This window comes from Vitis riparia, chromosome 17 (genome assembly GCF_004353265.1).
Source record: "Vitis riparia cultivar Riparia Gloire de Montpellier isolate 1030 chromosome 17, EGFV_Vit.rip_1.0, whole genome shotgun sequence".
Taxonomy (NCBI): domain Eukaryota; kingdom Viridiplantae; phylum Streptophyta; class Magnoliopsida; order Vitales; family Vitaceae; genus Vitis; species Vitis riparia.
Window position 1 is genome coordinate 9,397,379 of NC_048447.1, and position 253,633 is coordinate 9,651,011.

The window sequence follows — 253,633 nt, forward strand, 5'->3', positions numbered from 1 at the left end:
ACTCACTATTCAAAAGCAACCCTCTACAAGGGGTTGAGGTGTCCCTGGGGCCTAAATTTGGCCCATTGGCCCCAAACCATTCCAACCTTCTCCAAGTATTTTAGGGTGAATCACAACCTAGTTCAAGTCTGAGCCCAAATCGAGCCCAATATGACTCTAAATTAGGTTTGGACTGATTTTTTAAACTTCATCTCAATCCAAGCATTGAAATTTTGAACCTTATTCGAATCTAGCCCACAATAAAAGGAGAATTTTTGAGGTTATGTTTGGTTTGCAAAAAATGTGAGGAAAAATTTGAGCGAAAGCAAATAGAAAGATAGGGTGAAGGAAAATAAAAATAAATTTAAAATCAATAAATTATTTGTATATACTACTTCAAATTCATTACATTTATTTTAACTCATCTATATGAGGTGTATCATATTATTTAAATTTTTTTTTTAAAAATGTCAAATTTCTGATGGACGTAAAAAACATTCAACCCGAATGTGAAACTGGGCTAGGCTTAGGGTCAGGCTAGGGCTGGGATTTAGGTTCCTAGCTGTGCTATAGCCCGGCAAACAACTCATTTGGGCCTATCTAAAGGCTTGTCTAAGCCCAATTAAAGATGCCCTGAGCTGATTCATTTAGTCAATATGAACGTATCAGTAGGCCCAAAATATCTACATATAAGTCAATTCTATATATTGAAAACGATGTCATCAAGTGGTCATGGATGAAGAAAAAATTAAGAAACTAACATCAATTTTTAGCAAAAATTACAAAGGGCGATTTTTGTGAATAAAGTGAGCCTCATCTTAAACGATTAAAGCCCATGAAATGGCCTAGAGGCTTTAAACCCGGCCCAAGGCAAAAAGGGACAAAGTTTCGCTGTTTCTAGTTTCATCCGATTCCAAAACGGCGTCGTTGTGGTGTTTGGAGAAGTTTAGTTATCCCACTGAGAATGCTCATCCTTCTCACAATTTTTTTTTCTGGTTTTCGCAGAGAGCTCGGAAATGGCGATGCGTCTGAGTCATCCTCTTCGCCCTTCTTCCCTCTCACAATTCCAATTCCGCCCTAAATCCCTATCAACCTGCAAATTCTCAATTCAAAATCGCATTTCCAACTCCGATAATTCGCGTAAGGTACTCACTTTCTCTCGTCTCCACTGTATTCTTTTGCTGTTTTTTTAGGTAATTAGGGTTGTTTTTGTAGTCGAAGAACCTTGGGAAGAGGAACGGAAGCTTGAGACTTTGTTTACTGTTGGGTTGAATTGGGTGTACTATTGTTCTAATCTCTCTTTTCTTTTCTTTTTCTGTAATTTCTTGGCAGCCGGGCGGAGCATTGTGGTTTTTTTTGTCAATGGAATTTGTGTTTTTTAGATTGTGGTTGAAGCTAGACTTTTTCCGGTTTCTGATTTGGGCTGGGGTTGGCATTCTACTAAAATTTATTTATGGTTCCATTTTTTTGTTTTTCCTTGTGAGTTCCTTAAGGTCTTGTTTGGTTCTTGGGAAGAATGAGAAAAGGAAGGTGCTCCATAAGATGAGTTTGATAAATAGTTTCTACGCCGAAAATTCCTTGACCAATGAATAATGTTTCAAGTTGTTAATTTAATCTATAGAGGATGAATCAGAGGAGAACAATCCTAGTTCCTGGAAAGGTCCCATTAGTCTGTTTGTTTCAACAGAAGATAGTCCCAAGAAAAGTCTTTTTGGAGTAATATCCTTTGTTTTACGGATTCATTTACCTTGATGGATAGTCTCCAAAATTGGAGCCTATTTACTATTTCCTGCATCATCAATGAAATACCAATGTTTGATGGATCCTTAATCTATGTTTTCCAATGTTGCAGCTAGTAATGGAAGTAAAGGAGAAGCTTGAAAAAGATCAGCATAGTCTCCCTGTTGGCAGAAATGGACGAGATGATGAAGACATGATTCTATGGTTTCTGAAGGACCGAAAGTTTTCGGTTGAAGGTGCTGTCGCAAAATTGACTAAAGCCATTGTATCCATAACCTGCACATTTATGCTTTCAGGATAGTAAATTTTTAGAAATTATTTTGCATAATGATGCCTTTAATATTTTGAATTGACTATCAACCGATAATTTGATTTACAGAAAAGTGCAAGCATATTGCCAAAAGGACAGTGAGGATAGTTTCCCCTTATGAAAAGGCAATAATTTCTCTGCTTTCCGAATATTGTGTTTGATGTGTTTACTTCAGTTGTTGAGCTATTGTCGCCTGCGGTATTTTTGTTGCTTAGAAAAGATTAGCCACATGCCACACACCATCTGCATTTATGTTTCACCTGCATGTATTTTAGTAACTTTAACAAAGAAAAGTAATTAATTGGGGGAGTGGCACGCACCGTCTGCTTGTATGTTTCACCTTCATGTTAACAAAGTGAAGTAATAGTGGGAGAAAGGGACAGAGAAAGGGTGGCACAGACCATCGTCTAGTATGTTTCACCTCCATGTTTAGTATTTTCTTAACAGTGTGAAATAATAGTGTGAGAGAGAGAGCGAGAAGTTTTAATTGCCCCAAACCCAGTATTCTCATTGACATTAATGATAAGGGACATCCCTGTGAAAAAAGTTTGCGCTTTCCTTTTGCAATGTATGTCAAAGAACAATGTTTAACACTTATAATTTACTATATAAGCCTTTTATTTTGTTCTAAAGTTTTGGAGAATTGCTATGGATCTCTATCCATGTCAGTTTTCTTTCTACTCCAAATAGAAATGGCGTCAAGAATTTGGTGTGTCTGAATTGCATGAAGAGTCTGTCAGAATTGTAGCTGAAACCGGAAAAGGCTACGTGCATGACTTTCTTGATGTCAATGATAGACCAGTACTAATAGTGGTAGCATCAAAGCATTTTCCTGCTGTAAGTCTGAAAGTTTCTTATCTACTTTCTTAATTAACAGATTTTTTTTTTTTTTTCTTTTGGCTTTATCCTCTATTTAAAAGAATCAAGTTTTTCAATCTTTGTTTCTCAAACCAAAGTTTATATTCCAGAGTATATATGTTTCTTCAATTTCTAACCCTGTGTAAAGAATTTCAACTTGTCCTTCTCTCTCTTTGTTCTTTTTTTATCTTTTAATGGCATGTATCTTAATGGTATGTGTAAAATGGTTTGTCCACAGATGCAGGATCCTATTGAGGATGAGAAGTTGTGTGTGTTTCTGATTGAGAAGGCGTTGAGTAAACTCCCAGCTGGGAAAGAAGAAATACTTGGGATAATTGATCTTCGGGGCTTTGGTACTGAGAATGCTGATCTTAAATTCTTAACTTTTTTGGTAATTTCTACAAACTAGCTGCACAATCATCTTTTGGATGATTCTGTGTTAAATCTAAACTTGGCTGGGATTAGAATTTAATCTTAAAGTAACCAGTCTCTTCTTATTGGATGAAAAACTTAAGACAGGTGATATTTGGCAATTGCATATATAGCCCAGGCAATTCTCAAATGAAATGACTACTAAACTGAATTCTTTGGGTGAATACGTCAACAATTCTAAACTATTCTGACTGTGAAGCTGAATTTGGACATTTAAGATACCTAAGATATTTCTTTGAAATATTAAAAAAGAAAAAAATCATGGAGAAGATTGGAAGGTCTTAAAGGCATCTGGTTTACTGTACTTGTCTTATTTTCTCTTCAGCAATACCCCTATCATCTAGTTGTGCCTGTGGCATTGCTGCTAATGGTGTGGCATTACATTGTTGACAGGATTAGCTTGTGCTTATTAAACATTGTGAAACAAAAAGCATCAGTTTCAGCTGGCTAATTATATACACAGTAGGCATACAAATTAACTGCACATTTATCAAATTGAATTGTGCTTTTCAAGTTTTTATTTTGTTTTTATCTAACATCACAATTGTTTGATTTGTTTTTTTGCAGTAGCCATTGGAAATTTTAAGACCTGTAAGCAGTATTCCCTGCCAATTCTGATAGGTACATTATGGGCTGACTTCTTTCTATTTCTGGCAGTTTGATGTATTCTACTATTACTATCCAAGGCGGCTGGGCCAGGTCCTTTTTGTGGAAGCTCCCTTTGTATTTAAACCAATTTGGCAGCTGGTGAAGCCCTTATTAAAATCCTATGCTTCTCTGGTATGCAACTTCCATGCTATGCTTTAATCATTATTTCTAAGCTCCCTTCAGATTTTCACTTCTTTTTCATCTTGATTCAGCCAAGTTTCAGATATCTTTGCTTTGTGTCTAACTAACTAATTCATCTATCCTGGTGTCTCTACTTCTGTAAGCCTACTACTATGCAGATTTTTGCTCGTCACAGCATCCAGTTATTTTCATGAATTAGGATTTCAAAGACGCCTCATTTGTTTTTTCTTCTTTTTTTTTTTTTTTTTTCCAGTTTGCTGATAGGCTGTATTCCATCATAATATATCATCAACTATCTTAAGTGTTTTTTTACTTTTCTATGATGAAATCCAAGCATTAAATTTCGACACTGATTAGTGCTATTCTCATTCTGCCCAGCCCTTTTATTTATTTATTTGGGTGTCTTTTCATGTCATTGTTATTGCTTTTCGGTTTTTGAAGGCGAGATTTTGCTCCATGGAGACTGTGAGGAAGGAATATTTCACAGAAGAAACATTTCCAGCCAGCTTCAGAGACTGAAAGCATTTTCACTCTGAGAGGTACAGTAGTAGAATCTTGAGAGTGTATTGAAAGGGCTGATAAAAACTGAAAATAAGCATATCCAATTTCGTAATGAAAGGCTTTCAAATAGGGGGAATTTCAAGCTAATCTTTGGGCATTAGCTGAGCAATATTTCTGCAAGGATGAAGAAAATGATTGCCTACTAGCACTTCCTTCGAATCAAATGATGCACAACTTCAGTATGACTATAATTGGAAATGATACTAACTATTTCTTTCTAATGGTAAATGTAACATGCAGGATCTCGAGTGGTGCTTTTGGGTAAGCTGCTGAAGATGGACCACAAGCATTTTCCTAGCTGTTTCTGGCTCCCGACTTCTGTAGAGTGGCACAGCAGTTTGGCCGAGAAAATGCAGGATAGAGACCCAAACATTACCCTCCATTGTTGTAATATTCATGGTCATGAAAACAATAAATCATCTGATAGTCATATGATACAATGAGATTACAAATTCACCATTTTTTTCAGATACATTTTTAAATCATTCATCAATTTAAATGAAGTAATGAATTACAAGAAGCAAGTGTTTGAAAATCATTTGTTACTTTTATCCTCCTTATCGAGCCTGATCCCGTTATCTAACTTGGGGAAGTTAATTTGCACCTTTAGACACTGGAAAACAGGAAGGTTTTGATAACATTTCAATCCTAAATGCTAAATTCAAATGCCACACTAAGGTCAAGTAACAACCCTCCCTTTTGGGGAAAGCAGGAGGCAAGGCTCCTGCACCTTGTTTCCAACCCAAAACATCAAATTCAAATCAGGGAGCGGAGATAGTCTCACTTAGTGTTCATTCTGCATTTGCCTTCAAAATCCTTTTGAAAATCAAAATATAAAGGTCATATTAGAGGACCCCAACTTCAAATATATGGCAAAGCAAAACTCTAAAACTCTAATTGAGTGCGATTAGATATGAGTATGTTTCAATCTTCAAGGCAAAAATTTAATGTTCTGGCATTCTAACTCGAAGTGGTAAACACAGTTTACAAAGACAAAGTCCACTGGAATCCGGAAACAAAGGCACTGTCATTTCAACATTCAAATGCTTTAGACAGATTATTTCTAATTCAAATCAGAAAGCCAAACAATTTGTGAAGTATCCTTGCTTGCATCGCAAAGCAAGCATATCTTAGCATTTTTTCTACGAATTTAACAGGGGAAAGAGCAACCTCTCCAAGCAATACATGAGGACAGTCAGCTTCCTCGCTAACAACTCAACAATGAGAGAAACTCCTTACCCATCAGAACCAAAGTAGCTGAAACACCAATGTTATTGTTCATTATGACAGCATTTCCTACATCTTCAACACTTTCATCTTCTTTTCCTTGATAAAAGTGCTCCATTCAACTGGTTTACGGGCTGATCCTTCATAGGCAACATACTTGGGTAATTCCTTTCCATATGTGAGAAATGTTCCCCCACTTGTCACAGCTTTGCATACAGCAGTCGCTTGGTAGCCGTCACTGAAATTCAAACCTGCAGAAGGGCTCATCTCACCTGCTAAACGTTTCATGTACCTGATAGAAGAAGCTAAAACATGAGGAAGAAACACAATCAACTGGAAAAGAATTTCCAACTAGGAAGCAATGACAGAAGCCAAAATTCACTGGTTTTGGAAAGGTCAAGAAATTGTTAAGCCAATGACACAGTTGGACAAACCAAATACAGAAGAAGCTGCAGTCTGCAGAGAAATTTTCTTTTCACTTGCCAACTTATCAAACCTAATATTCTCAACAAAAATAGTGAAAGCATTACCCAGATTTAAAACCATAAAATGTAGTAGATTTAAGGATGGCCAAGTTTAATATGGTTCACAAACACCATTCAAGCCCGCCATGTTTTTCATGGGCTTGGATTGATTATAATTGTATTTAGGTCAAATTTATGTTGAGCCCTATAACCTGTTTAATAAACAAGTAGTTTTTAGGTCAATCTACATAAAATGTTCTATTTAATAATCGTTTTTTATTAACCTGATTATAATCATAAAATATTTAACCCACATTTGACTCATTTAAAATTAGGTTTTGAATGGATAGATCAATTGAATCATAAACATGTCCAGTTGGGAGGTCAATTGTCTTGATTTAAACAAGACCTAACTTGGTCTAATTATCAAATGGTTTACATAATGTGTTACCTATTTAATAATTAGGTCATGCTTGGATTCATATTTTGAACATGATTGTCATTCATGTTGCGTTTGAATTAACCTATCTGGTTGAACGCTTCAATTTTGACACAACCCACCAATATAAATTCCACCCCTTTTAGATCATCCTGCCAACCTGAAGCTAACCCAAAATGGTTGTGTTAAAATAAAGAGATTGACATGCATCCTATCAGCCAACCTCTACATAATTGCTTCTAGTTGCAAGTTGAGAATAACAAAAGAACCCAATAAAATATCACATCCAGAGAACTTTGGGAAAAATAGAGCCGATAATAACATTTTTAATAAATTAGCTTTGATTCCATCATGACTCATGAGAGTGCAAAAATCGTCCCATCCATTAGGCAAATGGAAACACCTAAACGGGTTTAATTTTAGCTAATTATATGTGCCAAAGTATTTCATTTGCTGCCAGCAAACAAATGCTAGCACGAATGTTGTGTACCCAATAACAAAATCACAATAAAGGAAGTCAATTACAGATAAAAATGAAGATCGGGAAGAACAAAGTACCATGTCTTTGTGTAGCTTTCAGGTACAACAATATCGGCACCAAGTGCTTTAAGCTCTTCGATGGTATCAGCGCTTCCAGGTTTATCATCAATTATGCTGAGGGTTTGAAGCTTACGCTCCTTCGCCAATTGAATAACAACCTTCCCAATTTCACTATCCCCACAGTTCTGCACCAGTGTGGCACCTATATATGATCATTTTTCCATAAACAACAACAATACAACTATCAGAACGAGTGCAATTTGGTATCCCAAACCTCAACTGCATAGAGTTCATGCCACCAAAGAATGTGAATACTGGTCCAACATTTTCCATCTACCAGCAGTTACCCATTTGGCTACCAAGAAAATGCAGGAAAATAGCAGAAACGAAAATTTTGAATGTAGAAACTGTAAGATACAAAATCAAATCTCATATCAACTTTTGACTTAAACTGCATAAAGGTTCTTAATTTATGCAGATCAATGTGGGAAGACATAGCCTAGAAAGGCGTGAAAAACCACAAAGATCCAAAGTTTCATTTCCTTGTCGCAACCAAACAGAGGGAAAACAACACAATTTTCGCGGAAATTTTCACATTGAAATCAATCAAAAGGGGCCTTGTGTTCTCTGAAGTCCCAACAATTAAAAATCTAAGCAGTTCATTATATTTTCCCCCATTTTTTTAGCAAACAAACAAAAAATTGCGGAGTACCTGGCTTAAGAGAGAGGGAATCCAGAATAGAGGCGACGTTCTTTTTTAGAGAAGCAGAATCGGACGTCGATAGAACCCGGACTCCGATCCGGAGAACTGGAGAGCAGTGGCCGGCGGCGAGAAATTGTCGAAAAGCCTGCATATTCTCGTGTCGCTTTTTCACGGTCTTAGGCGTAAACCAATATCTCGGGCAGAAGCGAAGTGGTTTGATACAGACAGAAGAACTGGAGCATAAGGCTCCATTATGGGCCGTGCTTGAACTTCGAGTTATGGGCTCTTCAGTTTCCAAAGTGCCACTATGGTATCTTAGGCCGGATTGACCCACATAATCCGGACTCAATCTAAACGTTGACTGGGCTTGGCCCAATATTTAAAAAAATGGCTCGAATTATGATTTCCTGTATGCATAATTAGATTTATTTGCTAGAAAAATACATGTTAAAATATTGAAAGGTAAATCAACTGATCAATGCAGTTGAAATAATTATAAGAAATTGAAGAAAATTTAAAATGCCTTTAAGTTTCATAAATTTGAAGAAATATTCTCTCTTTACGTGGCACCGTTATGAAAATATATCACAATCTCATAATTATTTCAACTAAAAAGGTAGAAGGATTTTCCATAAATGCACCTAAAGGGTTTTTTTTAATGAAAAGAGTTAAGAGTTCCCAAGTTCTAAATTTTTAATTGAAGTCATACTTTCATGTTCTCTTAAGGTTATGTTACTTCAAAATAATCATACATAACATATTTTTACCAATCAATTAAGAGAAGGTAATGATTTAAAAGGTCTAGGCTAGTTAGAAAAATGATTCAAGTTTTGTATCGGTTAGAAAATGTCTTGAATTCCTATTTGATATTCTTTGGGCATTACATAGACCATGCACATAGCATGACAAGAGTGGATAACAAGAGCAAGTAGAGTAGGTCCGGTTAGCACACAACTTCATCAAAGAGATAAAAAATAATGGGAAAGAGGACATTGTGGACCCATATTTTTTACGTGCGCTCCCACTCGATCAACGAGACTCATTTTTATTGGTGAAAATTTTATTTTTGGAAAAGTCGGAGTTGCCACTTATTTTATTTTATTTTAAAAGGAAAAATAAAACAAGAAATAAAACCCTAAAAAAAGTGACTCCATAGTTTTCGGAAAAGCGTGTCTTTGAAAAAACCCGAGTCTAGGTCTAGGGATCAGGTTACCTATTGGAAATGTACCTCTAAAAGGTAGCATTCTTCTAAGTCCTACAAATGTCTCTACTAACTAAGTTAAGGGAAATGTGACAATTAAATGGTTGATTATGGATACCTAAGTAGGCCAGGTGATTTTAAAAAAAATAGCATGTCAAACAAGAAAGTCTTATAATAAGAGAGAGTCAAAGTACGTGCTTAACTACTTCTCAAGCGCTATCATAAAACATAAAAGTTAGTATAGAAATATAACACACAACATGTGTTTTATCCAAGCAAATCAAGTATACACCTAAGCACCCAAGAATCACATCAAGTATGGATATAATCATCAATAACATATATGTCCATAGAATTCTCGAAAATAGATGAGAAGGAGTGTACCTGGATAGCGAGCTAAAGCGCCTCTATGGGAAACAAGATTACTTAATAACAGATGCAAAATAATCTCACGTACCACAAAGAGGAAGCACAATCAATCAGATATCAAGCAAACAACATTGAAGAGAATATTGTGGATGTCGGGGCCCCCACCAAAACCCTAATTGCTTTTGCATGAATTGGTTCAGTGAATTTCATTCTTTGGAATCATGAAGCTTGTTCATGCTTGTTAAAAAAAATCAAGAAAATTAGTTGAAAATAGTGAAAACACATGCCGGAAGGAAGATGACAGCAAATAGTATGTTAGAATCTAGATCTTATGCCTAGAAACTCCCAAGGAATTTTAAAGAAAACTAGAGTTATTTTTTATGGAAAAATGTTTTGAAATCTAGATTTAAGATGTATAAGATCACAAAAAGAAGAAGAAGAAACATCAAGAGTATGATGTGTGGCAAGGTGGCCATGCTGGAGTGGGACCAGGGGGTATGACTAAGTTTGCATTGCTAGTGGACGCATGAGGAGTCTTCTGTAGATTACTGATAGGTCTGGTTTCTCATAACCATAACTCGAATCATCAACATAAGATTGTAGTGAAGCAGCAAAATCCAATTTCAGATCTGATTCCCTTGCTGCCATTCATTCTAGAATTTCAAGTCTTTGCTCAGAAGTTCATCTGATTCATCCATTTTCTCGCAGTTCACTTTTGAATTTTTCTGTAGCTTAGATTCTGTTTCTTCTTACCCATCTCGAGCTTCATCTTTTACCTCTTCGTTTATCTTGATTAGTCATTCTTAACCTGCATAAGGGAGTTCACTGATGGCCCACTTCTATCATTTGAAGATGTAACTTTTCGAATAGGTGTGAGGACTGTTGTAATGTCTCCAAGCTGTATGTGTGTGGTTCTCCTCCTAATGCCAAGGAATTGCTCTTTCAATGTGGCTCTGTACCGGCTAATTTGAGGAATAACTTGATTGCAGCCTGTATCCTTTCCAGTGGCTACTAATGAGCTCCTTCTTCCTCAAAATCATTTTTTTTTTCTTCCCTGTCGTTTGAGCGTGGTGCTCTATATGGTGCTGTGGCAGTTTACCCTCTCTCAAAAGTTACAGCATCCTTTTCGAATCTGATGCGTGTTCTCCTAGAAAATTCTAATGGTTCCACTTCCTTCAAAAAGTCATCTTTTCCTTCAAAAAAAAATTGGTGATTCCCTCATCCGATTTCTCCTTATGAATGAGCGGCTTGTTTCCTTGGAAGATATCTCTCATTTTGATGTGGATTTCCCTCCAAAAATTCTATGCCTATAAATATCTCTCCCATCTTCAACCTTGTTGATCCCGACAATCTCCATGGTGGTAATTCGTGATGTATCAATGCTGGAATAAGCATTGGTGGCAGGCTTGCCAGTGCTGAATGAAGGATTAATTATATTACTGGAAGCATTCTCCAACATGATCTGCTTCATACCAGAACCATAGAACTGTGAGCCCATGCTATCATCAACTGAGACCCTCTCATGAGCACTTTCTTCAATTGTAACAGCCTTAAGAGATGTACTAAGGCTGTAGGTTTCTAATTACTGGCACTCTTCCTTATGAACTTGCCTCCAGTGAGTTATTTGACACTTCCCAGAACTGGGAAATCTCCAGGTTTTTCTCACGCTCTCATCTTTACACTTGGAACTGTCGTCATCACCTTTAAAGTTGTTGCAATCTTCATCTCCTTCTATAGAGTCCCATATTTTCTGTATGGATGAAATATAGACGCGACAATAATAGGAATGGAAGTGTCAAATTCGATGCTTGTCTCAATTTTAGTGATGTGGATAGTATCATATCTAGGAACATTCAATTTCGCTATAACTAACAAAGCTTTTCTGAGAATGGAAACAGAGTCCTTTATTACCTTTGCAGATTACTTCAGAAGTTGTGACTCTACATGGGCCATTGAATCTTGTACGGTTAGGAAAACCCAATCTGATGCCATTGGAACACTATCTCTAGTTCAGAGAGTAGTGGGTGGAAGGCCTTTTTTTTTTTTTTTAATTTTATCACCAACTATCCATCACATAACTCACGTACAAAAGTCTAAAACCCTTGAATTCCTCACTAATTTCTACAGCGAGCAAGTCACCCAACCAGGTGCGCCGATTGTGCCAATAGGAAATCCTATTTGAGTGAAGAAGAGAGCGTGAAGTGGCCTATGAGAGCTTTGATTTCATGCCAACACTTCGACCTGAACTTCACTCTCAACGACATCTGAAAACTGGTGAGATTTGATTGGTTGTATCATATGGATGAGCCATTGGTCTGAATGGGAGAATAAACTTATTTCTGGATCAAATTTCTTCTTAATCTTCTCCTAAAACACATTTAGCCATTCACTGCTTGGATATTTAATCAAAGTGGCAAAAATTGATACTTTCAGCATATTTTCGATGCCTTCCAAAATCTCCATTACTAGCAATTCTGTCACATCCCTTGATGCTTCGAGTTTGAGTGTTATCAGAACTACTACTGCAACTTGGAGTATAAAATTTTTAATTCCATTCTCTAAGCTTCTTTGCACCGTATTTAAGCAAGTCAAACAGGTTAACTTAGAGACTTCTTCTGGGGCTTTCCTGATCAGTTGACAACTTTGGACATCAAATATCTATAGTTTTCTCACTTCCAGAGATGAGAATAGTGGCTTTTATTGGGCTTTTGTTGACGTTGATGTGGAACAAACTGCTGTTGAAACTGATGAGGTTGTTGCTGAAATTGTTGTTGTCGATGAGGTTGTAAGATATTTTCCCTTGATGAAAATGGAGATTGGAAGTTCGCATTTTCTGATTGACTGATTGATTAAGGCTTCATATGTATAGCCTGTTGTTCATTGTGCAAATTTGAATGATTGGGTGTCAAAGTGGAGTTGGTTTTGGATATCGACTGCAAGATAATTGGATTCAAATTATGAGTATTCATCATTGATCTAGCTGATGTTACAGTATTATAGAAGTTTGCAGACCCTGAAGGATCAACAACGTTCATCCCATATCTATCATCCTGAATAAGGGGTCGCTGATGTTGATCAAATTGTCGTTGTAAAGGTTTGGATGACTCACCATACAATGTGTTATACAGATGCCATCGGAAGTGCTGGGTCCATTCACCAATTGTATATTGTTCCCAACAAACCTACCATTTAAAGCCCTATTTAAAAAGCCATAGGTTTTTTGCTGCAAACAAGACCCAATTCCACTACCCCTATGACTGACAGTAGCTTCAGATTTCCTCCACAAGTTGCAATGACTGTATTTCTAGCTAATTTTGCAAGTTGGACCATGCATTTGCTTGTTTCTTCTCTTATTGTTTTCTGAATCAAATTATCTGTTGTCGTGTCCACTGAAGTTGTAGCATCATTTTTAGAATTCTTTTCCATATGTGGAGATTTATCTTGCTATTGGTAAACCAAGGCCAATGCATCAACTAATGATTCCTTTAGCTTAGTCCTCACAGATTTAAATGACTTTGATTGAACCTTAGGAGATGGTTTCATCTAGGTGGTTTGACATTTTGGAGTTACTACTTGTTGAGGGGCAGATTTACAAGACATGGAATCCGTATACACCATTTTCTTATTCGGTATTGTTAAATACTGTGAACCTAGAGTGGTGGGTGCAACCTGCACTAGTATTTTTTTATTGGGAACAAATAATTGTTGTGACCATGGTCTATGCTCCATTTGTGCCACCCGCTGGTTAGGCATTGATATCTGTTGTGTTCCAGAACTATTAGATATAGGTTTTATTGGTGCCTTCCGTTTATTGGGTGTTGAAGACTATTGTAATCCAAAATTATTCAAATTTGAATCCACCACTTCCAGTTGCCTGTTTGGCATTAAACACTGCTGTGCCACCAGATTATCAGCCCTTGGTTCTATCTGCCCCAGTTGCTTACTTGATACAGGTATCATTGGAGACATATGAATACAAGATATGGGTTCCAACAGTTCTATTTGCTTGCTTAATACTGATGGATGTTGTAATCCATGGTCATTGGGCAAGGTTCCGATTTGTCCCATTTGCATGTTAGGTAGCGACGAGTCCAAGTTGTTGGAAGTGGGTTCCAGCTATGCCATTTGCTGGTTTGGTAGTGATAACTGCCCTGATACAAGATTGTTGGACATGTTGAGCTAACACCATAAAACATATGCAAATACAACTGCAATATGGACCTCCAAGGAGCTCCTCAACTTAGTAAACTAAATTCACATAGGTTGTATGTTTCAATCATCACTGAAACACAAACAAAAAGAAATCTGATCAGAGGCGGCGGAAGACAGCAGCGGAGAATGCAGGGTAAAATGAAGAAGGCGCAAGTCGGCTGTGACTGAGATTAGGGTTGGAGTCTGGCACGATGGGCAAGCTACAATCTCTTCTTCATTATATGTGCCTTGTCACTCTTGGCTAACTCCATGCTCAACATACTGCTAGTTTCAGTTTGAACAAAACACATCTTCTTGTATAAGATTCTCTTTCTATTCTCTTATTTTTCAGAGTAATAACAACAGGTTCCTTTGCTGGTTGCAACTGCCATCTGAGTTTGTAAAGGGTTATCCAGATCATGAGACATGGTAAGGAAAAGTGGTAGATGTCAATGCCGGAGGTAGAGGCAGAAGTGGTAGCAACAACAAAGAGCTTCTCTCTCCTAAATTCAGTTCCATCAATTGAAACAATAATGCCCTCTTCTGATCAGGTGGTGCATTTGCTAGGGCAGTAGCCATGTGCTGAATTATTTGTTCTTCAAGTTCAGAATCATTTGGGTCAACTGATTGGCAGAGAATTTCTTCTAAGATGTCCACTTTCAGCCATATCATAATTTTCAATTCTAGCTTTCTCAAGATCACCAAAACTTTTTCATTGTTTGCCTTCAACTTTTCAATATCAGCCTACATTTTCTCTAGTTCCGTCTGTGGTTCAGCTTGTCTTGGACTGGACCCAGATTTTGTGTGTTCTACGTGCTCATAAGCGTTGCCAAACTACACTATGTTCTGAACATATTCTTTCTGGTTCCTGACCTTGACATCAAGAGCAGATTTTAAATGTCCCATCTTCAAGACCTGATTATTACTTATGAAGTAGTCTAGGCTCTCCTTCAAACGGCTGAGACAATGAGCATCGTAGCCACTGCCAAATACTTTATTAGCTGTTGAAAGGAAGCTTGGGTTCCTATTTGAAATTAGAACCCCATAACGATTCATCATAAAAGACTTCAGATGCTCTAGGAACCACAACCAGTTTTCTTCATTATCAGCATTAACCACCCCATAAGCTAGAGGATATTAGTCATTGACTGTCTGTATTTTGCTGCAACTCTGTAATCGAAGAATTCAACTGTGCACTACACTCTCCTATTTTCTCCTTACAGGCTTTGTTTTCTCCAGAAAAGTCAATCGCAACAGGGGCAGACGAATGTTGTAAACCATTCTTCAACTGTGAAGAATCATTGGAATTGCCCCTCTCAGCAGCAATATCACCAATCGCCCCATCATTAGGTTGATTTTGGGTTTGACCAATGTTTTCATCCAACAGAGTCAATTTGGCATCATCCCCAGAGCAAGAGTCCTCTAGTACAGGGGAATTCCTCCCAGGAAAACTCAATAGAGTGACAAAAACTCAATAAAGTGACAATGTCAGACTTGGATATTTCTCCAACAGCACACTACAAGTAGATTCATTCCAATGTCATCTCCAGGTGATGTAGATGCACTAGCTTCAGACGTCTTGGCACAACTTTCAATCAAAGTATTTATGAAGCTGAAAGAAACCTCATATGATTTTCCTGACTTCGGTGTAATCCCTGATGATGAACCAATAGTTTTTTTTTACACTTCTTTTGGCCTCTCACTATCTTCCTCAAAATCCCTTTCTTTCCCATACACATTTATCATTGCAGTCCGACAAACCACATTCCTTTTCATTGGCATTTCTTCAAACAACTCCCACGCTACTCAACCTCCCCTTAGTGCACATACCCTGAAATGATTGAATTACGAGAAGCCTCATCTCAAACCTCCATATCAACCCACAAATTTCGAGAAGAATCAAGACAAAAACACTTACAACAAGTCTCTATTAAAGAATCACATAAACAAATTAGATCCAAAACCCAATCTTAGAACATGGGTATGAATGTGTTCATCTTCAAGCACCGAACTAAGGGTGGAACAAGAATTTAGGACTAAGGGTATGTAACATTACTCCATTTAGTGTTGTTCCGAAGCATTCAAAGATAGAGAGCCAAGGAATTCTATGGAGAGTTTTGGAGGGTGCCAGCTTTGATAAAGGAGTTCCAAGAGAAATCAGTTGGAGAAAGGGTTTGGTCAAGGATGAAACGAGCATAATCGATTGAATTGAGGTCGATAAGCTATGAAATGCGGTAGGTTTGAATTGTGGGGCCATGGATGACGATGGGTGACGAAGGTGGTGGTTCAGAGGATTCCCCAGGTCAAAGGAGTACTTGTAGCAGCAACTGGATGAGCAAGTACCCCACAACTTTGACTCAACTCGCTTGACTTCCAGCTATGGTTCTTTTTCAAAAATCCTCAAAAAACCTGTGAATCCACACTTTTTTCTTATTCCCTATGAAGATAATCCCAGAATACTCCTACTTCCTCCATTTTCGTATTTTTTTTTAACCTCCAGAAAACCCCTTTACTGAAAAAGAAAAATCCTCACTTCCTTTTTTTTTTTTTTTTTTGTAGTTGATCCCCATGAAAATATAATGGTGGTTGCCCCCTTAAAAATAAAATCTCCCATTTTTCAAAATTCTGGTGATTTTCTTTTCAAATAGATGGCAGCCTCATTTCCTCATGCAAAAAAAAAACGCTAAGAAATATGAGTTAGAAAACTTATAATATAATAAAAATAAAATAAAATAATAAAGAAAGTCGTACAAGCAACACAAGTCATGTAGGTCATGCAATCATGCAAGTCATATAAAAAGTAAGTCTAAAAGTGCCTAAGTGACTTAAGTGGGCCTAAGTGAACTTAGACAGGCTTAAGGTGTCTAAATAGGCCTAAGGTGGTGCCTAATGGGCCGGGTATACCTATACGGGCCTAGGGTGAGACTTGGTGGGCCTAACTAAGTCTAACCTAAAGTTCACCTAAGTGAAACCTAAAATAAACTTGAAGGGTAGCCAAGGTCATAATGTGGAGCTAGATAAACCCCTCAACCCAAGTCTCTAAAATGGCTCAGAAAAGATAAGCTACATGAGTAGTAATGGGCCACCAAGGAATTGTTGTGGAACACTAGAAGTGAACTTAAAGACATGTGCTAAATGGGAAAAATGGAGGGTCTACAAATATTCCCCTCTTCGGTAGAGATCACGAGTGTAGAGAATGTGAGTTGAAATACGAATAATGAGTGGAACGAAGAGAACTGTATCGAAGGACTAAAGAAGGACCAGAGATTTTATCCTAGCACATGACAAGAGTAAGATCAGAACATGGGGCTGCAACGACAAGGATGGAACAACTCTATGTGGGGGGAATGATAGTAAAGAGAGAAATGTATGTGATGAGTAGCACAAAGATGGAAAGAGATGAAAATAATGACTCAAGGTCATGGATGAGATGAATGACTCTGGGTCATGGACAAGATGAACAACTTTGGGTCAGAAATATGATAAACGACTTTTGGGCAAGAGCACGAGACCCTAAATATAAAGGAGGACTCTAGGTCACAAATGAAAATAGGACTATAGGTTAGGAACTCTAGACTTTAGATGCTATGAATGACTCTAGGTCAAAAGCTTAGGGCTTTAAATGATATGGATAACTCTAGGTCATGAGCTCAGGGCTCTAAATGCTAAGAATGACTCTAGGTCATAAATAAGAAGAACGACTTTGGGTCGTAAGCTTAGGGCTCTAAATGGATAGCCGATTAGGATGCTTTCAGGCTCATGGTGTGATAAGTCAATTTACAACGACTTATTATCTATGATTTAACTTGATATTTCATTAGTTTAAGAGTAATTTTATCTCAACAATCATTATTTTTATTGTTTTAGGTCTCAAATAGCCAAGAGTAAGAAAATGGAGCAATATAAGGCAAGATTGGAAGAAAAATATGAAGTTCGACGAAAATGTGAAAACTGCCACGGCGGGAGCTCTCAAGTGCCACGGCGGGAGCTCTCAAACACCACGGCGAGAGCTCTCAAGCACCACGGCGACCTCTTACGTGACAATTTGCGTAACTCACCCCAAAGGAAAGCGCTGCTGCGGGAAGGACTTAAGCATCGCAGCGTATGCATGTGGAAAATCATAGTTGGGGACCCGAGACAAAACCGCCATGGCTGGAAGAGCTTATCCGCCGCGACGCTAGAAGGAATTTCAGAAATCCTGGGATCCCGAGACTAAAGCGTTGCGGCGGGAGACACTGAGCGCCGCGGCCCGATATTTAAATTTTGAAAATTATTCGTCCTTATCTCATTACATTCAAATCCGAATTAGGTAGGACGTCAGCTTACAATACTAGGGCTATAAATAGACGAAAGTAGGGTTTATATGGGGATTTTGGAGACCTAGAAGAAAGAAGATCTTAAAGACCTAGGAGAAGAGAGAGCTTGGAGAACAAAAAGGGGATTTGCAGATTTCCTTATATTTTTCTGGTTTATTCTTCATTTTTCTTTATGATTGTAATTCAGGATGTTTGTTTTTCATCTTAAGATGAACTAATTTCCTTTGTCTAGGGCTGAGATGTAGCTCAATCACGATTTATGTTTTTTATCGGTTTAAATTAATTCTCTATTTTGCATCAATTTATTTGTGTATCTATTCTGCGCTTAATGCTCTCAATTCTTAAGGGCCCAAGTTTTGATTGATTTTATGATTTGGGTTGATAACGAGAGTTAGAATCTAAATTAGATCCATAGAATAGATTACGTTAGAATGAATGAATAGTAAAGATACATTACCATGTTCTAAGAGATTAATAGTTAAATCTATAATAATTCCATAAATCTTAATTACTCCTTTAGACTTAAATTCACATAGAGATATTTTAGGTTAGTAATTTAAGGAGCAATCTGATATATTTCGAGAGAAAATATTGGTTAGCTTAGGGAATTAAATCTCCAAATAAGCATAACAGGAATTAAGTCAAGCAATCAATTGCATGAAAAGTGTTTGTAGTGAAATCAAAAGCCCTAGATCGTTTAAATCATAAGAGTTTGAATTTATTTTCTTTAATTGTTTAAGTTGCTTTCTTCTACAACTTTAAATATTTGGTTGATCAAATAGTAGTAGAAATAATAAATTTTAGTAATTAGTAGCATAGTCCTTGTGGGTTCAATATCCATACTTAGGTACAATTATATTACTTGAACGATTCGTATACTTGCGAACCAACACATCATGGTGTCGGGTCAAGGCCACTCACAAGTGGCTAGAATGATGAAAACAAAACATCTCAGGGATGTAAAGGATACGAACGACTCTGGGTCGTGAGCTCAGGACTCGGGATGCCATGAATGACTCTAGGTCATGATGCAATGAGTAACTCAGGGTTACAATGAGTAACTCAGGGTTACGATGAATAGCTCAGGGCTATGAATGGCATGAATGACTCTAGGTCATGATGCAATGAGTAACTCAGGGTTACAATGAATAACTCAGGGCTTTGGATGGAATGAATGACTCTAGGTCATGATGCAATGAGTAACTCAAGGTTACAATGAATAGCTTAGGGCTATGGATGGAATGAATGACTCTGGGTCATGATGCAACGAGTAACTCTGGGTTACAATGAATAACTCAAGGCTATGTGAACAGCTCAGGTCTATGAGCTCTAGGCTCTATGACTGATCAGCTAGAAAAAGAATGTGATACGCAAACTCCAGGTCAAACCACTCATGGGCGACCAAATGATGAAGGCTCGGCTCAAGGCTGGAAAAACTTCGGGTCTTAAGGAAATGATAGCTCAGGGCCTAAGGGAAGAAGGATAGCTCAGGGCTATAAGACTCAGGGTCTAAAAGGAAATGATAGCTCAAGGCTATAAGACTTAAGGTCTAGAAAAAATGGATAGCTCAGGGCTACGAGGCTTAAGGCCTAGAAGGAACAGATAAAGAAGACCAACTCGAAAGTGGATAGGAAGTAAATGGGCTCAAATCCGTATACTCAAAATGCCAAGGGTCGAACTACTGAACTCAAGAAGAGAAATATGTCCTAGTATCCAGAGTGCTCACACTGCTGAAACAACCAATAAATCAATCATTTGTTGGAATTAATGGGTCAACAATAGATGCATCATGACAAACCTATGAAGAATCTGAACTGAAAGAACTCTCTATGTCTCACAAGTTGCTCTAGCGACAAACCTCAAAAGGTAAATCTCGGAGTGTGTATCGCAACTCATCTAAAAGCATATCTTAAAGTGCACAAAATACTACTTATCTAGATAACCCAATTTGCAATGTAACAATGACGAAAGCAATCTATCTCATGAGCATCTGGCTAAAGGATCCACCTATGCTCCTCAGGTGAAACTTGATGCGATCCATCTCTATCTCAACAAATCCATGTAGCAAGGTCTTGATATAGGCAACCGTTAGAAGCTTCAGACTAGTACTCAATCTAAAACCAAACTGGCCATTGTCTCAATCTCAATGATACTCAAAGAAAATGAGGAAATATGTCCCAGTATAAGATCTGATGTCAAAGTCATGAGGTAAATAACCAACACCCATCATCTATCTATGTACCACTGCGCAAACGAAATCTTATCAAGGGGAGGAGAATATGCCCTAATATAATGTATGATGTCGAAGTCATGAGGTAAACAACCAACAATGATCATCTATCTATGTATTGCTGCCTGAACACAATCTCATCATGGAGAGGGGAATATGCCCTAGTATGAATATTAGAAGTATAATAAAGAATCTGTGAAAATCCATCAAACTTCTCTATGACCATGAATAGAGGTAGCCATACCATCCAACAACAAGAAGGAACCTCGGAGAAAAAGGGAAATATGCCCCAGTGTGGATATATAATGCACAACAAAATGATGAATCCAACATCATCAATCAACTATCTCCAACTCAACAATAATCTGCTAAGAAGTTAGAATGAAGTATCGGCCAATGCCTCAATGGAGACACTCTAAATCTAATCTCAAATGAATAACCAAAATGATTAGGGATGTGATAATCTCGAGAGTAGCAACATGTCTCTGATAAATCCCTAACTAAATCCGATAGGAATCTGGTAACCTCAAAATGGGAAAATATGCCCTAGTATACAAGATCTATATACCGCACTGAAAACTATCTCCAAGTCAGTAATAATCCACTAGTTTATCTCATAAATACTCCGTAAATGGAACCTAGAAGCATGAAAACCATCAATGAGCTCAATGATGCTCCACTAGAACTAATTTCATCTCAACATACTCCACTAGGGATCTCTGATCAATGAAAATGCCCAGGCTTCAAAGAAAGTACTCCACTAGGGGCTCATCTCAACCAAATGAAAGAGGAATATGCCCCAGTATAGCAATTGATGCAATGTCACAAGATACCTCAAATGACACTAACCCATCATCTCTGTATCCAAGAATGAGACAATCAACAACTCATACAACACATGTGCAATGACCCACCATGCTAACTCATAAGCAGACCCTGCTAGGAATAAAAAAATCATCATGTTGATCTACTCCATTAAGAATATGGACGAAAACATGTCTTACTAGGGTAAAACCATTGAGAATAGTAAGGGTATCAAAAGATATGAGCGTGACTCAATTGCTTGGGGGAAACTCCACTAGCGGCATCACAGCAAAGGTATACTACCGAATCATCATCTATCATCATAAACCATGAAAAACTGGTAATCTCAATAGAGGAATATACCTCAGTATGATAGCTAATGCATAGTAGAGTGGGAAGCCAGACAACATCAAATATCATCCATAAAATGAAGCAATCGTCCACATTTATCACTAAATCACCTCCAAGCATCAAAGAAGCATCTCCCAGAAAAAGAAACGGGACGACGTCTATATATCAACCAAATCCCAAACACCAGCCTAAGTAGAGGTTGTCGAAGACAGTATCTGATCTCATGGTCTCAGAGTGGTCTTAAGACATGGGACGTAACGTAGGTCAGGGTGATAAGGTGAAAAAAATGAAGGGAAACTAGGCTCAAATACCCAATGATCAAAACCCATACCCTCGTGTACAAGATGTAATGCATAGAAAAAAAAATCTCATGAGCCATGGACTTAAAGGTAACCAAAGGAAATGTCGATGGCGGGAACAAAAGAAATGATAAGTGGTCAAACCATCAATGAAACATGTGAATGATGTGAAAAATGTATCAAATCATAAATGTGTATCAATATGTAGGAAATGGATAAAAAGTGGAACGAAGATCTGGAAAGAGGTGATGAGATACAAAATAAAAAGACAATGAGAAAGCAGAATGAATGATGATCAACCCATATTAGTACAATAAAGGAAAGTCATATCACCAATGATGGAATGGTGGATAAGACAATGATCTAGAGACCCTAGTAAAAGGTTACTCATCTCTCATACCTAATACATATCAACCATGACCCAAGAAACATAGGATCTCATAAAACTCTCATATGAACCCTCGACACTCTAAATGCATAACAAGAGTGGCTCAAGGAGTAAGAACCCATATAAAAATCTCACAAGAATCCACAATGACAAATAGCCAATGAACAAACCTCAAAAGGTGACATAAGTGCCCAATGGAGCAAGGTACCATATACGAACATATCATAGCTAATTTATTTTAATGCGCATGCTCTAATCATCAATAAATCGAACTCCAATGGGAAAGATACAAGGAGTGAATAGACTCTCTCAAATCACTGATGACTACATGAAACCCATCCTATGAGACAACCTCTCAAACTAAAATCTTCGAATCAATACTGTTAGGAATTTGAGGCTAATCCAAACTATGGTAATCACCCTAGAGGGGGGGGGGAGGGTAAATAGGGTGACGGTCTCTTTTTCACAAATTTAAACTATGCAAAAATAAGAGACAATTATATGCAAGTATATAATAAACAAAATAAAGACAATTGCATATAATTTAAAAGAGTTAGGGAAGAGAGAGTGCAAATACGAGAGTTTATAGTGGTTCGACACTTCCTTGCCTACGTCCACTCTCCTCAACCTCCTAATCGAGTGAGGGTTCCACTATCTTGAAGTTTCAACCAAGTTTTCAATCTCTTTACAATTGGATTATGGTTCCAATTCACCCTCTTAGACTTTTGGCTCCAAGCACCCTTTACACTTCTCAAGAGATATCCCACTCTTGAACAACCCCTCAAGTGATACCCCACACTTGAGAAAATTCCTCACAAAGATATACAAATAATGATCTCTCAAAATCCTAGTAATAGAACTTTAGGCTCAAAGATACAAGAAAAGCTAGGATTGAATGGTGCACTAAAGATATGCAAGTTATGAAACAATGGTGCACTCAAAAACACTCTTTCAAGGGTCAAATATAATCAAGAATGATTTGGGAAGGTTAAACTTATGAAACAATGAAGTTTGGAGCCTTTTTATAGAAGAAAAAAAGCCAAACTAGCCGTTGGGGGTTCAATCGGTTGACTAACCGTTAGGGAAAGTGACTGTTGGGCCTCAACCGGACCTCAACTGGTTGAGGTTCAACCTTGACCGGGAAGAGAAGGCCACTGGGAGAGAGAGAAACTTTTTGGTCTCCCTCAACCGGTCCTCGACCGGACAAGCACAATCGGTTGAGCCATTTTTTTGGCTCAACACTCAACATTTTTCAACTTAAAACCTTTTAACACAAGTTTGAAAATCATTTAACACAAGGTTTTAGTTGAAAACATGAAATCATCCAATTCTTCAGATATTTAAAACGATATTACTCTTGGATGATTTTGGTGCATAAATAAAGAATGAAATGCATGAAAGTCCTAGTACACTAACAACCTTACAAAGAGATCTTAAGAAGCTTTGGTCTTGAAAAACTCTTCTCTTTGAGGTGGTCTTCTTCTTCATGATTTCTCATTGGCTTGATTTGTCTTTGGATTGCCAATTTGGAAGTCGTCTTGCCTAATCACACTTGAAATATGATCATTAGTTCTAAACCTTGTTTTGTTATCATCAAAATCAAGATTAACCAAACCTTGGTTTCACAAATACCAAATGATGGGATGAATGGAGTGATATGACCGTCCTCTTTGCACCAAAGTGTGAAGAATCATCAACCTAGGAAAGATGAGAGATAAGATGAAGCAAATAATGATAAAAGCAAGAAAGAGAATGAAAATGTGATGATAGTAACATAGAACAAACGGGGTGATAAGGAGATGGTAACAAGAATGAGAAGATAGGCCTATATGTTTAAAGCTCATGAGACTTTCCTAGCAAAGCATGCATATACATCAAGGGCCCCAACTCGAGTGTAAAAATGGTCATCAAGGCTATAAGAAAGAAAAAAGGCTTTAACGTACCAAGTGAAGCTCAATGGGCTAGCAACGATCTAATATATAGATAGAGGTGATAAAGTGTAAGGCTAACCAAAATGATGGCCACCCATCTTGCGATCATGGTCTCAAATGTAATACTTTTTCAGCTGATCCAAATTGGTAGGGTCTAAGAGCTGGCCTCTATCCAAATATGTCAATCATATTTCCTTTCTGGGGTCAACTCTCTAATGACATGTGGTGTACTCGAAGTAAGTCCCTAGGGTCTCTTGGAATAGATGAATCTCCATGACCATAACTGGGCTCACATCGTCCTCAAACATATCATCAACATAAGTCGAATGCCCCAACATAAATAAACTGAATCTCTCCTGAACTCTCAACAATGAAGATCTCAAGCATATCAAGAGAGTGAACTATCTATGGCTAATCTGTGCTAACCATCCAACTATCATCCAATACATTCATCTCATGCTCGTCATGAAGAAAACCATGTCAACCAAATCTCCCATCTTATAGAAAAACTAACATCCTCTATAAGAACTCTCATATGATAAACTTTGACCCAGTATCCATTAAACTCATCATATGTATGATGTCACCCTCAACAATGTCACTAGCTAACTGGGTGGTGGGGGTGGGAGGCAATAAATCACACGACATCTTATCCTAAACAAGATGTTATCTATCTCACTGTCCATCAATCCTCTGGCTCAAACCTGCTAATGCCTCATGAATAGAGTCATGGTGACTGCAAGTTGATCAACTGTATCATACTGAGGATCCATACCTGACTGCTTTGAAACCCTAATCAATCTATTTCCAACTCTAATCTAAGAAATCGAATTCGAACCAAAACTAATAACACTCCTATAAAGTACAAAGGCATGGAAAGAGAAATGACATGAAGAAAGCTTAAAAGTGGTGGAAATGTACTAATCACAACGCAAAAAGGTGGCCCAACTGAAACTCAAACATGTACCAATCTTTGAGCACACCAAAAAGAGACCATGAAGAGGATAACTAAACCCAATTGTGACCAAGACAGCTCTGAAGGTTCACAGATGCACTCACGTGTAGGAATGAGATCCTAATTGGGACTAGGTTAACCTAAAAGGTTGAGATGGCTCTATAAGATAAAATGGGTCAGCTCTGAAGGTTCACAGATGCACTCACGTGTAGGAATGAGATCCTAATTGGGACTAGGTTAACCTAAAAGGTTGAGATGGCTCTATAAGATAAAATGGGTGAGTTAAAGGATCCCTAGTAGAAGCGATCGTACCCTTCGGCAGTACGCAACACTCTACACGCCTCAGGGGAGATGAGGTGCTTCCATGCAAGGTGGTTATTACCTTCACACATGCACTTCCTTGCTTTCCCAGGGGGTTTCTTAATGGTGAAGGCTCTCTCATATCTCATCACTCATGGATAATCGAAAGTGTACAATGAAGGATGTGGATGCACCCAAAAAAACCTAAGATCTAAAGTGAGATAGTAAACTGAGACAAGCAGTCATACAATCATGCAGGAACAAGGATTGTCATGCAACAAGCAATCATACCAATCAGATATGTATACAAGGATTGTCATGCAACAAGCAATCATACCAATCAGATATGTATCATACAAATAAAGTCTTATCTATCATATGTGAGAGTGAATCGTGTTAAAGTGAGCAAGCAATCAAGTGATCATGCAAGATAAACAAGTACAAAGACATGCTAAGATAGCAAACCAATCAAGCAAGCAAACTAAATCACATTGCCTAAAAAAATGAGGTACCCTCTTATCGACCAACTAAACGCCGCATTTTCCTCAACTAGTGTTCAAGCTTGATCCTCAAAATCCCCAATGGAGTCACCAATTTGTAGACCCTCGTTTTTCACGTACGCCCCCACTCGATCAACGAGACTTGCTTTTATTGGTGAAAATTTTAATTTTTTAAAAGTCGGAGTCGCCACTTATTTTATTTTATTTTAAAAGGAAAAATAAAACAAGAAATAAAACCTTAAAAAAATTAACTTCATAGTTTTCGGAAAAACGTGTATTTGAAAAAACCCAAGTCTAGGTCTGGGGATCAAGTTACCTATTGGGAAGGTACCCCTCTAAGTCCTACAAAGGTCTCTACTGACTAAGTTGAGGGAAATGTGGCAATTAAATGGTTGATTAAGGATACCTAGGTAGGCCAGGTGATTTAAAAAAAAAATAGCATGTCAAACAAGAAAGTATGATCATAAGAGAGAGTCAAAGTGCATACCTGAACGGTTTCTCAAGTGCTATCATAAAATATAAAAGTTAGTATAAAAATATAGCACACAACATGTGTTTTATCCAAGCAAATCAAGTATACACCTAAGCACTCAAGAATCACATCAAGTATGGATATAGTCATCAATAGCATATGTGTCCATAGAATTCTCAAAAATAGATAAAAAGGAGCGTACCTAGATAGCGAGCTAAAACGCCTCTATGGGAAACAAGATTACTTAATAATAGGAGCAAAATAATCTCACGAACCATAAAGAGGATGCACAATCAATCAGATATCAAACAAACAACACCTAAATATTTCAAAATTATTTAATCTTTACAAAAAGAAAAATTAAATAAAAGGAATTTTAAAAATTAAAAATATTTTAATAACTAAAAAATTTGTTATTTATTTATTTATTTTGTTAACTCTTTTATTGTAAAAAAACAAAAAACACAATGTTGTCGTAAAACCTTTTGACTTGGTTTCAGATAATTATTTTAAAAATTAATTATACAAACATAAAAATAATATATATCAAGAATTTTTTTTAAAAATAATCATATAAATATGTATAAGGCGTGAGGTTTAATGTAAGAGATTTGAAACCAAATGTAATATACCATTATTTTAACACAATTTTTAGAGCAACTGCCTCACTAGGGAATGTTTAACTAGAGTCGTAGGGTTGCGCCAGGCCCGTACAGTAGTGCTACGCATAGGCGACGCTCGCAGGTTCCAGTAGCAAGCTGCTGTGGTGAACCCTCACACCCTTAAGAAATTAATTTAATATCGTGTGAGTCGATGACCGACGTATCAGATATTAAACTGATAAGAACAGATACTACACTTGATCTTAGCCAAAAGGCCGAGAAAGATATGCTTTTGATCGTAACTATGTTCCTATTTTATATCGAACTCTTGGGTTGTCCGTTCTCTTGTTTGTCGTGTGGGACAAAAGCCCAAACCCATGGTTCATAGTCCCATGCGCTAGTCAACTTCTGCATCAGAGAAAGATGGAGAAGCCATGGCTGTCGTTGATGTTGATCAGCATCCTCTGTTGTCTTGCTCTCTGTAAAGGAATTGAATCGCCTGAATTTGCAGTGATTCATGCAGAATCGGATTTCGAGGTCAGGCTCTACCCGGAATCGACTTGGATGACGGCTTCTGTTCGGGACATATCCTTTGAGAAATCAACCTGGAATGGCTTTCACAGGTCCTTTACCCTTTATCATTTTCTCGCTTCTAGTTTGATGAAGAGTTAGCCCACCCTTTGATTTCCTAGAAATTGCAGGAAAAATGGAAGAAAATTGAAAATTTTGAGTTGGGAAACATGAGGGTTTTTTTTTCCCTCTGTTTTCTTGGGAACCAAACGGAGGGTAAGTGAAAATTTGATCATTTCATTTAGTTCCACTAAAATTGGGAAATGGGTTTTGAATTTTTTTATTTTTTATTGTAGGGTATAATATCAATATATTGAAGAATGTCTTAGCTGCTGAGTACTCTGCTGATATTTAAGGCTTTTCATGACAAAATTTGGGAATTTTTGCAAATTTTGTTTGCGTGTGATATATGATAAAAATAAATTGCAGATTTTTTTGGCTTTTCATCAGAACCCACTTGGAAGATTGGTAGTGGTTATGATGAGAATGCAAATTTTTGGAATTTAACTGGCAACCCACTGGATGTTGTAGTTGATTACTGTATTTTCTTGTATCTGAAAATGCATGTTGAGGTTGCTTTCTTCATTTAAATTGGAAATTTCCTAAAAAAAAAAAAAAACGCTTCATGAATCTGTGGTCAAGGACATATTTGATCGATTGTGTGGAGTTTTGGTTCAATGGGCCATGTCAGACATTAAAAATATACCTTTTGGCTCTCTTCCCAGACTATGGTTCAAACTGATCCTTCCACTACTTTTATTTTATTTCATTTTTTTTTTCAAAAAAAGTTGTTTGAAACTGCACCTTGAAAATGTGATTTTAGTACAAATTTAGATACTGTATTTTGAAACTATGGCTTTGGTATGCTTTTAGAAACCTTATTTTGAAACTACAGCATCTAATTTATATAGAAGTTGTATTTTCAAGATGCAGTTTCAAACAAATTTAAGGAAAAAACAAATAAGCTTATATTTTGATCAATACTTTCAAAACATACTTAAAACTCATATTTTGTTTGTAACATGAGTCCATTTGACCCCAGATCCAGATAAGCTTTTCTTACTAACAACTTGTACTAAAACCTAGACCAACTTTGATGAATTTTTTTTATCAAATTGGCCCTCAAACCAAACAAAATATAAGTTTTGGGCACGTTTTGAAACTATTATTCAAATTAGTTTTCTTTTTAAATATATTTGAAACAACATTTTGAAAATACTACTTCTATATAAATTAGAGACTGCAGTTTCAAAACATGGTTTCCAAATCTTTATTAAAGTTGTAGTTTCAAGATGCGGTTTTTAAATTTGTACTAAAGCCATAGTTTCAAGATGGGAGTTTCAAACAATTTTTTTCAAATAAAATAAAATGAGGCCAAGGGGGTTTTGAACAGTAGTATGAGAGGAAGGCTGAGATGTATATTTTAATGGTCGAAATGGCCAATTTGAACCAAAACTCAACTTTGATGGGAAGTGTTTATTTTGTGCTTGCTGCCACTTTCAACTGTAGACCAATGTTACAGAAATTAATCTTTATGATTTATATTGTCAATCATTTCTCTTATATATTGTCAATTTATAGTCTCTTCTTCTGGTGCTAACTCCATCTGCAAAATATCGTTCATATCATCCTTTGTTGCATTTTTATTGGAATTTTCTCTTCTGATTTTATCAGTATATTCAGGAATTTTCACATTGGTTCACAGTCTAGGAACAGGAAGATTCTTCGAGTGGGGGGCAGTGAATGCTAGGGGGGTAACAGGAGGGATTCTAGTCTTTTGGGATAACAAAGTGCTAGAGCTGATGGGCATGGAATTGGGCTTGTACTCAATCTCTTGTCGCTTTAAGTGTTGTGATGATTGTTCCGTCTGGATTTTTTCAGGGGTGTATGGCCCTACCCTTGGGAATGCTAGAGAGGACTTTTGGGATGAATTTGGGGCAATTAGGGGCCTGTGGAGTGACCCATGGTGTATTGGGGGAGACTTCAACGTTGTGAGATTTCCAGGTGAACATTCTGGTGCATCGAGATTGACTTTGGCAATGAGAAGATTTACAAAGGTCATTGATGACCTCCATTTGAGGAATCTTCCTTTGTTAGGGGGGTCTTTTACTTGGAGTGGGGGTTTGAATAATCAGGCCCATTTGAGGTTAGATCGTTTCTTGGTTTCTGAAGGAGGGGAAGGCCATTTTAGCAATGTGTTGCAGTGTATCTTGCCTAGACTCGTGTCAGATCATTCTCCAATTCTATTGGATGTGGGTGGGATTGCGGAGGGGTCCTTCTCCCTTTAGGTTTGAGAGTATGTGGTTGAAGGAGGAGGGTTTCAAGGATCTAGTGAAGTCTTGGTGGTTGGAGCTTAGTTTTAGAGGATTCTCTAGTTTCATTCTGACAGAAAAGTTGAAAAAACTATAAGGCTTTTTGAAGAGCTGGAACTTTGAGGTGTTTGGCAATGTGGCTATTAGAAAGAATTTGGCCCTCACTTAGGTGGGCTTTTGGGATTCACAAGAGTTACTAGGGACTTTATCTGTAGAGGAAGAGATTGCCAGGAAGGCTTCAAGGGTAGAATTTCGGAAACGGGCTCTTATGGAGGAAACAAGCTAGAGACAGAAGTCAAGGGAAGTTTGGTTAAAGGAGGGTAACAGAAATACCAATTTTTTTCACAAAATGGCAAATGCACATAGAAGGAGAAATTTTTTAGCTAAGGTCAAGATTAATGGGGCTTGGTTAACAGAGGAGACTGATATTAAAGCTGGAATTGTCCAGGCATTCCAAGCCCTTTTGTCAAAATCTAGAGATTGGCGCCCTAGTATAAGTGGCATGGACTTTGAAACCTTAAATAGGCAAGATGCAGCGAAGTTAGAGGAACCTTTTACTGAGGAAGAGGTTTTCAATGTGCCGTCAGCTCTTAATGGGGACAAAGCCCTAGGGTCGGACGGTTTTTCAATGGCATTTTGGTAGTGTTGTTGGGATGTCATTAAGGAAGAGGTAATGGGTTTCTTTAGGGATTTTCATAATCACAACAGATTTGTAAAAAGCCTCAATGCTACGTTTATGGTATTGGTGCCAAAGAAATGAGGGGTTGAAGATCTTAGGGATTTCAAGCCTATAAGTTTAGTGGGGAGCCTGTATAAATTATTGGCTAAAGTGTTGACTAATAAGCTTAAAAAGATGATCAATAAAGTGGTTTCTTTTTTTCAAAATGCCTTTGTGGAAAGTAGACAAATCCTTTATGTTGTCCTAATAGCAAATGAAGCAACTGACTCGATGCTGAAAAGTAATAGGGTTGGGGTGCTGTGCAAACTAGATATTGAGAAGGCATATGATCATGTCAATTGGGGCTTTTTACTTGCGGTCTTGGAAAAAATGGGTTTTGGTCAAAGGTGGATTAGTTGGATTAGTTAGTGCATTTCTACTCCAAGTTTCTCGGTTATTGTGAATGGTACCCCTTCAGGTTTCTTCCAAAGCTCTAGAGGATTAAGGCAAGGGGATTGTCTTTCTCTGTATTTGTTTATGCTTGCTATGGAGGCGCTTAGCTGTCTCATTGGAAGGGCAAGGGAAGGTGGCTTTCTGATTGGCTTCAAAGTGAATGGGAGAGGTGGAGAGGGTTTGGAGGTTACTCATCTACTGTTTGCAAACAACACTTTGGTGTTTTGTGAGGCCTATTGACCTACTTAAGCTGGTTGCTTATGCGGTTTGAAACCATTTTAGGTTTGAAAATTAATTTAACAAAGAGTGAGCTTATTTCGATGGGGAGAGCAGAGAACCTTGATGAGTTGGCTCTTGTATTAGGCTATAAAGTGGGAGTGCTCCCGACCACCTATTTGGGGCTCCCTTTAGGTGCCCTTTTTAATTCGTTGGTGGCTTGGGATGGAATGGAAGAAAGATTCCGCAAAAGATTGACTTTGTGGAAAAGATAATATATTTCCAAAGGGAGAAGACTAACGTTGATTAGAAGTACATTATCTAATTTGTCAATCTACCTTTTGTCTCTTTTTCGGATACCAAGGATTATGCGATTAAGGTTGGAAAAAATCCAAAGGGACTTCCTATGGGGAGGCGGGACCTTAGATAGTAAGCCTCATCTAGTGAAATGGGATACCATTTGCTCTGACAGAAGGATGGGGGGCCTAGGTGTTAGGCGCCTTCACTCGCTTAATAAGGCCCTCCTTTGTAAGTGGATTTGGCGCTTTGCTTTAGAAAGGGAGGCCTTTTGGAGACAAATCATTAGTGGTAAATATGGGGATTTGGAAGGGGGTTGGTGCTCTAAGGAAGCGAGAGGAGGCTATGGTGTTAGTTTATGGAAGACCATAAGAAAGTTGTGGGATGTAGTTAGTTCTAAATTGTCCTTTTCGGTGGGCAATGGGAAAAGGATAAAGTTTTGGAAAGATAAGTGGTGCAGGGATGAGCCGTTAAATGTTTCTTTTCCCTCTTTATTTGCTCTTTCTAACTCTAAAGATGTTTGAGTGGCGGAGTTGTGGCAGCATTCTAATGAGGGGGGTGGTTGGAATCCTAACTTCCTAAGACCCCTAAATGATTGGGAGATTATTATCGTGGAACGCTTTTTGGCAAGACTTCAAGATAAATTGGTAGAAGAGGGTAAAGAGGATAAAGTGTTTTGGGTTTATATGAAGAGTAGAACATTCTCTATTAAATCACTTTATGCTAGCCTAGACACAGGAAGGGTAGTGCAATTCCCTTCTAGTGTTGTGTGGAATGCGTGGGTTCCTCCTAAGGTGTGCTCTTTTGCTTGGGAGGCGACTTGGGGAAAAGCTTTAACTCTTGACCAGCTTCAAAGGAGGGGGTGGTCTTTGACCAACCGTTGCTTCCTATGTCTATCTCATGAGGAGTCTATTGATCACATCCTTTTGCATTGTGACAAGGCAAGGGTGTTGTGGGAGCTATTATTCTCTCTCTTTAGAGTTTTTTAGGTGCTGCAGTCCACAATTAGAGAGACTATGCTAGGCCGACATGGTTCCTTTGTGGAAGAAAGAGGAAAAAAGGTTTGGAGGGCAACTCCTTTATGCCTCTTCTAGCCTATTTGGAAAGAGAGAAATAGAAGATCTTCTGAGAATGTGGAATTCTCAATCCAAAGGCTGAAATACTTGTTTTTGTGTAACTTGTTAACTTGGACCAAACTGTTTATAGGTGAAAGATTGATGTCCATAGTAGATTTCATTGATTGGTTGGGGTCAATTTGAGAGAGGGAGTATCTTTTTATCTTCTCCTCCTTTTTTTGTCGCTTTTTGGTTGTCGTTGTATACATCGTGTGTACTTTGGTCTGCCCTTTTTGGCGTTTTTAATAGAAATCTCATTTGCAGATAAAAAAATAAAAATAAATAAATAAATAAATAAAAAGATCAAATATCATTCTCAGAATAAGGCTTTGAATATATGGAAGGTCCATGGCTTTATTTTGAACTGGATTTTTTGTTTGACTAGTGTAGGTCATTCTATATCAGTTAGGAAGTCCACTGGCTTTGTTAAGAGCAGTGTTTCAACAATTTTGATAATGAACAAAGTGACTTTCTTGTGTAATGACTAGTTGAGGCTCACGTCACTAATTTAAGACTTGGTGGTTGGGCTTATAAGCACTTGGGCACCCTCCCCTTGATAGTCAGTTTTCAAGGGTGAGTTCTACCCAATATATACGTAACAATTTGTATCAGAGCAGGCACCATGGCGGCAAGATTGAGGGAGGGTTACTACCTAGTCATGTGCAGTATCCACCAAGTCACCTCACCACCCATAAAAACCACCATGGAAATCAGCGGTTTTGAAAGCATAGTGGATTGTAATGACAGTTGAGTCCCACATCACTAAGTTAGACCAACACCCATGGCGGTTTTTATGGGTGGATTGATGACTTTGCAAATCCTGCACGCAGCTAGGTAGTAGCCCTTCCCCAATCTGCCCACACGGTGCATGTTGGTCCATACATGGTCTATACATTGCGTAGACCTTATCCTTGAAAATCAACTATCAAGGGGAGATGACCCATTTGTTTATAAGCCCAACCACCAAACCTTAACTTAGTGATGTGATACTCAACTAGGTCACTACAACCTGACTGTAAAATCATCACTTGTCAGAAGTAACTTTTGTTTGTAATTTCCCAAAACATGTTCTTGGAATTAAAGCTGGGCTGTTTTGTTATGTTATTGTTGAATTTCTATAACATAAGATGGTCAACATGTTCGGTGTTTTTTCTGGAAAGCAACATCCATCCTGAATGTAAAGAAATAAATCAATAAATAAAGGAATCTTTCACTCATTGTGGATAATGTACAAGGATTATTCCCCAATATGAAATCTAATCTTTCATAGAACTTCTTCTCCTGGAAATGCTGCAGTCTTAGTGATGATCTCTTTAGGATTTTCCTCTTTATGATTATGGAGGATTCATTTCATTTTGCTTTGGATTCACTCACCTGACAGGCTGTTTCAGTACATCCAAGGCGCCAATTTGAACTTTTCTCGGATCTCAATGACTGCGCCTGTCCTAACAAGCATTGTTCCTGGTGCTGGCCCTCTTCACTCATCGGCTTATTTTGTCCGGTTCTACTTGCCTGTGAAGTTCCAGGCCACCCCTCCACTCCCTCTCCCTGAACTACACCTGAAACCAGATAAATGGGCAGTTAACTGTATTGCAGTGAGGAAGTTCTCAGGATATGCCAGGGATGATAACATTGTTAAAGAGGCAGAGAAACTTGCCATCAGCCTGAGTAGGTCCCCATGGGCAAACTTCACTACTTCTGAAAGTAATTATGCTTACTCAATTGCACAATACAGTTCTCCATTTCAGATCTTTGGGCGCATAAATGAAATCTGGGTGGATGTCAAAAATTCTGGGTTGGAAGGCTGTGAGTCCGGCAGCGTGTCTACATACTGAACTACTACTGCCTGTTGAGGGGTCAGAACGATGTAAATATCTGGTTGTATGTGCATGAACAAGCTAATAGAACATGATTATGATGTAATTTGATCCGTCTACCTGTATGCATAATATTATAAACATAAGCTATGCTGGCCTTCTCATGATGCTCTGTTCTTTATTCTTGGTGTAGTTTCTTGGTCCTTTTGGTTCTCGCCTGCATTTAACTGGGTCAAATATATACTGTCCTGTTTGGAAACTAGATGCTGCGGCAAAAACCCAAAATTTTCCTTTTTATTTTTTTCACAAAAACAACCCAAATGGATCACAAATTCAGTCAACAAAAAATGAAGACCAGCATGAGATTGCCTATTAGATCTTGAGTTGAAAGAGAGTCTCCATTGAAGCACATGCTTACAATTATTTTTTTTCAATCTCAGGTGTTAAATACGTATGAAATACAAATAAATGAGATCAAAATATAATCAAATGAAAAGCCGAATAAAGAAATGAAATCAAAATACAAAAAAATCATGGGATCATATTGGGCACAAAACAATGGACCCTAGACTGTATGTATACAAGACACAATGTGCACGATGTGATTGGTCTAGCTCCTGAATATGTATCAATTTGGTACTGTAGTGAGAGCCTTAAAAAAATGATGATTTTTTCCCCGAAACATTGCATCAAAATCTCATCCTATGTAGCGAGATTTACTCTCATAAATATTACGAGAAATTCAACATGATCACATAGATGTAAAGAGATGAATCTTGGATCCCCAAGTACCATGAAATTGGGACCACACAGCTGTTGTATGTTAAATAGAATATCTCTTAAACTAGAAGTAAGCATCATGAGACGATAGCAACTGTCCAGCACAGCTTCAAATGATTCCCCAACCACCCTGTACCTTTCAAACACCCTCACTCCAGAATGCATTCCACTCCATCTAAAGTTGAGTATCAGGGACGCACAAGAATAAAAGCTATTATCCAAGAAGAAAACTCTAGAATCCAACCAGGGGTACAACATAGCTTTTTGTCTTATAGTGACAAACATACAAGTTAATAATCTAAAATGGATTTATGTAATCTAACTTACAAAGAATAAATGAATTGCACTTACAATAAGAACAAACAATCAAAAATGCAGAAACCAAAGATTAGTTTGGCCTGCGTTTTGGATAGATATAGGATGGCAAGGATGATCTAACACCGGCACCTCTTTTGCTGGGCATAGGCAGCTTAATTTGACTACAGTAAACAATGAGAAGAAGACCTAGAAGCAAAATAAATAGGAAAAATGGTGATGCTAAGACTGACTTTATTTTCAAGGATGATATGCTAAACCGAGAATTGGTGGTACTTAGCCACAAGTATTCCCCTTCAACCAAGGCAGCTCCTAAAGTCCAAGAAACATCTCCCGGGCCAAAATTTATTTCTGCATCACCAAGACATAGACCATCTTCAATGAGTGAAGCTAAATAGGGCACACTGAAACAAAACTGCCTAGCATAATTTCCGGAAATGCTGCCAAAATGAGCATCTGATCTTGAACATAGTTGCTGGCCTCTCTCCCAAATTTCTGTCATGTTGGCTCTTTGACTCAAATTCAGCATGGTGTAAACAACAAAAAATCCAGACAAAGCATGAAAGCATGCAGCAGCATGGGTGGTGGCTGTAGAATTTAGTATATTGCTGCCTGCAGAATGCAAGATGGAAGTTAAACGTATGAACCTTAGCACATGAAACCTACCACTCCTTCAGTGCAAAAATGGTGGGAAGCTAGCTTGTGGATAACATAGGATGCATAGATGGTCTTAGTAATGAGAATGACAGAACTATTGAAACTAAAATAAATAAATAAATAAATAGAATAAAACATGTGGCATGTTGACGCATGGAACTTCAAATCCTGAATAAATTTCCTTGTTGAAAGATGTAACCATTTAAATTATAGTGATGGTGCATAAGTTTAAAGATATGTTTGGATCCTAGAAAGTGTGAGGGAAAATGCGAGGGAAAAAAAATAAAGAGGAAAAGTAAAAGGAAAGAAAAAGTGAAGGAAAATAAAAAATTGATTTTATATACTACTTCAAACTCATTTCACTCAATTAACCCATCTATATAAAGATTAAATAATTTAAAAATATATAAATTTCTTCTTAATTTTAATTATATTTGACTTTCTTTCATATTTTTCATAGTATAACCAAACATAAGAAAATCATTTTCTTTAGTATTTTTTTTTCTTTCCTTAACACTTTCCGAGAACCAAACATAGCCTAAATATTTGAATGATGTACCTAGAGGAGAACCACTAAATAAGGTCAAAATCCATCTCAATACATGCATATAAGTTAAAAGCTTCATAATGCATATGTTCTTTATTTGATGTCAAACCAATCACAGTGCCTACCACAATAAAGCACAGGTGTGCGTTGGACAGATTGAACCTCAGGGTTGCAATTGTTATATTAATGGTGCCTGAGCAAATGGAGCAAAGTATATACAATGTATACAATTGACCCCAAAAAGGTGCGCTTGAGGAAAGGAAAATAACAAAAAATGTAAAAACAATCTCTGACTCCTAAACACAAGCTAAACCAATCAACAAAGTCTAGCATAGACAAAGAATGGTCATCTATGCACATTAGAGACCTTACTAGATATTATAAAATGCTGTTCTTGGTAGCCCTAAATGTTCAATAATTTATTATTGCAGAAGCCCCAAGTGAATTCTGGAGGTCATTGGAAGAGAGATCAGATTTTTAGCACATGTGAATTTGTAAGGCCATAAAAATGTCAAAAAATGTATAAATGTGCAAGAACTGTCTAGAATGAACTGCTGTTAGAGGTTTAGAAGTTATAACTGACCACTATGAGAAGGCAAGTGTGCTTTGCAGTTTAAAGCAAGTGTTAGGTTGGACCAATCTGAGCTGCTTGAATGTATTGCAGCAGTCCTTGCAAGTCCTTTGCATTGCTCCCAATTCAGGTCTCCAACTAGATACACAGAAGTGAAGTGATGATTTCGCAAGGGCTGAGACCTTTTCGAGTCAGTAGCATTTGAAAAAATGCAACCATCACAGGTGTAATTGTTCACATAATCAGAACCAAGACAAGGATGCTGGAGTTCCAGTTTACGGCCAGAACCTTCTCTGAGTGGTTGCACTTGGCTTAGCATACTAACTGTCCTATCAAATGCCTTATTTATACCAAATTCCGTCAATGAGTATGCCAAGATTCGATGTTCAAACAAGCCAACCCTTGATCTGACCAAGTGCCCATCTTCTCTTGATTCACCTACCTCCATCACCACCTGCAATGATGAACCACCCAAATCCAGAAGTCCCAGGGTGGGCAACCTTGAATTATTTCCAAGTCTCCCCATCTTATAGTTCAGAGCAATCCAACCGTAGTAAGCTTCTTCTTTTCCACTCAACACCCTGATCCAACTTCTCCTATGCAAAAATGCATGCTTTCCCACAACAGCCTCTGCATCATCCAAAACTTGCTTAACATCAACAACATCTGACCTCCTTAGTCCAGCAGTAGCTAGAACAAAAACCGGAGTCTCTCCACGTCTTTCAGGTGGTACCTGCTGCTCAGCCCAAACAAGCAATGGCTCCAAAGACGCCCTCACCCCTGAATAATTACCAACAAATTTATCTAACCCAGGTTCAGTTTGCATGCAATGGTACTGACAAGCACCTTTCCAGAGAGGACTCTTGGTTGAAAAGTCGGGATATGAATGCATCAACATAGGCAGCTCCCAGTTCCTCTCACCTTTCATGACCCACTCATACACATTCACTCTCGTCCCTGTGCTTCCACAGTCCACAACCACAGTAAAGTAAGGCCTTCCCAACACATTGCCACCTCTCCCCGGTCCAAATACATGATAAACACCAACCAGTAACAGCACAACGGCCAGAACTATGATACCAATATTGAAGACCCGTTTATATTGAACAAATCCCATAATAGGAATTTTAAACTTGGAAGGCGACCTGGGTTCCATCCCCAAAACACCAACATGGATAAATCCCTACTTCTTATCTGCCTGCAAAACCCCTAGAGATTTGAACAAAAAGACACTCTACACAATCAGCACAAATGTCTAGTGTTTCCAAATCCCACAACTTTCTATTTCCTCTATTCGCTCTTAAAGTGAATCACACAATAGCACAGATTTTCAGGAGATTATTGTGGAAATGATGATTTGAAGCCCTGATAAAGAACAACCCTTCATCTTTGAACTTTGATCTATGGACATTACTGGCATTGAAGATGTGTGGAGTTTGAATCTCTGACAGAATCAAAGACTCTAGCGAATATGCAACATGAATCTGACACTTTTCAAGGATGCGTGGATTCAATCAGAGATGCTGAAAGGGGATCGACGTACCTTGGTAGTCTCTGCAAACCCTAAAAACTTGACCACAGCCTACTCTCTCTCCCTCTCTTTCTCGGCTTCCAAACAGCGTATGACCATTGTGGCCGGCCATTTTTAGAGTGCCACGTGTCACTGCGGTTTTTTTTTAAATCATGTGACCAAACTAACTACATTTAAAACTTTACTTTTTACTTTTTAATTTAGCGTAAAATAGGAAAAAATATTTTCTGTTCCATTTCAATATTACTTTTAAATTTATTTCACAATTACCCTCAAAAGTAAATTAAATGACAAAGTACGTATCAATTTAATACCACTTGTTAATAAGTACATATATCATTTATTTTTATTATTTCTCTTACATTAGTATATCTCTCTTACCATTTGGCACGTTTTCATTTTTTTTTTTTTTTCCTCTCTAGCCACTATAATCCATTGTCACATGTTATAGTTTTTATTATTATTTTTCTTTTTTTCATTTATATTCTTTTTAATATGCTCATGCATTTTCTCATAAAACTTCTTTAATTTTAATTTTTTTTTACTCTCTAATTTCTCCATATTTATTGATTTTAATTATTTTTTTTTACATACTAAACTTAAAATGATAATATATAATAAATAATTAATATAAAAAATTAAATAAAAACAAAATATATAATGGACAAAAATGAAAATATTATCCCACAAATAATATATTCTATGATTTTAAATATTAATTAAAATAATACATTTTATAAAGTAAGGTTTAAATTTAAAAATTCTATTTTATTATTTAAAAGTTTATGATATAAGATTTTTTATATTAATACTAAAGAAAAGATTTATTTATTTTGTAAATTATAACACATGTAAAAATAAAAATATCTTTGTAATACTATTTTATTATTTACATTATTTTTCTTTTAATTTTTATTTTAAATTTATCATATCAAAATCACAATAAGTGATGGTGCTTTAATCATTTTTCTTGTGATTTTAACTTGATTGTGGATCTAACTTTTTTTTTTGTTAAAATCTTTAATTTTTAATTAAAAGGAAATATATTTTTCATAAGAAAATGTATGTAACCTTTTATATTAATTTCATAAAAAATAAGTACAACCTTAAAAGAAATAGGTGAATTCATACTTAGGGAATCGGAAACACTATCATACTTATCATGGTATATATATTCCTTTAGGACCCTCGATAAGAAATTAGTAGTCCTCGCCTACCCCAAAAGGAACTTTGGAACCCTAAGTATATCCATTCTTAGAGGAACCAAGACCCCTATCTCCATTCTCATGATTCATATATTCCTTTAGGGACCCTCGAGAAGGAATTGGAGGTTGTTACCCATCCTGGAATAGACATTGGAACCCAAGGTACATCATAGAGACAATTTGGTATATCATTTACAAAATTTGGTATATATTTCATAAAATTTGGCACATCCTTAAAACAATTTGGTACATCCAATCCATGAGCTACCAGGACCTCTATATTATTTCTCATGGTTTGTTTATTTCTTTAGGGATCTTTAGGAAGTAATTAGAGGTCGTTCCTTACTTCGAAACGAACTTTGGAACCATAGGTACATCCTTAAGGAAATTTGGTACATCGTTAAGAAATTTTAGTACATCCAATCCTCGGGCTATCAAGACCCCTATCTATCTTCTCATGGTCCATATTATCATTTGAGGACCCTCAAGTAGTGATTGAAAGTCATTCTCCACCTCAAAATGAACTTTGGCACCCTTGGCACATTCTTTACAAAATTTGATACATCATTTACAAAATTTGGTATATCCTTCACAAAATTTGATACATCATTCAACAAATTTGATACATCCTTAAAAATATTTGGTACATACAATCCTTGAACTATCAAAACCTCTATCTTATTACCCATGATTCATTTATTCCTTTAGGGATCTTTGGGAAGTAATTAGAGGTTGTTCCCTACTTTGAAACGGACTTTGGAACCCTAGGTACATCTTTGAGAAAATTTGATACATCTAATCCTTGAGTTAACGGGACACCTATTTCTCTTCCAATGGTTCATTTCTTCCTTTTGAGACGCTTGGGAAGTGATTGGAGGTTGTTTCCCACCTCGGAATGGACTTTGGCAACATTAGTACATCATTTACAAAATTTGGTACATCTTTCACAAAATTTGGTACATCCAATTCTTGAGCTACCAGGACCCTTATCTTATTAACCATGGTTTGTTCATTCTTTTAAGGATCTTCGGAAAGTGATTGGAGGTTGTTCCCTACTTTGAAACAGACTTTGGAACCCTAGGTACATCCTTAAGAAAATTTGATACCTCCAATCCTTGAGCTAATAGAACACTTATCTTCCTTCCCATAGTCCATTTATTCCTTTGGACAACCTTAAGAAATGATTGGAGATCGTTCCCTACTTCGAAAAGGACTTTGGACCACTTGGTACATCATTTAAAAAATTTGGTACATCCTTAAAAAAATTCGGTACATTTAATCCTTAAGCTATCAAAACCTCTATTTTTTTACCCATGGTCCGTTTATTCTTTTAGGAATCTTTGAGAAGTGATTGGAGGTCGTTCCCTACTTCGAAACCGACTTTGGAACCCTAGGTACATCCTTGAGAAAATTTGATACATACAATCCTTGAGCTAACGGGACTCTTATCTCCCTTCTCATGGTCCATTTCTTCCTTTAGAGACCCTCGAGAAGTGATTAAAGATCGTTCCCCACTTCGGAATGGACTTTGGCCCCCTTAGTACATACTTTATAAAATCAGGTACATCTTTCACAAAATTTGGTACATCCAATTCTTGAGCTATCGAAACCCCTATTTTATTACCTATAGTATGTTTATTCATGTAGGGATATTTGAGAAGTGATTAGATGTACCAAAATTTCTTAAGAATGTACCTAGGGTTCTGAACCTTGTTTCGAAATAGGGAACGACCTTCAATCACTTCCCAAATATCCCTAAAGGAATAAACGGACCCTGGGTAATAAGATAGGGGTCCTAGTAGCTCAAATATTGGATATACCAAATTTTTTTAAAAATGTACCAAATTTTTTTTAAAATGTACCAAATTTTGTGAAAAATGTACCAAATTTTTTAAAGGATGTACCAAATGGGCCAAAGTTAGTTCCGAAGTGGGGAACGACCTCCAATCACTTCCTAAAACTATCCAAAAAAATAAATGAACCATGGGAAGGAAGATAAGTGTCCCATTAGCTCAATGATTGGATGTATCAAATTTTCTCAAAGATGTACCTAGGGTTCCAAAGTCGGTTTCGAAGTAGGGAACGACCTCCAATCACTTCTCAAAGATTCCTAAAAGAATAAACAAACCATGGGCAAAAAATTAGCTCAAGGATTGGATGTACCAAATTTTTTTAAAGGATATACCAAATTTTATAAAAAAAAATGTACCAAATTTTGTAAATGATGTACTAAATGGTCCAAAGTCCGTTTCGAAGTGGGAAATGACCTCTAATCACATCCTAAAGGCATGCCTTTGACAGAGAGTCATGCCTATCTTTTTCCTACTGCACATAGCTTAACAAAAATAAGTTTTTCACCCACATTCATGCGTCTTCCATGAAGGTTGTGCTCTTAGGTTGACTAGTGCACATAGCCTACCAATATAATGGTTTCAAAAATAGGCATGCCTCTAAAATCAGGGGTGTGCCCCTAGTTTGCATACTACATATGGTATACCAAAATAATGTTATCATACCCATGGACATAGCTATGCAATGAAGGGTGCACCCCTACTTTGCCTTCTGCATGTAGCATAGTAATATAATGTCATTCACACATAGGCATGCCTTTCAAATGGAAGGTGCACCCCTAGATTGCCTTCTGCACATAACATACCAAACTAATGTTATTGTATAAAAGAAATTCCATTTATTCTAAGGATACAATGTAAATGTTTGAATGCCTTCCCATGGTGTTAATGGGTCAACCTTCTTTTTACCGACTCCTCACATAACACAAAGCCAATCCCCACCTCAAGGATTTGGTACATCCTTCACAAAATTTGGTACATCCAATCTTATTGCTTCCGGGACCCCCATCTGAACATGAATGGTCCATGATTTCATTTTTGAACCTATAAGGAAGTGATTGAGGGTCGATCCCCACCTCGGAACGCACTTTGGAACGTTTGGTACATCCTTCACAAAATTTGGTACATCCGATCCTATTGCTTCCGGGACCCCCATCTGAACATGGGATGGACCATGATTTCATTTAGCAACCCATAAGGAAGTGATTAGGGGTCAATCCCCATCTCGGAACTCAGTTTGGAACCCTTGATACACCATTCACAAAATTTGGTACATCTGATCTTATTGCTTTCGGGTCCCCCATCTGAATATGGATGGTCTATGATTTCATTTTGGAACTCATAAGGAAGTGATTGGGGGTCGATCCCCACCTCGGAACACACTTTGGAACCCTTGGTACATCTTTCACAAAATTTGGTACATCCTTCATTAAATTTTGTATGTCTGATCCTATTGTTTCCAAGACCCCCATCTAAACATGGATGGTCTATTATTTCATTTTGGAACCCATAAGAAAGTGATTGGGGGTCATTCCCCATTTAGGAACGCAGTTTGGAACCCTTGGTACATCATTCACAAAATTTGGTACATCCTTCATTAAATTTGGTACATCTGATCCTATTGCTTCCGAGACCCCCATTTGAACATGGATAGTCCATGATTTCATTTAGCAACCCATAAGGAAGTGATTGGGAGTTGATCCCCACCTCGGAACGCAGTTTGGAACCCTTAGTACATCCTTCACAAAATTTGGTACATCCTTCATTAAATTTGGTACATCCGATCCTATTACTTCCGAGTCCCCCATCTGAACATGGATGGTCCATGATTTCATTTTGGAACCCTTGGTACATCCTTCACAAAATTTGATACATCTTTCATTAAATTTGGTACATCTTATCCTATTGTTTCCGAGACCCCCATCTGAACATGGATGGTCCATGATTTCATTTTGGAACCCCTAAAGAAGTTATTGGGGGTCGATTCCCACCTCAGAACACACTTTGGAACGCTTGATACATCCTTCACAAAATTTGGTACATCCTTCATTAAATTTGGTACATCCGATTCTATTGTTTCTGAGTCCCCCGTATGAACATGGATGGTACATGATTTCATTTTTGAACCCATAAGAAAGTGATTGGGGGCCAATCCCCACCTCGGAACGCACTTTGGAACACTTGGTACATCATTCACAAAATTTGGTACATCATTCATAATGTACCAAATTTTGTGAAGGATGTACCAAATTTTGTAAATGATGTACCAAAATTTGTAAATGATGTATCAATATTGCCAAAGTTTGTTATGAGGTGGGGAATGATCTTCAATAACTTCCCGAGGGTCTCCAAAAGAAGAAATAGACAATGGAAATGGAGATAAATGTCCTGTTAGCTTAAGGATTGGATGTATTAAATTTTCTCAATGATGTACCTAGGGTTCCAAAGTCCATTTCAGAGTAGGGAAGGATCTCCAATCACTTCCCAAATATCCCTAAAGGAATAAACGGACTATGGATAATAAGATAGCGGTTTCAATAGCTCAAGGATTGTATGTACCAAATATTTTGAAGGATGTACCAAATTTTGTAAAGGATGTACCAAGAGTGCCAAAGTTCGTTCTGATGTGGGGAATGACCTTCAATCACTACCTAAGGGTCCTCAAAGGATAATATGGACCATGGGAAGATAGATAGGGGTCTCGATAGCCTGATGATTGGATATACCAAAATTTCTTAACGACATACCAAATTTCCTTAAGGATGTACCTAGGGTTCCAAAGTTCGTTTCGGAGTAGGGAACGACCTCTAATTACTTCCTAAAGATCCCTAAAGAAATAAATGAACCATGGGTAATAATATAGAGGTCTTGGTAGCTCATGGTTTGGATGTACAAAATTGTTTTAAGGAAGTGCCAAATTTTATGAAATATGTACCAAATTTTGTAAATGATGCACCAAATTGTCTTTAGGATGTACCTTGGGTTCCAATGTTCATTTTAGGGTGGGGAATAACCTCTAATTCCTTCTCAAGGGTCCCCAAAGGAATATATGAACCATGAAAATGAAAATAGGGGTCTTGGTTCCTCTAAGAATGGATATACCTAGGATCCCAAAGTTCTTTTTGGGGTGGGGAAAGACCTCAAATTACTTATCGAGGGTCCCAAATGAATATATACATCATGATAAGTATGATAATGTTTCCGGTTCTCCTAAGCATTAATTTACCTTTTTTTTTTTTTAAGGATATACTTATTTTTTATGAAATTAATATGAAAGGTTAAATACAATTTTTAAAAAATATATATATTTTCTTTTATATTTTATTTTAATTAAAAATTAAATATTTTAACCAAAAAAAAAAAGTTAGATCCACAATCAATTTAAAATCATAAGAAAAATGATAAAAGCATCATCACTTATTGTGATTTTGATATGATAAATTTAAAATGAAAATAAAAATAAAAATAATGTAAATAATAAAATAGTATTACAATAATATTTTTACTTTTACATGTGATAGAATTTACAAAATAAATAAATATTTTATTTAGTATTAATATAAAAAATCTTATATCATAAACTTCTAAATAATAAAATGGAATTTTTAAATTTAAACCTTAATTTATAAAATGTATTATTATAATTAATATTTAAAATCATTATTATTTGTGGGATAATATTTTCATTTTTGTCCATTATATATTTTGTTTTTATTTAATTTGTTATATTAATTATTTATTATATATTATCTTTTTAAGTTTAACATGTCAAAAAAATAATTAAAATCAATAAATATAGAGAAATTAGAGAGTAAAAATAAATTAAAATTAAAGAAGTTTTATGAGAAAATGCACGAGCATATTAAAAAGAATATAAAGGAAAAATAATAATAATAAAAACTGTAATAGGCGACAATGGATTATGGTAGCAGGAGAGGGAAAAAAAAGGTGGAAACGTGGCAAACGGTAAAGGAGATATATTGATGTGAGAAAAATAATAAAAATAAATAACACATGTATTTGTTAACAGGTGGTATTAAATTGGTGTGTACTTGCCCTTTACTTTAAAGGGTAATTATGGAACAAATTTGAAAACACTATTGAAGTGCATGAATGAATAATATTTTTTTCTCATTTTACACCAAAATTAAAAAGAAAAAAGTAAAGTTCCAAAATCTCATATTTTTTGTAGTTGGTATATGGTTACATGATTTCCCTTTTTTTTTTCCTCCAAGCTTTACATTTAACTATTTAAGTTATAATTGACATAATTAATTTAATTATGTTATGATAGAAATCGAAGATTAAAAAATAGTTAAAAAAATATTAATTATGTGACTTAGGAATTTATTAAATAATGGGTGGCAATTACATGGCCATGTTTTCTAAAACTTGTTTTTAAAAATTATTTTTTATTCTATAATCTTATAAACAAGTTTTAGAAAACATGATCAAACAAATTCATATTTTTATTTTGTTTTTAAAAATTATTGAAAACAACTCTTATTTGTTCTCTAAAAATTGTTCTTTATTTCACTTTTTTTTAAAAAAAAAAAAATTGTTTTCAGATAACTATTGTACGAGCAGAAGCTTTAATACAAACAAGATTAATTAAAAAATATAAAGATAAAACAATTACACATACGATACATAAAGTTTTAACGTGGTTCAGCCAATTATGTCTACGTTCACGGATGAGAGATAATTATTCCATTGTACAATAAAAAATATTATAGAAGACAAAACTAAATACAACTATTCGATTTTCGAAACATTCCATATTTCCCCATTCATTGTATCCATATACCCTACCACAAGCCCTTTCACTCTACTAGGTATCCTGTCATTACTCACATCTATATCATTTCCCGTATAACCTTTATGAGCTCATTTTCATCTCATGAGTTTTTCCTCTCATGACTTAAAATATTTATAATGATATTTCTAATAACTTTCCTTAATCTATAAAGAAATCTAATATTCTATACAATATTTTTTATAGAAATGAATCTTTACTAATTAAGAATTTGGGACATTTCCTAACAAAGATGAGGTTCTTAATTGTTGTATCTTGGAGAAAGGATGTAGTTCCCTTTTGCACCCGATGAGGGTAGATTCACTTTAAGGGTGTTAGTACCTTGTCAAGCCTCAACCAATTTAATTTGATAAGTATCCTATTTTAACTTGTTTTTGTTTCTTATTTGTTTATTTTTATGATGGGTCAAGTTGCTTAAATTATTTTAGTAGACCTCTTAAACCAATAGAATCTTATCCTGATCTTCTTGAAAATTTAGTATGTTATTGGCTAGTGATCTAAGTTGATGATATCAATACTTGGATTTTACGGATATATAAAAAATATCAGAGAAATATTGATGAATATTTTGATAAAAAATATTGATCGAATATAAATGGTTCAAAATTTATGAAAATATTTAGAAATTTTTAAAAAAAAAATGATAAAATAAGTAAGAATACAAGTATTAAAGTTATTTTGTAAGTGTAATTGACATAAGTACAATTAAAGAGAATATTTATAAAAAAAAAATAGTTTAAATTCCTTTAACATATTTATATTCATTTATTTTAAAATTTTAAAAATAATTTTATTACATTTTAAATAAAAAAAATTAAATTGATTTATACAAAATATTTTATTTGAGATTTAATTTCAAAAATTTTATTACAAATATGTGACTCGCAACTTTTTCTATTAACATTAATTTATTTAAATAATTAAAATTATTAATAATTTATCTTATCAATTAATTTTAATTTATAAAATATTAGGACTTCATAAAAAAAATTATATTGTAGCAATTTTTGAGTAAAATTATATTTTTAATATTTTAAAATAAAAACATTCAAAATTAAATAAAATTAAAAGGATAAATATAAAAAAAATTAAGAGTGAAGTGATAGTAATTTTTTAAAATAGGATTAATAAAATAAATATGAAAAGTAGTTAAAAATAAAAGGATAATATAAAATAAATGATAATATAAATTTAAAATAAAAGATAAATTAAAAATTAATAATGAAAAAAAAAATAATGTTGTAAATGGGTGGTGAATGACCACTTTAAAATAACAATTAATTAAAGTTCATTTATGAACTTCATTTACTCGTCTTAAAGATGAGTAAATGAGAACCATTTAGAAAGCTTATATAAAGACTTTTCATTCCTTGTAGAAAGAGATCCCGAACAAGAAAGAAATCTCTCTCTTTTTCTCATCATCTCTCTCTTTCTTTCAACTTTCTCACTTCTCTTCTCTAATTCCTTCCTCCTCATTATATATATATATATATATATATATATATATATATATATATATATATATATATATATATATATAAAGTAATATATAGTTGTCTCTATTTTTATTTGTGTTACATTTATTCTTGTTTTATAACACGTTATCAACACGAATTGCTTTAAAGGTAATTCTCCATCTTAAACTTGAGGTTGTTTGTATAGAATAAATTTTACATATTTAAATTACTATTGATTTTGTTCATTTAAATTATGTTATATATATTGTCAAAATCTATAAGCAAATTATTTAGTTTTGATTATAATCAAAAGTTATACTAATGTTATCAATTTATTGTAACCGATTCTAATAATATTATTTTGTCATATGTATGAAGTTATTCGAATCTCACAAAACTCGAATTTGTGACACTTAATATTTCAAGAAAAAACTATCTATCTTGGATCCTTAATACTGAAAAGGTGGTCTGCGAAAAACCAAATCGGGGTTTGGGGGTTAGGTTACTTATTGGGAAGGTACGGTAAAGATCGTAGCACCCCTCTAAGTCCCTAAAAACGGGTCTCTACTAATAAAATGAAGCACGTGTGACAATTGGTTGATTAAACATGGATACCAAAAGATGATCATACACTGAAAGCCAAAACAAAGCGTAGATAATGGTCGTTATCATGAAATGGGGTTAGTGCACAAGAATGAACGCAAAATATATCACATACATCACCAAACAGAATATGAACTTACCTATGACACACATGACATTTCACTCAAGTTCATTTTTATTTTAAGTAAAACTTCTTTAATGTTGGGCCTCCCACCAAAACCCAATTTATCTTGCATGAATTAGTCTTACAAATTTTATTATTTCGAATTATGAAAAATTCATTCTTGCTTATGTAAAATCAAGAGAAAAAGAAGGTTATTTGAAAACCAAAGTGGAATTAAAACTGTTCGAGAGAAAAATGGATTTTTGAAATTTATTTGAAAATTGGAGTCTAAAAAATTATTTGAAAATTGGAATCTTAGGAATTAAATTTAAGAATTGGAATTTTGGAAATTAAATTTAAAAGAAATTGAAATTTTCAAAATTATTTGAGAATTAGAGTTTTGAAAATTAAACTAAGGAATTGGAACTTTGGAAATTAAACTTGAGAGAAATTAGCAAATTATTTGAGAATTGGAGTTTTGAAAATTAAATTTAAGAATTGGAATTTTGGAGATTAAATTTGAAAGAAATTAGAATTTTGAAAATTATTTGAGAAGTAGAAACTATGAAACTTAAATTATAAAAATTGGAATCTTGGAAATTATTCGAGTGGAATTTTTAAAAATGAATAAATAAAATGATGATGATGATAATAATAACAATAAATAAATAAATGTGAGAATTGGAATTTTGGAAATTGGAAATTAAGTTCGGAAATTGGAAAATTGGAAATTAAGAAATTAAGAACTAAATTTGGAAATCGGAATTTTGAAGAATTATCTAAAGATGAAAATTTAAAAATAAATAAATAAATAAAATAATAATAATAACAAAATAATAATGATTAAATAAATAAATATGAAAATTGGAATTTTGGAAATTGAAAATTAAATTTGAAAATCAGAATTTTGAAAAATTGTTTAAAGATTGAATTTTAAAAATAAATAAATAGAATAATAATAATAACGAAAATAATAATTAAATAAATGAACGTGAATGTTGGAATTTTTTAAATTTGAAATTAAATTTGGAAGTCGGAATTTTGAAGAATTGTTTAAAGTTGGAATTTTAAAAATAAATAAATAGAATAATAATAATAACGAAAATAATAATTAAATAAATGAAAGTGAATATTGAAATTTTTGAAATTGAAAATTAAATTTGGAAGTTGGAATTTTGAAGAATTGTTTAAAGATGGAGTTTTAAAAATAAATAGAATAATAACAATAACGATAATAATAATTAAATAAATGGAAGTGAATATTGAAATTTTTGAAATTAAAAATTAAAATTGGGAGTCGGAATTTTGAAGAATTGTTTAAAGATGAAATTTTAAAAATAAATAAATAGAATAATAATAATAACGAAAATCATAATTAAATAAATGAATGTGAATATTGGAATTTTTGAGATTGGAAATTAAATTTGGAAATCAGAATTTTGAAGAATTATTTAAAAATGGAAGTTTGAAAATTAAATTTAAGAAAATGGAATTTTAAAGAATTGTTTGGGAATGAAATTTTTGAAAATTAGATTTGAAAGGAATTGGAGTTTCGAAAATTTATTTGAAGGTGATATTTTAAAAATTAAATTTGGAATTGTGGAATTTTTGGAAAATTAATTTTAAGAATTTGAATCTTGGAAAATTAAATTTAAAATTAGAACCTTAGAAAATTATTTCGAGAATTTAAAAAAAAAAAATGGAGTTTTGAAAATTAGTTTGAAATGGAGTTTTGGAAAATTAAGTTTGAAAATTGAAAATATGGAAGTTAATTTTTTATATTAAAATAAGAAGAATACAAAAAAAAAAAAAAAAAATGACACGCGGTGGATCAAATTTCCATGCTGCCTTCCCATACCTTGAATCCCCATTAGCATCACTATAGGCACCTCCCATGCAACCACTGCGACTTGTAACTTTTCCTCACCAACATTGTATTCAAGAAACGGATAGAGATCTAACGATCTCTAAGCTACCACGACATCTGGTTTCTTCGCAGCGCAAGCGTACCAACTAGACGAAGCCGTAGGGATCCTTCGGCTTAGCCGCGCACTCGCCACTACACGCGCTCTCACAGTCGATAGTGGCGCACTCGTTGGTTGCTCCAGCAAGGACGACCTTGCCTACAGCAGCTCCCACGCTTCTTCGTGTCTCCATTCTGATGTACGCTTCCATTTCCATTGCGCCATTAGTGGCCAGCACAGAACCTTTGTCGACATTGAAGTTTGGGTCGTCTTCTAGCTCGCAAACCACAAGTTTAGCAGCATCCAATGGAGGGCGTTTGGCCTGGAGAGCAAGGTCCCAAAGCTGTTGGAGCCTTGTTCTTTTGAGCAGCCTGCTTTATACTAGTATCAGTAGAGATGCTCAAGCAGGCAAGTGGCTTTGACTGCAACGACGAGGACGAAGATCGCCATAGGCTGGTGATGGTCATCGAGGCACAACCTATACCAACGGTTAGCGGACCCCGACAACTCAATGCTCCGACGTCGATGGTATTGAAGGTTCGTGCAGCAACGCTCCAAGCCATCTCTTTCATCCACTCTCATTCACTTTCATTGATAGAAAACTAGGAAGATGATAAAAAGTTCTCACTAAAATCCAGATTACATACTACCGACTAAAATTTAAATAACTTGGTGTAGACCCCCCGGAGGCAGGGTATTTATTTTTTTTATTTTTTTTCTTTTTTTTCTTTTTTTTTCCTACCTTTTTCCCGGGGCCACTTGACATGATGGGGGGAGCTGTTTTTGGGGCAGAAAAGGGGACTGATAGGGGAGCTTTTGGGCGGCAGATGGGACGGGATACAGACATGGCTTGGAGGAGAAGCTAAAGAAAAAAAGAAAGAAAGGAAGAGGGGTTTTTTTTTTGCTGGTGAAAAGGGTGCAGCAGACTGGAGGAGGGGGAGCTGAGGGATTTGAGAGGCTGCAAGAAGGAAGATATCCGGGGGGAAAACGAGAAAGGAAAAGATCTGAGGATCCACTCACCCTGACTTCTCTGGGTTCATGTATGATTCTAATTTATTTTGCTTCTCCCCTGTTTTGAACGGTTTTCCTCTGTTTTTTTTAGTCATTTGCGGATCTCTTTGATATCTGGAGACCACTTGTGCATTTTTGCTTCTTGTTTTGGATATCCTGAGTGTAGACTCGTCATTGCATTTGATTTTTGAAATCCCTCCCAGCAGCATATGTGGAATGAGGCAAGACCCAACAGTTTTCTTTTACATATATATATGCATGCTCTGTCTTCTTCTCCACTTTCTTGCCTCAATGATGGATATGAGCAGAAGCTTTAGCTTTTGATTTTTCAGAGTTTCCAGGCTTCAAAAGTAATTTTGCTCGAAACCTTCCACTGCAAAAAATGATTCTATATGCCTTGGTTGTCTTTGAATTTCCCTGGTTCTCAACACTGCAGGGGCTGCGAAGTGTGGGCATCTGTGGATGATTCTATCACTTTCAACTCGTCTCTTGCCTTGATAGTTAATATAATTTTTGCGTTTGACGTTGAATGTTGTGTGTGCATCTTTGGGTGATTTTGTCATGTTCAGTTCAGATGTCATTTTCATAGTTGATATTTTCAGTTTTGATGTTGAAGATGGGTGATATATAGTGTATCTCTGTAGAAATAAATACCGTGGAATTTTGTAATAATTCTTGTGGAAGAAGGAGAGTGTGGAGGGAAAAGATTATTTAATTGATTGCAAAAGTTAATGGCCACGTGCAAGCCAAAGGAATGTCCTTGGGGTAACAATAAAAAAAAACACCAAGCCTCTTTATGGTCCAGGTGTTGGCATATGAGACATGAGTTTTATCTTTTTACTTATTTATTATTATGTATGTTTCTAGTTTATTGTGTACCCATTTAAATAATTCCTCCAAGTTCCGGATTCCAAATTCTAATCCCCAATTCCCATAATTCCAATTTTTCACACTTGTTTATTTAGTTATTATTATTATTATTATTCAATATTTATTTAATTATTTCATTTAAAAATTCAAATCATTCAAGTTTAGTTATTCGAAAATTTGACTTCCTAATTTAATATTCGATCTAATTTCATCATTCACTTTTATCCGTTTAAATATTATTTATTATTATTATTATTATTACCCCATATTTATTTAATTATTTCATTTAAAAATTCAAATTATTCAAGTTCAGTTATTAAAAAAAATCTAGCGTCCTAATTTAACTTTTAATCCCAAAAATTCCACTATTCATTTTTACTCGTTTAAATATTGTTCTCGTTAATTAGTATTATTACCCCATATTTATTTATTATTTTGATCATTAAAATCCAATTCTTCAAAAATCTAGTGTCCTAATTTAATTTTCAATCTCAAAAATTTCACTATTCATTTTGTTCGTTTAAATATTATTTTCGTTAATTAGCATTATTATTCCATTAATTTATTTTACAAATTCCAATAATTAAAGTTCAATTTTTCAAAATTCCGTTTTTCGAATTTAATTTTCAATCTCAGAAATTCCACTATTCACGTTCATTCGTTTAAACATTATTTTTGTTATTATTGTTATCATTCCATATTTATTTATTTATTGCTTTTAAAAATTCAAATCATTAAGGTTTAATTATTCAAAAATCTTACTTCCGAATTTAATTTTCAATCTAAAAAATTCCACTATTCACGTTCATTCGTTTAAACATTATTTTTGTTATTATTGTTATCATTCCATATTTATTTATTCATTGCTTTTAAAAATTCAAATCATTAAGGTTTAATTATTCAAAAATCTTACTTCCGAATTTAATTTTCAATATAAAAAATTCCACTATTCACGTTCATTCGCTTAACCATTATTTTTGTTATTATTATTATTATTATTCCATATTTATTTATTTCTTTCTTTTAAAATTCAAATCATTAAAATCCAATTCTTGAAAAATCTGACTTCCGAATTTAATTTTCAATCTCAAAGATTCCACTATTCACGTGCATTCGTTTGAATATTATTCTCATTATTATTATTATCATTTCATTAATTTATTTTACAAATTCCAATAATTAAAGTTCAATTTTTCAAAATTCCGTTTTCCAAATTTAATTTTCAATCTCAAAAATTCCACTATTCACATTCAGCTGTTTAATGATTATTTTCGTTATTATTATTATCCCGTTCGTTTATTTATTCACTTATTCATACATTTAAAATTCTATCTCCAAATAATTTTCCAAAATTTAAATCTCTAAATTCAATTTCCAATCTCTAAAATTCTATTTTTTGCAATTATTTACCTAATATTTATTATTTCATCATTATTATTATTCCATTCATTTATTTATCCACTTATTTATTTATTAAAATTTTGTCTTTAAATAATTCTTCAAAATTCCGATTCCCAAATTTAGTTATCTGAGATTCCAATTCCTTTCAAATTTAATTTCTAAAATTCTTATTCTTATATTTAATTTCTAAAAATCCAATTTTCAAATAATCTCCAAGACTCCGATTTTCAAAATGAATTTCAAAAAGCTAGTTTTCCTTCGAACAATTTTAATTTATGTTTGGTAATGCATGTGATATATTCCGTGCTCTATATTGTGCACTGACTCTGTTTTTATGATAGCGCATCGCTCGTTCGTGGCCCAGGTATGCATCTGTTCCTATTCTAGTCATTCTCTATGCATGTTCTGATCCCCATATGTACATAATCAACTCGAGCATCCATTGATTTTCCTATTGATTGTCATGTCAGCTTCATTTTATTAGTAGAGACCCGACTTTAGGGACTTAGAGGGGTGCTATGGTCTTCACCGTACCTTCCCGATAAGTAACCTGACCCCCGAGCCCGATTCGGTTTTTCGTAGGTCGCCTTTTCCAAAATCAGGAGTCGCACTTAGGGTTTTTCTTTCTTATTTTGTTTACCCTTTTAAAAATAAAACGAAAATAAGTGGCGACTCCAAGTCATTTTTAATCAACAAATCAATTTTTCAAATAAAAATCGAGCTCGTCATTCGAGTGGGAAACGCATGAGCCGAAATGCGGGGTCCACACTTGACTTAAATGTCTTCCCTATAAATGGAGATGAAAAGAAATAGAAGAAAGCAAGCAAGCAAGCATACACTGACCACCCTTAATCGCCAAAATGAATCTCAAATGTCAATAAGAGATGGAAGAAAATAATGCGAGAATGGAAGAATATGAAGTATACAGGGACTACACCTTGTGAGATTCGCTTAAGCGCTAATGCTCGATTTCCAGTGTTTCACTACCTTCCCCTCCCCAACACAAGTTCTTTCCCTCTTCAGCTCTTCTCCAGCTCTCTAAAACCCTCCTCGAAATAAAAAATGGCTTCCTCTTCCTTCTAATGCACGTTTTTCCCTACCCCGTTCCCCTGCTCATCCAATATGTCACCATCTCAACCACCACCATGGCGAGGTGGTGGTGTCCTTCACCATGTGTCCCATGCATGCTAGTCCTCGAAGAAGTCGGTCCCCCGCTCCTACAACAAGCTGCCAGCTATTCGGGTGGCCAACATGAGGGGTGTAATAGTGATTTAATGACTTAATTTAAGTTGTTAAGTATGTTTGATAAAATAACTTAATGATATAACTTAAAATAAAGAACAACTTTAAGAAATGAGTAAAAATAATTAACTTTTTCTTGAAGTCTACATATTAATTTTACAATTTTACCCTCATTCGGCCTAATTAACTCAATGATATTTTTTTACTAATCCATAACCTTTATTATTAGTCGACATTTGTTGTTCTAATTATAATTTATAAGGATAAATATGTCAATTTAATGATTTAGAATAAATTTTAAATTAATTTTATCAAATAACTTCAATACTTAAAAATAAATAATAAATAATAAATAATAAGTTTTCGGTTAATAACTTAAATATAATTTAATAATTTAAATATAATTTAATTTAAAGTAAACTTAAGTCATTAAAAAATAAATATTAAGTCTTATCAATCTTGACTTTTTTTGGTATTTTCAATGAAATCATTATCTTATTATTATTTATTTCTTTATTTATTTTTTTAGCTTAACTTTTTTTTCAAGGTTAATATTTTGTTAATTTTCTTCTCTCTTTTTTTCTCCTTTTCCTCGTGTTTTTTTTTTTGAAATTTTATAAAAAAATATTCTTGCCTTGCAAGCAACTTAACGGACCGTACAGAGCCCAATAGACAAGGTTACGTAGGCCCAATCCCAATAGCCCACGAACCATTCAATGATCATCACGTACCGTTACGAAAACTTGATATGATGAGAAATATAAATATATCGAGCCCCAACTCGTGCGTCTCCGTACTCGCCCCTTCTCCCCTTCTCCCCTTCTCCCCTTCTCCCCTCTCTTTCTTTCTCTGTGTCTCTCTCTGATCTGAAAAACCATTACTCCTCAGAGAGATCGCTTCCTCTTTACATTTATCGTCGATCCTCTCCAAATCTCTCGATTTTCCCCCTTTTTCTCTTTCTTTCTCTCCTCAAAGCCACGCCTTGCTATTTTTCTCCCTCTCTGTTTCCTTCTTAGGGTTTCCACCAAGAACCAGTTTGCGGACTCGTTTAATTTGAGGCAAGTGGTTTTGGTAATTCTATTTCGTGGGTTTTTTTTTTGTTCCTTTTGGTTGCCGGGAAATCGTGGGAAAATAGGGGAAAACATTTTTTTTAAACTGCAATTTTTGCTTTGATGAAATCTTGAGATACCGAGCTTTTTTTTTTCCTTTTAAATTTATGTTGCGGTGTTTTCTTGGCGGCATAGCGGAGCTCTAGGGATTTTGTTTCGTGTTCCGATCTTCTTGGGATTTTTTTTTTGGAAGATTTTTAGGGCTTTTGTTTAATTGTTTGGAAGCAGAGGAAATGTTGCTGTCGATTGTAGTCTTTGTTGTATAATTGGGTTTGGCGTTGATTTGTAACCCTGGAATATGACTATGGTTTTTTAAATTTATCTGTAGGGCATCATTGTGTAGATCATTTAATTTTCATAGCATCGGTTCTGTTATGTTTGAAAATTAGAAAGATTTTGTAGCTTCTGTTCAGTGGCTGAAATAAGGGTATTTGAATTAGTGCAATTCAAATTATACTAGGATTACGTTGGGATGGTAAGGTCTTAATGTTTGTCTTGATTTCGTAAGGAACAACATGGACGAACTGGAAGAGGGGATCTTATGGTGAATGCTATTGTCTGGTCATACAGTTGTAATTGAAGAAATTCATCAAAGTAGTAAATGCTTTAAGTTCTAATTGTAGGAGATGCTTTAGGATTAGAAAAAAGGTTATAAAATGAGTAGAGACTTGATTGAATATATGAAACTGAATCCAATGAAACTAGACATAGAAGGACAAAAGTAGTGAAGGTTGGTGGTAAAAGATCCCTAAAATGGTTTTTCATCTGGAGGGTTTGATCATTATAAATGCTGCTGTCCACAGAAAGTGCAAAAGATGAAGTGGAGGACCGTTTCTAGAGTTTCTTGCAATTGATAGACCCACCATAGTGAAGTACAATTTTGGTGAGGACAGCCTGCTTCATTGGATAGAATGATAGCTAATTAAAAACATGTTCACAAAATAAATCCTGATTGGAACTAGGTTTTGAGATGGATATGACAATAACACAAAGGAATAGTATGCTTCAGAGAAATCAGAAGTAACAAGAGTTTGGGGTAGAGAGAAGAAAAAGAGTCCCTGGTACATGAAGGGATTATTGCACTAGTGGGATGCAATTATGTGGTTCAGGTAGAAGCAGCTACAATATGAGGGGAAGAGAAAAATGATATCATATTCTGAACAAAAGCAAAAGATATAAATGCTTTTTGTGAGCAAACCAAATGTAGTTGTTATAAATACTTTGCAAGGTTCATTTGGGTTGAAAGAAGGAAACTAGGGAGATAGCAAAGGGGAATTATAGGCATTCTTCTTGTTCATGAATTCTTTTCCAGAGGGCCTTATCATTAATATATTTTTCCTCTTGCTTACATATCAAATTCTTTGCTAGAGACTAAACGAGTTTCTGGCTCTAGTGGAACTGTTCCTTTTTTTTTGTTTAAGATATGAGCTTTAAGGTTGGGATTTGTGGCATTTTCCTTGAGCCAGGGACTCTCATCGGATGAGCATATAATTTTGTTAAAAGGTGTTTGTTAAGGAGGATCATTATGTTTCTCATGGTTATTGATTTAGTGAAGCTTATGCAAGGGTGGAAGACTCCTATTATGGAAATTGTTGTACATTATTGTGGTTGCTAGCTCAGCTTGAAATTTTATTATCAGCATAGAAACTGAAGGGATGGGAATGAAAAAGTCAGAGAAAAAAAAATACATGTGGAGAAGGCATATGCTTAAATGTTATTCTTATCTGCTAAAAAAGAATGGGAAGTAGCGGGATACATGAGATATGATGAAAGAAACTTGGCAGAGATCTTGCTTACATGATATCCTATTTACCCCTTTGCGAGAAATCCTAAAAGAATAATTGCTAGAAAAAGACAGAATCATCTTTGAGTTTTATGAGACATTATCAGATTTAGAACCTCAGTAAATTTTTTTTGATCAATAAGTATAAGATTGTATTGCAAAGAGGCGCTAAAGAAGCGACCCACCAAATTACACTATAAAGGGACTTACCCCCTTACAAAAGGGCAGAACCTCAGTAAATTATTCTGCCAGAGGCAATGCTCAACAGTACTTTCTCAAAGAAAATCATATGAAGAAGCAACACTGCATGGATGTCTTTCCTTCCACAGAGTATAAGTAATATATAAGCTCATCTGCAACTTTGTGCAGTAGAAACCACTGAGATGCTTTGAGGCTATAAATGCAAAACTAGGCTACAGTTGTTGGACACAGTACATTTACTCAATTTTATTTTATTTTTTTATTGCTGAATAGATGAACTTAGATTTTCTAGATCAGCTTTGAAATATGGACACCATTTCCTCTTATAAATGCCTGTTTGGGATAGCTTTAGCCTTTGTTGCTGAACCTTTAAGTCAATGCTTTTCCTGTGTAGTTGATTTTGTGTTTGGCAACTATGTTTCAGATATAGTTTTACGAAGGAAAGGTTTAATTTTGTAATTTTAAAAGTTTTATGAAGGTGAAATTTACTTCTTGCTTTGTTTCTTGAAAGAGTCTCCCTGCATTTTCAACAGGAAGATAAATCAAGTTGGATTGTGTGGGGATTCATGTTTAAGAGTTTTATCTGAACATTCCTAAAAATTGCTTCTAGAATTCAAATGTTGCTTTTAGCTTTTAGGAAGCTCTCCCAAACATGGCTTATATCATTTGGCCTGAAAACATGCATTTAATGTTGCTGATGCATCAAGCCATGGAATTGTATTGAGCCTATTGACAGTATACATATGGAACAAACTTTTCTGCACTATGAGTTTGGCTAAAAGCCCACCCTTGCTGTCAAAGGGAAGCCTTATGTCCTTGTGTACATACATGCATATGTAGGTCTTTTAAAATAACTAGTTGATCCATAGTCTTTTGAATAGTGTCTTATTAAAAAATTATTGCAATAAGTTTGGATGATCATGTTTTTGCATGGCATAAATTTTTTATGGCATCATCTTGTTGGAGAAAAATGATATTCATATTAGTTGTCATGTTTATACATTTTTCCTGAAATTATATTCATTGGCTGCATTTTGTCATTCATTGATGGAAAGCTTTTTGTCTCTTTTTTTGTTCACAGGCTCTGGTAAAATTGTTTGGATGTCCGTGCAACTACAATTGAACCATGACTTCGAGTATGTTGACTGGAGAGCGAAGGTATAATATGATTATTTTTTCAGTTCAGCATCCTCTATGGTCTCCAATATTCTGGTGGTCAAAATCCTAGCTGTACAAAAGACTGGAATATCCAAACTTTATTTAGTTATATGATTGAATATACTATCATCTAAACTTGTCTGCCTGTTGTAAATATAGAGACAGAATCTAATTTCAGGGTCAGTTCGGCATGGTATATTGGTTTTGTGAATGAGAAAGGCTAAGCATATAAAAGGGTGTTTGTACTAAAATGACTTGGAGCAATTTAAGAATCTATCGAGTGACTCAAAAACTATTTTTGAAGTTTGGGATTTCATAATTATTGAATTTTACTAGAAATATTTTGGTTTTAGTTTCTCTATGCTGGGAAATTTGGAGTCTCAGGAGTACTTCAAGAAATTTAATCTAGCTCTGTAAATGCTGAAACTTCTCTCTTCTAGGAATCCATTTTTTCTACAATAAGAAGGAAAGGGGGGATTTAGGTTTGGTTGCTTATTTTGCTGCAAAGTGGCAGTTCTATTTTTTGAGAGTCATCTATTAAAAAATGTCATTTCTTGGAGATCGTTCTGATCTGGTTTTGAGTTTATTTTTGAGTTTTCACCAAAAATACCCCCTTTAAAAATAAAAATCCAGAATTTAGATTGGGTTCCAAAATAATTCCTAATCTAGTGCGTTTCTGCCACATAAGCATCCATGTCATAGAACTGTAGTTGGTGACTATGGTTTTGATTTTTTTTTAAATGGTCAAAATTGTAGTCACCAACTACGGCTTTAAATTTAATCTTAAAACCTTAGTTGGTAACTAAGGTTTTGAACTAAACTTCAAATTTTTTTATACATATGAAATTATGTTGTTTCATTTAAAATATTTTAGTTTTTTTATTTATTATTTTTTATAAATAAATTCAATATCATGAATTTATTATATTATTTTTATTTTTTATTTATTTGAGATTTTATCAAACAAGACTACAAAAAAGACTATGCTTTGGTTATCTTCAGAAATTTTTTCCTATCAATTTTGAGATTTTATTAATAAGACCATGCTCTCTATGGATCATCATTTTCTCTCTCCTCTTTTTTTTTTTTTTTTTTTTTTTTTAAACTCTGTCCAAGCATCTACAGAAAAATTTTCAGATTTTGTAAAAATAAGTAAAATTTCTATAGACAGATTTGATTCTTTGACAGACTTTCATGACTAGCAAGTTGCCATAGTTGGCATGCCAAACAGCAACTTGCTGTCATTGCAAGGCATCTGTAAGGGAAAATTGAAACAAAGGATCGTGGAGGAGAAAGTTGTGCACCAAATTGGCAATTCCCTTTTTGTTTCTTGAGAAATTCTTTAGAAGATCCTTTAGATGTCCTATTTCAGGAAATTTTCACATCCCCCAAGGTTCTGGAGAATGAGTTCCATGGTTTAATATGAAATAATATCAAGAAAATGAAACAAGTAAAACATAACACCAACCCAACAATATGCATACATACATACATACATTCATGTTTATATATATATTTATAATGCCAATTTTTTTAATAAAACTAACAAAAATATTTTTAATCACATAACTTTAATAAATAGACAATAAAAATAATATAATAAATTCATGATATTAAATTTATTTTGAAAAATAAACTAAAATATTTCAAATGAAACAACACAATTTCATATGTATATGTATATAAATTTAAGTTAAGTTCAAAACCGAAGTTGGTGACTACGGTTTTATGATGTAGATGCTTATGTGGCAAAAACGCACTAGATTGGGAATTATTTTGCAATCAAATCTATTTTATGGATTATTTTTTAAAAGGGAGTATTTTTGGTCAAAACACTTTATTTTTCCTAATGGATCATAGAAAAATCTTAGCAGTATTTCTCACTGTTTTGAGGTAAAAGGTTCTTAGTTTCTCTTTTATTTGTTGTCCCTTGCAACTTGAAAAAGCCTGGGGACTAGAGAAGGTGGTGATCAGAATGTGGGATAAGACATTCAATTCTTTATTTTATTTTTGTTTTTAATATTTTTGCTTAGGATTTGTTTGCAATAGTGGGCTACAGATAAGGGGACCTTTTTTTTTTTTTTTTTAATCAGAATAAGGGGACTATTTTTTGTTGTTTCTTCTGATAGTTTCTCCAAATAATGTGCCTCATCTTGCTTGTAACTTGAAAAAGCCTGGTCTGCAGAAGGTGCTGATCAGATTGAGGGATAAGATGCTCTATCTTTCACTTTATTTTTATTTTTGATTTCTTAATTCAACATTTGTTTGCAACAATGTACCATATAAGAGGGACTACTTTTCACGATTTCTTCTAATGGTTGCTCTAAATGATGTACCTGATATCTCTCTCTCTCTAGCATAAGCCTTTGATTTAGCAATAGGTTGGGTACTAGGAGGTGGCATAGCAATGAGTTTTAGTTGGCCTTTCTGACGTGGAAATTTACATGTTGGGTAGCCAAGATTCATGTTGGAAGAAGTTTGTTACCTTTGTTTCAGCTATGTTGAATTATTTTGGTTGACCTTAGTTCTGTGTTTTTATGTCACATGATCTGGACCTTGGAAAAATTAGGTTGGACCACAGATTGTCCCTAGTTTTGAAAGTTTTACTGATAAACTCTCCTTTGAGTTGGATAGCTGCTCTTTTATAACTCATATTCATAATTTGCTTTGCCTAGAGAAACTAATCTCATTAGTTTTTCCTCAAATTTTACAAGAAATTTGTTTTAAGAAATCGTCTAAATTTTTACATGCCTTCAGATGATGAGTTTATGATAGAATCCCAAGATATGTTAGCATCATTCCTTTCCATGTGAAATTGCTCTCATATTCATTTCTAGTTGTTAGCTTTATTAGATTTAGTATATTTTCCAGGTCTGGTTGAGATTTTCTTTCCTCATGGCATCAAAGTTTTATTTTACTTTTAACTTCTAATGAGCGATGGAGGAGAGAGAGAGAGAGAAGGCTAGAGTGAGAGAGACTGAGAGCGATGGAGGAGAGCAAGGGCTTCTGCGCCTGAGTGAGAGTGTAGAGGGGGTTGTCCTCTCGGGGTCTCGGAATAGCTCAAGGAAGGGTAGATTTAGTGTGGAGTCGAAGACCTTTGAGATTGAAGTAGAGGAGAAGAAAGGCAAACTGCAAGCTACGATCGTGGAGAGGAAAAGAGGGATCTTGTCATGGATAAGACTGGGACCAGAGAGCCTAGGGCTCTTTCTTGAATGTTTGGTTCATTGCAGTAAGGATGCGAGTGTTGGAAAATGGGAAAGAAAGTGGAAGGAAAACGGGAGGGTCTATTCACTGTTGCGCGATGAAAACAAAGGTGGCTGCTTCATCTGTTTAGGAGTTGTGGACTTGGAGAATAAAAGGTTCAACATCTTTATCCCTAAAGGGAGAGGAGCAGAGAGGGGCTGGGCTTTAATGGTGGAGACGCTACGGCGTTTGGGTATTGCTTATGAAGGAAAGGAAGGCCAGAAGGACGAAGCGATGCTGCTGAAGCCCATTATGATGAAAACCTTTGCGGAAGTGATCAAACAACCGAGGAGCAAAGGAAGAGCAGTGGTTAAGGTGGAGGTTAGAGAAAAGGAGCTAAGCCGAAACTTGAATAAATTGGTTCATTGTTTGGTTGGGTCCAGGAACCCTAATTCAGGGAGGGGGGATGACTTGAAGAGTTGGGGGATCCTTTTGGCAAAATCTTGGGGACTGAAGGGCAACTTAGGGCTAGCAAAACTGGAGAGGGGTAAGGTTCTGTTAGAATTTGAACTATTGGCAGAAGCTGAGAAAGCCCTAAGCCTCGGAAGCATTTCGGTGGGAGGGATCCTTCTTCGCCTGGAAAAATGGAGTCCCGAGACGGGGTGCCTATTGGAAGGGGAAAAAAGGCGTGAGGCATGGGTGCGAATTGTGGGCCTACCTGTCTCCTTATGGGATCGGGCCATTCTGAGAAGGATAAGGGAGGAGTGTGGGGGGTTCCTTGCAGTTGACTCCCAAACAGAGAAGCTGGAGGAGTTGTAGTGGGCGCGGATTCTGGTGAAGATGAACGGAGAAGAGCTTCCTAACGTGGTGGAAATTTGGAGTGAAGATTTCTGCTACATGTCAACCCTTTGGTGGGAGGTTAGGCCAGTCTTGAGAGCGGGGCCGACAGGAAAGAGAGGGATGAAGGCTGTAACAGGAGGCGAGGTTGGGGGTGAGTCTTATGCACGCGCAAGTAAGCGCGTGCTGGAGGAGGTCGGTGTCATAAGGCTTGAGGCCATACCGCTGTTTGCCGATGGGACGCGGGGGCAGACATGCGGGTCGGGGTAGCCTGTGGAGCAACGCTTGGGTGAGCCTCTTGTGGCGGGCCTTGCTGAGACCCCATGGAGCTCTGATATGGCCCTTGGGCCTTTTGGGCCAGTCCCAGCTGGTCTTGTGGCTGGGCCGTCTCGTTCTGGGCCGTTTCTTTTTGGGCCGTCGCCTAGAAAGGTTTTCTGGGTGGGCCAAGGCCAAGGAGCCCTTAGTGGTGCCTGGGCCGGATCGCCAAGGCCTGCTTCTGCCTTGTGCAAAGGGTAAAGCCCTTTCTAGTGAGGCCTGCCCCCCGGTTTTGATTGGCCCATGCCTTCTGGAGGGTCCAGACTCTGGCATCTCCTCTTTCTGGATGAAGGACGGCTTGAGGAAGCAGGTTGAGGAGGAGTCACGATCTGAGGAGAGTTTGAAGACTGACGGCGCCTTATTGGAGGAAGCTCTGAGGTATGGGACCGCCTCTAACCCTATTGGCTTGTTGGTTCTTGTTTCCCCTTCTTCTCTCTCTTCTCTTTCTGGTCAGACTCCTTTGGGGGAGTATTACGATTTTTCTGGGGCTGGTTGGGAGATAGCCCAAGGGGAAACACCGTGTCGCATTGTCAATGGCCCGGGGTCTACAGAGAAGAAGACTGTTACTAGTTGGGAGTTGATGGAGGTTAACAATGGCAACAATGGAGAATGTGGAGAGGAGTTATGCTTGGTCCGTACAGTGCCATATGAAGCTACAGGATGGGAGGAGGTCAATTGGGAGGATAGCGAGCTGGCTAGATTCAACATGTTCCTGGGGTTTTCGACAAAGGGCTTGGAGAAGGACATTTTGGATTTCTTGGTCAAGATCAGAAAAAGGAGGGAAAGAGTTCATAGCAAAGTTCCTTCTGGACAAATCGAAATTTGAAAGGGAATTGAAAAGACTAGAATGCTCCATTAACTATGACGGGGGGAAGAAGCAGAAGTGTGGTACGCAAGAAAGAGGGGGCCGAATTTTGGAAGTCTAATGAAGTTAAGGTTGCTAAGCTGGAATGTGCGTGGAGCTAATGATAGCTCCAAAAGAAAGGTGATTAAAGCCATGATTAGAAATCAAAGGGTGGATCTGTTCTGCCTCCAGGAGATAAAAATTCAAACAATGTCTGAGGGTGTGGTGAGGAGTTTGGGCTTTGGGAGGTTCCTGGATTGGGGTGCCATGGATGCTCATAGATCTGCGGGTGGAATTTTGATCTGTTGGGACAAAAGGACCGTGGAGGTGCTTGAGATGGAGGTGGGACACTTCTCAATTTCCTGTAGGCTCAAGAATGTGGAAGATGGGCTCGTCTGGATTTTCACAGGAGTTTATGGGCCGTTCTCTAAGGAGGACAGGGAGGCTTTATGGGAGGAGCTAGGGGCAATCGGAGGCATCTGGAATGACCCCTGGTGTTTAGGGGGCGATTTTAATGTCATCCTTTCCCAAAGAGAAAGGAGCAGTCAGGGAAGGATAAGTGGTGCAATGAGAAGATTTGCCCAGGTTGTTGATGAGTTAGAGCTTCTAGACCTTCCGCTGCAAGGTGGTGTGTTTTCCTGGAGTGGGGGTAGGAACAACTAGTCTTGGGCTAGACTGGATAAATTCCTTGTGACCTAGAACTGGCTTGATCAATTCTGTGGGGTTGTCTAAAGCAGGCTGCCGAGACCCACTTCTGACCACTTTCCCATCTTGCTGAAAAGTGGTGGGTTAAGACGAGGCCTCTCTCCGTTTAGGTTTGAAAACATGTGGCTAAAAGTGGATGGGTTTAAGGACCTTCTTCGGGGATGGTGGCAAGGGTCTGGGGTGAGTGGGAGGGCCAATTTTAGATTGGCCACTAAGCTGAAGGTGCTGAAACAGAAAATCAAAGATTGGAATAGGGACGTGTTTGGAAGACTGAAAGTTAACAAAAACTCGGCTCTCTAGCAGGTCGAGTTTTGGGATAGGGTGGAAAGTGAAAGGAGCCTCTCAGAAAGAGAAACGGAGATGAAAAAAGAAGCTAAGGAAACTTTCAAAAAGTGGGTTCTGCTGGAAGAAACCCATTAAAGACAAGTGTCCAGGGAGTTGTGGCTGAAGGAAGGGGACAAGAATACAGGATTATTTCATCGGATGGCCAAGGCCACTGAAGAAACAATTCTCTGGATAGAATTAAAATTAATGGGGTGTGGAGGACTGAGGAGCAGGAGGTGAGGGAGGGGATTGTGAACGCTTTTCAGCAACTGCTCTTTGAAGAGCCAGACTGGAAAGCTGATATAGAGGGGCTGCACCTCCAAAGTCTAAATTCCAGTGAAGCTGAAGGTTTGGAGCTGCCTTTCACTGAGGAAGAAATCCACTCTGCCCTGTTGGAAATGAATGGTGACAAAGCTCTTGGACCGGACGGGTTTACAGTGGCCTTTTGGCAATTTTGTTGGGACTTTGTGAAGGAGGAGATTGTGGATCTGTTTAAGGAGTTTTATGAACAAAGATCTTTTGTCAAAAGCCTTAACACCACTTTCCTGATCCTTATTCCAAAGAAGAGGGGGGGGGGGGGGGGGGGGGGGGGCTGAGGACCTTGGGGACTTGAGGCCTATCAGCCTATTAGGGGGGCTGTACAAGCTTTTAGCCAAGGTGTTGGCGAATAAGCTGAAGAAGGTCTTAGGAAAGGTGGTTTCTGTGGACCAGAATGCCTTTGTGAGGTGATCGACTTCTGGCATAAGCGTAAGGAGAAATGACTGATTTGCAAACTGGACATTGAAAAAGCCTACGATAGCATCAATTGGAATTTTCTCATGAAGGTTTTGCACAAGATGGGCTTTGGGTCTCGATGGATGGAGTGGATTTGGTGGTGCATTTCAACTGCCAAATTTTTTGTCTTGGTCAATGGGGTGCCAGTAGGCTTCTCGAATTCCAAGGGGCTGCGTCAAGGAGATCCTTTGTTTCATTACCTTTTTGTCCTGGGTATGGAAGTGCTAAGTGCACTCATAAGAAGGGCTGTTGTTGGGGGTTTCATTTCAGGTTGCAGCTTTCGGGGAAGAGGGAGGATGGAGATGGATGTCTCTCACCTACTCTTTGCTGATGACACAATCATCTTTTGTGAAGCAAGGAAAGAGTATCTAATCTCTTTAAGCTGGATTTTGGCTTGGTTTGAGGCGGTTTCTGGGCTAAGAATAAACCTAGCTAAAAGTGAATTAATTCCTGTTGGGGAGAAGAAATTGAGGAAATGGCAGTGGAGCTTGGGTGCAAAGTGGGGACTCTTCCTTCAGTTTATCTGGGGCTGCCCCTTGGAGCCCACCACAAGGCCATATCTATGTGGGATGGGTTGGAAGAAAGAATGAGGAGAAGATTAGCCCTTTGGAAAAGACTATATTTCTAAGGGCAGGAGAATTACCCTCATCAAGAGCACTCTGGCCAACATTCCTATTTACCAATTGTCCCTTTTTCGAATGCCCAAGATAGTGGCAAGAAGGCTTGAAAAATTACAAAGAGACTTTCTTTGGGGAGGGGGAAGAATGGAAAGGAAAATCCACTTAATCAATTGGGAGGTGGTGTGTACTCAACAAGGCCTTGCTGGGTAAGTGGATCTGGAGGTTTGCCTTTGAAAAGGATATCCTTTGGAAGAAAGTGATCGGGGTGAAGTATGGCCAAGAGGGCTTTGGTTGGCGGACTAATGAAGCTCGCGGGGCGTTTGGAGTGGGGATGTGGAAGGAGATTTTGAAGGAGGCAAATTGGTGCTGGGATAACATGATGTTTAGGGTGGGTAAGGGGACTAAGGTCAAGTTTTGGACTGATCACTGGTGTGGTAACGCGGCGCTGTCCCGAATTTTTCCACAGTTATTTGCCTTGGCGGTCCATAGGAATGCAACGGTTAATGAGGTGTGGGACTCTAGCCTCGGTCAAGGGGGTTGGAATCTCAGATTTGCTAGAGATTCCAATGATTGGGAGCTGGATTTAATAGGAGCTTTGTTTAATATGCTGAGGGACTTCAAGATCTCCCAAGAAGAGGACTCAGTGTTATGGAAAGGTGGGGGTCAAGGCACTTTTGGAGTTAGGGATGCTTACAATTTGCTGGTTGCTCCCAATGCCCTCGCCTTCCCGGTTAGATGCATTTGGGTGGACGAGGTCCCAACTAAAGATGCTTTTTTTGCTTGGGAGGCTACATGGGGGAAGATCCTCACCTTGGATAGGCTTCAAAAGCGAGGGTGACAGTTTCCTAATTGCTGTTTTTTGTGTGGCTGTGAAAAGGAAAATGTAAATCACATTCTTTTACATTGTATAGTGGTCAGGGTCCTCTGGGAAATTGTCCTTGCCTTGTTTGGGGTTCATTGGGTGTTCCCAGAGATAGTCAAAGAGGTGTTATTTAGTTGGAGGGGCCCTTTTGTGGGGAGAAAGAGGAAAAAAATTTTGTATTCCATCTCGTTGTGTATTCTTTGGACGGTATGAAAGGAAAGAAATAGATTAGCTTTTAGGGGGGGTTCTTTAGATATACAGAAACTCAAAAATTCTTTTGTTTGTAATTTGTGGAGTTGGGCTAGAGTGTACATGGGAGAGGAGCCCTCTTCGCTTTTAGTCTTTTTGGAGTGGCTAGCGGCTACTTAAGGGCTGGTGAGGCTGCTTGTTCTTTTGTTTTTGAGTTAGGCTGCATTGTATACTCCCTGTATGCTTTGTGGCTTTTTGCCCTTTAATATATATTGTGCTCATTTATCAAAAAAAAAAAGTTTTATTTTACTTTTATGTTAATTTTCTGTACTCAATATACAATGAGTCTTATTCCTTTTTTTTTTTCTTTTAAATAATGATTTTTATTTTTTTTTATTTTTGACATTAGTACTTTATTAGATTTTATTCTCTTGGTTTATTTGCCTGATTTCATACATTTGATTTCTTGAGAGTTTGAATACATCTGTTTCCTTGAACAATTTCTTTCCTGGCTATCTGTTTTTGTTCTGAGATTTTATTATTTCTAATGGATACCCACACCCTGATATGCCTCAAATGCATCTCTTTGGTAGGTATTAAGAAACCTTCCTTATGGAGGGGTCAGTGGAGCTTGTAAAAAACATGTAAAATTCCTTTAAGAACTGGTCACCTAGTAATGCACTCATTTCATTTTGGTGAAAAAAAATATATTCAGAAATGTTCAAGGATTTATTTGGTTATTCTTCTGTGTTGATGTGTACAGTGACTGTTACTTTGATCTTTTTTTAGTATCCTTGTAGCTGATTTTGGTAATTTTGTCCTAATTTATAATCACCTATTTTCTTTGTATTTTGATGATTCTTTTGTGGTCCACCTCCTTGTGTATCAATGTAAATTGGTGTTAATTGCAAATGTGGTTAAACCGTTACAATTTTAGATATTGATTCTGAAATTAAATGAATTTTAATCCATTAACATCCAGATTATGCCAATATTGTTGCAGGTGGGGTGCTCCAAGAAGAGGTGGAATGACTGTTTTGGGGAAAGTCGCGGTTCCTAAACCTATAAACTTACCCAGTCAAAGGTACCTTGTTTCCTGCTGACTCATTTTCACTTCTTTTAAGTGAGTTACTTGGCTTTACTCTGAAATTTTGTGTGTTCTCTCTGTTATTTGAAGGTTAGAAAATCATGGTCTGGACCCGACCGTGGAAATTGTTCCTAAGTGAGTCTTTCTTTCTTTAGTATGTTGTTATATATTTCGTTGTTTTAGACTATTTTTCAATGATGTTAACATATTTCCAGAATTAAGATCTGTAATATGGTTGTACTTTTTCAGCCTCTGTTTCACTTAATTTGATCCATGCATTCTTTCCACACTTGATAGGGGTACCCTTAGCTGGGGCAACCGATCTTCTGCATCAAATGCTTGGGGTTCCTCCACAATCTCTCCATCTACTGATGGTGGCAGTGGTTCACCAAGTCACCTCAGTGGTCGCCCTTCATCTGGTGGAAGTGGCACTCGGCCATCAACTGCCGGTAGCGATAGAGCCTCTGAATCTACTGCCAGTGCATGGGGTCCTAGCTCTAGACCATCATCAGCTTCTGGGCCATTGACATCAAATCAATCATCACTAGCATCATTACGTCCTCGCAGTGCAGAAACAAGACCTGGTAGCTCACAGCTATCTCGGTTTGCTGAACCCTTGTCTGAAAATCCAGTGGCGTGGGGTGCAGCTGGTACTGCTGAAAAATTGGTAGGCTCCTGTGGTATTCTCTATGTGATGACTGCAATTTTTACTGTAAAGGATATGCTGCAATATTGTTACAGACATTATGTGTGATGATTAGTATGATATGTGTGCTTAAATGGTATACCTTTTTCATTCTAATACCTTTCCTGTTGTAACAGAGGCTGGAGATTGTTGCATTATTTTTTAATGGTCTGATTAGTTTTTAACTGTTATTCATGCAGGGGGTGGCATCCTCCAAGAGTGATGGGTTTTCTCTGACTTCAGGAGATTTTCCAACACTTGGTTCAGAAAAAGACAATTTTGGAAAGAACACCGAGTTACAAGGTTCTCATACCTTTCATAATTAAGAATTCCTACAGTAGTTACCTTCAAATTTCTAGACTACTTTGCTTCCCAACATTTGGTTTAGAAAAAGATAATTCTTGAACAAACACCAAGGTACAAGATTTCTCATTCCTATTATAAAAAAGAATCACTAAGTTGATTATCTTCATAGTTCTGGATTCTTTTCTCGTGTCTTGTAGTTTGATTGTCTCTAATTGGTGGAAATCTTCTAAGAAATGTCTGCTATTATAACATTTTTTTTCTTGACCTTTCATTTCTTCTAGTACAGTTACTTTAGAGGGGTTTGATGTCATATGCATCTTCATTTCCTTGAATATTGTGCACCAGAGATTTCCAGTTTTTGAGCAGTCCATTAATTTGGGATTGAACAAGAATATGTGAAAGTGTTAGAGATATGTGGGAAATAGTTATAAAAATTATAAGTCCTTGAATTGATGATTTATACTGTTTCCTGGGATTAGTATGTATATTTAATTTGTTAGTTCTGGCAATACTTGCATGCTCTTTCTGCATTATAAGTAAAGAGTTGTTGAATTGATAATTATATTATTTCTAGCTATGTACTTTTTATTTGTTTCTACATTTAGGAGTTCCTTGGTGAGCAATTACATGTTATAAATGGTCCAACACTGATTGTCATGTGGTTCTCTGGGTTTTAAATCTTTGAGAAATTTCTGTTTTGGGTGTCATTTTGTCTGTTTTTGGGCCCAGAAGTTTTTTGATGGTTTATTGCATAACCTGTCAACCACATGATGATGGAGACATTTTAACAAGGAATCTAGGACTGTTTTCTAGAAGGATGCTGATTGCTTGATTTATAATTCATTACAGAGCACAGTTCACATGCTCGCCCTGGTTCATCTTCTGGCAAAGTAGCACCAGTAAAAGAGAGGACTGGGACCTCCTCCCCAGTTGGTCTGTATACATTTATTAAGATGCATTCCCTTTCCTGATGCAACTTTTTATTCCACTGAGGTCTAGCACCCATTGCTTATGTATGTTTTCTCAATTTTAGGTGATGTTTCCGTCAATGATGTCAAAAGTGGAGCTGTAAATACTTGGAAAAGGGATAATTCCACATATGTGGAAGATGGGCCCCGACCCAGTGTGGAGAAATGGCGGGGGGAATCCCAACCATACCTAAATGCTAGCATTCCCCCTCAGCATTTTGAACCTTGGCATGGAACACCTTCTCCAGGTGGCGTTTGGTTTAGAGGACCTCCAGGTCCTCCATATGGCGCACCGGTTACTCCTGGTGGCTTTCCCATGGAACCATTTCCTTATTATCGTCCCCAGATTCCAGCTACTGCCCTTGCCAACTCACAGCCAGTTCCCCCACCAGGAGCTGGACCAAGAGGACACCACCCGAAGAATGGAGATATGTACAGACCTCATATGCCTGATACTTACATCCGCCCAGGTATGCCAATCAGGCCTGGTTTTTACCCTGGTCCAGTGCCTTATGAGGGCTATTATCCTCCTCCAATGGGTTATTGTAATTCCAATGAACGAGATCTTCCATTTATGGGAATGGCAGCCGGTCCTCCTGTTTATGAAAGGTACTCAAATCAAAATGCTCGTGATTCCAACAATTCCCATGCCAGAACTGGTGGATATGGTTCTTCTGGAAAAGCCATGGTTCCAGAGCAAGCTGAATCTGGTTATCATCATGATAATAGAGGACCGTACAAGGTTCTTCTGAAGCAACACAATGATTGGGATGGGAAAGATGAACAGAAGTGGGATCACACTGGGACAACCAATGCATCAGATCTAGCAAAGGGAGACCAACGAAAAACTTTGCCATGGGATGATGATTGGGAAGGAGATCCAAAAAAGGTTGAAGAGTTGGATTCAAGAAGAATAAAAGTTGTTGGGGAAGCTGCTTCTCAAACTTTCGACAATCAAATAGGTTCTTCTGCCCCTGTCAAAGTAAAGTTAACTGAATGTGTGAGCAGTGCGAAGCCGCTTGATGACAGCTCCGCAAAGAAATTTGAAACTGCAGCCTCTACTTTTCCAGAAGCTCCAAAACCATCCCCTCCTGCTCCAAAGGATTCCACTCTGATTCAGAAAATAGAGGGTTTAAATGCAAAAGCCCGGGCTTCTGATGGACGGCATGATGCTCCATTTGTTTCTAGCAGGGAGAAGCAAAAGAATGGTTTACAAGTTGATAATACTAAGACCAATCAATCCACAAAGGAGGCTGATTCTGGTGCTACATATTCTGAAAGGATTCACACCAATGCAATCCCTGCCTCCCATGAAGTAGGCGTTTCTACTGGACTTGGAAGCAAAGATAGAAGCCTTGAACAGGTAGCTGCTAGTGGAACAGTGATCTCCAGGTTTGTTTTGATTTTATGCTTCCACTAGTCATGCATATGTCACTTTCAATGTGGGGCCAAAGCTCATCTGCCGATTCCACAGGAGAGCAACTCATGGTGGGCAAGGAAGAGTTGACCATCGTGGTAAAGGAAGGGTCAATGCTCAAGATGTTGATGGATGGCGGAAGAAATCTCTTGTTGCAGATTCTTCAAGTGTAACAGGGTCTGGCAATGTTGAACTGTCCTCTAATGTAGATGTGCAAGACTGCCATTCCTCCATGCAGGCTCCTCAGAAGTCTGGGTTACACCTTCAAGGAACAGAGGATGGAGAAGAATCTGGGTCCATGTCTGATCCAAGTGATAGCCAGGCACAGGTAATATTTATAATTTCTTCATGCCTGCTAGGTTTTATGCATGTTGAGTTTTATTTAGTATGATTGTTCTTTTTCATCAGCGAGCTAAGATGAAAGAGATAGCCAAGCAACGGGGGAGACAACTACAGAAGGAGGAGGAAGAGCGAATAAGAGAGCAGAAAGCCAAGGCTCATGCTAAATTGGAAGAGTTGAATAGGCGTACACAGACAGTGGATGGTTCGACTCAGAAGTTGGAAAATGTTCAATCAAGTGGTGCTTTCCAGCACAAGCAAGAAGAATTGCAAATTGTTGCTGAATCCAATATGGATGCTAGCAAAATTGGAGCATCATCCTCGGCCTTGGTTTCTGGCCCCAGTGTAACTACTCAGATTCATGAAAGCAATGCCAGTAGAGTTGGAGGCTCCACTGATTTGTCCAGAGAGCTACCTATAGAGACACCAAGGAGTCCCTACCAGGAACCCATTATTTCAAATAATCAATCTTTGCCCTTGCAACAAAATGCTAATAGCATTGATGCTGCAGATAATAGAAATTCTCCCCAAATAAATGATGGTAGTATCTTGAAGCAGAAGCGAGTGGGTTATAAACAAAGGCAGAATATTCCAAAGCATAACATCCCTGTGGAAACGAATTTAACTGAAAAGTTAGTTTCTACTGTGACAATTGAGGTGCCAAAGAGTCTTACTGATGTAGTGGTCAGTACTGCTGCTTCAGTTGAGCATGTTGCAACTGAAATTGTAACGAGCAGTGAATCAAACTTGCCTGTTAATGCAAATGTTACCACAGAGTCGTCGGGACATCAGAGAAGGAAAAATAACAGGATTGGCAGGAACAAGCTGAGGCTGGAGGAGGCATCATTGCCAAGAGAGACAAATCCTGGTAAGGCTTCTGTTGAAAATGCTGAGCCAAAGGCTTCTGTACTTGAGTTGGATCCTAGTTCAATTGAGTCAATCTCCAATTCTAAAGATGCAATTCAGTCTTTTGAGAACCGTGGATCTTTACCAAACGAAGAAGCCCATGGTAGACCAACGAACCAGTGGAAACCCCAACATCCTCGTAGGATGCCAAGAAACCCCCAAGTTAATAGGTCTGTGGAAAAATTCCACAACAGTGATTCTGTTGTTTGGGCACCTGTGCAGTCACAGAACAAAAGTGAGGTTGCTGATGAGGCCAGCCAAAAAACTGTAGTTGAAAATACATCGTCAAGGGGGGATCATCAAGTGCAGAATAATCTTAAAAACAAGAGGGCAGAAATACAGAGATATGTTCCAAAGCCCGTTGCCAAAGAACTGGCTCAACAAGGAAGCATTCAAAGACCAACTTCTCCTTCAATCAATCAGACAACATCAGATGAGACTATTGGGAGGGGGGAATCTGGTTCTCAAAGCACTGACAGTGCTCAACTTGCTGGTACAGCTATTGAGAAATCAGGGTTTGCTGTGGAGTCCAGGAATGGTGACACTAAGCCAAATAGGCAGGCAAAATCTGGTTCATGGCGCCAAAGGGTTCCAATAGAATCAACCCATGTACAAGGCTTGCAAGAGGAATCCTCTTACAATTCAAGCCTGGGGAAGAATGTTCAGAAATCCATTGAGCATAGTGAAACCCTAAAGCCTGATGGGCAATCAGTTAAGGGCCAATCAAAATATTCTGATGATTGGAATACTCCTGACGGTTGGAACACACTTGAAAGTTCTGATTCAGCTGCTCCAGTCCCATCTGCTGTTGTGAAAGATCAAGGAGTAACAGGCAGAGGAAAGCGACATCCATTTAAAGGGCAAAAGGGTACGGGGAATACTCATGGTCTTGATCACAAAAATGTTAGTAGTGGGAACACAGATAAAATGTGCTTTCAATCCTCGCCTCTTGAGATGGGTCAAACAGACACAACTGTTGCTTTGAAAGAAAATCGTGGTGCTGGGGAGCGGTCATCATCTCATTGGCAACCCAAATCCCAGGCATATCCGGTGCATAATCAGCGGGGTGGCAGGCACAACAGCAGTCAAAATGTTAATGCTGAAGTTGCTAGGACCATCAGAAAGGAGTCCACTCCCCATGGTGGAGCACATTTTCCACCACAACATGACAAGGAGACCGACCATCCTCACACCGATCAACCTGCATCCGAAACTGGCACTGTAATAGAAGCACCAAATGCTGGGCATCAGGAGACCAAGAGAGAGGAAAAAAATATAGCTTCACTTAAAGGACGCCCTCACTCCCCAATCCAAGGTCCTGTTAACTCTGTTGAACCACTTCCTGCAGGTACCGATATTCGAAATGAGCAGCGGTTGTCCACAGGTTTCCGTAAGAATGGAAACCACAGTAACCGTTTTAGCAGAGGGGGGCATGAATCTCATGGAGATTGGAGCTCAGGTGGGCAAGATAACAAGCAACACAATCAACCTCCAAACCGGGAAAGGCAGAGGCATAATTCACATAACGAATACCAGCCTGTTAGGCCATTCAGCAACAACAGATCAAACTTTGAAGGAGCATCAGATGGTTCACATAATACAAGTTTGCGGTTCAGGGAGAGGGGTCATGGGCACTCAAGGCGTGGTGGGGGAAACTTTTATAGTCGGCAAAGTGGGAATGTTCAAGTAGATGCTAGTTATGATTGATGAAGACCAAATATTTGAAGCTGGGATTTTTGCTTTGGTTGGAAACCATTCCTCAAAATGATTAGCTTGCAGCTTGATCTCCCATGTTTACAGGTATTGCCCAATCTCAATGGTAGTTGTTTTCTGGATTATGTTAAATATGAAATCCTATTGGAGACTAATCAAGTGCCATATGCATCTGAACAGTAGGGTGATGAGCTGCATCTATGGTGAAAACCGTGTAGGCTGATTGGAATTATTGGGACGTGGGTGATTTCTGTTCTTAGTTTTAAGAAAATGTATCTGATTGGGACGCCTTAATTTGGTCAAGGTTTGGTTTCTGTGGAACACCTTTGATATTTTTTAAAAGAACCTTGTATTTAGTGGCTTCTCTCTATATCCATATGTTCTAAATAGGGATCCTCGAGAGGGATTGCTAGATGTAGATTTTGGCAGGTAACGAACAAGTTTCTCCCATCTGGGTCTCTCCCCATTTCTCTTACATAATGATGTCTTTGCTTTTGCACTGCTTTGCAACTTTGGCGTCCATTCTAAAAAATGTGGTAGTGATTAGTGATACTGTAACAGGTTATTATGCTTCACTATTTTTGTGCTGCTTGTTTCCAGGAGGTTTAAGAATTACCAGCAAACAACAATGGAGCCATTCAGGATTCAAGTGTTTACTTGGGAAGACCGAGAGGAAAGGGTGTCATTTTGGATTCCAAGTGCTTATTTTACATATTTGGAATTGAGTGTGTATTCCATCAATTTTCAAGGAATCATTTTTCATTCTTTTTTTTTTTTTTTTTTTCATTTTATATATATATAAATGAATATTTGACTTTCCCCCTTATTCTATTATTTTTACCCTCTATTAATTAATTTGGAAATATTATACGAATAATGATTATCTTAAATTATGGAGTTTAAAAGTACTATTATGTAGGTTTGAGAAACGGAAGATGTGTGATATGCAAGAATAGTGAGAATATGAATGAAAATAGAAATAAGCATGTGGGTAAGGTCATGTTTAGGAATAAGATGAAATAAAATTAAAATCTTGATAGAAATGAATTTTGATTTATGTACTATATTTAAATTGTACTTCAAATATAAGTAATAAGGTTTGATTAAACTAACTAATTGTACCTTTTTGATACATATTGTAAATGTATCATTAGTTGTGGTGCGACTTGTATATTTTCAAGTTCTATTATTTGTATTTTAATTTTATGATTTAGTTCCATTCAATTGTGTCGTGTGTATATTTTTAAGTTCTATTATTTGTATTTTAATTTTATTTGTTAGTCTCATTTGTTTAACTTGGGCGAGTTGGTTGGATTGATGATTAGCCTAAGTCCAATTTTAATTAAGAAACAATTAACCCGAGCTTAATCCAACTCGGCTTCTAACCTGAGGTATTTAACCCAAACCAAACCTAATCTAATCTTATTTTTCTAAACCTGAGTTGAATTTGAATTTGTTGAGTTAAACTCAAATTGATTGGGTTAAAGTTAGGTTAATCAAGTTAAATTTGAGATGGTTTGATTGATTGAGTTGTATGCTTTAAAATCTATCTATAGTGGTTTTTAAAATACTTTTTTTTTTCATATATTTATATTACAATTTAAATGGTAATTAAGATAAAATTTCAAGATAACAATAAAGATTAAAAATAAGTTTATATATGTTTATAAAAGAAATGAAAAAGTATAAGATATAATCATAATTTGATATATTTTTTTAAAATTTAAAAAGAATTAATATTATAAATATTATAAAAACATTAAATGAGGTTCGGGTTATATTCAGGTTGTTTGAACATTAATTTGAGTTCAATTTGAAAAAATTTAATCCAAGTTGAACTAAAGTATTAAATATGTTTGCTCAACTTTATATAAATATCGGATTGGGTCGGATTAACCCACCAAGTTACATCACTATGTGTATTTAACAGATTAGATTTCTTACTACCTTCAATTAGATGATTTACATCTCATCCCATATATTGAACGGCCAAGATTCCTAAGCAATATATAAAAAAATAAAAGTCCGGCCCTCATAGAATATATGGAAGTGTTGTTTTGAGGTAGGGAATTGTTGGGTGAGTTTGGGGTTGAATCAATGAATATACCTTCTTACTTTTTTTTCTTTTTTTTTTTTTAAATAAAAAAACATTTTTTTATATTTACTTCTTAAAACATACGTAATCAAACTACAATTATTAGTATTAATTTTCCATTAAAAGAATAAATTATAAATTCACCCCACTAACTTTAATGGCTCCAAATTGTTCAAATTTTTCATAAACATGAAAAAGAAAATTATTAAAAATTATTTTATATAATTTTCTTTGGTTTCAAAGGCTCACACGTGTTAGACCGGGCCCCAAATGCTCCCAAAACGGGCCATTCAACACCCACCACCAATTTTATTTTTATTTTTATTTTGAAAAAATCATTTTTATTCTAATTATTGAAAAAAAAAATTTTGTTAACCGCCTGACATTACCTTATTACCCTCGAGTTTGTGTGCTTTATCCAGAGAGGAATTAAGACAAATGGAAGGAAAAGCATTCTTCAAAACCCTAATTTCACTGTTAAGAAAGCTTCTTTATTTCTCTTCATTTCCCCAATATTTTATCCACTCTCTTTATAGATTCTGAATTAGACAATAAACAGATAACAGAACCCTTCACTTCGTTTGCCTTTTTGGGCGCATTTTGTTTCATGTTCTCAAGATTTTGAAGAGCCCATGAATTATTGTTGGTAGGTAATTGAATTGCGCCGTCTTATCCTTTTGTGATGCAATTCAGTGCTCTGTGATTGGAGTTTTTGGGTTGTTTGATGTTTCTGTGAGTGCCCTTTATTTGATTTTTTTTTTTAGCTTTTAGGGTTTTGCTTTCTAGGTATTTTGTTTAGTGGTTTTTGTATTTGAATGTTCGGTCTTTTGATTGGTTCTGGTATTTTTCTTGTTGCTTTGGATAAGATTTTTTTTGGGTTTCCGGTTTTCTTCGTTTTGGCTGCGGGAAAAATTGTGGTGAGAAAAAAACTTAATTTTGAACATCTTGTGGTTTGTTTTGGATGTTTATTTTCCTGCGCTTTCTCAGCAACCGTGCAGAGTTATTTTATTTGATTTTTAAGTTGTTTTTCTTACAAGTGGAATCAGGCATTGCTGGGTTCTGGTTATAATTTGTCAAGGGATGAAGTTTTTCTTTTCCTTTTTTTGGGGAATACTTGGTTTTTGAAAAAATAACCCATTGTGTCTCCTGTTGTTTTAGGTGAAACCCTTGGGCGGTTTTCGCTATCCTTTCACTTGATTGCTTGGAAAATTGTGGAAAAGAAAAGAAAATTGAATCTTGAATATTATGGTTCATGTTGTTTTTGTTTACAAAAAATTGGAATGCCCATAATACTAACTATGTTCAGTTGAATGAAGGTTCTTGTATTTTTTTTTTTTTTTTGTTTCTTTCGATCCCATGCTCCAAAAGTATGGGTTCAAGATTTTAATTTGTTTTCTTTTGTTTTCCTATTTTCACCAAGTGAACAAGGCATTTTTGGAGGTTCGTTTGCTGACAAGTGATTATAGGAATTGTCTGGTTCTGGTTGTTATTGATTATTAGATGTAGTCTTACACCAGTTCTTTCAATTGAACAATATTATTCGGGAGAAAGTTCGAAATATCTGAATCAATAACTAGCTTGTGTTTATTTTGTGATTAGTTGAAGTTTTGTCAATGAATAACTGTGATTGGAAGCTATCATTCTTAAATAGGTTCTCCTTCTCACCGTGGCTTTTATGTTTCCTTCTTTTTGTTTTTGGGGCTACCAATGTTTGCAAAGAATTGATCACTGTGCTTGTTTATTGAATCAGGTCCCCTTGAGTAAATGATTGGGTGCTTAAAGTGGAACCAATGGCATTGGCAACTCACCATGTGCCGGTAATTTGTGAAAATTCATGACTTTTTGGTATTTCATTTTCCTGTAAATTACATCAAAAGTAGTGTTTTGTGGAAATTATACACTGTCTTTTATTATTCTGCGGTGAGGTCAAAAGCTGTCCCTAAATTCGGATTTCATAAATTCTGCATGCATGAAAACTAACACTTAGTACATATGATGCAACGTTCCTTTCAAGATCTCATTCTCACATAGTCAATAAGCTGCTTTCTTTAAGTTTCTTTTCATATATCTTAACTTTGTGGAGGATTATCTTGTGTATTGCATTTCAGGGCTCTTATGCAACATTTCCCACTAGATCTCATTCATGGACCAAAGGGATAAAATTGAAGCAATATGTAAAAACACGTCACGTAGTTGGGAAACCTGATATAAGTTTCTCATTGAAGCGTAATCTTCATTTAAGGTGAGGTTTTGTTCCTTACATATTTGTTTTGTTGCTACTTCTTTTATTAAACTGTTGACAATTGGATTCACTGTTGGCTTTGAGGCTCTTAGTATTTAATCTGTTTGTTCTAATTTTTAAGTAGAAGTAAAATAAATTTAACTAGAGTATGGGTTAGTAAATAACAGTACTTGGTAAAGGTAACTAATGCAATGTAATTGGGTGGAATGATCTGAAATGATATTGGTTGTTATGCACCATCTTGTCATATTGGAAGGAAGGCACTTTCATAATTTCATTTTGAGGCTTTACTCCTTGAAATTGATGCTAATTTGCTAAAGCACTTGGGAACTTTAAATTTAGAGCACCTTGGTGATTTAGTTGATCAAACATTAAACTTTTCTGTATTTCATCTGTGCTTTAGTTGATCAGATTCTGACACGTATAAATACATTTTCTAAAATATTTGACTTTTTTCTTCTTAAAAATGATCAGACCTAGTAAAATCTATGACTTCACTATATGTATATGATATTAGTTCAAGTTTATTTCTAACTTGTGACCAAACCAACTATTTAGGTGTGTTGGAACCTTCATTTTTCTTGTGTTCCATTTAGGATTTTGTATTTGCATTTTTGTCACGTGGTTTTCTGGATGCTATTCTGACCCCACCTGATTTCAGATGTCTGATAGGCTACGGAAGGGTATGCCACCTAAGGTTGGTCTTAACTCTGGCCACCCAGTAAACCATGTGGAATTGTTGTTTTCTTATGGTCAGCTATCCATATTTCAGTGCAGAATTTGCTGGATGCTTCATAGATATCTTTTTCTGTTTATCTGATGTGGATCCACTCTTAAGTAATATTTAGATAATTCCTCTGAAATGAAATCATTCACTTATTTGGCATTTCATTTGACATGGATCATTGAATCCACTCCGTATTATGTGTGCAATCCTTTTAGGATTTTAGGAAATGACATGGTTTGCATTTTTTTTATATTGATTTAACTATGATTCCAATTTTTTATCCCTTCATTTTGTTGTTGTAAGAGATGGTTTTGGTACAAATTTTGTGAAAAAATAAATGTACTGATCTCATGTTTAGAATGTGATGATGCTTCCATGGGCTAGCATCATCCGAATCAATGGAGTCTATTTTTATTTAGTCCTATATTGGTCAAAATTTATGATGTCCATTTGCAAGTATTTAAATTTCTTCCTTTATGCTTTTATATCTTCAATTAGAAATTCAGATAAGTTGTTCCCACAGTGTAGGGACTCCTTGTGTTCGAGTTCCAAAACGAAGACCTTTGAAAATTTCTGCCTTTAAAGGTAGTGCACAAAATGATGAATCAGGAGGGAGAGCAAGTGGATCAAAGTCCCCCAAGAATTCCGTGAGACTTTCATATGCTCCACAAGGGAATGAAGAGACAATAACTGAATCTCCAAAATCACAGAATGTTCCTCTTCCCTATTCTTCTGAAGCAAATGGGACAATTGGTGGATCTCTGGCCATACAGAACTTGTTCAAGAAATGGTTGACAATGTTACGCACACAATCGCCCTGTCAAGAAGTAGATGAGATTTTAGGTGAAGGACCAGCTGTGAAAGAAATATCAGAAACTCAGAATGAGATTCAGAATAAGGACAGAGGTGAGATTCTAAAGGCTGTTTGGTTCTACTTTCTGGGTATGGACGCAGTGATAAAGATACCCTTGCTGATATTGTAAGTATAATGGGTTTGACCCAATGTTTCTTCTCTCCCCTCCCATCCACTCCCCTTCTCTCTCTCTGCATTCAGCTTGTACAAATTTCAGCTTATTCTTTCTTGTCCATGATAAGCTAGGCTAAATCCCAAAAATCTGTTTTGCTTCTAATTCTAGTGTTTTATTTGCAGCATACCTTTGTACCTGGCTGTTAATGTGGCTTATGGACCTGAAGTTTCGAAGGAGTTGGCTCCTTTGTGGGTTTTTGGACCCCTGATTGTTGCTCTTTACATCAAGATGCTCCAAGGGATATGTGCACTGTATGTCTTTAGCTTCAAGCAGACAGTTAAAGTAGTCAAGAACATACCCACTTACTATCTTCTGGCCTATACTTATATTGCTCACGGCAAGCTTAAAGAAGACATACAAGCTCGTTTTTGGCAACCTGTTGTTGACATCAAGAACTTGGACTACAGAGAGCTATCAAGAAGAAAGTTGAAAGATTTGCAAGAATGGTTATTGGAGAGGTACCTGGACTTTGTGGAGTCGATATGGCCCTATTATTGCAGAACAATCAGGTTTTTGAAGAGGGCTAATCTCATCTAGATTTGAGTGATGACAAACTGAAAAAGCTGTTGGCGAGGCTAGAGGGTGAGCTGAAGTTAGAGTTTCTTCTGCAAGTGTTTGGAACGTTAGAGATTTTTGAAACAGTGCTTGCAAAAACCCCATTTTGGACTTGGGGTTCTTGGTCCCTTGAGCACAAGTCAGGGATTATAACAAGCAGTCACTCCAATCCTGTAATTTTTAAAAAAGCAATGATTTTATTCTTGCACAAGTTCCTTAATTATTTGTTACTCTGTATCCAGTTGCTTACATTTGAGGTTCCATAATGAGGTGGAAGTGGTTTCAACTGCATCAGTTAGGCATTACCCATGGGCATTGGGTCTTCTCTTTTCTCTTGTTTGTTTGTTACCTTATCACGTTATGGGAGGTATTCTTCGATGATTCATAGTCATAAAGATGGCTCATTTCTTCTGCATTTTTCCGGCCGAGTGAACATGAAAAAGAAATTACAAACACTGGCCATGACATCCCTTTATGTTGATCTCTTTGGGAGTTGGTTTTTTTTTTGTTTGTTTTTTTTCCTTCGATGTAAGAACACTAGATCAGGTGTGAATCACATTAAGATACTGATGAAATGATGCCTTGTTTCCATGTCTTATGCTTTGGTGTTCTCCTGAGACTTCAATTTGGAATGAAAAATGGGATTAGTGTGGCACCAGACGGAGCAACTGTGTTTCACACATCATCTTAGTTGTCTTGTAACTCTCTCTACTCTAATTCTATTTTGAAAATCAGGGAAAAAAAGCTTTTCCAAAAGACCCATACTTGGAGGGTTACAAAACGGGATTTTCTTGTTTTTCCGTCTTCATGGAAAAGAAAGGAAACGAGGAAGAAAACATGAAGTTTTTGGGGAGAATTCTTCGGACATTTATATAGAAATGATTTTTTTTTTTTAATATATAAATGAACAGAGCTGATTGCTAGGATTTATTTTTTCCCAAGAGAGCCTAACCTCAAGTTTTCCGGACGGAAAAACGTGGAGAAAGGAAAAAGAAAAGAACAGGAAAAATCAATGCAAGGAAAGAATCAAAGGGCGATGAGAGAAGCGGGTCCGTCCAAAAAGCGCTCGCTTCAACCTCCTGAATAAAAAAAACAAAAGAAAAGCCTCTCTTTGGTTCGCTCTCTGCCCCGGATTCCAATACCCGTTCTTCTGAATCTTCGAGATCATCCCTTTCCGAGCATTTTCTTCATTATCTCGGGAAAATTTTCAAATGGGTGTCTCTGAATTTCACTCAATTCAAATGGGTTTGCCTCAAAATCTAACATGAGTTGGTGGAGTCGGTAATAGATTGAGCTGCTGAGATTATTGCCTCCAGAATATGGCAGTAAAATATGGTTCTTCTCCATTTTCTTGTGTCTCGACTTCTCTTTCTTCACCTTTTCACTCCAGGAGGATTTTCCAGGTCCGTTTTCGCTCCTCTGTTTGGTTACCGAGAAAAGTTTGGCTTTTTTCTGAAGAAAATTGTTGGGTCATTTTGTTGATAGTTGTATTATGTGGTTTTCAATAGCTTAGGAATCTTATCACGGTTGTGAACCTATTGGTTCTGTAATTGTCAAATAGCTTTTATTTCTCTAAAATTTTGGTAGCCATTTGCTCAAATGGTGTGTACATTTACTTTCTTGACCATATTTTTTACTTTGTTACAAAGAACACATTGTTACTACCTGGTTCGTGTAAGCTCAACTCGACAAAACCTTATCCCAACTATTTGGAGTTTGAGTTTTGGTCTGGAGAATCAAATGTCTTAATAAGGAGTTTCTTGATTCCAATAACCAGAAGAGAAACCCACAATTTTGTGACATGATATGTGGAAAAATAATGAAGTAAGGTAGTTGCTCAATCAGAATGAGCGGTACATGTGGTTCACCCATTTGCGGTATATCCATGGGCAATCCAGCAAGAGGAAATCTACTACCAAATCAGGGATAAGAATATGGAAAAAGAGAAAAAAAGGGATCTTCTTTATGACCTAGTGAAACTAACTGAATGTTCTGTCACCTACAGAAACCTGACATGGGCACTGTAACACATTATTTTACCACAACCTACCTTCACTTCCATGGTCATATTCCAGAGAAATTTGTGGAGGCACTTTTTGATAAGCTTTCAGCCCTTGGGTTTTTCCTGGAATTGTTATATCAAGGGAGCAAGAGAGTGTAAGGGAGAAGACCCTGTCAATACTCCTATGTAATCCAGAGTGCTAAGTTGTACCCAATCTTTGATCAGTCTTAAAATACCTGATGATTATATCTGTCAGTAACCTCAATGGTTGGGCTCAGCTTTACAAATTCTTTCCTGGCTCTGCTCTCTATCCATAGGATTTGTTTCCTCTTGCTCTTAAGCTGTTGAGTTCAGCTTTATATTTGGTCTTTTTAACCACCTTATTTTCCTCTCCGCATGTTTAACCTTGCCATTGGATGAAAAATTCGCCATTTTTCTTCACATGCTTCTTTTAACTGACATTTTGGACAAAATGTTAAGAGATTTAACTAAGTGTCTATTCTGTGCAAGAATGGATATTATTGCATTTCTGGCATCTTATAAATTTTTGTAAAATTTTTTCAGTTCTGTAATGAGTAGCTGCCATGATGAAATCAGGATGAACTATGCCTAAAATTATTCTATGCTATCATTTTTTTTTTTTGTATTTTCATTTATTATGCTCTATATGGGGTTTAGTTGAAGAATCTAGAACATTTCAATATGAAGTTGCAGGCCAGTGAGAGTCATTGAAGAGAAAATGTAAAAAAAAAAAAAAAAAAGTGCACTTTAAGTGGAATGGTATTATAACCAGCCTAGAGAGTAGGTTAGATCTATTGGATGGTGAGAAGTTAGGCAAGGATATGATACGGTGTGGTGATCATGGTTAGGACAACTCTAATTGTCAAGTTTGGTGGATAGAGGTGGTCTGATGGGGGTGACAAATAAAAATCTAAAGAAATCCTGTACTTATCAGAGCAGCCTCAATGTAGTAACATCAGGTGTTAAAAAGGAGAAAAAGGCTTGGGATTTCTTTTGCTTTTGGCATAGCAAGCTCCAAGAGAGAGGCCTGCATGAGGTATGGATATATCTGGATGTAGAGTGCCCTTGATAATTGTGTCATTGTGCTTTGATTGAAGGCTTTCAGCGGCGTGGATAGTTCAATCTGGTAATTGATTTCTATACCTGAGGTGTTGTTCATCCGAGAAACACTAGTGTGGTGTGACCTTGTTCAATTTGGGTTTGAAAACAAGCCTTCCCTTTGGTTTCATGTATGAATAGGACAATCCATGTCAGATTCAATGTGGATCCAACTTATGACTGACTCATGTGATTTGGGTGGTTAGTAGAAATGGGGACCACCATAGCTCCTTTTTTTTCACAGGAATCCCTTCTTAATTTGGTTCATCAAATCTGTGGATTTATGAAATCTTTCCTCTGGAATTCCAACAACTTCTAGCAAGATTCAGTTGATGACATAAACAAGGCCAAAATGACACAAATAGGATCATCATGATGAACAGTGTGATCCACCTTGAAAATGAATAATGAGTCCTGATTGATCCTAACAAAACTAGAAAATAATGATATTGGACCTTGAGGATTTGTATACAATCTTAGACACCAAACTGTAGAATGGAATTTGTATATGTTATTATTTATTTATTTTTGATAAGTAAAGAAGAGTAATTGTATTAAAAAGAGGCACTAAAATAGTGGCCCGTGAGATACAAGAAAGATACACTCACCCCCTTACAACCGAAACAAAAAACTGACAAGAAAGGTTGAGAATTAGAGTTGTCAAGTTTGGTGTATGGACCCACACTGAAGAAGGACAGGGAAGGTTCTTGGGGTGAGCTAGGGGCTATTAGAGGTTTGTGGAGTGATCCCTGGTGTGTGGTAGGTGATTTTAATATGATCAAATTCCCTTTCGAGCGTAGTAGAGGTGGAAGGTTGTCCTTTGCCATGAGGAGATTTTTAGAGGTGATAGAGGACTTAGAATTAAGGGACTTGCCCCTATAGGGAGGTCACTTTGCTTGGAGTGGTGGCTTGAATAATCAGTCCAAGTCGAGAATTGATCATTTCCTTGTTTTTGAGGATTGGGAAGGTAGTTTTTTTGGGGCTGTTTAGTGCGCTCTTCCTAGACCGGTGTCTGACCACTTTCCTATTCTTCTTGACAGGGGAGGTTTGAGGAGAGGTCCTACACCTTTCAGATTTGAAAATATGTGGTTGAAGGATGAAGGTTTTAAGATTGTTCCAAAGACGTGGTGGGAGGGGTTCAATTTTAGTGTGTCAGCTAGTTTCATTCTGGCTGAAAAGCTGAAAGCATTGAAACCTATTATGAGAAATTGGAATAGGGACGTCTTTGGTAAGATAGAAGTGTAGAATGCTTTGGCTTTGAACTTGGTGGATTTTTGGGATAGAGAGGAGAGTTCTCGCTCACTTTCTCTGGAAGAGATGGATGTTAGGAAGGAAGCAAGGGAGAACTATAAAAATGAGCCCTTTATGAAGAAGTGTCTTGGAGATAGAAATCAATGGAAGTGTGGCTGAGGGAGGGGGACAGAAATACGAAATTTTTCCACGGGATGGCTAATGTTCATAAAATGAGGAACCGAATGGCTAGAGTCAAAATAAATGGAATGTGGTTCATTGAGGAGAGCAATATTAAAAAGGAAGTGGGTAGAGCGTTCTAGATTCTGCTCTCTGCCATTAGTGATTGGAGGCCCAACTTAAGTGGACTGTCCTTTAAAAGGTTGGATGATCAAGAGGTGTCAAGGCTGGAAAAACCTTTTTATGAGGAGGTTTTTGGTGCTCTTTCGGGTTTTAGTGGGGACAAAGCACCAGGTCCGGATGGGTTCTCTTTGGCGTTCTGGCAGTCCTCTTGAGAGTTTGGAAAAGATGAGGTGATGAGCTTTTTTCGGGAATTTCATGAACATGGTCATTTTGTGAGGAGTTTGAATGCAACTTTCTTAGTGTTGATTTCGAAGAAAGGGGGGGAGCGCAAGACTTGAGGGACTTTAGGCTAATTAGCTTGGTGGGAGGATTGTACAAATGGTTAGCTAAGGTGCTGGCAAATAGGCTAAAAGTGGTGATAACTAAAGTGATTTCCAAGGCCCAACATTCGTTTGTGAAGAGTAGACAAATTTTGGATGCAGTGCTTGTTGCCAATGAAGCCATTGATTCGATTTTGAAAAGTAATGGGGGTGTGGTTTTTTGCAAACTTGATATAGAGAAGGCTTATGATCATGTGGAGTAGTCCTTTTTGTTTTCGGTCTTGGAAAAGATGGGTTTTGGGGAGAAGTGGATAAGGTGGATCAAGTGGTGCATATCCACTACTAGTTTTTCAGTCTTGGTTAATGGAACCCCTTCTGGCTTTTTCTAAAGCTCTAGGAGTCTAAGGTAGGGAGATCCCCTTTCTCTTTATTTGTTCACTACTAGTTTTTCAGCCTTAAGGTAGGGAGACCCCCTTTCTCTTTATTTGTTTGTGATTGCAATGGAGGCTTTAAGTTGCCTTTTGAAAAGAGTTGTTGAGGAGGTTTTTTGTTGGCTTGCCAGGTGAGGGGAAAAGGGGGTGAAGGGGTCATGGTGTCTCACTTGCTATTTGCAGATGATACCTTAGTATTCTGTGAGGCATCCCAAGACCAGATGACTTTTTTATGCTGGTTGCTTATGTGGTTCGAGGCTATTTTAGGGTTGAGAGTTAACTTAGATAAAAGTGAGTTGACCCCAATGGAAAGAGTGGAGAATGTGGAGGATTTGGCTTCAGAACTTGGTTGTAAGGTGGGAAGTTTACCCTCCACTTACTTGGGGATTCCGTTGGGTGCTCCTTTCAAGTCTGTGATAGCTTGGGATGGAGTTGAGGAGAGGTTTCATAAGAGATTGGCTATGTGGAAGCGTCAATACATCTTTAAGGGTGGGAGAGTTACCTTGATACAAAGCATGTTATCAAGTTTGCCTATTTACTTCATGTCTATCCTCCACTTACCAAGGTTGGTCAGATTGAGGCTAGAGTAGATTCGGAGGGATTTTTTGTGGGGTGGTGGGGCTCTTGAGCGAAAGCCTCATTTAGTAAGGTGGGCAACCGTTTGTTCAGATAAAAGAAAAGGGGGCTTGGGGGTTAAGAGTCTTGTTATTCTTAATAAGACTCTTCTTTGCAAATGGAGTTGACATTTTGCGAATGAGAGAGAGGTCCAAAAGTGATAAGTGGGAAGTATGCGGAGGATCGAGGTGGCTGGTGTTCTTGCGAGGTAAGGGAGGGGTTGTGGAAAGCAATTAGGAAGCTTTGACACTTCGTAAGCAGTAAACTTCCCTTTGTGGTGGGTAATGGGCAGAGGGTGAGTTTTTAGAGGGATAGGTGGTGTGGGGACTCACCTTTGTGTGATTCTTTCCCCTCTTTATCTGCCTTTGCTATTTCCAAAGAGGCTTGGGTGAAAGATGTTTGGAATGTCTCAAAAGGTGAGGGGAGTTGGAGTCCTTGATTTACTAGACATTTCAATGATTGGGAGGTGGTTGAGGTGGAGAGCCTTTTGTTATGGCTGAGTGGGAAGAGAGGGAATATGAATGAGGAGGATCGGGTGTTGTGGACGCTAATGAAGAGTGGTAAGTTCTCTGTAAAGTTTCTCTACAAAGCCTTAGAGTCGGACTCTTCCATTTACTTCCCAATGTAGATCATTTGGAACTTACGTGTGCAACCAAAAGTAAGCTTCTTTGCTTGGGAGGCCTCATGGGGAAAAGCTTTAACTTTGGACCAAATCCAAAAGAGGGGTTGGGCTTTGGCAAATAGGTGTTATCTTTGTCATATAAATGAGGAATCCATAGATCACTTACTTATCCATCGTGTAAAGACAAGGGCTTTGTGGGAGATGTTCTTCTCTCTCTTTTGACTTTCATGGGTGTTTCCTTCTTCGGTTAGGGAAACCCTCTTGAGTTGGAATGGATCTTTTGTGGGTAAAAAGCGCAAGAAATTTTGGAGAGCGGGGCCCTTATGCATTTTTTGGATGGTTTGGAAGGCAAGAAACAAAATCACCTTTGAAGACAATGTGCTGTCCACCCAAAGGCTAAAAGGTTCTTTTGTGTACTTATTATGGTTGGAGACTAAGATGTTTATAAAAGATGGTCCTTCAACGTTAATAGATTTCATTGATTGGGTGGGCTCCTTTGAGGGAGGGGTTTTCTCTTGTTTATCCTTTTGGCATTTGCATATCTTATTCTGACCTGTGTAAGAATGATAACTGATCAATCTTATATTCCTTTTAGAAAATTGAGTAGGGGCTAGCTCTGAAAGTATTATCATTAAGTTCAGGCAGGTTTATATAATGTTGAGCTTTTTCATATCAAAAGAAACTGATTTTCTAGCATTTCTAGTGATTTTTCATTTCTCCTGCTCCTATGTTGTCAGTGTAGCTTCAAATTCTATTGATATTTATAACTTCCACACTACTTCACTGACCTCAAGTCATGCACTGTGGTATATTAAAGCTTGTATGATCCCTGGCTCTATCATCATCAATTACTACTCTTCCTACCACCCTGCTTTTGCCTCAAAGCATTCAGTGTTATATGAAAAAGTTGAACTATGCCTCTTCAGTTATTTTGTTATGATCCTAAAAAGTTATGGTACTTTCGCATATTGGTCAAACTTTGTAAAGCAGAGTAGGTTCCACATCCTGGATTCACCAATAAGTAGACTGAGTCCTGCTGAGGATGTCTGTCAAGGAAGTGCAGCATTCTGTGACAATCTTAAAAATTATAGGGCTTTGATTTTTTGTGCTTAATCAGTTTAAAGGCTTTTCCTATATTGGTTAAGATTCATATTTGATGCTACCATAATCTATCCATGGCATTCATGAATATATAAGTTTAAGATTTTGCATAATATAGTCATATCTACTGTTTCCTCCGCTCTCTCTCTCTCTCTTTGTTTTTTGTGTGTAAACTTTGCACTTCTATTTGAGTAAGTTTCTACTAAAAAAGTGGCCTATGTTAATTTCCACTCCACTACTCTTATGATTTGACATCCAGCTGAGCTCATCACGGAGATCAATACAGATATCAAGATGATGTGCAGCTGATGAGAAATACTGAAGGTAGGTTCATTTATTTATTGGATTCCTTCCAGGATATATAATTCTGTTTTTAGAGTGTGATTTAGCCAGATCAAATCAGAATTCTCTAGTGAACCTGATATGAAATATATTGAAATGGGAGCTTCTAAATTACAATTAACTGTTACTGTAAGCTTTAATTTCGCCTTTTCAGATGCATGTTTTAGCTTGGCTGAGTCATAGTCCTAACTTTCATGGTCACTTTTACAGTGTACAATTGCCAGGTTGATTATTGCTGCTCTGAACATGTCTGTCTTTTTTTGTTCGTTTTCTGTCATTGCTAGTCATTGAGCCATATCACATCATACATGGAATGTTCAATGTAAAAAGAAGGTTTCTGAAGAGGCATGCTATTCTATTTGCTACTTCTGAAGACCAATCTCCTTTAGATGAACTCAAACCAGATACTTCAGAGCAAGAAGAGTACCATCCTAATGCTGAAGCCATCCCTTCTGCGAGCATTACATATTTCCATTCAGAGGGTACTGGTGGAAAACCGGGTTTGATCTCATTTTACAATCGTCCATACAAAAGAGCGAATGAAGATCTTATATCTGGTCCACCAAGGAATCAGAACAACCTGCTATGGTTCATTGGTCCTTCTATCCTGGTAGCCTCTTTCATTTTCCCTTCGCTTTATCTGCGCAGAATACTTTCAACTGTATTTGAGGATTCTCTTTTAACAGGTGAGGACACTTGGCTATGTTGGTGCAGAAGTATTGTTTTTCTAAAATCGTTTTCCTTTTAGTTTGACTGGCAAAAATTAGATAAATAATCATGTTTGTCTTGGGTGGGCCTGGTAGGGAATGGTTGCTTTTGGTAATTCTGCTTTTCTTTTCTTTTCTTTGTAGAAATTTTTGTATGGATCTTCCTAGGTTTTTTTCTTTCTTTGATTCTGTGGTGCCATCTACATTTTAATTGCTTTTAAGGCTAATTGTAGCCTGTATAATCATGTGGGTACAATGTGCAAGAGAAAATGAAATGCATGAATGCATAAAAATTTTCCAAGTTGTCATGAAGATTATTGATGGTACTTAAGACTAGGTGGAACTGATGATTCTAGAGAGACCAGAAAATGTACTAGTACATGATATTTATAGTCTAACTGAAGAGCGTGAAAGATATGGGTGGGATATCTAGATGGAAAAGCAATAACTAACAAGAGGATGGGAGGGAAAAGATGTTTCTATTAATCCGACTCTCTGAATTGTGTACATGGTTGTTGTTAAATATATACATGAGTAATGCTAGGATCAAGGCTAAAAACTAGGAAGATAAAATGGGAAAACATCTGTAAAATTCCTATAAATAAGCTAAATATAGGAACGAATTAGCCTAATTAATCCCAGAATTTTAGGCTTGAAAGCAAACTCTTCCAAGCTTTATGGTCTGATTTGATTTTGGATTCTCAAGACTCTCCTCATGGACATTGATCATTCCCAGCTTGCCAAGGATTCCCTGGAGCTGTGGCTAATTGTTTTCCAGTTGACACGAATAGTGTACAAATCAGCTGCTATCTATCTTTCCTTTAATGAAATGTCGATCAACTTCAACGTGCTTTGTTCTATCATATTGCACCAAATGTGAGCTATACTTATGGCAGCCTCATTGTCACAATACAGCTTCATAGGTCTATCATTCTCCATCTTTATTCCCTTAGGAGAGATTTTAAATATAGGAGTCTACAAATTCCCAAGGCCATTGATCTAAAATCAGCTTTTGCACTAGATCTCGCCATAACTGTTTGTTTTTTGCTTCTCCATGTCACCAAATTGCCTCTAATAAACGTGCAGTACCCAGAAGTAGACCGCCTAGCATTGATACAACCTGCTCAGTTAGCATCTGTATATGCCTCCACCGCTAGGTTGCTGATTTTTGAAAATAGGAGTTCTCCGGTGCTCCTTTGAGATATCTCAAAAGTCTCACCACTGCATTCATATGTTTTTCATTTGGTGCATGCATATATTGATTACCAATTCCAACTGCAAAGACAATATTTGGTCTAGTATGGGACAATAAAATCTTGTTCTTTGATTTAGCCACCTCAACGCCTAGGAAGTATCTCAAGTCCCCTAGGTTAATTTCAAATTTGTTAGCAAGGGAATCCTTCAAATTCTGATTTCATTCAGGTTATTTCTAGTCACAATTATATCATCTACATATACAATTAGTATAGTGACCTACCTCCTTCATGTCTGTGAAACCTTGGGTGATCAACTTGGCTTTGCAAATATCATGAACTGACTTGGTAAAATTTTTCTAACCAAGCGCATGGTGACTGCGTCAATCCATAAAGAGATTTTCTTAATCTGCAAACTTTCCTTCTGCTAAAATTTTCCTCAAAGCCTGGTGGCAATTCCATGAATCCTTCTTCCTCTAAATCTCCATAAAGAAAAACATTCTTTACATCTAGTTGGTGTAAAGGCCAGACTTGAGTGGTAGCAAGTGAGAGTAGAACTTGAACTGAGCTCATCTTTGCAACCTGTGCAAAGGTTTCTTGGTAGTTGATCTTGTAAGTTTGTGTGAATCCTTTTGCAACCCAGCTTAGCCTTGTACCAATCAATTTTCCCATCTGATTTGAATTTTACTGTGAACACCCACTTGCAACCTAAGAAATTTCTAATAGGAAGTTCTACCAAGTCCCATGTCCCATTTTTGTGTAAGGCTCTCATTTCTTCTTGAACTGCTCCTCCATTTTTGATCTTGCAAAGCTTCCTGAATAGAATTTGGGATACTCACACCAGAGAGATTAGTAGTAAAGACTTTAAAGGATGGGTTAAGCTGACTATAGGAAACAAAATTAGAGATAGGGTGTTGAGTGCAAGTTCAGACCCTTTTTTAAGAGCAATAGGAAATTCAAATCAGATGAAGACTCATAAAGTGATTCAGAACTTGGTAAATTTGGGGAAGTTGGGGAATTTGGAGACTCATCTGTGTTGTTTAAGTTTTCCATGTTTTGTTCAGGGGATTGGGAGTGAGGAATTGGTAGCTCCTTTATTCCTTCTTGAATACACTTTTATCTCTGCTTGTTTTGCCTAGTAATCCTTGGGAATAGAAGCTCTCAGCAAAAGTTGTCCCTTTGATACTGCAATATATTTAATCTGTTGGTGCATGTCTTATTAAATCTTTTATGCTTTCTTTTCTAAATGTTGTTTTGGTTATTTGGCTGCCCTGTTTGATGGTTTCCTTTTCTCCACAATCCTTTGTTCTATCGGCAGATTTTCTCATATTGTTCTTTACGGAAGCCCTTTTCTACTGTGGTGTTGCGGTTTTTCTTCTGCTAATAGACAGTTTGCGGAGGCCTCTTGAGCCAGTTTCTGATACAAATAGCCACAGAATCCCAGCTCCTCAGTTGGGGCACCGAATCGCTTCTGGTGCTGCCTTGGTGCTTAGTCTTATAATTCCTATGGTGACCATGGGTTTGGTCTGGCCGTGGACTGGCCCTGCAGCTTCTGCTACTCTTGCTCCATACCTGGTTGGTATTGTTGTCCAGTTTGCTTTTGAGCAGTACGCAAGATATATAAAGTCACCATCATGGCCAGTAATTCCGATTGTCTTTCAAGTAAGGACATTGACAACTTCATGCTAACCAACTTTATGTTTGGAATGTTAGTAAGGACCTTCATTTAATTTTTATTTTTATATTAATCCATTATGATTTAAAGAAAAAGTATTTACTTCACAGGTTTATAGATTACACCAACTTAATAGAGCAGCACAATTGGTGACAGCCCTGTCATTCACGGTGAGGGGAGCTGAGATGACCACACACAACTTGGCAATAAACAGTTCACTGGGCACACTTTTGAATGTCCTTCAATTCCTTGGGGTCATCTGCATTTGGTCTCTCTCCAGCTTCCTCATGAGGTTTTTCCCTTCTGCTACAATGACTCAGCAATGATCTTGAATTTTCTGAAAAAGTTGGTAAATTAACATCTCGCTCTGAATAAGACTGCATTTTACTTGGTCTCATTTGAGGTAATCTAATAAAACCTGATGGATCCAGCCTTTGTTGGTTTTTCTGCTCTGGTGGAATTCTGAAACTACATGTGTATTGAAGCATTCTTCTCTGAAGCATATCAAAAGGTCATTGCAGGACATGGAGAAGGAATATTCTAACTGCAGTAGGGACTCTAATGAAAACCACTTTGCTGCTTGGCTGGGACTGATTTTCCAATATCATGGCTGGAATGCTGGATATCATTCAGCTTATTAAAAGCATCATCTCTTGTTAATGCTTTAGATTGTTCCTTTAACGATCAATGATCTTCTTGAAGTGGCTTAGCAAGGTTAAAGCACAGAGAAAACCACTGAAATTTAGCATCTATATGCTCCTTTGGTTGCTCATTTTCTTCTGTTATTAATTTTTTCTATCCCTTCTGGATACCACAATAAGTCTCCGATCAATAACAGGTTTACATTAGAATCATTCTTCTCCCTATCTGTGCCCTCCCTTAGATTATGCTGCTGTTATTACTTTAGCATTATGGGTATTAAAATGGTCGGGGTTCATTTCTCTTTGGGTTTATCATTGCTGGGAGAGCCCTGGGCATCCTTCAGTCCCATGCCCATGCTGGTAACTGAGAATCCATTGATGCTTCAGTATATCAAAATCTCTCTTACCCAGATTTCTCATTCATACTTTTGACTTTGTTAGCAGCAGTTTTTGTAGAGAGCATCCTGCAGGTGGGCTCGGCCTAAGAAAGCGTGGTTTCTGAGTCGGCCAATAAATGTTTGTAGTAGGCCTTAATCACAGGTGGAAGATCCACCACTGGATGGATAGATTGCAGGTAGGTAGAACTGGAATTCTTTTTTTCTGACAGGTGAAAACCAGTGGAATTAGTATTGAGAAAAAAGGGTCAGAAAAACCCATCAGTGGGACACCATGGTTGACCCAGCCGACACCTAGAAGAAATTGAAAGCCTTAGAAGTCTTGGCTGGGCAACGTCAATACAAGGCTGTTGCGTCATTGTTGACCATTAAGTGGCGGAATATGGACGGCTGATGGGCTTGGTTTTTCTCAATCTTATCTCATCGGTCTTCCAAACAAATTCCTTACAATGTGACATAATTATGGAAAATGCCATTGGAATTTGGAATGTTTGATGTATGATACCCGTTTGCCAATTACGATAAATATTTTCTAGGAAAATTAGAGAGAAAGAAAATAAAAGAAAAACAATTTAAATTTAATCAATAAATTTTATATGTCATTTAAAATTTATTTAGTTTATATAATATTTTAATTATATATTTATTTTATTATATTTTTTATATTTTCATAATAAAATCAAATATAAAAAAATAGTTGTACTATTAATATTTTTTGTCATGAGACTTATCTTACAAACATTCAATGTAGGGTCAACTTGATGAAATTTCATATAAGTGAAAACAAGAAAAGACTAGTATCAATATTACAAGGGCATGTCCGTGGGAACGAAGAATGAGAATATATATATTGTTTTTATACCCGTTTTTATGCTAATGGAAGAAAATAAATTTATATTTTTGATAAATGAGAGTTAGAAGATGGATTTTTATTTAATTAAACATTTTAAAATATTAAAATACACTTAGATTGTGTTTGTTAGTAATTGTATAAAACATTTTTAGTGTTTCTAACATTTGGATGATAAAATTTTTTAAGTGTTAAAAAGGTTAGAAGCGCTTCCTAAAATAACAGCTAAATAAATTTTTATTTTTATTAAAAATATTTTCAAATTATAATTCTAAAAAATGAAATCACTTACACAATAACTATATTATGATTTCTTTTATTTTCAATGAGTAAGGAAAAAAGTTAGAATTATTTTAGAGAGACTTTGGCTGCCTTTATTTAGAATATCATTTATTTTTTAAATTTCAATTGTTGACTTTTAGGTATAGTTGGAAGCTGTTTTTAAAAATAATTTTTTGTTTTTAAGAATAAAAAAAGAAAAATATATTTTACAATCAAAAAATATAAAATTAGATATTTTTAAAATACTAATTTACTTATTATTAATTTTTTTTTTGAAAGATTGTTTTAAAGTACATTTGTTAATGATTTTAAAAAACGTTTATAACAGTTTTGAATATTTGAATTTTAAGTGTTACAAATGTTGAAAGCATTTCATAAAATAATTGTTAAATAGGTTTATATATATATGAATGATGAAAATAAAATATTATGAATATAAGTTTTTTTTTTTTTAAAAAAATTAAAACATAGAAAACAAACTTTTATTCAATAAAATAGTTTTCAAAAACAGATAAAAAAAAAAACTAGTTTTGGAAACGCCTCCTGGTCAAAGCGTGTATTTTTTATTTTTTATTTTGTTTATTTTTCTAGCTGAAAGATTCTGAGAAGTGTATTGAAGGGAACAAAAAATGAAGCAAGTGAGAGGGAGGGTATTTGTGCAATTTGATACCAAAATAGGGGCATAAAAAAGGAGGAGCTCTATAATAACCAAATTTCAAACATTGCAACCGTTAGTGGGCCCAATAAATCTCCAATCTTTGAATCCCTTGCAATGATCCGGGAATTCAAAGCCAAATCGTTAGCTTTTATGGCACGGAACTACAAGTCAAAGTCCCTTGCGCTTCTTTCATTCCATGGCAACTGAGGTCAAACCGATTCTCTTATCATTTTTCTTGCTTCAACTTCTAATATGATTACAGCTAGAAGCCACCTCAAAGTTCCAGCAACCGGGTCTCTGTATATTTCATGTTTGGTGTCCTAATTCTCTCAGTTTGAAGAAAAATTGACGCTGGATTGAGAGGAAAATCCATAGGAGTTATTGGTACTGTTCATGAAAACAAGCCTTGATTTTGGTATATATCGATATCATCCAAGGGCTTTTCTCTGTTTGCAGTTCTGAATTTCGACTCTTCTGGGGTTTGTTTGGTTGAGGGTTTACTCATGTGGGTTTTTGCCAGATCGACGTTTCCCTATCAAAATGGATTTCTATTTAGGAGTCGGTGGAGAAAATGGCTACTTTGTTCTTCGAAGTTCATAACTTATCTGGGATGATTTTTTATGATATACTGCATAATTTTTCTGTGGGTGTTCTTGTATATTTGATCTCTTGACATTTATCAACAAAAGAGTGAAACTTTGGCTGTTCTAGATATGGGAATTGTAGGACGGATGAGGGTTGTTTTTCTCTTCTTAATGGCTTCAGGCTTTGTTAGTAATTTAATGGCTGACCCAAGAACAACTAAGGCTGGATTTCAATGCAATTCAACAGAAGCTGTTTCGTCTGTTCTTCTTGCACAAAATTTTGTTCCTGCAATGGCTAATCTGAGCACTCTGGTTAATGAAGATGGGTTTGGAACTTCTGTTGTGGGTGAGGCCCCAAATGCTGTTTTTGGACTTGCTCAGTGCTTCAAAGACCTTAGCTCCATTGACTGTCAACTCTGCTTCTCTGAAATTCGGTCGATTCTCCCAAAGTGCTATCCAGATACAGGTGGAAGGATATTCTTTGATGGGTGTTTTGGCCGATATGAGAATTTCTCGTTCTTCGATCAAGGTGTGGATTCAGTACAGTTAAAAAACTGTTCTTCTAGCAAGAACAGTTCTCAGCCTGGTATATTTAAAGAAGCTTTAGAAAGGGTCATTGAAAGTGTGAGCTTAGAGGCTCAGAAGAATCAGGGTTTTGCGGTGGCATCCCATTCGGTCTCCAATTTGACAGTACATGCTCTTGCACAATGTTGGGAGAGCTTAGATAAGAAGACCTGTAATTCGTGCCTCCAAGCTTCTGCTTCATCAATCATGTCATGTTATCCAGGTGTTGACGGCCGGTCTCTCAATGCAGGCTGCTATATGAGATATTCAAATGAGGTTTTCTGGAATTTGAGCCGGCACACTGGACTTTCTGCAGGTATTCCTTTGTCTTATATGGAATAGATTTAGGGACAATACTGAAACCACTAATATATCTTTAAAACTAAAGCTACCTTAATTGAAAAATTAAATTGTATTGCAAGGTGTCTGTGAAATCTAGTATCTGTAGGTTTTGGTACTTCACAGCCCAAGATTGTGGAGTGGATTAATAAGATGGTGATTGGAATCAATGTCTTGTATCAATTCATTAGTATCCAGGTTGAAATGTGTTGCTATGTCTTAACCCCAAGTTGTATTTAATACTATTTTTGCAATTCCTTATGGAATATATTTGGGTCATGTCTTCAAAATTTAGTTTCAGGTTGAGAGAGGTGGGGGAGAGCTGAAGAGCAGCTCTGTAATCCTAATTTTCTCTGTGTGCATGTGTCTATATATATATATTCCTCTCTGCAACATGATTAGATCCTGTTGTATGGTCTCACAAAGAGGAAGGAGGAAAAAGGACAATTGTTTTATCATAGTGATGAGCTTCGATTCCAACACCAAGAGGTTCTTTAGCTTTACTTTCTGCAGAGTTATTTTGTAAAGCAAACATTTATTTTAGCATTCTATGCAGTAGAAGAATAAATATGCTTTTCATTTTGCGTAGGCTTGATGGAATAGTATGAATTCAGTTTTGAGTTGAGAGGGGGGATCTTGAGACATGGGGCTGGTCATTCTTGTGGATGGTTTGCTCTCAGGGTCATGAGAGAGTGACCCTTGGAGAGGGGTTTTAGTGTGACCTCTACAACAGTGCTTTGTGGGGAAATTGATGATGACCACTATCAGAGCAAAATTTTTTAGGAATTTGGGAGTGGCTCTAGTTGAATGGTGCTTGTTTTTATAACTGAAGGTTTATGAGTTTCATGATCACCTCTTTTTCCAAGGTCTGGGGTTGTGATCCAGCTAATTTGCACTGGTCAGTATGTATCTGTGTTTTAGAAAACCTTGGAATCTATTATCCCATCGTAGTGAAGTTCTCTGATCCTCTTCAACCATGGATATAATCATAACATGCCATGTAAAAATTCAGGGTTGTGCTGTATTGTATTCAGTATTCCTATACTTTCTGCATATATTTACTTGACCATCTGTGTTTTTATGCATGATATTTTGGCATTATTTCTTGTTTCCAAGATATAGAAAAAATGCAGATTGACATGACTAATCAAGAAGCAAATGACAAAACCAATGCTTACAAGAGGCAGAAAACAGATAATTTTGTATTACATTATAGCTGGAACCAAATCCTGGAACAAACACATCAAGTTACATGGCTAAAACTAATAATTGTCTCGCAAGGTGTCCATGAAATCTAGTATCTGTAGGTTTCTGTTCTTTCACACCCCCACTATTGTTGAGTAGATTAGTAAAAGTGTATTGGAATCAATGTCTTGTATCAATTTATTAGTATCCAGGTTGAGCTGAGTTGTTATGTCTTAAACAGGTGTGTGTGTGTTTTCTGTATTTAGTACTATTTTTTGTATGTGTATAGTCCTTGTAGAATATATTAGGGTCATGTATTTAAAATTTAGTTTCAGGTTGAGCTTGGAGGAGAGCTGAAGTGCTGCTCTGTAATACTAATTTTCTCAATATATAATCTATTCTGCTCTGCAACATGATTAGATCCTGTTGTACGGTCTCACAAGGAGGAAGGAGGAAAAAGGACAATTGTTTTATCATAGTGATGAACTTCGATTCCGACACCAAGAGGTTCTATAGCCATACTTTCTGCAGAGTTGTTTTGTGAAGTAAACATTTATTTTAGCATTTTATGTAGTAGAAGAATAAATATGTTTTGCATTGTGTAGAGGCTTGATGGAATTGTATGAGGTTAGTTTTTGAGTTGAGAGGGTGATGAGGATGAATCTTCAAGATATATGTCAAGAAAGGGAACTAGTATAAGTTGTAATTAAAGTAGGATTAATATTACTTGGAATTAAATTAGGATTAATATTTGTTGGAATCAAATTAGGATTAGCTAGTTGAGTTATAATATAATTAGAATTTGAGTCATGATAGGTTATTAGAGTCCTAGTAGACTTTGGATGTTATAATTAGAATTAGAATCATAATAGGTTATTAGAGTCCTAGTAGACTTTTGATTTCTTAGAGAAGCCTATAAATAGGCTAATCAATGTAAATCAAAGAGATGATTTGATATGAATAATATTATATTTTCTTTCATTGCAAGGTTGCAACCCTCAATGGTGAGATTCCATTGATTTCTTCTAGGTGAGACTCCTAGAAGGCCTTAGTGAGACTTTAAGGTTTTCCATCTTTTCTTCATTGTTTCTTCTTTTCTCTCTATTTCTTATCTTATAATTTTCTCTACCATAAAATTTAATTATTGTTCCTCTCCTTACACCCTAAATGTAAAACCCTAGCCCACCTACCCTTGAGTGTAGGCAACCATCCTAGGGTTGTCCTACATCAGAGGGGGCATCTTGAGACATGGGGCTGGCCAGTCATGTGGATGGTTTGGTCTCAGGGTCACGAGAGTTTGACTCTTGGAGAGAGGGTTTAGCATGACCATCATGACAGTGCTCTATAGGGAAGTTGAGAATGGCCCCTATCAGGGAAAGTTTTTTCAGGAATTTGGGAATGACTCTTGTTGAGTGGTGCTTGTTTTTATAACTGAAGTCTTATGAATTTCATGGTCAATTTTTTTCCTGATTTCCTGGATGTGATCCACAAGATTTTCTTTAGGCAGTATGTGTTTGTGTTTTAGAAAACCTTAGATTCCATTACCCCCATCATAGTGAAGGTCTTTTTTCATCTTCAACCATGGATATAATGATAACATGGTGAACCATGTAAAAATCCAGGGTTGTGCTGCATTGTCTTTCCATGCTCCATGCATACATGTGATTGACCATCTGTGCTCTTCTTCGTGATATTTTTGTACAAGTAGTTCTTTCCAAGACATAGAAAAAATGCAGATTGACATGACCAATTGAGAAGCAAACGACACAAGCAGACATGACCAATCGAGAAGCAAATGGCACAAGCGATGCTTACAAAATGTAGAAAACAGATAATGTTGTATTGCATTATAGCTGGAACTGAATCCTGGAACAAACACATAAAGCTACATAGCCAAAACTAATAATCTAGAATGAGGAAATACGAGATCCAAGAAAAGAATTGACAAGAAAACTAAACGAGCTTAAATAGAAAGGGTGTACAAAATAATATAACACTTTCTACTTCAGAAGACATGTTAGCTGATGTTTTATTTTGAAAGAAAGTCATGTTATGCAGTAAAGGGCTATGTGATTGTGTCCATTTTTGTTACTTCCATATTTACCCTGTTGCTGATGACTGAAATCTTATATTCAGGGAGAAAGGCCCTCTATATCATATTAGGTTTGGCTGTTGGCGGATTTCTAATCTTAGCTGGAATAGGCTTGTGGAAAAAGGGGCACCTAAGACAGTCATTTGGCAAATCTTTGAAAGGTGAGTAAATTGGAAATAGTTCCAATTTCAATTGCTAAGTGAAATTCCTTCTCTTTGACGGGGCCTTTATCAGGTGCACTGTAACAATTTTGGGTTACCAAATCCAAATGCTTGTTCAGATCTTTAGAGTGGCCACTTTGTGCCAAAATTTTAGAGATTAGGACCATATCTAACTCATCCCTCTATGACCCCACTTGGGCTGTCACTGAATAATGGCCTTTTTTTTTTTTTTTTTCTATTGTGTCCATTGGATTCTGAATTGGTCATTCTACAGATATATATGGATCGGGATTATCTTCTGCTCTTGCTCACTCCCAGCTAAACTTTAGATACCAGGAATTGAGACAAGCAACTAACAATTTTGATTCATCAAACAAGCTTGGACAGGGTAGTTATGGGAGTGTCTACAAGGTAGGACAGCTGAAACCCAAGAAATGGTTTTTTTTTTCTCAAGTACTTAATTGCCTGTTCTTTCTGAAAATAATTATTTCTTAATATTCTGCTGCAGGGAATTCTTTTGGATGGAAGAGAAGTTGCAGTGAAACGGTTGTTTCTGAATACAAGACAGTGGATTGATCAGTTCTTCAATGAGGTGCATCTGATCAACCAGGTACGCCACAAAAATCTGGTGAAGTTGCTAGGTTACAGTGTGGATGGCCAAGAGAGCTTGCTTGTTTACGACTACTACCCCAACAAGAGCTTAGATCATTTTATATTTGGTAAGATCAATGGAGAGATCTCTCCATGGACTTAGTTTTCTTGCTATTTTGAGTTCTATTCTTTATTAATTTAAGGTGCATGTAACAGTATCTTTTGAGCATCAAATAACACAATAAACAAGTTATATATTAGGAAGAAACTTCAGACGAGCTGAACCCTTATAGCAGTATTATTCTAAATTCGATTTTCTGTAGGTTTCTTCATCACGTTTAAGTCCAATAGGGTTGGTAATCACTTGGAAAGTAATTCCTCAAAGAAGCAGGCAGTGCCTGCTTTGTATTGAAAAGGCCATTTTTTAAAGAAAGTATTTGGTTAAAGTTACATGCCCAAGTATCGTCTTTCTGCCTTCATATTTGTTACTTCAGATGCATCTGAAAACCGTTGGAAATCTTTGTATTTGCATTTATAAGTTATTGCTAGCAGTTTACTAGTTCAGTCCTATAGAAAAGCACCTAGTGTTACTGATACTTGATGATTTCTTAATTTGGTTCCGATTGTTTGAACAGATGAAAATCAAGCCCAGATTTTAGACTGGAAAAAGAGGATCGATATCATTCAAGGGGTGGCAGAAGGTCTTTCTTACCTCCATGAGGAGTCTGAAATCCGAATAATCCATAGAGACATAAAAGCAAGTAATATTCTCTTGGATGACAAACTGAAGCCCAAGATAACTGACTTTGGCCTTGCAAGATCTTTCGCAGAGGACCAAACTCATCTTAGCACTGGAATAGCTGGTACCCTGTAAGAGCATGATACCTCACTTTTAAAATTCTTACCATGAATTTTCTAAAATATTTGGATCAAATTCACGCAATTTGCAGTCTTGAATTCCATAGAATCATATGTTTGCCATACGAAAGAGTGCTTTTTTTTATTTTTTTATTACATGCTTAAGTTCATTTTTTAGGATTGAAAATGAATGCATCAAAAAGAAAGAAAAATAAGCATTAATGTGGCTTAACATTATCATATAAGGTGCTTCTCGCTTCTTTCAAAGTCGAAAGGTTTTGCCACAGCTCAAATTATCCATCTTACCTGTTGTAATCCTTTTTTCCAATTCAAAATTTTACATTTTTTGACATGATAGAAAACAAGCAAGCACAATAATAAAAAACGATCTTATCCAATTTCTTGTCATTGTAAAGCTAAAAATTTTGCTTTGTGGGTTCTGGAATAACTTCTTTACATATCCCAATATGATCTAAGTTAAACTTTTTATTGTCATTTTCAGTATTTGCTTCAATTTTTTGTCTGAAGTCCATGCTAGAGAATGAGTTCTGCTTTCAAGTGCTATGGAAAAATTGAAACTGTTTCATCTTCATGTGCTGTCCAGAACTCCCTTATTCAATTTTTCAAGATTTGGAATCTGTTATATTTAATAGAACTAAAAGAAACAATTGGTTGCAGAGGTTATATGGCTCCTGAGTATGTTGTCCATGGGCATCTGACAGAGAAAGCTGATGTATACAGCTTTGGAGTACTTCTACTTGAAATTCTGACTGGGCAGAGGTGCAGCAATGGCACTGGAGCAAAACCCGGGCAATTTTTCTTAGCTAAGGTATGGATTTTACTAGGAAGTAAGAGAGTGTATTAGGTTTTTCCTAAACAATGATGATAATATTCACATCTTTAAAAATGCAAATTTCCTATCAGTGACCCCTCTATACATCTTGGTGTTTACAAGGCTAACCAGCTAGCAACCCATTGTTGTATCCAGATATGGAGTCATTACAAGGCTGAAACAGTCGATGAAATATTGGACAGACATTTCTATGACGAAGCAGTGAAAGATGAGATTTTGCATGCCGTTCATGTGGGATTATTGTGCACACAAGCTACACCAAGTTACCGCCCCACAATGGCAAAAGTAGTGGAATTGCTGAGAAGCACCAAGAATCAAGAAAATGTTTTTCCAACAGATCCACCATTTTTAGATGTTTTATCAGTGGAAAACCTGGAAGAAGGTGACGGTATTCATTTACTATCTGGGGCTTCTGCTCCTGGCCTTTCAGGATCCACGGGAAGTGTACTATATGGAAGATAACCTGGATACTTGATGTATTATGTTTAGTATTCTTAAATACAGGTTTATGGTGAACTCACTGATGCATCCAAGAGGCTCCACTTCCTTATGTTGGTCCTTCTCTTGAGCTCCCCCATTTTTCACTCCTGTATTTATACTAATCCCTTTTTTTTTTTTTTTTTTGTATTCTGCATATAGTGTTCTATTGGTCAGATGCAAATCTTTTTATTTCAAATTTTATGGTTTATGTTCTATCCTTCTCAAAGAGGGGTTACCTGCATGGTATCTTAAGAGCTTGCCAAGTAAGCTGTTGTAGGATAAACAAACCAGCTGTCTTAGGGGCTGTTTGGATTATAAACCAACACACAATGACACAAAATCAGCTGGGATTTGCTGGACTATAGTTGGATGGGGTCTTCACATAAGGAAAGGACAAACATAGGAATGTGATTGTTTTTTTCCAAGTGCCAGGAATTTTCAGAATATGGGTGATGAGTCAGGTTTCTACAATTCTTACTCTTTCATCCAAAAGCAGGGGGTTGGTTTGATGGGCTCTATTCTCTTATCAGAGCTGCTATGGTGTAGCAGGTTTGCGAAGCAGAACAAGGCAGTTCAAAGAACTCTCCATATTTCCTCAAGCCCATGACTATAGGTAGTAGCCTATTTATTGTACAGAAGATAGAAAATCCTGAATCATTTACAAATACTGTAAACAATTTCCATTAGCAGCTACTCAAGAACGACAACTGCTTTTTCCCAATCTAACCTTGAATTTCTTCACTCTAAATGTGTATACGTTCTTTATTTTTCTGTGCCATTCCTAAAATCCTCGCAGAAGTCCTTGTCGGCCCTTCCTTTTTGTTCTTTTCATGATGGCTTTCCCATTGGCTATCACATTCCTGATCCAATATTCTTAACCTTATATTGTCATTATGCATGTATATACAAATGGTCCATGGGACCCCCATCTTTGGTTTTTCTTAACCCACATGGTAAGAGGCAACATATTCTTTCTCTTTCAGAATTTCCATGCCAATGTGCATCCCCCTCTTTTTAGATTCTTGATCACTTTTGACCACGAGCCCTTCACTTCTACTCAGATTTGCACAAAAATGTGCATGTGCTATGTTTGTGGTCTTTTGTCAGGGAAGCAAAAGAGTATGGACAACCAGGAGAGTATCATGGTTCTTAGACTACTCTCCTAACTTTCTTCTTTGAAGGAACAGAAGAGCAATCTTTTCTTCTCATCTCTGAATTAATTTAATAATGCCGTTTTTCACATTTTGTGATCTGACGAATTCGATCTCTAGATTCCTCTAAATGATTCATGATGTTCTCCACTAACTTCCAGATTTGATCCTTGTGATCATGACACTTAGGAATCTGAAGCTCAATCCATTATGACTACTCTTACTTGTTCCATTTGGTCTTTTCTATGAACCAAACTTCTTAAATATTGGGATCATGAAGCAAGTAGATCAACTCGATCAAATACAGCAATTGAACCTTCTCCAATAGTGCTTTTAAGAGGTCAAAGGCATGAAAAGCCACTTCAAAAGAGTTGGCTACCAAAGCTGAAAGATACACACATAACATACAAAAGAAGACTTCTTATTAATCAATCAATGGCCAAATTTAACTAATCAACAAGAAATTTAAAATAATGAAGTCAACACTAACTGGTCTTAATTAATACTCTTTAATTAATAGACACCAGTGAGTGTTGCCACCACTGAACCTTGGAGGATTAGGCTAGATTGCTATCGACTAATACTCTTTAAATCATGAGTTTTTTCTTTCTTGGATATTTTTATGTGAAGATATACATGCTTTATATAATTGTGCTTGAGTTGTATATGAGAGACAGAGGTTATTCCAGAAGGCAAATTAATTAGCTTGAAATATAAGTTCCTAGCAATTCTTACTTGGTTGAAATTATTTTTCTCATTAATCATGTAATTATATTTCTTCAAAAATCATATACCTAGTTTTGCCTTTAAAATATACTTATTTTACTAACTCCATCTCTTATTATTACTATTATTATTGTCTCCAATAATATACCTTCCCCTTTGGCTCCATGTTTTTTGTTTGTTGTCCTCTGTTCCTCAATTCTGTGACAATTTTATTCTCAAACAGCTTGTCTGTTCATTCTAAATTCCAGAGTAGGTGGTATTTTGGTGACACACTCTTTCTTTTACCTCAAGTGGGAGTTTAGTCAAAAAGCTCTGATTAGGTGAAAGACTGAAAAATTCTCTAAGGAATGGGTCTTTGGGAGGTTGGATGGCAATCAGTTTTATAAGATGATAAATTGTTTTTGCTTGCCATGTGGCCTTTTGTTAGTCACATAAATGAGGAGGCAGAAGCAAAAAGAAAGCCAAATGGGCATTTGTAAATCAAATTTGATTGCTCAACTGAAAAAGATTAGGTAACATATCTTGAGCATGCGGATTTGCATGTATGAATGTGTTTGTGACTTTGTCTCATGATGTCATCGTATTTCATGTGTGGATAGAGAGAGCATAAGGTAAATAAGTGCTTGGGTAATATTAGTTTATTGAGATCAGTGATTTGTTTCCTTGTCTGGGAATTGAATTTTGATTGGACAAACTTCATTGGATGTTTTGGAATATTTTTATGCGTACCACTTTAACTCTGAAAAACTAAGCAAATGTGGAAGATAGAAAGTTGCCCATGGAAGTTATGTGAACAGATGTCTCCTATCTAAGAAAATCCAACAGTGAAGGGAATGTTTTTGTCCTCATCTGTTTGGGTCTTCTTTTAGTAGGAATCCTCCCAATATACAATGAGGCAACGCTCCTCTTTTTCCATGCAGGTTCTCTTGAATAACACCAAACTTCACATGGCCTTGGCTCTGTCTCAACATGATTAACGATGATTTAGTGTAGTTGTTTTGCTCTTCTGTTTTCTTCTCGTATTTTAATTTGGTATTAGGTGGGTTTAGGTTGAGGAAGAGGAGATTTGGTGTTTGAATTCTCAGCCACAAAGATTACAAACTATAGTAAAACCAAATGAGAGAAACCTATGAAAGGCTGGGATATCAAAACAAACCGAAGAAGAAAATCATATTTAGCTCCTTAGGTGCATTCAGGACATGCTCTCTATATAATTGGTGACTTTTCTGCCATGTTTGGCTGATGAGTTGGATCAAGGAACCATTAACATATTGGGTCTATACCTATTTAGTTGGCAATTGTTGACAGTTAAATTGACCATATATCTTCAAAGTCAAATCCCACTCCATCTTTTAGGAATATATTCTTCTGAATACTAACAAAATTGTTTCTGAATATCAAGTTACAGACATGTTATTCATATGGTAGAGGTCCAATCTGAAAACAACCCCTAGTAGAGCTGTAGGGAGAGGCCCACTTCTTTGATTTTGATTAGGCACAAGTGGGACTCTCCCTTAGCTTTTTGTTCTTCAGCAATTCCACCAAACTACCTTATCTCCATACACTTCCCCATCTCACAAGATAGTAAAACATGCTACAAAATTCATAATTGCCTTGAGGAAAAAAAGGCAGAAACACCAGACTTTTTAGCAAAACCGAAAAGGTAAAAAAGGGATGGCAGACTTCTAGGAAAATTCTGTGGTTAGAGTTCTCACTTTTTAATGGGTAATCACTGTTAACTTTCTCAACAAACTGATTAAGCAGGTATACTCTAGTAAAACTATTTAAATTCCAAGCTTCCATCTTCTAGTTGTGCAGTCCCATGTTCTCTCTCATTCAAATTTCTTCCTTGAACTCCTACATCTCTTCTTTCCTGGTGTTTCCTATTTCCGGTTGAACCTGAGCTTCTTCTTTTCCTTGTGCTTGCTTTTCATTTCTACATGGAACTAAACTTCCTGAGTGGTGGTGATGCTGCACAGCTTTCAACTCGGGTATTTGACGCTTTGGCTTTTCATTGATCTTGTTCATAAATTCTGAAATGGGTAGCATCAAAATGTGTCATATGATGCTTTTCTTTGCAGTACTTAGTGCTGTTCTTGCTGTTACCTTTGGCGATAATTCAACGGATTCCTACTGGCTTCTGAGAATTAAATCAGAGCTAGTTGATCCTGTTGGAGTTCTTGCCAACTGGTCTTCAAGAACTAATATTTGTAGCTGGAATGGATTGGTGTGTTCTGATGATCAACTCCATATTATTGGCCTGAGCCTATCTGGGTCAGGTTTATCAGGTTCTATCTCACCGGAGTTCTCACACCTCACTTCACTGCAAACACTTGATTTATCTTTAAACGCCTTCGCTGGGTCGATTCCTCATGAGCTTGGACTGCTTCAAAATCTAAGGGAACTGCTCCTTTATTCAAATTATCTCTCTGGTAAGATTCCCACAGAGATTTGTCTTTTGAAGAAGTTGCAAGTTCTAAGAATAGGAGATAACATGCTGGCGGGTGAAATTACACCAAGCATTGGTAACTTGAAGGAGTTGAGGGTACTGGGTCTTGCTTATTGCCAATTAAATGGAAGTATTCCAGCTGAAATTGGTAATTTGAAGAATCTGAAATTTCTCGATTTGCAGAAGAACAGCCTCAGCAGTGTCATACCAGAAGAGATCCAGGGGTGTGTAGAGCTTCAAAATTTTGCAGCATCAAACAACAAGCTTGAAGGAGAAATCCCTGCCTCTATGGGAAATCTTAAATCACTCCAAATTCTGAACCTGGCCAATAACAGCCTTTCTGGATCAATTCCTATTGAGTTGGGTGGTCTCTCCAATTTGAAGTACTTGAATTTGCTTGGAAATAGATTGAGTGGCATGATTCCGTCAGAGCTAAACCAGTTGGATCAACTCCAGAAGCTCGACTTGTCTAGCAATAATCTCTCAGGAACCATAAACTTCCTCAATACCCAATTAAAGAGTCTTGAGGTTCTGGCTTTATCTGATAATCTTTTGACAGGTAGCATTCCCAGCAATTTCTGCACCAGCAGTTCAAGTTTGCGGCAAATTTTTCTGGCTCAAAATAAGCTCTCTGGCACTTTCCCCTTGGAGCTGTTGAACTGTTCCTCAATCCAACAATTAGACCTCTCTGATAACAGATTTGAAGGAGTACTGCCGCCTGAGCTGGAAAAATTAGAGAACCTCACAGATCTTCTACTCAACAATAACAGTTTTTCTGGAAAACTGCCTCCTGAAATTGGAAACATGAGTAGCTTGGAAACTCTTTACCTGTTTGACAACATGATCACAGGTAATATCCCTGTGGAACTCGGGAAGTTACAGAAGTTGAGCAGCATCTACCTCTATGACAACCAGCTGTCAGGAAGCATACCAAGAGAGCTAACAAACTGCTCCAGCTTATCAGAGATTGATTTTTTTGGCAACCATTTTATGGGGTCCATTCCTGCAACAATTGGGAAGCTTAGTAATCTTGTTTTCCTGCAACTGAGGCAGAACGACTTGTCGGGTCCGATCCCACCAAGCTTGGGCTATTGCAAAAAGCTTCACACATTGACATTGGCTGATAACAAGCTCTCGGGTTCATTGCCACCAACATTCAGATTCCTCTCCGACCTTCGCCTCTTTTCTCTCTACAACAACTCATTTGAAGGTCCTCTTCCTGAATCACTTTTCCTTTTAAAAAAACTTGGAATTATTAATTTTTCTCATAACAGGTTTAGTGGGAGCATCCTTCCTCTCTTGGGTTCAGACTTTCTAACCCTGTTGGATTTGACAAACAACAGTTTCTCAGGTCCTATTCCCTCTAGACTAGCCATGTCCAAAAATCTAACCCGTCTTCGTCTTGCACACAATCTTCTTACTGGCAACATTTCTTCTGAATTTGGCCAGCTCAAAGAGCTCAAATTTCTTGATCTGTCATTCAACAATTTCACAGGAGAGGTGGCACCTGAACTCTCAAACTGTAAAAAACTTGAACATGTCTTGCTCAACAATAACCAATTCATAGGCATGATTCCTTCATGGCTAGGGGGCTTACAAAAACTAGGAGAGCTAGATCTTTCATTCAACTTCTTCCATGGAACAGTGCCTGCAGCACTTGGGAACTGTTCAAGACTACTGAAGCTCTCACTCAATGACAACAGTCTATCCGGGGAGATCCCACCAGAGATGGGAAATCTCACTTCTCTCAATGTCCTTGATCTGCAAAGAAATAACCTTTCTGGGCAGATTCCTTCCACATTTCAGCAGTGCAAGAAGCTCTATGAACTGAGGCTCTCTGAGAACATGTTGACAGGTTCAATACCATCTGAGCTAGGAACCCTTACTGAATTGCAGGTTATCTTAGACCTGAGCAGAAATCTCTTTTCTGGTGAGATTCCATCATCTCTTGGAAATCTTATGAAGTTAGAATCTTTGAACATCTCTTTCAATCAACTCCAAGGAGAAGTTCCTTCTTCACTGGGAAAGCTGACGAGCCTCCACTTGCTAGACCTGTCAAATAATCATCTCCGGGGCCAACTTCCTTCAACTTTTTCAGAATTCCCACTCAGCTCCTTCATGCGTAATGACAAGCTTTGCGGCCCACCATTGGAATCGTGTTCAGAATATGCGGGTCAGGAGAAAAGGAGATTGTCTAACACCGCTGTTGCAGGGATTATAGTTGCCATTGTCTTCACCTCTACACTAATATGCTTGGTGCTGCTTTACATCATGGTAAGAATCTGGTGTACTTGGAGAAAAGTGATGATTTTGAGCTCGGATAGTGGAGGAACTGAACATAATATAGAAGAGGAGAAATGGGACTATGGAGATGAAAAGAAAAGGAAAGGTGAGTACTGGAAAGTGAACACCATGGCACTGGTTCCTTCCCAAGAAAAACAAAATCTTTCTTCACCAACATGCATTTTCCAACTCAAAATGGATTCTGAAACCATGGAGACTACCATGGTCTGACGAGGAGATGTCTTTTGGTCTTTATCTTTTCCTAATTCTTTGTTGGAGTTTACAATTCTTTGTTTGTCTCTTCACTTCCTTACACTTGTACTGTTTTAGTAGATATGTTGCAATGCTCTACACTGTGATTTCATCTGTCAAGATCAGTTCCCTTTGTACAGAGATCAGTTTATTATCATCCTAAGAGGCTGAAGAAGAAACATTCACTTGGAGTTGGATAGTCTTTTTTTGAAGATGTATCGTTCTTATTCTCCAATTCTAGTCTTTTCCTTTTGTTAGTTGTTTATGCTTACCAGTCACCACTACACCATGATCCCCAAATGGTTTACAAATTTATGAATTTACATCAAGTCCCATTGATTGCCATGAAAAGATTTATTTTCCTCAGTTTATTGAGTTCGCATTGTTGTAGTATGTGACTCATATTTGAGTAAAAAGACATTGGAGAAAAAAGGGGCAAAATGTCGGAGTGAAGCGAAGTGGAACGGAGCGGAGCGATGGGTATTTTTGGAATTTAATTCCTAAGGGTTAGTATAAATACTTTTTTTTTTTTTTTTTTTTTTTATGTAACCCTAATTTTAGCATAGTGAAAATCCCCTTTTCCCATTCCTATCAACGTAAGCAATTAGTCGAACCACATTAAATCTCTGTATTCTTTCTCGTTTTTCTATTTTTCACCATTAATCATTGCACAGATTCCAACACGCATGCATCTTAGATGGTTGACTATGAAGTGGGTAGTTGAGACTTCAGCTAAAGCATAAGTTGACATTATATAGGTGAAGATTACTTAGGCGGGCGATATGACAGCAGTCGAAACAAGCCGTCTCTCTTAAGTTTTTAGGTCAATTGGTGGTTTGATATAATAATCTGAGACTCTTCAATAAGTGTCATCTACCCTCTATTGCAATATATCACTTCCGTTTTCTGGATTTTAGGGTCTTCGAAAATCAATTTTTACCATTAAAATCCATGAACTGCAACTAATTTTAAGGATATGGTAGATGAGGATGATGTAAAATTTATTTTCTGGGATGAAAAGTCTAGATGCCACTCCACATACAGTGAACCCATATGGCGCCCACCACAACTGGGTGCAAAGAAACTGACCTGATAAACACCAGGCCATCACAATGTATCTTTGCCCCGTAAGGCATGTTACCATAGGGCCAGCTCGAGAGGGACAGGGTGGACCACCAACCAGTTCCCACTCAAACAAGGCAGGCCATGCCTAAAGTTTTGGCTTCTGTTCAACTTTTTTAGGCCCATTCAGAATTCATCCAGTGTCCATCCATTTTTCTAAAGGAATATTTTTAACATTCAATATTGTAACAAAGCGTATTGCATTAGTCCATTTTCTCAGTCAAAGCAGTTAACAATTTTGCTCATAAAATTCCTCTCACAACCACAGGTTGGGTTGGTCATATAAACTGTTGCAATGATCTGATCCATCTTTTCTAACAGTTTCTCATAATGGTGAATACCCCCAAATGATCAAAAGAAGAAAATGTATATAGGCAAATTTGTTACCAAAACCTGGCCAGTGACTCAAAATCACAGATCTATACCAAAAGGTTGTGAAACTTGACCACCGTTTTAAAGAACTCTTTTTAAGACTAATGAAGCATGTCAAATAATAGATTCAAAATAAAATTTCAGTGATAGAAATGTATGCTGGAAAGTCCTAAGGAGGGGAGTGCACTTTGGAGATCACGCAATACCCTCCTAGAAACAGCAAAAGCACTTTGATGCTACTTCACATTTGTCAATTTGTGCAAAATATGGCCGCCATGCTCACCACTTTTCACATGCGGATGGAAGTTTTTCGCACATAAATGGGCTTAAAACACTACACGCACATGTATATATTACACATCCATATATATATATATATATATATAGATCTTCAGATTTATATATACATGCATGTGGATTTAGCTAAGCTTCATGATCTCTCTAACAACATACAGAAGCAATCAAGAGCTGAAAATACACACACACCCATCCCTCAGAGGTCAGCCCCATGCCCATTACCTAAAAGTTGTAAAGGGATAGCCTAAAACTTACCCAAAAAGAAGAGTATGCATGCATTGACTTACCCTAATAGGAAGAATGGATTGGGAAGAAGAGGAAGAGGAAGGATGTGAGGAGGGTGTGAAAAGAAGGTTTTATAGAGAGTTGTGGAGGCGGTTCTAGGGCAAACTTTGGTGGTAGGGTTTTGGGCAAGTTGGCATGGTCAGTGTTGGTTGTAATAAACAAACATATTTATTGAACTAATAAAATATATAGGGGTCTGGACTCTGAACTTATCTTTTAAAGTTGTATAGTGGGTGTGATATTTATTGCAGATAATGCAGTTTCACCATTGATGACCTCTGTAGAATTACATCAGTTGAATGCTAGAGATCATGCTTGTTTGCTCAGATCCCACTAGGTGGCACATTGATGGATTAGGGTCGTACTAATGAGTTATCCATATCAATTTATATAAATTCAACCTAACCGGGTTAAATAAGTCGTGTCGTGTTATTTTTGTAATAAAAAATTTATACTCATATTAGTTATTTTGACGTGATTATTGAATAGTTCATTTTCAATCGAGTAATTTTTCAATATTTCTCACATCACCATGATAGGTGACATAGAGATCTTCCATGGAGAAACTTTTAGAATAGTAACTTGATCAAAGGCTTTGATGCTACATTAACTCATCACTTTACGTAATAGTGTTAATGATGTTGAGTGATGAAAAAGTTTTACCACTTACAAGGGATGAATCATTTAGGGACAATGGCCCAAAGTCAACTACATTGACATTGAATCATGAGAAAATTATTTAATAGCCAAAAAGTAAAAAAGAAAAAAAGAAAGAAAAAAAAGGCGAGAAAAGACTTTACAAGCAAATTTCTCGGTGAAATTGAAAATTTATTAATTTTAGGAGTGAAGTTATATCTCTAATTGCTCTTAGTAGAAAGTTAACTTAAACCTTGATTTGGTTTGGATCCATCTTACGGGTTGGACTTTGATTTTGATATAAAATTATTATTAGTATCATTATTTTATTTCTTTTAAAAAACCAAGTTACACATCACTTTTGCCATGGTAAAAGATGACTAAATATAATAAAATTCTAGATTTAATAAGGCCATTTTTATCACATTCCATCATTATTTACCCTATAATTGTATATTAAAAAACCATAAAAATGACATTTTTATCATAAGGAATAACATTTACTCAACAAGTAGAAATCAATCATAGAAAGTAATACAAACCTAATGAAAATGAGAGGCTAAAATAATAATTTTAACATATCATATATCATTTCATGTTCAAAATCAATTAAAATCCCATTTATGAGCGAGATTTTATTTCCGTTAAAATCATTTTTCATTTTAATAAGTGAGATTCCACAGACGTGAGCAATATCCTCATCAATAAAATAAATATGCCTTTTCTGCATATTCTTGAACAAAAAGGTGAATGTGACATTTACAATTGTTGGTTGGGGTTTCCCTGTAAACAAAATGAAAAAACAGCCCTATGAGGTTTGAAAAAGAAAAAACATGGCAAAGCCAGGATATCAAAGGCCCAAAAAGATGCAACATCAGCAAAAACCAACTTCTTTCACAGGATTGATGCAGCATCCCCTGAGCTTCATAGAGCCAATTCAGCAAGACTGATGCTGGTAATGGTCTTCTATATGATGGTGATGCATCCGTCTTCTAATGGAGGGAAAACAGGGGATGGACTACCACAGCATGCCACTTCATCACAGGGTATGCCCGCCCAACCAGTCATTAAGATGGATGAATTACTCAAGTCAACCTGCAACTCCAACCACTTGAATTCTACATGATACATGGAAGCAGACCTCCCTTAATGTTCAAGTCCTCTTTGGAATCTACAGGAAGTAAAAGTGAAAAAAAAAAAACAAAGGTTTCTAACAACTTCATTTCATTAATTTTTTTTTTTTCCATTTTTCCTGATTTTCAGTCACAATGACCTCATTCTCCTAAACCCTCTACAAGGATTAAGAACTTTACAGTGCACATGGGCTCCCAACCCTCCCAAGGTTAAGAGCTTTATGGTGCACAGGGCTAAAAAAAAAACATTTTTTTGCAGATGAAAAAAAAAAAAACAACAAACACCTATGTATTTACATCATTTTTCATCCTTGATTGCGTCTAAATGTTTCAATTCAGCCAACAACCGGGCCTGCTCATTGTGAACCTCTCTTAGTTCATTTCGGAGCTGTATCATCTGCACAAGCAAAAGAATTAATTCTCATTGAAAGATTCAGAATTAGTGTGCAAGAAATAATTCATTCATCCAATTAAATGAGCTTGTGATTTGGTCAATCATTTTTAATACTAATTACTTCTAAATGCCAAGGACTAAGCATCCCTTAATCACTTGGATACAGTAATTGAAGAGTGTTTGGGAACAAATGGAAATGGCATAATTGCCATTTGCTTTGCCAACTATTTGAAATGAAACAACCATACTTCATGCACAAGACTTTCTAGGAATTTCAAAATTTCCCATGTTATTTTATTTTTTGAAACAGCAGGTTTTTTCTCTTTCTCCCTCTCCTATTTCTTAATAATCCACCCAAAACAATGGAAATGCGCTTTCAAATACTTTACCAAACAAAATAAGAAATACATTCACAATATGGTGTCCAAATACCCCAAGAATAAAAAGATATTTCCATTAACATCTGGCTATTGACTTGTTCAACGTGTAAGAAAAAGAACTAATAATTTTACCTTGACACTAAGTTCTTTCTCCCTCTTCTCGTATTCCAAGCATCTGAAAAATAAAACAGATATAAATGGACCTTTCAGAAGTGCTGCTTAGTCTGATACCAACTCCAGAAATTTGGGGCACAAATATCCATTAATTCATATCACAGTTTAGTTTTAGCCTTTGTGGTATATGCTCTTTCACAGCTTTATGCATTCAACCTAAACTTCTAGGATAGTTAAGCATCAGATCAGGTTCATGATAAGCTTCTCTCCGGAGATGATCTCCAATTCCTCATCCAATTCATTTGAAATCTGAACTATGTGGACAAGGACATGCTTGGGTACTCATGAAAGACGAACATTCTAATATACTCACTGTGCATGGAGCTTCTTGTTTTCTTGCATCAAGGTCATGGCCTCTTGGTCTTTTGAATGATTTGCAATAATATCAACAGGCTACAAACAGGTCATGAAAAAAGTTAGCAATAGAATTTTAGAAGAAGACACAAGATAACAAATAAATGACAGAGATACAAACGGAATATTCCAAGGTGTTCATAACTCCCCTAGAATAGGGAAATAATTCAAACTGAAAAATTAGGATATGTAATGGAAGTGACAAAGCAGGAAAACAAGAAAAAGGAATCAGAGAGATCAGTGCAAAGATATTCCATTCTCACACAAAAGGAATAGAAGTTGCCCAAATGTTTTTTAAACTTTTAAAAGACAGGTGGATGCAAATCTACTGGATTCAATCTATTCTTCCCTCTTGGATACCAAGATTGGAGTTGGATGTTCAAGTACTTGTTCTCCTACGGATTTTTCTAGAAAATTTGAATTTTGGAGGCACTGTTAGGGGATAGGAAATAGAGAGAGATCTCATTTGACCATATTACTCCAGTCAAAAATACTATAACAGAGGTATACAACATGGAAAAACTGACAGATCTTAAGAATTGAAGTTTTAAACTGGAATGAAAGAAATGGCATTCCACCGATTTTATAATCAACAAATAAAAATTAATTATAGGGAAAATTTTATAAGAGATAGAAGAAGGGATTGATTTATATCAAGGGGCAGAAAAAAACACAACTTGGCTGCCATTTGCTGGTGGCAGTTGGCAATACAAGATATGAAAGAACTGCAAAAACAATACGCTTGTTAGAAGTTCTTTGCTAAAGCAGCCTATCTGAAAGCTGTGCAGCTAAATAAATGTACAAGTGAGTCATACATACAGGAAAACAAAATGGTCAAGCAAGATACTTGCTGGCATTTTAGAGTGTTAACCACTAGCTAAATATGTATGAATAAAAAATTATGACCTTGCTTTGAAGACCTTACTGAGAAATCAGGCACCCCTCCTAAACAAGTGCACTGATGAGCCAAAAGCTCACTCCATAGCATATAAATAAACATGGTTTACCAGGGCCAACCCTGTTTTTGCTCTAAGAAAGAATCTAGTGTCCTGTTTATCTAAAACGGAAATCCTCAAGTAGCTGCTTCTTTCGATATAGGCTTTCTGATTACTTTTGACAAAAGGAAATAATTAGTTTAACAAATGGACTATTGAATTAGAAAGATGCAATAAAAATGGATGCACAAGAAAGCGCCTACAGGTTGGAAGTCATAATCAATATAATCAAATGCCAACATTCATCTCTGCACCAAATGAAAGGCGAATGCCTGAGGTTAAGTATTGTGGTTTCATACAAGTTGGGTGCGAAATTAGGTCAATTTCAAATTGTATTTCAGATATGAGTTTTCTATACACACCTGTGTTTCCTGACTCTGAGTGTCAGTTACAATTTCCTTTATCCCAGCGTGCCTTTTCTTTTCAGGTTCTACAGGATGGTCATGCTCTGTCCTCTTCAGAGATGCTCCTGCATAGGCCATAAGCAGTGGCAGAGCGAGAAATTTTGGTTAGGGGGGGGGGGGGGGAATTTATCCATCTACATTACAATAAATCATTCATAAATTTTAAAAATATGATATCTTTCTTATCATTTAAGGAACTAAATAGTTTAGGCATTGATATTATACATATGCAAAAATATCAAATTAAATCAGCAACTTTCCAAAAATGTTGGTAAAAAAAAATATAGATTTTACAAAAAAAAAAAAAAAAATCTCAAAAGAGTTTTAAAATGATTAGAAAATTTTCAAATTTTTTTCATAAAAAATCTTTTAAAAACTTTTTCAATAAATTTTATAATTTTTAATAAAATTTGAGATTTTTTTCCCCAAATAAGTATAAAATCAATTGAAAGTAATGAAATGTTTTACTTATAAATTATCTATTATATAATAATATTTCTAACATATTAAGTGCCTTTATATTTAAACTTTTAATGAATTCATATATCAAATTAAATAAAGTACAAGTAGTTACTAAGAATCTGATATTTATCATTGTCTAAGTTCAAAGTTCTTTATTAGTTATATTATCTTCAATGACTAAGACTAAATATAAATCCAATTAATGTGAATAAATTTAAAATTTTCAAATGATGGAAGAGAATATACCATGTAAAAAATTGTTTAATAAAATACAAAATACAAAATGATAAAAAAAAAAAGACTTAATTTTATTAAAAAAATTATAAGATGGAAAAAAATTCAGATAAAGTTAACATATGAGAAAAAAAATGATAAAAATCGAATAAAAGGAAACAATAAATAAAGGTATTAAGTAGATTTTATAAAATATTATATTTTCTTTTTAATCTTATTTAACTCGATAAAGTAAAGGTTAATTTCACTCAATTGGATTAAATATATTAAGTTCTTTGAGGTTTGGATTAAATATACTTAGTCATTATTACCTTGAAATTTCGGTAAATAACTTCTTTATTTTAAGCAGAAAGGAAAACAAATGAAATTAACAAAAAAAACAGGATAAGGGGGAATATCTGATGAAATTTCAAATTAATGATGGTTAGGTATATTCAATTAAAACCTTTAAGAGACGTGAATGAATTAACTTTACAAAGTAAATTTATTTTTTATTTTTATTTAAAATTTATAACATTATTTTTATTTAGTTTTTTTATGCTATTTGAAATGTAATTATTTTTTATATTTAAAAATTCAAAATTATATTTATATTTATGGGGTTTCACTTTGATTTTTTAAAATCCCTAGCTATATATAGGAATTTTATTTTATTTTTTGGGGGAATAAGACATAAGATTTTTATTTTGGGGAAGGGGGGGCACATGCTCCCCCTTGTGCCCTTACTAGATCCGCCCCTGGGCAGAAGGCACAATCCACTGGCATGAGCTTGTAAGGCTAGTAATGAACACCCAAATTGATTGTTAATGAAGAATTTACCTTGTTGGGATCTGCTTTGAGAATCAGTTATTGGTTCGCCTGGTCTTCCAGCTAAACAATGGGAAGCAGTAGCTGCTGGATGTTGGAAGGCTCCACCTGGAGGTGTTGCTTTTATATTACTAATAGCAGGGGAACTCTGATTCAACCCAATTGGCTTTTCCATAGCAATATGTGGTGAACCATGAGAAGAAATATGCGGAGATACAAGTGTTCGAGGCTTTTTCTTAACCTGATACCCAATTAGTCCACAGTGATAATCCCTGCCAAGATTCAACAATGTGCATCAAGTATGTAATACCAATGCTAGGGGAACATGAACTACCATAACAAATATGGTTATTAGTCAATGAGAAATGGAAAAAGTGAATTTGGTAGGACATATTACAGAGTATTAAGGCCAAAGTCCAATTTCAAAACATAACCTATAAAATTGAGGCATCACAAAAAAGTTTAAATAGAGACTTGAAATGAAGTAATTTCTACATGTCCAATAAAAATACCCTCCATCAATAGAGTTAAACTCATATCAAATAATATATAGACTTTATCTAAATTCCAAGAAAAGCATAACAAAATCATCCCATTTCCTTGTAGTGACCAAGAACCTCCAGACTGTATTCAGATGAAACAAATGAAGATGAAAGGCCAACAGTTCCAAACTGATGTAACTATTATAAGATTTAGAGGTGGGAAAGCAACCGCAACTTTTGGGGCTTTAATGGAGTTAAGCGGTGGGCAAAAAGCAGGAATGAGAAGGAAACACAATCAGAACAGAACAAGAACCACAATTAGCAACCTTATCCCAACTATTGGAGACTCAAATTGTAAAATAGATGAATATTCAATGGGATCTGAGATTGGTCTTAATACTAGTCCTCAACCTCACATCAACCCTTTATGAATTGATTCCACATTCCAATTGGTGGCCAAAGAGGGTTTTTCTGTGAACCTTGTCTGAGACCAGTTGTTAGGCAGGAAAACTAACACAATACCTCAGAGGGGAAATTTCCAAAATTTGTGATAAATAAAATTACAATGTCCAATTTGAACGTTTCTTTAGTACAATTCCACTTGCTTTTATTACTGGCAATATGAAAAACAATAATAGGATTGAGTTAAGGAAGCCAACACACAGGGATAGCTGCTAAGAGCTTTACAAGTAATTCCAATGTTAACAAGTTACTTCTTACCAGTATTCCCATGTCATTTCCTTCAAGCGGCCTTCAAGTTTTTGAAAAAGTGAAGTTCTTTCAAAATCTTGTTTATTGTGAATTGGCTCAATAAAGTTTGCTTCCAGAACACCTAAACAATATTGATAGATTATTGCCACCTATTCTCAGCAATTTTAAATAAAATTTGCCTAAACATTCAAATATGACACACACAGGGCTACAAGGGTTCTCACCAACAACTCCTCTGCCTCTACTGTCTGAGTAGTTTACAACCTGCCAAAATGGCTGCAATGGAAAAAAAGACCACAGATTAAGTGTGACACTTGAAAACATCATCGGAATATTACAAAGTATAGGGCATGCAGGAGAGAGCAAAAGTAATCAAGAGAGAGCTCAAACATTAGTGTGCCAGATTATCACTTAAAAATATGATCAGGATACTACAATAAAAAGCCAGCTTGTGCCCTTGCAAGAGAGAAGAAGAAATGAGAGAGGAAAATCAACTAATAACAGGTTGAGCCCTCATGAAAACCACTAAATGAAAAATGTTGTGCAAAATTCAATTTCAAAAACATGCAAGTTCACACTACCTTGTTCAATTCCATCTTGACATTTTTTTTATAGGAAACAACAATGAATTTTATTGAATTAGAAAATAGGAAATACAAATGAAGGATGAGGAATCCTCCCACAAATGAAAGCTAAACAAATTGAATACCAATAGCAAAAAGCTATGCAGTAATTACAAAAAGCAACCTCTCCTTACTAACCCACACCCATGGAGCTACATGCCATCTTGACATTCACAAGGGGCATTTGGAAAAAAAAAAATTGAGCAGAACCATTTGTGTTTTAATGGCATTCAAATGGGTCAATTTCCATTTTTCTTCACTTGTTTAGAATAAGGTTATTTTAGGATTATTTTTTTTCCTAATAACCTTATCATTGTTTCATTTGATGACCATTGTGATGGCTCCATTTTACACAACACTTGAATGTTCATATGCTATGTCTAATACAGCAAACTGAATCGATTTTATAAAATGCCCAAACACAACCTTAAAGATGTTTCTACTCAGTTATTTAGAAAGTTTTAGTACAAAAAACCTGCAGGGTATGTTCCCTGATAAATTAGGGCACAAAAATCCTCATATACATCATATAAAAAACATTTAAAATATATTCTTGATATATAATGTGACATATCAAACAGTTCAAACTGCCAAATTAAAATATATTACATAAAAAATATTTACCAGTATTAGACGGTTCTTATGGTAGACATTGAAGCCATGGATATTCACTTGTGGAGCTTCTTTAAGAAACCCTATGGTAGTTACAACTGTACCCTGCATAGTTAAAGAAAATGAGTTAAACCTCAGAAAATTGTCAAACTTAGTCATGCAACCAGCATGAATGAAATAGCTGCAGGGGGAAGTGGTCCCTGTAACAACTTGCATTGAAAGATGAACAAAAATAACCCAATTCAGATTAAGGAAGAGGGAGAAAAAAGAGCACAAGAAACAGAGAATAAAGAAACCCCACCCCTGGACCTTTCCATGACCCAGAAAAAAGTTTCAATCTCAATCAACAAGCCTGACATCATAATATATCCTTCTAGGCTTCTCCTAAGGGGACGATGCTAAATGGGGTCCATACTTAACACAAAATTGCTTCTCAAGCCACTTAGCTTTTAAATTCACATAAACAATGTGACATGGGACTTTAGGTTCAAAAAATCCAGAATCTTCAGTAGGCATAGGAGACAAGGATCAACAAAAGAAGAATCTATACAATAAATAAATACAACCTCCACGAGTCCACCAGTTTGAGGTCTGTACAAGATGAATTCTGGAAATTTGAGATCATTGGCGATATTATGATGCTCAACAACTTTCCCACGCAATATTATATTGAAATTTTGAGGTATTCGCAAGTACAAGATGGACAAGTATACCTGTGGAGCATGAGACAGATGGTTTTAGAATTTCTTATAAATGGAATTATATCTTCTAGAAATATAAACTTACACGGAGGGAAATATGGAATCGGTTGGCAATGTGCTGTTCATTTATTGTTTTCCAAGCAGGAATTGTTGTAACCTGTTTGATATCCCCACCTATACGTATATCCTACAATACCAAGTCACAAGAAAATACCTCATTGGAATCTCTGCACAGTACATCTCAAAAAGAAAAAGGCACAACGAATAAAATTGAACCTCAGGATCTGAATCAAAATCCAGCTCCACATTCCCATCATCACTGAACCATAAATTGTAGATAACAACTTTTGTGCCATGATACCCAATGTCATCAAACTGCCATCAAATAGAAAGACATGTGAAATGAAGCTTTGAAAAGGAGGAGAGTTTTAAATGCTACAACAAGAAATATCTAGGAAGTTGAAATCTAATATATAGACATTGAAAGTTCCGAAACATGCAGCAGAAAATATGGGGAGTTGCAGGGATCCTACTTGTGTTCAGAGTCACAAAACTGATAGATTCCTGACCTCAGGTTTAAAGGTTTTTGAAAATATAAATCCAATGATTTTTTTAACAAGACAAGAAAACCTCCAAAAGAAAAAAAATAAAATTATAGGCTTACTTGCTTTAGAAGCTCTTGCTCTGTTGAATATGGAGACCACCGCAAAAGAATGGAGAGATTAGACGTGAAATGTTTTTTACCATATCGATGCAAGGGTTCCATAGTGCTAGTTGATGTGTTAAACTCATAATCCACCTGCAATTGACACAAGATCTCAAACTAGGTATTTGACATGAGATGAATCAGAGTATGAGGAAATCAGAAAAACCTGGAGTTTAAAAGTACACAGCTAACAAGTTCATGATAATTGACACCTGCTGTGGTCCTTTTCTTGTTTTGTTTTGGACTCTACTATAACAAACAAAAGAAGGGGCTGAAACAGAAGGACAAGGAATCCTTGAAAAGACAGGAACTGAGAAGAAAACAAAACAAATAATAGGATTACAACAAAAAATTGGACCCAACCAAACTATTCTAAAGACAAAGCTGGATGAGGATAAAAATCCCCTAAAGCTGCCAGGAATTTAGCTTCTCTCTCAGAAAGCCAATCAACCACCTGATAGTCAGTCTGGTGCTCCAACTGAAGGACAAACTTGTGCTACTAGATCTGTCCAGGTTTTCTCTCACCCATAGTTCAAACACAAAGACCCTGTACTTGCAAAAGCAGCTAAAAACATAAAAAGCTATGAGTCTCCATTAATGTTAAGATCCAGAGCCTCCTTAGCATGGGGCTCTTAGAAACCTTTTGACAAACCAAAGGCCACAGCCTCAATCGCCAACCCATGACCTGCTGGTCCAGAGAAGGGATGCATCATGTTCTTTCTTCCTCCCCACCCTACACCTCCAGTGCCTCCCACCACCATTCCCTAGTCTCAAAATACTCTTTCATACCTAGTGACCTAGGTTCCCAAAAGCGCCTATCAAAATCTTAGAGCAACAAACATTTTGGCGACTCACAGTCCCTAAGAAGTTAAAAAACAGATTCTGTTGCACATGCCATCAATCATGCCTGGGACATAATTAATAATTATTAGATTTGTTTCTAACCAGATCAACCAGACAATGACTAGAATGGTACAAGATGCAGCGCATCATGAGCACTCTCCAACCAAACCCCCCAAGGAAATAACCAACATGGCAGGAAAATAACAAATTTCCATCAAGGGAAAACAGCCTCTCCAAGGCATAGGCTCAAGGCCAAGCAAAACTTTCAAAACCAATCTTCATTACTTTGGGTGAAAATTTCAAAATACTTTGACCCTAGCAATTGATTAATTAGGTATCTCTTTATCCCAAGGAAGAAGCCTCCAAATGGCAATTTATAGCATGCACGTGATTATAGGCACATACAATCCATTAACAAATTGAAACGGCTATATGCAGGTACTTAAATGACACTGGCTATAGAGGAAGCTGGACTGGAGGCAGTAGAGATGAAGCTGAGAGCAGAGGGGGGTAACAGTAGGGTGCCTAGTTACAGTTGGCCCAAATCATGACTTAGGCATAGGCAATCAGAAATCAAAATTATGGTCAATCTTTTTCAGGCTATCGAATCAGCAAGCCTGCAGTACTCAAACAACATTGGTTAGGTTACCATGCTACATTTTCTTACATTGAGAAAAATAGAGAAAATAGATGGCTAAGAATCAGCATAATCTACAATCCAACTAAAATAAGTGGAACAATGCGAACTCACCATAGGTACTACTATTCTGTCATGGCCTGTTTGTCTGAGAAATGAATAAGAAAGGAGACCAGCGCTTTGAGTCAACTTCCTGAACACAATATAAATTAATAAGGATAGTACAAGTTTGAAAACAAATAACGCTTGGATAGACAAAATTGCAGTTGCACCTTATTTACATATATAGCTCAGTTTCTAAATTCTGATCAGCATGTTAATGACATTTCTATAACGTCTTTTTAAAGAGAACTTCTACAGTCATGAAGAATCATATTTCACTTTGAAAAAAACAACTGCAGTAAACATGAGTGCATGTGTGAGAGATGCATGTGCATGTGTATGTTGTGTGTGTGTGTGTGTGTGTGTGAGAGAGAGAGAGAGAGATAGATAGATGCATGTGCATGTGTGAGAGATGCATGTGCATGTTGTGTATGTGTGTGTGAGATTGAGAGATAGATAGAAAGATGCATGTGCATGTGTAAGATAGTAAACATGAGAGTGCATGTGTGAGAGATGCATGTGCATGTGCATGTTGTGTGTGTGAGAGATAGATAGATAGATAGATAGATAGATAGATACATGCATATACATGTGCATGTGTGAGATAGTAAACATGAGAGTGCATGTGTGAGTGAGATAGATAGATGCATGTGCATGTGTGAGATGGTAAACATGAGAGTGCATGTGTGAGTGAGATAGATAGATGGATGCATGTGTGCATGTGCATGTGTATGTTGTGTGTGATAGATAGATAGATAATAGAGAGAGAGAGAGAGAGATTTGAAGCGCAAGAAGAAGAAAAGTAGGCATCAGGGAAGCCACATGGAGAGAAACAAGCCCAAACTGAAGCCCAATGCAAAAGCCAAACTGCTTCCACTTCACAAAGCGCTTTGCCTAGAGTTACATTTGTGGCTGGTTGGAGATTAAATCAATACCCAAGGGCTGGACCCAAAAGAGAGTAAGACATAGGAACCCCATATGGCCCACAAAACCAGGGCCACTTTCAGTCTCAGTTGGGTGCCCCTGAACTTACACCATCTTTCTCAAATCACATAAGGGAGTGAACAAGGACTTAGCCATATTGCTTGCAAAGTGAGGTGGGTTATGTGTCATAGGGGGTGAGACAACTAAGCCAGATGAGACGATTACCTCAAGGAAGGCATGGCAAGATAGAATGCAAAAACACAATGCTAAGATTGAAGGTTCTGCTTGGTCAAAAGGGAAACTAGTTCAAGTGAGGAAAATGAGAGAAGGCTCATAAGTTGCAAGAACCAAAAGAAGGAAGTGACAACTCACTGGAGGCTCATTTTCTGGTTCAGATTCTTAGGATGATCCCATTCTACTCAGTCTCAAATAGGATACTACTCGGGTGGGCTGGGTCAGGTTGACAGTCAACACAAACTCAAGCCATACATGAAACTCATTGTCATCTTCTAGTCAAAATTGAGTTACAGACCACCTTATATGTACTTCTGAGGGTGAGTCCTTCGCTTCTAGATTTCTCTCTCTCTTACTCTTTTGATTCAATTAGCTCCACCTTCCAAGTTCCTTTAGTGGGTTTACCAATAATAACAAAAAAAATTAGCAAGTTCTTTCTTATGGCTAGAGCTTGATATCTTCTCAAGAGGGTCTTGCCATTTCATTATCCACTTTTGATCCTAATGATTTAACATATTATGTCAATGTAAAATTGTAAATATACTTGCAATCAATAACTAATTGCTAATTTTGTGCCATATGGTTGAGTTTCATAGTTTTAAAAGGCGCAAGACACAACTAAAGCACAAAAGTCTCCTATAGTTTAGGCACAAGAGGCAACACAAGGTGCGCTTTTGTGTGAAGTGAAATGCAACCTAGGATGTATATCAATTTTATAAAATAAGATTCAAAATCTAATCCAATTAATAAAAACATTTAAGATTCCAAACATTTAAAAGAAACATTCAATAAAAAAGTAATGGAATTATATAAATTTCAATATATAATTAGAAATTTTAAGAATAAAAGTATTTAAAAAGGAAGAGTAAAATCAACAAGGTATATTGCTTCAATAAGGCGCATGTCTTGGCAAGCGAGGCACTATAACTAAGGAGTGGTTCCACTTTGAGCCTAGGTGCACTTAAAGCACGCCTTTTAAAACTTTGTTGAGTTTCTTAATCGCACTTTTTCTCTTTTAACATGACCTTCATTTACTAATCATTTCCACACTAAAGATTTGGAAATACTTGAGATTGACATTTCTTGTTCTTATCAAGACATTTTCTTTCAAAGTATATTCTTGATCTTCATTTTGAGACATATCTCTCAGGTGCTTTATTTTTTAATGTGTCCATGAATTCTACCATTAAACTTGACGAAGAAGAAGGGGAATTACTTGAAAACTTTTCACACTATCATCATAGTGTCAGGAAATTGATTTAATTATTATTTGAAAAGATAATATTGTTAGAATATATGGTTGATTTTGTAGATTTGATTTCATTTTTTCTTTATTTATTATATTATGCACTTTAGGCAAGTCTTAGATTTTAGAGTAATTTTAGGGAGTGTATATTTTTAGGATCTGATTTAGTTTCCTAATTTTTTTTTCTTTTGTATAGTTTGTTTATATATTTCCTTGTAATCTCATTATTTTTTGGAATACGAATAATTTTAGAATTTTTTTTTTCAAGATATTAGAGCCTGAAAAGAATTTTTGATAATTTTCTCTCTTTGAAGAAAAAAAAAAATCTTCTTTCTTGGCTTTCATTGCCAAGATTAAATTTCTTGCTTTTAGCCTTCGTTGCCCCCAATTTTTCATATCTTTTTTGTCCGTTATCTTCCTTGACCATGTCAAAATCCTCCAAAAATACCCTTACTGATGTCTCTTCATCTTAAACTAAAGCTATCACCCATTTAGACAATCCAATGTTGCAGATTACAATAGACAAAATGAATGGAGAAAATTTCTTTGAGTAGTCCCAATTAGCGAAACTTTTTCTCACAAGTAGAGAAAAGATGAAATATTTATGTGATACTGTTAAGAAACCAAAAAAGTATCATTTATCTTATGAATCATGGGAAGCTGAAAATTCCATGATTATGTCATGGTTGTTGAATTCTATGTTACCAGAAATTGGAAAACCATTCTTATATCTCTCCTCAACCAAAGAAGTTTGGGATGTTGTCTCGCAACCTATTCAAAGAAAGGAAACACTACTCGGATTTATGAGTTGAAGACTATGATTCACAATACAAAGCAGAAAGATCTCACTGTAACAACCTACTACAACACCTTGAAAATCTTATGGCAAGAGTTGGATCTTCGTCAACACTTTGAGATGGAATCTACAACAAATGCATCAATGTTGGTGGAGCTCTAGGAACGAGATTGTGTCTTTGACTTTCTTGTTGATCTTAAGCTTGAATTGGATGAGTTAAGAAGTAGAGTACTTGGAAAAGAACCCCTTCCATGCTTAAGTGAAGTTCATTCTTATGTATGTAGTGAAGAAAGTAGGAGAAGTGTCATGTTAGCACCAAGTTCTTAAGAGAATTCTGCCCTTAAAGTTGCTCAGGACAGTACCCCTATTGGTCCTATGGTTCCTTCAAACTATGGCAAAAAAGGTCTAGAGAAAAAGAAAATAGATGGTATGATTATTGCCATAAACCAAGACACATGAAGGAGACATGCCGAAAGTAGAATGGAAAGCCCTCGGTTGGTAATAAAGGAGACAACTAGCCTTTTAAGAAGGTTTATCAGAGCGATGTTACTGATAATTCAGAACCAGAAAGTGCTACTCAATCTTTAGAGAAGGCTCCTTCCACTAAGGATCAATTAGAGCTCTTGTATAAGATGATGGAACATGTTGGGAATTCCACCAACTCATCCTCCCTCTTTGCATAATCAGGTAATATCCATGCAACCCTTAATATTCTTGAAAAATCTCCATCTAAATCCCGGATCATTGATTAAGGGGCTTCAAATCACATGACTAATGAAACACATCATTTTCTAACCTACAATCCATGCCCGAATAAAGGTAAAGCCACTATTGCAAATGGATCTTCTATCCACATTAATGGCAAAGGTTCAGTTTCTATTTCTCCTTCATTGCCTTTAAACCCTATTCTTCATGTACCTAAGATTGCATGCAATTTTTTATCCATTAGCAAAGTGACCAAGTCCCTTAATTGTTGTGTAACTTCCTATCCCACTCATTGCATTTTTCAGGACCTAGCTACGGGGAGGAAGATTGGTAATGCTGAAGAGAAAGACGGGTTGTATTACTTGACTCCCGAAGCTAAGAAAACTACATAGGTTATCTTTCAAAGATTGTTGATAATAAAATAAAAAAAAAAGGAAATTTGGTTGCTACATCATAGATTTGGTCATCCAAACTTTGTCTCACTATTTCCTCAATTATTTGTTGATTTTGAACTTTCCAAATTTCAATGTCAAGTTTGTGAGTTGTCTAAGAGTCATCGTGTTCTTTTTCCTTCAAGCAACAAAAAATCTGAAATTCCTTTCTTTGTGATCCATAGTGATATATGGGGGCCATCTCGAGTTACTTCTTATTTAGGCTATAAATGGTTTGTTAGCTTTATTGATGATTGCACTAGAACAACATGGATTTACCTTCTAAAGGAAAAATCAGAAGTTGCTACTTCCTTCAAAACATTTCATAAGATGATCCAAACCCAATTCCATACCAAAATCCAAGTGTTAAGGACCAAGAGTATTTCAATACCATTTTGAAAGAGTATTTCAAAACTAGAAGTTGTTCTGAAGTAGGGGGGTGGCGTCCTTGTATTGAGGGGTTGTCTTTCATGCGGTTAGTGAGCAGTGAGGCCGAGGGCTGGAGATTCATTTTTCAGAAGAAGAGGTGTTTGCAGCACTCATAGATCCAGGCAAGGACAAAGCCCGGGGGCTTTACCATGACTTTTTGGTTGTTTTGTTAGGATGTGGTGAAGATTGGGATTATGGGTTTATTTAGAGAATTTCATGAGAGGAGCAGATTTGTAAAGTCACTGAATGCTACTTTCCTGGTTTTAGTTCCAAAGAAGGGAGGTGCAGAAGATCTGAAAGACTTCAGGCCGATTAGCCTTGTGGGCAGCCTCTATAAGTTGTTGGCCAAGGTGTTGGCTAATAGAATTAAAAAGGTGATGGAGAAAGTGATTTCGGAGTCCCAAAATGCCTTTGTGGAGGGTAGATAGATTTTGGATGCAGTTTTGATTGCAAATGAGGTTGAGGACTCAAGGTGGAAAGACAATGTAGGGGGTGTGTAATGTAAGTTGGATATAGAGAAGGCTTATGATCATGTTTAGTTTGAGTTTTTTTATGGCGGTACTTAAAAAAATGGGTTTTGGGGAGAGATGGCTAAAGTGGATAGAATGGTGCATCTCTACTGTGAAATTTTCTGTTTTAATAAATGGTTCTCCTTCCGGTTTTTTCCAAAGGTCGAAGGGGTTGAGACAAGGAGATCCCCTCTCCCCTTATATGTTTGTGATAGCCATAGAGGTGTTTAGTTGCTTATTGAGAAGGACTATTAGTGGGGGCTTCTTATCTGGGTGGAGGGTGAGAGGTAGGAGTGTCAGGGGACTCCAATCTCGCATTTGTTATTTGCGGATGATACGTTGGTATTTTGTGAGGAGTCTTAGACCAGATGACTTATCTAAGCTGGCTTCTCATGTGGTTTGAGGCGTGTTCAGGGTTGAAGATCAATCTAGAGAAGAGTAAGTTAATCCTGGTGGGTAAGGTGCATTATATAGAGGACTTGGCCTTGGAGTTGGGTTGTAAAGTGGGTGGGCTCCTTTCCTGTTATCTGGGTTTACCTTTGGGGGGCCCCTTCAAATCAATGGTTGTGTGGGATGGTGTTGAAGAGCGGTTTCATAGAAGGCTTGCAATGTGGAAGAGGCAGTATATTTCAAAAGGAGGGAGACTCACTCTAATCCAAAGCACTCTATCTAGCATGCCTATCTACTTTATGTCTCTTTTCTACTTGCCAAGAAAAGTGAGGCTGCATTTGGAGAAGATTCAGAGGGATTTTCTATGGGATGGGGGAGCTCTCGTACAAAAGCCACATCTTGTTAGGAGGAACTTGGTTTGCTTGGATAAAAAAGAATGGTGGGTTGGGTGTGAGAAATTTAGCTTTGATCAATAGCACTCTCTTAAGTAAGTGGAATTGGCGGTTTGCCAACGAAAGAGAGGCTTTTTGGAGGCGAGTCATCAATCACAGGTATGGTGAAGAGGGGGAAGGGGGGGGGGAGGGGGTGGCGCACTCGAGCAGTAAGTGGGAGATACAGTATTGGGCTTTGGAAAGCAATAAGGAAGGAATGGTTGATTTTAAATGGTAGGTTGGCCTACCAAGTGGGTAGAGAGTGAGATTCTGGACGGACAAGTGGTGTGGAGATGAGCCACTTTGTGAGTCATTCCCTTCTTTATTTTCCATCTCTTTGTCTAAGAATGCTTGGGTATCGGATGTCTGGAATCCCGTTGGTAATGGGGATGGTTGGACCCCTCTTTTCACAAGGGCGTTTAATAATTGGGAGATTGAGTTGGTGGAGCATTTTTTGCATAGGACCCAAGCCTTCCAAGTGCAAAGGGAGGAGGAAGATAGAGTGTTCTGGACAGAATCAAAGTGTGGCACTTTTTGAATCAAGTCTCTTTATTCTATTTTGAAGCCCAGAGGTTCTTCTGTGTTCCCTAGTGATAGTATTTGGAGGGTGAGAGTGCCTCCTAAGGTAACATTCTTCGCTTGGGAGGCTTCTTGCAGTAAAGTCTTAACTCTGAATCAACTTCAAAGGAGGGGGTTCTCTTTGGCAAACAAGTGTTTTCTTTGCCTTTCTGAAGTAGAAACAGTGGATCACCTTTTACTTCATTGTGTTAAGACGCAGGTCCTGTGGAATCTTCTTTTCTCCCTTTTTGGTGTGACTTGGACTCTATCATGTACAGTGAAGGAAACTCTTCTTGGGTGGCATGGAGCGTTTGTGGGGAAAGTTCGAAAGAAGGCTTGGCAAATGACCCCCTTATGTATATTTTGGTCAGTTTGGAAGGAAATGAATTTATTAGCCTTTGGGAATGAGGAACTTTCACTTCAAAAACAAAAATATTCTTTTGTATGTAATCTTTGGTCTTGGGTTAGGGTTTCTTTAGTTTTGAGCCCTTCTTCTCTTGTAAGTTTTTTAGATTGGTTAGGCTCTAAGTGAGGGAAGGTGGTGTGTTGCTTTCCTTTCCCCTTAGGAGTGTGTCTTTGGGCTTGTTTGTATACTCCCTGTATACTTTGAGGGCACTGTTTTTGGTGCTTCCTCTTCTAGTTTAATATACATCCTTTTATCTATCAAAAAAAAAAAAAAAATACCATTTTAGGTTCATATCTTCTTGAAAATGGGATTTTACATCATTCTTCACACAATGATACACCCCAGCAAAATGAAGTGGCTGAGAGGAAAAATAGGCATTTACTTGAGGTAGCTAGAGCTTTGATGTTCACAAGAAATGTACCCAAAATTTACTTCACTAATGTTGTGCTAATTGTTGCCTATCTTATTAATCATATGTCATCCAAAGCCATAAACATGAAAAATCCTATTAATGTTCTTAAGTGTCATTTTCCTAGCGTTAATGTCTTTGGTTCTCTTCCTCTTATAATATTTGGGTGTGTTGCCTTTATTCATATTCATAGTAGAGAAAGGTCTAAACTTGATCCTAGAGCTCTTAAATGTATATTCTTTGGTTACTCTCCCACACAAAAAGGGTACAAGTGTTTCCATCTTCCAACAAAAAAAATTTTGTGACCATGGATGTCAAATTTTTTGAAGATCTCTCGTACTATCCTAGGACAGATCTTTAAGAGAAGAAAATTGGAGTTGAAGATCTGCCCTATTCCTTGAGTCAACCCTCTTCATTTGTATATCTAGCTATAAATGACCTTTCCCTTCTCAAATTTGACCAACCTAGCAGCCAAAGAGAGGCTAGCAGTGAGCTGGAACAGCAACAAAATGAAGGAAATGAAAATGGGCAGCAACAACAACAACAACTTGAGTCAACCTTAGGGTTTGGCTCTTTAGATCTAGAACCTGAAAAAAATGACAAAGTGGTGGAGAATGACACTGAAACTGGAAAAACACCATTGGCTTACTCTAGAAGGAAATGGGATAATGTGATAGATCCCATCTCTCTCTCACATAGTCAATCTTCAACTCCAGAAACAGATACGCACATCCCTTGCCTCCTTCAAGTTCTTTCTTTGAATTTGACTTAGATATTCCAATTGCAATTAGGAAAGGGGTTAGAACTTGTACTAAACACCCTTTGTCTAATTTTGTGTCTTATCATCAACTTAGTCCTAGCTACAAAGCCTTCACCACTAATTTGATCTCAAAATCTATCCCCAACAATATACAAGAAGCTCTAAAAGACCCTAAATGGAGGGAAGCTATATTTGAGGAGATGAGAGCCTCACATAAGAATGGGACTTGAGAAGTGGTAGAGTTGCTGAATGGAAAAAAAAAATAATTGGCTGCAAATGGGTATTTGCCATTAAACACAAGGCAGAAGGTTCAATAGAGAAACATAAAGCTAGATTGGTGGCTAAAGGGTATACATAAACTCTTGGACTTGAGTATTAAAAGACATTCATTCCTGTAGAAAAAATGAATTCTATTAGAATCCTTTTATCTCTAGTTGTTAATCTAGATTGGTCTCTTTACCAATTTCATGTGAAAAATGCATTTTTGCATAGAAATGTAGAGGAAGAAGTATACATGGACCTTCCACCAGGATTTGAGAATTTGTTTAATTATAAGGTGTGTAGGTTAAAGAAGTCTTTATATGGGCTCTAGCAATCACATAGAGCATGATTTGACAGATTCAAAAAATTCTTGAAAACATAGGGCTTTAGTCAAAGTCAAGGGGATCATATTGATTTGCTAAACACTCATCATTAAAGAAAATCACTATTCTTATTGTCTATGTAGATGATATCATTGTTACAAGTGATGATGTAAAACAAATTGAAAGATCTTTTAGCAAAGGAGTTTGAGATAAAGGACTTAGGAAACTTGAGATATTTTTTTGGTATGGAGGTAGCAAGACAAAGCATGGTATAGCCATCTCTCCAAGGAAATGTGTGTTGGATTTGCTTAAAGAGACCAGGATGATAGTTTGTAAACTTGCAAATACTCCTATCGACCCTAATCTGATCTTGATGGAAGTCTATTTGATAAAAGGAGATACCAAAGGCTAGTGGAAAAGTTGATTTATTTATCGCATATTAGACCCGATATAGCATACACAGTAAGTGTGGTGAGCCAATTTATGCATTCACCGAGGGAATGCCACATGGATGATGTTCAAGGGATTCTTAGATACTTAAAGGCTACTCCTAGAAAAGGATTGTTGTCTAAAAACAATGGTCATCTTCTTGTTGAAGCATACACAGATGCAAATTGGGTAGGTTTTAAAAAGGACCAAAGATTAACATCGGGTTATTGCACTTTTTTGGGAGGAAATCTTGTGACATGGAGGAGTAAAAAACAGCCTATTGTAGCTAGATCAAGCACTGAAGCTGAATTTCAAGCTTTAGCACAAGGCATATGCAAAGTAATGTGAATTAAGATCCTACTCAAAGAATTGCATATGGAACCTAAAGACCCTGTGAAGATTTATTGTGATAATAAAGCAACTATCAACTTTGCACATAATCCAATTCAATATGATCAGACTAAACATGTTGAGGTGGATAGACATTTCATAAAGGAGAAGATTGAAAGTAGAATTATTTCTACACCTTATGTGACTACCAGACAATAGTTAGCAAATATTTTCATAAAAGGAATCCCAAGTATCACGTTTGATTATATTGTTGGCAAGCTAGGAATGCATGATATCTATGCCCCAACTTGAGGGGTAGTGTTAGAATATGTGGTTGATTTTGTAGATTTTATTTTATTATTTATTTATTTATTATATTATGTGCTTTAGCCAAGTCTTAGATTTTAGAATAATTTTAGGGATTGTATATTTTTAGGATTTTATTTAGTTTCCTATTTTTTTTTGTACAACTTGTTATATATATTTCCTTGTAATCTCTTTATTTTTTGGAATACAAATAATTTCAAAAATTTTGTTTTCTTTTTCAAATACTTTTGTCATTAGTATAGTTACTTAGTATATACATACTCCTCGTCAGCCTAATTTTGAGGTTGTTGGTCATATTTTACATCATTTAGATTGCAACATCTAGAAAGGATTCTTGTATAAGCTCTCTTCCTTATAGCAATAGGCCTTAAAAATGTTGATCAGACCAATAGTCAATAGGTAATTTACATCTGCCTAATGCATATTTGTGGGGTTGATCTTGTTAATCGATGCAACAAGAAACAAACTATTGTAACAGGTCCAAGTTTTGAGGTTGAGTATTATGCTATGGTCCACATAGCTTTTGAGATGTCATAGGTTCAGGCTCCCCTTCAAGGTATGGTATTGTTGTTCTGACTCCTGTTTTGATGCATTGTGACAATAACAAGCACACAAAGCATATAAAGGTTGTTGCTATCTCATTTGAAATTTGCTACTTTGGAGATATAGTAGTACACTCTACATTCAATCTAATGAACAGTTGTGCTACATTCTGACAGGTTGTCTTATGGTACCTTAAAACAATTTTTTTTTCCAAGTTGGGCATGTTTAAACTATATTCTACAACTTCAAGGGGATAATATGTTGTGTTACCAACAATTATTCTAATCTTATTTATTAGATGCAAGAATATAAATAGACAGGAAAGTTAGGACAAATAAGATAGAGGTTCCATATTGCCCTCTTTTTTCCTCCTTCCTACTCACAATATCATAGGTTCATACTTCCAACTCCAGCAAATGTGGCATCCATCTAAAGATAGAACAGGAATGGCCAAGAGTGCTATCATGGGGCCTCGACACGTTGTGTTTAAGGAATTCTCAGTAAGACAGCACATGTAAGACACCATAGATAGAAAAGCCACCATGTTCTACCATGAGTGGGCAGCCTCAATGAGTGTCTTAGATAGAACGGCCATTATTCAGATACCCATGCACAACACCAAGTGGAACCAGTTCAGCAGCTATTGCTCCTTAAATTTTTAGGGCACTTCTGTTCATGCCCTGTTCAACTTGCCACATTTTTTCATTCAGTCATTGCCATGTTTAGTTCTGAACCAGGGTGTTTCTAAGCCAAATTTCTCCCTAATATTAGAATATCCAAAATATCTGTACTAGACCCTCCATCCTCTAATGGAAATCGCATCTTAGAATTGTTTATAAACAGTGAACATAGAAATTCAACAGCACAAGAGAATAGAAGATATCATTCAAGTCATACCCATTGTCCAGGTGGCGGCTGAAGACAATAACATCTGCTCCAAGTCTCATAGAGCTGGTCTTGAAGCCATTTCCATCTGTAATGCTACACATCAGCCAACTCATATGGAAGGAGAAAAAAAATGCAGAATGAAAAACATAACATCCTTACATTGTCCAATTGCCGATTTTGATTTCTTATCTGAGAATCCAAAACTCATACAGCACCGCATTGCTTCTGGGCCCATTCCACCACCGTCATCTAATTGGGGAAGATAGGTCATGAAGAACACAAGAGTTGGATAAAATTTCTTTTGATTAAGAAATTTACAATGAGAAAGACACCAAAATAATATTTAAAAACCCTCTTCCTGTTGTTAATAAGGTTAAATATAAAAAAAAAAAAAAATATATATATATATATATATATATATATAAAAATAAATAAATAAATAAATACCTTGAATTAACAATGCTGGACTTCCATCTCTTGGATTTGAGGTTTTATCTACAATTACAAAGGTGGCCCCATTTTGAATCTGTTCAAATGGACACATAAAATGCAATAAAACTAGGTTTTGTCAGGTTTTTACCTAAGTGCTGAATTTGTAGAAGAAGAAAAAAACTAGGAGCAAAATTTCATGGAATTAAACAATTTTAGAACCCAGAGTTCCAGTGTTCAGTGTTCAAATAAACATATTAGAAATTCAAGTCCTCTCCCTATCTATTTATCTATCTAATTATCTATGACCACAAACATGTAGTTTGTCCACAAGTACTATTATTTGTGCCTCCCATGGCAAGTGAAAGTCTTAGAGCATAATATACATTATGGATCCAAATACTAACAGCTTAAACTTACAGGAAAATTGGTAACTCGATACTTTCTACTTGAGGCATTAGGTTGCAGAAGTGATAGTTTGGCATCATGGGCTCTAGAAGTCACTAGCTGCCAAAATTTAAAGATAAGATAACCTTAGACACTATGACTAAGAGGCCCAAAAGGAATGACCTAGCAAAAAACAATATATTTCAAAAGGTGGTAGACTAAGAGTATGTTGTTGAGTTTTCTAATTTATTACATCCTCATCATCTCAAATGTAGTCAAAATTGATCTAAAAGGATGATAAGGGGCTTGGTGAAGTGGAAATCACCTATCAAAATAATAATAATAATAATAATAATAATAATGATAAGGGACTTGGTGAAATGAAAATTAATTTGCTTCCCTAAAATGGGAGTGGTGTTAAGAATGAGGAAGTATAGCTCAATAGGGCTTTGCTTAGAAAATGAAGAGAAGGAAGACTCATAGATGAGGGTGGTGACAAGTAATGCATGGAGTAGAAAAGGGTGATACAAATAATAAAGGAAAGATATATCTCATTGAAGCAGGTTAGGGAAGTTGTCTTGAGACTAAATATCCCTCCATAACTTTTTGCCTCATGTGGTGCTAAGTATGCCAACACCCATTAATGGATATAGCAACTTACCTAGCCACAAACATGCACATAGACAACAAGCACCCCAATCACCCCTTGATTGAGAGTTGGCCTTTTTTCCATCTTGCTGCACTAACAACCACTTGTCATTGCTATCCATGACACTAAAGCCTTTTCTAACTGATAACTTGGTCCATGCTAATATCATTTCATGTCACCTAAGCTTCTAGTCCTTGGCCTATGTCAAGACCATCCATATGCTTACACACTCTCATTTACCTAACTAAACATTGGTTTTCACCAACTCAAACCATACCTAACCCATGAATTCATGCTTGTCATAGCATTGCCTTGATTTTGCTTGTACTTGGAAGGCTTCCCCATGTCTTGCATGTGACATGGGAACATGCTACTTGAATAAGCCTTTTTTTGGTCCAAATGGCACCCATGAATTAGGATGATAATCTTAATAAGACCCATGAGCATGACTTGAGAAATACATGAAATTTGTTAGCATGGACTGAGTTTAATCATAGTTGTGTCATAGCCATATCAAATTGCTTAACCCATTTGTTAAATGGGTCTTGTTTTGATTAGCGGTTTCAACTTGTTCAACCCATTTTAACCCATTTCATTATCATGACAAGTTGATATAATTGTGCTCCAATATCATGTTTCGTTGACATGATTACAACTCAACCCGTACAAGACATAACATATGGATTTTTACGATTTTCCTTAAAATAAGGGTTTTCATAATATTTTACATTGATTCTACTTTTTTTCCAATAAATAATTTAAGAAAACAACTTAAATATAATTAAATAAACTTTAGAGAAATGTTACTTCATGCCTTTTTTAGACCATATGGAAGGAAAGGAATAGGCAAGCATTTGAGAATATCGAAAACGAGCATCAAGCACTCAAACAATCCTTTTTGTTTGATTCCTTGTCGTTGTTGGACTTTATTGACTGATTGAGCTTCATGTAGTGGATGGGGATTGTATTTTGTGTACCCTCCACTTGGTTATGTGGTGCCTTTGTTAGGCGCTATTAATTCAATGAATATTTTACCTATCAAAAAATTATGTATCAATTTAAACATCCAATTGAGTCATAAGCTTCAAATGAGTCATAACCACCCTTAACTCTTAAGATAACTCCATGATTAGGAGTTAAAGGTGGTAAAGCCTTTTTTAGGCAATTGCAATCACGGTCTATTGACAAGGAAATTGAGGATAAAATGGTATGACAGATCCAAAAGAGTGCCTTCTTTTCAGTTAAATCTCTTGTCCAATGGAAGCACCAAGACCTTCCTTTCTAGCATTGTTTAGAATTCTTGGCTTTGGTGAGAGTTAGATTCTTTGTTTAGGAAGCCACTTAGGATAGAACAATGACTTTAGACTATCTTAAAGGAAGGAAGCATACAATTCTGAATAGATGCTATATGTGCAAGTGCAAAGAAGAAGAAACAAGAGAAAGAGAAAAAACCAAGGGAATGATGAGAGGTCCTTCCTACACAAATTGAACAAAGAAGAAAATTCCCAACAATAGAACTCTAAAAACAAAGAGAAACCCCATCAATCTTCAAACTTTTGAAACGCAAACCCCAATCCAATTGAGTTGTAGAACATTTAGAGGAACTCCTCTAAAAGCTTCAGTACAAGAAGCCCATAGAGAAGAATAAAACCGAATAAAATCTCATACCATCTCTTCTGTTCTCCCTTTATCCTCAAAGATCTTATTGTTTCTCTCTTGACACACCATCCAAATCAAAGTAAGGCAAGCAATTTGCCAAAGTGTCTTGCCTCTTAATGAGTTCCCCAAGCCTTTAAAAGTAATAACCAACATGTCCTCAAGACTCCTTGGAGGGACCCAAACCAACTCTACTAAATTGAACAACCTGTGCCAAAGTCCAATAACGGAACAATGAAGAAAAAGGTGGTCAATCAACTCTCCATTTCCTTTACAAAGAATGCACCATTGAGGACAGAGGGCTTTGTAGGGTCTTCTAAGTTAGCATGAAACTTTTGTGAGGAAAACATCAAATAAAAAGTGAGTGACTATCAGGACAACCCAGTTTTTTTTTTTTTTTTACAGGTTAGCAAATATATTAAAAGTGGAATGGAAATACACAGCAAGTACACACGAAGTGCCAAAACAAGCAAAATGAGAAAATAAAAAACCACTTCCCAAACCGATATCGCCTTAAGGAAAAAAAAGAAACGATATCACCCTAAGAAACAAAGAAACAACGAAACAGAGGGCTCTCAATTTGATAAAACCAAGCTCTAAATTGCTAAGAGTACAAGACTAACAAACCAACCATGAAAATGAGCAACAAGAACTTACCTCACCAAAAACCACACCCCATCCTACTATTTGGCTCACAAACCCACAATCCTAAGAAAAACAAGGAACCCAACAACTTTGAAAAACTATCACAAAAAGAAAAGACTTCCTTTTCCTCTCCACCTCCCCTCCTCATACCTTAATCGTATCCTAGGCACTCAAAAACCAAATCTAACCTGCACTTATTGTTTCTTCTCCCTTTACCACTTGAGAAATTGTAGTCATCAGAGCAATCCAACCTTTGAAGCTCCCTTTCAAACCGAGAAGCATGGGAAGGCTTCCTCTTTAAACTCGAACCTACCACTCTCTTAACCTTTTTGGGCTTTCAATTTTCTCAATGGGGATCTTTCCATGTGCAATCCTTTCTTAAGAAAACCTCATTGTCGCACAAGGTCGGGTTCGCACTCTTTTCAACAGAAGAAAGAGTCAGTCGGAAATCCAATTCCAAACCCTTACTAAAAGGCAAAAGCACAAGCCCGCAACCCTCATCCTTGCTCTGAATCGGAGACCCCTCATTTTGCTCCCTCCAATGAAAAAGGCAATTATTCCTCATCAATGAAACACCCCCAACTTTGAGAAAAGAAGAAGAAAGAGATGAAGCGAGAGCCTTAACCCCAAGAAAAAAGTAGATGACAAACCCAAACTCACCAAACCTTCTACTTCAACTAAGAAGGTGACATGAATAGAAGGCAAGCCAACCTCAAGACAGAGCCAATGATAAAAAGTAAGGATTTGGAGTAAGCTTTAGAACCCCAAACCTTCACTAGAGAGCATGAGAGGCCTCTTAAGACTGTTGGGTCCATAAGAGGAAGGGCCCTCAGTAGAACAAGCCTAGCCCAAAATAGGGAACTTAGAAGCCAAAGCAAATCAACCCAAAGAACATTGGGCCAAAGCAATAGAAGGAAGCCTAGGCCCAATGCGCTTAAGGCCTTCGTCTTCCTAGCTTGAAGGAAAAGTAGGGCTTAAGTCACTGCCCACTAACCCAACCATTTTTCAACCACTAAAACTCTACTACAAGCAAAAGGCCTTGTAACCTTCAAAGCTAGGTCAAAATGCAAAGCCCTTGTTAACGCTACTTGACAAAATGCATGATTCTTGATGTCTACTCTCACTCTCCTTGCTGTGCATGGTCACCCCTCACAATCATCCCTAACCTTCAACACTTTGCAATCCTTTTTTGCTGAAACCGCTGACAACCTTGGTGAAGACTCCTAATAACTGAACAGCATAAGCTAAAGACCCTACCATCATGTGAAGATTTCTAGGCATCCTTTCCTCATTGGAGAAAACTAGAACTCTAGCCCACTGTAGATGTCGTTTCTCCACTGCCTTCACATCTACAACCACAAAACCTCCACAAGCATCACCCACTCTTTTAAAGAACTCCATTCCCCACAAGTGCATAGGAAGCTCAAAAACCCCTTATCCAAGTTTCTTTAGCAAGACCCCCTTCCTTGAGACACCCCGCTTCTAAGCTCCACCAATCCATCCTTAAACTCTTTCCTTCTACAGAGCAACACCCCAATCTCCACACCCCTTGAGCGTCTTTAGCATTATTGAAAACTAACAAAATCAGTGCGCTACCCAACCACTTTAGATGAAGACTTCCAACCAAATCCTAGTTGTTTCTAACCTACGAACTTAGTGAATCCAAATCTGGATCCTCATTCGCAAAAACATCCTAGTTACCCCACAAGACAATGCTTCAACCGCTCCAGATTACCCTCTATAACCTCTTGTCTGCCCTAAATCCAAACAACCTCTCCCACTGCCTTCTTACCACTAGTAACTTCATTTGCATAAGAAACATTTTTACATGATGCTTCTTATGCACTTGCCCTCCTTTGATAGACAATCCCCTATGGCAACTGAGAAGGGTTGTTTGTTGGTACAACACCAATGCTCCTCAACTTGCTTACTAGTCGTCTTCCAAGCCCTTCCAACACCCTTTCCTTCTGGAAAAATCAGGGAAAATTTCTTCCCCTTGAATGACAAGACTAAACACTATAAGAATCTTCCCGCGTTATTGCTTCTTCAAAGTTCCAACTTTAAACCCTTCTTCTTTCCGTCCACTCTAAACTAATAGGCTTACTATTATAACTATCACAACTAAATTCAACCCCCTTCAATATCCAAGCAGGGCCTCTTTCGCCAAATCTGATCCAAGACGAAAAACCCCGACCCCTCTCCATAATCAAACTAACTACCCTTCCTTTAACCATCTCCTTTAAGATCTCAAAGGATTTCGAATCCACCCAAACCAAAACTTTCCCCCCATTTCTCCTAAAGAGCTACATATTTGAATGACACCACACCAAAGCCTCATGTGGTGGTACCTTGAACCCATAAATGGCTATGGCATGCAGGAAGACATGTTATTGAGCAAAACAAGGTCATGACTAAAACTTATGAGGCATCATGTCAAGGTTTCATGGTGGTTTGAGGTGCAACACATGTAGCTAGCATAAAGGCAACACACAACATAAGAGCTAGCACAATTAGGCAATATGTGGGGGGCTCAACATGGCCAAAATTCAAGCGTGTGATTTTCCCCATTTTTATGAATCATTTTGCCTCATTTAGTTCCCCATGTTGACTCCCTCCAAAGCTTATGGCATTTCTAATATATCCTTTCATTCATAAAAAGAAAAAACATTTTAATTAGAATATCACCTCATCAACTGCATTGTCAAGAAGCTCTGCAATGGCTGCAAAAAGAAGGCAACAAATAGGGCATATAAGAGATTATAGAAATTGCAAACTCTAATAAACATCATTTAATGTACAAAAAAGTGTAATACATGAGGCCACTAAAATAAAAAAATAAAAAATTAAATAAATAAAACAAAAAGGTAGATGTACCACCAAAAGCCCACTTATGTGAAGTGGCATTTGAATGAAGGAACATGGGGTGCACATGTAAATAATTTTTCCCATCTGCAAACCAAAAGGAAAAATGTCAAAGAATGATGAAGCAAGTATCAATAGATACTCTTGGATGGAGATGTTTGTTTTTATTGCTTATAAAGGTAGATCAAGACCATGCAAGTAAAATGTCAATAGCATGAAATCAATATGGCCTACTAATAACTTTGAGTTTTTCAGTGGCTCTAATGAACACTTGCCCCTGCTTATTAATCAAAGGAGAATAAACTGCAATCATTAAGATTATTAAATGACCACATGCATGTTTTTCAAGAATCAAAACATACAAGGTGTCAGAAACATACTTTGGAGTGTAACCTTAGAACCAAGCTCATCATCATAGTTCCCAGCTTTCCAAAATTGACGACATAGTGGTGCAGGACATATAGGTGATGTAGAAGAAAGGCTCGTATCATCCATTGGAGATTGCCCTTGATCCAATATACTAGTGCTACTTTGAGCAGTACTTAAAGCATTTGAATCTCTATTTTCTTCAGACTCCTGTGTTCTACAATGGGTTTTAGACAATTGATATTGAGCTTGTAGGATTTCATGGCACTTAAATAGTTGTATTTCTCTCTCAATGATATTAGGCTCCAATTTAACTGGTTTGACATCAACTTCCACATGCTCATCATCACTACACAAGTCCACAATGTCCGGAAAGCTCATCTTAAACACTATGGAAGAAGCATAGTATGGAAAATTTAGTATACATATCGCACAAAGAAATGTAATATAAAGTATTAAAGATCATAGTGCACTAACATACAAGAAACATTAAGATTAAAGAAAAAAAATTAAATAAATGACTAGTGATACCAAAAATAAAAAATTGGTTTCTCCATATAGTTACGGTCACTAAACTAACTTAAGTGAAATGTTGCGAGGTTTAAAACATGATCAAAACGTAAACCATGACTCTCAAAAAGAGTGTAACAATCATCAAACAAACACAACACGTTTAGTAAGTGACAACATATAGCCTAGAATCTAAAATTAATCATTAGATCAATATTCAAAAAAATAAACAAGATGGGCTAGTTAGATTGGTTTCAATGAAACTAGTTTTGCCCCTTCCAATGCATACTAAAAATAATATAATGAGCAAAGTCAACACAAAATGGATTCATAAGGTAAACAATAACCAATTTTAAAAGAGCTAATGCCTTGCATGAAATAAAAATTAAAATATCATCATCATTATAATAATAATAATAAAAAACGTAACTTTAATTAGAAATATTGAAATATTTATGAAACTTTAGAAATTATTGAAATATTCTCATAATTAGCAATTTTTACTGTCCTATGAGTTGAATTCAAGATCTTATAGGTTGCTATGTCACACAATATTAGTCTCGAAAACCTTTTACTCATTTTTTAGGTCCAACGAGCCTAATATAGGCTTGAACCATATTGAAGTCATATTCAAATGAGGGATTATGAACTGCTTAAGAGTTTCTAAACAAGTAGTCATATTGTGGTGGTGATGACTGTGACTAAATAATGCGGTTGTGATGGTGGCAACAATCTTAATGGAGGTTAAGCATAATGGTGGTTAGGTAGTCGTGACAGTTACATAATAGTGTGGTTGTCTTGTTTGTGGTGTTAGTCCCAATGCTAGTGAGACAATAATATTGGTGCAATTATGATAGTGGGGATGGTCAAATCTCCCATTTTAAACACCCATCTCCAAGTATACAAAATCACACTTTGAACCCTTATGAAATTTCTTCATAATTTGACAAATAGGGAAATTGATGATCTTCCTTCTTGCTTCCTTGACTTGTAGAGAATGGTTCTTAATCCATTCTAGATTATTTTCCAGTAAGTCTCTTTTTGTCACCTTCTCTAAGGATATTAATCCTATCATATTTCCTTAATTTAGGTGAAAGTCTAAAGAACTAGCTAAATTCAAGGATTTTGTGGCTAATGATTTAATAAAAAAATACCAATGGCTAGTTAGATACCTAGAAAACTTATGAGGCCATTTTTTTGCCTAACCATAGTGTCCTTCTAAATTACTATAGCCTTTAAAATTTTGGATATGATAATGGAAGTAAAATGCTTGGCGGTGGTCATCTTATGACTAGAAAGAAATGTCAAGTTCATCAAAGAGAGATCAGGACAAGGATTGGAAATCACGTACCTTTATTTGTCTTAAGATTATTGTCAATTAGTTGTTCGATTGTGAATTCAAGACTGTTGAAGATTATTACATTTGTAATATACAATTATAGAAGATATACAATTGTGTATGCAATTGTAATATATATAGTTGTGTGTGTGTACAACTATGTGAGAATCTAGCTGTGTAGATTTGTTTATATTTATGTATATAATCCCTGATTTGTAAGGATCTTTAATAGGATAGTTTCTTTTTTTTGATGAATAAAGAGAGAGTATATTAATAAAAAGAGGCACTTCAAAGAAGCACCCCACCGTATACAGGAAGTATACAAAGAAAAACCTTTACCCATGGCCTAACCAATCAACAAAATTTACAACGGAAGTGGGGCCAGAAACAAAAAAACCCCTGGACCACGCCCACAGATTACAAAGTAAAACCGATTTACACCCCTGAATTGAATGCTCTACATTATCAAAAACCCTACTGTTTCTTTCCTTCCAAACAGTCCAAAAAAGGCACAAGGGTGCTGAACGCCACACTTTCCTCCTTTCCTTTCCCACACAAGGCCCTAACCACCCCAATAACGCCTCTCTTGTTGAAGAGGGGAGCACCCACGAAACTCCAAAGAGAGAGAAAAGTAAGCTCCATAAAATTCTGGCCAACCCACAATGCAAGAGGATGTGATCAATAGATTCTTCCTCTACCAAACACAAAAAGCATCTATTAGCCAAGGAGAACCCTCTTTTCTGAAAACGATCCAATGTTACGGACTTTTTCCACGTGGCCTCCCAAGCAAAAAAACTTACCCTTGGAGGCACCCAAGAATTTACCCTTGGAGGCACCCAAGAATTCCAAATGATGTTTGCAGGAAATTCTACACGTCTTTCCGGATCCAAATCCTTGTAAAGAGACTTAACTGAGAATCTTCCGTCCTTTGCCTTAGTCCAAATTACTTCATCTTCCACATCACTGAAAACCCTCCTCCCTTGCAACCTCAAGAGAAGGCGTTCCACCTCGATCACCTCCCAATCATTAATTCTCCTAGAGAACCTAGGAGCCCACACCCCCCCTCCAGAATGACTCCATACATCCGCTACCCAAGCCTCCTTATCCAAGGATATAGCATATAGAGAAGGAAAAAGTAAACACAACTTATCATCTCCACACCACTTTTCCTCCCAGAATCTAATCCTCCTACCATTTCCCACAGAATACACCAAATTGTTACCTACCGCTTCCCACCCTCTCCTAATCGCTTTCCACAACCCAACCCCATAACTTCCTCTCACAACACAAGACCTCCAGCCCCCCTCTTCTTCCCCGTACTTTGCACTTATGACTTGCCTCCATAAAGCTTCCCTTTCCACCGCAAAACGCCAACTCCACTTACATAGGAGAGCCTTATTTAGCAACGCCAAGCTTCTCACACCCAAACCGCCCTTTCGTTTATCTGAGCAAATAATAGACCATTCCACTAAATGAGGCTTCCTTTCCAATGCCCCACCACCCCAAAGAAAATCCCTTCGGATTCGCTCCAATCTCGAACTCACGCTTCTTGGCATTTGAACCAGGGACATACAATAGATAGGCATGCTGGACAGAGTGCTCCTGATCAAGGTCATTCTGTCCCCCTTGGAGATATACTGCCTTTTCCAAATAGAAAGCCTCTTCCTCAACCTTTCCTCAACTCCGTCCCAAGTAGCCACCTCCTTGAAGCGAGCCCCCAGAGGAAGACCCAAATAGGTAGAAGGACGCTTGTTGACCTTGCATCCAAACTCAAGGGCCACCTCCTCTACATTCTCCACTCTTCCCACCGCGATGATCTCACTTTTGTCTAAATTCACCTTCAACCCTGACATTGCTTCAAACCACATAAGCAGCCAACTTAAATAGGACACCTGATCAGTGGAAGGCTCACAAAAAACTAAGGTGTCATCCGCAAACAACAAGTGAGTGATCTCCACTCCTCCCCCTCCTCTACCACTGAGTTTCCACCCCGACAAAAACCCCCCCTCCTTTGCCCTCTTCAACAAGCAACTAAGAGCCTCCATGACAATCACGAACAAGTAGGGGGAAAGGGGATCCCCCTGTCTCAAACCCCTAGAACTTTTGAAAAAACCTGAGGAAGTTCCATTAATCAGGACAGAGAAACTGATAGTCCCAATACACCACTGAATCCAGCTGATCCACTTAGCTCCAAATCTCATCCTTTCCATCAACCAAAAGAGAAAACTCCAATTCACATGGTCGTATGCTTTTTCAATATCTAGCTTGCAAAGGATGCCCCCTCCCCCACTTTTCTGCATTGAATGTATTGCCTCATTCGCAATCAACGAGGCATCTAAGATTTGCCTTCCCTCCACAAAAGCATTTTGGAACTTAGACACTAACTTACCCATCACCTTTTTAAGCCTATTAGCTAACACCTTTGCTAACAACTTATAAAGACTTCCCACCAAGCTTATAGGTCTAAAGTCCTTGAGGTCTTCGGCTCCTCCTTTCTTAGGAATTAAAACCAGAAAAGATGCATTTATGCTCTTGACGAACTTGCCCTGATCATGAAATTCCCTAAAAAACCCCATCACTTCCTCCTTCAAAAAGCTCCAACTGAATTGCCAAAACGCCATTGTGAAACCATCAGGACCAGGAGCTTTATCCCCATTGAGATCCAATAGAGCACCAAAAACCTCTTCCTCAGAAAAATGAGCTTCTAACATAGTTGCAGTTTCCCCTTCCAAGACCCCAACTTGCAGCCCATTGCACCTAGGCCTCCACTCAGTTGTTTCTGACAATAGAGAGTGGAAAGCCTAAACCACACCCTCCTTAATGTCATTCTCTTCAGAAACCCACGTCCCATTTATCTTGATCTTCACCATGGAATTGACCCTCTTGTGAGCATTGGCCATTTTATGAAAGTATCCAGTGTTTTTGTCTCCCTCCCTCAGCCATAGCTCTCTCGACTTTTGCCTCCAAGCTGTCTCTTCCATTAACACCCACTTCTCATGCTCCTCCAAAGCCTGCTTTCTGGAATTTTGCTCTTCAGTATTCAACACCCTATCCCCTTCTATTGAATCCCAAAACATCATCTGCTTCAAAGCTGATTCTTTTCTGGCATTCATGTTCCCAAACACTTCTCTATTCCACACCTTCAAGCAGGCCTTAAGCGCTTTCAGCTTTTCAGACAGCGTGAAACTAAAGGAACCTCTGAATCTGAATCTCACCCACCAATTCCTGAGTAAATCCTTAAAACCTTCTTCCTTCAGCCACATATTCTCAAACCTAAATGGGGAAGGCCCCTTCCTCGTTCCTCCACAGTCCAGCAGAATTGGGCAGTGGTCAGAGACAATTCTAGGTAAAAGACTTTGAATTGCCCCACTGAAATAACATTCCCAATCCTCTGAAACTAAAAATCTGTCCAGCCTTGACTGAGACTGATTGTTCAACCCACCCCTCCACGTGAAAGACCCCCCTTGCAGAGGGAAATCCCTTAATTCCAATTCGTCAATGATCTCCGAAAAGCTTCTCATTGCAGACAACAGTCTTGATATCCTGTTTCTTTCTCCCAAAAATCTAATAACATTAAAATCACCCCCTAAACACCACGGGTCCTGCCACAATCCCCTGATTGTCCCTAATTCCTCCCAGAAATCCTCCCTCAACCTCTCAATAGCAGGGCCATACACTCCTGTAAAAACCCAACAGAAACCATCCTCCACATTTTTAAATCGGCAAGAAACCGAAAAATTCCCAATTTCCATTTCCAACAGCTCTAGAACTCTAATATCCCAAAAAACTAACACTCCCCCTGCCATACCCCGAGAATCAAGAGCTCCCCACTCCAATGATCTTCCCACCCCTAAGGACCGAACCAGACTAGACGACATTCTTTGGATTTTGGTCTCCTGCAAACAAACCAAATCCGTTTTCTGAGTCTTGATTAGAGATTTGATGAGCCTTCGTTTATCTCTATCATTTGCCCCTCTCACGTTCCAGGAGATAATTTTTAACTTCATTTACCCTCAGAGACTGACCCCCCACTCTCTCTAAATAGAGCTCTCCCATGCCCGGAACTTTTAAAATTAATGGAGCACTCCAACCTTTTAAGTTCCCTTACAGACTTTGAGGTTTCAACCTTGACCCTTTTAGCCCCATTCCTCCGATTCTTCTGGTCTTTCCTCATGATCCATTTCTTGAGCATATTTAAAATTTTCTCTTCACATCCCGTGGTTGGCATGCCCAGAAAATCACTAAACTGAGCAAGACAAGACGATTTCCATTCCTCAACTGACTCCGTTCCACCCACAGTCTGCCTCAAAGAGTTTCTTTCATCAAAACTCGTCTCTCCACCAAAACCATGGTCATTTCCTCCCCGGAACAGACCGCCTCATCCCTTCCGTCAGCCAATACCATGTTCAGGGGGCTAATGTCCCCCTCCACTCCACCCATTTCCGTCGCCGATCCACAGCCGCGTCTTCGAGCCCCATTCGCAGCTCTTTTCCGACAAGAAAGAGAAGAAGAAGAGAGGGCCCGCACCCCCTAGACCCTTTCGCCGCTCTTTTCCGACAAGAAATAGAAGAAGAAGAGAATGCCCGCACCCCTCGAGACACCAAAGGAGAGGGAAAAGAGGAGTACCTTGACGCTTCAGCCTGGAGAACCTCGTCGGCGCCTGAGTTCCAAGCATCCGACGGCTCGAACCACTCCAGCGGGACAATCGCTGCTGCGCAATCGTCCCCCGCGAAGTGCCCTAGCGGGTTCTCCACCCCCACACTGCCCCCCTCACTTAAAAGAGAAGGGCCCCCGAAATGGGCCCGGCCCAATCCTCCCCTTACTTTAAACACAGGCCCATCTCCCCTTTTATCCTGTTGCCTCTCAATTGGGCTTTCCCCCACCGCCTCTCAATTGGGCTTTCCCCCACCGGCCCGCATGCCCCCTTAGAGTCCCCTGTCATCTCCAAACAGGCCCTCCTGCCACCGCCTCCAAAAACGACCCCGCCTGCAACTCCCTTTTGGAGATGGTTGTCCACTCTTTCACCGAAACAGCCATTCTTCCCTCCAGAGCTTGACACGTCTTCTCTACCAATCTGCTCCTGGCCAAGGTCTTTCTCCACTCCCTTGCTCGCGCGTGGATCACCACCACCGTCACCTCTAACCTTCGACTCAGGCGACCCTTCACTGAAACTTCTCGGAACAACCACTGAAAATTTCGGGAGGACTTCCCACCACAACTGGATTGAGTAGCACATAGACCCGATCACTAGCTGCAAAGAGCCAGGAAGTCTTCTCCCGCTCGATCTCACTAAGATCCTAGCCCACTGCATTTGGACCGAATTCTCCGAACCTTCGTCCACCTCTACGAATCCCCCACAGCAGTCCCCGATTTTAATGAGGACTTCACGGCTCCACAAATGCAAAGGGAGACCCAATACTCTCACCCACGACTCCTTGTAAGCCTCCTCCTGTACCAAGCACCCAGTCTCATGATGCCATCTATCCAAACTGATGAGTCTCTCCCTGAATCTTCTAGCTCCTCTCATCAACACCCTTTCTGCCTCCAAGACATCCTCAAACTCAAAGAGAATTAAAGACCCCCCAAAAACATGCACCTGCATGCCACATCTCAACTGCCAAGTGCTCCTTGCCCACAACTCCAACACCTGAACCTCTGAAACTAAAAAAGGTCCCTCCTCCATCTTCCAAACCAAACACCTCCTAAGCTTTTCTTCTCTGCCTTGCACAGCTCCTTCTCCAATCTGCAACCAAATAGTCTCCTCCTCCAAACATTCATTATTTTTTACTACACTGGCATATGACCTCCTCTCATTTCCATTCTTCCCACTATCAGCCTTCCGGCTGTTCCCAAACATAGCCTGTGGCTCCACATTTTTCTCCGAAAAAGGAACCACCCCGAGCGCCCTTAAATTCTCAGCCACTATGAGCCATCCCCCATGGATTCCTTCTTCTTCTGGGAACACCAGGGAGAAGCTCTTTTTTTCTGCCGTGACCACCTTGCAGAAGATGAACCTTCCAGCCCCATTCTCCCGGCATTCCAGTCTAAACAACCTTCCATTCTCCATCCACCCTTTGCTCCACCTTGGCAACTCAACATCTCTGCAACAAGCTTCCACTCCTGCCAGAAGGCAGCTTAGACTAAGCTCCCCAAATCTGACCCACCTGGAGTAACCTCTTCCACGCTCCACTATGACCCCTCTCAGACTCCTTCCAAGCCCCTCAATAGAGATCTCAAAGGACTTGGACTCCACTGCAAACCACCGTTTTCCTTCTTCCCTCATCCCCGCCACTTACACCTCCAGGAAAATAACCTAGGTTGTTGATCCACTTTGATCAGACTTTAATAGGATAGTTTCTAATTATTTCCTTATTTTTTGCTTTTTACTATTGTATATATTTCTAGGGTTGTATACTTTTAAAATATAAATGAGAAATACAATGTTGTTCCACATGGTATCAAAACCAAATTAGACTCCTTAGGATTTTTTCTTTTCAACCTTCATTGTTGAGTCGTGGTACCTTTTTTTCTTTGTTTTTTTAACCTAGTTTAGCGACCTTCATTGCCATTTCAAAGGCACTACTATATTTTTCTCTAAAATTATTTCCAAATTCTACCCACCATGTCTAAGATTGTTAATGACACCAACATTGCCCAAACTCAAGTAACCAACAACGTGAATCCTCCATCAATGGTTGATTGGTCCAGAATAACGACCAAAGACACTATTTAGTGTACTTACTACAAGAAGTCGAGACACATAAGGGACCAGTGCTAGAATGGAAAGTCTCAAACTTAAATATTAGGGTTTCAAAGGTGAACATCAAGTTTTCAAAGGTGGACAATAGAGAACTCGGGCACACTTTACTAACTTTTAGGTTAATAAAACCCTTTATAAGACGGTGAATTTGGGTGACAATGAACATACTGAGCTTAACAAGGAAAAGATTGAAAATTTGAAGAATCTCCTAGGAACCCTTAAGAGTCCTAGTAGTGTTTGCTCTCTCGCTTAGTCTAATAAGTATTCCCCTTCTCTTGCTTTTAGTGTCTCAGATGTCTTTCCTAGGCTCTTCGTCTATCAACTCAAGAACTAAGATCATATGACTCATTCCTCACAAAAGTTTAGTACTTATAGCCTATGTCTTAGTGATAAGAAAATAGCCACCACTAATGGCTCTCTAGCCATCGTGGTTGGTCAAGGAGAAGTTCACTTGAATAAATCCATAATTTTGAAAATATGCTACATGTACCTAAGCTTTCCACCAATCTTGTTTTCATTCATTAACTTACCAAAAAGTTGAATTGTTATGTGATTTTTTATCCCTCTAATTGTGTATTTCAGGAACATAGTACGAGGAAGACGATTGAACATGCTAGGGAAAAAGATGAACTTTACTATCTTGAGTTGCTTTTTGGTCTAAATAGGATTGCGAATCAAGTACCCTTATCATTCCTTTTCGAAATCCCATCCATGATAAAAGATAAGATTTAGCTTCATCGTCGTCGTCTTCAACATCCGTTGTTTGACTTTTTTAAAATCATGTTTCCTTTATTGTTCAAAGGAAATGATGTAGAAAATTTACATTGTGATGTTTGTGGACTTGCAAAGCACTGTCGTGCTTCTTTTCTAATAAGTAATAAAAGAGTTTTAATTCCTTTTGTGCTAGTTCATAGTGATATTTGAGGTCCTTTCACAATTCCTAATATTTCAAGCTCTAGATAGTTTGTCTAATTTATAAATGATAGCACTCGAATATCTTAAATCTTTCTTCTCAAACAAAATTCAAATATGAGTACTATATTTCCCAATTTTCACAAAATGGTCAAAACTCAATTTGAAGTGGAAATCAATAAGTTTAGGTCCGATAATGCAAAAAATTACTTCAATTAAGTCCTCTATCCTTATTTTCAAAAAGAAGGTATTATCCATGAATCCGTGTTGGTACTCCTAACAAAATGAGGTTGCTAAAAGAAAAACCGGTCATCTTCTTATTGTTAAAAAAAGTTTTTTTGTTCAAGAAAAAATGTTTCTAAATCATATTAAGGGGAAACAATACTTATTGGTGCTCATCTTATAAATTGATTGTCATCTAGAGTTTTAGGTTTCAAAAGTCCAATGAAAATTTTTTCAAAATACTTTCCAAACTTTACAACGCCTACTGGTCTTGTTACAAAAGTTTTTTATTATGTTTCTTTTGTCCATGTCCACACTTATAACAAATTGAAACTAGATCCAAGAGCAATTAATTGCATTTTTGTAAAGTATTCATCTACTCAATAAGGTCACCAATATTATTATCCACCCACTCGAAATTTTATGTCTCTTCCAATGTATCCTTTATTGAACATGAAAGCTACTTCAATCATCTTTATTTTCAAAGGGAGTCATCATTCATGGAAGATACAGATACAAGAGACTTCTTCTTACTTGACTTGCTCCCATCTATGTCTAAACCCTCATGATCACAATCATCTATGTCTGAGCACTCACAAATTCCTGAACCTACAAGTCCTAACCCTAGAAGTCTACCTTCAAAGAAACAAGTTCCCATTTCTACAAGGCCAACTTTGGTTTACTCAAGGAAGAACACAACCATCATTGTATCTATGCAGGTCCAAGAGTTAGAACTGACCACTTCCCATGAGGTAAATGATCCATCTTCTCCTGAGATTTCTCCTGATTCTGATGATATTAGTAATCTAAATCTACTCATTGCAGTTAGAAAAGGCATAAGAATATGTACACAACATCTTTTATATCTGCTTTCCCATTTTGTATCGCATGACAGATTGTCACCATCTCATAGAAATTTTCTCACTAGCTTAAACACCATAGTCATACCTAAGACTTTATCCAAGACACTAAATTGTAAGGAGTGAACAAGCCACGAGGACTAAGATTGAAGCACTTGAAAAGAATGGGATTTGGGATGTGGTTGAGTTACCAAGAGAGAAGAGTCCGGTAGGGTGCAAGTGGGTGTTCACATCAAAGTACAATTGCACTAGTAGCCAAGATGAATACTGTGAGAGTTTTACTCTCTTTAGTTGCCCAATTTGATCAGTACTTACAATAGTATGATGTGAAAAATATGTTCCTACATGGAGAGCTCGAAGAGGAAATTTATATGGATATTCCACCCGATTTTAATATGCACTCGAAAGGAAAAAAAGTATATAAATTGAAGAAAGCTTTGTTTGGGCTAAAACAATCTCCATGGGCATGGTCTAGAAGATTTGTTAGAGTTATGATAACTGTTGGCTACAAACAAAACCACGGTGATCACACCTTATTTATTAAACACTCGACCTCAGGGGGAGTAACCACTCTACTGGTTTATGTGGATGATATAACATTGACTAGAAATGATCTTGAAGAAAAAGAAGCATTGAAGCGGTACTTAGCAAAAAAGTTTAAAATAAAGAAGCTTGGAAGACGAAAGTATTTCTTAGGAATTGAAGTGGCTCACTTGAAAAATGAAATTTTTGTCTCCAAACAAAAGTATGTTCTTAACTTATTATAGGAGACAGGAAAAATAGAATGTAAACCAACTAACACACCTATTAATCTGAATCACAACCTTGGAGAAGCAAGCGGGGATGCAGCTATAAACAAGGGCATGTACCGGAGATTGGTTGGCAGACTAATCTACCTCTCACGTACGCAACCAGACATAACGTATGCAATCAGCCTAGTAAGTCAATTTACGCATAACCCGAAGGAAGTTCATCTACAGGCTATATACAAAATCCTACACTACCTGAAAGCAACTCTAAAGAAAAGAATTTTGTTTAAGAAAAGCGTTAACCTATCATTGGAGGCCTATATTTTTGTTTTGATAGGAAACAACAATTATATATATTGATAGAAAAAGAATTACAAAAGAAGGATGAGGAATCCTTCCTCCAAAAATAAAACTAAATAACACAATAAAATAACAAGAAACTACACTATAAAAACTACGAGCAAGCTCTCTTGGCTAGACCATCCCGTTGGAACTACACACTGCTAACCAATCTAGTTGTAACACGTTAAGGGGAATGCCCTTAAAAACCACGGAACAAAAAGCCTGAAGAGAAGCAAGGAAACGAATGGAATCCCAAAGATTCTCTAAATTCCTAGCTATGTCCTCAAATATCCTAACATTTCTTTCCCGCCACACAACCCAAATTAAAGCAATACACGCATTTTGCCACAAAACTATCCCTCTCTTGGAAGTGCCAAAACATTTATAATTGATGGACATCATGTCTAAAATGCTTCTCGGAGGAACCCAATCCATCTTGGCTAGATGAAATAATCTATGCCACAACCCCATCGTCAAAGAACAATGTAGGAAAAGATGATCTGTTGATTTTCCTTGCTTCATGCACAACTTACAAATGTCAGGACTAAGAGTTTTGTAGGGTCTTCTCAATTGTAACAAGTCATTAGTATTTACCTTCTTGTGTGCCACTAACCAGACAAAAGACTTGACTTTGAAAGGGACTTGAGAATTTCATACAAACTTAGTAGGGAAAAGAGGAGATAAATCAGGTATTTAGGACAAGGCTATAAAGAAAGAGTTGACTGTAAACAATCCTGAAGAAGATAAAGACCAGGATCTCGCATCTGAAGCCGAAGTGGATAAATGCATACAATCAAGAGATCGCATGAGACATTCTAGATCTTCTATCTCTGAATCGGAAAGGTTACGACGGAAATTAAAGTTCCAAGAGAAAGGGCGAGCAAAACCGAGAATTGAAGAAATAGGGATATTTTTATCTGTGACTACTCTAAATAGTCTTGGATAATGTGATCTCAAAGGCTGGTCCCCCCACCACAAATCATTGGAGGCCTATATTGATGCAAATTATGTAGGATCAGTTGTTGATCAAAGGTTTACTACATGATATTGCACTTTCTTATAAGGAACTTAGTAACTTGGAGGAGTAAGAAACAGAACATGGTTGCAAAATCTAGTGAAGAAGAGTTTCGTGCAATGACCCAAGGAATTTATGAGTTTCTTTAACTCAAAATTATCTTAGAGGACTTGAAACTTAAGTGGGAGACACTGATAAGACCTCATCGCGACAATAAGTCGACCATAAATGGCTTCATAGGGATTTTATGCCCCTTTAAGGCAATTTCACTCCAAAGTCAACCAAAAGGGCTTTAAGCAACTTTACCATTGTTAGGCTTCATTTTCAATGCATGAATTCCCTTGTTCTTATTGAATGACCCTTTTTCATGAGCATAAAGAAATACGCATACGCCATTTACACAAAAATAACTTCACACTTTAAGCCACTTCTACACAATCAAGGAAGCAAAAAATGGATCCAAAATTACAACCAAAACTATATTAAACCCAAAAACCAATGTACCTGCAAAGATATTCTTTAACAACATTTATAAGTTCTTCAAACCATTAAAACATCCTATATCTACTCCCCTTATATGGACCAAAAGTGAGAACCATCCTCCGAAACCTTATTTGCCTGTCCCTATAAACCAATCACGCAAACCTAAGAACAAGTAATTACCAAATGAGGAAATATCATGCACCTTAAGTAAAGAAAATACAAAAGACTACAAACTACAAGCCACTCGCCAATGAATGAAACTATGATTGACCAACTCTACATCCTTGCTAACAAAGAAAGTACCTAACTTGCTAACTACCACCCCATTTTCATAAGTGGATCTTGTGTAAGAACTTTCTCCAATACTACTTCCCAAGCAAAGAAATTGACTTTAAAAGGCATTAAGTGGACCCAAACCTCCTTATCTTTAAAAAAAAAAAAACCTTGCTTAATCAAGCTCAAATGGTGAAAATTTAATTGAGAACTTTCCCATCTTAGGTAGCCTCCATTTTAGCTTATTCATGCAAACCAACCTAATAGTCATTGTTTAAATGCATTAGAGATAAGCTTCACCATCAACACCTTTATATCCAATATTTTTGCCTTAAATCAAGGAGCTAAGCTACATTGACCACTTGCACCCATCAAAAGTCAACTAATCAAGCATTTTCTTATCACTTTCAGTCTGACCCGGGTATTGTGAGTCTAAACTCTTTAAGTTGACTAACTAATAGATGGAGATGTAGCTCAATAAACATGAGAATCACTATCTCCTTCGGCTTAAACATGGCAATGCTTCATTCTTTATAACTATCAGTAGTCTGTAGTTTGTGAAAGAAGATTGCAATTTCTAATCACTTTCAATCTAACCCGGATTTACTCGAGACTTGCTTCTTAGCATGTAGTGGATCAACTAGGCTAGCTTTCCTATAGTAAAGCGTGAGGAGAGTGGCCATCAAGGCCTTGAATAGGGTGTGCCTTTTTTTTTTGTACATTTTTTTATGAGGAGTACTCTTGAAGGTATCATACAGTAGGTTCTCAATGCCCTAAGATCCCAAGCCCAAATCAAGTTCCAATCGCAAAATTGTTCTCAAATGAATGGCTTTTACTCAACCTTAATTCATTTAGTTAGGGCCTCCCTTTATGCCATTTCTTTCCTTGCCAATGTGAGGAGTCAGATTGGATTCTAGCACTTGCGTGGAATCTAGGATAATGGCTATTGGCAACCTCTCTTGGCATAAGCACTAGCATATCTAAGTTATACACCTCCCTCATTAGGATTAACTCACTCTTTTCTAGGTTGATTTAGAGACTAGAAACTAGGTTGAAGCAAAAATAGATCTATCTTAAAAACAACAATTAGTGAACATCCACCTCATTATCATGCTCTGCAAAGGAAAATTCTTTATTTATATGGAATAGGAAATGGTAAAAAGATTATAAAAAATGACATTGTGAGGAAGAATAAGATATCCGTATTAAAAGGATAGCAAAACCTGAAGGAGAGAAAATGCTCATAAAAAACATAACATAGGAAGAAGCTCCTTTTTGTCAACCACCATTTTTCAATTTGGTGGGTCACCATCTAAAGGAGGAAATTGTGTCTTAGCTAAATCAAAGATTAGTCCATCCAATTATTAAATTCGAAAAGGCCTCCATATCTTGTAAGAAGTCAAGGAATTAGTCATTTTTCAATTATAAGAATCCTTATCCCCACTATACAAGAATTTTTTTAACTCTTAAGTAATGTAGAGAGCTTTGCTTCAATAAAGAACCTGTTACTAACTCAAAGAAAGTATTTTTTTGATAGGTAATATCTTATTTTTTTCTTCTTTTTATTTTATTTTTTTTATAAATAAATTTTGTCTCCATTGGGAATTGAACTTTGAACCTCCCACAAACCTTCCCCATCGCTTTACCCCGTGAGCCAGGCCTCAAGGGCTTTTCTTCTTTCTTTAGTTGTATCTTTTAGAACTCAAACTTGAAACCTACCGCATTCCCATCCAACCCCTTGTCACTTGAGTCCAACCTTAAGGGCCCACTAAGTTGAGAGAGTTGTAACCATCTTATCTCCATACGTGTTTAACAATGTACTAAATACCCATTAAGCTTAATATAGCCCCTTAAGATAGCCACACAAGGCAAGTACCAATTATACTTGCTACAGTATTTTATTCTTAGCCTCAAAATTACCAATATTGTCAACCCTGAGGGGTAGCTCAGTTGATCTGGCCTTGGATTTGCTCCCCAATGGTCACCAGTTCGAGTCCCCTCAAGGCCATTGGAGGTTTACCCGGTCGTTAACTTCAGGGCCCCGTGGGATTAGTCGAAGTGCGTGTAAGCTGGCCCGGACATCCACGGTTATAAAAAAAAAAAATTACCAATATTGTCAAAAAAGACACCACCTCTTACCATACCAGGTTTATAGTTGACTTTTGGAGTTCTACTTATAGGCTAGCAAGACAAGAACGACTTTCCAATGGAATAACAACCTTTCTCTCTTCATCAAAAGCCTAGGCCTAGTTAACAAAATGGTTTCAAACTATAGAAATACAAAGTATGTTTAGGAAGTACTTTTAAGAGAGAAAGACCTAGAGAGAGAGTGAGCGAGAATGATGGAGAAGAGCGATGGTTCCAGGACGCGAACGGGAACGCAGCAGGCTTTATCCAATCAGAGGCTCGGCAAAGTAGTTTTGGGGTAGAGTCGAAGACCTTTGAGGTCGAGACAGAAAAGAAGAAGGGCAAGATGCAAATCTTCATTGTGGAAAGAAAGAGAAGTGTCTCTTCATGGATTAAGCTGGGGCCGGTGAGTTTAGGGCCACTCATGGAAGGTCTGGTTTTCTGTACCAAGGACACGAGAACTGGACATTAGGAGAAACTTTGGCAAGAGCATGGGAGGACCTTCTCGTTGGTGCGCAGCGAAAACAAGGGGGGATGCTTCCTCCATTTGGGTGTTGTCGATCAGGAAAAGAAAAGATTTAGTATCTTCGTACCCAAAGGCAGAGGAGCAAAAGGGGGTTGGGCCCTTCTGGTGGAGGCGCTACGGGAGGTGGAGGTTGTTTCAGAAAGGCAAATGAGACAGAAGGATAAGGAAAAGCTATGGAAACCCCTGTTGGGAAAATCCTTCGCGGAGGTGGTTAAGCAGCCTTGCGGCAATGGAGAAGAGGTGGTCAGGGTGAAAGTCGACAACAGGGTCTTAAGTCAAAGCTTGAAGAAGCTAGCCCACTGTCTTGTTGGCTGCTGGGACCCCAAGCCAGGAAGGGGGGACGACTTGAGAAGCTGGGGGACCCAAATGGCAAAGTTGTGGGGACTGAAGGGTAATTTAGGTTTGGCTAAATTGGAAAATGGCAAGGCGTTATTGGAATTTGAGGTGATGACAGAAGCTGAGAAAGCCCTAAAAGTTGGGGAAGTCTCGGTCGGAGGTTTCGTCATTCGCTTGGAGAAGTGGAGCCAAATGACGAGATGTCTGATGGAAGGAGAAAGAGAGAGAGAGAGAGGCCTGGGTGAGAATAGTTGGATTACCCATTTCTTTATGGGATCGGGATATCTTGAGCAAGATAGGGGAGGAGTGTGGGGGGGGTTTTTGGACATCGACGCTAAAACGGAGAGGATGGAGGAGCTGCAGTGGACCAGAATTCTGGTGAAGATTAATGATGAGAAAATCCCTAATACGGTGGAAATTTGGGCCGAAAATATGCGCTATTCTTTAGCCCTGTGGTGGGAGACTAGGCCGACGCTAAGATCGCTATCGACTGAAGAAAGAGGGAAACCCTTCGAAGCAGTTGGAGAGGTAGAGGATGAGGTTCTGCCACGCGAGGGCGCAAGCACATGATGGAGATTGAAGGGGGCCCAAGGCTCGAGGACCAGATGCAGTCTGCCAATGGGACGCGGGAGCAGACAAGTGGGTCGGGGCGACCCATGGACTGTTCTCGGGGGCTTGCTGGGTCGCCTTTCGGGCCCCAAGGAGTGGTGAGAGCGTTGGGCGGGCCCATCAAGCTGGGCATCTTGGAGGAGCCTTGAAGCTCCATGATGGGCTTTGGGCCTAAGGGTCTAAACCCATTCCCATGTTCTTAAGAAAAAAAAATTGTTTTCTAAATTCAAAAACATGTTTGACAACTTTTTGATAGAAAACAAAATTTTCAAAACTTGTCTAAAAATAAGATATTTTATGATAACACATTTTAACTTCTTTAATTTATTTTCACTTTTTTGGGAATTATTTTCAAAAACAGTTGTGCATATATGAAGAATGATTGAAAATAAAGCACTACAAGTAAAAATTATTTTTAGTAAACATTAAGAAATTTAGAAAATAGGCTAAAAACATTCCCTATTCAAACTATTTAAAAAATATATATATTGATAACTATTTTCAAAAAAAATCCAAGCATACTCTTAATTTATAAAGCAAAAAGAACCACCTTAAAGGGTGATCATATGCTCAATGCTTTCTCTAAACCAAAAACCCTTGTTGAGATACCTTAAAAGAGCTAGAAATGGCCACCAAAAGTTAAAAGTAAATGTTGAGCCTAAACATATAGAATTAAAAAGGAGAAAATTTATATTAAGTGCCATAACATGACAGTTTCATTAACATAACTACAAGAAAACAACTACACATTGATTCCTATTTGATGAGGATGACACACATTAGTCATTGAACTCATAATGACAACCAAGAAGAACAAGAGAAAATGGAAAACACACTCATATCAACCATGCTTATGCATGAAAACAACTATGCAGAAAATGTAAGACAATCAAGAATAAGACATGATAGATGTAAAAGATAACAAAAACATATTACCTTGGAACCAAAGGGCAATTTCTTTTTATTGAAAGTTTTAGGTTTCCAACATACCAAACTCAACCTAAAAATTCAAAACCAAGATTTTGAAATATTCTTAAATCAGTGTTAGCTCTTTGTTACCACTCCTTCAAAGAGGTAAAGTTATAGAGCTACAATCAAGGAAAAGTCCTACATAAACCCTAAAATTGGATGAAGGCATAAAAGAAGTAGGGCTCCTTTCCTAGGGCTCCATATACAAAAAATAATAATAATAATAAAAAATAAATAAAAGAGGTTGAAAGTGAGGGATTTTAGAACCAAAGTGACATGTCATAACAAGAATTGACAGCTGTAGACAGTTGGGCATCATATATTTCTAAACTTGTGATAAGTTAGTTGCGTGGCTCAAGGCTAGGATTTCGTACTAAGCACGCATCTTAAATAGCCGAAATTACCTTGCTATCCTTGCGCAAATTTTTATTGCAAAGTTATATGTAAATTTTGAATGACGAAAATGCCCTTCTTCCTTTCATCTTCCCCTCGCCGCCTCTTGACTCATATTCCTGCAACATTCTCACCGTCGAATCCACATCATCACCACAGCGCTGCAATTTTCTCTGCAGTTTTATCCTGTGGTCAACGGCTTCTCGGCTTAGATTGATCGTTCTAGGGCTCCGTCGCTAGCAACATTGCCACATCGGAGTCACGCCACTCGCACTCATCAGTTCCTCGACCTCGCCGGCGACAGGCGCCGGAGATGATTTCGGAAGGTTGGGCCGAGGAAAGGAGAAGGAGATGAGGTGGGTTGGCCACCAATCGAAAAGAAAAGGCTAGATTCCAAAGGAGGGTGAGAAAGGTAACTAATAAGGGTCTTTCTTGGTAATTTATATGCTATTTTCTTAAATAGAATAAAATAATAACATAATAAATAAAAACTTCAATTTAAAGACATATAACAAGATTCAAAATTTTAAATTGAATTAAAAATATGCTTAAATTTAATAATTAATTAATAATTTTAGTGGTTTTGTCGATCATTTGTAGCATAATTGAAAATAAATTAAAAATATGCATACCTACAAATAACATAAAAAATGAAAACAAAAATTACCGACAACAAGATATATATATATATATATATATATTGTAAGAAATTCTTATAAATCAATATTATCATTAATTAATCTATTGAAAAATGATAAAATGGTCTTTAATTTGTAAATCTAACATCTTCCACATTTGAACTTAAAAAGTAACATTTTTATATGGATGCTTTTTTACATTTTGAGGATATTTTTGTTAAAAAACAATATATTTTATAGATTGAAAATGATGAAAGATCATATCCGATGGTTATTTCATCTCTTTTAATCAAATAATTCTATTATAATTTAGATATTCCTAAATTAATACAAATTTTTTTTGTATCATATATTATGGCTTTTCTAAGGAAGGTTTTTTTTTTTCTTCTATATACACTTTTTGTTTTTGTTTACCTTGCAAGGAATTCTCCATGGCAAGAAGCATTTTCCCCATAAAAACCTCAAACATTCTTTCTTTAATAATTATATATATATATATATCTTCACAATCAATAAAAACTTTTTTTTTTTTTTAATGGTTAAAAACTCTTATTTATTTTCAATTTCATGTAAATTCTAATAAAAGTGTAAGAGAATTGTTTTTTAAAATAGTGTTTTGTTCTGTTAAAATAAAAGACAATTTTTAACTTTAAAAACTCTTAGAAATTTTTATTAAAAATAGTTTTTTTGAGAGTAGTTTGAAAGCATATTACTTCTTAGAACAAAAAATGTTTTCTAAGTATTTTTATAAGATATTTTAAGAGACAGTTGAAAATTTCATTAGGACTTCTTATGAGTGAGTGGGGCAAGTTGTTTTAATAAAATAATATAAAATATGTCGTAAATGTTCTAACTTGTTGTGTTTCCTTATTATAGGCTTGAACTTACAAGTGGTACCAGACCAAGTTAAAATTTTAAAGTAATATAAATTAGATTTTTGAAGCAAAATCTTTAAGAATAATTTTATGGAAGGAAATATAATTTTTAAGGATTTTAAAATTTCTTTTTCATAAAATTACTTTCCTTATCCTTATACTTTCTAATTCAAAATTATATTCTTAATTAGAATCCAATTTACCATAATAATTTATTTGGCTTGAATGATACGATCTCTTCGTCACCTTAGAATGAAATGGGTGATCTCGTAATTCTTGGTATATGAAGATGTGTTGTTAAGTGCTTTATTTTATTTTCCTATTGAGGCCAAACCTAAACTTGTGCTCGAGAGATAGTTATCTATACACTAATAAGGGATGTATGGATTCTTGAGAAGAAAGAAGTGTGGTGATCTCCCTCAGATCACCCGGATCCTACGAGTGAATAGAAAGTTGGATCCACATTGGATTAAGGATTTATTTTTCAATTAAATAAAAGGCATTCATTACAAATATAGTATATGTGTGTATGTGCGCATATGTATAAAAAAGCATTCATAAAAGGAAATTGATAAAATGCCCGTGGTTAAAAGATTTTATTGCAAATTAAATATGATAATTTCTTTTAGGATCAAGACCTTCCAAAAATTGCCTAAACCTACAACACAATATTAATAAATAAAAAATAAAAAGATACCCCAAAATCTCATATCAAATTCATGTAAGAAAATGAATCAATCAAAATTAGTCATATCATATAAGGTCACTCGAGTGCTCTAGAGAGTTACTTGACTACCCCAACTATTTCAGCGCTGCTTGGTTCAATCTTGAAGAATGACCTCCAAGACTTCCTTTTTCTCAAATTGGGTCTCTATAGATAAATTACAACCACATTTTTACATCCAATAGAAAACTTAGACTCCTTTGAGGAAGCTTACAACACATCTATGAAACAAAACGGGATTTTACACAATTAATAAAAGGTTTTATGCTCTTTTAAGGGAGCTTACATCTAATCTAAGGAAAATAATCAGTTAACCATTCATTCATGGCAATCAACAAGAATGAATCAATACAACTATGTTAAAATGGGATCATGGTGCATACTTCTAAGACCCTATTAGTACTAAATCTAAGTATAAGTGGAAGCAAAGATATTTTACATTTCAAAATTAAATGGAAGTGTTAAAAGAAAATACCTTTTAATCCAGAAGTTCCCAAATTAAACTCCAATTGATGTAAGGATTCCAATAACCAAGTGTCTTCTACTCGAAAACCCAATCCTTAAACCATGCCACGAGTATAAAATGGCTACATTGTTCTTGAGAGAGAAAAAAAAAAAAAAAAGGGTGGCTAAGGTTTTTTTTAGAAAATGTAAACTAGTTTGAAAGAATGACTAACCTTAAACCCAAGAAGGTGTATGTAACCTCTCTTGTAGGCTTAAGTAATTAAACTTACTTTAAGCTTGAGTCATTTAATCTAATTCATTAAAGCCTTGTTAGAAAAATTGATTAATCCAACTTAAGGTAATCACCCTAGTGGAGGGAGGAGTGAGTAGGGTGATGATTTCATTTTACAAATTTAAATTATGTGAATGCAAGAGACAATTATATACAAATATATAATAAAACAATATAATAAAAATTGTATATAAAGTAAAAGAGTAGGAAAGAGAGAATGAAAATATAAGATTTTTATAATGGTTTGGCGCAACCCGACCTACGTCCACTCTCCTCTAGCTTCAATCCCAAGTTTGAGGCTCCACTAATTTAAGGCTTCCAAACCAAGCTTTCAAGTAGTACAATTGGGTTATGGTTCAAATGCACCATCTTGAACTTTTGGCTCAAAGCACCCTTTAGAATCTTTAAGAGATACCTCACTTTTGAATAATCCCTCAAGTGATACCCCACACTAGAGAATCCCTAAGTGATACCTCACACCATAGTTATGAAAGGCGCGCCTAGGCTTCGAGCGGCGCGACGCCCCTTCACGAAGGCTTCGTTTAGGCGTGCAAGGCGCTCGCCTCCAGCAAGGCGCAATGCGGTCGCCTGACTTGCATCCGACCAATTACGCCCTCATTCTTCTCCTTCTCCTTGTTTTTCTTCTTCTTCTTTTTCTTCTCCTTCTTTTCTTCAGTCACCGTTAGGTTGCAGAGGGTTGAGGGTTGAGAAGCCCTAATTTTTTTTTTTTTTTGGGACTAAAATGACGTCATTTTGGCATTTTTTTTATTTTAAAAGGAAGAAGCCAAAACGACGTCGTTTTGGAGCCTATTCATTTAAAAAAAAAAAAAAAAAAACTGAAACGATGTCGTTTTGGCCATGTTTTCCCTTCCAACCCATTTTTCTGGTATTTTTGAACCCGATGCCACTCCCAAATTGTGCCCTAACTTCAGCCGTGCAGTGGAGAAGTGAAGAAGACGAAGAAGAAGAGAAAAAATAGAGGAAAAATAGTCACGTACCTTCCGAGACCTCGGTATTTTTTTTTTCTTCACTTTTCTACATTTTTTTTCCATTCTTATCTTATAACTCTCATTGGCAATTTTTTTTTTCTAAATATAAATATTGTATTTGACATGAAAATTTTACTAAATAAAAATAAATAAACAAAAAACACTCATGTGCATATTTTTTGTTAATGTGATATGCATATTTTTTTTTTCAATTTTTTTAAATTTAATTATAATTATTTTATTGTAGTATAAAATTATAAATATAAATATTGTATATTGTTGTATAAATATAAATATTGTATTTTGATATGAAAATTTTACTAAATAAAAATAAACAAACAAAAAACACTCATGTGCATATTTTTTGTTAATGTGATATGCATATTTTTTTAAAAAAATTTTTTTTTTCTTAATTTAATTATAATTATTTTAGTGTAGTATAGATCATTTGTTTGCAAGATGGATAATGAGAGTGAAACTCAAGTGGACTCTAGTGCAAGTGGAAGAAAAGATCCCAGATGGAAGTATGCTCGTTTGGTTAATGAAAAAAATTTGAACACCATCATATGCATTTTTTGTGATAAAGTAACCAAATGAGGCATATATAAACACAAACAATATCTTGTTGGTGGATATAAAAATGTTAAAAACTGTAGAAAATATTCGAAACATGTTAGAGAAGAAATAAAAGAGTACACGAGTTCTAAGAAAAGTCAAAAAAAGCAAATGAATATGGGGAGCGAAGATGTTAATGAAGATTTGTTTGGTTTGGAAGATGAAGATTTTGGTGAGGAGATTAATAGTAGAATGAATGTCACCAACATTTCTAATGGAGGTAGTAACCGAGAAGGAAGTGGTGGTAGAATGAATTAGACTACCATCAATGATGCCTACAAAAAGAAAGCAAGAGAAAGAGCTTGTATGCCTATCACAAGGTGGATGTATAAGGCTGCTATTCTATTTAATGCAGTCACATATCCGAGTTTCCAACCAATGATTGAGGCTATTGGCTAATACAGTGTGGGTATGAAGGGACTGACTCTTCATGAGGTAAGAGATACTAACCTTAAGAAAGAATTGGTTCTCACAAAAGATTTGATGAAATATCATATGGTGGAATGGGGAAAAAATGGATGTTCAATTATGTCGGATGGATGGACCGATAGGAAATAAAGAACTTTGGTGAACTTTTTCGTTAATTGTTCAAAGGGAACCATGTTCATGCAATCTATTGATGCTTCTTCAATGATTAAGACGAGAGAAAAAATGTTTGAGTTACTTGACAAATGGGTAGAACAAGTTGGTGAGGAGAATGTTATTCAAGTTATAACAAATAATCACTCAAGGTATGTGATGACAAGTAATAAATGCTATTTCTTGAATTTTTATTTACTTTTAAAATTTGAATTATTTATCTTGAAAACTTATGTAAATTTATTATCTACAATGTCACATAGAAAGGTTGTTAGAATTAAAGCGCCCGCATTTGTATTGGACATCGTGTGTTGCACATTGCCTTGACTTGACGTTGGAAGATATTAGAAAGCTACCAAACATCAAGAAAACATTGGAGAGAGCTATATCACTAAATGGGTATATTTATAATCGATCAGGGCTACTCAACATGATGAGGTGGTTTACTGGACAAAGGGAATTGCTTCAGTCGGCTAAGACTCGGTTTGCAACTATTTTCATCACATTATTGCGATTTCATGAACAAAAAAACAACTTGAGGAAGATGTTTACAAGCTCAAATTGGTCAGATAGTAAATGGGCAAAAGAGTAGAAGGGGAAAACTATAGCCAACATAGTTCTAATGCCTTCATTTTGGAACACTATTGTGTTTTGCTTAAAAGTTTTGGGTCCCCTAGTTCATGTGCTTCGTTTGGTTGATGGTGAAAAAAAAGCTCCTATGGGATACATCTATGAGGCCGTGAATAGAGCTAAGGATACAATTGTGAGAAGTTTTAATGGAAATGAAGAGAATTACAAAGAAATTTTCAACATCATTAATAAGAGGTAGGAGATTCAGCTTCATTGGCCTTTGCATGCAGCAGGGAACTTTTGAACCAGAAATTTTTCTATGATAAACCAGAAATAGAGCATGATGCAAAGATTATGAGTGATTTGTATAAATGCATCTTAAGGCTAACAAGAGACCCTGCTAAGCAAGAAAAAGTTGTGATCGAAGTGAGTTTGTACACAAATGCCCAAGGACTATTTGGGAATGAGTTAGTTATTAGGACAAGTAAGACTAGAACACTAGGTTAGTTATTTAGTTTTGTTTATTTAAATGATTATATTGTGTTTTTGCTAAAATAGGTGAATTGTTTCACTAAATTGTCAATATCTATACTACAACTGAATGGTGGGCTGCATATGGAGCTTCAACTCCAAATTTGCAAAGGTTTGCAATGAAAATCCTCAACTTAACATGCAGTGTATCAGGTTGTGAACGGAATTGGAACATCTTTGAAAATGTAAGTGACCAAAATAAATACAAGTAATAGTCTAATAGAGTCTTGAATGTAACTTAAAAGTTAAAACTTTAAAATATATTTATGAGCTTATGAATTTTTGCAGATTCATAACAAGAGGAGAAATAGGTTAGATCATTAACGCTTGAATGATTTGGTATACATTAAATATAATCGAGCCTTGAAGAGAATATACAATGAACATAACACCATTGACCCAATTTCTTTGAAAGATATAGATGATAGCAATGAATGGTTGATAGGAAGAATGGAAGATGAGGATTCTCATGGAGGTGTACAAGATGATTTTGTATTTGATGGTGATAATTTGACATGGGGTGATGTTGCTAGAGCTACTAGAGTTGAGGAGGCCATGTTTGATACTAGAGCTAGAGCTAGAACAAACTCAAGCATAATACCACCAACAAGAGAGATAACTTCGAGTTTTAGAACTTTGCCTTCTCATTCACTAATAGATGAAGATGAAGATGGAGACATGGTTGATTCAGCAGATGAAGAAGATGGGAAAGGCTACAAATGTGATGATGGAAATGATGATGATGATGATTTTGTTGATTTGGAAGACGAGTGATGATTGCTTATTGTGAACAAATTTTTTATTTAAGTGTTTTTTAATGATGTTTTTGAATTGTGAACAAATTTCATGTTTTGGTTTGGAAACTTTGGATTTGGATATGTATTAGGCTATTAGCAATATGGATTTGGATTTGTTTTTATGCTTATAGTTCTTTATTTTTATGTTTTTTGTTGATTAAATTGAAGTTTTGGGTGATATTTGATGATTTATGTGTTTAGGACAAATAAATGATTGTTAAATTTGATTATATCATATAAAAATATATATGTAAATTAGGGTGCGTCTCACTTCATTAAAGCTCACGCCTTAGATGTGTCTTGCGCTTCAGGCTTCAGGACTACTTTGCATTTTGGTGCGCCTTGAGCCTTTTAAAACTATGCCTCACACTTGGACTTTTCTTCTCAAATATTTACAAATGAAGATAAAATCCTAGTACAAAACTTTACGCTCAAATGTACAAGAAAATTAGGATTGAATGGTGTACTAATGATATACAAATTTTAGAACAATGGCACACTAAAAAACATTCTCCCAATGCTCAAATATATTCAAGAAATGTTTAGGAAGGTTAAGTTATTGAAACAATGAAGATTGAAGTCTTTTTATAGAGGAAAAATGCCACTTGTCTGGTCGAGCTCTGGTTCACTAGCCGTTAGCATTCAATGCATGATATGTGACTATTGGACCTCAACCACTCATCGATCGGTTGAGGTTCAACCTCGACCATTTGAACAAGCGTTTTGGAAGAGAGAGAAGGTTTTTGCACTCCTAGATTGGTTGAATTGAATGGGTCGACCGGTTTCTCATCTAGTTAAATCGATTGAGTTGTTTTTGGCTCAACAACCATCTTTTTCAACTTAAAACCTTTTAAATAAGTTTGTAAAGCATTCGACACTATGTTTATGTTGAAAACATGAAATCATCAATTTTTAAAAGACTTAAAACAAAATAACTCTTGGATGATTTTGGTGCATAAATAAAGAATGTAATGCATGAAAAACCTAGTGCACCAACAATCTTACAAAAAGATCATTTGAAACTTATATCTTGAAAGATACTTCTCTTTGAGGTCTTCTTTTTCTTATGGATTTCCCTTTGGCTTGATTTTGTCTTTGTGATTGCCACTTTGAAAATCTTATTGTCTAATCACACTTGAAATATAATCATTAGTTCCAAACCTTGTTTTGTTATCATCAAAACTAAGATTAACCAAACCTTGGTTTCACAAGCCTAATTAATTAATCTTAATGAACTCTAATTAATTAATTAACACAATTCCAAAAATAAAAAATAAAAATCTCAAGTCCTTGTGCAACCTTGTATATTTGTACTAAAATACTCTTATGCGTACACTATTAATTAAACCCAATTTATCTCAAATCCTTCTGACAACAAAGATTGTGTGTTCAAGCAAAGATCATTGGGACCCATAGGAAAATATTAGCTCTCTTACAATTTAATTTTGAAGTTGACATAACACATCGCTAAAGAAAGTCAACTATGTTCTAGTAATAATATTATATTGAAACAAAATTGATTAAATCCAATTCAATCAATTTTTCACATTCATGACTTACTATCCACAAAATTTAGACTCTCCATTAACTAGTGTCCATAATCTAATGAGGTAATAATTATTAACATCCCAAGATTATCTCTACAATTCTTATATCTTAGATCTTTTTATTTGTGATCAACTAATATACTCTAATCCCTAATAACATATATCAAATCTCATTTAAGGAATTACTAGAACTACAAATTTCATGACCATAAGTTCTCAAATTACTTAAAGGAGCATACTGTTTCAATTCTATAAAATATCATGGTGCTTATCTTGTTAATACTTGTTGCTACCTGCCAATAGTAACTTAATCTATAGGAAGTATATGAGCACTTTAGGAACTTACGAGTCAAAGCTATTGAAGATCCTAATACTATCTTAATATTCTCTCAAGGTTGAGAGTCCATTTAGTATAGTAACTTAGTGAAGTCATAACTATCTAATAACTAATATCATGACTAACCATGGGTCTTGTACAATGTCTAACCATACACACTAGTATACTTAACATGAGAAACTCATTTCGATGACTAAGAAAAGTCATTGTCCCAATTAGGATATATTATACTACAACCTCAAATAGATTACCTAAGCCCATGAGCTAACTATGAATGACTCATCAACTTATAGAAACTCATAATTTGAGTCTTCTGTGTAACTCCTAATGTACTCAAGTCATATATAATGTAAAATTGAAGCTTGAATGCTTATATAAGTAATAATGCAATCATAAATTTAAAAAAAGTCAAATTAAAAAAACATAGAATAATATATTATTGAAATATTATTTTTGTTCCATCATGTCATGCTTTTAAGGGTTCTATTCCAACAATCCGTCATTGACCCTCAAAGCATGTTGGGTATACATCTAACAACTCTATGATTCATTCCCAATTGGTGTTCTACTTTGATTCAATCCTCATACGGGAGTTATCAACAAAATTTATAAACTTAATTTACCATACACTAGGGTAGCATAGCTAGCATAGTATAGTGGTTCTAGGATCGTCCACAGGAATGGGTTTTCATATCACACGTGATATTATTTAAAGTACTGAAATTGTGGTTTTTCTTTTATGAGTTAGGTTTAAAAGAAAACATAATTTTGGGTTGAAAAAAGTTGGTTTTAAGTTAACCAAAAATAGTAACTGAGATTAATTACAAAGAAAAGGTTTCTTGGAGTTTTGGGTCACTAGGTTCAGGTTCCTTAGACAAAAGGGGGAGATTCCAGATATTTTCCTCACATTGGGGATAATAACATAAAGAATGGTTATCTCCCGAATTGGTGTGTATTTAGCAATCAGGATTTGATCCCTCCGGTCCATGAAAGACTGCAGTTGCTTCCCATTAATGGTTTCAAACACTAAAGACCTCTCACTGTGAATCATCTTTCAATGGCTTGTACCTCTCACCTAGTATTGGCCATTCAAGATGATCTTAACCTTGGATTACCCTTTAAAAGCTTGCAAGAGATAACTAATGGATCTCCAGGGAGTCCGAAAAGCTTACCAAGTGTTGGCTATTCTAGGTAATCCTACCTTTAAACCACCTCTCAGAGGCTCGCAAGAGATAGATCTCCAGGGAGTCCGAAAAACTTACCAAGTGTTGGCCCAGGTGATTTTAAGGGATTTTGAGTTAAACTAAAAAAATAAAAACCATTAACGGGTCACAACTTTGCTCATTTAAAACAAGGAAAACTCATACTTTTGTATTCGGATCCCTTACCTAGCTTCCTTCAGTCCAATAAATGAAAAACCTAACCACTCATCCTCTGAGGCCTCAGGGGATGTTTTGCTAGAAAGAAAATGAAAACAAAAATTCGAAGAAAAGGCAAAACAAGTGCTCTGTGAAAATATTTTTTACTATGATCCCCCATATTTTCTTTTACAAGATATAAGAGATATATATATAGAGGTCTTTTTAATCCTCTTTTAAACTTCCTAACCAAGAAATCCTATCATTGGTTGGTTACAAAGGAGAAAATAGAGAATTACACAAAATATCTTGAGATAAAAATCCAGAGATAAAAATCTAGCGGAGTTGGTGTGCAAATATCTGGAAATTACATAGGGAGATTTCGCAGGCCATGCGAGATTTCGCATGGTGTGCAAAATTCATTTTTGGCTTGGCTCTTCAGCATTTGGTTTCGCACAGGGTGCGAAATAACCCTTTAGCTTGGTGCAATTATCTTCAATTGGCCATAACTTCTTCATTTCAGCTCTGATTTGTACACCGTTTGAAGTGTTGGACTCCTGACTTCTCGAGATTCGAAAAAATATATAGTACGTATACAATGGAATCCAGGAAGTGCTCTAAATTTGTCTTGCAGCTGCTATCCTCTTGAATTTCTCATAGCATGCGAAGATTTGGCATAGCCATGCGAAGATTTCGCATAGCCATGCGAAATTGCTTCATGTTGGATTTCTCTCTCTGTTTTTCTTCTTTGCATCTCTTGATTGGCTTGGAAACCTATTGCCAAGGGTTGCACAAAATTCTCCCTCATTCTTAGCTTGATGATAAAAAAGCTACCAAAAACACCAAAACTTGCCAAAAACTTATTAGCAACACTTGCAAGAGTCCTTAATGTGCCAATTGAGTTAAAAGGTATTAACTACTACTCAAAAGTGTTTAAAACAGTTAATTTCAAGCTATAAAAGTGCGCTTTTTGAGTAGTAATCATTCTACTATTCCCATAATCATCAAAGATTGTTTGGTAAAGTCTTAGTGAAAGGATCCATTAGGTTATTTGCAAAAGGTATTTTCTATTCAACAATCACTTTTCTGAACTATCTTATAAATCAAGTAGTATATTCTCTCTATCTGTTTACCTTTCTAATGATTCCTTAGTTTTATAGATTGTGTCATCAATCCACTATTACCACAAAATAGAATCATGGATGGTACAACTAAGGGGGACTACTGTTAAGATAGAAAGCCTTTAGAAATATAACGTGATATAACAAATTCAAAATTTATTATTTATTTAGTAAAGTTCTATTTGTACTTTAATATATCCTTGTTCTATGCATTATATCATATGAGCCTTTTGGGATGCATTTCTTGTATTGTAAATGACTTGGATGAATTAAGAGTCATATGAAATATCTAAGTTATAGGTTCCTTGCAAGTTTATTTTTTACTCACAAATAGTTCGTGGACTTGGGCAATTTATTTGAGGTTATAATGCACTACCTCCTTGTTAGAGAGATGATTGGTCTTAACCATTGGGAGGAAATTCTCATGGCGAATGCACTAGTGTGTACGATTAGACATTGGACATGACCTACAGTGAGTCATGACATAAAGTTATCAAATAGTTATAACTTCACCAAGCTACTATGTCGTATTGTCTTTTAATCTTGAGAAAATACTAAGCTTGTTCTAAAATTAGTAGTGACTTTGACCTATGACTGAAATCCTAAAGTGATCATATATTTCTTATAGATTAGGTCACTTTTGATGGAAGTTAGTAGCAATAGGTATTCTTAATAGAAACACTATGATATTTTATGAGATTGAGTCAATATATCCCATTGGTGATTTTAGGGAGGTATGTTTAGGTAAATTATGACTATAATAATTCCTTAAGTGGAACTTGACATAAACTCTTTGTGAGATATGTGTAGACCCCCATGTGGGGTCTGCTTTGCTGCAGCCAAGATTGACAGGTGTCACCACCTTAGGTGGCCATGTGTCACTCCGAGATGGGCTGTGGTGGAATCAAAGTAGTGGTTTTGAGAACCACTAGGGGAGGGACACTTGGAGGAAGGTTCTAGAAGGAGGAGCGTATTTGATTTTTGCTGTGAGGACGTTGCCAGCTGCATGTGGAGGTGAGTGGAGGTAGCAGGCTGGTAGTGAAGGACTTTTGTTGGCTGTTGCTGCAGAGGCCGTTAGGAGGGCAAATCCGGAAGGTGGCGGGGATCTTTTAGAAGGCAGGAAAAAGGAGAGAGAAAAGTAGAGACAAGAAACCAGAGAGGAAAGTTTGAGAACCAGAGTATTTGAATGCAGCTGTGAATAGGAGAGGAACGAGGATAAACTCAGGGGTTCTCTGATTTATTTTTGCCAGAGAGGAGTTCTCCCAGGTGCGGGCATTGTGGTTTTTTCTGTTCATATTTCTCATTACACAATCTCTCATGCATTTTTTTTCCTGATGTTTTAGCTTTCATTCACTGTTGGGACATGTTTGCTATGCTGTTCTCTCATTTCTTTGATTTCACTTGAGGCCATCATGCGCGTGAATTCATATGCATCGTGTTTATGCTCTCTGCCATGCCCCTGTACATAGCCTATGGATTAATACCTAAAATGGGGTTCAATATGTTGGTTCTTTGGTATTTCTTATTTGTTCCTTCCTTGAGATTTCCTTTGCTTTTACCCCTGCTCCTTCTTATTCCATACATGTTATTTTAAACTTGTGAGTTCACCGTTGAGTTGTGTGAGGCTGGAAGGGAATTTCTCCTTATTGTATGGCCAGTAACAAACATGAGATCGAGGGTCTGTGACTAATGATTGATATACGGATCCCCTTTGGCACCTGAAAGACCATGCTGGTCAAAGCTATTGCAAAGGAGATGATTTCGGCGTGGGTCCTATGGATGTAAAAGTGCACCTAGCCTCATTTCTATTTCTCCGTCCACCATACATATGTGCAGAGGAGTATAGAGAGAAGGGAGTATTCTGTTTGGAGATTTTCTGGGTTAGTGATTGTTTGAGAGCTTCGAAACAGCAAGGGAGGAGCAGAGAGCTAGAGGAGCTTTTGGGTTTGAGAGTTTTGGGTGGTTTTGAACTGGCTGGAGAGGAAGTTCGCTAGAGAGGGGAGAGTGTTGGAGATCTTGAGAAGCTGTAGGAGGGAAGAGAAGGGAGAGTTGAAGCAGAGGAAAGAAAGGGAACGTTCTCAGGGGTTGGGGTCTCTGATATGAAGACTTTCCAAGAAATGGTTATTCCCGGATTTGATCAGACAGAGTTCTGTGTTAATCAAAATTTTGTTCTTAGCAAGAACAGTGCCACCAAGGCAGCTGCTGCTGTGACCTTCACTGCTGTGAAGCCACAGCCGTTCGTGGAAACTCCGAAGGCTACGGACGCCGTACAGTTCAACAAGGCTGCATTTGGTGCTGAGGAGGTGAACCGTACAATGCATCCCAAGAGGAAGGCTGATCAAGAGCTCCCTCTCATCCTCTCTACTCGAGTTAAGATCGGTTCCTATTCGCTTCTTGTTTCTGACCTCGCCGACGACTCAGACGTTCTGGCCAAGACTGTTGGAACCAGTTGCGCGATCTGCATGGAGACTTATGAGGTGGAAGCTGCCTTAGTCAAGGCTGTCGCCGCTGGAGCAACCAACGAGTGCGCCACCGCCGGCGGCGAGAGCGCGTGCTGCGGCGGGTGCATGACTAAGCTGAAGGACCTCTATGGCTTCATCTGGCTGATATGCTCGCCTGCGAAGAAGCCAGTTGACGTGGTAGCCTGGAGGCCGTCGGATCTCTATCCGTCCCTTGAATTTACTTTTCAAAATTGTCTTTTTTTGTCTCTGCTTTGCTGGCATGTGGGCCACCATTTTCCCCACTCGCATTCAGAGGCAGCAACGGAAGTAATCTGCTCCAGGTCTACACCGACGACGCTCCAGGCTTGAAGATTGCACCAAATTAATTTTGTGGCAGTGAGGGAATGACTTCCGAAAATTATTCAGTTGTTCCTTTTGAAAATCGGCTCGCATGACTCAGTCGAAGCTGGACTATTGATACGACAAGCGCAGTAACACTCTGAGATTCATACCCATGTGGTCATCAATTCCTATCCTTTCCGCTTGTGCATGAATTGCATGGCCAGCTTCAGGCCACCTGTCTTTCTGCCATTGCTTTCTCTCTTATTTCCTCATTCTTTAATTTTGAAAATAATTCTTCCAAACCCCATTTTGTAAATAACCTTTTTCAATTATGGTTCTCAAATAATTCCAACTCTCCTTAGTTTTTCATTCTTATTTTTGAGAAAATCACATTTTTTTAATCAAATTTGCTTCCAATTCCTATTCAGTAAGCAATTTTCAAATCTATCTTGGTATTTTAAAATGTTTTAAATAAGCATGAGTTTAATTTTGTGGTTCTAAATTATAGAATTTACGAAATTAATTCATGCTAAAATAAACGGGCTTTGGTGGGGGCCCGACATATCTGATTTTTTGATTGATTGCCTGATTGATTGATTTATTTTGACATGCATGATTAATTTACTCTATTCCTTGATATGCGTTTAATTATACATGTTCATTGTTCACTAACCCTGTTCCACGATAGCGCGTTCGTGATTGTCGCCCAGGTACTCATCTATTCATATTTCACTCATTCTTTATACATGCTTTGCTTCTCATATTGTGCATGATCGATTTGAGTGTTCATCGATTTTCTTGTTGACTGCCACGATTACTTCATTTTATTAGTAGAGACCAGGTTTTAGGGACTTAGAGGGGTGCTACGGTCTTTACCGTACCTTCCCAACAAGTAACCTGACCCCCGAACCCGATCCGGTTTTTCGCAGATCACCTTTTTCCAAAACAAGGAGTCACACTTAGGGTTTTTCTTTCTTATTTTGTTTACCCTTTAAAAATAAAACAAAAATAAGTGGCGACTCCAAGTCATTTTCTTAATCAATAAAAATCAATTTTTCGAAAATAAAATCGAGCTCGCCATCGAGTGGGAAACGCATTGTGCAGAAATGCGGGGTCCACAAAATGGCGACTCCACTGGGGACTTTTAGAGGGTCAAGCTTGAACTTAAAGTGAAGCAAATGTGGCGTTTGGTGAGTCTATCAGTGGGTGCTCATCTCTTGATTGCACATTGAGAGTTCCCGAGTTTTCACTTTGGGACATTGACATGTCGATCATATTGGCTGATTATTTTGATTGGGGTTTTTGATATAGCCAATTTCTCCATGCTTCATTGATTTATTTGTTTGAGATATTTGACATGCTGGTTATGATGATGGATTATCTTGATTGAGGATTTTGATTTTTCTGTGCTTCATTGCCATGTTTGTTGAGTACATTGACATGCTGATTATACTGATTGATCATCTTGCCTTGATTAGCATAATGATTCTAATATTTTCCATGATTATTCTGATCGCCCTGCATGTATGGATTTGTTGTTGGTTTGATTTGACGTGTTGATTCTCTGGCTTGTATATTGCCTTTATTGTCTTTTGAGCATGATGTCTGTATCATTATTCGTCTTGATCGTCATAGTTTGTGTGGACTTGAGTGATATACCTGTACTCTGCTTGACTATATGGTGCATGACTACCCTTCCTTTGTGTGCTTGCGTGTTGCTTGTCCGTGTGGGTAGCACATCTATCCCCTTATCTCCGACCCTCTAGTTTCAGTCATTTCCTTCATTTTGGTTCTCACTTTTGCAAGTGTGAGGCCTTGTGTGTGCTTGTACTCTGACCGAGATAGAGGTTAAGAGTAAGGTCTAGCGACGGGCTATACCGATGTTTGGGAGCGTTCTGGAGGAGGCCGACATATCGATGCTGATTGGAGTCCGATCATTGAAGACCTGTATAGCCCCGAGCTACGTTTCATGGATAGTTGTGCGACCAATGTGTTTTCTCTCTTGTTTTAGCTTCTTAGGGTTTTCGGATGCACCCACACCATTCACTGTGCACTTTAGTCGACCGTTGAGTGTTGAGAGTTTGAGAGGTTTCACCATAGGAAACCCCCTAGGATGTCGAGGTAGTGCATGTGTGGAAGTGATGACCACCTTGCATGGAAGCGCCCCGTCTCTTCGGAGGCGTGCAGAGGGTTGCGTACCGCCGGAGGGTATGATCGCTTCTGCTAGGGATCTTTAAAGTCCACCCATATCCATTTAGAGCCACCTTGACCTTGTAGGTTGAGCCATAGATCCTTCGATTAGGACTCCCTCCCTACACGTGGGTGCATCTGAGAGCCTTCAGAGCCTCTGTAGTTACAGTTCGGATCCGGTTCTCCCTCTTTTTAGGCTCTAGTTAAGAGTGCTCAGAGATTGATATGGGTTTGAGTATCGGTTGAATCACCTTTGTCCTGTCACCTTGGATTGAGTTTTTCACTCGATGAGTTTGTCATGTTTTCCTCCTTAGGGTTTTCGTTCTCATTCCTTGGCTAGACACACCCTTTGTTGACACTCATTTGCTACTTTGGGATATGTTCATTGATCATCTTTTTACACTGTACGCTTATCACAAGCTCAGTACCTCATCATTTGTTTGATCCTTGGTTCGATTTTCGACTCGATGCTCATATTTTCATTACGGAAAGGTGAAAGGCGCATTTTCACATCCACACTTTTTTTCTAGAGATTCGCCTTGATCACCTTATTATCTTCCTCTTATGGAGCTCGAGTCGAAAGTTGAGGTAAAGATATGTGGTTATAGATGGAGTACTGATCTCGTGATAGTGTGTTTTTCACACCTCTTTCATCTTGGATTATTGATGAGAATTCTCTAGTCACATTTGTAGCCACCTCATAGTGGACACCTTTATGACTCCAAAGTTCTCGTCATATGTCCAGGTTTCTGATTGCCACCTCAGGACCATGTGCTTGTATGTTGTATTGTCGTCTTTTAGAGTTTTATCTTGTGTCCTTCATCCATCTTGTTTGCATTGTAGGAGTCAGTTTAGGAGTCGTTTGAGTCTGGAGTCACATTCTTGGAGGAGAGTTGGAGGATGATTGATTAGAGCAGATTCACATCCGAGTTTAGACAGTTCAGTTGAGATGTCAGACGAGCTAGCTTCCACACTTGCTTCCATTCAGGAGTTCATGGCCGGAGTCAGTAGGCGCTTGGATCAGTTAGAGAGTTCTCGCCAGGATCCTCATCCGGTTGGCATGGTCACTGACGAGACGATTCCTCATGCATCTCAGACAGCACAGACTCGTCCACCTGGGGTTTCACTTGGTACTCCATTTCATCTGGTAGATCATTATGAGACCATTCCACCACCTACTGTCACAGTGCCACCTCCCATGGTTCCTACTATTGAGGATACTCGATTGGCCGAGCAGGAGGCCAAAGTTGAGAGGCTTGAGTCCATGATGAGACAGATTAGATTGCAAGACGGGGGTTTGACTTGGGATGACAGAGATGGCATACCGGCGGCTAGCTTGCCCGCCAAGTTTCGCATGCCAGACATTGAGCGCTACAGTGGGATTGGTTGTCCCAAGATCCACTTGAGACTATATAGCACAGTTATGAGAGCACATGGGATAGATGATGCACAGTTGGTGGCCCTCTTCCCTATGTCACTTAGTGGAGCAGCTCAGAGGTGGTTTGCTTCAGTCGAGCCTTCGAGACTTCGCACCTGGGAGGACGTGGCTCATGAGTTCCTGACCCAATTCGCTTTCAGTGCCGATATTGATGTATCCAGGCGAGAGTTGGAGACCACTAGACAGAGGCCAGATGAGTCTATTTCTTCCTTTGTTACTCGTTGGAGGGCAAAGGTGGCTGGTATGATAGATCGGCCTAAGGAGCAGGATCAGATTGACATGGTTCTTCGGAACCTACAGCCGAGATTCGCGAGACGTCTTGTGGGCATCCCGTTTCAGGATCTCAGGAGTTTGGTTCAAGCAGCTTTCAATGTTGAGGAGGCCATTGCTCGAGGATTATGGACAGATACTACTCCTTCCCCTGACAGTAAGGGGAAGAAGCTGATTGGGCCGTTTGGCAGATCTGGAGAGGTTGGCGCTATTAGTTATCAGCATCAGAGGCCCGCGCATCGCTCAGCTTATAGGCCTCCTACAGTCAGAGCTCATTTCTCTCTTCCACAGTATCAGTATCAGTTGGATTATGCTCAGGAGCCTTACATTGCTCAGACTAGCATGCAGCCACGACCTTCGCATCCGAGAGCCGCTACTCACCCGCCACCTAGACCATATGCACAGAGGGCTGCGAGACAGTTCACTCCTTTGGGCATGACATTGACTAGAGCTTTTGAGAAGCTCAGAGACGCTGGGGTGATTGTTCCTTTGGCGCCGAGGCCTTTGCCACATCCTATTCCTCCTCATTTCCGTTCACATGAGCACTGCTTATATCATCAGGTTCCGGGGCACGATACTGAGCGTTGTTCAGCACTCCATCATGCGATACAGGATTTGATCGATTCAGGGGTGGTTGACTTGGCCAGGCCAAGTGTGACCACCAATCCCCTGCCTACACATTCTACACATGCAGTTCCTCCTCCTCCTGGTCATCAGTAGATTGATTTGGATATTGAGGGTACAGATGGCATATGGTGTTCTGGGATCTTCCAGGTTGAGGACTTGGGTCAGTCGGCATGGGTACATCGCTTGGTAGTAGTTCAGCTCAGAGCACTCTTCATCCTGATTATGGTCATCATCAGAGTCATTTTCCATTTTGTTGAGTCCAGTTTGTAGTTTGTCAGAGTTGTTTTTGTTTTGTTGAGTCTTGTTTTCGGTTTAGGATCATTTGTTTTTAGTTTCATGTTGAGAGTCCAGTTGCTTGTAGTCCTTTATCATTTCACACATGATGTACTCGGTGATTCATTTAGTGATATGATATTTTATCTGAGTATTGTGACATTTTTCTCGTGAGTGAGTTTTACATATCTTGTGTTGATGCGTGTTATGCTTTCGATATGATGCATCTTTCACTTACATCACGATCACTTTGGCCTGACCTATCATGGAGGATATTGAGCCTATTGACCTAGGATCAAGAGATCGACCTAGGGAGTTTGAGACTATGACCTATTTCACCTTCTGATTAGAGCAGTACCATATCCATATCCACACCCTGACTCTGTGGACTTGATGACCTACCCATTTTGAGCCTGACATGACACCACTCATTTGTACCATTATGTGACATTTACCATTCTTATTCACCTTAGCATATTACAGTACCATTGCCTATCCTTTCCATCAGTTCATTGATCTGACCAAGTAGTGTCCGAGATGATTAGACCCGAGATGAGCTCTATACGATGATAGACGGATCACGATGAGAGAGTGTTTGGCTGCTTGATGATATTGCTGACGTAGAGGGATCGCCATGGGGCGTTCAGATTTGAGTTGTTGCATATGACTTCAGGTGTTTTGATATGATCAGAGGGACTGAATCTATGACCGATGACGAGTTGGATTATGATGATAGAGTGAGGTGATTGTCGGAGGACATTGAGGATTGTCACAGAGCATCAGTGAGGGCTTTCACACGATTTCAGAGGAGTCGCCATGACTTTGTTGGATGGATGCCAATCTTCAGTATTGACCATGTGAGATCTTGAAAGCACGATGTTTGCGGTTGTGGTCAAAGGATGGGTGGCCATCATTTCATGAGCCGATTTATTTGATCACCTTCGCATATAGAGTTACCCGTTGCTAGCCCTTTGAGCCTTGCACGAGCATCATAGCCTTTTCTTTCATCACCTCGTTTACTTATTACACCGGGTTGGGGACCTTGTAGTGTTTGCATGCTATGTTTGGATATGTCATGAGTTCCAGACTTGACATACATATTCGAGCCTCATTCTTCACTCTTCATTGTGATATTTTCCACTTGGACATCATTTCATCACTATTTTCCGATATCACATATCACCACTTGTGATATTCATTCTCTGTCTTTTCTTTCATCATTGCTTACTCGACATTATCCGTGTTTCACCTTGAGTGGTGGTTTTTCACACGTCACTACATGGAGGATGTCACGTTTTTCCCCCGTTCGCCTTATGGGCAGTGGTCCAGGGATCTTATTTGAGAGGTTGTCTTGTTAGTGAGGATTCATGTTACATCAGTATATGGGGAGAGTTTATTCATTTGGCTATGTATTTCATGGGAGATCATTCATTATTTATCAGAGTATGCGCAAAAAAATAAAAAATAAAAATAAAAATAAAAAAATAAAAAAATAAAAATAAAAAATTAAAAATAAAAAAATAAAAAATGATAGCGCATTATTCATTTTATCATTCACCATTGGGCATGTGTATGGACGTGCCAGGTTGCTTCATTGAGTTCATATGATAGAGAGAGTTCGTATGAGAGCTCCTTTCTGGGATTCATCTTGAGGTATATTTTGGGTGAGAGTATGAGTCGCCTCTTCGATTTTTATGAGAGATGCGAGAGACCTTTCTTTAGTATATCTGGATCCTTGCTCTATCCATCATTCCTTCTATTTCAGATGTGACTATTTTCCATGTTTTGATGCAGGGTGACCATCACTCACTTTTCTATCTCATCGTCTTCTTCCATCTTTATTTTATCCCTCCGTTTCACTCCACTTCATTTTATCTCATTCTTCTCTCATTCCGTTTGATGTTTGACATGGGTTCAGCATTCACACTTTATTATTGTTTATTCGATGCGACCATTCATTTACCATCACTTTTTGTGTGGGGACCCCTAGGTTTGGGACTCATGACGTTTTCTACGTACTGCATATCATGCACGAGGGGTATGGGGATTATATCATTGGGATTTTTGAGCCTAGTTTCCTTTCGTTTCTTTCACCCTATTACCTTGGCCTACGTTACGTCCCGTGTCTAAAGACCACCCTGAGGCCATTACTTCACATTGTGTTTGACGGCTCACACATGGGCAATACTCGAGCTTGGTCGGTGATTATCTCTCGGAGCATGATGGATGTGGAGTTGAGATGATGATTTACACTGGGGCATACCCTTTTTATCGGTGATGGACTTTCAGAGGCGACATTATCTACACTGGGGCATACCCCGCTCATCGATGACGTTTTCTTTTGGGATGGTGCCTTGCGCTGAGGCATAGTCAGTTCGCTTCGTCACTTGGATTACGATGGATTAGCTGTTGTGGGATGACCCTACACTGGGGCATAGCCCTTTCAGAGAGCGTTTTTATTGGAGATACAGTCACTCTACTCGATATTATGCATTGGGACACACTCTGCTCATTGATGGTTGATTTTTGAGATGATGATTTATTTGAGGCGTAGCCCTCTCATTAGTGATGGACTTTGATTGTTCATTGGAGCATAGTCACTTCAGGTGGTTTATACTGGGGCATAGCCACCACATTCACATTCATGGAGCTCGGGGATTCTGATTCTTATGGATTACGTTGAGATGTTTCCGTTTTGGCACCAGGAGTAGAGGTTGATTGATTTGTTGACTCGGATACACTACTTTACACTGGGGCATAGCCGGGATGGAGAGCATTTTTCATTGGAGCATAGTCACCCTATTGGATTCCTTACACTGGGGCATATCCATCTTTTGGAGGGAGATCAGGTTGATTCTTGACGTTGGAGCATCCGACGAGTGATATGGAGATTATTGGATTATTTCATGTTGTCCTCATTGCATACTGGGGCATAGCCACCTTGTTGGATGTGTCGACATCGAGATTTGGCTTCCTGTTTGTGATTACTACTTTTCGATGGATTATGGAGCTATTGATACCTCGGGTTTAGTATTCTCGGCGTACTTGGACGATCTCGGATACATACCTTTCATCTCGTACTCAGTTATTTCACCCTGGATACTTTCAGGCCTTCCATCATACCAGAGCCTGATCATCACATTCTTTTATCTTACACATCCCACTGTGACACATGACCTCACCCCTCTCTCGATTAGGAGGAGATGTAGATCAGTCCTCGATCACCTTGGTTGTGCTTTCATATATCTTTTGGACTTTAGGTTCAACATTTTCCATGACGGCAGGGCCTGACAGATTGTTGATTTATTAGTGACGATGCTTTCATTTTGACAGTTGGCATGTTGAGTGTTGATTTGCTTGTTTTTCACGTTTTGAGCACTAGTCATCATTGTTTTTATTCGTCAGTCATTTCTGTTTAGTCAGCATGGTATCACGATGCATGGTCCTGTTTGGCATTACCTATCTGAGGTTGGACATTTTCATTACATGATGGATGAGCATATTTAAGAGTACAGTAGCTTTGAGATATTATATATCTCAGTCTGTTCACTGTCACATACTGGGGCATGCCCTTCTTCCCTGGATCATCAGACCTTCCACAAGCTTCACTCACATTTGATCTAGTTGTTGACCCTTCCGAGTGGTCATACTGGGGCATACCCCCTTCTCCGAGAGCATCGGGCCTTCCACAGGCTTCACTCACCTTTGATCTAGTTGTTGACATTTTCGAGTTGTCATACTGGGGCATATCCCCTCCCGAGTTTGCTTGCATCATTATCTGGGTTATCTTTTGGCTTTGGGCCATTTGATCAGGTCATTCATCATCTTGTCATATCAGTTTGTGTTGAGTCGAGACCGTACCTATATTGATCGGTCATCATCCTATCAGTTTGAGTTTGAGTCGGGGCCGCACCTATATCGATCGGCCATCTCCCTGTCATGTCAGTTTTCGAGTCGGGACCGCACCTATATCGATCGGTCATCATCCTATCAGTTTGAGTTTGAGTCGGGGCCGCACCTATATCGATCGGTCATTATCGTGTCAGTTTGAGTCAGGGCCGCACCTATATCGATCGGTCATCATCCTATCAGTTTGAGTTTGAGTCGGGGCCGCACCTATATCGATCGGCCATCTCCCTGTCATGTCAGTTTTCGAGTCGGGACCGCACCTATATCGATCGGTCATCATCCTATCAGTTTGAGTTTGAGTCGGGGCCGTGCCTATATCGATCGGTCATTATCGTGTCAGTTTGAGTCAGGGCCGCACCTATATCGATCGGTCATCATCCTATCAGTTTGAGTTTGAGTCGGGGCCGCACCTATATCGATCGGCCATCTCCCTGTCGTGTCAGTTTTTGAGTCAGGACCGCACCTATATCGATCGGTCATCATCCTATCAGTTTGAGTTTGAGTCGGGGCCGCACCTATATCGATCGGCCATCTCCCTGTCGTGTCAATTTTTGAGTCAGGACCGCACCTATATTGATCGGTCATCATCCTATCAGTTTGAGTTTGAGTCGGGGCCGCACCTATATCGATCGACCATCTCCCTGTCGTGTTAGTTTTCGAGTCGGGACCGCACCTATATCGATCGGTCATCATCCTATCAGTTTGAGTTTGAGTCGGGGCCGCACCTATATCGATCGGCCATCTTCTTGTCATGACAGTTTAGTTTCCGGGACCGCACCTATATCGATCGGTCATCATCCTATCAGTTTGAGTTTGAGTCGGGGCCGCACCTATATCGATCGGCCATCTCCCTGTCATGTCAGTTTTCGAGTCGGGACCGCACCTATATCGATCGGTCATCATCCTATCAGTTTGAGTTTGAGTCGGGGCCGCACCTATATCGATCGGCCATCTTCTTGTCATGACAGTTTAGTTTCCGGGACCGCACCTATATCGATCGGTCATCATCCTATCAGTTTGAGTTTGAGTCGGGGCCGCACCTATATCGATCGGCCATCTCCCTGTCATGTCAGTTTTCGAGTCGGGACCGCACCTATATCGATCGGTCATCATCCTATCAGTTTGAGTTTGAGTCGGGGCCGCACCTATATCGATCAGCCATCTCCCTGTCATGTCAGTTTTCGAGTCGGGACCGCACCTATATCGATCGGTCATCATCCTGTCAGTTTGAGTTTGAGTCGGGGTCGCACCTATATCGATCGGCCATCTCCCTGTCATGTCAGTTTTCGAGTCGGGACCGCACCTATATCGATCGGTCATCATCCTATCAGTTTGAGTTTGAGTCGGGGCCGCACCTATATCGATCGGCCATCTCCCTATCGTGTCAGTTTTTGAGTCGGGGCCGCACCTATATCGATCGGCCATCTCCCTGTAGTGTTAGTTTTCGAGTCGGGACCGCACCTATATCGATCGGTCATCATCCTATCAGTTTGAGTTTGAGTCGGGGCCGCACCTATATCGATCGACCATCTTCTTGTCCTGACAGTTTAGTTTCGGGGACCGCACCTATATCGATTGGTCATCATCCTATCAGTTTGAGTTTGAGTCGGGGCCGCACCTATATCGATCGGCCATGTTCTTGTCATGTCAGTTCAGTTTTCGGGACCGCACCTATGTCGATCGGTCATTATCTTATCAGTTTGAGTTTTTGAGTCGGGACCGCACCTATATCAATCGGTCATTCGTCGTGTCAGTTTGAGTCGAGGCCGCACCTATATCGATCGGCCATCTTTCTGTCAGTTTATGTTTAGTTCGAGTCGGGACCGCACCTATATCAATCGGTCATTGTTTTGTTGGATTGAGTTGAGTCTTGTTCACCTCCGAGTCACGCCTACACAGTTGAGTCTTCTTTGCATTCTGAGTCACCATTATTCCTCCATTTTGGTTGTTCAGAGTCATTCTCCTCACTCGGTTACCTGGAGCTTATTGCTTGATCATCATTGCTCTGTTGGGATTCCCCTTCCACTACACATGACAATTTTTTTTTTTTTAGATCACGACACGTATTTCAGTCATGTTGTTGGGCATCCTACGCTTGGCATTCTCATGTAGGTCACATAGGGAGTCTCCTTTGGACACGTTCTTTCTCGTACTTCAAGGTGGTTCGACCGTTACTCATTTTTGCAATCGATTTTCGAGTCACTTTTGGAGACGACTTAGAGGGAACCTGGATCCTTAGTGTGGCTGTAGAGGCATTTCGAGACATCATTTCCTTTTAGGATTAGAGCCTCGTTGTTCATCTGTTAGTCTGAGTGAGTTTATATCTCACTAGTGTCCCTATGGGGGTCTTCTTGGTTCTTCGGTAGAGTTCACTTCATTGCACTCACTATTCACACTTATTTTTTTCACTCCAGTGTTCATGTTCTTTACACTCGTGAACTCTATCGAAGAGGGGCATATTTGTAGACCCCCATGTGGGGTCTGCTTTGCTGCAGCCAAGATTGACATGTGTCACCACCTTAGGTGGCCATGTGTCACTCCGAGATGGGCTGTGGTGGAATCAAAGTAGTGGTTTTGAGAACCACTAGGGGAGGGACACTTGGAGGAAGGTTCTAGAAGGAGGAGCGTATTTGATTTTTGCTGTGAGGACGTTGCCAGCTGCATGTGGAGGTGAGTGGAGGTTGCAGGCTGGTAGTGGAGGACTTTTGTTGGCTGTTGCTGTAGAGGCCGTTAGGAGGGCAAATCCGGAAGGTGGCGGGGATTTTTTAGAAGGCAGGAAAAAGGAGAGAGAAAAGTAGAGACAAGAAACCAGAGAGGAAAGTTTGAGAACCAGAGTATTTGAATGCAGCTGTGAATAGGAGAGGAACGAGGATAAACTCAGGGGTTCTCTGATTTATTTTTGCCAGAGAGGAGTTCTCCCAGGTGCGGGCATTGTGGTTTTTTCTGTTCATATTTCTCATTACACAATCTCTCATGCATTTTTTTTCCTGATGTTTTAGCTTTCATTCACTGTTGGGACATGTTTGCTATGCTGTTCTCTCATTTTCTTTGATTTCACTTGAGGCCATCATGCGCGTGAATTCATATGCATCGTGTTTATGCTCTCTGCCATGCCCCTGTACATAGCCTATGGATTAATACCTAAAATGGGGTTCAATATGTTGGTTCTTTGGTATTTCTTATTTGTTCCTTCCTTGAGATTTCCTTTGCTTTTACCCCTGCTCCTTCTTATTCCATACATGTTATTTTAAACTTGTGAGTTCACCGTTGAGTTGTGTGAGGCTGGAAGGGAATTTCTCCTTATTGTATGGCCAGTAACAAACATGAGATCGAGGGTCTGTGACTAATGATTGATATACGGATCCCCTTTGGCACCTGAAAGACCATGCTGGTCAAAGCTATTGCAAAGGAGATGATTTCGGCGCGGGTCCTATGGATGTAAAAGTGCACCTAGCCTCATTTCTATTTCTCCGTCCACCATACATATGTGCAGAGGAGTATAGAGAGAAGGGAGTATTCTGTTTGGAGATTTTCTGGGTTAGTGATTGTTTGAGAGCTTCGAAACGGCAAGGAAGGAGCAGAGAGCTAGAGGAGCTTTTGGGTTTGAGAGTTTTGGGTGGTTTTGAACTGGCTGGAGAGGAAGTTCGCTAGAGAGGGGAGAGTGTTGGAGATCTTGAGAAGCTGTAGGAGGGAAGAGAAGGGAGAGTTGAAACAGAGGAAAGAAAGGGAACGTTCTCAGGGGTTGGGGTCTCTGATATGAAGACGTTCCAAGAAATGGTTATTCCCGGATTTGATCAGACAGAGTTCTGTGTTAATCAAAATTTTGTTCTTAGCAAGAACAGTGCCACCAAGGCAGCTGTTGCTGTGACCTTCACTGCTGTGAAGCCACAGCCGTTCGTGGAAACTCCGAAGGCTACGGACGCCGTACAGTTCAACAAGGCTGCATTTGGTGCTGAGGAGGTGAACCGTACAATGCATCCCAAGAGGAAGGCTGATCAAGAGCTCCCTCTCATCCTCTCTACTGGAGTTAAGATCGGTTCCTATTCGCTTCTTGTTTCTGACCTCGCCGACGACTCAGACGTTCTGGCCAAGACTGTTGGAACCAGTTGTGCGATCTGCATGGAGACTTATGAGGTGGAAGCTGCCTTAGTCAAGGCCGTCGCCGCTGGAGCAACCAACGAGTGCGCCACCGCCGGCGGCGAGAGCGCGTGCTGCGGCGAGTGCATGACTAAGCTGAAGGACCTCTATGGCTTCATCTGGCTGATATGCTCGCCTGCGAAGAAGCCAGTTGACGTGGTAGCCTGGAGGCCGTCGGATCTCTATCCGTCCCTTGAATTTACTTTTCAAAATTGTCTTTTTTTGTCTCTGCTTTGCTGGCATGTGGGCCACCATTTTCCCCACTCGCATTCAGAGGCAGCAACGAAAGTAATCTGCTCCAGGTCTACACCGACGACGCTCCAGGCTTGAAGATTGCACCAAATTAATTTTGTGGCAGTGAGGGAATGACTTCCGGAAATTATTCAGTTGTTCCTTTTGAAAATCGGCTCGCATGACTCAGTCAAAGTTGGACTATTGATACGACAAGCGCAGTAACACTCTGAGATTCATACCCACGTGGTCATCAATTCCTATCCTTTCCGCTTGTGCATGAATTGCATGGCCAGCTTCAGGCCACCTGTCTTTCTGCCATTGCTTTCTCTCTTATTTCCTCATTCTTTAATTTTGAAAATAATTCTTCCAAACCCCATTTTGTAAATAACCTTTTTCAATTATGGTTCTCAAATAATTCCAACTCTCCTTAGTTTTTCATTCTTATTTTTGAGAAAATCACATTTTTTTAATCAAATTTGCTTCCAATTCCTATTCGGTAAGCAATTTTCAAATCTATCTTGGTATTTTAAAATGTTTTAAATAAGCATGAGTTTAATTTTGTGGTTCTAAATTATAGAATTTACGAAATTAATTCATGCTAAAATAAACGGGCTTTGGTGGGGGCCCGACATATCTGATTTTTTGATTGATTGCCTGATTGATTGATTTATTTTGACATGCATGATTAATTTACTCTATTCCTTGATATGCGTTTAATTATACATGTTCATTGTTCACTAACCCTGTTCCACGATAGCGCGTTCGTGATTGTCGCCCAGGTACGCATCTATTCATATTTCACTCATTCTTTATACATGCTTTGCTTCTCATATTGTGCATGATCGATTTGAGTATTCATCGATTTTCTTGTTGACTGCCACGATTACTTCATTTTATTAGTAGAGACCAGGTTTTAGGGACTTAGAGGGGTGCTACGGTCTTTACCGTACCTTCCCAACAAGTAACCTGACCCCCGAACCCGATCCGGTTTTTCGCAGATCACCTTTTTCCAAAACAAGGAGTCACACTTAGGGTTTTTCTTTCTTATTTTGTTTACCCTTTAAAAATAAAACAAAAATAAGTGGCGACTCCAAGTCATTTTCTTAATCAATAAAAATCAATTTTTCGAAAATAAAATCGAGCTCGCCATCGAGTGGGAAACGCATTGAGCCGAAATGCAGGGTCCACAATATGATATGTTAGTTGATCACATTATTAGAGGATTTGAAATTTAAAGATAATAAAGGTAATCTTAAGAGGCTAATAGTTTTCACCTCGTTAAATTACAAACACCAATTCATAAGGAAACTATATATAATAGATAGCAGGTAACATACCCAAGTACTTAGTGTCACGTTATTATTTACATAAGGTACTAAAGTACAGTTGATTATCTATAGTAGGATATTGAATCAACTTTAGAATTGGATTTTGAGGAAGCTAGTACTATCCTATAGATCCAAGTTATCCCTACTCGAGCTTATATACTTTGATGACATGATTTATAAATGTTGGATCAACTTTTGGTTTACTTATGCACATAAAGGCACTTTGGTAATTATGTAAGATTGTAGAAGAATTAGTGAAATGTATCTTTGGAGTGAGCTAATTGATTAATAAGGTAGCATTATTAGGTTAATTAATCAATTATGACATTTTTTTAGTTAGATTAAGTGACTCAAGCCCATGATGAGCTCAAGTCACTTAAGCCTAATAGGAACCCTATAAATACCCCCTTAGGAGCTTGTGTTTTCATTTCATTCTCTATGTTCTATAGAGAGAGCTCTAGCCTTCACCCTTCAAACTTCCACTGTTTAAGTGCTTAGGATCAAGGGGGAGTCATTATGCAAAAGATCATATGGTTATGAGATCTCTAGCAACATCAAATTTGTCTTTGGGAACATCCAAATCATTGGTAAGCACTCTAATCTCATTGTTTAGATCCTAGAATTGTTTTTAAATGCATGTATTCTAATGTGCATAGGATCTAGATGAGCATAAGGAGAATTGCATGCATCTAACCTGATTTTAGGATAAAGACCGAAGCAATCTAGAATTCCCTAGAATTGGTATCAAAGCCTTAGGTTTGGACAAAACATGTTAGATCCCATTTAGGATGTGCTAATCCTTGTTTTGCAGGGTTTTTTATTTATCTCATGACCCAAGGGATGAATATATGTGGATGAGATTTCTTTTATGTTTAATGATGATGATGATGATGATGATGGTGTTAGATCCCATTTAGGATGTGCTAATCCTTGTTTTGCAGGGTTTGTTATTTATCTCATGACCCAAGGGATGAATATATGTGCATGAGATTTCTTTTATTTTTAATGATGATGATGATGATGATGGTGTTAGATCCCATTTAGGATGTGTTAATCCTTGTTTTACAGGGTTTGTTATTTGTCTCATGACCCAAGGACTTTTATCTTTAATAATGATGATGATGATGATGATATTATTATTATTATTATTATTATTAAAAAACTAAGAGTTCACATAAAAAGGTTAAGGAGATAAGGACCACTGGACCTTTAGATCTTCTTCACATGAATCTTACAGGTCCAATGCGAACTGAAAGTAAAGGTGGCAAAAAATATGTTATAGTGGTAATAAATGATTTTTTTAGATATTCTTTTGTGAGTCTTCTTATGGAGAAATCTAAGGCCATAGAATATTTGAAGTCTTTATTTAATAGAATACAAGTGGAAATTGACCCTCCAATTATAACGAATAGGAGTGATAGGGGGAGAGAGTTTGACAATATGGATATTGACCTCTTTTGCGAGTCAAAAGGAATTAAACATGAGTTTTTAGCCCTTAGAACTCTTCAATAGAATGAAGTAGCTAAAATAAAGAATAAAGTGCTATAAGATATGGCTAGAGTGATGATTCACATACATAATACCCCTACGTAATTTTGAGTAGAAGCCATTAATACTACTTATTATACTACTAATAGGATTTTTCTTAAAACAATAACTAATAAGACATCTTATGAATTATGGACTGGGAGAAAACCTAACCTTAAGTATTTTAGGACTTTTGGAAATGAGTGCTATATACTTAAGGATGGGGAGAACCTTGGAAAGTTTGATGCTAAATCTAATTTAGGCATCTTCCTAGACTATTCTACTATGAGTAAAGCCTAAAGGGTTTGTAATTAAAATTCACAAGTCATCTAGGAATCTTCTAATGTAGTTATTAATGATACTGGGTATGATCAAGGTATAATTGATAATCAAATTTTAACCCAGAAATCAATTAGGGATAACCCTAAAGACTTGGAAACTATAAAAGATAACCCTAATGATATCCCTAAAAGAGACATTGACCCTAACAATGATGAAGGTGTACTTTTAGATGACCCTCTTAAAGAATAAGGGATAAGCATAGATCTAGAATACCTAAGAACCACCCAATCTCAAATGTTATGTGTAATGTGAATGAATGTGTGGTTACTAGGAGACAATCAAGATTAAATAAAATGGGTCTTGTATGCCATACCTCCCAATTGGAGCCAAAGAATATGGAGAAAGTTTTAGGAGATGAATCTTGGACTACCACACTCTACAAAGAGCTAAATCAATTCACTAGGAATGATGTGTGGCATTTAGTCCTTAGGCCTAATGATAAACATGTCATAGGTACAAAATGGATATTAAAAAACAAACAAGATGAAAATGGGGTGGTCATTGTGAGAAAGAAAGTAAGATCAATTACCTAAGGATATTCACAGATAAATGGGATTGACTATAAAGAGACATTTGCACCCATAGCTAGATTATAATCAATTAGGATACTTTTGGTAATAGAATGCTCCTTAAGGATTAAGTTTTACCAAATGGATGTTAAAAGTGTTTTTCTTAATGGTATTTTGAGTGAAGAGGTTTATGTTGAGCAATCTAAGGGTTTTGAGGATCTTAAATTCCCTAATTATGTTTATAGGTTAAAGAGAACCCTTTATGGATTAAAGCGGGCTCTTAGAGCTTGGTATGAGGGACTCACAACTTATCTTTTGGAGAAAAAGTTTGAAAGAGAGGGATTTGACAGAACCTTGTTTATAAGTAGGTTCAATAATGAGTTGTTAGTAGCTTAGATTTATGTTAATGATATTGTTTTTGGAGTTACCTTTAGTGACCTTGCCCTTAGTTTTGCAGAAGATATGAAAACTGAATTCAAGATGAGCATGGTAGGTGAATTAACTTTCTTCCTAAGATTGCAGATAAGACAACTAAAAGAGGAAATCTTTTTTCGTCAATCCAAATATGCTAGGGAAATTGTGAAGAAATTCGGTCTAGAATCTTCTAAACACTCTAACACCTATGAGCACTACCACTAAGCTTACCAAGGATGCATTTAGAAAATATGTTAAGGAAAAGCTTTATAGAAGTATGATAGGAAACTTACTTTACCTTATTGTTAATCGTCCTAATATATCTTTTAATGTTGGAGTTTGTGTTAGATATCAAGGAAACCCCAAAGTGTCACACTTAATGTTTGTTAAAAGAATTATTCATTATATAAATAGGACTAATGATTATGATTTATGGTATCCCTATGACTCTTCTCTTGTGATTGTTGGATATTCCGTTGCTAATTGGGCTGAAAATGTTGAAAATAGAAAAAGTGCATTTGGTGTCTGTTATTTTATTGGTGATTGTCTTGTGGCTTGGCTTAGTAAGAAACAAAATTTCATATCTTTATCTACTATTGAAGCTGAGTATATTGTTGTTAGCAACTGTTGTACGCAACTCTTGTGGATAAAGTAAATGCTTGAAGACTATGGAATTGAACAATGAATAATGAAGATATATTGTGACAACTCTAGTGCTATAAATATATCAAGGAATCCTGTTCTTCATTCTTATACTGATATTCCTACCAAACCCTTGGATTCTCTTAGGTTTGAGTACCTTAGGAAATCCCTAGGCATATGCCTAATTGATTGATCATCATAGGTATAGGCTTCAAAGGTGTTAAGCTTAGTGTTTATATCTTCTTGTTTCCTTTGGGTTTATTTTGTTTTGGGCATATGATTTTTGTTTCTTCATTTGATATATTAGCATGATTTGTAATGTTTTGAGTTTGTGATTTGGAGAAAAATATCATATCTACAAGATTTGACATGAATGAAATCATAGATATTTGTTAATTACTATTGATGTATTTGATTCTTGATAATTAAATGTCTTTGTATGTGAGAAATTCAATATTGGTTACATCTTGTACTTGATCAAGAGGAAGACTTCTTAAGTGGAACTCAATAAAGTAGACTTTGATTGCCTTGGAAGGATCCGTTGTCATGCTCAAATCTTATTATCTACATACTTTGTTTGACTATGATCATTATTTGTTTCTCAAGGTGAGTCAATACAAAATATTGAGTCTTTGGTTAAGCATAACTCTTATACTCGTGTCCAAGATTCATGCTCTTAAACGTATACTTCTCACTTGCAACATTTAGAAACACCCTTAAAGTGAACACAAAGGCAACCATGAATGAAAACAAAAAGAAAAATTAATTGATCATGGTGTACAATGCCTCCATTTTTTTTTTTACAAAAAAAAAAAATAAAAAAATAGAAAGATGATATCATATTAAAGTGGAGTCAAGTTGTGCTATATCTAGACCAATGAGGTCGTGTTAAACAAAAATCCGACAATCTTAGTTGAAATTGATTGGATATGTTCTTTAATTTGACCAAAGGCATAACTAGATCCCTTCTAAGTAATCAATTTCGAAATATTCAACTAAACAGTAAGTTGTATTTCCTTGAAAATCAATACTTATGTTTCTATGTTAGCTCTCTTATACATTGATGGTTATGCATTGGGTTTTCGAAACTAAGATTATGATTAACTTTGACCTTTGATCTTGAAACTTCATTCTTGATGGATTTATATAACCTATCTAAAGTAACATACTTTATCTATTACTGATTGAGCTATCGTTGAATGTTTATGTACTTAATTATTTGTTTTTGATCATTAAAATTTGTTTCATTTGGTGTCAATCCTTGTTTATATGTTAGTTAGTTGAGTATTCGATCATTTCTTAAAGTTCAATTTAGGCTCTAGTTGCTCGAGTGTTGCATTCAATGTCTTTAACGCTCAAGTGCTCAAACCTCATCCAATGTCTCTATTGCTCAAGCACTCTTAGTTACATCTAGCAACGCATCCATCCGGTGTCTTGTTGAAGCGCTAATCTACATCCAACGATACATTTGAGTATAAAACCTTTCCAAAACGCCTTTTATCATTTCAAACATTTTCCTATTCTCTCAAGCGCTTTGGGACTTCGTCTTTTTGTCATTTTAGGTCAATTTTCTTTGTTTTTCACATTTTTTACTTCATAGTATTATTCTATGCATCGTTTAGGATATTTCTAGTGGTTTAGATTTTTTCTATTTTTTAAAAAATTTTTTGTGTTATTTGGTATTCTCTTAGATATGGCTAAGGTGACCCCACTTGAGACATCTGAAACCACTTAAAGTTTTTTGTTTCAGTTTCCTTTCAAGCCTATGGATCTACTAATGGATTGTGTACTCTATCTGAAGCTCCTAGTTTGATATTATTTGTCTTTCCAGTGTTGTCACATTGAGTTTATGGGTTCTTTTCCTCTTCTAACCCTAGAACCTCATAAAATCATATTCTATAGAGATAGTGTTAGTGAAAGTCAACTTAGACAAGTTTTGATGTATGAGATGGATTCTATAAGAAAAACTTGTGCATGACTGGAGGATGGGTATTGCTAGCTCTTCTCGTGCATATACTTTAGCATTGCCTTATCTTAAGTATTTCCCGTCTTCACATGTAGAAGATTTATGTTGATCTTATAATGGTTATGTGCTTTGAGTTCTGCTTCGCTGCCATCAGACGTTTAGTGATTCTATTTATTTTTTATTTAAGTGTTTATTCATTACTTATATTATGTGTCCAAAATCATATTTTTTGTTGTTTGGTTTTTTCCTTATCTTTTGTGTGCTTTATTGTCTTTATATTTCTATTGGTTTGTCATTTTTGTGGCAAAAGAGAGAGATAGTTTCATAAGTAACTATCTTAAATTAAGATAAAAAATGGAGAACATTGAATATTTATTTCACCTAAAAATTGGGATTTAAAAGGATGAAAATAGAAACTCATTAATTTAAGATAAGTTGGGTTTTAAATTTTTTGAATTTTTTGATTCATTAATTAAAGGAATTTAATTAAAACATTGGATGAAACTAAACATGAGACTTTGGAGTAAACCAAATCAACCTTAGGAAGCATGACTTTAAGGTTCAAGAGATATACCTAACACGAATGTTTCTTGCAAATTACAACTATTAGAATTGTCTCTCTCTAGAACTAATTCTAGTTGCATAAACTTTTTCTCATGGTTATCGTTACCTATTTTCTAGTTAGAGTAAAACATCATAGTTGATCTATTGATCTTATCAAGCTTCTATTATGTTTGGTTGATTTGCATACATTTAAATTCCTCTTGAGCTTTGTTGTGTACCTTAGTGTCACTAAAGAACTCTGTTCTTTTTTCATGCCTTCACAATGCATCAAGCAAAGTCTCCAACTATCCTATTTTGCTTCCATGATATTATTTTATCACTCACATTGTTTTACCTTTGGTATAGTTTTCTGTGTGTGTTGGTTATAGGGTTGGAAGATAAGTACTACAAAGCATTGCAAAGCTTTCTCTTAGTTTAGTTTTAAGCAAACACTTATGTGTGTTATGTAAACTCCATTATGAAAGTATGAGTGTGCTTATGGAATGATGTTTTGTCACAAAATTGACAAAAATGGAAGAGATTGTTAGGACATTAAGTCTTGTTTATATGTTGGTTATTTTGTTCCAATTTATGTTTGGTCATAGAAGTCTTTTTACATAGTAACTTACTCTCCATTTCAGATCAAGGGTTGTTGTTCGTCCAACGAGGAAGTCACAGGTACGTCTAAAAGGTTTGGCTCGTGACATATAAAGGCTTATTTGAGGTATAAAAGGTTTGATATCATTTTTTGAGCTTAAAATGTTTTTAATTTTTTTTTTTCAAAAAGTAAGAACTATTCAAGCGGTTCAATCCGCTTAAGTGGTTGGAGTGCTCAAGTGGCATAAGTCCACTCAAGCAATCATGACAGTCTTGTCGAGTTTAGAAATATATTTTGAATAAATTTTAATGCAACTCTAATTTGGAAGCTTATGATACTGAAATCCTTATAACTTTTTCCTATAAATAACTCTCTTGTAACCTTTTAAGGGTTAGAGATTTAGGCTTAAAGATCATAGAGATATTGGAGATTGTTAGAGACCTCTCATTCTTTAAAGGTACTCTTTGGTGAGAAAAAACTTATTGTCACACCATTCTCGTTCTCTCATTCAAAGATTTGATTATTTGAATTGTTAGTTAAAGACTGTAATCCTTTCAAAGAGACCGAATGATCAACTAGGGAGCAACAAGTAATTGTTGTGTCACAGACATGGATCAAGTTGTAGGTACTAAAGAGTAAGTCTAGAGGATAAAACGACTAGGTAAATTTATGTGACTTGATTTTGAATAGTGGATTTCGATTGATAGGTCTTGGACCTCATGCTTTTTTATCTCCATAGTTGTGAGGGTTTTCCACATAAAAATCTTGTACCTCATTTTCTATCTTTTTATATTTGATATTACATTTGAATTTCCTAGAATATGTTAATTTGTTTTAACCTTATATCTTGTAGGGCTAGTCTAAAAAGTCTATATTTATTCTTGCATGTATTCTAATTGAAGATATTTAATATATTTGATTGTTTGGTTAATTGGTTATCTTGTGGTGGTTATACTTATAACAAATTATTGATTTGTTAGGAATTTTGTTGAGTTTGTTAGGCTAGTTACTCTTGTGGTTATTATTATCCCTAACATACTTCAACATATATTATTAATATTTGGATATCAATAAACCATAAAATCATATTTTTATTGGAGTGAAATCCTATTTTAATATCCAAGTTATCCTTATAATATCTTGGATTGAGAAAAGTAATTATAATTCACAAGTATTTATTTAAAATTTTAAAATCACTCATTCATCCCTCTTCTAGGTATTCCTTATTAGACTTTCAGTTATTCAAGTGGTGTTCAGAGCAATACCCATTTTTTTATATTTTCTTTAAAGTGTAATTGAATATTTTCAATTTGCTTGATTACTGCAATTTCATATTTGATTTAAGATTCTAATGTTCAATTTCTTGTTATTCATTTCAATCTTTCAAGTTAATTTCCATTCAATGTCTAAGGCATCCCCTTCTACTATTGGAAACACCCTATGCTCATAATGCATTCATAATTCAAAATAACTTGTCATTAGATCCCTTTATTTTAATTAAAGGCATCATATCTTGGTATTTGTCGATTAGAGTTTAGAAGCTTTTTTAAGGTATTCCAAGCACTTAATGGCAAAGCCATTTTGACTTAGAACAACCACTATTGAGTTCTTAAGGCTACAATTGAGCAAATAAATGAGGTATAGGGGTCATGAAATTACCATTTTTTTTTTTTTTTGGAAATTAGAGCCCAAGGGCTCTATAGGGTATTTTCCAAGCACTTAATGGGGAGGCCATATTGACTTGGAAAAACCTTATTCCAACCCTTAAAATTACAATTTAGAAAATCACTAATATTTTGGGAAGAATTGAATGTCATGTTTGGGAATCCAATTGTCAGGTTAATTCCTCTAAAATAAATTTAAACACCTTTATTGAATATTTTCTAACCAAGGGAACATTTAGGTGTCTTGGTTAAGTTAATAGTAGCAAAGGTTATTCCATGGTGAGAAGTGGAACTTAAAGGATCTTATTTTCCCTCAAAAGTTAATTATATTTAGTTAGGACTTTTAACTAATTTTTTTTTTCCTACAACAACTTTTCAACAACCTTCTTGCTCAATGTAAGATTTTAAGAAAGAGTTTTCCACCAAATCCATCTTTCACTCTTTTAATTTATCCACTTTTCCTACATTCCAAGATCACTTCCTTGAGGTTTAACATTGACTCATTGAGTTTTTAAAGCTACAACCATAGCCTTACACTTAAGGAACCACTAGATTATTTACACATACTTATTGCGGTCATGTATCTAAGTTCATTAGAAATTTAAGAATGAATCTAAGCAAAATTGAATGCAAATATGAATATAGGAGGTGCAATTAAGTCGGTTTTAGTAGACAATCCTACCCTATCTTATTTGGATTCATTTAATTATTGTTTTTCTAAATATAACTCTTTAAATACTTGTTTTTATTTTGTAACAATTGTTGTGCTCAGTTACTAAACTAAAACCATCACTTTTGATTGAAAAATTGAGATATATCATATTAGAGCGACATTGACCTAAGATAAAATCAATTAATGGAGATATATTGAGACATTTTGTATTCCTTGTAAAGATAACCTAGTTGCCATGCTAGTTTTTTTTATGTTTTTTTTATTTGTTTACATAAATCATTTTTAGTTTGAGAATAAAATATTTTAATGACACATATGGTTTAAATCTTCAAAATAATTTTATTGATTCATTTTAAAGACATAAGTAATTAAACCAAAAATTGATAAACCAACTACTACCAACGACCTTAAAATATTTAACATTAAGCTTTTTCTTAGACTATAATTCATAAGTAGTTCGTTTAGTTCTTGACCTAAGGAAAACTTACTAGTAGTGTAATAGGAAGTACTTATGGCCTAAGGGTATCATGAACATGAAACATTACTCAAGCCATTTCTTAAAGTACATGATTTTTCCTTTTTGCCATTCTATTTTGTTAAGGAGTCTTACGGATTCAAAATCACAAAAATGGTCAATATCCACATTATCAAACTCTCTCCGCATATGATTCAATCCTCACAATGGCTAGACCTTTTTCTATTTGAATTTTAATGAATATGGCTTTTTAGTGTTTTAATGTTTTAGACTTCTCTCTCAAAAAGGCAAAAAAAAAAAAAAAAAAAAAAAGTGAACCTTGAGAAGTCATTAACAATCACTAGAATGTACTTCATACCATTCTTACTTTTTGTTTGTAGAGATCCATAAGATCTATATGGAAAATATCTAAAAATATAGAGGTATTAATACCTCAATCTTTTTGGGTGGCCCTTTCATTTGCTTCCCTTTCATGTAATCACCACAAAAAGTGTTGCTAGGTGCATTTAACTTAGGGATCCTTCTAACTAGATCGTTATTCATAATTTTGACAAGATCTTCATAGTTAATGTGTCTTAACCTCATATGCTAAAGTTTTATGGTGTCAAGCTTAACTCTACTACACAAGAAAGTGTTGGGACTAAGATTAATTATATAACAATCATCCACAATTCTATGCCTAAAGTAAATTAATTCTTCATTCCTATCAAAGCTTCACATATGTGTTAAGAGAATTTTAACATTGTGATTACTATCACAAGTTTGGCTAATACTTAAAAAGTTAGCCTTAATCCTACCACCAAAGATAACATTATTTAGTTTAGGCCCTCCAGAAATAGTCACAGTACCCTTCTGCCTCACTTGAGCTATATTCCCATCACTAAAACTAACATTACCACCATTGAAATACTCAAAGGTAGTGAAGAAAGATTTGTTCCTAATCATGTGTCTAGAGTAACTAAAAAAGCCTCGAAGTTTAATAGGGTAACACCTAAATGAGGGGCAATATAAAGATTAAACATTATGCCCAATTTTAACCCTACAAGTTGTTTGGAATTATCAACTCGAATAATGATAGGCAATTCAAACAAAATAATCAAAAGATATAAATAATGAGACATTGAGATTTTTATGTGGAAAACCCTCGTATTAATTGTGAAGATAAAAAACCACGAGGTCTAAGATAGCTAATCTAAATCCACTATTTGAAATCAAGTTACACAAATTTACCTGACCACTTTACTCTAAAGACTTACTCTTCAACACCTACAACTTGATCCACATCCATGACACATCAACCTTTAATTGCTTCAATGAATACACTTTAACCGCACTAAAGGGATGAAGGTTTTCAACCCAAGATTCAAATATCAAATCCTCGAATGAGAGATCAGGAATGGTGTGGCATGTTAGGCTTTCTTTCTAAGAAACCCTTTCTAAAGAATATGTGATCTTATAATGATCTCTACACGATCTCTTACCCTCAAGGGGTTATAATGAGGTATTTATAAGAATAAATCTAGAAGAGGTTTGGTTTTAGAAGACTTCTAAATCAGATTTGGGTGAAACAATCTCGACTGAAAATTCATGACCGCTTGAACCTACTTAGGTGGCTTGAGTGCTTCGGGTACTTGAGCGCTGTTCCCGCTTGGGCTTCCCTTATTTTTCAAAAACTTTGTAAAAATTAATTTTTTCAAAACAATTACCAATCCTGTCTATACCTTAACGGAGCCTTACTTGCCACATGCCAAACCTTTTTAAACGTGCTTGTGACTTCTTAGTTGGACAAATAACAACTCGTGATCTTCAATAGAGAGTAAGTCACTATATAAAAAGACTTATATGGCCAAACATTAAAAAGAATAAAATTGTCAATATACAAACAAGACTCAATGTCCTAACAATCTCCCTCTTTATCATTTTTATGACAAAACATTGTTACACAAACCCACCTAAACTCTCAAAACAAAGTTTACAAAACACATATTAACGCTCAATTAAAAATAAACTAAGAGAATACTTTGCATCATCTTGTAGTACGTATCTTCCATTCCTACAACCTACACACATACAAAAAACTATACCAAAAGTAAAACATTGTGTAGAATAAAATATGATCAAAGGAACAAAACTAGATAATTGGAGATTTTGCTTGATGCATTATGAAAGTATGAATGATGAAAAAATCCCTATAGTGACACAAAGGTACAAAGCTAAGCTCAAGAGAAATATAAATGTATGCAAATCAACCAAACATAATAGAAACTTTATAAGACACAATAGATCAATAAAAATGCTTAGAGGTCTATCACCAAATATGATATATGTAGGGAAAACTTTAGGAAAAAGTTTTTTGTCACTCAGAATTGTTCTAGAGAGATAGTAGATTCAAATGGAAATGTCTTGCAAGAAACATCCGTGTTAAATATCTCTTTTAAACTTCTAAGTTATGCTTTCAATGGTTGATTTGGTTTCCTCTAGTGTCTCAAGTTTAATTTCCTTTAATATTTCAATTAATTTTCCTTAAGAATTAAATGAATAAACTAATGAATTAAATCATTCAAAAATAATATTAACTCTTCTGAAATAATATTTACCTTTTTCTGTTAAGAAAATTTCTTAATTATCATTTTCCAATTAATTCTTATGCTCAATTAGTTCTCAAAAGTAATATACTTATGCTCCTCCTATGCCTAAGCTCCTCCTATTTAGGTAAGTCAAATAAGGTCAATGATCTCCCAATTTTTGTCACAAAAATGGCAAAGCATATGAAATATGTAAATTGGAAAGCACACAAGAAAGAAAGAAAAATAAGAACATCATATATATAGCAAACATATGATTCTGGATACATAAGATATGCAGTAAAAAAACAAATCGAAATTAATAATAAAAATAAAACATAAAAATAAATATCTAAGCATTTGAAAAAGGTATATAACTCGTGGCGCTTAGAGAGTGGATTCAAGATATGATGTATTTGAGCTAACTTCAGATCTCATAGAGTTGAATGTCGTTTGAGTCCATCATCTGATGAAGACGGGCCATGGAATTCACTGTCTCTCGAGAAGTAGGGTCGGTGGAAGAAGATGTCTCGTGTGTAGCTTAAGAAGAACTTGTATGACCTCAATTGAAGAGCATCCTCGGAATAGGCTCGGGAAAATCTGCCTCAGGAACTATGTCTTACTTCATAGCTCAGAACTCATCTTCCTTAGCTAAAGCCTTCAGAGCTACCTATGGTGCCGCATCCTAAGGACCACAGTGAGCTAGGAGTGTTATGGGTTTATAAACATGGTTGTAGTGCTTGGCCTAAGAGTTCTCATCTAAGAAGGCATGGATAGCCTGGACCGCCAATGTTGGGTCTATCTCAAATCCCACATTTAAAAAAATACGTGAGATAAAGAAGGCGAAGGGAAAGTTGCCTCTTCTAGAAAATGGATTGCCAAGAGGAGTCTTTGCATTTAGAATCACCTAGCTAATATCAAACTGCTAGCCAAAGAGTATGGCATGAATAAACCAAGTAGACGATTGATGAATCTGGGTACTATGAGTAGAATGGTAGAAGGAGTAAGTGGAAAAAGTAGTAAGTAGCTATGTTGGCTTGGAGAAGCCAACTATTGAAATATATGATGGAAGAGGGCAAAAAGCATTGTAAAGAGAGGTTGGAATGGCATCAAGCTCCTCTCTTATGAGAACTTGTACTTTTAGAGAGAAAGACAGAACACGAGCCTCTAATCTAAGCATGCCAAGTACATGCCTAATGGAATGGAAAAAGACAAGAAACGACTAGTCATACATAGTCACCCAAAAGGTGACTCTGGTGACAATGGACTGCATCTTCGCATAGAAGATGCGAACAAGATGAGGATAGTAAGTCTCTTGAAGAGCGAATAACGTCTTCCACCCTTGCTTTCTAATGATAGTAAGGAGATGAGTGTCCTAAAAAGCTCTAAGATCAACCAGATGCTCAATCTCAACTCGTGTATCATGGAAAGAGATGTAGAAATAATCTTGTGCTTCCTGATAGTGGAAACATTTTAATAGAAAATCTACTAGATTAAAAGGGCTATATAGTGTGATGTCCTGAATGAGCTCAAGTGACCCAAAAGGGGTTACCTTTTGCGGACGTCTACGACTAGCCATACTATAAGCAATGGAATATGAAAGCACACGAAAAATCAAGAATAATAGATAAAAATCTAAAAGAAAACTAAAATATTAGGAATACTAAAATGAAGTCCAAAACAATACGATACAAATGAAAATTCAAAAAACTAAGCAAATTGACCTCAAATGACAAAGAAGTGGAAACCTAGATCACTCGCTTGGAAATGTGAAATGTTCTAAAAGGCAAACGAAATGGCTTTAAACAACCTTCAAGACATTGCGAACGATAGAAACAGTGTTGGATATGACTTAGAGCGCTCGAGTGGTCTAATCGCTCTAAGAAACATTGGAAACAACTTATAATGTTTGAGTGCATGGTGTGATGGAAAGAGCACTTGAGCACTAATAACAACGCTCAAGTGCTAGTAATAATGCTTGAGAGCTAAGCATTAAGAAAAAAAATAGATAACTTTGAAACTAACAAAAATTCACATGAATTGAAGTAAAGATACGGTAAACACTTTAAGGTAGAGTCATAATGTCTTTAAACTCTCAACATTAGATCAATCAATAATATACCCAATTAAATTCCTATAGAGTATACTTCAATCCATCAAGAATGAGGTTTCAAGTTCAAAATTCAGAGTTAATCATAATTTCAGTTTTGAAACCCAATGCATAACCATCAATGTATAAAAAGGTCAACATAGAAACATAAGTGTTGATATTCAAAGAAATACGACTTACTATCTAGTTCTATATTTCGAATTTGATCACTTGGAAAATATCCAATCATGACTTTGGTCAAATTAAAGTACATATCCGATCAATTTGTTCTAAGATCGTTGGAATTCTGTTTAACACGACCACATTGATTTACATACAACATAACTTGACATCTCCTTAATTTGATATCATATTTTTCTTTTTTCTTTTTTCTTTTCTTTTTTACTTTCTTTTTCTTTTTATTTTGAAAGTGGAGGCATTGTACACCACACCATGAACTCTTTTGATTTTTCATTTTATTTTTCATCATGGTTGCTTTTGAATCCACTTTGGGGGTGTTTCCAAACGTTATAAGTGAGTAGCTTACAATTAAGAGTATGAATCTTGTAAAGAGTATGAAAGTTATGCTTAACCAAGTATTCAAGATTTTGTCATGGACTCACTTCGGGAAACAAATATAATGATCTTAGTCAAACAAAACATGTTGATGATAAGATTTGAGCATGACAAAGGATCATTCCAAATAGAGCAAAGTATACTTTATGAGTTAAACTTAAGAAGTCTCCCTCTTGATCAAGCCCAAGATGTAACTAAGGTTGAAATTCCACTATACAAAGATATTTAATTATTATGAATCATATATGTCAATAGTGATTAACAAGTAAATAAGAATCCAACCACATTAAGTCTTGTAGACAAAGTATATTTCTCTAGTTCACAAACTTAAGATATTACAAATCATGCTAATATATCAAGTAAATAAACAAAAATCATATGCCCAAAGCAAACCAAAAGAAAGCCAAAAAAAGGTAAATAAAGATACAAATAAGCTCAAACCCTATTAGGCCTCTCACTTTAGATAATTAGTTGATTCGACATATGCCCAACAATTTCCTAAGGAACTCAAATCAAAGAAAATCTAAGGGTTTGGTAATAATATCTGTCAATTGATGTTTAATGGGGACAAATTCTAGAGAAACAACATTTTCTTCAACAAGATCCTTAATGAAATGATGATGAATTTCAATGTGTTTAGTACAAGAATGAAGAACATGATTCTTTGAGGTAGTTATAGCACTAGAGTTGTCACAATGTATGTTCTTGGTTTTGCTCAATTCCATAGTCTTTAGCATATGCTTCATCCACAAGAATTGTGTATAACAACTTCCAACAACAATATATTTAGTTTCAGTAGTAGATAAAGATATAGAATTTTGTTTCATACTAAACCAAGCCATGAGACAATCACCAATAATAAAAAAAAAACACCATATATGCTTTTTATATCCTCAACATTTTCGACCCAATCAACATCGGAATAACCAACAATCACAAAAGAAGAATCATAGAGATACCACAAACCACAATGAAGAGTCTCATTTATATAATGTATAATTCTTTTAGAAAAGGTTAAATATGACTCTTTGAGGTTTGCTTAGTACCTAGCACAAACTCCAAAACTAAAAGATATGTTAAGATGACTCTCTATGAGGTATAGTAAGCTTCCTATCATACTTTTGTAGTTCTTTTGCTCAAAATCCTTTCTAGATGTAGCTTAATGGCATTTCTCATAGGTTTCCTAGAGTGTTTGGAGGATTCTAAACCAAATTTCTTAACTAACTCCCTAACATATTTAGATTGAAAAAAAAAATTACATCTTTTAGTTGTCTAATCTGCAATCCTAGGAAGAAAGTTAATTCACCTACTATGCTTATTTTGAATTTAGTCTTCATTTTCTCAGCAAAACTAAGGGTAAGGTCACTAGAGGTGGCTTTAAAAACTATATCATCAACATAAATCTGAGCCACCAACAACTCACCCTTAGACCTATGAATAAATAAGGATCTATTAACTCCTCATATCTCAATATTTTCTCTAAAAGATAGGTCGTGAGCCTCTTATACCAAGCTCTAGGAGCTTTCTTGAATCTATAAGGGGTTTTCTTTAACCTATAGACATGATTGGGGAATTTTGAATCCTCAAAACCGTTAGATTGCTCAACATAAACCTCTTCACTCAAAATCTCATTAAGAAAAACACTCTTGAAATCCATTTGGTAAATCTTTATCCTTAAAGAGCATGTTATTACTAAAAACATTCTAATTGATTCTAATCTAGCTACAGGTGCAAATGTCTCTTTACAATCAATCATTTCTATCTGTGAGTATCTTTGGGCAACTAATCTTACTTTGTTCCTAACAACAATCCTATTTACATCTTGTTTATTTTTTAAAATCCATTTTGTACCTATGACATGCTTATCTTTAGGCCTAGGGACTAAGTACCACACATCATTCCTAATGAATTGATTTAACTCTTCTTGGAGTGAGGTAGTCCAAGACTCATCTCCTAAATCTTCATCCACATTCCTTGGCTCTAATTGGGAGGTATAACATATAAGACCCATCTCATTTAATCTTGATTGTCTCTTAGGAACCACTTATCCATTCATGTTACCTATAACATTTGAGATAGGGTGGTTCTTGGGTACTTTAGATTTATACCTATTCCTCGCTTCTTTAGATGTGTCTTCTTGAAGAATAAATTCATCTTTATTGGGATCAATGTCTCTTTCAGTCATATCGTTAGGGTTATCTTTTTTATCTCCATATCTTTAAGGTTATCCCCAATTAATTCCTAGGTTAAAATTTGACTCACTACTATATCCTTATCATACACAATGTTTTTTACAACCACATTAGAGGATTCCTGAATAATCTATGAATTTTGATTATACATCCTATAGGCTTTACTAGAAATAGAATAGCTTAGGAAGATACCTTGATCAGATTTTACATCAAACTTCCCTAGGTTATCCCCATCCTTGAGTATATAGCATTCATTTCCAAAAGTCCTAAAATACTTAAGGTTAGGTTTTCTCCCAATCCATAATTCATAAGATGTCTTCTTTGTTTTAGGTTTAAGAAAAATCCTTTTAGCAGTAAAGCATGCTATATCAATAACTTCTACCAAAAATTGCATAGGGGTATTATGCATATGAATTATCACCCTAACCATTTCTTGTAACACTATTTTTTCTTCCAGCCACTCTATTATGTTAAGGAGTTTTAGGGGTTGAAAATTCATGTTTAATATATTTTGACTCGCAAAAGAAGTCAACATCAACATTGTCAAACTTTCTCTTCTTATCACTCTTAATCCTTATAATTAGATGGCTTATTTCCACTTGTACTCTATTGAATAATGACCTCAAGTGTTCTATGATTTCTGACTTCTCTCTAAGAAACCTCATAAAGGAATATCTTGAAAAATAATCTATAACCACAAGAACATATCTCTTACCTCCTCTACTTTCAGTATGCGTAAGACCCATGAGATCCATATGTAGAAGGTTTAAAGGTCTAGTGGTCCTAATTTCCTTAACCTTTTTGTGTGAACTTTTAGTTTGTTTACTTTTCATGCACTCACTACAAATGGGTTTAGGTTCACCACTTAGTCTAAGGATACCTTTAACTTTTTCACTATCCACTAAGTGCACAAGGTCCCTATAGTTTATGTGACCTAGCCTTCTATATCATAGTTAGGTAAGATCTAACTTTGTCTTATTGCACACAAGAGACATTCTAGAGATAGGATTTATTGCATAACAATTATCAACTATCCTATGTCCTGTGATAATGACTTTTTATTCTCTGTTAACTACCTCGCATAAGTCTTGGAAAAAATTCACCCTATGGTCATTGTCATAGATTTGACTAATACTTAGGACGTTTTCCTTGAGTCCATCTACATAGAGAACTCCATTTAATTTAGGACAACTAATGATAGATATACTTCCCTTGCCTTTCTCATGAGCTAAACTCTCATATCCAAAAGTAAATGTCTCACCATTATAATCCTTAAGAGATATGAAGAAAGACTTGTCTCCTGTCGTGTGACTTAAGTAGCCACTATAAAAGTACCACTCATTAGATGATCTAGCTTTAAGTGCAGTGAAAATAACTTGACACTTGGTCTTATTCTTTCTCATTTAGACTTGTTTAGTCCTAGGTGGTGACTTAGAGGGCCTTTGTTGGCTTCTACGCTTCTGATTAGGTTTCTTCCCTTTCTCATTATTCAAGATGTCATTTTTAAGGAATTAAAATCGTCCATTAACCTACTTATTTTAGATTCAAATCTCTTTAGGAACTTAGTGTAGCACCTATACTGAGTGTGTCCTTGTTTCTTACAGTGTGTGCATAGTGATAATTTTTTAGGAGATGCTGCTTGGTTAAGGGTTTCATCTTTACCTTTGACAAACATAGATTCTCCACTAAATGGAGTTTCATCTTTTTTAATGTACCCCAAACCTCTTTTATCACCATGAGTTTTGCATTTATCAAGTATTTCATTAAGCACTTTAGTTCAAAGGTGAAAAATCTCATTCACAAATAAAGAAGGCTTATTACTTTTTATCTCTTGAGTGAGAGCATTGTTATTATCAAATAGAGAATGATGTTTAGACTCAACAAATCTAATTTTTTAAAGTAGATTAGTCCTCTCTACATTAAGCATGTCAATCTTGGTTTTATGAACTTCAAGAATATCATGATCTTTTAAATAATTCTTAATTAGCTTTTCATGGTCAACAACAAGATTATTCAAGAAAACAACTTTTTGTTCATAAGTGAATTCATCATCACTATCACTATCATGCACAGATTTTATAGATGCAATAAAAACTAAAAAGTCATTGGGATCATACCTTACATCTTCAGAAGTTGTGGAATTACTTTCTTCAGAGTTTATGTCACTCCATGTATCTTGCATAGACTTTTTGATATCTTTGGGGCTAGGATAATTAATAGTGAAGTGTCCTAGACCTCTATAGTTAAAACATTCAATTTTCTTACCTTTGGAAAAACCTTTGTCCTTTTTTTTGGATTATTGTTCATCAGGTCTCTTTCCTTTTCCAAATTCTTGATTTTTTTTAAAACTTTTGATTGAATTTCATGACCTTTTTAATTTTTTTAGCCATATGAGCCAATTCATTCCTAGTTATGTTATATGGCATTTCAGTATATTTTTCTTGATTCTCGGAAGCCTTTAAAGTAGAGTATTTAGGCTTTTGAGAACTAGGTAGGGTCATGTCATATGTCTCTATGGAGCCAACAAGTTCATCAACTCTCATGGAATCAATGTCCTTACTCTTCTCTATGGCAGTAACCTTAAGTTTAAATATCTCTAATAGAGATCAATATTTTTCTTACTACCTTTGAATCCGAAATAGGTTCTCCTAGGTTAAAAAAAGAGTTAACTATGTTACTTAGTTCATAATAAAAGAAAGAAAATTTTTTATTTTCATCATCCTAATATTCTCAAACTTAGTACTAAGCATTTGCAATTGAAGAATATCCCATACTTCCTTAGCACACGTACAGTTTGCAATAATGCGAAACTCATCTGGACAAACTCCGTTTGAGATATTAAATAAATCCTTATCATTGACTTCACTCTCTTCATGAATGGGAGTATTTAAAAAATTACAATATAAGGATTAAATATTATGCCTAATTGTTTACCCTACGAGTAGTTAGGAATTATCAATTCAAATAATGATCAATAATTCAAACAAAATAATCAAAAGATATAAACAATAGGCATAAATACTTTTACGTGGAAAACCCTCACACTAATTGTGGAGATAAAAAAACTACGAGGTCTAAGACAACTAATCTAAATCTACTATATGAGATCAAGTTACATAGATTTACTTTATTGTTTTACCCTATGGACTTACTCTCCAATACCTACAACTTGATCCACATTCACGATGCAACAACCTCTTATTGCTCCAATGAATACACTTCAACCTCACTGAATGGATGAAGGTCTTCAACCCAAGATTCAGAGATCAAATCCTTGAATAAGAGTTCATGAATGGTGTGACATGTTAGGCTTTCTTTCTAAGAAACCCTTTCTAAAAAATATGAGATCTCCTAATGAACTTTAGAGGATCTCTTATCCTCAAGGGGTTATAATGAGGTATTTATAGGAATACATTCCGAAGAGGTTTGGATTTAGAAGAGTTCTAAATCATATTTGAGTGAAAAAATCTCAGCTAAAAGTCACGACCATTCAAGCCCATTTACGTGGCTTGAGCATTTTGATCGCTTGAGCAATCAACACTTGAAGGCTACTTTCCACTTGACCTTCCCCTATTTCTAAAAATAATTATAAAAATTAATTATAAGTTCAAAAAAATTACCAATCCTTTATATAACTCAACGGATCCTAACTTGTCCTAAGCCAAACCTTTTTAGAAGTACTTGTAACTTCCTGATTGGAGAAACAACAACTTGTGATCTTCAATGGAAAATAAGTCACTATCTAAAAAGACTTTTATGGACAAACATTTAAAAGAACCAAATTGGTAAGATACAAGCAAGCCTCAATGTCCAAACAACTACTATCAAAATATCATTTACTAGATGCCTTAGCTCTAAGTGTAGTGAATGCCATTACATTTAGTTTTGTTTTTTCTTAGCTAAATATGTTTAAACTTAAGTATGTTTATATGAATTTTTTTTATCCTTAGGCTTATTGGTAGGCTTCTTCCATTTCTTAATGTTCAAAATTTGATTTTTAAGAAAATTAGACTCATTAACTAGCTTATTCATGTGAGATTGAATCTATCAAAAAGTCTTCTAAAAGGCCAACTTTGAGTATGTTTGAACTTTTTTCATATATTATATTAGGGTGATGAGCTAGCAAAGACTATTGTTTGTGCTTAAAATCCTCTGGTTTAAGGTTCAAAATAAATATTTTTAAAAAGGGAAAAAAAATTAAAACAAATTTATCATTAAAACTTATAGTTTGTAAACCAAAAATGAAAAGAACCAACAATTATATAACAATTAGGGCATCTCCATAGGGAATTTTAGATTAATCATTCTAGAGTTAAGTTTTTGGGGTATAGGTATTGTTTAGAAGCTCTAAAAAATAATTTTTAAATTGAGAGAGGAAAAAAACCTAAAAACTAGAAAATTAAAGGAAAATGAACAATAAGAGCAACAATTCACTAAAATTCTTTCTCTCAAGCTTAACTCACCAATAAGGCTTTGAACCTATGTTTGCGGCTTTAGGATTAAGCAGAGAATTTATACCAATAGGGTTCCAATTGACGTGAGCATTATGTGTCTCAACAAATGATCAACTCAATCTAATTTCTCTCTTTTGCATCCTCGTAATAAGATTATTTAAGTGGATTCCTCCTCATATCAAAAGGCTTATGCTTGGTTGATAAGACTGACTATAGCAAAGCATAGGTATATGGCTAAGGTTGCTTGACTTGTAGCTTTTACAACTGAAGCGACATACCTTTTTCTCCTAAAGGTTACTCATCTTAGTCTTTGTAACCATTGACCTAAGTTAAGTTATTTTCAACTATTCATAGCTAAACTAATAGTGAGTTGAACCAATATATAAATATCTTAGTTCCTCATGCCCCTTGGAGCTGAAAACACATAAAGAAAACATAAAACTAAAAAAAAAATAGAAACGAAAAATGAAACTAAAAAAGAAGTTCATTAAAAATAAAAACTAAAACAAGTTTCAAAAAAGGAAATAAAATAAAATACAAGATTACAATTAAAACTAATCTTCTTTTACTTTTAACAACAATCAAACTTATTTCCTTATCATCCCCCTTTACTTGTTTGTTCATAGTTCCCATATTTATAGGTGAAATTTTCCTTTCTCCCTAAATGCTCCAATGTTGTTTCTATTTGTCTATACCTCTTACTAGTGTTAGTGACCTAAGTATGCCAGTGCAAACATCAGCCATGAGATGTTAGTAAGGAGTAGTTGATTGCATTTCTCTTTTTTAAAGTGGTAGCATGGTGATATGGATGGATCAATCAAAACTCAAATGATGTTATTTCCTACACAGCCTTGATAAGTGTGTGATGATCAAAAGTTGTGGCATGAGTGCAAGGTGGAGTGATCAAGGCAATGTGTTGAGGTAGGTGTTATTTGGGGTGCATTTTATTGATGGAAAAGAGAACAACGCAATAATGAATTGGGCAGGTGCACTACATTATTAAAGAAAAATTATGCACGTAGGGTTGTTAAGGTACACTTAGTTTATTGATGAAAAATAACTCACTTGTGGTTGTTGGGGTGCGCTTTGTGAGTACTATGCAGGCTAGCGTAGTATGGTGCACTTCCTTTTTAACACACTTGAGAAGTACATAGTGGTTGAAACGCCTAAGGGAAGTGCGTTATTCACCTGAGCACACTTAAGAAGTATGTAAGCTAAGCGGAGTCCTTCAAATGTGCTCCATAAAGTACATAGTGTAGATCCAACCCTTAATTGCACAATCTAAACCACCACTTAAGGGTGTGTTATCTCAAGCGTGTTTCTCTAAGTGCACAATTTAGATTGGTGCTCCTAAGGTGGGCTATCTATAACAAGTTATACCTAGTGCGCTATTAGGGGTCATGCTAACAATGGAGTTCGCTATCGATAATAACCTCCTCCACTTAGGTACTCTCTTCTTTGTGAAGTGATGGAAATGCACTAAACATGCCTTAATTCTATAAGAATCTCATAAAACACATCAAAAAGAATTTTCTAAAGTATAAACAACAAATCGAATCATTAGGCTTGTTATGAGTGCCTCAAACACACTAAAATAGGCTTTTTGAAGTCATCCAAGTATTGCATTTAAGTTCTCATCAACTACCATGTTAGGAGTTTCCTCTTTGGATTTAACAAATGTCAGTTGTCTACTAGTGGGAATTTCAACTTTGTTCACATAGCCTAAGCTTTTCTTGTCTCTAGAAGACTTACATTTACTAATGATCTTATTTAAGATCTTAGTCCCTGGATTGAAGACTTAATTTTTTGAGGCCATATCTTTCTTCTATTATTCAATTTCTAAAGACAATGTTTTTTTTTTCCTCAAGTCTAGATTTCTCTAGAAAATTGAATTTTCTTTATATGTATATATATTTCATCTTTTAACATGACATTCTCATTCTTTAAGGATGCAAGCTTAGGAAACACTTTATCACATTTATCATTCATAAACAAAATTCCTTTTTTCAACTTAATTCAATCATTCAATATATTTTGATATGCTTCACCCAAATCCTAAAATATATGTGTATTCTCATCGTAATCACTATCACTTAAAGCACTACTATCAGATATTATAGAAGTAATAAAAATTACATAATCATTTTGGTCATACCTAATGTCTCTATAACTTGAAGGCTCACTTGAGTGTGTCACTCCAAGTAACCTACATCGCTTTTTTAATATCTTTGGGACTCAATATCGTTGAGTTTTGTTTTTTGGAAAAGCTTTTTTCTAAAATCTCATTATATTTTTAACCCTTTTTGATAATAGAGCAAATTCTTCCATGTTATCAAATCAAGAATTTTAATTTTTTTTTTTTCATTCAAAGGAACATTTAAAGCAATACCTTTAAACTTCTTTCAACTAGGAAGCAACACCTCACATGTTTGAAGAGATCCAACAACTTCATCCAACTCTTGAAGAGTTAATGTCCTTGGAGTTAAATCATGAAATTACATATGACTTATAAAGGATTTAAAAGGGGTCCGGAGTGATATGGCTCTCAATGTCTGATTGAGCAATACCAATTTGATTGGGTAACCACTCTACCAATAGTGGTGTACCCGAGGCTAGTGCGACTAAAGAGATTGTCTCTACTCTTTGCCTTCATGATTCATGTCCACATGATAGAGGGCTCACTCACCACAAATTGTATGACCGCACCACTATCCTTGCCAACATGACACAAGGGGTCGGTTTGGTGCACAATGTAGCCCGTGCATCCCATCTCCCTTAAGCTTTACGGTTGTTGGAACACATCTTGAAAGTCGACATGTACCCTAATTGCCTTGATCATGAATGAAGAGGCATCAACCTTCAAGCCCTTTATGCAATTTACAAGGGGAATGGTTCTCAATTCTATGTCTAATTGAGGCCACATTCAATAGATTCATTGTTGATAATCATAATAAGAAATCCGACCGTGCTCTCACACAACGCCTTACTCTCCCTGGGATGGTAACGTTCCTCATTACTCATAAGAACCAACCTATGATGCCAGGAGCACTACAAGGCTAATGAGATCTTTGAGGTAGTAGGTAGGCCGACTACTTAAGGGAACTCATTTTAGGCTACAACAATAATTTCCCCAAGTCATGCCTTCCTCCACCATTGCCTATGATTCCACAGGCTATTGATTCGGATGATTAGGAGGAAGATGACAATAAGGGTGTGCATGTGGGGATGCATTCTCAAGGGCCCGCATAGCCTGGTACATCCAGTTTTCATGCTTCCATAGCCACACACTCCCGTGCTCGGCCTGTTTGGTCCATGCATTCTATTATGGAGGCTATTCAGGGTCTCCAAACTATTGTTAACGCAATGGACCCATGACATGGGGAATTTGAGAATCGGGTATATGATGAGTTCAACAGAATCCATTATGACCACCTTTTCCACATATTCCAAGGAAACCAAGGCGGTGCAGCTGATCCTATGAATCAAGACCCCATGGGAGAAGCCAATTCCACTGCTTGGCTTCTATTTTCTTTTTCTTAGGTCTTATTTTGAACTAATCAACTTTTCTTTTCCATCTTAGTGAACCACTCCTTTTCATTTCCTGTAATCTCATGAATGAAGGTCCTAACTTGTTTCCTTGTCTTTGCTCAATATGTTTGCTTAAACTTACATTTTGTCATTCAAAAATTTATGTTCTTCATCAAGTACTTGTTTTTCAACTCTGTTCCTCTTTTCTTTATTCCTCTAAACATTGAGGAAAATGTTGGTGATTGATTGGGGGAGGGGAAAATTTTGAAATGACTTTTGAATTTTGATGTCTGATATATACTAGTGGAGTTAGGGAAAAAAAGATAGAATGTAAGATAATGCAAGTCTTGTGAATGCACCCTTGTAAAGATAGCTAGGTGAGTTTTGGTCTTACTAAAATTCCAACCGACAAATCAAGCATATTAAGACTTCATAACCAAAGTTAACCCAAAGCTCAATTGTCACTCAACCTAAGGATCATTCCTCAGTATCAATAGGATACACACAAAATATGTAACATTAGGTTATACGAGGAAGGCCAAGAAGTTTTAAGGTCATACCACAATGGGAACAAAGAATGAAATCATTGTAGGGAAGTCAGGGTTATCTTGAAAATTTCAACCTAATCATGCTGAAAATTATTACATTAATAATGAATAGTAAATGATATTTGATAATAATTTTTTTTAAAAAAAAAGTTATAATATTTATGTTGAACAGTTAATAACATAACGTTTACCACTTTAGCACCCTTTTCTTTTTTTTCTTTTTTTTTTTTTGCATTTTATAATAATATCTACTTATAGGTGTCATACATTAATGGGTCAAAATATGGGTAGGTACGAACAGGGGTACCATATAACAACCTTTAATTAGATTAATAAACAAGAGCACAAACACAATTTTAAATTGAGACATCAACAGAACCCTCTAGATCATTGTTCTTTGAGGTTCTGTTCTAACCAAATTGTGCATGAGATCATGCATAAAAAGACGAGGTACCCTGTGGGAGCTAGGCATAATACATATACAAGCTATTCCCTGCAGCACAAGCAATGAAGTTTGTTGTTGGATGCCATGCCAGATGTAGCAGCTTGGAGCTCAAGTTACAAGAAAGCTCATTACTACCTGAGCTCAAATTTTCATTTGCTGCAAAATGAGAAGAAAGAGAATCTAAATTGTTAACCCAGTATGGAAGTGAAAGCAAATGAGAAAGCCATAGAAAGAAGGGAAAAACATGTTTTGATGTGCTCATTTGAAAATATAAGCAAAATAGGGGCATCTTTTCAGATTTCAAACCATATCATGCAATGCCAGAATATTTATTGTTTTATGCTTTTTTGAGTCAAAGGTTAGACATTACCTTTTAATAATATAGGTCCTACGTTTCACTTAAATGAGTACTATCGATTTCAGAGTGCATGGAACTCTAATTATTTTTGGAGGGTTTCTATTTTCTTTCTTTCTTTCTTTCTTTCTTTTTTTTTTTTTTTTTTCCCCAAAAGACACTTTTCTCTAGAAAGAAGGCCATAAGAACTCCAACCTTGTCTGCTAAATCCCCGTGTTAGGTTGCTTATTGAAGACCTTCTAGCTTTTGGAGCAGCTTGGAGATGTGACTTCCTGTTTCCAAGTTAAATTACAATTGAGTTGAATAAAAACAAGATGCATTAGAACACCTCACTGAAGTATAAAAATGTTGCAGGCGTTTACCAAATTATAAGTCTGAATTATACTATTTAAAGGATTCCACCCTGAGGAGTGTTTCAGTTATAATTACTTGGTGAAGTAACACCAGTACCCCCACCATACCATTATATAGTGTGCTGTGTTTGGAGATTGACTGGCAACAGCAACAATTGTACAGATACAGAAAATCCATTTTAAGAGGGAAACACTACTAAGGAGAACATCTAACAGTAACTAAAGCTTATAAGCCCAATTGCTTGACAATAGATTATTTACTGGACTGCTTATTAGTCTCCCATTCCTGGACATATGAAACATGGGGTTGCTTTCACCATCTACATTAAGATGGGGGTAGGGAATGGGGTTTTCCAGAGGGCAGCCTGTACCTGGGAAAGATAGATGTGTGAGGACTGGCATTGTTGCCCAAAAGAGGGACAAGGGAACAAAGGATAAGCGAATAACAGAGTCCAAAAACATAGGTTATCAAAACAAAGGATTCTATCATTGGATGGTTTTAAGGAACCAATACTCAGATACATAAAATAAATAAATAAACTAAGGCCAAAAACAAAAATTGAGTAACAAGGTTTCCACCTTTATGGAAACATGGCGAATCCATAAGTAGAGAGTATAACTTAAAAGGGGCATCCTTCCTTCGAGTTTTTGGGAAAATTCTACCCCAAAAGATGGTGGCTTGGGAATGGGTTTGAATTCTTGTTGAGGTTACTTTTTTTTCTGAGTTTTCTTTTGGTGGGGGCCTCTCAGTATTTTTCTTAAAAATAAAAAGAATAAAAAAGTATGAAGAATCTCTCATCCTTCGTGGTATTTCCTCATTTTTCTTGTAAAAAAAATTCTACTGCAGAAGGAGAACATCTAACCTGTTAGGATTTCTGCTAGCTTCGATTGTGATTCCTTCTTCGCTTCCAACTCCATAGGAGAAAATACGTAAAAGATTACTATATCAATTCAAATAAGAGGAAATCAAGTCAATGAGAACTGATAGGCTTAGGTCATGTAAGATAAAATCATTTCACAACAGTATCTCCTATGGGTTAACATGTGCCAACAGTTACAATAAAAAAGGACAAACCTGTAAGATCCAGTAGCAAAATGAAGTCCATATCCACTTAAGCAGCACTCAAATTTATCGAAAATGGCATCATTATTGTACAAATCACATAACTGCATCAGATGGAAAGTCATCAGCTATCCAACACCTATACTATCAAAAAACCATAAAGGAAAGATTAACTAAATGCAACCTTGCACTTAGCCACAAGAACAAAATCTTTAGAAATAGATTTTCTCCAACCAACACGAACTCTCCTTTCCTTCAAAAATTATATGATCCTTCCAAATGGTCCACAGAAGATAAAAACAAATAAACTTTCCAGCTGCCTTTGCTCTAGACCATCCACAGAAGCACCTTGCTAGCTAAGCAGAACATCTCTAGGCAGATGAGAGAGAACCCATAATGATGCACCAAACTAGGAGAACACAAAGGACCATAATCTAGAAGCCCAGTTACAGACCATGAGGATGTGGTCTATAAGCTCAGCTTTGTTTGCAAAGGCAACATCAGTTGACCAAACTCTAGCCTCTCCTTATAATTTGGACCATGGTAAGAATTTACCCCATCCCATGCAAAAAAACCAACCTTGGAGAGCACCCTGAGTTCCAAGGAAGGAGAATTTCTCAAGCTGAAAGACTTAAGGATGGTTAATTTTTTTGACTTAAGTCTTAAAGCTTACAACATTTTTAGTCCTGTTTGTTTTTAACTTATCACTCTTTTAAGACAATTTTGTCTCCATGGGAAGAGTGAATTTTTTTAACTTTCATCTTAATGGAAAAAGTCACATGTCTCTTTGACTTAAACTTAATTTTTCATATAATAAACCAAATTTATTTTTAAAAATAAGGGATAACTTTTGTCTTAAAAACAAATTAAAATAACTTAATTTTGTACAATTTGAATAAAAAATTAATTTACTATAAATTAGCAAAGTTGTCATCAAGAAAAAATTGAATATGACTAAAAGATGTTATATTTTTGTCCAATTTTTCTCTTGTTTCTCATGAAAATTTAGATCTAAAATCTTCTTATGAGTTGTTCTTTAGAAAATGAAACCAATAACATAAAGATCACTTAATTTGGATAAGAAATTAATCTAAAATAAATCTACAAAATTCCAAAACTGAAACAAAAATTCTACCACATGCAGTCATTATTTTTGCCTCATACTTCACCAAATTCTTGACGAAATTAAATTCCATAAACTTTGGTAGATTTCTTATTCAAAAATGAAAATAACAACACTAAAATTATAAATTTTGGGTTAGAAATAAATTTACTATAAATTTTCAAAATTTAACCTCTTACTATACAACAAAACCAAAATTAATTAACTATCATAAATTCTAATAAGATTTTTTTAATTAAAACTCCAAAACATAAATCACACTCATCTAAATATCCACTAGAACCAACAATTCCAATTAATTTTGAAAATAAAAAGTTAGGATTTAATACTCTTTCCCAAATTAAAAATCTGAAAATTAATGAATTAATCTCAATAATGAAACCCATTTTCAATCACATATCCAAAAATCTAATATACACATGAAAACTAGTACTAACTTAGAAAAGTTTCTAACATTTTCTTAGCAAATGAGCAAAATTAAAAACCAAATTATTAGTCAATTACCAGTTTCTTAGTTTTTTTTTTTTGATAAGTAAAGAGAAGTATATTAAAATGAAAGAGGAAACACCAAACTAGTGTCCTCTAGGTATACAAAGAGTATACTAAAGCAGCCCCTCGACTCAAAACCAAGGAAGCGAGCCGGAACCCCTACCTATAACAAAAGCCTAGCCACTCAATAAAGCTAACCAGAGACCGTGGGCTCAAAACTATAAACATCCTCACCCATGACCACAGATTACATACAAAAGAATGTTTCAACCTTTGGATTGACAACACCTCATTCCCAAAAGCCAACGAATTTCTTTCCTTCCAAACTGTCCAAAATATACATAAGGGGGCCATTTGCCACGCCTTTTTACGGATTTTCCCCACAAAAGCTCCATGCCACCCCAGGAGAGTTTCCTTAACTGTACCAGAGAGAACCCACTCCACCCCAAAGAGAGAAAAAAGAAGATTCCACAATGTCCTCGTCATAACACAATGGAGTAAAAGATGATCCATTGTTTCTTCTTCAGCAAGACAAAGGAAACACCTATTTGCCAAAGAAAAACCCCTCCTCTGAAGTTGGTCTAGAGTTAAGATTTTGCCCCAGGATGCTTCCCACGAGAAAAAGGCTACCTTTGGCGGCACACTTGCTCTCCAAATACCAACATACGGGAACATAGCTGAACCACCAGGCTCCAAAATAGAGTAGAGCGACTTGACTGAAAAGACACCACTTTTAGATGCTGTCCAAACCATCTTATCCTCATTCTCCCTTTGCACCCTAAAAGCTTGGATTTTAAGCATAAACTGTTCCATCATCTCAATTTCCCAATCATTCAGCGCCCTTGAGAACAAAGGGGTCCACCCATCCCCTACACCATCTTGGTTCCACACTTCCGATACCCACACGTCTTTCGCCTGAGAAATGGCAAAAAGAGAGAGGAAGGATTCGTAGAGAGGCTCATCACCACACCACTTATCCTTCTAGAATCTCACTCTCCGGCCATTGCCCACTCGGAAGGCTAAACTGCTATACATACCCATCCACTCCTTTCTAATAGCTTTCCAAAGCCCTACACCATGCCTCCCTCTTTCGACCTGAGTACACCAACCCCCCTCCTCTACACCATATTTGTGACTGATCACTTTCTTCCACAACACCTCTCTTTCAATGGCAAAACGCCAATTCCACTTACCCAAGAGAGCTTTATTCATCAACGCTAAGTTTCTTATCCCCAAGCCACCTTTCTTCCTTTCCAAACAAACCAGATTCCACCTAACCAGATGAGGCCTCTGATCAAGAGCGCCTCCCCCCCACAGGAAGTCCCTCTGAATCTTCTCCAACCGCATCCTTACTTTTCTGGGTAAAAGGAAAAGAGACATGAAGTAAACCGGAAAACTGGAAAGAGTGCTCCGAATAAGGGCAAGTCTTCCCCCCTTGGAAATATACTGTCTCTTCCACATAGCCAACCTTTTCCTAAACCTCTCTTCAACACAATCTCATACCACCTCTGATTTGAAAGGTGCCCCCAAAGGCAAACCCAAATAACTGGAAGGCAGACCGCCCACCTTACAACCCAACTCCAGAGCCAAATCCTCTATATCATTCACCCTCCCCACCGGTATAAGCTCACTCTTCTCCAAGTTAACTTTCAAACTTGAGCAAGCCTCAAACCACATGAGAAGCCAACTTAGATACGTCAACTGATCCTGGGACTCCTCACAAAACACCAAGGTGTCGTCCGCAAAGAGCAAATGAGATATCAACATCCCTTCTCCACCCCTACCTCTAGCCCTCCAACCAGATAAAAAGCCCCCACTGATGGCCCTTCTCATTAAGCAACTAAACACCTCCATAGCTATCACGAACAGATAAGGGGATAGAGGGTCACCTTGTCTCAAACCCCTTGAACTTTGGAAGAATCCGGAAGGAGAGCCATTTATCAGAACGGAGTATCTTACAGTTGAGATACACCACTCTATCCACTTAATCCATCTCTCTCCAAAACCCATTTGCTTTAACACAGCCAACAGAAACTTCCAGCCAACATGATCATAAGCCTTCTCTATATCCAATTTGCACATCACGCCCCCTTGATTGCTTTTCAATCTGGAGTCTACCACCTCATTAGCAATCAAAACTGCATCAAGAATTTGTCTACCCTCCACAAAGGCATTTTGGGGTTCCGAAATCACTTTTCCCATATTAGAATTTTTTATTTTTTATTTTTAACATCTATATAGTTAATTATTATATATTTTTTAATTTTAATTTGAAAAAGAATAGTAATTTAACACAATTTCAAAGATTCCAAAATATTAGAATTTATTATCATAATAAAAATTTTATAATTATTAATCATGTAATTAACTAAGAAATTTTTATTATGATAATAAATTCTAATATTTTGGAATCTTTGAAATTGTGTTAAATTACTATTCTTTTTCAAATTAAAATTAAAAAAAATATAATAATTAACTATATAGATGTTAAAAATAAAAAATAAAAAATTAACACTTACTAGAATTCAAACATTAATAAAAACAAACAACATTCAAACACCAATAAAATCAAATAGCCTAAGTACTTAACAACATTCAGCTCTATTAAGATTTAAGTCAAATACACGTCTATTCAGATTTCAAACAAACAAAATAAACAAACACTACCTTAGAGTAGGACCTGACTAAGATAAAGAGCTCTCCTTGGCAATCTTCCCAGCAGACAATCATTAGAAACACAAAAAGAACTCAACAGCTGCATTAGAGAATCCCAAAGTCAACTCTTGATCCAAAAAATTCCTCCTAAACTAGGAATTCTGACAAATCCTTCCCAATAATTTGACACTAAGGCCTTTTCAGAGAATTGGGGCAAGCTATCGCTGGAGGTATGCTTACAAATCACGGGGAAGGTTTTTTCTGCACATATTCAGAGCTCACAAAGCTACCAAGGGTAAGGTTCTATGCCTTGTGAAGGGATTAGAGAAACTCACAGAGTCCATTGGCAAATTGAAAGTTGAAAAGGATTCTTCTCAACAATTATTAAAAGAGCAATATCCAGCTTCCATAGCTCTAGGAGCAATATCCATGTGATATGGGAAATTGCCACTATGTTGTCTAGGATGGAGTTAGAATTTGTTTGATCTCTAATAGAGAGATGGATTTATTAACTTAAAAGGGGGTGAACATGATTTGAGTTTGGGAGGCATTTATCACCCTTGAAATGGATTTGCCCAGGCGTGGCCTGTACTTTTAGTTTCATTGCTCTTTGTTTTCCTCATTCTCTTCTTTTTCTTTTTCTTTTTGAGGGACTTCTTCCTGTATTGCTCACCCATTCTTTCTTCTGTTAATCAAATTTTTATTTACTATCAAGAGGGACAGAAGAGCAATTTTTTTAGATGAGAAATCTTGAGTTCCTAAAAGTTTGAACATTAGTTAAGGTGGTACAAGGTTCCATTAGAAGAGTAGCACAGTTCTGTCAAAAGACAGATGAGACTCCCCCATTATCCTGAACAAAAGAGAGGTGCCATTTTCCTGAAGCTAGGGACCACCTAATGTAAGTTCCTTCAACTAAATGCAAGAAGCTGATCGAAAGATAACCAAGATCGGGGATTGGAGAATGACTCGAAAGGGTTCAAAAATGAATATACTTCTGTGGAAACAAAAGGCTTGTTCATAGTAAACTAATCCTCAAAGAGTTTAAATGAGGTATTTCTATTTTATGGTTAAAAGACGCATCAAATTCATCAAGTACATTCCTTCTAATCAGATGTTTTTCATTTTAATCAGATTATAAAATAACATAACATTCATAAATAATAAACTTGAGCATTTATGTGGGGATTGAGAGCTATAGACTACTTTAAAAAAATAAGACTCGTGGGATAAGGCTAAAGCTTCAATCAAGAAATGAATTGCCCGACCTTCAGGAGTTGAACCAGTGACCTGGGGGATCTGTTCTCTGCTCTTTCCACTGAGCTAAGGTCAACTTTTGAGTAAAAGTCCCTAAACTAGAGAAATTTAAGCCATTGAACAAGAATAAGAAAAGAGGCAGCAAAGCATAATAAGGAAGGCTTTTAACACCTTCAAGGGTGAAAAAGGTAGAGGCATTCCGTTAAGCTCATGTCACCTACAAGGAGCTAGCACTACTTCACTTGGCCTTTAGCTTGTTTCTAGAACCAATACTCCAAGGGAATTAAAAATGAACCTGAAGGATGAATGTGATAAGGTATTCTTGAACTAAAAAATTTCTTAAAAGCTTAAGTTTATAGGATTTGGATTTATGATATATATCATGCCCTTTAACAACCTCCCTCACATGTTGCCCTATACCTGCACATGGAGAGATACACAAGCCCATAGGTAAACAACCACAACTAGCCTCTTTTAGGCTCACACAACAAACTGGGGAAATAATTATGCAATGAGACTCAAACACATGACCTCCTACCAAACGATGCTCTAATATCATGTTGAACAACCAATTTTCTTAAAAGCTTAATCTTGTAAGATTTGGCTCACAATGTATATCATGCTCATTAGTTGGTATCAATAGCATAAAATTTTGCATTGACTCAAATTGCAGTAACTGATGCACACTCAATGAGGGGAAATAAAGGTAAATTCAGAAACTCTAATACCATCAAACATGAGTATTTAAGTAAATAAGTATTTATCTTTTTTCAATTGATCTTCATAATTATACTCTGACCTTAGGGTGAAGATGTTCATGAATCTTAAAAATTGCAACTGGTGAAGTCTCCATGCGTATATCCCATAGCTAAAACAAGGGATCAAAGTATCTATTAGTACAAGTATAATGATTGTTAACTTATGATCTTTCACACTGATAATGACGCAAGAGACAGAAATATGATGTTAATGATGAACCAGAAATTAGAAGACACAATTGCTACCAAGATTAAACGGCAACGGGAACCTATTGTTGAAGTAAAATAAGCCCTTCCATCCTGATGCATGAGAAAATTTAAAAAGCACAAAACTAAAAAACGTACAAAGACAGAGCAAGGAATAATAAACTTCTGCAGTCAATAAAAAATCTAAGATGTGCTTGCTCTTTCCCAAAAAGAAAGTATGAAAAAACTAATAAATAATCTTTGTGGTATGAAGTCCCAAGGCTACTCTAATGTCTAGACTTACCACATATTATTCTATTCTACAGAAAATAGATGAGAACTATATTATTATAACTAAAAGAAACATTTGCGGAATTATGAATTAAATGAATAACGTCAAAAGAAATTTAGTATCATGTATGAAGCAGAGAACCAAAATATAGAGGAGAAAATCTGGATAGAGAACATTTAAATTGAAAATTTTCATGCCAATTTGATAGCTAGATGACCTTTAGATTCATGTAATCACGACTTAAGAGATGCCTTCCATCAGATGCAAACTTAATGTCCGAGATAGATGAGACGATTTCTGTAAAAAACGATTTAAGCCCACTGGACTCTCCATGTTGTAATCTGTAGAAACAAATTTCAAATGAAATAGTATCATGCATTGTGAATATTAAGCAATGCAGATACCAGAGAAGTGAAATAGAAAAATGAGCTAGAGCTCACATTCTTGCATTGTGATCACATATTGCTGACTGTCGCAAGTCAACTAGCCGAATAAAACCTCTTGAGCTGCTATATGCCAGCAGATTACAGTGAATTGGATGGAACTCAGCTGCTGTTATCACCTCTGAAAATTTTAACAAATAAAAAATAATAGCCAACTGAGATCATGCTTGGATGCGATTCAAATGCCCATCACCTTTAAAGTATCACAACTTCAAAAGTTTAGAGATCATCAAATCAAAGAAGTCAACTTTGTGAAGGGAATGGATTGTTTATTCAATGTTATATACAAGAGATTAAAAGCGGTTGCCGAGTCTGGCCAAAAATATTTTATTCATCTTCAATTGGTTCTTCCATCTATCCTAAAGGACATTTTATCATTGACAACAAACATGTATAAACCATTTCATGAAGTATGTGTGCCTTTGCATTGCTATCCTCCCATCTTAAAGCATCTCAGTTCTCATCACAGAAGGGATGGATAGTACACAGAATTAAACAGAAGATAGAAGGGTGATGTCAAAGTCAAATCCAAGGTATGAAATAAATTACATGATATTATAAAGATAAGAGAATGGACAGAATTACCAGTAAGATCTTCCATGTTTGATGGTTTCATGTCAATGATATTAAAACATTGATCACTGATCTCCAGGTTCCACAAGTTTATCCTAAGGTCATCCGCAGAAACAAACGTCTCACCATCACTGTGCAGCAATTATGAAATTAGACAGTTATCTTAAAAGCTGCAAAATAACAAGCCATTTTTACCCTACTAAGTATAAGTAAAAGCTAACAGATTAAAACAGAAGTCAAAAGAGAAGTTTAATTGATCAGAAAACAAAAAGGCTCAGTATGACAAAGTGAGCTAACAACAAAACCTTCTTTTGTTCTTTTTGTTCTCCAAGAGACAAATACTAATTTATAAGCTAGAAAGAAACCATAGGACAGGGGAACAGGTACAGACTTTACCTATTATTTGAGATAGAATTAATATTATAATCATGAGCATGAGCATACACCTTCCGACATCTTGCAGAAACAGTCTCTCCAATATTAGCTCTCTAGTTACATAACAAACTGGTATGTTAATCTTGCAGGCTAAGCAAAAGGGACAATGCCAATAATCAAGAATCTGTAAGAACCTTTTATGATCCACAAATACCCACCTTTGCATGCCTGTCTTGAGATGGGGACGTGTTATCTATTTTTTCTGTCCACTCTAAAGCATAACCATTAGCAACAGATGGTTTATCTTGCCCGCTCACAAAACTACTTTCAGCCAAAAGCACATTCTCCGAATGCACGAATGGATTAGGGTTCAATTCTTTTACTTTCTTCGGCTTATGATCCTTAACCTGCTCTCCAAAATCACAAGAATAAAAGGCTAGGATCAGAAAAGAAGTAACAAGAAACTTCCCATACCGGGTAAGTATGTGATTGAAGGTAAGAAACTTTTTCATCAGCTCTCATTTTAGGCACCTTTTAATTCCCACATGAATTTCTTCCATAAAAATTATTCCTTTCCTTGTGTGTGTTTGTGTATAAAAACAGTAAAAAAAGTAAACATGTTGGTTTTGGCATCAAACAACATACAATCTTTCATTTTGGGATGTGGATGTACATGTTGGTATTAGGATCAAAGAACTCGTAACCTTTAGATGTTAGTGTAGTTTAGGTCATTAGAATTTTCAACTATTGCATTGCAGTCTATCATGCAAAAGAAAAATGAGAGAAGAAGAAGCAGGAAAAACAAAATACAGAAGGTGAAGAGGGCAGGTGGGGGGTTCCTGGTTGGCAGATCCTATGGGCCTCTTTTGGAACTGTTTCTCAAAACAGTTTATAGTTTTCCAATTTCAAAAACATGTTTCAGAAATTTTCGATTGAAAACAGTTTCTTTTTAGAGCTTGTTCTGAAAGCAAGGGGATTTGTAAGAACAATTTGAGATGTTTTCAAGTGTTTTTCATAAAATGTTCTATAAAACAATTAGAAACATGGTGAATAGGCTAAGAACTTTTGCATTGTACATAAGTGGATAGTGCCTAAAGAATAGGCCCAAAAAACTATTTTTCACACTTGAGTTTCCAAACAGAATTTTGTTCTTGAAAATACCGATAATTGGTTTTAATAAATGTTTACAAAAATAATTTTTGAGAACTATTTTCGGAAAAGTTTCCAAACCTAGGAAGTCCCTGACAAGCACTTCACAGAAGTAGGGAGGGTTTTCTTCCCCCCCCCCCCCCCCCCACCCTCTTTATTGGGAGCTGGGAGAAGTCAGAGAAGAGTAAAATCCACTCTCCTCGAAACTAGAACTCAAGGACAGTAACTATGGCTTTTCTAAAAAATTAAAGGCTTTGCTCCTTTATTGGCCAAAAAATCAATTTCCTTTCTGGCCAAGTTGTAACCTACCTATACTCAACCCAACAGAAGAAAAGAGATTCAAGATCTCTCTAATGTGACCACAAACCATGATAAAGTCTCCTCAACCAATTCCTAAGCGAAAACTCCAGCCCTGATGCCCTCTCCAGATATTTGACAAGAGGGAAATGAAAATAATATTCTAAGATTAGTCAGCTTAGAGAAAGCTAATAATGTATCACAATACACCAAATCCTACTCAAGCATATATTCTTAGGACAACAGCCATCTAAATAAAGCTTGAGTCTTCCAAAGGGAGTCGGTCCTTAAGAACAAAAGGGCACTAGACAAGGCCAATAGTAAGAACAAACCAAATCTATCATCACATATAATGATACATAAGGCACCCTTGCAAATATTTTTATGATAAAGACCCAAAGGAAGGGGGAAGATGATCTCATTTCTTAACAAATCCACAAATAGTTATCCTCAAAGCTCATAGCATTTCTTTCCAAACAAATCACCAAAAATGATAGCTAGCAAAAAACAAGGTCATAGAACTTTCCCTTTCTCCCCTTCCCAAGAAGCTATTAAATAGAACTCTACCACTGGGATTTCTATAGATGCAGTCTAGCTAATACCTTCCATGGCAAACAACTTCCTTTTTTTTTTCTTTTTTTTTGATAGGTAAAAGCAATTATATTAAAAACAGGAGACTATACACGATGTATACAAGCGACCAAAAGACAAAAAGGTGCAGAAACACAAAAAATAAGCACCCACATCCTACTGAGTTCCTAACCAAACCATGGCAAACAACTTAAGCCACAAAGAATAGGATGTTAAGCAATGGATGTATCGCTTATTGTTAATGAGGTTATAGACTCAAGGTTGAAAACCAACAAAGGTGGGGTGATCAGCAAGCTATTCATTAAGAAGGTTTATGACGATGTTAGTTGGACTTTTATTTTTGCAATTCTAGAGAAGATGAGTTCTAGCTAAAGATGTATTATTAGATAAAGTATTACATGATTTACATCTCAACTGCAAGGTTTCTTACGCTAATGAATGGGACTCCCTTTGGTTTCTTTCCAAGTTCAAGAGACCTAAGGAAAGGGGATCCCCACTTCCCTTATTTGTTTTGGTAACAATGAAGGCTTTCAATTGTTTTCTAAAAGGGGTTAAGGAGAGCGGTTTCATTTCAGCCTTTAAGGTGGGAGGAACGAGAGGTGAAGGGGTGGACATGACCCATCTCTTTTGCAAATAATATCCTATTCTTGATCCATGTCCAAAGCAATTAATGTCTTTGAGCTAGACATTCATGTTGTTTGAGATGCTTCCAACTTCAACTATGTTGAGATGTGTGATAGGCAATCTCCACCCCACTTACCTTGGTCTTCCATTCGGAGCTTCTTTTAAGTCTATGGTTGTTTGGGATGTGGTCAAGTAGAAATTCCATTAAAGTCTTGCTTTGTGGAGAAATTAGTACCCCTCAAAAGGTGGAAGGCTTATGTTGAAAAAGAGGATGTTATCCAATTTGTCAATTTATTTGATGTCCCTTTTTTTTGTTATTCCAAGCAGCTTGCGCTTGATACTTGAGAAAATTCAAACAAACTTCCTTTGAGAGGGCAAAGACCTTGATAAAAAATTCGTTTGGTAAATAGTTTACAATTTGCTTAGATAAAAGGAAAGGCGGTTGGGCTTTAGAGTGTTATCAATACTCAATAAGGCTTTGCTAGAGCCTTTATAGAGGCGAGTCTTTATTAGGTAGTTTGGAGATAAAGTAGGCAATTAGTGTTCTTGTAAAGGAAGGGAGGGGTATGGGATAAGGTTGTGGAAGGCTATAAGGAGAGGTAGGAAAGACTTTAACGGTCATACCAATTTAATAGAGGGGGAATGGCAAGAATGTGAAGTTCTGGCAAGATATTTAGTATAAGGATTCATTATCGAATACTTCATTTCCCACTTTGTTCTCCATTGCTGCTACTAAGGATTATGGATGTGTAGGAGGATTGAAGTAGGGTAGGGAATTGGAGCCTTTGTTTCCTAAGACTAAGACAGCTCCATAATTGGGAGTTAGGAAGTGTAGAGGCTTCAAGAGAGACCAATTATGAGGAATGGCTAGGGCAGACTAGTTTTTTGAAGGATTCTAAAGATGAGAAAATATTGATCAAAGCATTTTATTCTTTTTTAGATCTAGAGGGAAGAGCGATTTTCCTGGCAAAGTTAGTTTGGAACTTAGAGGTCCCTCTAAAAGTGGAGTTATTTTCTTAGCAGAGAAGAAGTAAACTTTAGATTAATTAAAAAGAAGAGAATGGAGCATGGTGAATTAGTGTTATCTTTGTCAAGGCGTAACAAAGCTTAAACAAAGAACTTTCCACACTTTATATCCATCTTGGCCATTTTGTCCTATGCATTCCATCTCACCACTTGTTTTTGAATTTTCTACAAGAGGTCCTCCACTATCCTTAACTCCCAATCATGGAACTATCTTGAAAAGTATGGGTTCCAGTGTCCCCTCTCCCCAACCTACTCACAAGCATCTACTACCCACATGTCTTTTAAACTATGACAAATAAGGTGGGGAAAGAGTCTTTCAAAGTTAAGTATCCACATTTCTCCAATTAAACCTTCCCTTGTCACGTTGGAGCACCAACCACCCCTTTCTTCCTCAAACTTCCCTGAAATAACCTACTCCTAAAGAAAGTCTCCAACTCCACTTGCTTAGAACAATAGTATTGAGAACCAAAGATTTATGGTGCCAAGATCCCCTAATTTCTTTGTCATGCACACTATACCAATTAACCAAATGGGTGTTCCCCTCAAGACCTCCTAACCCCCAAACCCAACCACCTCACCCACACGCACACAAAAGAAATCTCTCTAAATCTTTTCGAGCCTTAAACTTACCCTTCTTGGAATCACTAGTAAAGACATGTGGTAAGTTGACAATTAGATAGAGTGAGTCCTCTCCCCCCTTTCAATAGGTATTGTCTCTTGCACATTGCCAACCTCTTCTAAAGCCCCTCTTCCACTGCATTCCATATAATCTTAAGCTCACCCTTTGTACCTTTCTTCTTTGATTTAGCAAATTCATTGATGAGGATTCTTTCTGAGACCATTAACTAGTTAGGCTCTTTTAAAAAGGAGGGAGGTTTAGTTGCTTTTCCATCTTTTTCTTTGTTGATTAGCAAATATTATATACTACCTATGTGCGTTGGTTGCGCATTTTGTTAGTCACTTATAATATAACTTCTATTTGCCTATAAAAAATATGGTATGCAATGGATTAAAAGATGGTTCATTTGCAATGCTTTCTTGCATAACATACAAAATATCTATTTAAAAGTTTTTCTAACCTTTGCAAGCATGGAGCATCTATTTGGTATTCATCCTTTCATGAACCAAATTCCAAGGCAAGGCCTTGAATTTTGGATGAGCTTGCATCTTCGAAGTCAATTTAAGTTGGTAGAAAAAGAAAATGTATTGAATTTATGGAGAATATAGGAGAAAATATAAATCAAACTTTCTAGAGGCAACCTTTGCTCTCCAAACATCCAAAATTTTTTCTTAAGGATAGGAGTAGACAAAATAGTCTAGCTCAAAATTGGGAAAAGGGAGGCAAGCTCATTAAGGTTATGATCAGTTAAGGAAGCTATCTTGTATTGGATCATCGAACTTAGACCTCCACTTCCTCATTAGAGACAATGTATAAAGACAATAAAACTATTTTAATGGGATAATCACCCGAGCAACAAGATTTCAACAAAACAAATCCTAGAACATCTCTAATAATGAATCCAATACGAAGCCAAATGAAATGGTTTTCAAAGGCTAGCGATACTCTCTTAGAGGCCACTTAAGCATCATATCTTATCTCATGACCAAATTTTTTGTTCATTAAAATCCAAAGGGACATTTCAAAATCTCCATAACCATGTTAAGAAGGTTGTATTCCTAAAAACCACATTGCCTATCTAAAACTACCATCCAATTTAGGTCCACAAGCCTTGTCCCACTTAGCCAATAGTTATTTCTTAGATTCACTTAGATTTACTAGTGATGAACCACAAAAATCTCTCCAAATCTTCTCAAACTTGGAGATCACATAAGCAGAAATCGTAAACCAAGGGGAACATTAGAACAGTAAGGTCGAAGAAGGCGATTCTATCATCAAGAGAGATCTAGGACTTGTTCAACTCATCTAAACACTTCAACTCTTTTTCAACATTCCAAGACCTAAATACATGACAATTACCTTGTAAAGGAACATCAAGATGTTTGAAGGACCGAATGTTTGTCCCACACCCTAAGAAGGTGGCCATCCTTATTGTCCCACACCCTAGGATGTTTGAACAACCATGGAGTTCTTATTCATATTAAGCTAGAGGCCATAGATGTCCTCAAACAGCATAATTAGAGGTAATGTTGGACAGTCAGTTGAGAAAATTGGATGTTCAATAACTGATGGGCAAAAGAGCAAATATGCCCTGTTGAGAATCAGCCATATCAATATGGAAAGGAGTAGAAGTAGCAAATGGAAATTGAGTTGTTCTTCACAAAAACTAAACTATGGACACACAACCTCCCCAAATAGCCATGTATTAAGTAAGCCCGGGAGTCAAACCTGGAACCTTCTGCTCTTGAGTGGGAATGCCTGCCAACTGAGCTGCCTGCGAGGGACATGTGCTAATTTTACATTAATTTCATACAGACACATGTGCATTTATTACAAATTAGGTTATTCTCCATTTTCAAGTTTAGGTCATTATGCTTTTGATCAATGAATTATAACTTTTTGATCTTTCATAATATTTTTGGATCATAATCAAACAAAATAAAGGATGAAGAGAATCCTTATTATTTCTGTAGGACATTTTCAGCTTGTTGACATGCTTTCAAACATAAATGACAGTTCTTCGTAAAGTATTTTCGAAGGAAACAGAGAGCACCTTAAGAAATTATGGATATTTGTTCAAGGATGTCCATACCTTCCACAGTTTAATTGTCTTGTCATTTGTTGAAAGAATAAATAGTGATCTGTTGGGTGTTGCACACCATGTTACTTTGTTAATCTTCTCTTCAATTTCCAAGCTCCTTAAATAATCAAACTATAACAAGATGATAACATCAGGATCTGCAATGGATAAGTTTCTTGGAAACAGGCAATGCTATATTCTACTATCCACATAATTAACACAAAGCATACCTCGGGCTCATGACTCTGAAATTCAGTCTTATAATGAAATACGGGATGCTGCATGGTAGTAAAATCCAATTGCTCCAACTCATTTCGAGAATGCCACTGATTTAAACTCTAAGAAGGCCATAATTAGGGGTAGAAAGATCATAAGCCAATTTATCCAACACTAGATGTCAAACAACCAATAGAACTGTCAGCATAGATTAAAAAAAATAAAAGAAAGAAGAAGAAAGATAGCCCATATGGATTTCAAAAAAGTCTTTACTAATTTAGAAATAAACAAAGTCAGAAGAATTCCACATTGTATATTACATCTTTCTCATCCTTCCTTTCAAATACTACAACCCGACCACCTCGATCTCCAACAGCCAGGTAATCACCACTCTTCTCAAATTCCATTGCTGATATCATATCAACTAGAAGAAAGGCCAAAACTCATGATGTCAACAACTGAAAAGTGTATTAAATGCATGTGCTCAAAGAAAAAATGAAATTGTAAATTACCATAGAACTCCACGAAAAGAGTTAAATGTATGCCAAGATGTAATGCTTTTCATAAATTCTCCAATAACTTGTTGGTACACAGTGGTTATTCCTAATGGAATAGGAATAGCTATAGCTGGAAATAAACAATGCTGGAAAGGAATAATTATTCCTTTCATCTGTTTGGTTATGAGAATGAATTAAACCCAATGTTTAGTCTTGATATAGTTTTTTTCCCTTTTTTTATTTCTTTGCAAAATTATCATGTCTAAGAGTTTTTTTAAAGAAATTGTTATGATGTCTAGGAGTTTTCATTGGAGAATCTGTGTAGTAATTATCGGATTGTACAGCCTGTATGGGCTGAGATTTTATTTAGCTTTGTTCCTTTTTTTGTATAGTTGACTTGGTATTTACTTTCTATAATTAGCGGGCTGATTTATTTCCTGTAATTAGTGACTAATTTAGTAAAGTAATTCTAAGCCTAGAATAGAATAATTTCTTTTTCTTTCTCAATTGTAAACATTATAAATAGGTTGTAAATATATTCCATGAATGTACAAGTATTCTTCAGAAATCATTTTTTGTTTTCATAGTATCAAAGCTTTGTGCACAGTAGCCTCTTTTTCTTCCATTGACCAGCCCCAACTGCCAAAGTTAATCCCAATTTTTTCCAGCCTTAATTGCTGGAATTGTTCAGTATTCCAACCTTCATTGTTGGTGTTCATTCAAGGGGTTGATTTGAAACCCATTTTTTATTTGGTTGTAGAGCCAAGTCTGAAGAAAAAACAAACTAAATTTTATCCTTCCCACAACAGTAATCTCATCCTATCTCCAACCAACCCAAGATGACAGAAAAATTTGATGCCTCTTCCACTACTACCTAAACAACCACAAACGCTCAAAACCAATCTCAATCCCAGGAAAAGTCCAAGTATTTCAGCCACATTTAAACTTAATGGAGATAATAATCTAAATCAGTCACAGTTCGTAAAAACGTACCTAAAAGGAAAGGGAAATTGAGCCATTTACTCAAGCTAGAGATGAGTAAGGATGACCCAAATTCAATGCTTGCGATAAGGAAGATGGCCAAAAAATGTTTTAGTTATGAAACTCAATGCAGCTGAAGATCAACAGAACTTATATGTTCCTCTCTGCAGCAAGGGAGATTTGGGAAGCCATTTGTTGGACTTATTCAAAGGTTAAAAATGTGTCATTTTTTTTAAATTAAATACTAGAACTCATAATATCCAATATGGTAATCTTTCAATGCCTACATACTACAATATTATACGAGGGTTATGGCTTTAATTAGATCAATATCAGAATGTAAAAATGGAGTGGGCAAAGATGCGACAATGTATCAGGAGTTTATTGAAAGAAGAATTTTTTGCTTCTTTTTTTTTTTTTTTTTGATAAGTAAAGAGAACTTCATATATAAAGAGACGCCAAAAAAGCGACTCAAGGTATACAAACCTATACACCCACCACCAAAAAGGCCAAAGAAAAAGAAGGAAACCAAAATCCAACTGGCCCAAAAAACAGCCTTAATAGGATCCCAACCAATCAATAAACTTAACCATAGTTAGAGGGCATTCAACTATAAACAGCTTAGCCTTAGACCAAAGAGAATAAACAAAAGAGTATTTCAATCTCTGGATTGACAACTCATCATCCTTGAAAGCCAATCTATTTCGTCCTCCAAACCGTCCAAAATATATAAAGAGGAGCAGCTCTCCACACCTTCCTACGCTTTTTGCCCACCAAAGAACCATACCAGCTAAGGAGAGTCTCTAACTAAAGAAGGCAGCACCCAAGACACCCCAAACAAAATAAAAAGTAACTCCCATAGGACCCTTGTTTTTGAGCAGTGAAGAAGCAAATGGTCTATGATCTCCTCATTCTCAAGACACATAAAATATCTATTTGCCAAGACCCATCCTCTTTTCTGAACAAGATCTAGGGTTAATGTTTTACCCCATGTAGCCTCCCACGCAAAGAAACTAATTTTGGGTTGTACCCACACATTCCAAATACAGCTAGAAGGAAACAAATAAGGGCAATCTGCTTCTAGAGCAAGGTAAAGAGACTTGGCCGAGAACTTGCCACTCTTTGTTTCGGTCCAAACCACCATATCATCCACATCTCCAAGCACTCTCTTCCCGTGACGACGCTCTAGAAATCTTTCCGCCTCCTCCGCCTCCCAATCATTTAGGGCCCTTGAAAAACAGGGATTCCAACCCCCCTCAACCGATGGATCCCAAAAATCCGCCACCCAAGCTTCTTTGTCAACAGACAAAGCAAAGAGGGAAGGAAAAGACTCACACAAAGAGGAATCCCCACACCATCTATCCCTCCAAAATCTCACCCTCCTCCCATTACCAACATTGAAAGAAATCCGAGCTCCCACCAACTCCCAGTCCATCCTTATTCCTTTCCAAAGCCCCACACCATGCGCCACTCTCACTTCCCGAGGCACCAACCCCCTCTATCTTCCCCATACTTCCCTTTAATCACTTGATTCCACAAAGCCTCTCTTTCATTTGCGAATCGCCAATTCCATTTGGAAAGAAGAGCCTTCTTGAGGATGGAAAGACTTTTGACCCCCAATCCCCCTTTCTTTTTACTTAAGCACACCCACTCTCATCTTACTAAATGTGGTTTTCGCTCCAAGCTGCCACCACCCCAAAGGAAATCCCTTTGGATTTGCTCTAGTCTCCGGCTAACTAAACTTGGTAAGCGCAACAAGGACATAAAATAAATAGGAAGATTCAACAAAGTACTTCGGATTAGAGTAGCTCTTCCTCCGTTGGATAAGTATTGTCTCTTCCACATTGTCAATCTTCTACGGAATCACTCTTCCACTCCATCCCACACTAATACTGACTTAAACGGAGCACCCAAGGGAAGGCCTAGATAAGTGGACAGGAGACTACCCACTCTACAACCAAATTCCAAGGTGAGATCATCAATATTCTCTACCCTCCCTACTGGAATGAGTTCACTCTTCTCCAAGTTTATTCTCAAGCCCGACATGACCTTGAACCACATAAGCAGCCAACTTAGGGAAATCGGATGATCTTGAAAAGCTTGGCAAAACACCAAGGTGTCATCAGCAAACAAGAAGTGGGAAATTTAAACCCCTTCTTCACTCCTACCCTTCACCCTACAACCTGACATAAAACCTCCATCCACAACCCTTTTAAGGAAGGAGCTAAAGACCTCCATGGCAATCACAAAAAGATAAGCGAGAGAGGATCACCCTGCCTCAATTCCCTTGAGCTTTGAAAGAAGCCCTTAGACATGCCATTAACCAACACAAAGAAACTTGCAGTGGATATGCACCACTTAATCCACTCTATCCATTTCTCCCCAAAACCCATTTTTTGCATAACTATGAGAAGAAAGACTAGTCCACATTGTCATATGCCTTCTCTATGTCAAGTTTGCACATAATACCATTCTCATTATTCTTCAGAACCGAGTCAATGGCTTCATTAGCTATCAACACTACATCTAGGATTTGTCTACCCTCCACAAAAGCCCCTTGAGCCTTAGAGACCACCTTTCCAACCACTTTTTTTAGTCTACTGGCTAAAACCTTAGCCAACCACTTGTACAGGCTTCCCACTAAGCTTATGGGCCTAAAGTCCCTTAAATCTTCAGTCCCCACTTCTTTTGGGATTAAAACCAAAAAAGTTGCATTTAGACTTTTATCAAATTTACTGTGTTCATAGAATTCCCTGAAGAAACTCATCACATCATCCTTCACAAAGTCCCAAGCAAACTACCAGAAAGCCATTGAAAAGCCATCAGGCCCCGGAGCTTTATCCTCACTACATCCCAACGACGCGCCATACACCTCCTCTTCCGTGAACGGCACCTCCAACGCACCAGCATCCATATTCTGCAGCGTTTCACACTGCAGCCCAGATAAAGGAGGGCGCCAGTCCCCCGAATTGGACAACAGAGATCTAAAGGCATTTACTATCCCTTCACTAATCCCATTCTCCTCCGAATGCCAAACACCATTAATCCTATTTCGGTCCACATTGTTTTTTCTTCTGTGAGCATTTGTCATCTTGTGGAAAAAGCCCGTATTTCTATCACCCTCTTTCAACCACACTTCCCTAGATTTTTGTCTCCAAGTAATCTCTTCTAGTAAAACCCATTTTTTATATTCTTCCCTCGTTTCTCTTCTAGCTTCCATCTCTTCCAAAGACAGTCTGTTAGTCTTCTCCTTAGCATCCCAAAACTCCATCTTATCCAAAGCCAAATTCTTCATGTATTCTACCCTGCCAAAGACATCTCTGTTTCACTCCTTCTGTTTAGACTTCACAACCTTTACTTCTTAGTTGGTTTATATAGTGATTTTGATCATATTAGAGTCTAAATTCCTAGTAAAGAGACTTTTACTTCCTTAAGGGAGTTGAGATGACTCACTTGCTATATATGTTGACGACAACATCATTTTTTTTAGGCAAACTGAGAGCAACTAGTATATCTCAATTGGACTCTTATGTGATTAGATATGATTTATGGGTTGAAGATCAATATGGAGAAAAGTGAGCTTCCCCTAGTTGGGAGGGAGGATAATTTGGAGTTGGCTTCTAAATTGGGTTGTTGGGTAGGGAAGTTTCCTTTCGCATATTTGAGTCTACCTTTGGGTGCTCTTTTCAAGCCAATATCAATGTGGGATGTGGTGGAGGAAATTTCAAAAAAGGTTTGCCCTATGGAAGAGACAATATCTCTATATGTTGATGACATGATTATTACAGATGATGATGTTGATGGGATTGCGGTGTTGAAATCAGATTTGGCTTCCCATTTTGAAATGAAGGATTTGGGTTCTCTACGATACTTTTTAGGTATTGAGGTAGCTTCTTCTCCAAGAGGTTATCTTCTCTTCTAGTTTAAGTATATAGTTGATATTTTTTATCGTGCTCACCTAACTGATACTAAGACTGTTGATACTCTTCCTAATGTTAATGTTTAGTATTCTTCTTCCTATGGTAACCCCTTGTCAGACCCTACTTTGTATCATACTATTATTGGCTATTTGGTCTATCTCACCATTACACATCCAGACATTGCTTATGTTGTTCACATTGTTAGTCAGTTTGTTGTTTCTCCTACAACAATTCATTGAGCTATTGTTCTTCATATTCTAAGGTATCTTCGAGACACTATATTTCAAAGTCTTTTATTTCTATCTACTTCCTCTTTAAGTTGCATGCATATTCTAATGCTGATTTGGCTAGTGATCTTGAAGATCGTAAGTCTACCATTGGATTTTATATATTTTTTAGGGATTCTCTTATTTCTTGGAAGATCAAGAAATAGATTATCATTTCTCAATCTTCCACAAAAGCTAAGTATTGGGATATGGCTTCTACCACCAACGAAATAGTTTGGTTACGTTAGTTACTTGTTGATATGAGTATTTATCTTTCTTGTTCTACTCTTATGTATTGCGACAATAAGAGTGTTATTCAGATTGTTCATAACTTTGTCTTTCATAAAAGAACTAAGGATATTGAAATTGATTGTCACTTCACTTGCCATCACCTTCAACATGACACTCTCACTTTGCCTTTTGTTCCTTCTTCCCTACAGATTGCAGACTTGTTTACCAAGCCACATCCACCTCCGCATTTTCTGTTTTTGGTTGGCAAACTCTCCATACTACTTGCAACCACATTGTGAGTTTGTGGGGCATGTTATTGTTAATTATCTATTTAGTTACTATATTAGAATTATTCTCTTAAGATTAGAAATATTCTCTTTCCTTTTAGGAATAAAAGTAAGTTATTTTATTTCATTTTATTGGGTCTATTTAAACTCTAATGGTGTTGTACCTATTTTTAAAAGAGTGTTCATAATAAGAAATCCTCTATTTTCTTTTCTTCCTCTTTCTTTGAATCTTTTTGGATTTCACAAGAGGAATCTTCAAAAGGAAATAGTAAGGTGGAATACAAAGGATAAGATCAGCTGGTTAGATTCAAAGAGTGAAAAGTTCTTAGTGAAAGCCTTCTTCTCATTTTTGGGGCTTTATAGACGAGGGTAGCTAAGAGTGTAAATGAAAAATGAGAGATGGATAGGCCAAAAGGGGTTGGATTCAGAGCCTTTTCCAACTGATATTGTTTGGAACCTGTGGATTCTGATGAGAGGAGGGTTTTTTGGATGGGAAGCAATATGGGGAAAGATATTCACCATGGATTATCTAAAAGGAGAGGTCTATCTATAGGGAACGGATGTTACATTTGTAAAAGGAAAAGAAGTATTGTTGATGGTGTCAGATTGGATGAGTCGTCAACGAAGACTCGTATCAAGAACACGTGTGTATAACTTGATGGAATTTGACAAGGCAGAAATTGTTAAAAACATCTCACTTTCCTAAAATGCTTCTGCTACTAATTCAATAAGTATTGCTTATTGCAGATAATATTATGCAGGAGCTTTCGTGCATTCATATTTCCAGCGGAAATAGATTTTGTTGTTGAATAAGGAAAGATATTAGAAACATCTCCGTATTATTTCGGAGTTCAGGTTCAAGATACAGATAGGAAGAGTGCGGAAAGATGAGCCTGGCAATATTGAAGGTTCCACTGCCACAACAATTCCCTAAAAAAAATTAAGAGAGAGAGAGCCGAACTCCACTGAGCCAACTTATTCAATTACGCTTATTTAATCAGAGGAGTAAATTCTCTACAGTTTTGAATAATAAAAGATCCGAGATTCAAATTTTCAATATTTTTTAATTTCCTTTTCCTACCATTTCTCAGTAACCAAACAGAGTACTCCAGATAACAACAACCACTGTAATCATTCATATAGAGAGAGAATGAGAAGCAGAAACCCTTACTATCTTGAACGTCTTCTCCAGGAGCTCGTTCGCCGAAAGCCTGAGAAAACTTCCATTGCAAGGAAGAGGAAGACTCCGTACTGAGAGTCATGGCTGCTTCCAAAACGGCGACGTTTTGGTAGAGGCTCAGGAGACTTTCACCAGCGGCATCTTGTATTTCCCAGTGCGCTCTTTGTCGTCTGGCTCCTGCCCTCAGTGTTTGTTATCCATTCGAACCTTCTCGGAAGGCTTTTATGATTTTATTGGTGACACGTGGGTATAGTTGTTTTGCCAGGTGGGAGCTGCTAACATGCGCAGCCTGTGCGTCACAAAGCTCCGATCGGTTTTGATTGGGTAAGGAATTCATATATTTTAGGGCAAGTCCCTTTGAATAGGACAAAAGGCCTAAAGCAAGAATGAAATAAAATTTTCGTGAAAATTATGGAAAAAAATCAAATTTAATGAAAATTGTTTAAAAACCTATAAAAATCATAAATCTTTTATATAATATAGAAAAAGAATAAATAATTTTAAAAAAATATACAAAAAAAATCTAATATTAAATTTAATTTTAATTTTCTTTATTTGTTCTTTTATTTTATTTAAAATCTTAATCTTTTATATAATATAGAAAAAAAAATTTAAAAATATATAAAAAAAAATATTTCCTTTATTTGTTCTTTTATTTTATTTACAATCTTAATCTTTTATACAATATAGAAAAATAATAAATAAAATTTAAATATATATATATATATATATATATATATATATATATATATATAATTTTAAATTAATTTTTTCTTTTATTTTTATGTTTCTCTTTTTATATTTTTTCTTAAATTTCCAAAATCCAAATATAGGATAAAACAGTCAATCTTATGGACCATTAATGATGGAACCTAAATGTGGGTTTGTGGTCCACCTTCCATTATCAAACACACAAAATAATAATAATAATAATAATATGAATGACATGGATGAGTATTACAGGAAACAATTGGCATCATGAAGTAATAGAGAAGAGGACTTAGGCTAGACTAAAGAAGTCAAGTCCTCCATCAGCATCAAGTGGGGCACCGGGGCGTTTTGGTATATCTGTTTTCTTACTTATACCTTTGAAAAAAAAATGAAAGAAAATAAAATCTTTGGATGTACATGTTATGCGAGCAAAAAGGTCAATGAAAACATATAAAAGAACACAAAAATAAAGCAAATCATTTAACAAGTACATGAAGTTTTAAAATGATTTAGCCAATCATGTCTGTCTTTATGAATGAGAGAGAATATTCTATTATATGAAAGAAAATATTATAAAGGATAAAAAAATATATACAACTATCACGTCTCTTTGTATTTCCACTCTAAACCATAATTTTTATTTTTTATTTTGCTAGGTGTTTCTCACTTTTCCTCACATCTACACCTAGTGAACTCTCTTGCTTCACTAGGTGTCTCTCGTCTTTCCTCACATTTGTATCCCATCTCTCTCTTGCATGACCTTTTCCCCTTATGCCTTAAAATATTTATAAATATACCCCTAATAGCTTTCCTTATTTAATAAAAACGCTAATTACAAACACTTATTAACTTAGGAAATATTCCATAAAATATTACTTTTACAAAAGGAGTATATTCTGATTAGGAATCCAAGACACTACCTAACACTATATTAGAGTTATAAACTTGTCGTAATTTATGTATATGAAATGGAAGGATACCTTATGTAGACCCCAAAATTTGTCCAAATTTTATTTTTACATTAATTTTGAATTCAATTTTGTCTTTATATTTTAAATCTCAATTACATATGATATTTTTTGTTCACTTACCCTTTTATTTTTAGTTTTTATTATTTTATTTTTATTTTTATTTGTTATTATTATTATAATATATTATATTATATTATATTATATTATATTATTTTTTTCTCTTTCTTCCCCCTCCTCTTTCCACTTTCTCTCATCTCCCCTCTACCTACCCTCACCTACCCCCCCCATACCCCTACGTGCAAAGACCATCCCCTCTCATCTCTTCCCTCTTCTCTCTCTTCTAATAGCCCTTTTTCTTTTTTAGTTTTTTTCTTTCATTTTTTTTTAGGTGGTTGGCCCTCATTTTCTCTTTCATTTTTTTCTCATCCTCATAGTTCTTCCCTCTACACTGTCATTTTCTAAAGACTCTCACTGTCACACTCTCCCCATCTTCCTTCATTTTCTTTTTCTTTTTTTCTTCTTTTCTCTTTCTTTCCTTTTCCTTTCCCCACACTCTACGGCCATTTGCAACACACACCAGTAGCCGAGGGTTCTTCATTTTTTTTCCCCATTTTTTTTTTCTATTTTCTTCTCCCTGCAACCCAACACACACACTCCACCCACTAGTAGAGACACCAATCGGCCCCCAAACACTGCCATGCCACACCCCGTCGGCCACACGCCCCCTCTCCTCTCTTCATTTTTTTGCCCCATTATTTCTCTCATTCTTCTCCATCTTATTCCTCCCCCCAACACCCACATCTCCACCCGAACAACCACTTCCTATCTTTGGCAGTCTTCGTCGCCACTATCAATGGCATGACACCGACGTCCCTCCATCCTCCATTTTCTCTCATTTTCTTATTATCTTAATTTTATTATTATTATTATTATTATTATTATTATTATTATTATTATTACTATTACTATTTTTCTTTATTTTTTCTTGATTTGGCTTTAATAGTAATTGTTGTTTGTGAGATTTGAATTATTGAATTAATATGAAATTTTTTAGCTTTGTTAATTAATATGGAATTTGAGTTATTTTTGTTTTTGCATAGATCCATTTTGCAAATCTGTTGGCTGAGTACGAATTTATGACACGTGGTGCATGAAATTTCATAGAAGAAAGTGGAAATCAAAAAGTTATAAAAAGACATTGAGTTTATTGTAAGCTTGTTTGAGTACATATTTGATTTCCCATTTATATTTGGTTTTATTTGTGTTGGTTTCTATAAATATTTATTACAACATTGAATATCGAATAAATCATAAATTTTGTTTAAATGGGAGGAATAATTCAGTAAATATGTTTTAACAAAATAATAATTTTAAAATATTCTTCTTAATAAAAGAAAGTTTTTTTTTATTAATAAAAATTCTATAAAATCCAAAAAAAAATGTTTTTAATAGAATTTGAAAAAAAATTAATAGAATTTGAAAATTTATTTTTAATAATAATTGTCCAAAAATTGTTTTGTAAATAAAGTTGTCCCAAAAATTAATTTTTAATAAAACTATCCAAAAAATGTTTTTTAAAAATGAATTCTTTTTCTTTAATTAAAATGGGATTAAAAGTATTTTTCAGAAATAGAGGATTTAATTTTTTTTTTCTTTTTAATTAAAGTTTCTTTTGCAAATAAAGTTATGTTTTTTTAAATCATTTGTATAAATCACTTTTCTTAAATGAAAACAAATTGAAATACTTTTGTATATAAAATTGTAAAAAATAATTCATTTTTTGTAAAAGCAAGTAAAATAATTTTTGTTGCCAAATTGAAATTTTGTAATAAATTCCTTTGATATAATAAGTGTAAATAACTTTTTTTGAAAATTGAATACAAATGAAATTGAGAAAATAAATTGATTATTTTTTTGTAAGTAAATAAATTGAAATCATTAATTCAAAATCATTTTTAATAAAATCCTTTGAAGTTTCTTGAAAACTAATTTTTTTTAATATTTATTTTTATTGAATTCAATAAATCATTTTGCATAATTCTCTTGTTATTTATTTTGTGTATTATTGTAATTAGATTTCATCATTATTTTTTTGTATATTGATTTTCACCATGACTTGTACATACTCATTTGCATGATTATTTTTCTTGGTATCCATAATTAATTAATTAATTTTCACAATTCCCTTAATTCGTTTAGGAGAGACCGTACATATATAGGCTCAGAAGGGTGTTACGAGTCACCACGGTACATTCCCAATAGGTAACTTGATCCCTAAATCCAGATTCTATTTTTGCAGACATGTCTTTTCCAAATAAGGAGTCACACAAGGTTTTCTTTCTTATTTTGTTTTCCCTTTAAAAAATATTAAAATAAGTGGCAACTCCAAGTCTTTTTCTAAAAATCAATTCTTCACAAATAAATAAAAAACGAGTCTCGTCATTCAAGTGGGGACGCACGTGAAAAACGGGGGGTCCACACCTTGATTGAATATATTCAAGAGAAATCTTGTTTAATGGAGCTTGGACTTTTGGTTGTAAATGTGATAAATCACATTTTTCATGCTTCAGTTTTGAAAAATTGCTCTTGTAATGTAAAGTTTGTAATAGTAAAGAGGTTGGGGTGAATGGTTGGAAAATCATGAGAATCAAGCATAGATTGTGCTGGAAATATTTTTACTAGAACCCATTATAGGTTTTCCACTAAGGCCATATTTCGGTTTTGAGCACCGACTCCATATTTAACATGGAAACTAATATTGGTTCTTGTATTGATATCAATTAGGATATTGAATCCATCATTGATTTTGCCTTACATTGAGAGTTGTTTAACTATGGCTTGATGTAGAAAATTTAGATACCATAACTTGTGGTATCGATTTGAATATCCCTTGCCCATTTCCATCATTTCACCATTTAAGCTAGCTTTTAGTCTTTCATCGATTCCTTTACTCTCCAAAATAGGTTTTTGACATGGGTTTTTAATGGGAAACCCTTTTAAAATTATAAGATCTCATTATGGCTTGATCTTGAATCTCATTCAATCCATTCATGCATTTCACATTCTTTGTTATATATTAGCATCCAATATGCTCTGCTATGTTTATCCTTTATTGTATAGTAATTTTTTCTATCTTTATAATCATAGATTAATTAATAAAATGTCCAAATTTCCTCAACTTAGTAAAGAGCAAATTTATTTCAAACTTAATGAGGTACCTAACACCTTCTCATTGAGCAACCTGACCCTCAAATTCATTCTTTATTCATGGATTTGTTTTTTTCTATTATTAGAGTCACATAGGATTTTCTTTCTTATTTTGTTTTAAATAAATAAATAAAATAAATGATGACTCCAAAAGAAAATAATAAAAATCAATTTTCAAAAGTAAAACTAATTTCTCCAAAATAAAAAAGTTTTGCTATTAATAGAGACGCATCTTGAAAAATGCTGGTCCATAGTATTGTACATTTCATATGAATATTTATATTATAATGGATATAACACTAGTTATAATAAATGTTGAAGCTGATGTTGTATTACTACCTTCTAATCATAAAAAAGAATGTACTTGCAAATAAAGTTAATTCTAAAGTGGTTCATTAGGATAAACCCTTTGATACTTAAGGTAGTTATATTCGTCAATGAATATCTTGTACTTATAATGAGTATGTCTTACCAACAATTTACCGTCCTCTTGATAAGTACGAACGAATGGCAATAGATAATTACCATATTCTTGTGGATCTTTATACATAGGTAGTATAGGATAAATATAAGGACAATCCATACGGAGGAAAGACTTTTATTCTAGTTAAGATTAATTCACTTTCCTAGAGGAAAGAACTCAAGGTGTTTGAGCAACAACTCAAATGTTTTACCATAGTTTACACCTCGAGCATGCCTCGAGGCTTTATAAAAGAATAATCATCACATGGCCATGTTGCTCGACTTGAGCTCCTTATACAATCACATGTTGACAAATTGTCAAGACATGTGGTAGTACTCTTTTATTTACCCCTCATTGTTGTCGTTCCTATTCCTATGAACATGTAACTAAGAAAAATTTAACTTTTTCTTAAAGTGTATGCCACATGCCTACATCAATGGTGTAGTTGTCAATTTAGGCAATTGTTATTATAGTAGAGCCTTTAAAAGTATGACATAATGTAATAAATTTTTGGATTTTATTATTTATTAATAAATTTCAATTCACTTTTATTTATCCTCATTCCATGCATTATACATTGTAAGCATTTCGACATGCATCTTTTGCATTATAAATGATTTGGGTGCATTAACAGTTACACGGAAGATATAAGTTACATGTTCCTTACAAGTAGATGACTTGTTTACAACTAGTTCATAAGCCTAGGCAACCCATTAGAGGTTGTAATGCACTACCTCCTAAACGGAGGGATAACTGATCTTGGTCATCAAAATAGGTTTCATATGGTAAGTACACTAGTTTGTATGGTTACACATTGGATAGGAACTACGGTGAGTCATAACATAAGGTAATCAAGTTGTTATGACTTTACCAAATTGTTTCATTGTGTTGTCTCTCAACCTTAAGAGAATGCTAAGCTTGTGTTAAAGTTAACAGTGGCTTTGATTTACAGGTGGATCATAAGTTGATCATATATTCCTCATGAACTAGGTCACTATTGATGGAAGTCAGTAACGATAGGTATTATTAATAAAGACACAATGATATCTCATGAGATTGAGACAAAGTGTGTTCTTGGGTTATCCTAATGAAGTGTTTTCATGTAAAATTTGGTCATAGAAGTTCCTTAATTGGAACTTAATATAAGCATTTGGAGAGCTAAGACATGTCAACTGAGCACACAATAGGAGGATCTGTAACTTAAGGATAGTAAAGATAGTCTTGAAAACCTAATAGTAGTTATCTTGTTAGACTATGGATACCAATTCATAAAGAGACTGAACATAATTGATAATAGGTCACAGACCTGAGCATTTAGTTTCTCATTGTCATTTACATAAGATATTGGAGTCTAGTTGATTCTCTATAGTGAGATGTTGAATCAACTTCAAAATTAGTTTATTAGGGAATTAGAACTATCATGTTAGTCCTAAAGGTCACTACTCAAGCTCATATACCTTGTTGGCACGGTTTACGAGGGTTAGATTGGCTCTTAGTTCACTTTTATGCATAAAGGCATTTTAATAATTACACAAGGTTGCACATAGATTAGTGAACCAAGTCTATGGATTGGGCTAATTGATTAATTAGAAGGTCTTATGGGGTTAATTAATCAGTTAAGACTCGTTTTGGGATAAATTAAGTGACTCAAACTTTTGATGGGCTCAAGTTATTTAAGCCTAGTAGTGAACCCTATAAATGGCCCCTTAAGGATTAAGGCTTCCAATTAGTTGTCTTCCACCATCCAAAGAATCAAGAGAGTCATAACTTTCATCTTCCCAAACCTCCTCACCATTTGAGTATCAAAATCAACTTAGAGCCATCAGGTGGAAAATCTTGGGCGTACATGACCTTCGGATACTTCAAATTTCATCTTCTCTAAATGGAATAGATTTAGAAACATCCAAATCTAAGATAAGCACATTGATCTTAAAATATGAATCTTAGTATTGTTTTAAATTGCATGTTTTACATTATACATAAGATTTAGAAAAGCCTAGGAAGATTTTCATGCATCTAACCTAATCCTAGACAAGGAATAAAGAGAATCGGGATTCCTTACAATTGTTAAGAATCTGCATCACTATGTCATTTCATCCTTGAGTAGAAGGAATGATACATAAAAAGACAAATTTCCTTATTTTCTATACTTAGACACTCATTACATCCTTTGAGCTACTCAATTCTAGTTTGAGCTTTATTATTTCTAATTGCAAGGTTTTTCCTTTTTTTCTCAAAGTAATCCCTTAGGCTTAGGTATTGAGAAGGTATTAGTTTTCTTATGCTTTTATTTTATTTTTATTGTTTTTGCTTTTGTTACACCTTGGTTTATGTGAGTTCATTCACATTTAAGCCAAGGTAATGGACATACTTCTAAAGAGAAATATCAAAATCTTCATTACAGGTATGACTCGTTACTAGGAGATTGTGAGGATAGAACTCTTAAAAGCATAACATGATATAACAATATAAGATTCCATTAATATATTATTATTTTAGTTTTGCTTTATGAAGGATGCAAAGATAACTGCATTTAGAGCACGCACCACTTAAAATCCTCCCCCGACAAAGGAAGTCTCGCCTATGGTCCACACCACTGCTTCTACAACACTTATTCCAAATGGCTTCTTGTTGGTGAAACGAAGAGATGAAAAGCCAATTTGAATTTCTCAAGCTTACATCACTTGCATTGTACATAAATTGAGTGCATTAAGAGTTACACAAAAGATATAAGTCATGGTTTCCTTAAAAGATAATAATAATTCAAAGTCAATCCATGGATTTAAGCAATTCATCTGATGTTGTAATGCACTACCTCCTAACTGAATGGATAACTTGTCTTAGACATTAGCATGAGTCTCCCATGGGGAGTGCACTAGTTTGTATGTTACACATTGGATAAGGCTTATGGCAAGTCATGGAATTGGCTATTAGATAGTTGTGACCTTACCAAGCTACTATGTTTCATGGACTCTCAACCTTGAACGAATATTCAGCTAGTGTTGAGGTCTTCAGTGGCTTTAATATATGAGTGAGACTCTGAGGTGATTATACATTCCCTTTGGATTAGGTCATTATTGATTATGGTAGAAGACAATACGTATGTTTAAGATAAGTACCATGATATCTCATAGAATTGAAATGGTATGCCCCTTTAGGTGATCCTAAGAACTTGTGATCGTATAATTTGTGGTTGTAGTAATCTCTTAAGTAGAACTTGGCATATATCATTTGTAGACTAAACTATGTAGGAGGATATGAGACTCTAAGATTATAGAGATAATTTAGAAAGGTTAATAACTTTCACTTCATTAAATTATGGATACTAGTTCATGAAAAGTTTACATGCAATGGTTAATAGGTCATAAACCTAAGAAATTGATTAAATTGGATTTAATCAATTTTCATCTTGATTTAATATCATATAATGCTAGTGTTAAGATAGACTCCTTAAAAGCATGACATGATGTAATAGATTTGGAATTCATTATTTATTTAATGATATTCCAGTTTCACTTTTATTTATCCTTATTCCATGCATTATACTTTGTAAACATTCTAACTTAGCATCTCTTGCATTGTATATGACTTGGACACATTAGAAGTTGCACGAAAGATCTAAATTGTAGGTTACTTGTAAATAGATGATTTGTTCACAGCTTATTTATGGACTTAGGCAATCCATTAGAGGTTGTAGTGCACTACCTTCTAATTAGAGGGATGATTGGTCTTGGCCATAGGGATGGGTTTCCCATGATAAGTGCACTACTGTGTATGGTTACACATTGGGCATGGCTTATAGTGAGTCATGATATAAGGTTATCAAGTAGTCATGACTTCACCTAGTTGCTTCATTGTGTTACCTCTCAACTTTAAGAGAATACTGAGTTTGTGCTAAACTTAACAATAGCTTTGATTTTGTTAAGATTGAGCCCCTAAAATATGTAACAAAGTTAGACTCCTTGCTATCCTTTTAGTATATTAACATTGATTTGAGCATTGAACCCGTGTCTATTACATTGTACATGGCTTAAGTGCATTAGAAGTTGCATAGAAGTTACAAGTCATGGGTTCCTTGTAAGTAAATAAGTTGTCTACAATCGATTCATGAATTTGGACAATCTAATATAGACTATAGTACACCATCTCCTACTTGGAGAAATGGCTTGCCTTGGCCATCAGAATGGGTTTCCCATGGTGAGTGCACTAGTGTATGTGATACACGCTGGACATGACCTATGGTAAATCATGATGCAAGGCTATTAATTTTCATAATTCACCAAGCTACTATATTTTATGGACTTTCAACCTTAAAAAGATATTGAGTTTATACCAAGATCAACATGAGGTTTTAACCAATGGGTGATACCCTAAAGTGATCATATCTATGGATTGAGTCACTATTGATGGAGATTGGTGACAACGGGTATTCTCAATAGAGGCATCATGAGATCTCATGGGATTGAGATAATGTGTCCTATTGGGTAATCCAAAAGATAAGTGATCATGAAATCTATGGCTATAATAATTCCTTTAATGGAATTTCACATACGTTCCTTGGAGCTAGAATATGTTAATTGATCACATAATAAGTGAGATTTGTAACTAAAGAATTTGAGAGGTAATCTTGATAGGTCATAGCACTATCTTATTAGATTACGAATATCAATTCATGAGGAGTCTGCATGAAGTGGATAGTAGGTCATGGACCCGGGCACTTGGTGTCTCATTGTAATATACATTGGGTACTAGAGTGCAGTTAACTATGTAGTGGGATATTGAGTCAATTTCAGAATTTGATTTTGAATGAGTTAGTACTCCTATGAGTCTCAGTGATCCCCACTCTGAACTCATCATATTCCTTGATGGCACAATTTATGAGGATTGGATGAGCTTTTAGTTCATTTTTGTGCATAAGGGCGGTTTTTATAATTACACAAGGTTGCATAGTGATAAGTAAGTAGTATCGAAGATTGGGCTAATTGATTAATTAGCAACATTTTTGGGTTAGATTAAGTGATCCAAGCCCATGGTGGGTTTTAGTCACTTAAGCCTAGTAGGAAGCCTATAAATACCCCTTTAAGGGTTAGGGTTTCATGTCTTTCCATTTTCTCCCTACAGTCCAGAAAGAGAACTCTCATCTCTACTCTTGAAATATCTAATATCTCAGTACTTAGACACAAGGAAGAGTCATTGGTGGAAGACCATGGTGTTTACGAGATCTATTACTACTTTGGAGTTATTTACATCAATTGGAACTGGTTCAAGAACATCTAGATTAAAGGTATGTGGCTTTATTCTTTAGATCTATGATTTTTGTGGTATCAATATTGATTTTTGAATACCTGGTTTTCCTATATGAAAGATTTAGATAGCCTAGAATATATTATCTTGCACCCTATAAGATCTAGGACATGGGAACATAATGATTCGGGGTTCCCAACAGATCTCTAGGCAAGATTGTAAGGTGATCATATATTCCCCATGGATTGGGTCATTGTTGATATAAGTCAGTAGCAATAGGTCTTCTCAATAGAGGCACCATAATATCTCATGGGATTGAAACAGAATATCCACTTGGGTGATCCTAAGAAGGTATGTTCATGTAAATTATGATCATAGTAATTCTTTAAGCAAAACTTGATATAAACTCTTGGAGAGCTACGATATGTCAGTTGAACATACAATAAGAGAGTTTGTAACTCAATGATAATAAAGATAGTCTTGAAAGGTTGATAACTTTCACCTTGTTAAACCATAGACACCAGTTCATAGGGGAGACTAAACACAATGGATAACAAATCACGAATCTAAGCACTTTGTGTCTCGTTATCATTTACATAGGGTATCAGAGTGTAGTTGATTCTTTGTAGTTGAATGTTGAATCAACTTTAGAATTGGATTCTGAGAGAGCAGGTACTATCATATGGGTCTTAGTGGTTCCCGCTTGAGCTCATATACTTTGTTGGCACAGTTTATGAGGATTAGATTGACTTTTAGTTCACTTATGTGCATGAGTGTGTTTTGATAACTATGCAAAGTTGCACATGGGTTAGTGAACGACAACTCTGGATTGAATTAATTGATTAATTATATGGCCTTATGAGGTTAATTAATCAATTATGTCCCAATTTGAGATAAATTAAGTGATCCAAGCCTATGTAGGCTCAAGTCACTTAAGCCCAATTAGGAACCCTATAAATACCCCCTAAGGGTTAGGGTTTTCATCACTTTTGTCTTTCACCATCCAGAGCGTTAGCCTCCACCACCCAAACTCCCCACCGTTTGTTTGCTAAGGAATGAGGTTGAGTCATCGGGTGGAAAATCATGGGTCTACAAGACTTCTCTAAGGACATCAATTTGATTCTTCAACACTTGGAATTTAAGGTTTAGGAACATTCAAACCTAAATATTAGTATTTTAATCTTAAAGATCAATTGTTTCAAAAATTGGTATTACTTCAATTGCTTAGATCTAAGATGTTAACAACTAGAGTACAATTAACTTTCTTTGTTGGAGTGTTAATTCAACTTCAAAATTAGATTATGAGGGAGCTTGTATTTTCCTATAGATCCTAATGGTACCTACCCAAGCTCATGCTCTTTCATAACATTTATTTTAAGGAAATTTTGTTTTTATTCGTGTGTGCATAAAAAATGTTTTGGTAAAAATAAAACGTTGCATACGAACTTATGATTTGGGTTTTGTTTTTGTTTTTGTTTTTTTTTTTTTTTTGCTAATTAATTAATTGAAACTCATTAAGAATAATTAGGACCATGTGGATTAGAATGATGGGCTCAAATCACTTAGGCTCATAAGAGAGTTTATATAAACTCTTTTAAAGTTTAGTGTTAGACATTCTATTCGCATTATTCACTATTGTCTTTTGAAGGGAAACATCCTAGCCACCATTCCCTATAGGGAGAAATCCACCCTATTGCTAAGTTACAAAAGAGAACCATCAAGTCGAAGATCACAAGTTCATTGAAAAAGGATTTAAGAACATATAAATCCACAAGTATGAGTTTCTATGAACCTTGAAGTTTTAATGGTCATTGTTATTCTATTGCGCTTAAGATCTAGATAACATGCACATGTTTTTTAAATCCAAGGCTTAAGTCATTTTTAGGAATCATCCAACATATATTTTTCAAAGAGATAGTCATTTACAAGACTAAGGTTTCAACCCTAGACATGGCCACTCATGAGGCACCTTAGGTGGAGGTGCCAAAACCACATTCCTTTAATGACAAATGGGATTTCAATAAGCAAGACGATTTTTATGGCATATGGAGTAGTATTTTAAGGTGATACCATTAATCGATGAGGCTACATACAAACTGTAACCTTCTACCCCACCATTATTGCTACCCTATGATGGCATCATAGGTTCATTGACATAGAGAAAGAAATTTACACCATAGACACATAGGAAAATTTGAGAAGAAGATCAAGAGACAATTTTATCATCAGATGTGGATCACCTAAAGATGTCTCATGCATAAGGCTTGATCCATGAAAATGTTAATGAATTCTCTACACTTAAGCTTGAGATTCTTAATATGATAGAAGAGAAGTTGTCATTCAATTTCATGAATAACAAATAGAGCTAGATCGAGTAAGATTTAAGTTGCCAAGGTGTCCAAGACCTTGCCATAACCATGAAAATAATAAAGTCCCTAATAGAACTTAAAAGGGCAGACTCTTTCAAATTAAAACCCTTTGAAAGCCAACATGTCAAATGTGAGGAGACAAATGGTTCAAAAGTCAATATGTTGCCAAAAAAAAATTCAACAAAAGGCCATGATAGCAAATATGGCAAGAGTAAATATAAATAAGAGTCACACCAAAGACCAACCACTTCTTATATAACTAGGTATGGGACTGTCCTAAGAGGAAGAGCCTTAATGTTATAATCAATAAGAAAGAAAATAAGGGTAAATCACATGTGAGCTTAATGTGCAATGCCTTCAAGGCTATGTCAATGGGCATGATGCTTCTTAAATAAAGGGTTGATGTATGTAGAAGCTTATTTGAAAGGGAAGTTGACCAAAGGCATGGTGGACATGAATACCACACACAACTTTGTTTTTTTAGAGAAAACAAAGATACTAAAGCTCTATGTCTCCAAAGAAAATGGGTGGCTTAAGATAATCAACTTTACTACAAAGGCATTACAAGGTGTAGCCTATGGATTGACTCTATGAAAAATAAAAGGAAAAAATTGACTTCATTGTGACACCAATAAATGACTTCAAGGTAGTAGATAAGATTATAAGGTGTAGCATGTAGACTAAGTCTATGACACATGAAAGGCCAAATTGACTTCACTGTGGCACCAATAAATGACTTCAAGGTAGTAGTTAAGAAGGATTTCCTAAAGAATGTTATTGTTATTGTTGTTGTTGATATTGCTATTGTTGTTGTTGTTGTTGTTGTTGTTACTATTGTTGTTGTTGTTGTAATAGATGGTTAACTTGGAAGAAACAAC

The 253,633-nt window shown here is 36.4% G+C and overlaps 13 protein-coding genes, 1 long non-coding RNA gene and 1 other non-coding gene across 35 annotated transcripts; 10 read left to right on the plus strand and 5 right to left on the minus strand.

The window, feature by feature from the left end:
* The first annotated feature begins 954 nt into the window (after window positions 1-954).
* On the plus strand, window positions 955-5,189 carry LOC117905073 (CRAL-TRIO domain-containing protein C3H8.02). 5 transcript variants are annotated; one of them, XM_034817956.1, is made up of 7 exons: window positions 955-1,124; window positions 1,832-2,015; window positions 2,099-2,154; window positions 3,126-3,278; window positions 3,977-4,099; window positions 4,550-4,647; window positions 4,910-5,189. In XM_034817956.1, the coding sequence occupies exons 1-6, from the start codon at window positions 996-998 to the stop codon at window positions 4,625-4,627; spliced, it is 723 nt and encodes a 240-aa protein (XP_034673847.1). In that variant the 5' UTR covers window positions 955-995; the 3' UTR covers window positions 4,628-4,647; window positions 4,910-5,189. The 5 variants fall into 5 exon arrangements, with proteins under 5 accessions (XP_034673847.1, XP_034673846.1, XP_034673848.1 ...); XM_034817955.1 differs by lacking the exon at window positions 2,099-2,154 and adding an exon at window positions 2,720-2,866 and having other exon boundaries at window positions 1,832-1,984; XM_034817957.1 differs by having other exon boundaries at window positions 1,832-1,955.
* Window positions 5,190-5,599: 410 nt separating this feature from the next.
* Window positions 5,600-8,259, minus strand: LOC117934484 (enoyl-[acyl-carrier-protein] reductase, mitochondrial-like). The gene is made up of 3 exons (XM_034856188.1): window positions 8,052-8,259; window positions 7,358-7,541; window positions 5,600-6,188 (listed from the first exon to the last, which is right to left on the minus strand). Exons 1-3 carry the CDS (start codon window positions 8,191-8,193, stop codon window positions 5,966-5,968), a joined length of 549 nt encoding a protein of 182 aa, XP_034712079.1. The 5' UTR covers window positions 8,194-8,259; the 3' UTR covers window positions 5,600-5,965.
* Window positions 8,260-21,393: 13,134 nt separating this feature from the next.
* On the plus strand, window positions 21,394-34,556 carry LOC117904071 (heme-binding protein 2-like). Its single transcript, XM_034816592.1, has 3 exons — window positions 21,394-21,447; window positions 27,219-27,574; window positions 33,954-34,556. The coding sequence occupies exons 1-3, from the start codon at window positions 21,394-21,396 to the stop codon at window positions 34,405-34,407; spliced, it is 864 nt and encodes a 287-aa protein (XP_034672483.1). The 3' UTR covers window positions 34,408-34,556.
* LOC117905281 lies at window positions 27,042-27,239 on the minus strand. Its single transcript, XR_004649687.1, has one exon. It is a non-coding gene; the product is annotated as a U2 spliceosomal RNA (small nuclear RNA).
* LOC117904489 lies at window positions 27,582-29,072 on the plus strand. The gene is made up of 2 exons (XR_004649594.1): window positions 27,582-27,737; window positions 27,818-29,072. It is a non-coding gene; the product is annotated as an uncharacterized LOC117904489 (long non-coding RNA).
* On the minus strand, window positions 34,522-38,882 carry LOC117904488 (probable apyrase 7). 3 transcript variants are annotated; one of them, XM_034817113.1, is made up of 3 exons: window positions 37,272-38,882; window positions 35,718-36,096; window positions 34,522-34,606 (listed from the first exon to the last, which is right to left on the minus strand). In XM_034817113.1, the coding sequence occupies exons 1-3, from the start codon at window positions 38,413-38,415 to the stop codon at window positions 34,537-34,539; spliced, it is 1,593 nt and encodes a 530-aa protein (XP_034673004.1). In that variant the 5' UTR covers window positions 38,416-38,882; the 3' UTR covers window positions 34,522-34,536. The 3 variants fall into 3 exon arrangements, with proteins under 3 accessions (XP_034673004.1, XP_034673005.1, XP_034673003.1); XM_034817114.1 differs by having other exon boundaries at window positions 34,543-34,616; XM_034817112.1 differs by lacking the exon at window positions 34,522-34,606 and having other exon boundaries at window positions 34,911-36,096; window positions 37,272-38,881.
* Window positions 38,883-56,116: 17,234 nt separating this feature from the next.
* LOC117904969 (protein MODIFIER OF SNC1 1) lies at window positions 56,117-76,147 on the plus strand. Of its 2 annotated transcripts, none has more exons than XM_034817803.1 (11): window positions 56,117-56,370; window positions 59,487-59,563; window positions 69,220-69,300; window positions 69,394-69,438; window positions 69,601-69,970; window positions 70,189-70,291; window positions 71,144-71,227; window positions 71,328-72,654; window positions 72,737-73,007; window positions 73,088-75,724; window positions 75,818-76,147. In XM_034817803.1, exons 2-10 carry the CDS (start codon window positions 59,532-59,534, stop codon window positions 75,629-75,631), a joined length of 4,857 nt encoding a protein of 1,618 aa, XP_034673694.1. In that variant the 5' UTR covers window positions 56,117-56,370; window positions 59,487-59,531; the 3' UTR covers window positions 75,632-75,724; window positions 75,818-76,147. The 2 variants fall into 2 exon arrangements, with proteins under 2 accessions (XP_034673694.1, XP_034673695.1); XM_034817804.1 differs by having other exon boundaries at window positions 75,821-76,147.
* A 2,021-nt stretch (window positions 76,148-78,168) lies between these two features.
* Window positions 78,169-82,882, plus strand: LOC117934476. Of its 3 annotated transcripts, XM_034856179.1 has the most exons (6): window positions 78,169-78,378; window positions 79,332-79,383; window positions 79,483-79,549; window positions 79,841-79,974; window positions 81,225-81,680; window positions 81,852-82,882. In XM_034856179.1, exons 3-6 carry the CDS (start codon window positions 79,523-79,525, stop codon window positions 82,264-82,266), a joined length of 1,032 nt encoding a protein of 343 aa, XP_034712070.1. In that variant the 5' UTR covers window positions 78,169-78,378; window positions 79,332-79,383; window positions 79,483-79,522; the 3' UTR covers window positions 82,267-82,882. The 3 variants fall into 3 exon arrangements, with proteins under 3 accessions (XP_034712070.1, XP_034712069.1, XP_034712068.1); XM_034856178.1 differs by lacking the exon at window positions 79,332-79,383 and having other exon boundaries at window positions 78,169-78,382; XM_034856177.1 differs by lacking the exon at window positions 79,332-79,383.
* A 326-nt stretch (window positions 82,883-83,208) lies between these two features.
* Window positions 83,209-94,884, plus strand: LOC117934477. 2 transcript variants are annotated; one of them, XM_034856182.1, is made up of 6 exons: window positions 83,209-83,687; window positions 90,287-90,351; window positions 90,654-91,055; window positions 93,588-93,931; window positions 94,055-94,289; window positions 94,376-94,884. In XM_034856182.1, exons 2-5 carry the CDS (start codon window positions 90,336-90,338, stop codon window positions 94,268-94,270), a joined length of 978 nt encoding a protein of 325 aa, XP_034712073.1. In that variant the 5' UTR covers window positions 83,209-83,687; window positions 90,287-90,335; the 3' UTR covers window positions 94,271-94,289; window positions 94,376-94,884. The 2 variants fall into 2 exon arrangements, with proteins under 2 accessions (XP_034712073.1, XP_034712072.1); XM_034856181.1 differs by having other exon boundaries at window positions 83,210-83,687; window positions 94,055-94,884.
* A 1,973-nt stretch (window positions 94,885-96,857) lies between these two features.
* LOC117905122 (cysteine-rich receptor-like protein kinase 2) lies at window positions 96,858-104,718 on the plus strand. Of its 2 annotated transcripts, XM_034818029.1 has the most exons (7): window positions 96,866-98,234; window positions 101,579-101,695; window positions 101,970-102,106; window positions 102,204-102,414; window positions 102,922-103,156; window positions 103,823-103,973; window positions 104,133-104,718. In XM_034818029.1, the coding sequence occupies exons 1-7, from the start codon at window positions 97,484-97,486 to the stop codon at window positions 104,457-104,459; spliced, it is 1,929 nt and encodes a 642-aa protein (XP_034673920.1). In that variant the 5' UTR covers window positions 96,866-97,483; the 3' UTR covers window positions 104,460-104,718. The 2 variants fall into 2 exon arrangements, with proteins under 2 accessions (XP_034673921.1, XP_034673920.1); XM_034818030.1 differs by lacking the exons at window positions 103,823-103,973; window positions 104,133-104,718 and adding an exon at window positions 103,647-103,797 and having other exon boundaries at window positions 96,858-98,234.
* Window positions 104,719-107,848: 3,130 nt separating this feature from the next.
* On the plus strand, window positions 107,849-111,552 carry LOC117905197 (LRR receptor-like serine/threonine-protein kinase GSO1). The gene has a single exon (XM_034818142.1). The coding sequence runs from the start codon at window positions 108,393-108,395 to the stop codon at window positions 111,315-111,317; it is 2,925 nt and encodes a 974-aa protein (XP_034674033.1). The 5' UTR covers window positions 107,849-108,392; the 3' UTR covers window positions 111,318-111,552.
* A 3,184-nt stretch (window positions 111,553-114,736) lies between these two features.
* LOC117904332 (protein MICRORCHIDIA 6-like) lies at window positions 114,737-161,952 on the minus strand. 4 transcript variants are annotated; one of them, XM_034816887.1, is made up of 20 exons: window positions 161,564-161,952; window positions 143,142-143,516; window positions 142,777-142,848; window positions 142,585-142,619; window positions 136,581-136,659; window positions 136,293-136,382; window positions 136,143-136,218; window positions 124,817-124,895; window positions 123,181-123,315; window positions 122,793-122,891; window positions 122,602-122,703; window positions 122,382-122,528; window positions 121,828-121,920; window positions 120,805-120,856; window positions 120,590-120,701; window positions 119,400-119,659; window positions 117,843-117,949; window positions 116,445-116,524; window positions 116,090-116,132; window positions 114,737-115,580 (listed from the first exon to the last, which is right to left on the minus strand). In XM_034816887.1, the coding sequence occupies exons 2-20, from the start codon at window positions 143,506-143,508 to the stop codon at window positions 115,482-115,484; spliced, it is 2,127 nt and encodes a 708-aa protein (XP_034672778.1). In that variant the 5' UTR covers window positions 143,509-143,516; window positions 161,564-161,952; the 3' UTR covers window positions 114,737-115,481. The 4 variants fall into 4 exon arrangements, with proteins under 4 accessions (XP_034672778.1, XP_034672776.1, XP_034672777.1 ...); XM_034816885.1 differs by having other exon boundaries at window positions 142,774-142,848; XM_034816886.1 differs by lacking the exon at window positions 161,564-161,952 and adding an exon at window positions 161,127-161,352 and having other exon boundaries at window positions 142,774-142,848.
* Window positions 161,953-175,086: 13,134 nt separating this feature from the next.
* On the plus strand, window positions 175,087-175,779 carry LOC117904072 (uncharacterized protein At5g48480-like). The gene has a single exon (XM_034816594.1). The coding sequence runs from the start codon at window positions 175,087-175,089 to the stop codon at window positions 175,777-175,779; it is 693 nt and encodes a 230-aa protein (XP_034672485.1).
* A 12,454-nt stretch (window positions 175,780-188,233) lies between these two features.
* LOC117904073 (uncharacterized protein At5g48480-like) lies at window positions 188,234-188,926 on the plus strand. The gene has a single exon (XM_034816595.1). It carries the CDS (start codon window positions 188,234-188,236, stop codon window positions 188,924-188,926), a length of 693 nt encoding a protein of 230 aa, XP_034672486.1.
* Window positions 188,927-215,750: 26,824 nt separating this feature from the next.
* On the minus strand, window positions 215,751-239,986 carry LOC117904229 (serine/threonine protein phosphatase 2A 55 kDa regulatory subunit B beta isoform-like). Of its 7 annotated transcripts, none has more exons than XM_034816736.1 (14): window positions 239,782-239,984; window positions 232,749-232,852; window positions 232,443-232,538; window positions 232,225-232,344; window positions 226,045-226,233; window positions 225,848-225,939; window positions 225,464-225,582; window positions 224,876-224,999; window positions 224,653-224,776; window positions 223,999-224,067; window positions 217,691-217,782; window positions 217,479-217,556; window positions 216,458-216,534; window positions 215,751-216,063 (listed from the first exon to the last, which is right to left on the minus strand). In XM_034816736.1, the coding sequence occupies exons 1-14, from the start codon at window positions 239,870-239,872 to the stop codon at window positions 215,927-215,929; spliced, it is 1,512 nt and encodes a 503-aa protein (XP_034672627.1). In that variant the 5' UTR covers window positions 239,873-239,984; the 3' UTR covers window positions 215,751-215,926. The 7 variants fall into 7 exon arrangements, with proteins under 7 accessions (XP_034672627.1, XP_034672626.1, XP_034672629.1 ...); XM_034816735.1 differs by having other exon boundaries at window positions 232,443-232,550; XM_034816738.1 differs by lacking the exon at window positions 239,782-239,984 and adding an exon at window positions 232,941-239,766 and having other exon boundaries at window positions 232,443-232,550.
* Between the last annotated feature and the right edge of the window lie 13,647 nt (window positions 239,987-253,633).

What these genes read in the sequence shown, in the direction of transcription:
- LOC117904071 (XM_034816592.1), top strand. Translation starts at nt 21,394, where the DNA reads ATGAGCGTGACTCAATTGCTTGGGGGAAACTCCACTAGCGGCATCACA. An exon ending in CTAGCGGCATCACAGCAAAG is followed by an intron (nt 21,448 to 27,218) that starts GTATACTACCGA and finishes ACTTGATCTTAG; the next exon opens with CCAAAAGGCCGAGAAAGATA. An exon ending in ACCTGGAATGGCTTTCACAG is followed by an intron (nt 27,575 to 33,953) that starts GTCCTTTACCCT and finishes CTCACCTGACAG; the next exon opens with GCTGTTTCAGTACATCCAAG.
- LOC117904332 (XM_034816885.1), bottom strand. Translation starts at nt 143,508, where the DNA reads ATGAGCTTTCCGGACATTGTGGACTTGTGTAGTGATGATGAGCATGTG. An exon ending in ACAGAATAGTAGTACCTATG is followed by an intron (nt 123,316 to 124,816) that starts GTGAGTTCGCAT and finishes TGTCAATTGCAG; the next exon opens with GTGGATTATGAGTTTAACAC. An exon ending in AGAAAGAACTTAGTGTCAAG is followed by an intron (nt 115,581 to 116,089) that starts GTAAAATTATTA and finishes TTGCTTGTGCAG; the next exon opens with ATGATACAGCTCCGAAATGA.
- LOC117904073 (XM_034816595.1), top strand. Translation starts at nt 188,234, where the DNA reads ATGGTTATTCCCGGATTTGATCAGACAGAGTTCTGTGTTAATCAAAAT.
- LOC117904072 (XM_034816594.1), top strand. Translation starts at nt 175,087, where the DNA reads ATGGTTATTCCCGGATTTGATCAGACAGAGTTCTGTGTTAATCAAAAT.
- LOC117904969 (XM_034817803.1), top strand. Translation starts at nt 59,532, where the DNA reads ATGACTTCGAGTATGTTGACTGGAGAGCGAAG. An exon ending in ACCGTGGAAATTGTTCCTAA is followed by an intron (nt 69,439 to 69,600) that starts GTGAGTCTTTCT and finishes CACACTTGATAG; the next exon opens with GGGTACCCTTAGCTGGGGCA. An exon ending in CTGGTACTGCTGAAAAATTG is followed by an intron (nt 69,971 to 70,188) that starts GTAGGCTCCTGT and finishes TTATTCATGCAG; the next exon opens with GGGGTGGCATCCTCCAAGAG.
- LOC117934477 (XM_034856182.1), top strand. An exon ending in TGAGGATTCTCTTTTAACAG is followed by an intron (nt 91,056 to 93,587) that starts GTGAGGACACTT and finishes TTCTATCGGCAG; the next exon opens with ATTTTCTCATATTGTTCTTT. An exon ending in TAATTCCGATTGTCTTTCAA is followed by an intron (nt 93,932 to 94,054) that starts GTAAGGACATTG and finishes TTTACTTCACAG; the next exon opens with GTTTATAGATTACACCAACT.
- LOC117905122 (XM_034818029.1), top strand. Translation starts at nt 97,484, where the DNA reads ATGGGAATTGTAGGACGGATGAGGGTTGTTTTTCTCTTCTTAATGGCT. An exon ending in GTTATGGGAGTGTCTACAAG is followed by an intron (nt 102,107 to 102,203) that starts GTAGGACAGCTG and finishes ATTCTGCTGCAG; the next exon opens with GGAATTCTTTTGGATGGAAG. An exon ending in CTTAGATCATTTTATATTTG is followed by an intron (nt 102,415 to 102,921) that starts GTAAGATCAATG and finishes TTGTTTGAACAG; the next exon opens with ATGAAAATCAAGCCCAGATT.
- LOC117934484 (XM_034856188.1), bottom strand. Translation starts at nt 8,193, where the DNA reads ATGCAGGCTTTTCGACAATTTCTCGCCGCCGGCCACTGCTCTCCAGTT. An exon ending in TTCCCTCTCTCTTAAGCCAG is followed by an intron (nt 7,542 to 8,051) that starts GTACTCCGCAAT and finishes GATCATATATAG; the next exon opens with GTGCCACACTGGTGCAGAAC. An exon ending in GAAAGCTACACAAAGACATG is followed by an intron (nt 6,189 to 7,357) that starts GTACTTTGTTCT and finishes TTCTTCTATCAG; the next exon opens with GTACATGAAACGTTTAGCAG.
- LOC117904488 (XM_034817112.1), bottom strand. Translation starts at nt 38,415, where the DNA reads ATGGAACCCAGGTCGCCTTCCAAGTTTAAAATTCCTATTATGGGATTT. An exon ending in ACACTTGCCTTCTCATAGTG is followed by an intron (nt 36,097 to 37,271) that starts GTCAGTTATAAC and finishes TGCATTCTGCAG; the next exon opens with GCAGCAATATACTAAATTCT.
- LOC117934476 (XM_034856178.1), top strand. Translation starts at nt 79,523, where the DNA reads ATGGCATTGGCAACTCACCATGTGCCG. An exon ending in TGGCAACTCACCATGTGCCG is followed by an intron (nt 79,550 to 79,840) that starts GTAATTTGTGAA and finishes ATTGCATTTCAG; the next exon opens with GGCTCTTATGCAACATTTCC. An exon ending in AAGATACCCTTGCTGATATT is followed by an intron (nt 81,681 to 81,851) that starts GTAAGTATAATG and finishes TTTTATTTGCAG; the next exon opens with CATACCTTTGTACCTGGCTG.
- LOC117904229 (XM_034816735.1), bottom strand. Translation starts at nt 239,872, where the DNA reads ATGACTCTCAGTACGGAGTCTTCCTCTTCCTTGCAATGGAAGTTTTCT. An exon ending in AAAGGAAGGATGAGAAAGAT is followed by an intron (nt 232,551 to 232,748) that starts GTAATATACAAT and finishes TGGCCTTCTTAG; the next exon opens with AGTTTAAATCAGTGGCATTC. An exon ending in CTCAAGACAGGCATGCAAAG is followed by an intron (nt 225,940 to 226,044) that starts GTGGGTATTTGT and finishes TTATGTAACTAG; the next exon opens with AGAGCTAATATTGGAGAGAC.
- LOC117905073 (XM_034817955.1), top strand. Translation starts at nt 996, where the DNA reads ATGGCGATGCGTCTGAGTCATCCTCTTCGCCCTTCTTCCCTCTCACAA. An exon ending in CAAAATTGACTAAAGCCATT is followed by an intron (nt 1,985 to 2,719) that starts GTATCCATAACC and finishes TACTCCAAATAG; the next exon opens with AAATGGCGTCAAGAATTTGG. An exon ending in TTAAATTCTTAACTTTTTTG is followed by an intron (nt 3,279 to 3,976) that starts GTAATTTCTACA and finishes TATTTCTGGCAG; the next exon opens with TTTGATGTATTCTACTATTA.
- LOC117905197 (XM_034818142.1), top strand. Translation starts at nt 108,393, where the DNA reads ATGGGTAGCATCAAAATGTGTCATATGATGCTTTTCTTTGCAGTACTT.